The sequence below is a fragment of the Mustela lutreola genome, chromosome 7 (genome assembly GCF_030435805.1).
Source record: "Mustela lutreola isolate mMusLut2 chromosome 7, mMusLut2.pri, whole genome shotgun sequence".
In the NCBI taxonomy this organism is placed as follows: domain Eukaryota; kingdom Metazoa; phylum Chordata; class Mammalia; order Carnivora; family Mustelidae; genus Mustela; species Mustela lutreola.
The window spans coordinates 6,275,941-6,540,399 of NC_081296.1; the positions used below are offsets into that span (position 1 = coordinate 6,275,941).

The 264,459-nt window shown below is 48.3% G+C and overlaps 1 protein-coding gene and 4 long non-coding RNA genes across 9 annotated transcripts; 2 read left to right on the top strand and 3 right to left on the bottom strand.

The window, feature by feature from the left end:
• Positions 1-12,405: 12,405 nt before the first annotated feature.
• SH3GL3 (SH3 domain containing GRB2 like 3, endophilin A3) lies at positions 12,406-143,997 on the bottom strand. Of its 5 annotated transcripts, none has more exons than XR_009355220.1 (10): positions 143,779-143,994; positions 62,200-62,268; positions 56,271-56,343; positions 53,689-53,832; positions 49,175-49,308; positions 45,740-45,898; positions 37,685-37,788; positions 36,525-36,634; positions 21,157-21,371; positions 12,823-12,928 (listed from the first exon to the last, which is right to left on the bottom strand). XR_009355220.1 is itself a non-coding variant. In XM_059179854.1 (9 exons), exons 1-9 carry the CDS (start codon positions 143,821-143,823, stop codon positions 12,723-12,725), a joined length of 1,044 nt encoding a protein of 347 aa, XP_059035837.1. In that variant the 5' UTR covers positions 143,824-143,994; the 3' UTR covers positions 12,406-12,722. The 5 variants fall into 5 exon arrangements, 3 of the variants coding, with proteins under 3 accessions (XP_059035837.1, XP_059035838.1, XP_059035839.1); XR_009355219.1 differs by lacking the exon at positions 12,823-12,928 and adding an exon at positions 20,186-20,308; XM_059179854.1 differs by lacking the exon at positions 21,157-21,371 and having other exon boundaries at positions 12,406-12,928.
• LOC131835529 (uncharacterized) lies at positions 25,808-30,092 on the top strand. Its single transcript, XR_009355223.1, has 3 exons — positions 25,808-26,258; positions 28,474-28,587; positions 29,682-30,092. It is a non-coding gene; the product is annotated as an uncharacterized LOC131835529 (long non-coding RNA).
• On the top strand, positions 143,112-219,982 carry LOC131835527 (uncharacterized). Its single transcript, XR_009355221.1, has 4 exons — positions 143,112-143,433; positions 163,113-163,230; positions 196,275-196,518; positions 219,247-219,982. It is a non-coding gene; the product is annotated as an uncharacterized LOC131835527 (long non-coding RNA).
• On the bottom strand, positions 195,451-205,926 carry LOC131835528 (uncharacterized). The gene is made up of 3 exons (XR_009355222.1): positions 205,093-205,926; positions 196,944-200,189; positions 195,451-195,684 (listed from the first exon to the last, which is right to left on the bottom strand). It is a non-coding gene; the product is annotated as an uncharacterized LOC131835528 (long non-coding RNA).
• Positions 219,983-230,656: 10,674 nt separating the features above from the next.
• On the bottom strand, positions 230,657-234,396 carry LOC131835530 (uncharacterized). The gene is made up of 3 exons (XR_009355224.1): positions 234,257-234,396; positions 232,495-233,144; positions 230,657-231,153 (listed from the first exon to the last, which is right to left on the bottom strand). It is a non-coding gene; the product is annotated as an uncharacterized LOC131835530 (long non-coding RNA).
• Positions 234,397-264,459: the final 30,063 nt, after the last annotated feature.

Below are 264,459 nucleotides of genomic sequence, written 5' to 3' on the forward strand. Positions count from 1 at the left end.
GCATAGTTCCAATGTGTCTGTTCATCTGGCTCCCAAGAAAAACTTGGTCACGTTAGTAACTTTAGTTAACTAAAGTTAGCTTTAGTAAAGTTAGTAACTTCATAACTGTAAATTTGAAAGGAAAAGAAAGCCTGCTAAGAAAAGGGATATTAACAATGTAAAGTCACTACTGAAGAACTGTAAAAGGCACAAGAGATGGGGAGCAGGGAACCCCACCATAGTTGGAGACCGTTTCATTCCCTTCAGATGACTTCAGAAAATCACTGTGTGATGGCACAGTACTGGGTTTGTGTTCACAAATCTAGATTATTTATGAATGCCTTTGTTCATTAGACCCTACTTATGGCTGTATTAAACTCCATGTTACATTTTAGAAAAACATTTGAGGGGCGCCTGGGTGGCTCAGTGGGTTAAAGCCTCTGCCTTCGGCTCAGGTCATTATCTCGGGGTCCTGGGATCGAGCCCAACATCAGGTTCTCTGCTCAGCGGGGAGCCTTCTTCCCTTCCTCTCTCTGCCTGCCTCTCTGCCTACTTGTGATCTCTGTCAGATAAATAGAATCTTTAAAAAAAAAAAAAAAAAAAGAAAAGAAAAGAAAAACATTCTATCACAAAAGGGTTAGATTCAAGAAAAACAACAACAACAATAAGCAAGATATGTTCCTTCACTTCTTCACTCAGTTTCTGAAAAAAATCACATCTAGAACATCACCTCCGACGACTCTAGGAGACCAAGATTTTATTCCAGGGTTGATCAATTTGCACAAAAAAAGAACAGAGTGCAAAGTACCTGTACACACCATTTTGGGTTTTTTGTTTTCTTTAGTTTTGCTTTTTTTCTGTGCGGGCTGTTGTTTCAAATTGTGAAAACGGTTTTCTTCCAAGTCATTAAGAAGAGGCTTATTCCCTGGTGTCACACTGCGTGTCCCCTGCCCCACAAAATGAGACCCGCCTGTTCAGTCGGCTCCCCCACATGTTCCTTACTCTGCCAGCTTGGCAATATTTGGGTTGGAAATACCACTAAGGAATACTTGAAAAGTCTTTTTTCATATGTAAGTTCAACAAAACACATTTCTGTGTATTGGGTTTGCAAAACACACTTACTTCTGGATGGTTTTGATAGCCCAATAGGCAATTTTTTAAAAAGATATTTATTTATTTATTTATTAGAGAGAGAGGGAGACACTAACTCCCTGCTGAGCAGAGAGCCTGAAGCAGGGCTCCATCCTAGGACCCCAGGATCATGACCTGAGCCAAAGGCAGCCGCTTAACCAACTGAGCCACCCAGGCGCCCCTTGTGAGACATTTTTATCCCCTCTTTACCAAGGCCCAGGCAAAAATGTTCTGTGGATGACTGTGAAGAACCAGCTTCCTTCAGATCCCACCATCCCCAACTGGTCAGCTTCAGATTCGAAGAAAAATTCAGTTCAATGCAGTGAAATGCAGTGTATATTAACTGACAGTCTACTTTGTGCCAGGCATGGGCTAGGTCCTGGGAACACAGTGGCATGATAAGCTATCACCCCATCTCGGAAGGAGCCGATGAGATAGGGTATGATAGATGTTCCCAGAGGTGTCAGAACAGGGAGCTATGAAAGAATTGGGTACCGCGGCAATTCAGACAGTCATAGGAGCGTTAGAGATTTCCTAGGGGAGGTGATGTTTCAGTTGATAGCTAACGCTTACATACAGGCACAGGATCTTGTTTAAAATAAAATCAGAAAGCTATTCTCCTTCTCTACTTTTTCTCCAATGAAAACCAATCTACTATCCCAAATAGGCATTTTAGAATAATTTAAAGGGCTGCGGTGGGCATCAGATCTAGGGAAGAACAAGTAAATTCATCACATTCCCTGGAACAAATCCTATCTGACCACATAACACATGGGAGTTCTGTGTGCATCTTCAGACTCATAAGGAATTGAGGGAACACTGCAGAGTATCTGCAGTGGACATACCCTAATGGGGGTCCCCAGTGACCCCTGTGTCTCCTGGTATTCACACACTGTGTAATCCCCTCCCCTGAGTGTGGAGAGGACCTGTGACTTACTTCTAGAAATAAGATACGACCAAGCTCTCTCTTCCTCGGTGCCACCTGCAGAGGTGGCAGCCGTCTCCTGCTTGGCATCATGGCTACCCTCAGACCTCTGATAAAGCCCATGATCATTAAAAAGAGGGCCAAGAAGTACATCCAGCTCCAGCCAGACCCATATGTCAAAATTAAGCACAACTGGCAGAAACACAAAGGCGTTGACAATAGGGTACATAAAAGATTCAGGGCCAAATCTTGATGTTCACCACTGATTACAGGAGCAGCAAAGAAGCAGAGCACATGCTTCTCAGTGCCTCCTGGAAGTTCCTAATCCACAGCATCAAGGAGCTCGAAGTGCTGCTGGTGTGCAACAAATTGTACTGTGCAGAGATTGTTCATGATGTCTCCTCTAAGAACCACAGAACCTCCTGGAAAGAGGAGCCCAGCTGACCATCAGAATCAGCAAGCCCAATGCCAGGCTGTGCAGCAAAGAAAATGAATAGACGGGATGCCTGGGTGGCTCAGTAGGTTAAGCCTCTGCCTTTGGCTCAGGTCATGGTCTCAGGGTCCTGGGATCGAGCCCCGCTTGGGGCTCTCTGCTCAGCAGGGAGCCTGCTTCCCCCTCCCTCTCTGCCTGCCTCTCTGCCTACTTGTGATCTTTGTCTGTCAAATAAATAAATAACATCTTTTTAAAAAAGAAAATGAATAGACAATTTGTGTACATATCATATTTGTGTTGATAAAACCGTAACACTACACACACACACACACACACACACACACACAAAGCATTTGACAAAGGCACAGGGACAGCACTTCTTTGATTATGTTAACATTATAACTTCCCTCTCACCAGGAGACCTTCTCCCCGGTTTGATAGATTGAAGGGAGCCAGTAATAGAGACTCATGTGGCAAGGTGCTGAGGACCTCCAGCAGACAACCCACCAAAAAAAAAAAAAAAGCAGCAACTGAATTCTGCCATCAACCACGTGAACTTGGCAGTGCATCCTTACTCAGTCAAGCCTCAGATGAGACCTCAGCCCTGACTGACCCTTTAATGGCAGTCTTGTGAGAGACCCAGAAACAGAGGATCCAGGTGAGCCCTGCCTGGATTTCTGAAATACAGAAGTTGCCAGAGACCCAGTCTGTGAATGTGTATTGTTTTAAGCCACCAGGTTTGTGATACTTTGTTACACACAAGTAAATAAGTAGTACAGTGCCTACAACTAAAGAATTAAGGGGGCGTCTGGGTGGCTGGATTGATTAGGCATCTGACTCTTGATTTCAGCTCAGGTCATGATCTCAGGGTTGTGAGATCGAGCCCCATGTTGGGCTGGGTGTTGAGCCTGCTTACAATTCTCTCTGTCCCGCTCCCTCTGCTCTCCACCACTCACACTTTCTTAAGAAAAAAAGAGAGAGAGAGAGAGAGAATTAAGAAATAGTTCATCTGTTGCTTGTTCCTCTCATTTCTGTTTTCCAGTATATTCTCAGTGGTACCAGCTGTGAAATGGGGTGGCTATCTCATCAGACCCAGAACTAGAGAGCTCTGGATTGATTTTGAACCCATCATTTAAACTTAACTTTTTTTATCACACAGGGAGATATGAAAATCTATGTAAATAAACATTTTTATTTGCTTAGAAAATCGAATTTAAAGGGATGCCATTTAGCTCTCATTTTCAGGATGCCTGTTAAAAGCCAGCCTCAAGAATACAGTTCCAGCTTTCAGAATCTTGAGAAAGAGGTTCTAGTCTGGCATTCCCATGCATTCCTCTGCAAAAAAATAGTTCTGGGCAGGAATTATCCACGAGAAGGTTTGGGTGTGAAGTAAGAATTCCAGACGAAAAGGAAAACGTGCAAAGGCCCAAAGATGAAAAGTTCCAATTCAACCACCACGTGCTTTGTAAATGTTTGTTGTGGCAGAGAAAATGCGGCACATTCGCCAGACCCCATCTCCTACGCCTCGTCCTTGGAGCCTACAATTCCCAGCATCCTCACAGAGCCACGTGACCCATTGTGGTCAGTGAAATAAGAGTGGAATTGCTGTGTCTCTCTTCAGAGTCGAGGCAGTGGCAAGCCCCCGTGGTTTCTCCAGTCCCTCTCTTCCCCTTGGGCAGCTAACACAGATGCTGTATGGCCATGGTGAGCCACTAGTCAAAGGATGCTGGATTGCTGACCCCAGGACAGCTGGCTTAAGAGAGTCATCCCACATACGCTGGGACTTACACAAATGAGGAATTACATTTATCTGTCGAACCTGCGTTTTTTTTAGTTGTTGCTGTAGCATAAAGCAGTCTCTGCAGACACACACATTTGCGGTACAAAGTGAAAATGGGATTGGCTCAGGTTAAATGGGCAGAAAAATGAGTAAGGGGTCAAGTTTGTGAAGGGCACTCATGCCGTGCTATGGGGTTTTGGACTTTACCCTAAGCTCAAGGGCTTGCTTAGTATAATATCTGTCCACGCGGTGGAGTGACAAGATTGGAATGATTACTCTGACTGTGTGTTTAATAACCCAAGCGAGAGTCCTATTAGCATAACCTGGCACAAGCCGTCATGGACATGGGAGGAAATTGATGGACTGGAGAGTTGTTAGAGAGACAGGATTGATAGGACTTGGTGAATGACTTTAAAGGTGGGGGTGCCAGGGAGAGATGTGTGAAGGCTGGCTCCCTGATTTTTGACATGGACCGTGTGTCATTCACTAATACAGAGAACGTAAGAGGAAGAGGAGGACATTTGTTTCTGATTTTGATTTCCGCCTTCGTCCATCATTGGCTCATGGCTCAGAAGCTCAGGCTTGAAGCACGTTTTCTCAACTCTGTTCCTATGCTCTTCCGTTGTCAGCGTCAGCCTGAAAGAGACACGCAGAAGCCCCCGAGTCCTCCAAGGCAAGTAGGACATTCAATCCTAGCCTGGGTCCCTGGTTTACCATCAAAGCAAGAAGTGGGACTTGTGCGGCACTCCCCATGAAACTGCTAAATGCTCTTCCATTAACTAAACACCAGAGCACTGTGTTTTTATTGTTGTTTTTGAACATCAAGAAAGAAACTGAAAGACCCTGGAGCCGCACCCAAGAAGCAGACACCAAGCCTCCACTGGATGCAAGTTGCAAGAGGTTTATTGGTTACACAGGCGCCTGCGGACGCATCAGCCTTTGTGGGCTGAGCGCGTCGGGATTGATTGGAGAGCAGATTATATAGGGCAAGGGTTGGGGTGGCGGGAAGCGAGCTTACAGAAGCAGATGCTTGGTTACAGGGATCTGATTGGTTAACTTAAATCAAGCATTGTCAGGCACTGGGTTTAAGGCAAGGACACAACGGTTTGTTCTGGTGGGCCTTGGCTCAGCACTCTGGAAAGTCCCAGGTACACTCTATTCCTCATTTGTCTTTTCTTTTGACAGACCGGGTGATCACAGACAATAGACATCCTGGTATGTGTTGCCATCCGGCTATGGGGACAATCAAGCCTTCAGCAAGGGGATAGGGGGTGCTTTGGGGACATCAGGTTACTTAAACAAGCCTTTAGCAAGAGGAGAGGGGTCTTTCAAAACCAAAAGATGGCATGAAACAAATATTCCTCAATTCATGTACGTCGTCAGGAAAACGGAGAACACAATGTCCTGTGCTCTGCAAAGCATAAATAAAGAAATTGGAAAAGAAAATTAAAACAAAACAAAACAAAAAATCCTGGTATTGACATGAAATTTCAGGTCAGGTAGAGACTTCGGATCCAAGATGAATCGAGCTCACATTTTTTTACTCAAACCATCTAACCATAACCACTAAACGGAGATGATATAAAAGTGTCAGAAACCAGGGAAGAAAATCCTCCCCGTAGCTGAGACGCTGAGATGAGGTACGGCAAGTAGCCGTCGCTCTGCCAACAAGCACCCTCATGACCAGGGAAGGGAGCTACGCACTCCCCCCCGCCCCCAGCCCTCAGCGTCCTCCCTCAGCTCTGCGGGGAAGGCAAGGGCACAAGCGCAAAAAAAAAAAAAAAAAAAAGTACCAATGCAGTTGGCAATGATGCTTTACCGCTCCGTCCTTAAAGACAGGCTGATTCTAGGGCACCTGGGAGGCTCAGTTGGTTAAGCACCTGCCTTCGGCTCAAGTCATGATCTCAGGTTGTGGGTTCGAGTCCCACTTCGGGCTCCCCACTCAGCTCCCTTCATCCTTCCCCCCTGCTCATGTGCGTGCTCTCTCTCTCTCTCTCAAATAAATGAATAAATCTTAAAAAAAAAAAAAAAAAAAGAAAAGAAAAAAGATGGACATTCTTTCCCTGCTCGATCAGCTGGGAGACTTCTCCTGGGCTTGGAAAGAACCAGAAGAATTTCCACTAATAAATTATACGCCGTGACCCAGAGAAGGAAGGACCCAGGAGCGGGGCAGAGGCGAGCAGCGCGCTGAGTCTGAGAGATGAGGAGGTGAGGGGGAGGTTGCTGGAGTGCCGGGGCTTTGGGAGGGAGGGAACACCTTGAAGAAGGCTGGATGTGGGTTTTCCACACACTCCCGGATGAGAAACTCTGCGGACAGGAGGGCCTCACGGCACAAGCCCATGACCCAGTCTTCTTTCCAGTGGCTGATTAGAAGCAGCTTGCTGTCGACCCCGCGCCGGGAGCCAGGCTAAGGATGCTCTCTGCCGGCCTTCTCCGCATGTGTGTGAGTGTGAGGGGGTATGGAGGGGTCTCCCCTGTGTGGTACCCTCCTGGGCGCCTCTTCCCAGCTTCCTCCCCTCGCTTCCTCTTGTCTCGGGAAACCAGACACCGTGGCTTTAAACCCGAAGAGGAGCGCACGGTAAGACCCCCTCTCCCGGCAACCCAGCACCTGGGCGCTCTCTGCAGGGGAGCTGCTCCCCAGAGGGCCCGGCGTGGGGCACCGCGGATGTCCGCCCCATCCCTCAGTCCCGCCCCCCAAGCTCGCCCTCCGACTCTGCTTCCCTCTGGACCCAGGACTCAGGAACCAGACGACTCTGAGAGGGGTGGGGAAGTAATGCTAACGGAGCTGCTTCTGCGTGGAAGACACATCACAGCGGAGAGGGGTCCTCAGGGACGGGGGACACTTTCCCCAGAGGACTCTGACATGAGTTAAAATAGCGCAAGAATCGGATGAACTCCAAGGCCACTCCATGAGCTCCCCGGGGCCACTGTAACAGACAACCCCAGCGGGTGGCTTAAAACAACACAAATGCATTCTCTTGCTGCTCTGGCGGAAGTCAAGGTGTCGCCAAGTCTGGCTCTGGCCGATGGCCCTGGGGGAGAACGCTTCCTTGCCTCTTCCTGCTTCTGGTGGCTTCGGGTCTCCCTCGACTGTGGGCTGAGTCCCTCCCAACTCTGCCCCTGTCCCCACGTGATCTTCTCATGACCTTCCCCCCCAACCCATGTCTGCCTTGTGACAAGTGTCCCTCTCCTTTTTCTTGTAAGGAACCAATTATTAAATTTAGGGCCACCCTCCCTGATCCAGGATCTTAAGATCCTTCACTTAACTGTGTCTATAAAGACCCTATTTCCCAGTAAGGTCACATTCTCAGGTTCTGGGAGGTTAATCCTCGGACATAGCTTCTGGTGACCCTTATTCTATCCTCTGTCACAACCAAGACCTGAACTCTATATTCTGTATTCTCGATGCCACTTGAAAGTACGTCTAACCACATTGCCTGAAAAAGCTTATCAGAGATTGTACAACTGAGACCAAAAGACGTGAAGATACTCTCACAGTAACATTCTAGCATAAATATGCCCCAAATCTGGATATAAAATTTCTTCCTTTACCAAATTCCCAGGCAATAAATGACTATATTTCTTGTGTTCGGGTGCTGATGCTAAGTACAAGATCTGCTGGTGACTCACCCTAAGCCCCTCAATGATCCTGAAGTGTGATCGATCTTGTCCCCCGCACAAAAGCTGGGCTGCTCCCCTGAGTACGTAGCATCTCTGACGATAATCCTGGCCAATTCCCCTTCTCCCTCTAAAAAGGCAGCTGCACAGGGAGCCAGCCCTGCCTCCTGGGCTGACTTCCAGGGTCTGAGATCGGCACGGACTCCTGACCGTGTCCTTCTGTGTTTTGCCTGCCACGTTTCCTAAAACGCCAACATTCCCATCAAATTTTGAATTTCGCTCTTTAGATCACGCTATCCCTTCCAGTCCAGCCAAGTTGCTCTGCTCACCAGCCAAGCTACAAACTGTTGTTTGCCTGCAACACGGACACTTACTGATGTGCCCATAACGCTTTCTTGCTTATAGGATTCCAGGGTTGTTTCAGAGAAATCCTTGGAGGATCCAAGGAACAGAATTCGCCAAAGTGGCTACCACTGACCTGTCCTTGTGAGACTGCCCCCTGGAGGCAGCGGGGAGGATTTGTGGCACGGCCAGACGCCGGCGTTCTGCTCCTTGAATGGAGTACGGAGTTAGTTCTAAGCGCCTACCTATCTGCAGCAGACGGGACTTTTCCTATAGACCAAGGAATGACAAGAGACAAATAACCGAGGTGTTTCCTCTCTCCAGGATGTTTTGGTTGGTGTATTACAGGGTCTCTTGAGCGATCAAAAGTATCTTCAGCATGAGGTGAGGTTAAAAACGTTGTCCAGACATCGCCGTGTAGTGCTGCCCACACCAGCTGGTGTCCCTCAACCCAGACCCAGTGTTGTCAAGAACACGTGGACTGGAGGCCAAGCTGGCTGTCTCGTGCACTGTAGCACGAATTCACAAGACATCCCTAGGAGGCCTAATCCCCTTACCTCGGACCCAACCTGATCTGCAGTCCTTCCTCTCAAGCCAAAGGGGACTTCCAAGTAGGACACTGTCAACCAACCCAACTGCGCTTTTTCTCTCCGTTTCCCTTCATCCCTACCCTTCTTAGTGTCCTAAATATATGTCTAGTCAATTTCTGATCTTGCTCCGATGATGTGGATTTCAGCAGGAGTTTCTTCAACGTTGTGGGTTACACTGTCACTCAGGTATCTTTGATGGCTTCGTTTATTGTGTCTGTGGATGCTGGAACCTCCAGCAGAGACTTAGAAGCAGGGGGACACAACCGTCCATGCCCACCGCCTGTTCTCCTGTAGGTACGCAGCTCTAAACTATGGTTTCCTTTTCAGTAATGATCACTAGAACCTATTTGCTACAAATTAGGTTGTAAATGTGTTAGCCCTACACCCCACGTTTGCTAATGTCTCTGGGAATAGACTTCTAAGCCTCTTTGGTACGGCCGAAGGGTCTGTCCCTGATAATAACGGATGATGTTGAGCACCTTTCCATGTGCTTACTGGGTAATTACACACCTTCTTCTGGGAAGCGTGTCTTCGAATCTTTGGGTCATTTCTAATTGCTTATTATTGACTCGTGAGAATTTTTGACATATTCTGAATTGTCTATAGTCGAAGATAATATGTGTTGTGACTATTTTCTTCCAGACATGCATTATGAATACTTTCAACTGTGGTTTGCCTTTTTATTACTTTTTTAAATGGCATTCTTTGATGAGCAGAAATTTTAAAATTTTCTTTTTTTTTAAAGTAGGCTTCCTGCCCGGTGTGGAGCCCAATGCAGGGCTCAGACTCATGGCCATGAGATTAAGACCTGAGCCGAGATCAAGAGTTGGATATTTAACCGAGTGAGCCACCAAGCCACCCCAGAAATGTTTAATTTTAATTATGTCTAATTTATCAGTTTTTTTTTGGGGGGGGGGTTAGTACTTTTTTGTGTCCTAAGAAATTATGCCCATTTACAGGTTATGAAGACATTTTCTTGGTTTTTTGTTTTTTAAGATTTGAGAGAGAGTGAGCTTGAGCAGGGGGAGGAGTAGAAGGAAAGAGAGAGGGAGAGAGGGAGAGAATCCCAGACTCCAGGCCCAGCATAGAGCCCGCTGCGGGGCTTGATCCCATGACCCTGAGACTGTGACCTGAGCTGAAACCAAGAGTCAGATGCTTAACCGACTGAGCCACCCAGGCGCCCTGGGAACAGATATTTTAACAATATTAGCATTTCCGTCCATTTATTAGGTATTCAATTTCTATATGCAAAGTCGTGCACTTGTCAGTGTGAAGGTCTTGCATAGCTTTTGTTCAAAACTGTTTTTGTACTTTCTGCTGCTCTTATGAAATTTTTTCATTATTATATTAAATCTAACATTTAATAATTTCCAGTATACAGAAACATATTGATTTTTGCCTATCTCATAATCTTGATAAATTTGTAGTATATATATTAGTATATATACTATATTATATATTAGTATATATTTATGTTAGCTCTAATTTTTTTAATAGATTAAGAATTTTCTACATATCCAATCTTTTGTTTTCTGCAAAAAAAAAAAAGTTTTATTTCTTGCTTTTCAATCTTTAGGCCATTTTTTTTCTTTCCTTACTGTACTGCATGGTTATAAATTCATTCTAAAAACCATGATCAGGGCTATTTCTTATAAATACTCCATTCCCCTTCTCCATAGGTCTGTCTGGGCTTCTGATAACGCAGGTCTTCTTTGAACCCTGCTCATCTTCATTCCCCAGATAGAAATACCTTTTCTCCCCAGTCTCCCAAGTTTCTGTGAGGAGGGGTTTTCTCCAAATAGCCCTAGCTAGTTGAGTTCCCTGGCTTGAGTTTGGGTTAGGAACGGGGCACCAGTATCCCAGCCCCTCCTTGGAAGGCGGCCTGCACGCAGGGAACGGGCGTTCTTGACCCTTGGCAGCCGTGTGGGAAGCTCGGTGTTGAAGGTTCGTCCCTGTAAGAGCGGGTGACCCTTCCCAGACTGGACCAGGTGAGTGGGTCTGAGCCCTCTGGGGTTCCGTTAGCAGACACTTTCGCTCCACTGTCTGACACAGCCTCACGATGCAGGTTGCACACTGGCTCTTACCTGTTTTAACCGACTAATGACCCAGTTTATTTAGAACTCATAAGGGAAAGAGGGGAGCCGTGTATTGAAACCTCCCCCGACCCGTACCCCCCCCCCCCCGCCCCAGTCTGTAAGTGCAGCTTCTGCAGCGACTGTGTGTTAACTCAGTTAACTGCAATTAGTTTCTTTCCCAGACAAGACTCAGAAGCGTATTACAGGCAGCGAGAATGGCTCCGAACGTCTTCTCGTTGATAAATTTCAAACATGGCCACTAGAGACGGAGAGCTGGTGGGGTATAAAAAGCTAATGTGCGAGTATGTGGGGGCAAACACATAGGATGAGGGGCAGCGTGGGAGAGGCGGAGAACACAGGCGTGGCAGGGAGACCACCCAGGGCAGGAGCCCGCCTCTGGCATCCCATGACCGTGTGACTGCGGGCAGGTTGTCCCCAGCCTGGCTGCGTCTCAGTTCTCTTATCTGCAAAATGGGTTGATAGGAGCATTGGGTTTATTCATTTAAACACGCACAGCAGCACCTGCCGCACAGGAGGCCCTCCGTCAGTGTTAGTCATTATTATTATTTATTATGGACGCAATGTATACAGCTGCGTTAGAGAAGGTGTCAGGGAAGGGAGCGTGTGGGAAGAGAAAGGAGGAAGAATGTCCAGGATGCTGTTGGGACCTTGCTGGCATACCAAGGACCCAGAAGACTGAGCAGTCTGGTTCTGGTCTCCTGGAACCAACCTGGCTGCTGAGCATTTGGAACTAACGTCCGTGAAAAGCAAGGTCCAGCCCGGTGACCGCCGTGGGCACCTCAGTGGGCAGTGGGGGGCAGTTCAAACTCCCCTCACACCACGGGTTGTTGGATCGTGGGCAAGCCATCTGATGAGTCTTCTTCTCTGTGGGAGGAGAAAGGGTACTCGCCCCTGCCTGATGGGCGCTTGAGGCACCCCCTGGATCAAAGTACACGCTGAGTCTGTACTCTGAGCGAGGCCAGGGGCTGGTTCTCTGACCCCGAGCGGTCTTGTTACTGTGCCCGCAATCCAACTCCTGCTCCCTCCTGAGCACCCCAACAGGACCGGCGTAAAACACTTACTGGGTACCAGGCAGTAGCCAAAGCTTGTGCTACGGGCTCTTTAAATGGACTTGACACTGCATTGAAGAGTTTTCTAACCCTGAGGTGGAAGGAGGGTGTGCTGTGTCTGAACTGGGGGACAGTGAAGCCCCACTCTCACACCTGCTGACTCAGTAAGAAGCACCCAGGCACCCACACTGGGACCCAATGGCCAGCCCCGGGGCAGGGGGGCAGTTTACAGCTGGACCCCACGGCGCCTGGAAATCAGTCCAACATGAAGAACAGCTGAGGCCTTTTGCCAACATGATGTTCAAGTTTATTGGGCGAGTCACAGTCAGCTAGAACATAAGGAAAGACCAGATGACACCAGTAATGTCAGGAAACAAAATACTTAGCATTTCTTAAGTTTCAAATTTTGCATTCCGTTGCAGCTGAGGGATATAAACGGGCAATTGGTGGACATGACCACGATTTATTTTTAGCAACAAGAAGCACAAACATTTATTGAACCGATAACTTTTAGGACAATAAGCAAAAAAAAAGAAAAAAAAAAAAAAAACCAAAACCCAAAAGCAAAACCAAAACAAAAAACTATAGTTTCATGTAGCTAAGACAGGAAAATCATTTATACAAATGGAACGGATACAAAATACATTATAAAGAGAACACACCTACAAAAGTCATTAGGTTGGTCAAAGAACAAGGGTGTCACAGACCACCACACTGGGAGAACACTGGTGTGAATTCATTTCAGTTATGAAAGTGTGTCCAAAGTGTGAGTTACACATTTACTGAGGTAAAGGCACGATCACTTCAACATAGTTAATGGGGAAGAATCCAGATTCTCCGTGTAGCAAGCCCTCATACCAGTTCTCATCTATTTGATTGGTTAATGTAATGACGTCCCCTTCTTTAAATCCTAGTTCTCCTTGGTTTTCTGGTTCAAAATCATAGAGACCACGACAGCAGGGCTGGTCCATGGGAACGTTAGAACCTGTCCACATTATATGGAGACAAAAAGTACAGGTTAATGTGATACATTGTCCTTGGAGGAGGGGGAGCCGGAGAGCTGGAGACGTCATGAGCAGGTCGGCCCCGGCTTCCTGCCCACAGGGCCGGCTCGGCCACTCACTGGTGCTGAGCTCGCGGCGTCTGCACCAGCTGCTGCCAGCCCCAGGACGCCCTTGCTGACCTTCCAGGCCCAAGGCTTTTGGCTTCTCCCTTGGGTACTCCCATCTGGAGGAGTCAAGCCCAGCCCCCGCCCCCAAAAGCAGCTCCTCTCCTCGGCCTGGAGCCCGAGGGACACAACAGAATTCCAAGGCCAGACCCCTGTCCTCAGGGAGCTTATGGTTTCTTTGTGGACACCGGACAGTATGTGGGGGACATTTAAAGGACCCAGATGAGGTGGAGAATCACTGATAGCTCCGAAGCTCAGGGAAGGAGGCAGGAAAGGCCTGCGTGGTCGGGACATCTTCCCGGAGCTGGTGACCAGGAGCTGGAAGGAGGCAGGGCGTGACTCGGGAGAGGACGGACAAACCCTTCACAGACCAGCCTGACTGACGTGCTGGGCTCCCTGGGTGAAGCCAGAAGGGCTCGGAATAAGGTTTATTCCAATAGTTATGTTCTAATTTCAAAACGAAAACATGGCAATAGTAAGAAAGGGTTGGAGGAGAGACGGAAGGGGAGGGGGAAGGGAGAGGGAGGGGAGAGGAGAGGAGGGGGGAGGGAGGGGGAACTAGGGAAGGGCGGAGGACGGCATGTAAAATGGAGAGAAGTCCCCTGTAACCCACCAACCCAGGGCGAACCGATGTTAAATGAACATTTTGGTGGAGAAGCTTCCAGACGTCGTGATGAACGTATCTGTGTATGTATTTACATAAATATATTCGTTTCATCAAAGACCATCCCTATCCGTATCATTGTGAATCTCTTTCCAGAATCCTTTCGACGGCCGACCAGCTGTCAACTCTATCAGGATGACACAGACACACTGTGTCATGCTACGACATACTCTATGACTTGATTTCTGTGACCCTCCTCCTATATTGCTGGATACATAAGGTCCTTCCTTCCTTTCTTCTTTTTCTTTTATTCTCTCGTGGCGTTCCTACAGAACTCTTTGAAAAACATCCTAATACATGTTTATTTACAAACATGCACTATCAACACCGGAAGGTAAACTTCAGAGGGGGAATTTACTATTCATAAAACCATCAATTGTTCTAAGACTTTAAACATTTACTTCCAGTTTATTTGTCCATTGTTTTTGTCTTAAAAGTTTCAGGAGCCCCTTAGAAAATGTCATAAATATTTTCTATATGTATCATGTTTTCTTCCATTTGTTTCTGGAGCATGTCTTGGGGCTGGGGCAGGGAAGAGCGTCTCTGGCACACAGAGAGAACACACAGAGATTTTAATCAGCACAGTCAAGCTCATCGAGATTTCCATCCCTAGTTTCTCCTCCACATTCATTCAACTAAATGCATCCCAGGAATGATTTAATTTCTTTATGTGAAAATTTTTACTCTTAATTCCACCGAATTTTGGCCAACACGGGCATTATTTATTTATTTATTTATTTATTTATTTTTAAAGATTTTATTTATTTATTTAACAGGCAGAGATCACAAGTAGGCAGAGAGACAGGCAGAGAGAGGGGGAAGCAGGCTCCCCGCTGAGCAGAGAGCCCGATGCGGGGCTCGATCCCAGGACCCCGAGATCATGACCCGAGCCGAAGGCAGAGGCTTCAACCCACTGAGCCACCCAGGCGCCCCAAGGCATTATTTATTTTTGATGACACGGAGCAGTTATCTCAAGACAACTCATTAAAGGACCCGTTATTCCTCCACTGACTTCAAATACTACTTTTATCTGTCATATATTTAATGATCACGTGCACTTGGACATATTTCAGGATTTTCTATTTTTTCCACTGATCCACTCAGGAAACTAACAATGTATCATTTTAAATATTGTAGCTTTAAAGGGTTATGCGTTAATAATTAACAAGGTAAGCTCCTCATTTCCTAACCTCATGAAATCATTCCACCTGGTAAACTTTATTGAGTTCCCCCCCCTCGAAATTTCTTTTTGGGGGGTACCTGGCTGGTTCGGTCAGTAGAGCATACAGGTGCTTGATTTTAGGATAGTGAGTTCGAGCCCCATATTGGGCATAGCCATTACTTTTAACAAATCTCATTTTGATTTTAAATGGATATTTTTTTACTACTCTTTTTTCAAAGATGTATTTATTTGAGAGAGGGGGAGACATAAGCAGGGCGAGGCAGAGGGAGAGAGGGAATCTTCAAGCAGACTCCCCACCTAGCATGGAGCCCAATATGGGGCTCGATCCCAGGACCCTGAGATCAGGACCTGAACCAAAATCCAGTCAGCTGCTTAACTGCCTCAGCCACCCAGGCAGCCCCGGAATATTTTAAATGACTGTTGACCACTGCAGGCCCAGAAGGAACAACTTTCTCATGGGTGATACTTTTATCTAGAGCTAGACTGAATTTGTTACTATTTAAAAATTTTCCATCTGTATTTAAAAGTGAAATTCCTCCCATTTTATACTCTGGTCAGGCCTTGATATCAGAGAATGTCAGCTTTAAAAAATAAACTTTTTTTCTATTTTCTAAAATATTCGAACTTGAAGATTTGAAACGATTTGCCCCCAATTATCTTGGCTTACGGATTTCTGAATGTAGAATGCTTTCTCGGACAGTTTATGATGGTGACATAGTGTGTCTGAGAAGGAGAGGGGGTCATCGTGGTCCAGCTCACCATAGCCTCTCACGGGGACATGTGGCCTCAGTGGTTCTCATGATTCCACATGGAGTAGCTGAGGCTGCCCTGGGCAGGGGAGGTGACGCCTGACCCAATCAGGTCAAGGGCATGGACACTGGTGAGTCTAGCGCAGACACGACTGTCCCAGGGAAGATGGAGCTGGGAGGAAGCCAGCCCCGCCCCAGGAAAACCACACCCCCTGTCTACCTGGCAACCACCCCAGGGGCAAAAGCCCCCAGCAGAAGGCCCAACAGGCCGTCCAGAAGGAGACCAGGGAGGTCTCCACACCATCCACAGCCAACTCCTCAGGCCCTGTTTCTTTGGTCAGACCAGCACAGCGAGGTCTGCAAAGGCGAGAGGCAGTGTCCCAGGTCGAGACCATACCAGGTTCATGGTCCAAGTCCTCTAAGAAGAGCTTAATCCCCGCACAGGACTGAACTATCCACACATGCCATCCTGAACTATCACCTCTGCCATCCTGTTTGACGCTTTCTGTGCTTACTTCCTTTTTCTGTTCTTACGAAACATCCTTCTTTCTCTCTCTCTGGACTTTGAGAGTGGAAACAAGCTCTGCTCAAGATTATGCCCCTTCCTCACCAAACCTTTCATGTCCCCGGAAAGAGAGGAGAAATTTGGGTATTTCTCTGGTTGGTCAAACAAGGAGCCCCTCAGTCCTGGGCAGCAGATCCCTGCGTGGGGCCCGTTCATTTCTCTGGTCCTCCGTCAGGGCCAGCCCCACTCCTGACCTTCCCAGCACGCTGTCCACACCCGGGAGGGAGCAGGAGCCAAGCCCTCCTTCCCTTGCAGGCCATTCCTCAGTGCAGTTCTCCACGGAGCGGAGATGACCCCTTGTCTTCCTGTCATGGCGGCTCTCAACATGGCGGCTGGCGAACAAGCTCTTCGTCAGCAGAACCCTGGGCCAATGAAATCATGAAGCTCTGACGCTGGCGCCGGGGCCTGAGGATTTTTAAGATTTCTCAGGAGTCTCCAGGGTCCAAGGGAGGTTGCAAATCACCCACCTAACGGCCTTCCCTTCGGTGCACTTTCTTCAACCAGAGCTGGGGAGTGTAGAGGAGTTTCATCGGGTAGGGAAAGGGGAGGGGACCCACTTCTCCCTCTCCGGGGAAGACGCTCCTTCCTGCGTGGGGACTTACAGGAAGAGGAGCCTTTCAGAACCTGAATCCGCGTGCACTGTTGTCTCTAGAAGACAGGCGATGTTTCTAGCCCTTGGATGGCTCCTTCCAGGACACGCCTCCGTCCTATCCCAACCTCCTGTATTCCTTTTGTCCTAATGGTGGCCGTGGAAGGACTTCAACACGAGGTCCTGTTCGTTACCTTGCGTTGGAACAGAACGACGTTCCATCGTTTCAGAGCACTGGAAACTGAGTTTAGCCTGCAGAATTTTCATTTTCCTTGGGAAAGGCGATGCCTCGCCGGGTGAGCCGGGGCACTGAAAATCCACGCCAACTGGGACTGTGGAGTCGAAGTCAACTCTATTAATGAATACCAGTTGTAACGTGGTCTATCGAAGTGATTACTAGCCTATAGCATGTCTTGCCCTCCCGGTGCACTGAAGAGGGAGATGGAGTTCGGTGCCAAACCACACGGTTATCTTGGACAGATTTCCTTGAACGTGAAATGTCGGTGCTAGAAGGGTATCTGGTGGCCGTCCACGGACCTCTCTCTTTTTGAAGAAGACACAGTGACACCTCCAAGAGGTCACAACAGCCTGGCCCCTGGGCTAATGGTAAAGCCAGAACCAGACACCAGGGCTCCCAGCCTGGGCTCTATCCTGCTGATGTCACCTCCTACATGATCTGTGACACCGCGAAGGGTCGCCAAGACATTTTACGGGCTATCACACTGACCAAGGGTATCACAACATAACAGTTTTTCCTCCCATTGACTCTGCAAGCTACCTGCAGTGACTGAAATCAATGCTGAACGTGAGGCACACACATACCCTGCCCACCAGCCCGCGGCATGCGCCCACGTGTGCACGGCTGGCACACACACTGAACAAATCAGGGAAAAGACACATTACTCACTTCTCACTTCATTTATTCTAGGCAAGGGACCACTGCCATGCTGCCCATTTTGATTTTCTAAGAGCTGGAAAACAACCAGCGCTCATATCACACTCCATCAGCAAGTGAGCCCCAAACATGGCGTCTCTCCTGAGAGGCGGTGGGCTGGCGTCATGAGGTGGGCCAGAGTTCCCTGACCCAGGCAAGGCGTGAGCACCTGGCTCTCCGGTCATGTCTGCACCGCCCCCGGCACCGCACACAGTGCCCCCAGAGCTGGGGTTGGCTGTCCTGGTCTACAGCAGCAGGATGATATTCTGGAATATCACCCAGTGCCTTTGTCGATCTGGGTCATTTCCACTCTTGGGGGCCTTCAGCCCAAGGACTGCAGCCTCCCTTACTTTAGGGAGAGAGGAGAGCCTGCACATGAACAACGCAGTTAATGTTGTAACTTCTAGGTTCCCAAATCATGCCATTTCAGCCACAAACTGGTGTGAAAGCCAAGGTTTACAGGCTTTCATGCCTAGACCAGAGCCAGGTGGGCTTTTAGGAAATTTAAAAGACAGAGAGACAGACAGACAGACAACCTGACTTCTGGAGTCTAAGGAACCAGGATGTGAAGAACCCAGAGCGTGGAGATTTGATTACAAGCCGTGGAGAGGGAAGGGCTATTTCCCGCCACTAGAGAAGACCTATGAGCTTTTTCTAGAGGTGGAGAAGGGGCTGGAGAGAGAAGAGGGTGGGCAAGAAGGTTGAAATGCTCCCTTGAGTCTACCCAGGGTGGGGGTAGGGGGGGTCTTGGGCTCCACTTCCCACTGGAACTCTGGGAGGAGGCACATCCTCCAAGTGCTCCCAGCCAGCATGGTGGGGAGGTGTAATTACACAGGGAGGGGCCTAGGGAGCCACCCCTGGCTCCCCATGACCTTGGAACACATCTCGAGTGCCCTCCGGAAGTGAGCAGGTGCTGTGGGGAAGGGGACAGCTGGACCAAAGATGGCCTGGGGCGGGCAGGACGCTGAGCCCCCACAAGCCAGAGCGGGGGGCCTGGCCCACAGAGCTGGGCCTGGAGTAACAAATGATCCCAGCGGTGCCAGCAGTTCAGCCCCAGACCAGCCCCGCCGCCTGCCACCGTGACGTCCATCCCACGTCCCCTGGCCTCCGGGCAACATCCGGGGGGAGCGGTGTGCGGAGGAGGGGGTCTGCGAGAACCATGAGCTGCCCTGACAGGGGGTCTCCACGGAACAGACCGGGTGTGGGTCCTGAACTGACCAAGTGATAAACGGCTAGTGTACTTTCTAGTGCAAGAGACCGGGTTACCTTAAAATGGCAAGATTATGGTTTTTTCCACCATTAGAAGAGATGGAAAAAAGATTAATTTTTTTTTCTTTTTTTTGGCCAACAGTAGAAATGGAAAAAAGATTAACTTGTTTCCCCCACTGCTCTAAATGGAGACACATAAGCAAGTTCAGTTCACTTAAGAGAAGTCAAGCTTCTGCCCACCGAAGTGATAATGTAGGAAGTTCCCCTCTCCACTAAAGAGGGGTCGGAGTCAGCATGGGATGGAGCCCATGGGACCAGGCAGAAAGGGGGGGGGGGGGTCTTCCTCACCGGACCAGACACAAACACCTGCATGGGACCCCCAGCTTCCCCCCCATCAGAAGCCAGCACCTCTGCAGAAACCTTCCCATAAGGAAAGACGGATTCTATCCAGTGTACTGTCTCTGGGGACACCTCGATCCTTCTGTCCCCTGGGGCCTCCCAGCCACTGCTCCTTGAGCTTGGGCACACCTTGCTGGCTGAGGGGTGGCCCATGCTGTCTGGCAGGTGGCTGACACCCCCAGCCCTAGCCCAGGCCTCCGCCTGCCTGCCCTGGCCAAGGGGCCCGTGTTTATTTTCTCTTACTCCCGAGCCCTGGCTTAACGTAACATGAGAGCAGAGGTGGGAAAAAGTCTTCCTTGTGAAAGCACCACAACAAAGATTATTTTAACAGAGAAAAAGGAGGGTCCCTGTTAAATATTTATTATTCAAGTCCTGATCCACACCATTAGGAGAAAAAAGAAACAAAGGAATCCATAACACAGGAGTTTCAAGGGGGCCGGGTGTGTGGTGAGTGTGTACTGCGTCGGGAATGCACAAGAGGCCGGGAGCTCGTGTTTCCCTAAAGTATGTTCCCTGCCCTCTTGGCAATACTATGGCCTGGTTCCCCTCTTCTCATTTTACAATACTGGGTCCCCTCTTATCATTTTAACAACACTACAGTTCTGGGGAGGGCCCTTCCCCATCCTCCCTCTGTGTCCCCAAGTCCCAGGTGCAGAGGCCCCTCACTCTCACGGAGATGCCCAGCGCTCTCCTTCTGCTCGCCGTCCCGCCAGCAGCGGGGATGACTTCATAACCCTCAGTGCCAGGACAATATTCTAGGTGGCTCCCTGACATCCGTGGCTTTACTCTGGTACCATGACTCCCCCCAGTTTGGTGGATGGAGGAATGAGCATCCACAAGTTCAAAGTAACTCAGCAGTGGTGCTGAGACGTGGCCTCCATCTGGGTCCAGAGTCTGCTCTTGGCCTGAAAAAAAATCACTGGCCTGTGAGATTATCCCCACTCAGCTTCTGAGCCAACCCCAGGCCAGGGATGGGCATGAGGGCAGGGGGCGGGGTCTATCAGTTGGGCTTCGGAGCCTGGCCTGCTCCGGGGAGCTCCCAGGCCCTGGAATGTTCTTTAGGAGCATTCTCTCCTACAGCCCTCGCTGGCCCTCAAAGGTCTACCAGGTCCCACACGCTCCAGAGATGTCCTTTGGCTACTTATTCCCGGTCCTGCTTTCCTCTGCCTGAGTGCCTGCTTCTGAGTAGGCAGCTCAGGCTTCAGTGAGAAAACAAAAAAACAAAGCAAGCACCGGAGTTGACTCTGGGTGGCACAGCAGCCACCAGAGTAAATGTGGCATCTGATGGCCCTGGGTTTCTGCAGCCTGTTCTGCTCCTGTGCTCCCCTCACACTTTGCCACGTGCCAGGATCTGGGGGCCAGTACTCCAGGGCTGGACTTCTGCTCCTGGCACTGACTGTGCTGGAGGGGGAGAGGCAGGGAGAGGTCCGCGCAGCAGGGGGCATGCTTCTCTCCGTAGCACAAAAATCCTGCCACTCTTCTTTGCTGGACTTAAACTTGGGTCCCTTCCAGACCCTCACAGGAACCCCCCCAACTTGCTCTTGTCTGCGGGTGCTGCCTCTGAGGACTTCATTCCCTGGAGGCACCTGGGGCAAGCCGTCCCCACTGAAAAGGTAAGCTGTGATGCCCCCTCGATCCCCCAGTCCTATTTTTAGAAGGGAAAGGGGACAGAGAGAGACGAGAGTTACAGGACGGTTGTCGACGTGTGTGCCCATCAGGGAACAAGGTCTGGCGACTACCAGAAGCTACTGACCTGAGGATGGCTCTTTGTCTTTTAGTAAATGCCCCAGACTGCTGTGCCTTTTGACTTTTTGTTCCTGCTTTGTTTTTGTTTGTTTGTTTGTTTTTTAAGTCTTTCTCTTGCCTCCCTTGTCGCCGGGCTGTGACCTGTCACTTTCCTGCCGTCAGTGGACCTTCCCGAAGCCGTCCCTCGGCCTTTCTAATCTGCTGCTTCCAGTCTGCTGTAGGCTAAGAAATCAGATAACCAGTTAGGTCACACGAACTCTTGCTCCATGGCAAGCGCCCTGCCCAGCACCTCCTCCGATCCACATGATCGTAGGACAACCCCGGGCAGTCACGGTGGTACTATCTGCTCTCTCGAGCATGAGCTTGAGACCCAGCAGGAGTAACCAAGAGCCAGGATCTGGACCTCCCTGTGACCTCACAGCCCATCTAATACTGAGGCCCGCAGGTGGCACCTGTCTGGGCCAGGTAGGCTCCCGTTTTGCCTATTTCCTGGGCGGACGTCTGGAAGTTCAGGGGGTGTTTCCTTACCACCAATGCTACGCGTGGGGCTGCAGAGAGCAAGTTTCCTGTTCACGGGTGGAGTTACCCCAGCCGGGAACAGACCCGAGCCTCCCTCTGGAGGCTTTGGCTGTGCACCAGGGTGACCCTGAGAGCTGGCTTTGCCTGCACCATTAGACAATGGGGTAATTTGCCTTTTAACCCGCGGGGGCACAGACCGGATTCAAACTCTTCAGTGTATGTCCGGTTCCGACTCCTCTCCAACACCCAGCGAGCGCTTACTCCCTCCCGGCCAGGCACCTCCCTCAACCTATGAGGTTTGGTTCAAATTGTAATTTCTCTTTTCCCAATCTAAAATCTCAAGCCCTTGCAGAAGAATTATTTGGAAGTTAAGCACTTTCCCTGTAGCTGACCCAAACACAGCGCTGGTGCAGAATTGTAATAAATACCCCCAAAACCATTTTGTCCGCCGCCTCTGACATGCTATTTTTGTCCACTGCTAATAAACTACAGGGGAACGGCAGATCCCTGGTTTCTAGCTCTGGATGAGGTCACCCCTGGTCCCAGATTTTCTTAGCTGCAAATTTTATGCCTTAATCTGTGGTTAATGTTATAGATCAAATGTCTGCATCCCCTCCGAATTCCTACGTCAAAGCCCTAATCCCCAGGGCAGTGGTATGGGGGGCTTTGGGGAGGCGATTAGGCCATGAGGGTGTGCCCTCGTGAATGGAACAATGCTGCTGTGTCGGGACACATCGAGAAGACAGCCACCCGTAAACCAGGAAGCGGACCCTCACCGGAAGTGGAATCTGGTAGCGCTTCGATCTTGGAGCTCTCAGCCCCAGCACTGGGAGAAATGATTGTTCGAGCCCCCTGGTCAGTGGTATTCCGTTAGAGCCGCCCAAGCTCCCTAAGACAGGTAGTAAGTTACTAAGAAAAGTCCAGTGAAAATCTACGAACTCTCTTTCTAGAAATAAGAACACTCCATGCACCCAAAGGAGACATGACTTGTGGAAATCTCTTGTCGGGGGACTCAACCTCACTCATCACACTGTAATCTATTAAATAAGCAGGTGTGACTTGTTTTCACTGTAATTCCAACCCTCCACTGCTTACACCGGCTGCACGAGGTGGGTGTGCGCAGGGAGTTTTGTGCCCTCCCCCTCGCACAGCCTTGCGAGTCCGGAGACATTATCTCAAAAGCTTCCTGGGACCACCAGGTCCCGTGTTTGTGGGCTGCCTTCGCGGCTCCGAGTGAAGGGAGAGAAGATGACACACGATGGCCTTAATCAGAGGCGACTTCCTGGCCCCCAGAGTGGAGTTCAAGCTCACGGATGGGCTTTGTTTGGGCTGCCCCCTGCTCCGCACAGTGTGGCTAAGTTATCAATACTTAAAAATCAGGAGATTGCATGTAAGCAAATGTATGATTTCTGGCTTCTCTTGAGAAATCAGAAAGGCGGGCTCTTCTGGGCCCATATTCCGAGGCAACAAACAGCTGCTCCTGGCAGCCAGCGCCCCCCTTTGGACAGGACTAGTATTCCATACCTGGCCACAGACTCACCTCTCCCCTTCTGTGCACCTGCCACGGAGGTCCATGTCAGCCGCCTGGTGCCAGGTTTCTTACACTTGCCCTGGATCTCTCATCCCCATACTCTGGCACTGGGGTTTGCAGCTGGGGCCACACCCACAGGACAACTCCAGGGGGGTCATTATCATGGACTCAAACATAAAGTGCTATGGGACCATGCCTTATAGCTGCCCTCTGTGTTATCCCAGGAAACATCGACTCCTACACTCTTTTTTAAAAAATATGAGTATCTATGTTAATCTTTAGATGAGGGCATTTCAAGTGTTAGCTTAGAGACCTAATGCTTCATCACCACAGAATATCAAAATGTTTAAATAGGCAGCATCGGAGATAATAAAATGCCATCATTTGAGCCAAGTAGCAGTGAAACTCCTACCACTACATCAGAAGTCACACCTTACAGCTTTCCAAAAACTCTTTTTACAGACTCTTTAGAAGAATTTCAGGAAACCATTCCTTGCCGTGAGAAAGCCTTCCTCTCTAAAGCTTCCTCGGGATGAAAAGTAAGAGGACTCTTCCCCCTTCCTGAGTCAGTGGCTGCTGATCAACAGTAAGAATCACGGTTCACGTTCCATCAATTTAAAGAAATATTTTTTTAAACAGAGAACACAGAAAATGGTCAATCTGTGCACTTCTCACATTTTTATGAAAGCTAGATACTCATGAACTAGAACTACAGCAGCCACAGCACTGACAGGGGAGGAAACCTGGAGTGTGTTCAATCCAATCACTTCATTCAGGGGCAAGTTCAAATCCGCCCAGAAAGCTTAAGAAACTCCCCCAAAGTCACACAGCAAATGAGCGCCAGATTCTGAACTGCACTACAGGGCCTGTTCACTTCTCTCCTGTCAATAGCTCTGACCCACCCACCGCTGATCATGTACAGAAATGCTTATGAGGGGGACCGAGAAGGGGATGGTTGGTGACCGAAAAACAAGTGAGAAAACTGTGGGAAGGAAAGAAGGAAAAGCAAGAAACAACCTGCCCACTGGGCGATCGCCACGGTTGCTGCCGAGTGAAAATTTTCATTTCCTCTTCGGAAATTTAGGTTAAAAAAAAAAAAAAAAGCATATATTTCTCTTTGGAAAGTGCTTGTCTTCTTCAAGTTGCGAACTTCACACTTGACTTTGGAATAAATGTTTATTTTCTAATGTAATCCCAGAGATTTTTGCTCCGACGAGGGGAACGACTCAGACTCCAGATGTTACTTCCAAGCCCCCTTAGCCGTGTCAAGAACTTTATATAAAAGTCTCTTTTATACCTGGAGGGAGTGAGAATGTCTTCACAGAAGCCATTTGAGAGATTTATTTCGCCTCACTCTGCAACGCCCGGAGCGTGCACTTGGAACCCACACGTGTTCCCTACCCTCGGCCTTCCTTGTTTTCAAAGTCGACCTCAAGCTGGAGCGTATGAACCCCAAGTTGGGAGTATATAAAGTGACACCCTCTTTAAGAACTTAAATGGGGAAAGGGAAAAAACACTAATAAATAAAGGAGTTGATAAGAAATGCAAAATATGGGGCGCCTGGGTGGCTCAGTGGGTTAAGCCGCTGCCTTCGGCTCAGGTCATGATCCCAGGGTCCTGGGATCGAGTCCCGCATCAGGCTCTCTGCTCAGCCGGGAGCCTGCTTCCTCCTCTCTCTCTGCCTGCCTCTCTGCCTGCTTGTGATCTCTCTCTGTCAAATAAATAAATAAAACCTTAAAAAAAAAAAAAGAAATGCAAAATATTCTTTTTCTAATTCCGTAAGTGACAACAAGGGGCCCCGATAACACGCGAGCCTAGACTGCATACTCCCAGCCTGTTTTCTTCAAAACCGAGGGTTTTATGGGAACAAGGCAGGCGCACGTTTCAGTCCGGGGGCTTTTCTTGGCCCTCCGGTCTCTTTGGGGACACAGGGGCAGCACACGCTGATGACGCGTCGTGACCCCACGCACAGGGGCTTGGACGGGCTGGGCCTCCTCTGAGCCAGGCTGAACTCGGTTCTGCCTGCAATCCATCATCTCAAGAGGTGACTCGCACCCCCCCGCCCCCTCCCCTGCTCCTGGCTCACTTTACTCATTCTCTCAGGCAGCGAGAAATGTGCTATCAAAGCGTCCATCTCGGTCGCACGATGGAGTCTGCCTAGCTGACCTGCACCCTTTCATCTCCCTCTTCTCTGTTCCTTGAGAAAGAAATGATGAAGAAAATGTTCTTGGAATGCGTTCCTGGCGCAGTTCTGAGAGCTTTGCTTTAAATTGTTAGTGAAATGCTTGACATTTTTCCTTCGCTTTATAAACACTATGTGCAAATCATTCAGGATCCTAATGGAAAGTAATTTCCCATTAATACGGGCTATAAAATGCCATTTTCTTTTGAAACCCTGCTCCAGAAACAAACAGTACAGGACCCCTTTACAATCGCAAATTCCACCCACAAATCACCGAAGCCCGATACTGGAGTCGGGGGCCAAAGCCACTGCCAAGGGCAATTTCAGAGAGGCAGCCTGGGAAGGGCAGCAGTGGAGAGCCCGCCCTTGGGACGCTGAGCCTTCCGAAAAGACATCTTTTGCACATCTGTGATCTCTGGCTGACCACCGCTCTTCTAACAACTTAATCTGCCCGGGGCCCTAGCTACTGGCCAAGGAGGAGGTACAAAAGCACTGACATGCACAGTCTGGAAAAGAAAGCCAAGGAACTCACTGTCCTATCAGCATTTCCTTTGTCCAAGTCAGATGCATACAACAGGCTCCCTTTGCAACCGCTCACTGGCCACGGATTCCCCGTGATCGAGGAGCTTGGAACTAAATCATTCCCAATGCTCTTGTACATTTTAAATGTTCCCCAGTATTCCTTCTTAAGGATATAAAGTGAAAGATCTAGAAAGTGAAGGATCTGACGCTGCTACTTATTGTCTCTGTGGCCTTGAAAAAATCTCACTTAACCTCCCTGGGCCTCCGTGTACTGGTCTGTAAAATGGGCACAATAACCACATGAGAAATGTGAAGGACGTCTTCTGTACATTAGCTGACCCACATTAAGTACTCGGTAAGTGGAACGGCTATATTGTTACATTGTTATTTGTTTCTGTTTTATTTTCTACCGTTACCACTTCCTTGCAATATTTTTATGGCCATGAAATGGGGTGTGTGTGTGTGTGTGTGTGTGTGTTATGGCCATGAAATGGGGTATAATATATACCTTCCATATTTCTGGTACTGAAAAAGACGGCATGCTATGTCCCTATGCCCTTAAGTGATACTTCAGTTAAACTGCGAGTCTGAAAGGTCAAAGTTAGTATTGCTACAGGTAGATGAGGACACCCTCTTATCACAGGACAGCTGAGTTTTCCTGGATAGCAGAAGACAGCAAGGGGGCTGGGAGCTGGACCCTCGGTGCTGGGGTCTGCTAGCTGGGCTCCACTCAGAGTGCGGGGAGGGCGGCTGACGGGCAGCCTGGAGTTGGACGCATTTTCAAAGTTTTTACTTAGTTTGTTTTTCTATCCAGCTTCTTTCCAAACAGAAATTCTGAAGTGGCCTACAATAATACACATATTCAGAATAGAGTGTTTCTGTACCAGAAGTCAAAAAGCAAAGCTACAAACACTAGGGAAACAACAGATTTTCATCCAAACAAGAGAACTTTCGAGAGTAAAAGTCGGGGTGGGGGGCAATACTAAAAACTGAACTAAAGTGAGACACAGGACTGTCTTGGGACAGTTGACTTGGGCCTGTCCCAAGCTAATGAGGACACACGGCCGCCCTGGTGGAAGGGGAGGAGGGGCCCGTGAGGCAGCTGCAGTACCGTCAACGGTCCCTGGACTGGGCCTTTGCATCTGGCGCGGAGCTTCCCAGCGGCCAGGGAAAACAGGCAATAAAACGTAATGCACAATTTCACTGAAGAAAGAAGTATACCTTTTCTCAAGGGCCATCAACTGTCCCATTATTAAATATACTTTTTATTCAAATATTAAAGACGAACTTGAAAACAGGAAAATATTGCCCATAAATTACTACCCTTTAACCTGGTCTGTGCAGAGACACTGATCTGCAAAACTGTCATCACACTAGACTAACTATCCACCCAACCATCACACTGCACTAACTACCCACACAACCATCACACTGCACTAACTATCCACCCAACCATCACACTGCACTAACTACCCACCCAACTACACACTGCACTAACTATCCACCCAACCATCACACTGCACTAACTACCCACACAACCATCACACTGCACTAACTACCAACCCAACTACACACTGCACTAACTACCCACCCAACCATCACACTGCACTAACTACCCACACAACCATCACACTGCACTAACTATCCACCCAACCATCACACTGCACTAACTACCCACCCAACTACACACTGCACTAACTACCCACACAACCATCACACTGCACTAACTATCCACCCAACCATCACACTGCACTAACTACCCACCCAACTACACACTGCACTAACTACCCACCCAACCATCACACTGTACTAACTACCCACCCAACCATCACCCTGCACTAACTACCCACCCAACCATCGTACCATGAACATTTTCACGTTTCTACATAACATCCGTTCCAGTGCATTTGGATGGCTGCATGAGGTCCCATTTGATGTTCCACATCTCCTTAACCGGTATCCTACTACTGACAAATACATATAAACAAACACCGGTCATCGTGTTATTTTCACGTCTGGCTTGTCACGTCTCTAGACAGTGCTGTAACAGAAGGACAGGTAGGCTACTGCTTAAATTATTTCCTTAGAATACATTTCCAGGAATGAAGCCACTGAGAAAGCATGAACATTTTCATTAATTCTGATAGACACTGCTCAGTGGATTTCCCAGTGAGTCACCCCAGGGCTTGGCAAACTCTGGTCTGCAGGCCAAATAATGTTTTAATGGGACACAGCCTTGCGCATTCATTTTCGGATTGTCTACGGGCACTTCTGACTGAGTTACAGGGCTACAAGAGAGGCCATAGAGCCCATGAAGCGTGAAGGATTTTTCACTTAACCCCTGACACAAGACATCTGCCAACTCTTTAAGTTACCTTACTATGCGTCGCCACCAGCAGTGCGGGCCCAGGCGCGGGGCCACACTCTAACGGAAGTGAATCATGTGGGACCCCACAGAGAGGTCAGGGAGAGAGAGAACAGATGTTTGCTTCCTCAACAAAGGTGTCGTATGTGTCTGCGGCAGAAGCCACAAGCTAACCACCAAAACCCACGCTTGCTTTCTTCCCCAGGAATATGGACCCGGCTAGGATGTGGCTTTCTGGCTTCCCTCCCCCCTTCCCCAGCCTTTGCAGCGAGGTGTCACCATTGGACGCTGCTCTCGCCAGGCTGGGAGCGGAAGTGAGGTGAGCCAGTTGGAGCCCATTTCCTAAGGAGAAATCTCGAGCCTGGGCTCCCAGCCTTGATCTCCACCTTCTGAACCACTGTTTTTTGGAGTCTCCATGGAGCAGTAACTACGACCTGACACAACCTAGTGGCAGCAGTGGGGTGTCCTCACCATCAAGCACGGGGTGCGGAGTCGGTGGGCGGGCAGGGAGGAGGAAGCAGGTGTAACAGGCATGAAGCCCACTGACCCTCGTTAGGGCGTGGCAGAACATCTGGTGAAACCGTGGCCTACGGTGACTTTGAAAGCGTATCACATACCAGTAGCTCGAAAGAAAAAGCTGGAGAGAACAAAACGTGAGTGTGCACGAGCTGCAGCTTGGTGCATCCAGCGAATTATTATTGTTATTATTACTATTATTATTATTACTATATTTTTTGAGAGAGAGAGCAAATAACTTTAAATGAAATAGTACATCAAAGATGTAAAATGGAAACTCATGCCACGTACCATAGAGAATGTAACGGGGAGACTAATTATGATGGAAAAAACAAAACTTTTTTTAAGGAGAGAGAGTGTGAAAGGGAGCGTGAGCAGGAGAGGAGCAGAGGGAGAGAGACAGACTCCTCAGGCCGACTCTGACCCCGGTGTGGTGCCCGATGCAGGACTCCATCTGTCCACCCCGTGATCACCACCTGAGCTGAAATCCAGAGTCCAGACGCTTAAGAGATGGAGCCACGCTGGTGCCCCAAACTAGACAATTTTGTTCAATTCAAGCTCCTGCCTGCAAAAGGCTTTCAGGCCAACGCCTATCTCGTCTGCTAGAATCTGACATTAAAAACATTCCCATCTAAGTAAACACTGTGGCTTTCTCTCCTTGAACTCAGAATGATGAAAAAAGAATTGAGAAAAGAAAATAATCGTCTTAGGATATGATTGAAGGTTCTTCATGTGTGTGGCCCCTGGGCGCCCAAATACCCCTGGGATGGCAAACAGCAGGGAGACGTGTCCAGGGGGACACATGTGACTGACCCGAGGGAGGCTGGACAGGTTGGCAGCCTGTCCTCCAATCTCGAATCTCCATCTGTCGTAAAACAAAATTTTTAAAATTTCCAGGGGATGTTGGCAAACAAGACCGAACATGGCTGGAGGACCAGAAATCATGAGGAATGTGCAGAACAGCTGAAGAAAGGATGCGCAGATGGAAGGTACAAAGTCCGAGCGGTTCCCGACGAGGGATGCTCCAGAAGCGGACCCCGAGGACGCCCAAGGCCCAGAGCCGGTGTGGGCTGCAAGCAGGACGACTGGCCGGCATTCTGGGAACTGAGCGGCCAGGTGAGTCCTCCCACCCCAGGTCCACACCAAGCACCGGGGAGCCCAGGCATCCACCTCCAGGAAGGAGTCACGAGGGCAGGGACCTGGACCAGAAAGTTGAGGCAGTGAGGAGGCAAACACCCAGAAAACCAGAAACCAATGCACCTCTCTCGTCACAGCATCCCTGGGTCCCTTACAGGGATGTGAGGAAGCTAAGGACTTATCAAATTACATGTTAAAACTAAAAAATTTGACTAAAAAACTAAAAAACTGTGTGATAAGCAGAGTAATAACCATCTTCCCACCCCCCGCCCACATCCTAGAATCCGTGGATTCCTTCCTTACGTGGCAGAAAGGGATCTGCAGATGTGATTAAATCACAGACCTTGAGATGGACCGAGACCTGAAGGATGTGGGCGGGCCCAGTTTTATCAGCCGTAATCCCAAGTGACCTTAGAAGAGGAAACGGGGAGGGTGAGAGGCAGAGAAAGTGATATGATAATGCAAACACAAGTCAGACGGCTTGGAAGATGGTCCACCATTGGCTCTGAACATGGAATGAGGGGCCACAAGCCACAGAATGTAGGCAGCCTCTAGAAGGCTCTAGAAGAGACAAGATAACAGCTTCTTCCCCAGAGCCTCTCAAAGGAACACCAACACCTTGGTTTTAGGACTTCTCACCTCCAGAACTGTAAGACAGACAATAAATTTGTGTGATTTTAAGTTCATTCAGTTGGAAAAAGAAATTCAACTGATGGGCTAAGTAAATGAATGCGTACAAGGAATAAAATTCACAAGGTGAAATTTTCTCTGAAGACAAAGTAAAAAGAACAGAGATCTAGAAAGCAAGAAGGAAAAGATGAGCCAAAGAGAAAAGACACATTTTCAACATCTAATAGGACTTTGAAAAGAAAAAATCAGAGAGAGAATCAAACAGGCTACTTAAAGCATTAAAAAAAGATCTCCCATCACTAAAAACAGTATGAGTGATCAGATTGAAAGGGTCAGTGAGAACAAAGGGAAGGGAGGGGTACACCGATCTTCTCGTAATTCCAATAGACTTGCCAGGAGGGAGAGACAACTCCACAGTTACAGTCAGAGACCTCAACACCCCCTGCCTAAAAATTAATAGAAAAGACCAGACAAAATAGCCACGAGGTACAAGTGATTGAACTACGTTATCAAAAATTTGACCAAACTGGCATTTACAGAACCCTTCGCCCAACAAGAACAGAACACACACGCATTTCAAGGGAAGAACATTTACAAAGATGGACCGTACCCTGGGCCATCAAAAGGAAGTTTCAAAAAATTTTAAAGGTTAAGAGTCACTTATGGTTTGTCTCCCTCCCAATCCCATCTTGTTGCTGGGGGGAGGGGGGTTGGGAGAAGGGGGGGTGGGGTTATGGACACTGGGGAGGGTATGTGCTTTGGTGAGTGCTGTGAAGTGTGTAAACCTGGCGTCTTCTTTGAGAAGACAGGGAGATTGATGCATCCAGAGGTAGAGAGAAGACACAAGTTTTCTATCAGAATCGAGAACAGTGGCATCACTACAAAGTCTCTATCTCTCATAAGGAAAATAAGGGAATATATAAAAGACTTTATGCAGTAAATCTGGCAGCTTAGGTGATATGGACAAAGGCCATGAAAGACACAAACTGTACGCCTGGGGATAAAAATAAATGTTTATAAAAAAATAAAAAATTAAAAAAAATTTTAAAGGGTACAAGTCATACAGAGTCTGTTATCTAAGAAAAATAGAATTAATTAGAAACCTAAACAGAAAGATATGGAAAATCCCCCAAACATATGGAAACTAAATAATATATCTCAAAATAAACCATGGGATCAAGAGGATATCAAACATGAAACTAGAAATTATTCTGAAGAGGATGAAAATGAAGACAACATACCAAGATCTATGGGATGCTGCTAAAGCAGGGCTTCGAGGGAAAAACCAGCACTCAACACACAGATTGGGGTACACGAAAGGACTCAGTGACCTCAGCTTCTACCTTAAGAAATGTGATGAGGAGGAGCAAGCAAAATCCAAAAAAGGAAGGAAATAATAAAGATCAAAGTGAAACTCAATGAGCCAGAAAACAGCAAGTGACAGAACCAATGAAACAGAAAACTGGTTCTTTGAGAAGACAGGGAGATTGATACATCCAGAGGTAGAGAGAAGACACAAATTTTCGATCAGAATCGAGAACAGTGGCATCACTACAAAGTCTCTATCTCTCATAAGGAAAATAAGGGAATATATAAAAGACTTTATGCAGTAAATCTGGCAATTTAGGTGATATGGACAAAGGCCATGAAAGACACAAACTACCAAAGATCACTCAGGAAGAAACCGATAACCTCAACAGCCTCATACCTACAGGGTAATTTGATTTGTAGTTAAAAACTTTTGCACAGGGAAACATTTATTTTATAGAGCAACTTTAGCAGAGAAAGCTGACAAGCACTGCGTCAGCCAGGTGGCCAGCAGAAGCATCGATACAATTAACATCAATAGTAATGATTCAGGTTGATACCCAGAGAATGGCGCTTGGCCTCTGTGGCCTTCCAATTCCACACTCCCAATTCCATATCCCCAGTCTCATCACGAAAAAAATATCGACAAATCTCAACTAGGGACATTCTACAAAATACCTGACTGTGACCCCCCAAAGCTGCCAAGCTCTTAAGAACAAAAGAAAGTCTCAGAAACTGTCATAGCCAAGAGGATTATAAGCAGATATCATGACTAAAGGTAAGGCGGTGTCTTCGATGGGATGTTGGAACAGAAAAAGGACATTAGGTAAACACTAGAAAATCTGAATGAGGTACAGACTTTAGTTATTAATACTGTATCAATACAGGTTCACTGGATGTACCAAACTTGTAAGATGTTAATAATAAGGGGAAAAAGTAAGAGGGGAACAGTTTGGGGTATATAGGAATCATAAGTACTATCTCTTCAACTTTTCTATAAATCTAAAACTATTCTAAAATTAAGTTTATTTAAAAAAAAAAAAAAACCTTTCTCACAAAGGGTTTATCCCATGACTACAAGACTGCTTTAATTAATTTCACATAACTCACCACGTTCACAAACTAAAACAAAAAACACATTATCTCCACAGATGCCAAAGAAATTCATTCCTAATAAAAGCTCTCAGCAAACTATGATGGGAAGAGAATTCAATCTGATAAAAGCATCTATGAAAAACCTACAGCTAACATCATACTTAATTATGAGATACTGAAGGCTACCCCCCTCTCATATCAAGAAAAAACTAGCAGGTGCACACCAACTATTCTATTCAACATGATACTGGAGCTTCCAGCAGATGCAAAAAGGCAACAAAAATAGTTAAAGGCATCTTGACATCCATTAAGTCTTTATTTGCAGATGACGTGATCCTCTCTATAGAAAAACTTACAGGATCTACAAAAAATCTGCTGAAACTAGTAAGTGAGTTCGGCAACATGGCAATGTAAAAGCAGGTACAACAAGGCAAAGTCAACAATCTACAGGAAAGACCAACAGATAAAAATCAGCAGTATGCCTACACAGTAGCAATAAAAAATTGGTCACTGATATTTTTAAAAATGATATTTCGAGTCACATGAAAAATATGAAGTACTGGGAGACTGATTTAAAACTGTGTTAAGTCTTATCTGCTAAAAAACAGCAAAGCATGGCAGGATAAAAATTAAGAAAACTGAAGTGGAAAATAGACTGTGTTCAAGACTGGAAAACTCCATATTGTTAAACTGTAAATCCCCACTAAATTGATTTATAGATTCAACCTCAACCAAATCAAAATCTAAGCATGATTTCTTTTAGAGAAATTGAAAAGCTAATCCCATAATTCACATAGAAAAGCTACTAGAACGGCCCAAAGAGCTTTGGGAAAGACCAACATTAGAGGACTAACACCACCCAACTTCAAGACTTAGGATGAAGCTAGAGTAACCTACTATAAAAAGTTGAATGACAACGGGCACGCAATGGTAGTACACAGCATGATACGGCTTGAGTATTAATTTTATTCTCGTAACAGCATAAATAATTGATAGAGGATATAAAAATGGAAGTTACCACTGAGGCTGCAGAACTGTTAAAAAAAAAAAAAAAAAAAAAAAAACCAAAAGGATCAGCAGGAGACCACCATGTGGATATCGCAAAGACACATACCAGATCAGAAGAGATGGGAAACCAGTTTCCATGACTCTTAATCCCAACCTCGTCTATGCTACAGATGGGTCAGGAGATGGAGATCAGAAAGGGTTTTTAGAGAAACTTGGGGAGAGCCTGAAGGAGGGTCGGGGTGCTGTTTATGTTCTTCCCTATTTCACATCAAGTCGAGGGAGACTTTCAAAAAAGACCCATAAGAGAGCTTGAAATGTGCTCCCTGGAGCTTTAAGAACAGAAGTAGTGGATGGAGAAAGAGAGAAGCCAACTCCCATCCCTTTGCTGACACCGATCTTTCCCCTACAACAAGCCGGAGTTTGAGGAGGGAGAGCCCAGCTTGAAATCAAGATCCTGCAAACATACACTCAAGTGCGTGGAAGATGTCCATTACCCAAGAGGAGCCAGGTAAGTCACGGGGCTGCCCATGTCTTCACCAAGAAGTAGAGGCAACATTCAACATAACAGGGTGGGGTGGGGAGTTGTGCGTGGTCAAAATGATGGTACCACGATGAAAACAGTGATTCTGAGTAACTTGGAGGAGGAGGGAGCGGGGCGAGTACACGGGAGGCTGAGGACGGGGAGCACAGTCTTCACTGCCGTCTCAGGAAACCACAGATATTACCCCAAACCAAAAAATTAAGAACTAGCAATAAAAGTGTATCATTTCGAACAATGGAGCTAAATACCAAACAAAGGGTTGAAAGTGGGTTCTTCTGAGAGCAGGAAATGAAGATGAGGAGAGGGCTGAAAGGGAGACAGCTGCTTTTCATTAAAAGCCTGGTAGCAGGGTGCCTGGGTGGCTCAGTGGGTTAAGCCGCTGCCTTCGGCTCAGGTGATGACCCCAGGGTCCTGGGATCGAGTCCCGCTTTGGGCTCCTTGCTCCGCAGGCAGCCTGCTTCTCCCTCTGCCTCTGCCTGCTGCTCTGCCTGCTTGTGTGTACCCTCTCTCTCTGGCAAATAAATAAAATCTTAAAAAAAAAAAAAAAAAAAAAAAGCCTGTTTCTTTCTTTCTGGAACTATATGCATATATTAGTCCCATCATTTTTATTTTTTGATTGAAAAAAAATCTGAAAAGATACAACAACAACAGTGTTGGAAGAAAATCCCACAGGCAGGTGTGTTACAGAAAGCCAGTTTGAAATCCGTGGGCAAATAAGTGAACTTGGACTTCTGTCCCGTACAGAAACTAACTCAGAGTAGGTCATGGACTGAAATGTAAATGTGTGCAACTCTGGGGAAAAAGCACAGGAGAACTTGTTCAGGGACAGACAGAGAAAGCTCAGACTTGACACCAAAAGCGGGATCTTAAAAGGAAGAAATGAGAAACCGAACTTCACACCACAACTAAAAACTCTGATCTGTCGAAAACCCTGTTAGGAGAATAAAAAGAAGCTACAGAATGAAAGAAAACATTTGTAGCCACCGATTCATCAAAGGACTTATATTCAGAATATATAAAGAACTCTAAAATCGTAACAGTAGGGGCCCCTATTAGGCTCAGTTAGAAGAGCAACACATTCTTGATCTCAGGGTCATGAGTTTAAGCCCCACGTTGGGTGTAGAGATCACTTAAATAAATAAAACTTTAAAAAAAAAAACCGCAACTCTAAACTGGAGGTGAAAAACCTATGACTATCCCCATATGTAAAGACTGCGAATGAATCAACACAGCAAAGTAAACAACTGACAGGAGAAATGAATACACGGACAGACAGTTCAGACCTAAGAAAATACAAATGGCAAACGAAACTACAGGGGTGGGGTGGGGGGTTCCTCTCGACTGGTTATCCCAGAAAGGCAAATTAAGATTGAATGCTCTTTTTTACCCATGAGTGCTTGGCAAAAATGGAAGTCAAATGACCCGGGTACAGGGAAACAGGCATTACTACACCCAGAGTAGCGCGCCGCATGAGAAGGTCATCTGCAGCAGCTACTACCGTTTGACATTGCATTTGCTCTAACTTCCAAGGAAGACATGCCCGTCAGCCCACGGAGGCAGACACAGCACCTGCTTTCAGCAAGTAACAAGAAACAACCTTGGTGTCTGTTAATAGGGAAATGGTATATATAATGGAAAGCTATGAAGCTGTTCAAAACTCGGGGAACAGAGACAGATCTATAGACCCGACGCGGAAATAACTCCAAGAGAAAGCAAGCCGCAAACCATACCCCGCATACGACCTTGTATTTGACAACCTGAAAAAAAGTCTAAAACCATGTATATACACTGTGTCTGTAGACGGGGCAGGGTTCGTACCAAAGTGCCAGTTTTTGAAACCTGACCTAAGTATCCCAAACCAGGAAGCTGGAAAAGGGGCAATTCTGAGAGGAGCAGGCGGTAGGATTCACCAAACGACCAAAGAAAAATATTCAGGGTCTCAGGCGGAATGCAGCAGTAAGCAGAGGCTTCTGGTCATGCCTCCTCCCAAAGTACTGAGCCACACAGAATGGTCATCTCACCTGGCGTCTTTGCTGTTGAGGCGGCGGACACCCCATTGAGCTCACTGGGACTCCTCTTGATGGGCCGTGGCTTATACTCTCGTCTGGGGACACTGGATGCCGCTGATATCCTGAAACACGCATATGAAGACCAGTCAGACGTCACATGGAGAACGCCACGGCCCCAAGGGTACATTTCTGTGCTGCCTGGGGGAGCTTACGAACTTGACGGAGAGGTGGTGGTCGGGAAGGGGTAACTTTTACGTGCTGGTTCACAAGTAGCTCAAAATGAAAGGTGTGATGTCCCCGGTTTAGTTTTTCAGCTATGTATTTGAAGGGAGGGGGTCCTCTCACGGTCTCTGAGGCGCCTGTGAGGGTCAGGGTCCTACGGGGCACCCAGCAACACCAGCTGCCTTTTCTCCCTTGTGCTCACGGAAAGAGAAAGATACACAAACGTGCTCGGGTGAGCACTGCAGGCTTCCCGCCCCCCCGCCACCACCAAAAAGAGTGGAGGACCGGCCACACCTGAGAATTCTGCCACCGATTCAAGCAAACCTGCCTCTAAATGTATCCATTCTCATCATCCCAGGTAAAACAATATTCTGTTACCAAAACTGGTCAAGAAAGGGGTCTTTTTTTTTTTACCCCATTATATTAATGGGGTTACTGTGCCTACCACCTGTGAGAGTACTGATTTTCAGAGAAGTACAGAATCCGTCATCGTTAAGGCCCAAGGGCAACAGCCACCTTTCTCAGGTCACTCAGAAGGTATTTTTGACTCAGTCCGTCTCCAAGTCAGTGCTACGAGCCTGGCCTGCTCCCTGTCCTGGTGGAAGAGAAACGCATCTTCCTCCCAGATAGTGACATACTTTCTGCGTCATCTGTATCATCTCACACTTCTCCACATCCCCACCCGCTGGCGAGGACCTATAGGCCATCGCCGCCCCAAGCTCCGGCTCTCAAATCGGGATCGAAGCCGGGACAACTCTGCTGCGTGAGCAGCTCTGTCCGGTCGCCCTGAACACAGGTCACAGAATACCTTCAGGGCTGTCGCACACCCAACCCTGAAAGCCAGCCAAGAAAATTCAGAACAGAATGGGGCGGTGGGAAGGGGTGGATGGAGGGACAGGCGGACGGAGGGACGGACAGACGGAGAGGCCGGCTGAGGTGGAGGCCCTCACCGCATCCGCAGCTTGCTCTGTAACTCCTGCAGGATCTCGGTGGACTGTCTGTGGTAGTCCAGAGCTGCCTCTACAAACACGGCCAACTGGCTGACTTGTTCTACCTGCGGCAAAAGTGAAAAATTATGCCAAGGCCTGGGTAACGTTCTGGGAGAGCGTGCGGGGACCAGCACCAAGGACCCGGCTTTGCGTCGTCCTCGGCGCTGGTCTGTTTCACTTCCTGACTCTCGGGAGATTTTTATGCTGGGAAGTTCATGGACCTGAGCACAGGGGTGGGAGCTAAAGCCTTTCTAATGACATGGGAAGCCAACACTGAGTCAACGAACCCCTTCCTTCGTGAAACGTCTCTACGGGCATCTTCTAAGTCAGACCAGGAAGCTAAGTAAATAAAGCTGTCCTCACGTAAGAAAGGAAACCAGGGGCGGGGGGGGGGGGGGGGCACCACGGCAAAGACTTGGCAGCTCCCGCTGTGTCTCATTGCTGTCCGCACAAAATCACGGCCATGAACATAACAGCTGAGAGGAATGACCTCTACAGCCGCTGGCATCTCTCCTTCCCTTGAATCGGGACATTCATGAGATGTGTGACCCGATCACTGCGGACGGAAAAGCTGAAGTAGAAAAGCTCTATCGCATAAGAAACCCTGCGAGACCGGGGGGTGCGTGGATTGAGGAAGACATGTCTCCTGTGGGGGCTTCCTGGCTTCCCCTGCGTGCCTGAGCAGCTGCTGGAGAAAAGCAGGACTCATGATGCTCATGTCGGCAAGCCTCGGACGCAGGACCTCTGGGCTGGGGTGATCAGGACCCCGGCAAGCGCCCCGTGACCTCCCCCTCCAGAGAAGGACACAAACCAAAATCAATCCCCCCTCATCCGTCCAAAGCATCCCCAAAGCCTATGCGTCATTCCCACATGCTAAGCAGCTTGAGGACAGACCTGCCCCAATTATCACCCCCCCCCCCACGTACCACGTGGGACCAACCTTCAAGACCCAGGCTGCTTCCATCTGCTGCTACAGACCGTGCTTTGTCTGCCCTTACGCTTGCTTCGCACGCACCACTTGAAACACGGGTTCAGCGAGCACTTACGACCCACAGCATCCCACTGGTGACCGGCCGTGCTCCGCATCCGAACCGGAAATCCCACTGTGCTGCATTCACTTTGCCACATTTGCGGGGTGGGAAGAGCACCAAGCCTAGCCTTAAATTCCCCAAACCCGATAAACACAACAAAGACAGCCAGGCCCCTCGGAAATTCTACAGATTTCTTAAGGTTCACCTCTCTGGCTTTCCCTGCCATGGCCCAGCGCAACCACAGCAGAATCTGCAGCAGCAGGAAACGGGCTCCCCGGTGGGGCAGGGGGTGGGGGCGGCGGGCTGGGTCCCAGCTGAGCCCCACCTCGCTGCCTTGAGTAAAGCCAACTTCTATTTTAATGCCCACTTTGGAATACATTTGACATTTCTCTTTTCAAAGGAGCAGTGAGAAAATGAATATTCCTGGAAACACTTGGGGAGGGAGAGGTCGCCAGCTCTCCTGTCTGGGGGCCTCAGACAAGTTCTGTACCCTGGAGAGGCATCTGCCACTCTTCGGTCGATGGCTGACTTTGGGAAGGAAAGAAATCCCAAGGCCCCTTGGGAGAGAACAGAAGTGCCGCGAGGGGCCTGCATACAGTAGGTGCTCAATGCAGCCTGGAGGAGAGGCAGTATTAGACTGCAAAGTACTTGCTGGAAGCCACGTGGTACCACAAGGGGCTCACGTGCCTCCCTGGGCCAGGAAACGGAGGCGTCCGGCTGTCCCCAGGCCATCAGCAGCAAGGTGCGCGTGGGTGGTCTCTGCTTCCCAGACCCTGGTCAGGATCAACCCCCGGACAGGCAGAACCACAGCAGCGCTAAAGCCAGGCCTTGCGAGCACCCATCTAGAAGGCAGAGCGTTTCTGCGCAGGCCACAGCGCTCCATCTGGCCGACCCGCCTGCTGACTCCGGGAAGGTCACCTGGGACGTGAAGACAGCGGTAACTCTGCTTCCGGCCGGGACCGGCACCGCCCCTTGGCTGGGGCCACCTTGGGAGCAGAGTGGGACCACGCACCGTGGAAGGGTTCACACCACGCACACGGCACTCCCGGCTCAGGGTAAAGGGCCCTCGCCGCCAGGATGGCTCACACCCGGCCAGGGGCTCGAAGCAAGAGGCTCGGACGGCCCAGTAAGCTAGAGGAGGAGCGGGGAGGGGCCAGACACAGGCCGCGGTGCTGGCAAGTGGTGGGTGAAGATGAGGAAGGTACTGGGGTAGGAGGGGGTCATGGAACCAGAAAGAGCTTGTGACGGACAGAAAAAGGGCCTCCAAAGACGCCCAAGCCCATGTCAAATCTGTGGCAAGAGAGACTCTGCGGGGGAGTTAAAGGTCCTGAATTAGAGGACGACTGGGTTATCCGTGTGGCCCGGTATCATCACCGGGTCCTACGAGAGCAAAGCAGGAAGGTCAGAGTCCAAGAAGGAGGTCCCTGAGGGGAGGCAGAGGCAGACATATGAGGACACCCGGGCTTTGCGGCAGACCCCACACCACTCCGGGCTTCCTGGTTCCCTTCCCTGCGGCAAGACTCCGTGTCTCTCCGGGGCGCCGCCCGTGGTGCTCTCCACTCCACGACCCTCTTGTTAGCTGCAAACCCACGGCTGATTACACGCATGTGAGGCTGCTGGGGGTCCGGAGCCCTTGCGGATGGAGACAGAGCATTGACGTCCCCGTATTGCTGTGGGCTGTGGCCCCAGGGACACTTGAATTAGATCTGGGCCACTGGGGTGACCCAGAGACCAAGTGCAAAGGATCTGGACTGAACCCAGAGGAAGGACGTCTCTGAGGACTGCATCATGTAGAAAGGTCCACTCTCCGCAGGTTATGGAAGCAGGGAGCCAAGTAGAGCAGGGCAGAGAGGCACACCCTGAAGGACACAGCATGAGGAGAGAGGACAGGGTTGGCAGCAGGTAGCGCCTTCCCCCAGACGCCCGAAATCTGCAGCGTGCCTGGTGTGTGAGGATAAGGAAATGCATCTCTTCTGGAACTCGATAAGCTGTCCGTCCCCTCTCACAACGGAAAACGACACATTCCCAATGGAGGGAGCATCAATTTGAACTGTGGTTGTCCAAGTTGTTCTCTTGTCTGTCCTATCAGAGACCTCCACTCCTGCACTCTTCGGAGAAGACAGAAGTCTGGGCACAAACAGATGTCTTTGCTAATGGGGTGAAAGCTTTATTCAGTGTTTCTGAAGAAGTCGGAGCAAGGCAATTAACTCAGTGACCTGGGTCACAGCCCTTTGGGCTTCCGTTCTCCACTTCACCTTCCTAAAGTTAGGTTTCCTGCACAAAGTTGGTCACATGGTGCCTGACACATGTAGGTCAAGTGACTGTCCAGAGGCAAAGAGCTGAGCAGAAGTGAGACCACATCAGAGATCAGGTGGTCTGTTCCTCGTTGGGTGCTTTCTCTCCAGGAGCCCAGTTTTTCCTAATGTACCATGTCGCGTGTCACCAGTCCCTTGAAATGACAGTGATAACGATGGTGTTGGACGTGCCCTCCGGTCGAACAAGTCTGAGACGCTCCCCGCTGCACCCTGTCTCAGGAATCTCTTCGAGATGAATTTCTCCCATTATCACATGAAGACTCTTGGGATCAGAAAACCTAGTGCTGTCCATGTGAGGATCTGCCAACTCACTTGACCGTAGAGACGTTATTTGTGCGACCTATCGTGTCCCATGGAATGAATTTTGGAAAAATGCCGCTTGGGACCAATGGAAAGAACCCAGGAATCTGCAACCCAGAAACCCCACTTGCTGCGGGAGCCCAGGGACGGAGAGAGGATGCCCAGGCAGGAGGCAGCTGTCCGTCCTCACGGGCCTGGAATGGGGGTCTTCTAGGTGCTCTCTCGGGCGCCTGCCAAAGTCAAAGACCTACATTCCATGACGTCAAGGGGAAGGGATAAGCTTCCCGCAAAGACAGAAGGAGGGGGTTAGCAGGCCTGCACGGGGGATACGCTGTTCCCAAGAAATGGTGAACACGGCAGCCGACCTGCTCCATTTCCCGCTCCCCCACCTCAGAGCGGACTGTGGTGGGCACAGGGGCCCCTCTCCTAGGGGAGGCCCCGCCAGTCCCAGCCAGGCACGTCCCAAGGGCTCAGCCACAGGCCTGTCCTCCGGGACTCCCGGGAAAGCTGGGGGACCCAAACACCTGCGGGCTTGCATCTGCGCCAGGAAGAAGAGGCTAACCGTGCGAGCGAGAGGTGGAGATGCCCAAGGCCTCCAATCCGGCCCTGATGGGCAGCACAACCGAGGACCCCAGTGTGGGGCCAGAGGAGAATTCTCTTTGCTTCTCCCGCTCACAACTCTGCCAAACCTAGAGAGGAAGACAGACGCCAGTCTCCTCCGGAACGTCGGAGTGACCGATTCGGGTCCCTCATGTCACCCCTTCCTTCCTTCTACGTCACAGGGTAGGGGTGCTCTGTCGGACCGAGGGCGTCAGGGGCCCCCGACAAGCAGGGTGTCTGCACCCAGCACCGAATGTGCAATAACTGGGCCCTGCTGCCGTCTGAGTTCTTCAAGAACATGGGTTTGCAAGCCATGATCCCCTTCCCGCTCTGCCCGCCTCACGGCCCCGGGGGGGTCCAAGGTCTAGACTTCAGGGCCGAGGAGGCAGCAGGAGTCCCACCACAGGCCCAGGCCCACGCGGCCCACACAGATTTCCAGAAAGTTCTGTCCTCTGGGCGAGGGGCCGGGATGTGTCCCTGGTTCGGCTGTGCCTGTTTGTCTCTCCGCTGGGAGAACACAGATGTGAGGACAGATGAGCAGACGCCCCCTGAAACCCCACAAACGGCCCATTAGCCGGAAAACCCTAGGCAAGAGGTGGACCTCTGGTGTTATCTGGCGAAGCCGTTCTAGAGCCTTCGCCACGGCTAGGACGTGAGCGCCAGACACGACGCCAGCCGCTCCCTGGGCAGTGACACGCTGGGGTTCGAACCGTCGGTGCCCGGCAGAGATGGGCGGGTGGCACCACGCCACATGGGCCACGGCCACGCCCCTGCCCTCATGCCACCGTGGCGCTCTGCTCGTCTCCCTCCTCCAGCCCATCTTCACTCCTGCTGGGGAGGAGATGAGGGAACATTCCTTCGTCACTGGATGGCTTATTCTGCCCCCAAAGCCAGCGTTGCGCAGCCGGAGGCCCCGTGTCTCAGAGAGCGCCCGGAGGGCTGAGTTAGGGTGGCTTCCGTCAGCTGAGGGCAGAAGGAGCAGAAGTCCTAGCTGGACACCCGTGGCCCCTGGCATCCCCTCCAGCTCCACTGCCAGGAGGCCTGGAGGCTTCATTCCTGCATGTTCTCATCGGTGAAAAGGGCTGCCCCTTGGTTCCAATCTGGCTTCTGTGTCCATTCCTCAGAGGGACAACCAGCTCTGACCCCAAACCTCTAGCTCACGATGGTACCAGCATCTCCCACCTGTGTCTGGAGGAAGTCCCCACAGCAGGTGCCAGGCCAGGCAGAAGTGCCGTCCAATCCCCTGGACAGACCTCCCATGTTTACCTGGGAAGTTAGACCCCTGGCCACCTTTAGTGGCAGGCTCAGCTCCTGGAGGAAAACCCAGCCGTCCCGAAGCTTCACTCCCCATCCAGGGCCTCCTCACCAAGAACACAGCAGGCACAGCTGGAAGGGGCCGAGTGGCAAAGTCAGGGCAGGAGCTGGTGACCCAGAGAGAGCAGGAAGTCAGGGCTCGGAGGGCTGCAGAGCCCCTGGGACTGGCCTGGGTGCAGAGAAGAGCGGGCGCAGGGCTGAGAGCTCCGTGAACGCCTCCTCCCCCATGCCCTGGTTCTCTGTCTTTCCCCCGAGTCACCTGCTGTTGAACCCCAAACACCGACCACCTCCCCATCCACCTGTCAGGTCCGAGGGCTGAACTGGAGATTTTCTAGACTACGCCTCATCCACAGGACTGCCAGGCCACCTGGGTATGGCCCAGACACGCCGACACAGCAAAGGTCAAGAGAATGTCCTTCTGGGTCTGACTGCTGTTGCCCCGAGAACAGGACGACAACAGCCTTGCGAGTGTCCTCCACTATGAGCCCGTGAAGGGGGGAACGGTGAAAGCAGGTGCCATCCCCAGCACCATGAGTCACTCAGCAGAGGGCCCCTCGTCCCTGTCACCATCACTGCCATCACCGCCAACCTCTCGAGCGCCGCGCTGGCCTCACCTGCAAGAATCAGCAAGCAGGGGGACCAGCTGAGTCCAGCAGCTAAAGGCGGCATGCAGAGCCGAGGGCAGAGAAAGGGAAGGAGCCGAATTCCAGGGAGGCTCAAAAGTCCTTAATCGTCTTCGGATTCCGGTCTCCTCCTACCTGCGTGGCTGGCTTCCAGGGGCTTCGGTGAGAGGACAGGGCAGAGGCCATAAGGCCATCCCTGAAACGAGCCAGCACCACCTGTCGGGGGAGGCGTGGACCCTGCCCGGAACTGAGGGAGCAGTCCAGGCTCCCCAGAGGTGAACGGGGGTGCCCTCCACCCCAGGAACCTCGGGGGACGCACGGCGGTTCCCCTGCGGGGCTGGAGTTAAGATCGAGCTCTTACTCCTGCAGGGCTGGCTGGGAGGTCACTGTCGGCGCAGGGACCAGGGACCGAGTTTCCCTGAGGAAGGGAGCACTCCTGACTGCTGCTTGACCCTGAAGGGAAAGCAGGTCTCTTGGGGGAACTTCAGAGAAACTGAAGCAGGCCCTGAATGGAGGACTTGGCAAAAGCCCGTCATCATCGCGCTCCGTGGAGGAAGAAGCAGGCGGGGCCGTCGCCTGCCCGACACACGAGGTTCGACCTCAGTTTAAATCTGCACCGAACACTTCGAAAAATCAAATATGACAACCTGAGACGAAACAAAACCAGAATTCCCAATGGCTTTGGGATAGTTTCAAGAGAAAATTGGTATTTTTAAGGGGAAAGAAACAAGCAGGAGAAACAGAGCCGAGGGCCTCACATCTTTCCATTTCCCACAAGATGTAAAAAACCTTCTGATAAACTACTAAAAGGAGCAGCACAGCAAAAAAAACTTTTCCCCACGCAGGTTTTGTGGACGTGGGGAATTTTCCAGACTGTTTTCTTCAGGATCAATGTCTTGTCAACACTGAACGTAACTCCCCCACAACATCACCCCAGCACACAAAAGCTGCTCATACATTTTGTTCGACGGGACTCGGAAATGCAAGACCCTGATACGCCTCTCCGTGAGCTACTGGAAGCAGAACATGGGTTTGCAGATAAATCAATCCTCTGACTTGTCTGCACAGGTTTGAAAGGTCAACAAACAGGGTCCAAAGCTAAAGCTGGGCCAAAAAGGCACCGGGCATTGCCAAGTCCAAGTTTAGGACAGGGACAAGCAGGTGGCAGAAGACTCTTCCCATCAGGCAGCAACAGACGCCGAAGGCCTCATCCTTGAGGCAAAGGAGGGAAGCCTCCAGCCTTCATGCCGCCCGTGACCGTGGGGGTGACCGTGCCTCTTGGGTACCATGCATCCGGCTTCCCGTGGACACACAGAATAAAAGCTGGTGGGAATCACAGTGTGACGGATGAGCTTAAATGTACAAGGGACCTGTGTCAAGGCCCTCACGCTGGCCAAGCTCAACCACCAGCACTCGGGTGCGGCTGAACAGAGGCCACACTCTGACATCCTGAACGTTCGTGGTGACGGGACAGCAGAGCACGGTTCCTCCACAAAACCACCACCTCGCAGAGTGCCCATCTCAGTCTCAGCAAAACCGCACTTCACCCCATGACATGGGACTTCCCTTTCCCTGCAAACCCACCAGGCTGTGGCCTCAAGTACAAGGGCCAGTTGCTGTCTAGTTCCAGAAACCACCCCCTCCCCGGGGCTGCCTGCAGCACACCGCGTTTGAGTCGGGACTCGCCAAATTTCAGAAGCAGGAGATAACGGCTATGGAAAATTCCAGAACTTTTGTAAACTAAGGCTCCAGCACTTCTCTACATGTTGGTCCTAGTCATATAGTCAAGGCTTTTAATCACATTAAAGTCTCCTGTTTGGTTTAAATACTTACATCATTTTCTAAAAAATTAAACATGCTTCTTTCAGCCAACTCCTTTGACTCTTCAAATTTTTCTACCGCTTGTCTGACTTCTTCATCTGGTATCTTACCTACTCGCTTCTTTTTATAATCATAATCCAGGCGGCGGCCTTCCAGCTTTTTCAGGTGGTGCTGAACGAGACAAAGGAGTCTTTCAGAGAAGCGCACACTCAAAACACAGGGCGAAGAGACCCCTGTTGTTTCCATGAAAGTAGCCCCTGCTTTCCGTCTGCCTACCTTCTTGGGGCAGGGACACATCTTACGTGTCTGTGTGTCGCCAACATCCACTAGAGGCCACCTTTATGCAGGTCCTCAAGGGGTATTTGTGGGTGGATGAAGGGTGGTGGGCAGAAGGTTGGACGGATGGATGTGTGGGTGGACAGATACATGGACGGTTGGACAGGTGGGTGCATGGGCAGATGGAGGACGGGTGGTTGGGTAGGTGGGTGCGTGGATGGAGGGAGGGATGGGTGGATGGTTGGGTGGCTGGGTGGGCAGCTGGGCAGATGGAAGATGGGTGCATGGGTGGTGGATGGACGGGTAGATGTGTGGGTGTGTGGGTGGATGGCAGAGTGAATCAGCCTCTATATGGAACGTAAGGAAACAGCATCAGCATCAGATTCCATTGCCCAGAGTTCTGTATAGGACCCACCACTTAAGCTCTATCCATGTCCAGATAATTTCCAACTAAATTATCTACACCAAAAATAAGCGCATTTCCTTTGGTACCACTGTCAAGTTCTAAGAGGTAGATTATAAAGGCAGAAGTTTCCAGTAGCCCCTAGAATACTTCTGGGTATCCCACAGAATTCCCAGCGATGACAGAACACAGTCATTAAATGCCATCAATGAACACGCACACACAGAGGACAAACACAGACCACCTCTGAAGGGTGAGATTTCTTTTAAAAAAAACAAAACAAAACAGGATCTCTTTAACAAAATGTAACAATTGTAAACATTCAACCTGTCCATTCACAGAATGGGCTGCTTTGTGTGGTAGGAAATGGCCCACCTCAGTCTGCGTGCAAGCAGAGGGATCCCATGTCAGAAATACCGTAGAAAGCTCAGCTGTACGGGGCAAGGGAGAGGCCCAGCAGGGCTCACACCTCTAATCCCCGGAAAACAGGTATTTGCTAGGGAACGGATCCACAAACACAGACCATCCTGCTGACGGACACTGGTAACGTTACTGTGCATTTGAGTCAAGAGCACTGGTTCCGCTTCCGTAATGAACAGGCAAAAAGAGCATATGCACAAAAAGCCAGAATCATCTTTCCTGTATGTTCTGACTCGGGGCAAATCTGGTATTCCCTCCTGGTCTCCATGTGCGGCCATAAAGCAGGGATGGTGAGCCTGGCTGCTTATGGGCCAAGGAATGTTTGAAATCCATAAAACCCTTCCCGGGTCTGATTCGCTGGTCGGACGCGGACAGGCTCTCCCCTGCCGGCATCTGAGGCACAGACAGCACAGCGGAGATGTGAGAAGCTTCCGAATGGGAGACTCTGAATTCCGGATCATCACGTGACTTCAGCGCAGACTGATGGTGTTTCTGCATCAAACGGCAGCTGTGGAATGAGACGCCCTCGGGATACGGTTCTGTTGCACGGGGGACGCCGACACTGAGGGGCAGGTGTACTCTGCACGTCTGTCTGGTCCACGCTCGCGCCTGCAGCCAGCTCTGAAGCTGGTCCAGGGCCGAGGGACGATCCCCAGAGGACTTTTGGCTCTCCCCAAGGACAAGAGCACAAGAAGAAATAGTGTATTATATGTCCCAGCCAAGGGGGGGGTCTCTTGTCTTAAGGTTCTGCGTGTGGGAAGGATGTCTTGGTGACCCCACATCCCCAGAATGGCCCTTTTCTCGAGTCATTTGTTCTTCAATAATTTGCCACCACAAACCCCGTCCTGGGCCTTGGGGTCCCAGAAGTGAACAAAGCGGGACTCCTCACCCCGAGGCACTTGGTGCCCAGCAACAGGAGAGAAGCAGGCAGGCTGGAGGCACAGGTGAGCGAAGGCTCAGCCAGGAGGAAACAAAGGCTTCCCAAAATAAAGAGCATCTCAGATCTGAGGTGAGCACTGTGCCAGGAGGGGAGGGAAAGGAGAGAAAGATAAGGAAGAGAGGGACTGCCCACAGCAAAACACGGGCAGAGAGGCTGGGTGGCAGCACTGGGGAGGGATCGGGGGGGGGGGGGGCAGGCCCCAGAGGGAAGGAGAGGCCAGAGAATTGGGGCTAAGGTGGTGGGTCTGTCGTCCACCACCACTGGGCAGCTACAGATGGTCTCCGTCTAAGGCTGCCCTGGGTGTGATGGGGACTGAGCTGGGGGAGGCATGAAGCCCGGAGGCAAGGGCTCCTGGGCGGATGTGTCCAGATGTTAAAGCAAGAGGCCAACAGATAGAAAGGGGAAGAATGGGAGATTCAGGAGAGAGGACGAAGGACATGGCCACGGACTCCAGGGCCCAGTGGAGCCCTGGCTTCAGAGGGCAGGAGGGACACTGTTTTCCTGACATGGACAGGAAAGAGAACCGGGCGAGTGAGGGGTGAGAGGGATACTGGGGGTCAGGGTGCTGAATGTTCCAGGAGTCCCTGAATGTCCGCTTTTTTCTTTCAACCTCCCTAAAGTCCCCTCCATACCCTCCGATTTCCTTACACATCCTAATGCCCATAGAGGCACCTGGGACTCTCCATTCAGGAAATCTGGTTTAGGGCTCAAGCATTTGCCTTTGTCACATGTGATGCTGAGGCTGCTGGTCCAGGGGTCTCCCAAGGAAAGGGAACACCCCCAAGGTTCAAATAACTTCCAAGCTGGCGTGTGCTTGCCTTGAGATCACTCTTGAAGGTGCCTGGAGGCAGGTCCTCAGGGCAGGTCCCTAAAAGGGTGCCAGAAGCCAGCACAGGCTACCCCTCCAGAGCAGAAGTCCCAGCGGGGTAGAAGTCTCGAGGCTGTTTTCGCACATACACAAAAACTCTGCCAAGCAAGCGGCAGGCGATCACTGACTGGTCCCTGAGAGCTCCCGTGCGTGCTCTGGGAGACCATTTCTAACAGTTTTCCAAACAGAAGACGTCAATTCCCAGATACCGATGTCCTTGAGAAGCAGTGAAAAATAATGACTACGGGTCTGGTGCCAAGTATCAAAAGAGAGGACCGAATACGGTATGAACTTGATCATAAAAGTTCTCCTGTGAAGTTATGGTTCATTCTGGTTTGCACTTGTCCTTGGCGTCTAGCCGGCTTCAGTGAGATGCAGAAGGGCGAGCTAAGACCCGGCGAGCCAGGTCAGTGTGGATTACTCTTGCAGCACCACGGCAAGACGAGGCTCTCACCGAATCCCCCCAGAGGCATTCTAATGATTTTAAATACAGACCTCATTTTAAGGAGCAACAGGTAGATTTACAGCTGGAAGACTTACCCCAATCTCTTTTAGATCTTTGTCTTGCAGTAACTGAAGGGGATCAATAAAAGTCTGCTTTACGTTAATATCCAGAGAGTCCTTCACCTCCGCCATGAGCTTCATGGATTCCCCGACTTCTATCAGCGCGTTGCCTTGAACAGAAATTGCAAACAAGAGAGGTTCTTTAGCAGAGAACTCGAGGATAATGGGGGTATTTATCTGATTCCTTCCCAAAAGTTTGTGGATGATGGTGCAAAAAGGTGTCCCCCCCATCGCCCCCCCCCATGGTTGAATCCTGACTCAGGAACAAAAAACAAACAGCCACTGAGGCTCAGAGAGACCAAAGCATTTCCCATTCTGGCCACTAGGTGGCGAAAAACCCCTCTTTAAAAACTGGTATGGGTCTCCCCTGCTTCTTCAAAGTTCAGGCTGAACACCATCGCCTTTCCAAAACACCTACGAAGTACTTGTTTCTGGTAACTGAAAAACAAAACCAAAAAAAAAAAAAGGATTTTTGCCTTTACAAAAAAAAAGCAAAAAGTGAGAACATTCAGCCTTCATTCTGCAGCAAGTTATTAGGGGGCAAGCGTGTACCCCAAGTCATGAGAACAGCACATGGCATCGCAGCATCCAGCCGCCACGGCTCTGAGCTGTGACTGGGAGCGTCTGTGCTTTATCTTGATTTAGCCTGGACATGCCAGACGTGCCCTGAGATCTGAGAAAAGCCTAAGAGAGGTGATTCTGGGGTTCTGGTAACATTCCCGAATTTTTCCACATAAATTAATAGTCATTTCCTCTTTGCTTTACACCACTTTGCTTTACAAAAGGCCTCCTAGGAATGCTCTACTTTCAGAGAGCAGGGAAATCTCGAGTTTAGTGAACTGGCACCTAGGGTTCCTTAGAAGTTGGAGAACAAAATCCCTCTTTGTAAACGATAAAAGGATTCATTCATCAGGGCTAAGTATCGACCAATAAAGGCTACAATAGGAATGAATGAACAAAACCTCCTGTCAGCTTCTAGCTACTAGATCTTGAGGTCACTCCCATATCCTTTAGATGGTTCTAAGACTCCTGACCCCCTCTGATGTCAAAGAAAGCCTGGCAGGGTGACATGGGACAGCCTTTCACCAGGACGGGCACAGTTTGCTCTTGCAACAGGGCCCGGGCCAGCCACACACAGGCTTGGGCAGTAATCGGCAGCTTTTGCCAGATTACGCCCTGGTATCCCGGAGCCAGCTAATCCACCGGAATTTGCAAGCAGGAGTACTGGTGGCTGAGCAGAACAAGGGTAGCAGTTTCTCTTGAAGGCATCTCTGAGACAAGATGTATCAGACCAGACTATTTTTCCTGTATCAGTTCTCCAAATTGACCCTAGAAACATGGAGAGCTTGGGGTCTCTCAACTCTTCACCTAGAAAAAGATCTTAGAGGCCAGCCCAAGAATTTGCATTTCTAGGAAATTCTGACCCCAAGTTGTTGCCCCTACTAGTCCAGCCATGCAAAGTTCATGCACCTGCAAAACAGTGATAGCAATGAAGACTCGCCTCTATTTTTTTTTTTTTTTTAATTAACCAGATAATATATGGTACAGGACCTTGCAAAATACAAGTGGAAACGCTTACTTTAAACTATGGCTAGCCAGGACGCCGTTCTGACCTACTGGTAACTTCATTCCCCCTACATGTCCTTAGCTCAGGCTCCAGAGTCTAAATCTTTCCAAGATAAAGATGAGATACCGCTTCCCAGCCTGGGGATGATCTCCTGCCCAACTAATCAGAAACAGAAGCTACTGTTTCTGGCCCCTCAGCCCCGGAATGTCAAATTCGACTTTGACAGAAACATTTTCAAATGTTTCTCGGGAGACTCCAAAAATTAATTCTCAATATCGGCCGTCACCTTGGACCTGCCGTTCCCTCCCCTGGTTCAGACTTAGTGCGATAGATTCCACGAGGACGTGAGGCTCAGCCTCCACTCACTGAGGCCTCTGTACTTCAGGAAGGTTCTACCATGTGGCCCCGAGAGGAAAGCATCAGACAGTAGTCTCCTCCCCAGAAGAGTAATCAACCTATCTCTTCCTGACGCCCTCCTGTGACCGGCTCTCCTCCTCAACACAAGTTCCCCTACACTGCTGGGGACCTGGGGAGCCAACAGATTGTCAGCCCATCCAGCCCCCTGCCCAGTCGCCGTGGCAGGTGCACAGCAGGACTGGCCTTGGCTGTGAGGGCCTCCCCAGCACCCGCACTGTCCCCTCAACGGGTCTGCCTTCAGGATAAGGAAGAGGCCATCTTGTCCACATTCACCCAGGGAATACAATACGATTCACACTCTACTGCTCTGGAGGATATTGTCACCCCCTGTGACTCATGAATGTTTTAGCCTTTGGGATTTTTTTTTTTTTTTTAAGATTTTGTTAATTCCAAAGAAAGAAGGAGAGCAAGAGAAAGGGCACAAGCGGGGGAGAGAGAAGCAGGCTCCCTGCCAAGCAGGGAGCTTGACGCGGGACTCGATCCCAGGACCCTGAGATCATGACCTGAGCTGAAGTCCGACGCTTAACCAACCGAGCCACCCGTTGCCCCTGGGATTTTTTTTTTTTTTTTAAGTTTTCAGGAGATTTTTCCCCCCGATTTCTTAGATCAGTTACTACAACCAAGTATCTGAATTCTCAATTTCCATTGCCTGCCTTGCTGAATAGCAAAAGTGACAAATTTTCCTAGAAGACGAAATCATTTGAATGTTCAACTCACCTCCAATGTATTAATTTAAAGAAATCTCAATTAAAATGGTTTTTTTTTGTTTTGTTTTTAGCAAAGGAGACTTAAAATAACTCTAGGTTTCATCTGAAAAATAAAAGGGTGAGTATATTCATGAAATGTGTGCAACAAGACAGCAAAGGGAGATTTTAGCTAAGTATATTAAAGTGTACTTTAAAGTTATAACACTTAAAATACAACACTGGATCAAAATAGGGCACAGATCTAGAAAACAAACAAGGCAGGCTAGAAACAAACGTAGAATATAAAAATTTAGTTGTAACAAAATTTCCCTTCATTGGAGGAGAAACACTGAACTTTTCAATAAAGTATTAAAACAATTAGCTATTTGTGAGAAAGCAAAATTAGAACCCAGTTATTGCACAGTATCTTCCTGTTAAACCCAGAAGGTCAGAAATTTAAAGGTAAGAAAAGAAACATGTTTCAAAATAAAAGTATAAACGAACACTTATACAATACGGGGGCAGAGGGTGGAAGTTTTTCTGAACACAATAATGAAGCCGAAAGTCATAAAGGAAGACGTATGAGTCCCACCATGTAAACAGCAAAAATCTCTCTCCGTTTAGGAGATCAGGAACTAAATCCCTGCCGGAGTCTGACTTCATTCACATACAAGCCAGGCAAGGAGCAAATATCCCGACCATGGGAAGAGCTCATGAACCGGGAGGGGAAAAACAAACACCTTAATGAAAAAAGAGGCAAAGGATACACATACCCAACTGACAAAAATGTCTACAAACAGGAAGGAACGCTACCTTACGCGCCATCTAAAAGGTACAGTTAAAGCAGTACTAAGAGATCAATTTCAATATGCTACGCATCCAATTACCAGTTATTTAAAAGTAAACTAAAAAAAATAATCCCCGCAGTTATCAGTTGTGCTGGGGAACAAACACAGTCTCGCTCACTCCTGGCAAGAGTGTGCAGTGGGCTTCCTCTTTCTGGAGAGTTCTCGGGGAGTAAGCTTCAAAAGTCTGCAAAAACAGGCATGCTCTCCACCCAGCAATTTCACGACTCGGGTTTTCATCTAAGAACATAATCTTGGCCATCCCCACAGATCTACCTATGAAAACGATTGTTTAAAATGCTGTGTAAAGTCTTTTTGCGTAAAGAGAAAAACTCTTTAAGTGTCTAATAATTGGGATTGACGGAACGAGCTAGGACATCATGCGTGGATTATTATGCAGCGTTTAGAAACAGTATCGTAGAAGAGGGATTATTTTATGACACGGATCAGGATAGAGTCGATGGGAATAAACAGGTTACAAAATGGTCTAAGGGTATCTATACCACAACCCCACTCGGATTCCTGTAAGGTGCTTGTGAACACAGACGAGAACCAAGACTCTACCCCTAGATGTGTGAGAGTGAGTAACACTGGCATTTATTTTCTTGTATTTTACTCGCTTATATTTTCCAAACTTCCTGTGATGAACATGGAGGACTTGGGTGATATAAAAAAAATAATAATAATAAGTTTGTTAAAATAAAGGCACTGTGGGGGCTGCTGGGTGGCTCCATGGGCTGAATGTCTGACTCTTGGTTTCGGCTCAGGTCGTGATCTCGGGGTTGTGGGATCGAGCCCCATGTCGGGCTCTGGGCTCAGTGGGGAGCCTGCTTGAGGATTCCCTCTCCCTGGGCACCAACCTCTCCCACTCTCTATGTAAATAAATGAATCTTAAAAAAAAAAAAAAAAAAAAGGGCATCGTGCATCACCTACACTCGGCACGGGAGACCCTAGGCCCAGGCGGTGCGCACTCACCAAACGTGGAGCCTTCGCCCAGCTCTTTCCCGTACTTCAGCATACAGTCGCCCAGCAAGCCTTCCGTCTGGGGGTAGCCGGTGGTCTTCACCTGCCCTCGAATCTTCGACACAGTGTTCAGCATTCCTAGCTTAGCTCTGTATGCTTAAAAACATTGTTATTTGTAATTCCTTAAAAGGACAAGGTGAAGCCACAGTCTGTCGCATTGAACCGGGGAGGACAAAACCGAGGCCACCTGGTGGGCAACTTGCACGAGGCCTGGAGCGAGGGACAGGGCCAGTGTGACCGAGTCCGTCTCTCACGGGATTTCCCAGACTCTTTCACCAAGGGGGGTGGTGCTGAGCGCCCAGTTGCGTGGCCGGGATGGAGCACAGGGGACCCGGGCTACCCCGGCCCGTGGGCAGGGTAGGACACCGAAAGGCCTGCCGCGGCCCACACCAAGTTGGGTGCAGACACCAGGGCAGCCAGTCCTTCCTGGGGCCCAACGGATCACGGAGACCAGAACTCCCGAGGTGCCGATGTTTCTGACCACCAGCGGGCCACGAACACCCTCCCTGTGCCCCCAGAATGTGCTCGTCTGATTATATCCAGTATCATTATGAAGGGCTGCTGCTCATTCTGGCTCAGCACAGAGCCAGGAGGAGGAAACAGACCCCCCCCCACCCGGGAGCGGGAGTCTGTGTGTGGATGGTCCCCCGGGTGCGGTCAGGTCCCCAGTCCCCTAGGGAAATGACATGCGGCCACGCTCCTGGACTTCTCTGTGACTCAGGCGGGAAGTGCTTCCTGACCCTGGCTCTGTGGGACGGCCCAGGCCAGCGCAGGCCCTGACGCAGCTCCCTCTGGTTACTGTGAGGCAGAACAGACAAGATGTACTTTGCTGATAAAGTCGGGGCTGAGGTCGGGAAAAGGAAACCATAGCGATACGGCTGAGTCAAGATAGAAAGATGCCCCTAAAAAGGCCGAAATCGTGTTAATAAAGGGTGGGAGAGGGCGCGCCTGCGGTCTCTGGCCGACAGATAGAGCGGCCGGCCTGACCCACGCAGGGACGGAACCCGGACCAATCAGGAGGTACCTACGGGGGGCTGTGACTATGAACTGACCCCACGCTAAGGACTGGGACTTTATCCCACAGGCCTGAGCGTGAAGCGCACACTAGCTTGTGTGTCTGAGATAGCGTTAGGAAGTAAAGGGATCCACTTTTATTTGCTTTGGCTTTAATAATGACATGTTTGTTTTCACGTGTTCTAGACCAGCGCCTCTCAAACTGTAGGCGCATACAAATCCCACAAGGATCCTGGGAAAACGTAAAGTCTGACGCCGGCAGTTTGGGAGGAGCCCGGATTCTGCGTGTTCCCAGTCTCTCAGGGGATGCCGGCCTTTCTGAATCGTGCCCACCTCGGTTCAAAGCCATTGTCCTCCTGGTCCCTGCCCACAAAGGCTTTGCTCTCCTACAGACGACACACATGCACACACACAAACACACACATGCACACGCACAAACACACACACATGCACACACACACCCTTAGCTCCTCCTTCCCACTGTCAGGTTAGAAACCAGAAGGTAGCCGGCATGCGACGGGTCGCGGTGCAGCTGGAAATAACAGAGGCCTCTGTCCAAGCAGACGCGTCCACTGCTGCGCCCCCATCCCTACTCTGCCCCCTTCCAACGTTGCTTCTCTGCGGATGGGATCTTGGTCCAACTTCACGCCACCCCACGATCCAGGAAAACCCCTCGCCAAGAGTAAGCTCTTGCTAAGTATGTGCTGACTGATTTATCCGGAAAAGGAACGTATGTGGCTCACCTCAATCCCGGAGGCGGCCAGAGCAGAGATGTATTTATTATAGTTTTTAAAATTCTAATCACCTATTCGGTCCTAAAGACTTCTACACCCACCAACCTCCCCAGACACGATTTTTATAAAATTTATGTTTTTATATTTTTACTGTTCAGATTCTCAGAGGGTTGTTGGGTCTGTGCTGATTCCCATAGCCAAGGGAATCACAGTCACCACGTGCAAATACTAGATTCCTAAAAGGTCCCTAAAAGGGAAAGGCAGATTTGGCAATGCGCAGAGTTCCAGGCTTGGAGGCCCTGCCCCCTGTCGGTTTCTGGATTTTACAAGAAATCCAGGAAAAACTCATCAAGGGGTACTCGTTCATGACTTCAGAATTAAAATCCTCCTGTGGAAGCAATTTCAAGGGGATATACACCTTCAGAGCAGGAGGACGGGATTTTTTTTTTTTTTTCCTAAAAGAGGAGATGCCTCCATAAGAAAATGTATACAAAATGTTTGCTGGCTCTCAGAAGCAACTCCTCAAAGCTGCCTTCGCTCTGCAGAGCCTTGTGGCTAAGCCCAGCCCCCACCCGAATGAGGTCACTGCAATTCACAGCATTGTCTGTCGGGATTTACTGAAATACCTTGGTCTGGAGGTCTGACTTAAAAAACCCTGAATTTTATTATTTGGATGCAAAAAACGTTGTTTCTAAATTATGTCAGCCATACGTCAAGCAAACATGGGCGATTGATCCGTGAAAACAAATGAACAAGAGAATATTTCAAGACATTTTCTAACTTTACCTGGATTTGGCTGAAGATATTCTGTGGCCTTTGAAAGAATTTCTGCAACAGCTTTATTGGTAATGTCTATTTTCTTTAAAAGAAAAACACATAAAAATGTTGGTAAATGACACAGAATTCACAGAAAGACAGAGGAGTAATATGCATTAATTTGATATTAAGAACACGTTATTATGGTGATTTTAACCTAAATGAATTTCAGCATTTTAGGGGAGAAGCAATTATTTTCTCACTTTAATTCTGGGACAGCTCTTTCTCCCCTTGATGATGGAGAATGAAAAATGATGCATTTTTTTTTCTTTTTAACATCAAGTAAGTATTCACATAGTATCTGGAAAATTCGGACAAGTCATTACACTCCACTCGGTCACTGGATATATGTCCCTCGGGCCAACACTAGGCATGTCTGAACCAAACTTTCCTTATCTGCCGGGTGAACTTGACGCCCATACTCATATAAGGACGCCCTAATAATGACTCACATTAGAAACTGCCACAGTGAATCAACAGTGAAAGAATCCTTCTCACCAGCGGGTCACTAACATAAACACCCAGGTGTTCTGTCAATGCGTTAAGACTGAATCTTTCTTTCCACAAAACCATTCCTGGAGGGAGCCTGGGTGGCTCAGTGGGTTGAGCCTCTGCCTTTGGCTCAGGTCATGATCCCAGGGTCCAAGGATCTAGCCCCGCATCAGGCTCTCTGCTCGGCAGAGAGCCTGCTTCCTCCTCTCTCTCTGCCTGCCTCTCTGCCTACTTGTGATCTCTGTCAAATAAATAAATAAAATATTTAAAAAAAAAATTCCTGGACACCAGCTGCTGGTTAGCCAGCCACTGAATGTGAGAACAGACAATGAGGTTAAATGTACACATTACAATAGCTTTATTTCATACCCTCAATAACCTGAAAGAAAATATAAGGAAAAAGGAGATCCCATTCGTAAGAGCAACTTGGAAATACACAACAATAAGGAATAAATATAATGAGAAATGTACAGTATCTATTTCAAAAACCGTATTTCTAAATGGGAAAGTTTAATTGTACAAAGATGTAAATCCGTCCCCCAAATTAACATGTAAAATGATTTCAAATCTCATCTGAATTATCATTTTTTTCTTTTTTTTTGTTACAACTTAGCAAATTAATATACTAAACATACTGGATTACAAATACAGACCTAAAAACAAAGTGTAAAGGTAATAAATTATACAGCAGTGTATTCTGAAATATGGGGATGGGAAGAATCGTGTAAGCATGACCCAAAATCCGAATGTCTTAAGTGAAAAGACCAAAATTCTGACCCTAAAAAGACTGAACAATGAAAAGACACAGTACACAAGATTCGACAAAATTGGCAAAATGAAAGAGAAAGAAAATTGTACAAGGGACACATGTTAGTATCTCCAAAACACAGAACTCCCACTTAAAGAACAAAACAAACAAAACCCAGCCCAACTAGAAGAGACAAGAACATAAACCAGCAATCCACAAACAGGGAAAAATGCAAGTTCAAACACTTGACAAAATGTCAGAAAAATTGTAAATTAAAAAGGAGATACTTTTCACTCACCAGATTGGCCAAAAAAAATTTTTTTTAATTGATTTGTCCCAATATCAGGTGTGATACAGCTGTGGGGAGAATGGGCCCTTTCACGCACAGAGTGCGAGACAGAATCAGCTTCTGGAGATGAAGGAGATGGCGTTATCATCAGTAGTAATGGGCGTATCAGTGTCACTCTTGGACTTCCAGAAATTTATCATCTGGAAACACGCCAGCAAAGTGCAATTATGTAAAAGGATGTTAGACCATTTTATATCGTATTGAAAACTGACACCAACTTGAATGACAAGCAGTAAGAGACTGATTGGATCAATCGTGAAACATCCAAATAAAGGAATATTTAATCATCAGAGAGAAAATATAGGGGAGCCCCATGGGTACTAGCGAGATGCCCAGAGCGCATCGTCAGGGGAAAAGCAAGTTGTAGAGTGATCTGTAATACAAGAAATTCATTTTCGTAACTCAAAAAAAAAAACGCTTTGGCCAGGGTCCGAAGCTTTCAACCAAGTCCGCTCTCGATCAGCTTGAAGCTCTAGTTGTTCCCCATCGCTGAAGGCCTCAACGCGGGGCCCCGGGAAGGTTTAACGGGACAGCATGTAAATGACGAGGCCACGAATCACGCTCGTCTTATGCACACGTGCCTACGTGCACGGGGCCTCGTAACACGTTCTCTAAGCTTTGAGATCCCTTCAGTGTGTCCGATTGCTTAGAAGTGTTTGAGAGGAAATGCTGAAGAGAACAGGATCACCTAAATGTTTACGTTTTACTAGAGTTTCAAGAAATGCAAGTTCTTAGGAAAACTCTGTTTTAAATTTGACGTGACGTTGGAGCAAATTCCATGCGTCGCTTTTGTGATTCTAGATGTCTGCAATGTGCAAGGGCATCGGCTTGAGTCAGTGAAGATAAACGTGTAAGGGTTTAATCTGTTAAACCTATGACTTCCAAGAACCTAAAATGAAGAGTAACCGAAGACGATCACCGTTTTTGTGCCGAAATTACTAAATTTATAAATGAGGGTCATCGGTTCAGCTTAAGTTTAAGAAAAACTAGGTTTTAGATTTATAAACTTTTTCAAGTCTCCTATTAATTAAGACACAGCTCAGCATGTTCCTTTCCACGTATCCAACCTTGTTTAGACATGAAAAGCCACCAGGAAGCTAGCTTTCATCTCTGAAGGGTGACCCTGAGATCTGTGGGCAGGGCTCCTTTCTGCTTGAGATCCTTTTCTATCTTTTGGGGGAGGGGGGGAAAGCCAAGAAACAAATGGTCAGAGTCAGAGGCCTGGTGTGCACAGACAGAGCTGCTTCCAGAACGTCGGAACTGGGAATCAGACAGCAGCTTCCAGAACGTGCCAGCAGTCAGAACTGGGAATTAACCCTTTACAAACTGAAGGAGATGCCCACGAACCACACCGGCAGATACGGGCAATGAAGATGAACACCGAAAAAAAAAAAAAAATCCATGCAGTTTAAAAACAAACAAACAAACAAAAATTAAGCAAAGTCTCCCTCCTAGAATAACTGGGGATCTTGTGGGCAGGGGGAAATGTTCAGGCCACGAGATGCTATGCAATGTCTGCGGCTAGCCGTCAGGATGAACGGGGGAAAGTAAAAATCAGTTTTGTAAAGTCTACCTAGTACAAAGGCACCTTTGCCCACTGATTAAATCTGGAGTTTCCTTCCAATGTGGGCAGGGAACGTGCCCCTGTGGCGCCCCGAAGCCCACGCCACAGACTCTTCCAGGCCTCGGCCTGGGCTGGAGAGCTGCAAACAGCCCTGGTTTCAATGGCTGTTCATGATATTCTATTTTTTAAATTATTTTTAAAAAGAATCCACCAAAAAAAAAAAAAAAAAAAAAAAGAATCCATACCTGTCACTCTATCATCTTATTCCTTACGCAATCTGTCTTACCCTTCTCTCTCTCAGTCACACTTGGTGGAGGAGGCTTTTTGAAAAAAAAAAGGGGGGAGGTCTTGGTTTTATTCATTGGTTCTTCTATTTTGTTGTTATTGTTTCCTATTTTATTAATCCCTCATTTATCCATATTGATTTCTTCCTTCTACCTAAAGTGATTTAATTTGCTGTTACAGTCCTAGCTTCTTGACTTAAATGATTTATTCATTTTCTTCATTTATTTTCTATTAAGTGTTTTTAAGATGTAGTGTTATACCACAGGTTCTGATATATAGAATTCTGTCTCTTGTGCCTAAATGATCCTTGATTTTACTTTTCATTTCTTCTTTAACAATTTTTATACATTTTTAAATTTCTAAACATCTAGAATTGGGAATGTATACCTTCCTTATAGTCCTGTATTCTATGATTTTACCCTGGGAATTCTTTTTTTTTTTTTTTTTAAAGTTTTTTTCTGGAGCCTAACATATGATTATTTAAAGGGACTTAAAAAGAATACAGATTCTCAATTTGAGGAATGTAGACTTCTGTATCTATTTATAATATAATCAAAACTACTAATTATATTTTATACTAACTGCCTATGAGTCAATCTATTATTATCAACTCTATCTATTATTCATGAGAGGTATGTGAACTCTTCTACTCTGGATTTGTCCATTTTCCATGTATTTCTGACAACTTTTCCCTTATGTATTTAGATGCCATGTTATGTGGTGCATAATGGTTCATAACTATCACAATTTTCTGATAGAATGCATGACTGCATCTTTTTCACATAATTTTTAAAAGATTTACTTATTTTAGAGAGACCGAGCAAGCAGGGGGAGGGGCAGAGAGAGAGAGAGAGAGAGAGAGAGAATCCTCAAGCAGACGCCCAGCTGAGCACAGAGCCTGATGAGGGGCCCAATCCCAGGAGCCTGAGATCATGACCTGAGCTAAAATCAAGAGTCAGCTGCAGCTGCTTTAACCGACTGAGCTACCCAGGTGGCCCCCTTTTCATAACTTTTTCCACTTAGTGGGGTTTTTTTCCATCAAATTTCACTTTGACTTTACTATTCATCCTCCACTTCCATATGGCTAGGATTTGTCTTGGAGTATCTCCTCCATTCCTTTGTCATTTCTGTGCCTTGTTTTAGGGGGATCGGATACTATCTAATTAATCTCTTCCAGAAAGTCCTTAAAATTTCTGGCCACACGTTAGATATCTCCATGCTTTTCACTGCTGTAAGAAAACAAATGGATTTTATTTTTATATTTCTCCTGTCGCTCACTGGGGTTTTAGGAAGAAAAAATTGTAGTTTCATCCGAAAATACAATTGCGGAGATGTGTTTTGATGTGTTTTTCAATTTGACATTTAAACTGGGTCATTTTGTTAGTAAGAAAGTTACACATGACATCCTTATATACCAAGGGATTTTTAAAAGTAATTTCAGGTATGCCAATGATGTTAAAATATTTCTGTGTTTTTCAATTAATCAGAAATTAAGTTTTTTCAAAAGCAAAACAACGTGAGCTTTTCCTCTCAAAGCATTAACATTTCTAGAAACGTAACAGTGCGCACCCAGAAAGGACAGTGTGGCCAGGGCTGGGTGTCCTGACGACAGGAACCCTCCAAGTCACGGCCTGGGACTGAACCTCCTCCCCCACATCTGATGACAGCTCTGCAACCTGCTCTGTGCGGTGTTCTAGATTCGACATCTGAGGATAGATGCTTTGTTTCTGTCCGCCCTCTCTCATCTGGGGAGTCTCATTATTAAAACAAGGCTATTTTCAAAGGGCTCAAGACCAAGGGGAAGGCAACTGGGGACGCTGGTAACTGCTAGGTCCTAGTTCTCCCTCCGCCTCAGCCATTCCACAGCTGACCAGCAAACAGGTGAAGGGACAGAGATTTTACAATCTTCCTTTGGAGGGTGTTATACTCATTTCTATAACAAGATCATATTTTCCTAAATGCTTTCAAACACCTAATTTTTTTTGCATAATAATTTCTTTTGTATCCATGTGAGGCAGGCAGGGCACACGTTATCTAACTTGTGTCACTGGTCGGAAAAGATGAAAGTGCTTATCCACGTTCACACTGCTGGTCCCAGCGACAGAACCCAGATAAACGTTATCTGTCACGCAGCTTCTGCAACACATGGGAACAGAGCCAGAGTCTTCCACATGGTCCATCGTTATGCATTTGAAGGGTCTCATCCCAGAAATACATTTTGATTTTCCAGATACATTATCACAATTACGTGGGTCTTTTTCTTGCAGTAACTGCCAAGACTGACCATGTTTTGAACATTCTGACTTTCGTCCACTAGAGGGAACCAACTAGCCACGGCCCAGCTCACATCAACGGGTCTTCACATCCCAGGTTCCCACTAACAGCCTTAACATCATCAGTACATCTCACATGAGGATGAAAATCAAATTTGTAATACAACTGCATTAGCATGCTCTCTTACCCTCTCCATGTCAAGAAATTCGTCATCTAGTTTCGTTCCTTCGACGCCACTTATTTTTTCACTAAACAGCTGCAGAAATAAACAGAAGTTAACTGCATTGTACAATCTGTTATCATAGTTTGACTCAATTCTCTACAAACAAAAACAAAAACAAAAAGCTCATGTTCAGCTTGTTGCATTTTTTTTTTTTTGAACCAAGTCCTCTAAAGAAAATTGTTGGAAGAAGGAACCGAACCAAAGGACACGAGAATATGTCTATTTCTCACTCACGCAACAGATATTAATTGAGCACCTACTGTGTACTTTACATACAGTATGTATGTAAAAGTAAAGTATATAAAGTATGTAAAAGTAAAGTATATAAAGTAAAGTACTTTACTGTTTGTAAAGTACACAGTAGGTGTTCTAGTAGAAACACAGATAAATAAGATCCTTACATAGGAACCTACAGTTCAGCAGAAGACATAATACGTGCACACTCAACTGAACTACAAGGGAGGAAAAATCCGGACAAAACAGTGCTGGGTACGAATCACTGTAAACATACCAAGTAACAGGCATTTTGGTGATCACAGGATTCTGGGAGCCCAAAGTGCGGGAGAGAAGGGGGGACATCCAGGACCTGTTTCCTACAAAGCTTGGCATTTGAGCTGCCCATTTAAGGATAAGGGACATTTCAATAGGCAGCACTGAACGAGTCTCGCAGCATAAGGCAGTGCAAAAAAACACCCCGAGACGGCAATGTGTAGGACACGGTTTTACCACCATGCCCCTCTGGCATTTAGACCAGATAATGCTCTGTTGCGAGAGGCTGTCCTGGGCATTGCCGACGAGTTAACATCATCCCTGGCCTCCACCCACTCAATCCGACAGCACACACAGACATGCGTGGGGACAACCAGGAACGTCGCTAGATGACTCAGACTCTCTCACTGGTAGAGGGCAAATGTGTTCGAGAAACAGCAGGACATTTGGTTTGACTACAATGACTAGTGATCGAGGGAGAATGGGAGAAAACAGATGCCGCAAGTTAGAGAGGGCAGATCACACAAATTCTCAAATGCCAAGCAAAAAGGTATGCCGCAGAAGTCCCTAAATATTCTGTGTCCAACACAGTGTATGTACTCAGAGAACCCTTTTAGCAAAGGGAGTCTGGCCCCAGCGTGGGCTGCATTACAGAACAAGGAGGGGGGCTGAAAATAAGGGAAATCGCTTTCTTTTTCTTTTTTTTTTTTTTTAAGATTTTATTTATTTATTTGACAGACAGAGATCACAAGGAGGCAGAGAGGCAGGCAGAGAGAGAGGAGGAAGCAGGCTCCCCGCTGAGCAGAGAGCCCGATGCGGGACTCGATCCCAGGACCCTGAGATCATGACCTGAGCTGAAGGCAGAGGCTTAACCCACTGAGCCACCCAGGCGCCCCGGTAAATCGCGTTCTTTAGAAAAGCACAGCAACATGATCTGCTTATACCTTTAAAATATTTCTGTGAATTTAAAAATCAGTAGTACAGCAGGGGAGGGGTTTCCCATCAATTAATGGTCAAAGGATCGCAGGTTTTTTAATGTCAGTGCGACTTTCTGCTGCTATTCCCACTGGGACTGCAAATACAGCATTCCTCTTTAATAGGAGGAGTGAAGGTGCAGACACAGCAGGTAACTTACACTCGAGGTGGGAGGAGGAATTATCTGGATGGAGTCCTTAGGGGAAGAATGAACAATGGCCATGATTTTTTATCTTCCCTGTAGCTATGTCTTTGCAGCTTCTCCTGGCCAGAGTTGGAGTCTACCTACCCCACCCTGAGTCTGGACTTGACACTCGTTTTGAACCACAGACAGAAACGGAGGCCTTTGCAGATCTGGCATGCTCTCAGTCATTCTCTTGAAACCCCGCTGCCACCACGTGAACAGGCCTGGGCTAATTAGCTGGGTGGTGACAGACAAGTGGCCCGAACACTCCCCTCAGGACAACCAGGCCATCCCTGGGATCAGAGCCCCTAGTTGGTCTGGCAGCTGACAGCAGGCACAGGACAAAGCCCTGGGAATGGACTTAAAGAGATGCTGATTGTTTGACATGAAACACTGGAGTGCTTTGTTACACAACAAAAGCTAGCTGATACACTCACAACAGCTCTGTTTCTCAGCCTCAGTACGGAGGTCACAGGTGAGTCTGCCAATGCCCTGATACAAGGTATAACCTTCCACAGAGACGAGACAGAATCCCAGGGCCACACGCTCAGTGGCATTTACGTGGGAGTCTCCATCAATTAGGTCTCCCAAACACCTTTTTGTCTAGTAGTGAGACCATTTAAAATATTAGTTCTTGGGGCGCCTGGATGGCTCAGTGGGTTAAGCCTCTGCCTTCAGCTCAGGTCATGATCTCAGGGTCCTGGGATCGAGCCTCGCATCGGGCTCTCTGCTCAGCGGTGAGCCTGCTTCCCCCTCTCTCTGCCTGCCTCTCTGCCTACTTGTGATCTCTCTCTTTCTCTGTCAAATAAATAAATAAAATCTTTTAAAAAAAAATATTAGTTCTTAACTTTGGAGGTAACACTCTGAGACTCCAGTGAAAGTTACACAACCACACCCCAGGAGAAACACTCCTTTTCCTGCATGGTAGATGCCAAAGTGGCCACGGGGCCTTGTAGCTCCTCCCACTGAGAAGCGCCTCTATTTCTCTCCCCACTGACTAGCTTGTGTCAACAGAACAGAAAGTAACAGGCCTTAATAGGTTCATTATAGCTACGAAGTGGCGGTGTCGATACTTCTGGCCCCGCTCCGAGCTCCACCGTAACCATGAGCCTGAGCTACCATGTTGGAGAACGAAGGCCACTCAGAGCAGAGAGAAGCCTTCCCAGCTGAGCCCTCTCGTGCTCCAAACCTCCAGCTGACTGGGCAGCTGACTGCCAGCAGAGGGATCAGTGCAAGCCCAGCTGAGGTCAGCCAGACCAACAGACCTCCCCGGTGAGTCCCGCCCAAATCACAGACCCACAAAATGGTGACAAGTTTTTGTTTTTGAGTCACTATGTATTGAGGCGGTTTGTTCCAAAGCAAAAGAATTGATACAGTTGCCTATAATTTCAGAGGGTTACCGTAACCCCTCTGCAGAAGCCCACTCTAGATCCCTGTTTTAAAATACCCATTTGAAAAGCTCCTTAGCACTGACAGGCAGACCCAAAACATCCTTAATCTGAATCCGTTTTACTGGTTCAGGTTCTACCTGTTCTACTTTCAGAAAGCAGAGTGTCTAATAGAAGGAGGAGTGTTCTGCTTTTAAGAACAAAAAATAGTGAGATTAATATTCCTGTGTTTGAAGAGAGATGATAATATAGGACGGTTTTCAACATGAGTCCCAGGTAAGCATCATGATCAATCTTCTGTTTTTTCTGAAGTGCCCCAGTGGTGCTCAGCTGTTTGAGAAAGTCAGTATAAATACGCATTTGGTATCCGCTCCTTAGATGATCTATTGATACTTGATACTTAATCACTCAAAGAATATGGCTGAGCACCTCCTATGTACAAGGCACCATAATTAGAACATGCAGATAGAGACGAAAAAGACAAGCATGGTCCCTAAGGGCTCTTGACCTCATTAAGGAGTTACAGAAACTGGGGTTCTATTTCTTGTAAGTGTTAGAAACTAAACAGAAATGCTTGAGCTCCTACTACTAGTGAAGATAACTAGAAAAATTCAACTCCAATACATCCCCTCTGAATACAGAGCAATGATAGATTAAATATCCCCCAAAAAGGAACCATTAAGACAAGCAATGCTTTAACAACAGAATCGATTTTTGTCATGGACCAGAAAAGGAACAGAGAAACAAAACATGATGGGCAGAGTTGAAGTCTCGGTTGTGCTGGTGTCTTGTCAGCCACAGGCTCTGGTGGCCAGTAGTCTAGCTCTTGTTGGGTAAAATGGTCTCTACAAGTTCCCCGTGAGACAAGAGCCCAGAATCAGGTTCTGCTTAAAACCAGGGGATGGGGAGGGAAGGGAAGTTGGAAAAAACATCCATATGCAAACCACTGTCTGAGGTTGGTACCTTTGGCAATCTGTGGGCCCATGGAGACTGGAGAGCAAAGAAGCAATTGGGTCACCCCCAGCTCTCTGGCTAGACCAAGGTACCACCAATATCACCAGAGACCAGAAACCACACTTCCATGGGAAGCCAGGCAGAAGACCTCACAACCACCAGAGAGAAGTGAGCAAAGACGGGATAAGAGTAACAAAAAGACACCCTCCCCAGTAAAAATTAAGCACAGAAATCTAAATTCTAGGGCACAAGGCTAAATCTAACACCAAGTAAGAAAGCCAACAAAATCATAGATCATGACGTGAATTCACGTCCAGTGAACACCATGAAACAATAGGACAGAAAGCTTGTGTGTATGCTAATGATGTCATCAACATGATAAATGAAGAAACAATGTCTACTAAGGAAGAGAAAGCAATTACACAGAAGGGAAATTGTACAAATTGCTATTAAAAATTAGAAATCTTGGAAACCAAAAACAATAATCATGAAAACAAAAAATTCAATAAATGGGATAAAGTCCAGACTGGACACAACCAGAGAGAAAACTGGTAAACCACAAAATATCACTAAAGAATGTATGGAGAAAACAAAAAATTTCAAAGGAAAAGATCTTTTTTTTAAAGAAAATATATGAAATATCAGTTTAGAGAATAAGATCTATCAGATACGGACTCCAGAAAAAAGGATAGACTATAAGAGACTCAGTATTTTAAGAGTTAATAAGCTCTGCTGGGTTTTTTGTTGTTGTTGTTGTTCTTGTGGTTTTGTTGTTGTTGTTGTTGTTTACACAACTGAAAGAAGGCGTGAGTCCACAGTTTGGACGTATACTCAAATGCTAAGCAAGGTACATATTAATTTGCACGTCAAGATTTCGAGAATAAACAATTCTAAAACTCCCACAGGGGGAATAAAGCCACAATTAGATTCACAGCAGATTTCTCTTCAGCAACACCAGATTCCAGGAGGCAATGGAAGATCAGTATCAACGTGCTAAGAAATGTGAAAACCTAGGATTTTGTGTCTCCCTCAACTGTTATTTAAAAAGTAAACAAAACAAAGACCTATTCAGACAGACCATTTGTTTCTAATAAGAGTAATGTTAACGTACTTCACCAAAGAGATAAAAGTTGATCCATGACGGAAGGTATGAACTGCAAGAAACAATAGTGAGAACAGAAACTGATTCACGATGGTGGCATATACAACCGCAGACTAAAAACAAACAAGCAAAAACAAGTCTGTGAGTTCACAAAAGGGTAATGTTATAACCATAAGCAGTAATAAGATGGGAGGGGGAGGGGGCCCAGCGGATATTCTGAGCACAGTAAGGTTCCTTTATGTTCAGGAGGAAGTGGGAAATGGACATCACTTTAAACACTGTCAAAACTATAAGTGAGAATCTGTGTTACATAATTAATCGTAACTACTAAAAGCATAAAACAATAATATACATACAGTACTATTCGTGTTATAACATAGTTTACACACCAGTGCGTTGGTTGGAAAACCGCTGTTTTCCAATCCAAACAAAACAAAACAAGGAAAGAAGTTTGGCACGGTGGGGGCGGCGGGGCACAGAACAAAGGGGATTACAAAATGGAAACCACAATATAAGACGGTAATAAATCCAAATACTATTGTCCATGTAAATGATTAAATTCAACACGTTAAAGGATAAATAAAGTAGATTATTTTTTATTTTTTATTTTTTATTTTTTTTTTAGTAATCTCTCCACCCAACGTGGGGCTTGAACTCACGACCCCTAGATCAGGAGTCATGTGCCTACAGACTGAACCAGCCAGGTGCCCCAGATTTTTTAAATCCAGCTACATGTGGCCTCTATGAGACACACATAAAATATAACTGAAAATGAGTAGTAGATAAGTTATAACTACTAGGAAAATGCTGATTAAAAATAAGTTGGTAACAACAGCATCAGACAAAAAAAGACTTTAAGGCAAAGCACTAGTAAGTACAGAGAACCGATCTAATAATAAAAGGAGAAAGCCACCAAAATTCTGTTACAATAATGACCCACCTAATAGCATAGCTTCAAAAAACTAGTAATAAAGCAAAAAAAAAAAAAAAAAAAAAAAAGAAAGAACGAACGAAAAGAAAAGAAATAAAAGAAGTCCACAATCATAGCAGATTTCAATACAAATGTATCAGGAAACTGACGGCCCAAATGTGAATTAAAAAAAAAAAAAAATCTTGGAAGGAATATAAGTGATCTGGAAGACCAACCTTGATCAAATAAGAACATATATACCTGCCCTTCCAGCCAATAAAGAGAAAAATGTATATTCTCTGCAAGTAAAAACAGAACATTAGAAAAACTGACCACTTACTAGGTCACAAAATCAGCCAACACTATATAGAACATTTTGTTTTTTAATTTTACCACCATGCCATTCAATTAGAAATCAATAATAAAAATAAATAAGTCAGTATAAAATTTTTGAATTTGGTCCTAATTGACAATGAATGATAAAAGAAGCCCTAAAAGAAATTAATTTTTTTAAATTTAACAATAAAAATAGTATCCATCAAAACCTGTGTGGGATGTGGCAAGAACGATATGTAGAAATCAATGAATTACCTTAAATTCACCCACATGAAAAGTCACTTCAACTTAATATTTCAAACATTAGTGACACAACGTCATTCAGTCTAATTCCCTAAGTATCTGGAAGTCCGCTGACTACATCCATATGCCAGAGATACCGAGGTCACGCCACATGCTTGTGGGCCCACTGAGAAGCAGAAGTCGATGGCCAGGATATGGTAAGTACTCACCCAAAACACAGATGCAGAATTTGCTATTAGAGCTCGGATGGAAGGAAGCAAATCATACAGATGAGGAGGGGCCAAGAATGTTCTAGAACAGGGCCTAGAAGGCTACATGGACAGCACCCAGGAGACCAGAAAAGAAGTGGCATTTCATTACTTAGGATAGGAGGGCATTAAGGAGAGAGCGCAGTGATCCAAATGGATAACTGATAGGAAAATGAACACCCAAGCACAGGGGCAGGGGCCAGACCCTGAGGCTGAACTTAATCCTTCAAGCAGTGGAGACGTTCAAGCAGGTGAGTGGTATGATCAGGTCTGTCCTTCAGCCAGGAAGATCACCCGAGTGGCCCCAGGACAACACTCGGGACAGGCACCTGAGAGCGGGCAGGGACCATCCACTAGGAAATCCTAAGGGACATCCACGTGAAGGGGTGGACTGGGGGAAAGGTGTCAAAATTTCACTCTGAAACTCTGCCGGCTACCTTCTTCGACGTCATATGCCAGTTGCCCTCGCCTAGTCATCTGCCCCATCACAAACAGCAGTGTCCGACCTGGGCTCGACAGACAGGAGATACGAATGTGAAACACACACCTGGGGCCAATCCGCGTGGTTCCCACAGTCCACGCCCACACCCCGCCCTGTGAAAAAGACCACGCAGCAAACTAGGCATCTCTGGGGTGCCCTGGTCCTATGGTCAGAGACAGAAGCCTACTTGCCATCCTCTAATTTTGCCAGGAACAGGAAAACAAAAGGAGCATTTTCAAAGACCACAGGGAACACTGATATAAAAGAAATTTATCTGGGAAATAAAGGTTTTGCCTTGCTTTTCAGCCAGACCCAGCAGGGGGAGGGGGAGGCTGAGTGGGAAAAGTTAACACAGCCTTGGCCTTCTTCTTGGGCAAATAATCTGTTTTCAAAGAAACCTTGGCTTCTCCACCTTCTTCCCTTTAATGAAGCAAGAAATTAAATGGCCAGAGAGTCTGAACCTAGGAAAAAATGTAAAAAAGCAAGGGTAAATTAGGAAGGGCTCCAGAATAGTATCCTCTAACCAGTGTGCCACGAAATGCAGACTGCCCAAATGAATAGCTCCTTGGCCATACAAACTGGAAATACTGGGATTAACCAAATAGGGAGATTTCTTTACCAAAACATTTTCAGAGACTTCAATGAGGAAATGGCATTGTGGATTTCCAAGGGGCTGCCTATGAGAGGTAGAATTTCCCACCCTTACCTGGTCATGGGAGATGTCTCATACAAGGAAAAAATCTTAGATTTCTGAGAAGTCTACTTGGAGAAGTCCTGCACCAAAATGTCACCCCCATTGGCTCCCTGAGTTCTCTCTCCCCCTCCCCCTCCCGCCCCAACCTATTAGCAGTCCTACTCTGCTTTGTCAGCCCTGGAAAATAGGGCAATGTGCAATTACAAATACAAACAAGTAAGGTTATTTTAAGTCATTAACATCAGGGGAAGATGAGGAAAGGGTAGAAGTGAGCTCTCTGTACTAGTTTTGCGACTTTTCTGAGTCTCAAGTTATTTCAAAATTTAAGTTAAAAAAAAAATCTCTGAAGGCTTCCGAAAGCAACCCAGGCAGTCAGGATCTGAGAAGCCAAAATCATGAAGAGGACAACGACGCACCGAGAGAGCCATGCATTTACAGCTGCTTTTGCTCTTTGGAGAAAAATGTCTGCCTGACAACACAGGACGTAAAGGCTGAGCAGAAAGCATCAGCAAGAACTTGCAGAAGTCCCCTTGGACTGGGGAGGGGAAAACCAGAGTGCACTGTAACCAAGGAAACCGAGACAGAAGAGGCCAAAATCCCAGGAACATAAAGCAGTGACTATAACACGTTATGTGCCATTTCCTCTCGAGGCTTCTGACGATTCCTCAGCTGCGTACATGCGAGGCGAGATGCTAAGATACCAGTGTGAAGAGGCTGCTAGAAGGCCGAACATTGAGGTGGAGAGTTCTGCAGTATCCCAGTCACCAAGAGACAAAACTGGAGTACAGGACTCCCTTTCCCCTCATTGTTGTCGGAATAAAACTAAATCCTCCCTGGAGGAAGATAACATCACCCAGATGTCAGTAAAATAATAATTTTTTAGAAAGCATCTGGTATACCAGGAGACCGAACAACAACAAAAAATTGAAACTAAATTTATTTACTTTTTTAAAAGTAAGCTCTATGCCCAACGTGGGATTTGAAGTAAACTCTAAGATTGAGTCACATGCTTTAGCAACTGAGCCAGCCAGGTGTCCCCAAACTAAATTAAAAAAAAAAAAAATCTAATATGTAATCCCAAATTGACATTAGAAATTATCTTCAAAATTGGGGCGCCTGGGTGGCTTAGTCAATTAAGCATCTATCTGCCTTGGTTCAGGTCATGGTTTCAGGGTCCCGGGTTGGAACCCCACACTGGGCTCTCTGCTCCACGGGGAAACTGCTTCTCCCTCTGTCGCTGGCCCTCCCCTCCGTTCATGCTCACTTACAAATAAATAAAATCTTTTTTTAAAAAGGAAATTATCTTCATGATAATTATGATTACCTATGTTCAAAAAAATAGAAGACAAAGTTAAATTCTACCAGAAAACATTCTAGAAGAGTAAAAATGGAAATGGGTAGAAGAAAAATGCAGTAATGGAAATTCAGAATTCAACAGCTAGATTTAATAACAATTAGACACTGAAAAGAGAGTATATGGACAGTGGAAGATAAAGCACTGGAAAATAGGTTGAAACATAATGGGAAAGACGACTAAAAATACACACACAAAAAAGACATTACAAACATAAAAGACGCAGTAGAAACACCTAACATAAGTGTATTTTACAGTTCCAGAAGGAGGGGACAGAGAAATTGAAAAGAAGCAGTATTTGAAGAGATGATGGACAAGAATTGCTCAATATAGTCAAAAGACACCAAACCACAAATTAAAGCTCTTCTGTGAATCTCAAGCAGGATAAATATGAAGAAACACATACTTGGAACAAGTCTTTTGTTGAAGACTGAAGATGGAAAAACTTAAAGAAAAAAATACACCAAAAAAGCAACAAAAAGATTGTGAGCTGACAATGCTACAGAAATCACAGCACAGGGGCCCCTGGGTTGCTCAGGGGGTTTAGCCTTTGCCTTCTTCTCAGGTCATGATCTCAGGGTCCTGGGATCGAGCCCTGCATTGGGCTCTCTGCTCAGCGGGGAGCCTGCTCCCCCCCAACCCTGCCTACTTGTGATCTCTGTCAAATAAATCAATCTTAAAAAAAAAAAAAAGAAAGAAATCACAGCACAGCTACAAGACAATAAAAATCACAACTTTTAATGCTGATAGAAATTATCTGCCAACCTAAAATTCCATTCTCAGTGAATACACCCTTCATAAAGGAAGGCAAAATTTTAAAAATATTCAGAGGAAAGAATTGGGAGAATTTTTCATGGACAGACACACACACCAAAAGAAGCACTAAAGGGAGTTCTTGAAATAAAAGAAAAACATCCCAGATGGAAATAAGGAAATACAGTAGGAAATGAAGAGAACCAGAAAGAGAAATCTAAATGAATACTGACAGCTTAAAACAGTATCTTGTGAGGTTTTAAATATATGTGAAATTTTGAAACATGAACACAATGGCACAGAAGTCACCACTAAAGAGGTAGCAATAAATTGTTAATGGGTCTTTTATTGCTTGGATGTTTTAAAGTACTAATTTAAGAAAGACTCCACCACATAAAAATGCAGGTTGTAATCTCTAGAGTTGCTCTTTAAATAATCATAAATATATAACAAGCAAAATGCTGGAGAAGAAAATGGAATAATAAAAATGATTCATTCAAAAAACAGTAAAAGAAGGAGAAGAAACAAGAATACGACAAATAAAAAATAATATAGCAGATTTAAATGCAAAAATATCCGTAATTACTTTAAGTGTGCATGAACTAGGGTGCCCAAGTGGCTCATTTGGTGAAGCGTCTGCCTTTGGCTCAGATCATGATCCTAGGGTCCCAGGATCAAGTCCCACAGTGGGAACCCTGTTCTTCAGGGAGTCTACCTCTCCCTCTGCCCCTCCTCCCACTTGTTCTCTCAATCTCTCTCTCAAATAAATAAATAAATAATCTTAAATAAATAATTACATACACGCACACACAGATATGGACTAAATATTTCAACCAAAGAATCAAAAGCATCAGCCAAGATTATAAAATATTAAACTATATTATTTTCTGCCTATAAGAGATGCACATTAAATATGATAGGAGGGGGCGCCTGGGTGGCTCAGTGGGTTAAGCCGCTGCCTTCGGCTCAGGTCATGATCTCAGGGTCCTGGGATCGAGTCCTGCATCAGGCTCTCTGCTCAGCAGGGAGCTTGCTTCCCTCTCTCTCTCTCTATCTGCCTCTCCATCTACTTGTGATCTCTCTCTGTCAAATAAATAAATAAAATCTTTAAAAATAAATAAATAAATGATAGGTAGGAAAATAAACAGAAAAGAGACATTGGACAAACTTATTTCTACAACAAAAACTCTTGAGAAGCTAATACTAAGATGTAAAATATACTTTCAGAACAAAAACATTGGTAGAAGAAGGACATAAAGAATGACAAAAGGTCAATTCAAAATTAATAAACATCCTAAATTTGTATGCACTTCACAGCACAGCCTTAAAATGTATAAAGGAAAAATCTTATAAAACTAGAAATAAATAATTCCAAATATTTCAATTTTTCAATACAGCTCTCTCAGTAGGAAATAAAACAGACCAAAAAAATAAATAAATCAGTACAGTGACTTGACTTGAACAATCTAATTTACACATGGAGAACACTCCAGCAAACAGGACAGAACAACAATGGTTTTCAAGTAGACATGGATCATTTACTAAAACAGACCATGCCCTGAATCATGAGGCATGTCTCCAACAATTTCAATCAGAGCATGCTCTCTGACCACAGTGAGATTAATACAGAAATCAGTATCTGAAAAATTTTCCAAATTATTCGAATATTTGAAAATATATATCTAAATAACCTGAATCAAATATGCAGTTTCCAGAGAGATTAAGAAATACCTAAAAGTGAGCAATACCAAATGCATAAATACATTTGAACTTGTGGGATGTAGCTAAAACTGTTCCTTAAAGGGAATTTTAGAGCTCGAAATCACCAGTTCTCAAACTCTCACCTTTCAGGATCGCTTTACCCTTCAGAATAATTTAGGACCCGTACCTCACACCATACATCAAAAACAATTCCTGGGGCACCTGGGTGACTCAGTCAGTTAAGCATCTGACTCTTGATCTCAACTCAGGTCTTGCTCTTAGGGTTGTGAGTTCAAGCCCCACATTGGGTTCATGTGGAACCCATTTAAAAGAATAAATAAAAATTCCTCATTGATCTTCAAATAAACACAAAATATAAAAGCTTAGAGAATCTACAAGATAACATTACCTTGAGAGAGGAGATAGCTCAACCAATTCCCCACCATTATTAAAAATTCCCCAACATGAAGAAAAAGACTGATATCTTGGGCCTCATTAAAAATAAGACTAAGAGAGTGAAAAATCAAGTTCTATATAGAGTAGAAAAAGATATTTTCTATACCCTCACCTGAGTGTATTGAAATTTACATTGAAATTCAAGTATCATTTCACATTGAAATTCAAATATCACTCAGATATTAAGAAGAATCCTTACAAGCCATTAAGAGGAAGGCAGCATACTAAGTATATTTTAGCACAGGCAAAAACTATATAGAGGCAGCTTCACAAACAGAGACATCCAAATGGGCAATAAACATACAAAATATTTTCATTTCATCATCATCATGGAAACATACATTAAACCACAATGAGATGAGATCTCATCACTATCACAGAGACTAAAATTATTGTATAACAACAATAATGCAACTTTCTCCAAGGGTTAATGGAGCAATGGAAACACTCATACACTTTTGGCAGGTTTTACATTGGTACTATGACTTGGGAAAACAGTCTGGCAGAATCCACAATAATTGAATATATAAAAAGCTATAATCTATGACTCATTCATTCCACTCCTAGGTAAAGACCCAGAAGAAATTCCATGTATGTAACCAAAATCCATATACAAGCAACATTACTCATATTAACCAAAAACTAAATGTCGATTAACAATAGAGTAAATAGATTACAGCTATTTCTATAACGCAATTCTATATCACAATTAAAAAGGAAGAAGTGCTCCTGTCCCATGTAGGAAATACACATGGGCAGATTTCAGATGAAACACTGAAGAAGTTCATCATGCTGTATGATTCTGATTATATAAAGTTCAAAAATAAAGAGGAACATCTGGCACTATTTTATTCACATAAAATTTGAATACAGGAAAAACTAATCCCTGGTGATCAAAATGTAGTAGTTACCTTGAAGTTACGGTACAAGAGAGCTTTCTGGGATGCTAGATCTAGATCTGGCTACAGAAATCTAGAACTGACTATAGGAATGTGTTCTAGATTGGCTACAGGATCTAGAACTGGCTACAGCAGTGCGTCACTTTGTTATAATAGATGTTATAACGTTAAGACCCATCACTACTGAGCTATGTTTTAGTTCAAAGTGTTTAACCACCCCTCCCATAAACTCTGCATTCAATGTTTTCAGCATGTGCACACATCATATTTATCATGATTTATTTATCCCTAAGGAAGTTTAACAAACAGTGCTGGCCTGTTTCTTCCTCTTCCATCTGAATAGCAGAAGTAACATTCACGTCTGACTATCCACATCTGGCGGTCTCTGTGCAATAGAGTCAGACTAAACCATATAGAATTCCTAAAACAAAAAGCCCCAGGGGGCTATTACATGATGACTCTGTCCTCTGCACCCTAAATGCTACTTCAAGTTTAATTATTATAGCAGCAGAATAAAGAAATCAATTAATTTCACCAAGAGGTAGTCAGGAGATAATATACATAGAAAGGATCACAGACATCGAATCAAGATGGTGGACTGAATATACACATCTTCCCCTCCACTGTACCAAACACCTTTAAATAAACTTGTAAACACAACATATATATAGAGAGAAGCATATGACAGACACATAACAGGACTGAGAAGCAAAAAAGGTGACAGCAGCAGATCATAAATGGCAAGAAATTCCTAGAAGACAGAAACCAGATGGGATCAGAGAGCTAAGCAAACAGCAGGTCAATCCGTACATGATAGGAAACTGCTCCCAAGTTGTAAGTTCATGCATTAGTCTTCGCTTATCCACAGGGATACATTCTGAGACCCCCAGTGGATGCCTGAAACCGTGGAAAGTACCAAACCTCATATAGACTGTTTTTTCGTATATGAATATACCCATGATAAAATGTAATTTATAAAGTAGGCACAGTAAGATCAATAATAATAAAATAGAACTATTACAATACACTGTCATGAAAGTTATGTGACTGTGGTCTTCTGTCTCAAAATATCTTACTGTTCTACGCTCACCCTTCTTGTGATGACGTGAGATGACACAGTGCCAACATGAGGAGATGACATGAGGTGAAGGATGTAGGCACGGTGACGTAGCACTGAAGCTATTATTGACCTTCTGACAATATGACAGAAGGAGGACCATCTGCTCCAGGACCATGGCTGACCGCAGATAACTGAACTGACGGGTCACTAAAATCATGGAGAGCAAACCACGGGTAATCAAAACCCAGAAAGCGAAAGTGCAGATGGGGGGAGGGGTTACTGTACAGAGAAATTCCAAGTCTAAACAGAGTAAACATAAAAAGAATGGAGCAAGCCCCTAGGAAATCATCAGGAGATCTGCTAAAAGAACTGTACAGAAAGCAATAAGGATCAATGGGGCCCCTCCAGCCTCATCCCTGCGCCATCTTGGTTCGAATCCCCGTCCTACTGCTAACTAGAGTGGTAACTGCAGGCAAATTAGTGAAACTCTCTGCCTCCAACTCCTCATCAGTGAAGTATGGATCAAACAGCAACAGTAACTGCCTCATCAGGGTTAATGAATGGGAAACATTTAGAACAGCATCCGACACTGTTAAGTCAGTGTCTCATTAAACAGTAGCCATTAATATTACCACTGGAAAATGGGAAGCTAGCATGTTTGTCCTGCACCTACAATCTAGAGAGGGGACTGCTCTAATCAGTGGGCTCCAAAGTGGGTATGAGGGCCTGAGAGATGCAAGTGAAAGTCCCCCATTTCCAAAGTAAAAGCCTTCTTCCCAGCCTTCCTGCCTGGTGTCTTATGGCCTCACCTTGGTATAAAGCCCACTGGGCACCACACCCACCCAAAACTCAGTCCTTCCAGTAATAAAAGAAGACTGTTAGACAAATAGACAAAACCTAAGCCAACTACCTAAGTGTTTGACCTTGTCCTTCATTCTTACCAACTGATGGCCAGGAATCAGTTAAAGGAAAACTGGGAACATGAGGGAATATGTCAAAGTGGAAACTTTAAAATGACCCAAAGGAGGGGACACTGGGTGGCTCAGTCAGTTGGGTGGCTGCCTTCGACTCAGGTCATGATCTCGGGATCCTGGGATCGAGCCCCATGTCAGGCTCCCTGCTCAGCGGAGAGCCTGCTTCCTCTTCCTCTGCCTGCCGCTTTGCCTACTTATGCTCCCCTACCTCTCGATCAAATAAAAAAATAAAAATCTTTAATAAATAAATTAAATGACCCAAAGGAAACAGAGGTGATGAAGGTGTACAGAGGAACTTCTAAGACTTCTCATTAACTCCCACAGATACATTGGAGAAGATACTATACGCAGAAAACAAGAAAAGGCTCCAATGAAAAAGGAGCAAATCAGAAAAGAGCAAAAACAAACAAAAAACTCAATAAAAAAGGGTGAACATAGGATAGATAAAGCTGAAGGTGAACTGCTTTGAATATGAAGCCAGAGTCAAGGAAATGTGTCCCAGAATCCGCACCAAAACCCAACAGGATATGGGAAGTAGAAAGAAGTTTGGCCCAACCCCATTTTGGCTAAGTGTGGCCAGGATCACCCACCTTCTGAGTACCCCACCCACTCTATCAGGAAGGCCTGTGTCCTCAGGCCAGGCATGACTTCGGGCTTCCTACAGGGGCTGATTCTGAACTGTGAACCCACCAGGGGGAGAGGGGTCCCAACTGGAGTAAATGTTCCCCGTATATGCAAAGACTGACTCCTCTCAGCAACACGCCTAGAAATTAGAGGCTATCGCTGAGGCTGACTCCGCTCAGCCTAGGCATGGAGCTAAGAGGACTCAGCCTCAGTGACAGCCTCTAACTTTTTAGTCTAGTAGAATCTCTTCTACTTACTTTCTGCATACCGCAGTTTTTCTCAGAAGTGGTATCTATCATTTGGCCAAGGAGACAGTTTGCACTCTACTGGGCAGAATTTCCTTCAAGTTGGTGACATAGGGGTAGAGGACTTCTCTAGTTTCTAGCACTGATGACAGTTTTGTATTTCTTTGGCCATTTTCAATTAGGGTTGTTGGATGAGATTGACATTTTTCCCCATAAATTTCATTATGTTTCTTTAAAAGTATGTCCACATGTATGCCCAATCCAACGATCATCAGTTGTAGGACTCCATGAGTCTAACCTTTTCAAAAGTTTGATTCTAGCCTGTATTCGTGGCGACTGATCTCTTTCAGAGCAAAATGTGGTTCTTTAGAATATTCGTTGTGGAAGGCCCTGCATGGTTAAGGCAGAGTCTTTGGGGAATGTAATTGATCACCAAGGTCACTCTCTTTCTGGGACTCTGTGCATGGGGTCCAGACCACAGACAGACCCACACGGGAACCCAGGATTCCCCTGGGACTAGGGGAGGAAGTTTCTCTTTTCCTTTCTTCCTTTGTTTTGATTTGTTTTGTTATGGTCCCTTTTCACTGACCTAAGTAGGCAAAAACCTCACAAGGACAGTGTCAAACAGCCCTTGAAGGGAATTATAAAATCAAATCAAAGAATACATTTTGTACCACATGAAACAGTCTGGCTGGAAAAACATACTTCATCCTCCTCAAGCCATCCTGTGCTCGGAGGAAAATTCCTTCACCTTCGAAAGGAGGGAGGAAGCTGATGCTCAGAATCCTTTATTCCTAAGATTTACCAATAAAACCAGTCTAAATAGCAGTCTAAAGAGAGTTCTAGCACAAATGGTACATCTGTGTTGTTGTTGTTGTTGTTTTAATGAATAAGCGGGAACCCAAAGCTTTGAATTTTAAAACTGTATAACCAAGCCTTGATCAATGATAGTTCCTGTTTTTCATGTAGACGGTATTTTATAAAATTGAAAAAATGAGAAATACAAAATGTAAAACGTGATCAAGTCTTATTAAAATCTGACTTAACGAGAATTAAGAAGCCAAGTTCCCCCTACTTCCTGATACATTCACTCAACAGTCTGGGACGATTCTCTCCATCTTTTTCCTAAGTTTAGACACCCACACATGCGTGTGCACACACACACACACACACACACACACACACACACACACACGTGTACACGCACACACACAGGCATGGGCATGTTTCTGTTTATAAAAGTAACAAGCTACATGTGTTTCTCTGCATCCACTCCAAGTAGAGACCTTTGCATTCAGCCATTCAACAGATAAAAAAGTGGACTGCCCCCTGGGTACCAAGCTACATAGAACATTTGGATGTCAGTCTATTCCCTCCCCAATACTCGGAAGACAGCAAGTTACAGTATTTTCTGGCATTTACTGTTGCCGAGAAAAGTCTGAGGGAAGGAGCTTTACTGACATTCATTTTTACTACTCTTCATCTTCAGGGAAAACATCAATTGCTCCTTTATAAAGTCAAGTGGCTTTTCCCTGTTGGTTTTTCTTGGTCTTCACGGAGCCCCCGAGTTGCAATACTGGGTCAACTAGTTTATGAATTTTGAAGAACCTATGGACAGAAGCAGAGGTCCAGAGTCCCGTGCCCTACACCGACACGAGGGAGAGAGAGAACAGAAGAGATACATTGTCCTGGGAAGTAAGGCAGCCCCAAACTCAGGGCAGATCAAGGGCCAGCAAACCCTGGGGCCCAAAGAGGGGCCTGTGGTATTATAGGGACCCTCCCCCAAGAGGATCTTCAAAAAGAGGGTTAGTGCCACCAACAGTTAAAAAATAAAAAAATAAGTGCATTCATTGTGGGGGACAAGCCAATACCAACCAGAGAGGTCCAGGAGCAGATGAGGCCCCAGTGAGGGCGTCAGCTCTGAGCACCCGTCAGGGACCAGCAAGAGCCACCTGCATCGTCAAAGAAGCCACCAGAAACTCCCCTGTCCCACTGTCCCCTCCTCCCACCACAGACGGAGGGCCAGCGGCTCTGGGAAGGAGCCTCAGGGAGGACAATCGGAGCGCACACCCTCCCAGATGGCCTTGGGCTGCCTGCCGCCCAGCCCTACCCCGTCTCCGAGCTCACTGGGCATCGGCCAGGCTGTGAAGACCCCTGGCGGAATCAAGATCGACAGGACTCACGCCCTTCCCATCCTCACACGGGACCTCGCACAATCTCCCCACGTTCCCCTCTGGTTCCCTTCCCCTCACTTCTCGGACCAGCTTCTTCAAGGGCCTCCGCACAGACCAGCCGCGTCTCCCCACTGCCCGTTCACATCCCACCCCCTAGGGTCAGCGCCACCCTGCCAGCTGCCCACTCGGGACAGCCTCCCCCACCTCGCTAGTGGTACCCGAGTGTCGCTCAAGGTGGCCACACGCCCAGACCAGCCAAAGGCTAACTAGGCCACCAGTGCCAGTGCCGTCCTCTGCTCCCACGACCACAACTGACTGGGTGACCCATGAGAGCCAGCGAGACTGAGCAGAAGCCCCTGGGGTGGGGGTTTCTGGGTAACTGCGGCATAAAGGTGATACACAATGATATGTCACGGGACAGAAAGCTGACGCTCCTCCTTCCTCCTACCTGGAATGTGACCCGTGACGTCTGCGGCTGCAGAAACCAGCAGAGACCAAGGAAACGGCAGAGACTTTCCCAAGCTGCTCAACAGCCCCAGCAGCCCCGCCCTGGGCTCCGCGCTTGGTGAACGAGAGAAATCCAGACCTGGACGTGCCACAGTGACTTGCAGCCACGCTCACTCCTAACTGACACAATTTATAGTCTGCTTCCAATTAAACTGTGCTCCTCGGGGACCTTTCAACTTCTAAATCCCCCAGAATAAAATCAATCTCAGCTCTGAGCTCACGTGGCCTCCTTCAGCATTCTGACGCTACTGACCATCCCTTGCTCGAAAGTAGCCCTTTTTGGGGCGCCGGGCGGCTCCGTCGGTTAAGCATCCGACTCCTGATTTCAACTCCGGTCATGATGTCCGGGTGGTGGGATCAGGCCCCCACGTCGGGCTCTGCACTCGTGTGGAGTCTGCTTGTCCCTCTCCCTCTGCTCCTCTCTCTCCCTCTCAAATAAATAAAACCTTAAAAAGGAAAAGACAAGTATCCCCTCCCGTGGCCTCCGTGGCCTCAGCATTCTCCCCTGACTCCCCAGACACTCCTTCCTGACCTTTGTGACTTCACTGTGTTCCAGCACGGTCACCGTCTTGACCCTCTCTCTGGCCCTGCGTGATCTGTCCCCAGTGATTTAATCAATCCCCATGATGTATGCACCCACCTACACATGCTGCTGATGGGAATCTGTCCCCTCCAGCCCAAACCGCTCTCCTAAACGTCAATTATTTTCACACCCCAGTTGCCTGCTGGACTCTGTCTCCGGGCTCCCCAAGGACACCCCAACCACACAATTTAAAAATGAATAATGGGCGCCTGGGTGGCTCAGTGGGTTAAGCCGCTGCCTTCGGCTCAGGTCATGATCTCAGGGTCCTGGGATCGAGTCCCGCATCGGGCTCTCTGCTCAGCAGGGAGCCTGTTTCCACCTCTCTCTCTCTCTCTGCCTGCCTCTCTGCCTACTTGTGATCTCTGTCAAATAAATAAAATCTTAAAAATAAAATAAAAATAAAAATGAATGAACCCATCACTCCACTCGTCACATCTCCTCCTTGGCCTCTGCTCCTTTCTCCATTGGTGGAGGAAGCACCACGCACCCAGTCGAGGAAGTCTGGAACCTGGAAGTTGTTGAAGACCTTATAGAAATCCTAAGGGACTCCCAGAAACCCAGATACATGCGTGTGTGTGTGTGTGTGCGCACACACATGCGTCTCATGTAAGTAAAAGTGAGTGGAGATGCCACCGGTCTGTCTTCCCCCTCGGTGGTCCCTCATGTATCCTCCCCCAGCCCCACCACATAACCAGCCGCCCGTTCCTGTCCCCCCTATATCCCAAACAACTCTCGAGTGCGTTTCTGCCCCTCCAGCCCCACGAGGGCACCCTCAGTCAGGCCACCGCCATCTCACCCACAAACTGCTCTAACAGCCCCCCTGAATGGGCTCTGATTCCTCCTCTGAGATATTCAAAACACCAACCACAAAGTGTCACCCCCCCGCCAGGCTGTTGCCTTTAGCAGAAAGCCCATACTCCCACACCCAGAGCGCCGTGCCCACCACGACCTGGCTGCCGTCTAGCTCTCTCTGGCCTCATTCACTGCCAAACCCATGCGCACCCCCCACACTCCTCTACTCCTGAACTCTGAGTCACACAGAAGCACTTTGTTCTTTCCTGCCTGCAGGAAGATTCGTCCCAGCTGCCCTCCGAGGCACAGCTCAAGGGTCACGGCGCGCTCAGCCTGCCTCCTGATGAACAAGGAAAGTAAAGGGATCCCATAAAAATCTGGTTCTGTTGTTCCTTTTCCTGCGCTGCTGTTGCTAGGACCTGCCCCTCTGCCTTGTATGTACTTGACAGAACACGGAAGGCAAGGTCCTTCTTGCGAAGGTCAAGGAGGAGCTTTGGAATCTTCTAACACAACAACAGGTGCTATCTGAGGAGTGACCAGGCAGACTCATCAGGAACAACACTGTTCCAAGACCACCCACTCCCCGAGACCCTGGCTTCAGGGTATGAGGGATCATGGACAACAGCCAAACACTCGTCTCTGTTCCTGGATGTCTGAGCAGCCGCGTGCACCAGGCACCCCAATCCTCAGTAAAAACCCCAGGCCCCAAGCAAAGCTGAGACTCGCTCTTCTGGTCTTTCTGAGCCTCCCAGAGGCTCTGTCTAGATCCGCACTCTCCCGACGGCTTCGGTCAACTCTGCTCTCACGTCCAATCTACTCGTTTTATTTCTATCCTGTGCAAAGCCAACAACCCTCTTGGCTGGTCCTCGGACCCAGCAGGCCTGTGGCTCTGAGACCCAGCTGGGGGCTGGGGGCTGGGGGAACCCCCTCCTGTGGGGAAGTGCTCCCACAGCCCTCATCACCCTGCACTGAAGACTGTGATATGTTAGCCCTCTGCGGGGGCCTGTGGCCCTCTGCGGGGGCCCAGAAGCAGCGCTGGGCCTGTCCTACTCCTTGTGGGATCGCCAGCACCCGAAGGGGGCATACCGAACAGAGGGCCCCTGACCACAGACTGCTCCCCAAAAACATACTGAAGGGCACATTAAGGATCTCATTTGAATTTCTACGAGTGACACTTTTCTCCAGTAAAAGTCCCGGAGAACTGGGCCCTGAATGATAGCAAGGAAATAACCATAATGCCTCAAAACCATGGTCTCCCGGCCCAAAGACCTTCGAAAGAAAGCATCTCATCACCCAGTTACTAGATGATAAGAAAAGAAAATCCTGACTCTCAACTGAAGGAAAGCAAACCTGTCGCTTCAGTATCCTCCGGGGGGGGGGGGGGGGGGGGAGGGAGACAAGGAAAAAACACGAAAATGGTAACTTGCGATTTTATCTGGATCTCTGTAAACGAGTTATATGGGGTTTTTTTTTTTTTTTTTTTAAACTCCTCCTCTAAAAATAAAACAGCTGAACAGAAAGTCACAGGTGGGAAGCATGATGAATGTACATGATTTCTCTCGGGAAACGGGAAGATACATCGCTCACAGCAAAACAACAAAGAACACAGAACTTAGATTTTCTCTTTTTTTGTTGTTGTTTTTAAGAAAACAGTCAATGGGTGAGCAAGTTCTGTGTGTTGAAGCTTTGGGGGGGAAAAGGCTGATTCAGGCCCCTGCAAATAAAAACTTCTGGGGCCCCAGAGGCCCCTGCAGGCCCCCTAATGGTTCCTGTGATCCACCCCAGCTCTCACCACCCCAACCCCACACGCCTCCAGGACCCTAAGAAGAGCCACACTTCAGTAAACCACCCCAACAGGCCGAGAAGTCGTCCGTGTAGTACAATTGCTTTCTGTGGCCTTGGCCACGCCCTCGGGCCTTTGCTGTTGGGTTAAATTTAACACCGGTCAGCACCAACCAGGACCCTCACAGCTAGAAGGTTCTGGTATCTCTGGGGGTCTCTGCTGCTTTCAGCAGCGCAGGGCTCCCGCGCATCAGGGAGGAGAATCCTCTCCAACTTCACATTCGGTGGTTTCTGGAGGCTTGAGGCCAATGAGACATGAGAAGAGGAATGGCCGAAACAAAACAAAATAAAGTTACAAGTACTTGAGGCCACACCAGATGCCTAAACCAAGGTTGGGTCTGCGTGTAGAGAGGAAGACCAGGACATTTACGGGATTTCCTAAAAGCTCCCCAAACGCAGAATGTCAGCTCGGTCATAACTCCAGAATTCAGGTTAGAAAACTCAGTGCTGCTGGGAATGGCTCCAGATCCGCCCCCATCACGGGGCAGCCCCGCGGAAGAACGGGCTCAGGCAAGTGCCTGGGGTACGCCGTTCAGGAACCCTCTTCCCGGCTCTGCCCCAGATGCTCCCCTCTTCCCCTGGGCGCCCACCCCCACCTCCCTGCAAAGCCTCCCTCCCAGCCCTGCCCTTCCACACTCTTCCAAGGACAGGCACCTGAAAATACTCATGGGTTTCCACCACGTCATGTTTCAGCTCAAGGCTAAAAGGCTAAAAAAAAAATCAAGTGAGCTGCCACTGATGGGGTTGCAAAGGCGCCGTAACAACAACAACAAAAAAGATGCAGGGCCGGTCTATTCTGAGATGCTGATAAGAGAAAAGAGGTCAACATCAGACAACCGCCCTTCCTCTCCCGATTGTGCTCCTGAAAACCTGTGTGTAAATGTGGTTTTTGTCATTCCAAACACATTGTACATTCACTTCAGAAGCTGATTTAAAGGTGTCAGTGAAGAGTCCTTCGCCAAAACGAAAGCCTGTTCACGACACAGACATCACCCCTGTATCTCGCCGTGTAACTTCATACGTGGGTCTATCAGCTCTTCTCAAAATGTGAAACATCTCTGATTTATGGGAAAAGGGAGTTAAGCTTTAAAAAAACAAAACAAACAAACAAACAAAGACAAAAATAAAATAAAAAATAATAATTAAAAAATTTTAAAAAACAGTTTTCCCAGTCATCTTCCTGTGGCCATGCTGGTTTGCTTGGATACCCCAACTCAGAAAGAGACCCTGATTCTGTGATCCCCAAGCAGACTGGAGCTGGCACAAATATCCTGCCTCTTCTTGGCCAAACGGAGATTGACTCCGAAAGTTTAAAAATTTTGCTTTCTTTAAAAAAAAAAAAAAAAAAAAAAACCGTAATGACAAAGCAAGAGAGGAAAATCTGTGACTCAAACTCAATTCTAGAGGCAAATTAGGGTGGTCAGACTCGTGGGAGCACAGAGCACGAGTGATGCTACCCCCGCCCCCCCACACACACACCTGTACCCACCCCACCCCCCACTCCAATCATGCAGGGAGGGGACATGCTGTGGGGTGTACTGGCAGCACCGCGCTTGTGGCAGATGTGGTTTGAGGGAGACCGTCCCTACAGCAACACTTCGGGGTTTGAGCTTTCAACTTACAGCATGGTTGTGGCAGGTGCTTTCTGTGACCATTCGAGTAAGTAACAGCCAAGATGAAAGGTTCGAGAAGAGCTTTCTGTTAGGATGGCCCCTCTTGCCTCTACAAGCTCCTATGGGCTCTGGTTTCAGCTTTTCCCTCATCTCTTCTCACTCTCCTGGAAAATTCCGGACACTCTCAAAGCTTCACTTCCCATCAAGCACTCAACGTCTTCTCTCTAGCCCCGAATCAGTCTCCTGAGCTCCAGATGCACACACCCAGCTGCCCCCGGAGGTCGAGCCCGACATGCCCCGTACCCGTCCTTCCCTTGACGCCTTTCCCAGACGGCACCCGCTACCCAGGTGATCGGCAGAGGGGCGCGAACAAGACCTCACATGTTAGGACTCCTAGCTGTGGCCTCAAAAGCGCACAAAAATCTCAAACCAGTTCCACTTGCCTTTGAAAATAATCAGACCCAAGCCCTGCTCCCACCCTAGCCTCCACTGGCTGCGACAAGGACCCAGCCCCTGCCGGGAGCCACGACTTCATGTGGACAGACCAGAGAGCCCGGCCATCACCCCAAAAGGACCCACAGGCCACGGTCCCTGGATCTCGCAATGAGATGGGCATTACGGTCTTCACGTTGCTGTCGGATGTCCCCGTCTGAACAGTCGTCTGCTCGGAGTCTGTAGGGCTGTCTGCCTGTAGACGGGACGGGCTCCTGCAGCGCCCCACCAGCCCCAGGAGAAGCTCCGGCTCCCGCTCTTGGCACCCAGAGTGCAGGCACCTGGCATCCCAGCTCCAACCGCCCCTGCGGGTGATCATGACCCACGGGTGCTTCTCCTCTGACCACGCAGCTTTGTACCAGCACCTCTTCCCTCTGTCCCCATCCCCTCTGCCCCCTGGGAAACAGCTGCTCCCACTAGTCACCACTCTCAGGATTATTCCAGCTCCATGCTGGTTCCTCCAGACTTGAACCCCTGCAGAATCAGAAATCCCTCTCACCGGGAATGTCTGGCGTGGTTTCTGGGTCCCACCTGCACCGTGAGTTATGATACATAGTCCCTTTGCCCTATAGTGTGTTTAATTCTGTGACAGATTCTGTGTTTTGCTCACAAAATAGCACTTTCCATGGCACAAACCTGGCAAGTTGGCTACCATACACTCTGCCAGCGAGGCTGACTTTCAGACTGGAAAGGAAAGAACGAGTATCAGTAACAAGAAACTAAAACCTCACAAAGAGGCCAGCCGGACAGGCAGAGAACTCCGGGCCCACAGTCCGTCAACTCAACTTTCAGATGCTAAAGGCAGCTTCATACTGAATACTGAACAAGCCAATTTTAAATGTCTGCTTTTGCTCTGTGTGGACAATAATGCATTTTAGGATCTGATGAAGAAGGTGATGCCTCCCACCATCCACAGAGTCCCGTCAGCCCCTCCTCCAGAGGGTCCAGCAGCGCCCATCAGCCCTCCCACCTCTGCGGCAGGAACCCCAGTGCCCGACCCCCTGGCACCTGACCCTGGGAAGACAGCGTCAGCCATTTTCCCAGCCCCTGGTGCAGGGATAACTGTACCAGTGTGGAAAATGAAACCGCTTACTCCTTGGGACACACAACTTAGTAACAGGTGGGCTCCACTGTCATGAGATCTCCCCCTGGGTCTCTCATGTTTCTGGGAGTCTTGCAACCAGAGGTTCTACTCTCTTATTCAAGACTATCTTTTCAACGGTGTTCAGATGACGACCAGTCCCAGAAGGTACAGTGTCTCTCTCCAGGGAAACGGATAGGTTTATTGACTGTCCAGTATCATGAAGACAATGTCTGCCTCTGGAGCAAAGGTTGGGCAGGCTTACTGCCCATTATAAAACATTCAGGTTCCCTAGGCTCGGGTTCCTCCCCTATAACCAATGTAGTACACGTACAGGAGTCTGCTGGCCCTCTTAATGTCTGCCCTGTGGGACTCAGGACTTGGGGCACCGGCCCCAGAAAATACTGAAACTGTCACACCTGCCATCGCCAAGAGAAATATAGTCATCTGTCTCTGACCCAGTGGCTTGTGTCTTCTGCCAGCATTCATGAACCCGAGCTGGCTAACTCATTAGCGTGCAAGCAGTGTAAAATTTCAGACTCTCTGTAGCTCCTAACATGCATTACTAAGTGTGAAAACAAACTATTAAGCCTTAGAAGACCAAATACATAGCTTCGTAATCTAGAATAGGGAAAGACTTCTCAAACAGAATACAGAAAAGCACTAACCACTGAGGGGGAAGAAAAATAAAAAACTCGGCTACATTAAAACCAAGAACCTCCATTCATCAACAGACACGATTAAGAGTTTGAATATGTCTGCAGTAATAACACAATCGATACACAACTGACAAAAGCTTAGATCCGGAATGAACATATATCCTTTGGATTAAAAAAAAAAAAAAAGAAAAAGAAAAAGAAAATCCAATAGAAAAATGGGCAAAATATTTGAGCAGACCCTTCACAAAAAAGGAAATCCAAATGGCTAAGACACACATGTACAGGTGTTCAACTTCATTCAAAGCAGGGGAGATACAAAGTAGAATGAAAACCACCACGGGAAACCATCCTGGAGAAAGGCGGCATCATCTAGTAAAGTACACGGTCTGACCTAGCAATTCCACCCCTTAGGTATAGCCTCTAGAAGACATGTCTGAGAATGTTCACAGCAGCATATGTTGTGACAGCCAAACACCGAAAACCGCCCAGAAATCTACCAAGAGGAGAAGGGATGAACGAACTATGGGAGAGTTTGTGCCAGATGAAATCAAATGGGGCTGCTTATGCCAAGAGGTTTTAAAATCTGGCTGGGACGTATTAAGGGGATGGCCTTGTGCACGTCCTTACTGGGGGAACCATGAACTCCTGACCTGGGAAAACAGCAAATATCCCAAGGACTTAGCCAGAACACCGGCCACTTCCTTCAGTGAGAGACTCTGCTTAGCCATAGCCCTAGCAGTCAACTTTCCTCCGTCAAAACTATTTTGCTGCCGGGGCAAATCAAAAATTGTTTGTAAACAACATACAAACATTCTCTTTTTGCTTTAAAAACCCCTGACCTTTGCTCCAAGGAGGGACGCTCTTTGGGTTGCTACCCCAAACTGCAATTCTTTGATTCCAAACACGCGCTCTGGCTTAATTACTGCATCCTAACAACTGTAGGTTCACGTGGCAAATGACTGTATTCTGTAGGACAATTAAAAATGAAGGGAGTGCATCGACCCAGAACAACACGGATGGCTCTTAAAAAATAAATATCGGGTGAAAAGAAGTTAAACACAAAAGAAAATACACAACATGACTTGGTCTTCATTAAGTTCAAAAACAGGTAAAGTAATCTACAGTATTTAGGGTTGCCTACTTTAGTAGTTCCACTATAAATAAGTAAGTGACTGCTGCCATGGATAGGATCGTAGTTACTTTTAGGGGAAAGAGGAGGATTAACTAGAAAGAGAACATGCTTTCCGGGGTGCTAGCAATGTTCTGTTTCTTGGCTCTGACGGAGGCACACTACTGTTCATTTATAATAATCCAACAGTCCGTACACTTACGTTTCATGCCTTAAAGAAAGCAGCATAGGAAAAAAAAGAAAACAAAAACAAAAACCAGAAACAAGAAACAATACCCAGGTCATGAAACGGACACTGCCAGGAATGGAGAGGGCTCCCACACACCCCTGTACAACACCACCTCCTCCCTCCCCGCAGACGGCCACGACCTTGCCTTTACCCACAGAGCGCACACGAGTAAATGCTACGGTTCACCTGCATCTGTTTTGATTTTTACACAAACGAGAATCCGTGAACATCTGCATTCGGGTCTGAAAACGGGGGACACATCAATCAATTACTGCGATGGACAGGCTTCTTTCAACATAACGATGTCTTCTTAGAGAATAGAGTTCGGCTGAAACAAAGACTAACGGGCTACAACTTCATAAATGTGCGAGAAGCCGTGTGGAGAACATCCAATTTCGATTGAGCAAAGCAACGTTCGCCGTGACATTAACCCGGGGCTGTTAATTTGCGTTCTACCGGGTGGGCAGTTTTATTTGCATTGAACTTGAAATAACTTTGGATCTTACAGTTGCCCCAAAGCTACAAGCATAAGTAAACACTTAACTTTTATGTTTATGTGTATTTGAGTAATAATATTAGTGCTCAAACTAAGTTAAACTCAACACAAGGAGTCCCTTATTTAAAAAAAGGGGTCACTTGAGTCAGCGTTCACTCTTTCCCCTTTCACTCCTCCCACCGTCGGGGGCCACAGCCTGCTCCCTAAAACCAGGCCCTCCCAAGGCAAACAATCACCCGTGACACCTCTGCGCATGATGTCAGGCGCTCTGCCTGTTGGCTCTGGAACTCATTCCTGGTCCATCTGTCACACAGGTGATCAAAGCTGGGGACTAAATTAAGGCCCGGGGAGCCAGAGGAGTGTGAACATCGTTTATTTGGGCCTGCTGACAAGGCTTTGAAACACTGATGACGATCCAGAGCTCAGACTCTGGCCTCCCTAAGGCTTAATTATGATCTCAGGGAGAGAAGCCCCCACCCAGTGTATGTGTCACCTGTAAAACAGAACCCCAAACTTCGCAGCTTCAACAACACAAAGGCAGTCCCTTGCAGACCTGAGGGTCAGAAGTCTAAATGCATCTCCCTGGGCCCACGTCAAGGCATGAGCAGGGCTGGTTTCCTCCAGGGGCCCTGGGCAACAAGGCGCCTCCCCGCCTTTCCTAGCCTCTAGAGGCCACCGCATCCCTTGACTCCGGGCCCCTAAGTCACATGACCTGGGCCTCTGCCTTCCAACTTCATATTACCTCCTCCTCCGTCTTGCCAGCGTTTCCTCAGGACCCTGTGACTCCATCAGACCCAACCAGATAATGCAGGATGATCATCCCGTCTCAAGATGCTGACCTAATTAAAAATGATGAACGGAATTTGATCACAGCTGCAAAACACAGTAACACTCGCAGGCTCCGGGGGTGAGGACAGGGACATTTTAGGGGGTCACACCCAGGGAGCGGAAGTCGGGCCTATGACAGGGTCCAAAGAGGCCCCACCAACTCTTGCCCTAAATGCAGTGTCTCTGGGAGAATGGACCCTAAACCCTGCGGTCCAAGAGATGGATGTGGCCTTTGTTCCTGCACAGAGCTCCAACAACCTCTGGACGGTCTTGAGTGGCATTGTCTTCTGTCATTCCTTCATGAGGACCCCCTTGGGAGCACCACAAAGCTTATGCCTCGGAGATTCCAGGAGGACAGCACACTTCGAGGGCGCGGAAGCCCCACGCCCCGTCCCCATGCCCCATCTGGCTGTTCTCGAGTTCCGTCCTGTCATAATCAACCGGGGAGCTCATAAATACACCATTTCTCTGAGCTCTGGTAGATGAATCAAGCCCAAGGAGGGAACCTCGGGTGTCCAGCCGGGAACAACCCCGACTGGCAGCAGGAGTCAGAAGCAGGAGGGAGGGGGCGGTCTTGGGGGACGGGGCCCTGAACCGGCGGAACGGGGTACCCGACGCTGGCTCCAGGCCGACGGTGTGAGGACCAAGTTGACTGCTTGGTGATGGTGGAAAAACCATCCTTAACACAATGTGCTACCACAGATTAAAACACACACATACACACACGCAACCATTTTTGCAATTGTCTCATTCTTTATAACTGGAAAAAGTTAAAAGAATTTGCTTTTGCTTTTTTTAAAATAATTTTTTGAAACAAATGTCTGGCTTACAGAGGTGTTGCCAGAATTTTACAAGGAACCCCCAGTCCCACAGAGCTCTCCAACGTCCTCCGCCAATTCCTAAATGTCGCTTCACCGACTTTGTCCCCCACCCCGCCGGTCTCTCTCCCGCCCTCTCCCCCCTCAGCCGCGGTGAGCGCACAGGCAGATCCGACCCCCCCACTTTACCCCTGAACATTTCATTGTGTATTTCCAATGCACCTGAGCTTTGCAAGGTGTCTCGTGGGCTGAAATGACAGTGGGAAAAGTTTTCCAAGGGCTATCCTTCTTTAGGTCCCAATATTCAAAGAAGTTGAGCCACTGTTCTGGAAAGTGGAGGGTGTCACAGCTCACCGTATCCCAGAAAAGTTATTTTTCACATTATTTTATCTCAAACCCGGGGCACTGTGACTTTTGCCCTTAAGCCTCTTACGGGCAGGCACCCTTAGCCCGTCATCTCCACCCATGGTAAGGAGGCTCGGCAGAGCTGCCTGTGAGCAGCACGAAAGGAAGAACATGTGGGAAATAACTCTGGTCTGGGCTGTTTCTCACGGTCTTTTCTGTAGAGGACATTCAGTAAACGGAGACTCCCTCCAGGAGGACAGCTCCGCCACCGTACCTCTCAGTGCTCCAAATTTCGTGTCTGTCCCGTAATCATCCAAGGATGACGATCACTCACTTGGGATCCTTACTCATTTGTGATTTCTGCTCTTAGTCACTTTTCGGATTCAATGGAAAAACTCCACGTGGGAAAGATTCGTCATGCCCTGGGTGGCGTGGGAAGCAGAAATCAACAGAAGGTCACGGGGCAGAGCGAGAGAGAGAGGAGCAAACCCCAAAGACCAAAGGCACGTGACGTCAAGTTGACGGCAGAGTTGGAGGGAAGATCTCGGGGCCGGTAGGAAAGACTTCAGACAGGAAGGAAGATGGGCACTTAGCCTTGGACAGTGAGGGCCACTGGGGAGGCTGAGAGGAAGGGGGAGGATGTTCCCAGGTGAAGGGAAAGGCCCCAGGGGACGTAGGTGTCCTGTGTGTCCAGGCCCAGAAGGGGGACACACCCAGTGTGCTCAACAGTGGAGGGTCTGGGCAGACCTAGGCTCGCACAGGAGGTGGAAGAGATCATCAGCGCCGGGACAGCACGTTATGGGACTTTATGCCGCAGTCACAGATGATCTCGCAGAAAACAAATTTCCTCTCCATGACCAAGTAATTAACACCCTACACGCTTAATGTTCAAAACCTTGCCCTCGTTCTGTCTCGATCCAACAACTTCTTCAAACCCCCTCCACGGTGATGAGGGAGCAGGAGGCTGGCTGAGGACAAAGCAAAAGCTGGCGCCTTGCACCCCCTCTTCACCCGCTCCCCTCCATATGTGTAGCATTCCTCAGGCACCCCTGACCGCCATAAAACAATAAATAGTTAACTTGCAGGGATCGCAATCCTGCAGAACAGGAATCTCCCTTGCTCTACAGATGTCCTAGAGACCTAAACAGGGAGGTTACCTTATCAATAGCACAAATTTCCAGAGGCAAATAACTCTCGGTTCCTGAAGCCCTAATGTCTCCCTCCCACCATAAACTGGAGGAGGCTGAGGTAGAAGGGAATGTGAATGATAGCGGGATCATAACACCCCACCAAGGATCTCCCAACTATCTTGATGTTAGTGCCTGACCTAAAGACGACATTGATCAGGCCACAAGGGCAAGGCGTCCCCCAGCACCCTGTAGGCCCTCCCTAACATGTGAGAACTCTGTTGAAACCTCCCATCCCCTCACCTTCCCCCAACCGCAAGGTATATAACATGCCGACCCTCACAACCTGGGGCAGCAGCTCTTCCTGCCCACGGGTCCTGTCCCCGTGCTTTAGTAAACCACCTTTTGCACCAAAGATGTCTCAAGAATTCTTTCTTGGTCATCGGCTCCAGACCTCAGCCCACCGAACCTCACCTAGGTTCTAGAACTTCATCAAACGGCATGCCCGTGAACTCTGCGGTGACTGATGGACCGCCAGCGGGAGGTCAGGCGGGAAGAGTCACAAACACGCCCCGCAGGGAACGACAGACACGCAACAGGGGAAGCCCTCGGTGCAGCCCCGCGTCTTCCTCTCTACACGCTCCTAGGGACCCGCCAGCAAGGAAGGGGCAGTGGCACTCGTCATAAGGCCCAGTGCTCTGTAAGGTTTCTAAGCAGGATTATTTTCAAATTGCTCTATAAGGAGAAGAGACATAACCTTTTTAAAGATGTGAGAAGCAGGAAAAAACGCTGCTGGTGCTCCTTCCCCTGGATAACGGGTATCCTCTGTGTCCTCTGCAAAACGACACCTTGTTCGGAGTCGGGGTGGTGGGGAGAGCGAGCGGGGGAGGTGACAGCCAGACAGCAGTGGGGAGGAAGAGTGACAATTACACTTACACTGTGATTCTGAGCAGGAGGGAGGGGGAGGGAGGGGGAAGGAAGAAGAGGGGAGGGGGGTGGGGCGGAGGTCAGGGAGAAAGTGACCAGCCCAGGACCACAGTCTGGCTTCCCTCCGAAGCAGAGAGAAGATCTTCCCAAATTTAATCTGCAGGGAAAGCAAAGCAAAGCAGCTCCCGCCAGAACCAGAAGCAGCTTTGCTGACGTCAGGAATGGGAAGAGCATCAGGCTTTCCTGGGACAAGAAGATATTTTGGAACCTAAGTCCCTAGAAGGCTTCTGACTCTAAGAGTCAGGGGACCTCAGAGAAGACAAGAACTAGATTACTATTAAGTAAATGTAGAGTTGTTTAAAAAAACAAAGTTATTAAACAGTATTAAACACATTTTACTCAAAGGGTTTTTTTTTTTAAATATTATTTATTTATTTGACAGACAGAGATCACAAGTAGGCAGAAAGGCAGGCAGAGAGAGAGAGGGGGAAGCAGGCTCTCCACCGAGCAGAGAGCCCGATGTGGGGCTCGATCCCAGGACCCTGAGATCATGACCCGAACCAAAGGCAGAGGCTTTGACCCACTGAGCCACCCAGGTGCCCCAGGTTTTTTTTTTTTTTTAATCGCCTTAAATATACAGCTCTAGCTCTTAAACCGTTCAGTAGCTCATGTCAGTGCCCCTCATTACACAAAGGCAATGTCACCCACAGCCCCCAGGGCCCAGCACTGGCTGTGAGGTTTCCTGAAGAGTTCTCAAAAATCCCCACTAATGGAGAGAATCAGGGTGGGGACAAGTCCTTCGAAGTAGCAGGTGGCACTTGTCTCCCTGGGGTGGACCTGTCAGGGCCCATCCCTGACCTCCGCACAGGACCTGGGTCTGACCACCCCTGCACCGTTGCTTTTCCATGTGGAACTCCCAGAACAGGGAGTCTGTGTCCTGCCCACACTAGGCAGAACCCCAGCATGAAGACTGTCTCTCTGGGAGCCTGGCTCCCTTCATGTCCAGCATTACTCCAAGCAACAAACTCCCCCCTTCCCCTGGGGACTCCCATGAGCTTATACGTCTGCAACATTAAGGCACCACACTACAGGGCCAGGGCCAGGGAAGGAGAGTTTAGGAGAAAATCCCGGGGGGATGGTAAAGATAAGTGTGTGACTTCTTAGCAGCCAAGGTGAATTGAGGGGCGGGGAGAAAAGATGCACAGGACCCCGTGTAGGGGGCAAAATGAGGGGACGGAGCTGTTTCATCCTGAGCCCAGAGACAAAGCAGCTGGTAGGGATGCTCACAGCCCAAGAGAACAGGAGTTTGCAAACTTTGGGATTTTAACGGCAATAATTAGTTATAACAGTACTCGTAATAGTAAGAATTTAAAAAATTATATTTTAATACATTATTATGAATTATATGTGTGTATATAATAAAATATTTTATTAAAGACTTTCATATACGTGTTTTATAAAATAAGATGTTACAAAAATTATTAATAATTTACTATTATTATTATTATTATTGTTTCCATACAACAGTGTTTCCAACTTTTCATGTCCTCAGGAAGGGATTCTTCACCCCTTTTTTAAACTATTGCTGTTCATTTTAGTAAGAACCTTTAAGTACTAAAATTGTAAGTAGAATCAAGTGAAGTTCAGATTTGATAGAAACTCGCTTTCTTTCCCCGCATGGGTCCTTGTTTTTCTCACTTTGCTAAGAACCAGTGAGCACTTCCGAGAAGGCCAGGAGTCCGGACGCACGAGGAGCTGGAGAGCTGGTATTAGCGGACGCCAGGACATTCCTGCCAGCCCTGTTCCTACTCGCAGTCCCGCAGGGGGCTCTGCAGACCAGCAGCCTCCCCAAAGAGGGAGGTCAAGGCAGGAACACTGGTGTTCACACCCCCCCCCGCACCCCCCCATCCCTCACTCACTCTGCTCCTCTGAGGGCAGGCTGTCCTTTGAGAAAGCCTCAACGCCACCCTCCCGCTGAGAGCTGGACCTGCTTTACACAGCCCTCTGCAAGGCCAGAGAAAGGGTGAACTGATTGCTTCCCTCTTTTCACTTTGGCTGCTGGGAAGCTCAACATCAAATCTGATCATGGAGGCACCCGGACGGCTCCAACAGTGAAGCACGGGACTCTTGATTTCGGGTCGGGTCATGCTCTGGGGACCCCGGGACCCGGCCCTGCATCCTGCTCACGCTGAGTGTAGAGTCTGCTTCCCGCTCCCTCTGGCCCTCCCCCTACTTTCCCACTCTCTCAAATAAATAAATACAATGCTTTAAAACAAACAAACAAACAACTGAGAATCAACAAGAGCAAGTCCACTGACTTTTCTGGAGGTGCGTCCACGGGAGCATCTATGCCCACAGACCTCCACGAGTCTTGACCTCACCACGACACATTTACAGTTTCCCTGATCATGATTCCTTATCGCCCTTCACATTCTGCTGCTTCAAATCCTAGGTGGGACACAGAATATAAATAAACAATAAAAAAAACTTCAAGTTAAAATTACAAAACTTTGCTAAACCAATTCACTGCTGGGGACAGCCGAGGCAAACGTAAGGTCTTTTACGTAATAACCAAACGGCAAAGCAAAAATCATTTATGCCACCATAGTAGGCATTAGGGCCCGAACTTACATCAAGGAAAGATATTTTCTTCCCCTGAAAGATATCCTATATCGGGGCCATCGGCTTCACTTAAAATGCACAGAGCTTCTGGACAATGAGAGGCACTTTTCTCTTCCATGAACAAAGACGTTTTATTCATATGTGAATAAAGCAAAGGCTCTTTCTCTCCTATCTACATGAAGCGGTTCTGCATTTCTGTACAAAATGAGGTATTTTGCACCAGGCAGAGCTATATTACTCAACTGCTGTGCATTGTGGGTGAAGCCATCTGATGGCACATGCATTAGTAACAAAAAGCACTTTGTGCTACCAAAGAAGAAAAAAAGAGGCCTCAAGCCTTCCATGACACTCTCTTCTGTTTCTCCTTCAACATAAGGCCAGTGGGCGAACCCATACATTCATGCACTCCCGTGGAACCTCGCGCCGGGCACGCTCCGGAAGGAGGAGCGGCGGGCCCACAGCCACAGGTGCGCGGGAGAGAGAGAGACACTCCAGCCCAACTATTCCTAAGCACTGTTCTGGGGGGTGGAGGGGGGGACTTTTTCCAAGGGTGTGATTTAAAATGGGTTTTTTGTGTTCTTTTTTAAAATGAACATTCTGGTTGCTGCATGAGAATAGGAGCAAATGTAGAGCCCCGGGCAGACTGGGACGGGGGATGGGCTCTTCCCAGAGTGACTGAAACCCCTTAAGACACCAAAAAACAGTTTCTACTTACTGTAGGGTTAAACCCCTGAATTATTCATGTTTCTTGATAAATTTGGAAGGCATTATAAAAATGGCATATTCTTTAAAGAACTCTGCCCTCTTTCCTTCTCCAGAAGTTTAAATCCTCTTTTTTTTTTTTTAAAGATTTTATTTATTTATTTGACAGACAGAGATCACAAGTAGGCAGAGAGGCAGGCAGAGAGAGGGGGAAGCCGGCTCCCCGCTGAGCAGAGAGCCCGATGCGGGGCTCAGGACCCTGAGATCATGACCTGAGCAGAGGCTTAACCCACTGAGCCACCCAGGCGCCCCTTAAATCCTCTTCTTAAAGTGTAGACAGAGTTCTTAAATTAACAGAACCAAACCTGACCGAGCGGCTAAATTGAACAGAAACCAACCTTTATCACACCAATAAAACCAGGTCTGAAATATGAAATCCTCGCTTAAGAACAAACTTCTTCATTACTCCGACTACTGAGCAGCAAATTACTGAGCAGGTCCGATCCCCCATGATCAGAACTCAGCTTCGCGAGAACGAGGTCACAGAAAACAGATGCTAATTTCAAGCCCGAATCCAGTGACCAGCAGGCAGTGAGCATAAACTTCACCGACACAGTCCTTGCCGTGCCCTGCAGGTGTCAGCGGGAGGGAACGCCCCCCCACTAGCCACATGCCTGGGATCTGATCTCCGCACACGCGGGCCACATCTCCCGCCTCCTCACCTCCGACACCCGTCAAGCTCCCTTCTCCTGTCCACGGAGGACGGGGCTTGGGTACACTGGCCCGTCCCACGGGCCATCCCTCTGACCGCCCTCACTCTTCTGTTCCATACTCTTCCTAAGAAAAACAGGTATTTCTGAAATGTGTGGGTGTTTTTAAAGCATACAAAAATGCTCCACGTGTATTAAAAAAAACCCAAACCACTGGGGTGCCTGGGAGGCTCAGTCGGTAAGTCGGCTGCCTTCAGCTCCGGTCATGATCTCAGGGTCCTGGGATGGAGCCCCACATCCGGCTCCCTGTTCAATGGAGAGCCTGCTTCTCCCTCTGCCTGCTGCTCCCCTGCTTTTGCTTTCTTTCTCTCTCATAAATAATGTCTTAAAAAAAAAATAATAACCCAAAACATCCATTCCATAAAGGCCTGCCAGGTGCTTAATTCACAGGAAGCTCCTGGGGGAGGAGCTAGAGCTAGCAAAGGCTGCTCCTAGGGGCTACCTGTGCCCTTATTCTCAGGCAGCAAACACAATGTTCTTTTTAAAATGTAAATCCGGGGGTGCCTGGGTGGCTCAGAGGGTTAAAGCCTCTGCCTTCAGCTCAGGTCATGATCTCAGGGTCCTGGGATCGAGCCCCACATTGAGCCCCACATCAAGCCCGAGCCCCACATTGAGCCCCACATCAAGCCCGAGCCCCACATCGAGCCCCACATCGAGCCCCACATCGAGCCCCACATCGGGCTCTCTGCTCCGTGGGGAGCCTGCTTCCTCCTCTCTGCCTCTCTGCCTACTTGTGATCTCTGTCTGTCAAATAAATAAAATCTTTTAAAAAAATAAAATAAAATAAAATCTAAAAAAATAAAAAAGCAAAATAAAATAAAATGTAAATCCATCTTGCTCCTACAATACTCCAGAAGCCTGCTCTTTTCACTCAGTGTGAAAGCCAGAGTCGTCATTTTTTTTTTAAATATTTTATCTATTTATCTGACAGCGAGAGATGGAGCACAAGCGGGGGAGTGGGAGAGGGAGAACCAGGCTTCCCACAGAACAGGGAGCAGGAGCCAAAGGCAGACACTGGCTTAACTACTGAGCCACCCAGGCACCCCAAGCCAGCGTCTTTAAAGTGAAGCCCCCGTGGACAGCCTTCCATCCCCCCGACCACGCTCCTCTCCATCACCAGCTCTGCTCTTCCCTAGGACTCCTCAGACAACTCCTGCCCTAGGCCTTGGCATAGGGTGTTCCCTCTGCCTAGCACACACTTCCAGCAGACACCTGCACAGCCTACTTCCTCACCTCCAAGTCTTGCTCAGATGTCCCCTTGTCAATGAGACCTATGCAGACCACCCTACTTTACATACAACTGCTCCCCCACCCCATTCACACCTCTAGTGCTGCCATCCAGCTTCCCTTCATTTTTTCTTCCACCGTCCTTATAACTTCTGAACCTACCATAAAATAGTCATCTGTTTTGTTCATGGAAACATTCCAAGCCCCTAGAAAAGTAGCTAGTACTCTTTTTTTTTTTTTTAACATAGGCTCCATACCCAGTGTGGAGCCCAGCGTGGGGCTTGAACCCTGATACTGAGACCTGAGCTGAGATCTAGAGTCAGATGCTCAAGTGACTGAGCCACCCAGGTGCCCCTCAATAAACATATTTTTTAAGATTTTTATTTATTTGACACACAGAGAGAGAGAGAGGGCAAGAGAAAGCACAAGCAGAGGGAGCAGGGAGCAGAGGGAGAAGTAGACTCCCTGCCAAGCAGGGAGCCCGATGCTGGACTTGATCCCAGGACCCCAGGATCATGACCCAAGCTGGAGGCAGACGCTTAACCAATTCAGCCACCCAGGCGTCCCTCAATAAATGTTTTGAATGAATGAGTACCTGGAAGATCTAAGATGAATCACTAAAAAAAAAAAAAAAAAAAAGCCATAAAATCAATAAAAGATGACAATAAAGGTCATGAGTTAAAAATAATATATATGCAAAAACAGATTTTCAAATCTCAGTAATAACGGATCAGGAAAACTATAATGTTTTACACAGAAGACATTATATAAATAAAATCTACTCAGGTGAGGGCAGAGGTGGGATGGTGCTCAGCCCCAGTCAGCTCTCAGAGGCCCTTGATCTCCAAGGGAGAAGCGGCTAGAAAGCCAGACGTTACAAAACACTGAGGAGAAAAGTGGGAAGTCACGCCAGCCCCAGAAGATATTGAGGACTTAGAACACCTCCAAAGAATTTGCCGGACTCTATTGAAAGAAAACCTGCAAGACTTTACCGAGGGAACTAAAAGAATTTGGAAGTACACGGTGAACCAGGACACATTCATCAGTGGGAAGATCGAAAATCCCAAACAAGTCCTTTTTCCACAGATGCATCTATAATGCAAGCCAGATAATAATTCTTATGTTCCTATTTTGAGGAAACTGACAAAAAGGTCCTAAGGCTCATCTTGAAAATAAAAATGCAAACTAAAAAATGTCAGGAATGCTGCAGAACACCATTAAGGAGGAGGGACAGGTTTTAACAGAGATGGAGAGCAGAGCTGTAGTCACTGTAAAAAGCAGGAGGCGCCCAAATCAACAGCAACAACAGTGAACAAAACAAAGTTCAGAAATAAAGCCAATATTATATAGTTTAAAGATAAACAGCACTTCAGATGGGTAGAAGAGGCCAAAATAGTCTGTAACCTCATTAACCTGTAATCATAAAAACACACTGCACACAGCACACTCCTCACAGAGTCAAAAAAAACAATTCCTAGTGACCCCACGGTCTAAATATTTTTAAAATGAAACAATAAAAATAAAATCACCATACGTAGGTGATATTTGTGGAATCTCAGAGCAGGAAGGCTTTTAATCAGAAACTTTAATAGGAACAAAAGACAAATAAAATGGACTGCAAAAAAATCCTACTACATTAAAGTTTTTTAAAAATCTTGTTATCAAAAGACATCATTTAGTCTTTGGAGAATTTTGAAAAAGACAAGTCACAGAGCAGGAAAAGATATATGCACAGCATATAACAGGAAAGAACTACTACCTACCATATATAAAGAATTGCAATAAGTAAATAAGAAAAAGACAATTTATAAAATGGACAAAATAGGGGCGCCTGGGTCGCTTAGTGGGTTAAGCATCTGCCTTCATCTGATCTCAGGGTCCTGGAATCGAGCCCTGGCTGAGCAGGGCGCCTACTTCTTTGTCTCACTCTGCCCCTTCCCATCGCTCATGCTCACACACATTCTCTCTCTCTCTATGCTCTCTTTCTCAAATAAATAAAACTTTGAAAATAATAAAATGGACAAAATAGTTGAACAAGCATGGCACTAAAGATAAAATTCAAGAGGCCAATAAATAAATGAAAGAGTTCTTAACCTCTTGGTCTCCAAGGAAATGTAAACTTAAGTCCAATGAGGCATCACTACATGATGCAAAAATCTGAAAGTCTGACAATACCAAATGTTGACAAAGTCATGAAACACTGGAAGCTCTCATAACCTAAAGGTGGAAGTGTACACTGGTATAATCTGGCGTCATCTGGAAAGTGAAAGAAAAGGTGAAGATGCCCATCCCCTTTAGCTAAGCTACTACAGCTTTAGGCGGACCTAGGAAAACCCATGCAATCTGCATAGGTCTATTTATTTGTTTGTTTATTATTTATTTGTTGCAGTTCTTTATATATGGTAGATACTAGTTCTTTCCTGTCATATGCTGTGCATATATATTTTCCTGCTCTGTGACTTGTCTTTTTCAAAACTCTCCAAAGACTAAATGATGCCTTTTTTTTTTTTTTTAAGATTTTATTTATTTATTTGACAGACAGAGATCACAGGTAGGCAGAGAGAGAGGAAGGGAAGCAGGCTCCCTGTTGAGCAGAGAGCCCGATGCGGGGCTCCATCCCAGGACCCTGGGATCATGACCCGAGCCGAAGGCAGAGGCTTTAACCCACTGAGCCACCCAGGTGCCCTAAATGATGCCTTTTGATAACAAGATTTTAAAAAAACTTTAATGTGGGAAAACCAATGTGCCCAGAATACATACAGCGACCCTGTTCATGACAGCCCACGACACTGGAAAACAATGGCAGTGACCATCAACAGGAGAAAAGACACCTAAGTGTAGGATTTATATAGTGGATTTCTAGACTGCAGATAAAATAATAATGATAAAATAATGAAGCTACATGGATGAACTTGCATGATATTAAAAACCCCAATTCAAAAATACAAAGGATCCCATGCATAAAAATTAAAAATCATGCACAACACTCAACTGTAGGGTTCAGACATACACATAGATGGGTAAAACTGTAATTATAAGCAAGGAAATCATTATTATTATTATTAAAAAAATCAGAATAGGCACATTTGTTATGTATTGTTGTGCAACAAATTATGCCAGTATGCCACAATCTACCACAGCAAACATTTGTTTTCTCACAGCATCTGAGGCTCAGGAATCCAGAAGCATCATGGTTGGGTGGTCCTGGCCCACAGTATCATAAGGCTGCAGTAAGCTGTCCGCTGGGCTGCGGTGCCCTGAAGGCAGGACGATGTGCAGCCTGGTTGTTGGCAGGCCTCCATCACCCACGAGCTCCTAGATTGAGGCCCTCATTCCCTTGCAACCCAGGCCTCTGCACGGGGCTACCGGAGTGTCCTCAAGATGCGACAACTGGGTTCCCCCAGAATCATTCATCCATGAGAGAATGGGAGAGCCCAAGACGGAAGCCACACTCTTTTTTAACACAATCTGAGAATCAATACCCCATGATTTCTGCCATGTTGTATTGGTCACATGGGACAGCTGTGGGAACAGTGTGACGGGGAGTGAGGGAAGACAGGAATCCCTGAAAGAGGGAATCAGTGGGGGCCACCTTTGAAACTGGCTATCACAACAGTGGCTTCTAGAAGGTTGGAAGGAGAGTCAACCAGCTCCTACGGGAGGCTTGCAGGAAGCCGGGAAGATTCTGCTGCTTGACGGGGTGGTGGGGGCAGCTCATCTCACACTCACTTGGTGAACTGCACAGGTCTACTCACGCACTGCTCCACAGGTAGGGTGGACATCGCGATAAAAACCTTCTGTAAATCACTTTAAATTTCAAATGACCCGCAAGGAACAATTTTTTACCATAATTTAGCCATCATGTGAAATATGTAAGGAATCCTTAAAAACCAATAAAGGACAAATGCCACAGGGTAAATAAACAGGCAATTCGTTTAAAGAGTGAAAAGTACGAGTAAAAATAGGAAAATATTCCACCTCAGAATGAAAGAAATGAAAATCAAAATAACAGTGTGCTGCCTTCGGCCCCGTGTGGAAAGAAACGGGGCTTCTTTTATCCTCTTGAGGGAAGATTTTTCTGCAGCTTTGCTTGGCAATGCATAAGAAGTCCTTCAAATATGCAATGCTCAGCCAGAAACCTTACCTCCAAATTATGTTTTTCCCTAAGAAATTGTCAAAGATGTGTCAGAGACAGGAGCACGTGGTCCCTGACTACACGATATTCCAGTTAGGAGTGCGAACTAAAGCCAGACCAGCGGGACCAGAATCCCAGATCCAACACTTACTCTGCACAACAGTCATCGGACTGGTGCCTCGATTTCCCCATCTGTAAGCAGGAGACAGGTAACACCTATGCTTTAGGGCTGCCGAGGGGGGTTAGGTGAATCAAACATACCAACCTCTTAAATTCATCACCCGACACAGCACTCAATAAGTTCTGCTTATTATTCTTGACATATTGTTAGGTGAGAAAAGTAGGTTCAAAGCCAGTATACGTTATTTTTATATTTTCACAGACGTATGTCAATGTAATAATAGGAGATATACACCAAATATTAAGATTAACGTAAATGCATGGTAATGAGATATGGATGCCTTTTTTCTTGCTTTCTCTTTGCATTCTATACTTTTTCTTCAATGAGCAAATACTGAGCCAGTGCTCCTATGGGAAACACAGGTTAATTTATATTATTCCTAGAGAGAAATTTGGTCTCCATTGGATTTGTCTGCATGTGAAATACTGCAATTAACATTATTTATAAAACCCCTATTTTTCTAATGAGTCATCGGGTTTCCTTTCTCTCCTCTAAGCTGTCCAGAAGCTTAGAGGAGGTCTTGAATGCACAATACATTCTCACATGCCCAGGATGAGTAACAGATTTTGCACTCAAATAAGAAAATGAGTAAATTGACCTTTCAATGTCTCTTCCCCTTGTGACACCAATAATCCTACCCTGAATTCCACCTCTAACTGTTTCAAGAATATTAAACAGGACCAAGATTAACAAAGTGATATCATTTTTAAATTTGTAAGTCAAGAGGAGAAAATCAGATTAAGGCAAAAAGTACTCTTCAGATGTGCTTTACAAATATAAAATTAGAATTTATCTTAAGATGTGAACTATGTCCTTCATAACTTGGGTTGCCTACAGTGCTATTTTACAGGGAATGTAAAAACACAGACAATAATTTCAAATTTAACCAATTTACTTTCATAAACTTCATAAAGTTGTTAACTGTGCCATAAACAGGGTGACAAGCTATTGGCTGTCTGTTTCTGACAAGCATACAACTTTGGAACACTGGGGAAAAAAAAAATCAGACAAAAACAACAAAAAAGGTAATATTTTCTAGTCATTGCCAACATAAACCAGTCCTGCAAAGTACTAAGTCTCAGAGACAGTGAGAAGGCCAAGAAAAATATTCCAGAATTCATGACTATAACTTTTACCAAAGGGTACTGCTTAGGCTGTGTCTTCCAGAAAGCAGAGCTTGAGGCAAGGATTAACGTGCTGACAATTTGTTTGAGAGGCATAAGCCTGGGATGGTGAGGGTGAGGACAAAGGGAGTGGGGCCCTAGGAAGACACTAGGGAGGATGCAGTAAAGTAAGTAACGGCACAGGCCACTTTTGCAACAAGCCAGAAGGTGGTAGACAGGAGGGGGCAACAGGCCACCAGGCAGGTGTGACCAATCAGTACTTGAGACTTTCTCAGAAAGAGCTGTAAGAACAAGCTGCACCTCAGGGTAGCCCAGGGAAGGGAGGGAAGAAAAGGAAATTTATCTGTGTGGCTCCCTCCTATCACGTCCCATTGGTTAAGGCTCATCAGAGAGAACCAAGGACCCAGTGTCTCTGGTTTCACCACCCAGCCCTTTAGCAGCCACTCAAGAAGCTAGGCCCCATGTCCTGCAAGGTGGCATTTTACTCAAGATCAAAAGTGGAGGGAAATTTGGTATTCAATAAGGCTCAGCGTTTGTGGCTCAAAGGCCACGTTGGCCCAGGGCTACACCTATGAACTCCAGCCTGCTCTGAGAGCCTTGCAAGTGGCCCACAAAGGGGAGCCATCAGGTGCTCAGGAAGGAGAAGGTCAAAGGAGTCAACAAGAGAGAATTTGGTGAGATGCTCAAGGCTGGCGTTTAATACAGATCTTCCAAAAACTAAACTCCATCCAATTGTTTTAATGTTCTCAGGAATCACAATCCATAATTTCTGCCTTGTTCATTCATTTATGCATACATAACGAGTAGCTCCCATGAACCAGGCCCAGTCTGTGTTAGGGTCCTGCAAAACAATAAGACAATTCCAATCCTCACAAACCTATTCAAGGAAACACATCATTCGCTAGACAAATGCTGATTGAGAGCCTGGCACGTGTATTCATCTCTGCTCTAGGCCCAGAGATTCAATGATTAAGAGTCAATAAAATGACCACAAAATGGTAAACAATGAGAACTATACCAGTTATAAACCTAAGTCAATGATTACCAGTGTTTGAACTAGTATTACTGCAACCCGAGTAAAATACACGAAATCTATCAGTACACACACGGCATTAGAGCAAACAAATAATTAGAGCAAACAATAATTACATAACACAACAGGGCCTGGGCACAGAATGGGGAGATCTGAAAAAAATCCTAGACTAATTCCAATGAAATTAGAATCCGAAAGCCTAGGAGGTCCCTGATAATTTATAAGATGCATTATTTCGGAAAAAGTTACCCATCTGCTGAAAAATCAACATGTGGAAGTGGACAAGAGCCCACTGAAAGGAATGGGCTGTTGATGTGGAAGATGCCTGACACCAGCAAGGAGCATCAACTGAATGACCGCCCAGCGACAATCACTCTGGAAGGAGCCCGCATTCTCAATGCAGGTCCCAGTATCTAACCAGTAACACAGAGCTTGGCTGTATTTGGCTTCCCAATTCTATGTAGGGGACCACAGCTGGCTTGGGACTGTGGGGAAAAAGAAATCCCGGGTGTTAATGTTTCTGTACTAGATATAATGATTAGTAAGGCTCCCAGTCACGGTAATAATGTTTGCAGGCATTTTTATGTGTCTGTCTACTGTTTATGGAGTTTTAAGCCTTCCAAGAATTATACACATTGAACTTGTAGCTACACTTTACAATGTTTAAGAGAAATTACTCAATGAAATGTATAAATGGTATTGTTTGAAAGGCTTAATTGGTTTTTTTATTTAACACAAATGTTACTGGGTTTACAAATGAATTTACAAGATTTATATATTTTTTAAAAGATTTTATTTATTTATTTGAGAGACAGAGTGAGAGAGCATGAGGGGGAGAAGGCCAGAGGGAAAAGCAGACTCCCCATGGAGCTGGGAGCCTGATGTGGGACTCCATCGTGGGATTTCAGGATCATGACCTGAGCCAAAGGCAGTCGCCCAACCAACTGAGTCACCCAGGTGCCCCATATACAGTTTTTCAAAAATTTAAATGGAGGGGCGCCTGGGTGGCTCAGTCAGTTAAGTGTCCAACTCTTGATTTCAGCTCAGGTCACGATCTCAGGATCGTGAGATCTAGCCCTGGGTTGGGCTCTGTGCTCAGCATAACTGGCTTGAGATGCTCTCTCTCCCTCCTGCTCTGCCCCTCTCCTACCTCATGACATATATTAATTAATTAATTGATTAAAATAAAATCTTTTTTAAAAAGTCTTAGAATCTGCTTTTACATTTATGACTTTAATGAGTTAAGTACTGGATAAAATACTGGTAAGCATGAATCTCCCTTTCTGAGCCTTTAGGTATTAAAGACCAAGGGACAAGAAAGACAGAGCTCCTAGGCCACAACAGACCGGGTATGTACACCTGTACACGTGTACCTGCTATAAGGATGCCGGCGGGGGAGCAAGCAACTTTCCCGGGGGGCGGGGGCCGGGAGCCAGGAAAGAGCAAAAGTGCCTGAAGCAGCAAGCAATGCTTCAGCAGAGTCTTGAAAGAAGAGAAGACAAGTACCAGGTAGACAGCGACGGATCCCTCAGCAGGAAGAGGAGCATGGACATGGTCCAAAGGGCAACCCAACCCAACTGCGGGAGGTCCTGGATGGCTAGAGCTGGGTCAGCAGACACAGGCAGAGGAAGGACGGTCCTGGCAGCAAAGGGAAGCAGCAGACATGGACCCTGAGAAGCCTGAAAAGCCAGGGGTCGGGTTTTTTGTAGGGTGGGACATAATCAGATCCGTGTTTTAGGAAGCTCCTTCTCACAGGTTAGGGAAGATGGCTGGAAAGGGAGGAAAACAGGGTGTACCAGCAAGGTCGGGGATGGTCCATGAGCCAGGCCCCCTGAGGCAGTGATGGGTACCGAGAGGGATTAACAGATTTTAGGATCCTTAGGAAGTAAAATCTACAGCATGTGGGCCCTGCAGAGATGTGGGTGTCGAGTGGGTACCCAGACAGCACCAAGTAAATGACGACAATCGAGAAATGCCGAACAAGGGGCACCCGGGTGGCTCAGTCAGTTAAGCATCTGCCTTTGGGTGGGATCATGATCCCGGGGTCCTGGGACTGAGTCTCGCATTGGGCTCTGTGCTCATCAGGGAGCCTGCTTCTGCCTCTGCCTACTCCTACTCTTAGCTTTCTCTCCTTTCTGACATATAAATGAATAAAATGTTAAAAAAAAAAAAAAAACAATCAAACAGATAATGACTAGCATCACATCAACAATCACATGGCTCTGGAGCCCCCTTGCCCGAAAGAGAAGAACAGTTGTACGGTTTCTAGCAACTGGAGTGGTGAAAAGGCTGGGGCAGGGTGTGGGGGGAGCACAATGGTGGGCCATGTGAGATGTGGGGGGCTCCCGGGTAGAGATGCCTAGGTAGGTGGGGACCATAACTCACGTGAAATGCCAGGAGGCAGAAAACAGAGAATTATTGGTAGGAGGTCCCATGGGTCACCTTGAGAGCGGATGGGCTCGCCCGGGGACTATGAGCAGAGCTAAAGGGCAAAGAGGACCCAGAGCGAAGTCCCAGTGGCCACCGAGCTGAAAAGGACGGAGTAAGAGAAGCCACACGCTGCAGCCGACAGAGCGCGGAGTCTGAGCAGTGAGTGGCGCCGCGAGGACGAACACAGCAGGTGTTTCGAGGAGGAGGAGGAGGGCATCAACATGCACAACCAAGCCCACGGGATCAAGGCACAAATGTCTGCTGGATTCTCGCAGAGGACACTGAGGACCCCGACGGAAGCCTTTCCACAGGGAGACTGGGAGGGAAGAGGCAGGTGACCTTGGGGGGAGGGTGATAACACTTTGTAACAGTCTGGCCCTGAAGAAAGGAGTGAGCCGGGAGGGGCTGGAGGGAGACTGAGTCAAGGGAGCATTTACAGAAGCAGCACACGTGACTAAGGGTGATGAGGAAAAGAGGCCAGGACAGATGCCCGGAGCGCTCAGGGCTGCAGTGGGTCGGGAAGAGCCACCATGGACAGTGGAAGAGGAAGCCATGGGAGGCACCGTGAAGGACTGGTGCTCATCCTGCAGCTGAAGCGGAGGTCTGGGACACGAGCACGGCTCCACGACTTCCTCCAGCAGTGCCCGGCAGCCCCGGGAGGAGAGCAGATGGACGGCAGACGGCTCTGGGGCTCCAGACTTGCAGGAAGTGTGAAAAACAAGGCAGCGATGGGGCTTGCAAAGAGTCTGTGAGCCAGGGGCTGCCCTGAAGGACAGCGAGGTGGGCAGGAAAGGAAGAGAAGCCAGAAGATACCCAGCTCTGGGGAGAGAGCGGGGGCTGTTGTGCTGCGGAGATTAAGTCAGAGGGAGCAAGCCGAGTGGAACTTTCCTAGGGACCTTGAATCAGAGCTAAGGCCAAAGCCATAGATCAAAGGCTCATGATATCCCACATCCAACAAGCTTCTAGCCACAGACGAAGCCTCCAGCACCCCACGCTTACCAGCAGATGCCAGCCCTGGCCCCCGTCCCCACCCAAACTGTCCACAAACCAGGACAGGGAGAGGACACGGGCGAGGACCAGGGAGGCCAGCCTTGCGGGGGACACGCCCTTCAGGGTGAAAGGAACATGGAACCCCGAGGCCAGACAGGCTGGGCTCAAGTCCCAGAACTGCCGCCCGCACGCTGTGGGACCTGCGTCACTTCATATCCACGCTGGTCCTCAGACCTCTGGTCCATAAAATGAGGATAATAACACCACGTGGATATGGCTGTCACAGGGATGAGCTCCGTTAAAATACTTAATGTGCTCAGAACTGCAGTACATAAGTATGAGCTCATTTTCTTACTTCTTCCTCTTCTCAAGGGAAACTGATGGCAGTACTTTTCCCTCCCCCAAGCCAGGCAGGGGGCCTCCAAGAAAACCACTGGCAAAGACTGGAGCTGCCTTCGAGGAAGGACTACTGGTCTCCCTGGCCCTCAGAAGGTACGGAAGAAGACTCCAGGAGTCCCCCAACTCAAGACGGCACAGGCAGGGCACCCCACAAGAGGACCCAGGGGATTCCCCAGGCAGCTTCAAGTATAAGTACCGGACATAGCACCAAAGAAAATGGGGGGATTTTATACCACTGATGGGACCAATGGGGGAAACTAGGGCAAAGCTACTCACCCAGACCAAGGCCAGGGACCGTACACACATACCAGCCCAGGTGGGAGACACAAAAGAACTTGGCCTCCCCCACTAACCCCCTGCACCCAGCACGGTGGGTGCCTCAGAGCCTGACCCCAGCCCCTCCTCCACTTCTACAACCAGAACCCTGCCTCTAGCCACGCTATAGGGGACAGACTACGTCATAACTATGGAAATGGAAGGTATCCTAAAAAGTGAGCATGGCAGGAAAGCTATGGCTCCGCCCAAGGTATCCTTGGGGTCCCACTTCACAGAAGGAAAGGAGAATTTTCAGCAGAGTGGAAAACAGTGATTGATAAAAATAAAGCCAGTTTCTATTTAAGTACAGAGCTGAGACCTCTCAATAAATAAGACAAATAGAAAAGACCTTCAGGTTCCAAGTGCATTCTCCACGGCCACCTGCTCCGGTGGCCAAGCCCATCAGAAACCAGCCCCGCAGGGCACTGGTCGCATCCCCTCCAGCGGCTGAGGGCTGCCGTCCCGTTTGCTCCCTAAAGCACAGAATACTGGTGGTTAAGCCTTGAGCAGTCAGACCAGACGAAACCTGGCCCATGTGTTCAGTCTCCAAGATCAGACTTCTGCCTCAGTTTCCTATTTTCCAATTTCATTCTGGAAAAGTCCACACCATTTGTTTGGCTAATGCCTGGCAACAACCCTAGCTTTCTCCAACGGTCTCTCCTGGAGGACTGTACTATTCTCTTACTGGATCCTCCCCGGACTGGGGTTTGCTTCCCACCTCTTAGAATCATGGTGGCAAGGCCTTCTTTTCTGCCCCTGTCCTATAATACCCCTGGAGTACTGCCAAGGCCAAAGTCATCACATCCTCCTGGGCACCTCACTGGAGTTACCAACCACCACTCTAAAGGAGAAGCCCACAGCCTGGCCTGACCCCCAGTGCCCAGGCCCCTCTCTCCCCACTCACCCACCCCGGCAGCTCTGGAATGTAACCGAAACTGTCAGAACCACATGCCTTGGGGAAGGGGCAGGGGCTGCAGATGGGAAAGTAGATTCAAGAAGACCCGATGAATGGGTTGATCTAGGAACAGAAGATCACTGGACGGGATTTAAGATTTTAGGATGCAGCAGGTCTGAGTGCTGTGGAAGCCTCCGGTCTGGCTAGGGACACGCAGTGGGGGATGCAGCTTCCAGGGTGAGCGGGGCCAAGGACGGACATGCTTGGAGCTCATGAGCCCCAGGTTTGGGTCACACTGAAACCAAAGCTGGTGTGTCATGGCACCAAGACCGGAAGTGGGTCATCCCGCCACAGAGGAGGGGGCCCAGATGGGAATATTCCTGTGCTTCATTTGAACATTCTAATTTGGAAAACTATGAACATATCACCAACGTAGACAGAACCAGGTGATGAACCATCATGTAGCCATCGCTCATCACCGGCTTATTGCAATGCAAATCCCAATACTTGCAAGTCCTTCCGTCTGTATCTGTAAGAGGGAAGCACCCATATTTTCAACACAGCCAGAAATGATTTCCACACCAATAATTCAACAACAATTCCTTAACAGCATCTGACATCCAGCCGGCGATCCTATCTCCCCAGCAGACTCCTGCCTTTTCACAGACGGTCTGTTTAAATCGGGAAGCGGATAAGGTCTGCATGTTGCAGCGGACCGAGAGGCCTCTGTTTCAGTGTGGGTCCCCCTGGAGAAGGGCCCCAAGTGCACACAGTTTACCTGGGCGGGGCCCCCAGCAAAATACTGGTTGGAGAAAAGGGAAAGGAGCCGTTGATGGAAAGAAAGCCGGCAAGGGGGGCGCCTGAGTGGCTCAGTGGGTTAAAGTCTCTGCCTTTGGCTCAGGTCATGATCCCAGGGTCCTGGGATCGAGCCCCACACCAGGCTCTCTGCTCAGCGCGGAGCCTGCTTCCCTTCCTCTCTGCCTACTTGTGATCTCTGTCTGTCAAATAAATAAATAAAATCTACAAAAAAAAAAAAAAAAAACTTTATTATAAAAAAAAGAAAGAAAGAAAAGAAAGCCGGCAAAGGGCGCACGTGGAGCCGGTTCCTCTGGGAGTCTGGGAGAGAACGCAGGGCACCCGGTGTCCTGACCCCAGGAGGCAAGGACAACACTGGGTAATTTGTGCACCTGCCTGTCCATCACTGGCTGAGGCTCAGGGGCCCCTGATTCTCTGGGGCTCTGCTCTGCTGGCGGTGTACTCTCTCAGGTGGGAGAAAAGGCCTGACAGGAGTCCCCCCGCCCCCAGAACTCCCAGCGAGCCCACCCCCCCAGGCCGTCCAGCTGAAGGAGGGGGCCAACTGCTTCTGCCCTCCTGGGCGTTTCCTTCATCTCCATTTACCTCTCCGTCTTACTCCTGCCCACGGACTTCCAGAAGAAATGGGTTATCTAGCCCTTCTAATTCCCACATTCTAGATTTCGCAGATGGCCCCCCCCCCCCCAGCAGTGCTGTGTTCTTTGTTCCCCCTTCATGTTCACTGTAAACTCAGTAGCTAGAAGATTCTAACTTCTGATGGGAAGACCTGGAGGTCGGGGAGGGCATCTAACAACCGGTTGCCTCCCTTCCCTTGGTTGGTTCAGTTGCTTAATGCAACTATTCCCCAGCAGACCGACCTCCTTCCCGCGCTGGAGGCCAAGCCAATACCAAGGGAGTGAGGCTCTGCGTCATCCAGACGCCTCCCCGACGCATCCTGAGCTGGGTTTAACCGTGACTTGAACACCTGAAGCTGTCACTTAGTCTCTCACTCCTCAAAGCAGCTCTCAAATACCCGCTCCCTCGGAAAGCAAGCTGCAGGCCCGAGCAGCCCGGGCACGGCGTGTATTTCCGACTTTGTGTCTGGGAGAGGGAGCTGGTCAGGGGCTCCACATCTTACCCACGCTGGTTCCCAGGAAAAGCCGCGCTGGCTGATCCTACTGCCCAGACAGCCCACGCTAAAGCAGCAGCTCCTGAAGGGACACAAACGCTCAATCCAGAGAACCATCTAGTCCAGTGCAGTGTTTCACGCAATACGGACAAGCCAGCCCCCTGATGCTTGGGAAGGAGCTTTACTGCATTTTCATTCATTACCCAAGGTCACTTCTACTTGCCTCCAACTCACTCATTCCAGAAACACCTACCAACGGGGTGAGCTTAGGAACCACGCTGACCACCGGGACAGGGTCTCTCTTGACCTCCATGATGAGGTCAATGCCTTGAACATCACCCCAGACCAACAGCATTCCAGTGTGTCATCTTAAAGTCATCGGAGACACTGATCGGAGACAATGCAGCGACCCCACACGTGTGGGTTGTGCCTCCACCAACAATCATTCTCCAGATGCCAACACCAACTAGTGTCCTACAGTGCCCTCCGGTTCTGACACTAAGGGCCTGAAGTTTGCATCGGATCCAAGAGTTGAGGGCTCAGCCCTCACTTCGACATGAGTCCCAAGCATGGGATTACCAGCACTTCTGCCCGGCCTGGCTACAAAGTGGGGGGGTTCCTACAGTCTCCTCCGCAGGTCGGATAATCTGCTAGAACGGCTCACAGATCTCCCGTGCCCCCTGGGTGGGGCTCACCACCCTCCACAGGTTCACCAACGCAGAAGCTCTCCAAACGTCTTCATTTAAGGACTTTTATGGAGTTCTCTACCAGGTAGGCATGACTGATAAGGTCACTTGATTAAGTCACTGTTCACTGGCCTTAACTCGGTCTCCAGCCCCACTACCCCTCGCCGGCCACGGAGGTCAAGAAGTCAAAGGCTAGGGCTCAAAGCTGCAACTTCATCACGCCTGGGTCTTTCTGGCAACCAGCCCCACCTAAAGCTATCTAGGGGTCCCCAGCCCCCACTCATCAATAAGCATATAAAAGACAATTTTATCACTCACAAGACTCCAAGGTTTTAGGAGCTGTGGGTCAAGAACCAGTGAGGAAGACCAAATATTTACTTTATCACAGACTCTATGGGTATTACTTATCTGATCACAAAATGTCCAACCAAGTTCAACCAAGTCACGGCACAAAGAAGCCCATCCTAGACACAAGCCTTGGCCCTGTTCCTGGACACACACACACCGGGACTTCTCAAGGGCAAGGACCGTGTCTTGCTTCTCTCGGTGTCCCCAGGATCTGAGACCCAGCCCGGCACACAGAAGTCCTTCATCAGTCACCAGTCCCCGCCAGTGCTGCACTTCCCACACTCCCCAGAAAGGGCTCCGAGTCCAGGCACACCTGGGGATGTCGCGGGTTCGCTTCCGGACCCAGCAATAAGGCAGACACCGCCACACGCAGGGTCCAATGCACGTAAGTTACACTGACACTGCACTGTAGCTATTAAGTGTGCAAGAACATTAGATCTAAAAATATGTACCAAGTTCAATTAAACGATGCTTATTGCTTAAAAATGCTAATGACCGTCTGAGCTTTCAGCCGTCACTGGCTGTGGTGCTCCACCACACCGCTGTGGAAAGGAAGCAGCCTAGACCCGCAGGGCAGGGCAGGCCATAGGGTCAGGCATAGAGACCTCGAGGGTCCCGACCTCGTCGTTCTCTCTGAGGTCATTTCTCACACAAGGTCAGCAGTCTCTTCCCAAACTCTCAGCAGAGCTCTGTGAGCCGTACCATCGTGTCCTCAGTGACCCCGTTCCCATTCCCCCTGCCACAGGGACAGGGCTCAGCTCCTTTTTGTCTTTCTGTCTGTCCAGCTACCTACGTATGTCCCTCATGGCTTCAACCCGTTCCCACCAGACTCCAGTGCCCATAGGAACAAACCTGTCCTCTCTCTGACAGGCCTCAGTCCCCTGCTTGATTTCACCTGGCAAGGGTATTTTTTTTTTTTAATTTTTTATTTTTTATTTATTTGACAGAGAGACATCACAAGTAGGCAGAGAGGCAGGCAGAGAGAGAGAGGAGGAAGCAGGCTCCCTGCTGAGCAGAGAGCCCGATGCGGGACTCGATCCCAGGACCCCGAGATCATGACCTGAGCCGAAGGCAGCGGCTTAACCCACTGAGCCACCCAGGCGTCCTGGCAAGGGTATTTTGATACGTTGTCTTCATTTTAGAGGCAGAGACCCAGAGAGGTGCAGTGACTCTCCTGCGATCACACAGCAGAGCAGGAGCCTGGAATGGACAACAAGCATGCCCCAGGGCGCGGGCGACTGCTTCGCCCAACAGAACCCAAGCCTGGGGTTCATAGTTACGGAAGAATAATGCAGCCTGCAGATACGGACAGGTGTCCCCGCGCTATCACACACCAGCTAAGGACTGGGTGACAGAAAATCAGTCACTGAAGGACAGGCCCGGGGTGAGCCTCATCCCGCCAAAGGAAGCAGCAGCCATCAAAGGGAAGGAACCACAGTTCACCCCGGAGAGTGGAAACCTGTGGAGCTTTTTGCCTTTTTCCTTCACTTTACTGTGGGCCTCAGTGTCCTTCACAGGGAGGGTATCTTCACAATTAGGGAAAGCAGACCAACGGCCCTGATTCCTGGAGTCCCTCTCACGAGCCAGTCTCATCTCCCAGGAGTCCCACGAGACGTCACATCTGCCTAGAGTGCAGTCAGGGGAAACGAGGCTTCCCAAAGCCTCAGGAGACAGCAGCTATTTCCAGGGACCCCCGCGTGCTAGTGGAGGCAGTGCTGGCCTTCCAGGGCCCCCGTGCCTCCTTGGTTCACAGCATTAGCGCTTCAGAACTCACCAGGATCCCCACCAGAAAATCAACAAGGATTAGGGGAAGCGGGGGACTAACCGTGCCTGGAGGGCCACAGACATACCCATGAAAAAGAATACAAGTTTGGAGGGGGGCAGGGATAGCAACAGGTCTGGAAAAGCTAAGAATCCCTGTATCACACAGCAAAATCAGCAAAATCAAAAGGCTCTTCTACTGTTGGGAAGGAATCCCACTCCATGGTCAGTGACCAGTGGACATCAGCCACCCAACCCAAAGTGGCTGCAGGTGCGCCGGTGAGCACACACTGCGTGAGCTGTGCCCAGGCAAAGGGAGCACGCCCTTTCCACCACAGACCCTGTAGGTCTGTGTCTTTATCCTACAATTTTCTAGCACGTGGCAGTCAAAGACCCACTGTAACAAGTTCAGTATGGCCAACAGAGTCCCCACACATGGAAGTGAAAGGTGTTGAGGTCTAATTCACAAAAGGAGCACCATATGGGCTAGCCATGATCCCCCACTGGTGGCCTAACCTCACTGGCCAAACCCCAAAGGGATCTAAGCCAAGCCACACCACCAGTGCAAGCTTGCTGGGAACCCCTTTCCGAAGAGATCGAGTCCCTCGTCTTATCTGTAACGTGTATTCCTCCTGCATCCTGGATCCACAGCCCCTAGCAAGCCACCAGCACGGCGAGCTCCTGGGCCGGCAGCCTCCTCACCTGGAAAGAGAACCTGCACACAGCTGCCAGTTCTCACGGCAGGAAAGACCGACCAGGTCCTACCGAGCTGGCCTTCGCCTTATCCCTCGTCAGAAAACAGATGGGGAGGGGAAAGAGAGAAACTGTGTCAGCCAGAAAGAGCTGCCCGAGCTGTGCCACTGACCAGAAGGTCGCACTGGCGACAGCAGCCCAGCCTGGGGCCCTGACAACAAGGACAGGGGGGCCCAGTGAGCGGACAGTGCGGCGCGTCCACAAGCCAACACTAGGCCATTCATGGACCAGCCAACAGAAGCACAACATGTCTGAGGCCAGGACCAGGATGTGAAGCAGAAGGGAGCAAAACAATTCCTCGCGGAGTAAGAGCAAAGGCCTCCTTACCCACAGCTCTGTGGCGGGAAGAGCGGTGGCTGACGGGGGCCCCCACAGGAAACAAGGGCACGCTCCCCGCAAACAGGCCACATACCAAACCGAAGAGGCAAAGAAATCAAACAGAACGCAGGGAGGGGAGGAAGCAGGCAGAGAAAATCAACACACTGGAGGCAAATAACAGGAAATGCGACCCCCAGCCGACGGTGCTGAAAACCGGCGTGAGGACAGAAGGTGGGACAGCTGGCCCGGCCACTCCAACACGCGGGTGTCACGGGGGAAACGAACAAAAATAGAAACAAAAACAAAAACAGGAAGGGAGGGCGGGCGGGAATCCCAGATCATGCGATTTAAGAGCTGTTCCACGTAGGCATAGACCCAAAGAACTGGACAGGTACTCACCTATTTACACATTGTACGTTTGAGTATTGCTGTGTCCTGTTTCTGTCCCCACCCAAATTCATATGGGAAAGCACCAACCCCAATGCGGTGGTATTTGGAGGTGAGGCCATTAAGGGGTCATTACATTTAGGTAAGTTCCTGAGGGTGGTACCCCCCCCCCCCAAACGGGACTGGTGTCCTTATATGACGTAGGAGAGTCGAGAGCTCTGTCCTCCATCTGAGGGCAGCCAGGTGACGACCAACGACAAGCCAGGAAGAGGGCTCTCCCCAGTAACTGAACCTCGGACTTCCTACCCAGGGATGGTTTAGCCATCTGGTCAACGGTATTTTGTTACGCAGCTCAAGCTGACTAAAACAGATTTTGGTACCAAGCGGTGGGGCGTTGCTGTGACAAGTGTGCTGTGACCTAAAAATATAGACGCGACTTTGGAACTGGGTACAGGCTGAGGCTCACTGGTGTCAGGTGCCCACGGGGAACATGGCTGTAAGGGCGATTGTGTAAGAGCTCGGAAAGAAAAGAGACGCTTCTCTCTTCTTAGAGATAGAGATATAATCATGACCAAAATGCAGGAGAAGCAGGAAGAGGAAAAGTCCTCTGGTGAGGCCTCCAATGGACATGAGGAACATGGGCCTGGACACAGGCAGTCCTTGATGGACCATGATGAGAAGTTGCCTGAAGCGGCTGGTTTGTGTGTGGTGGCTGGCAGAAGTTGTGAGCCATGAAAGTGGACGCTTAGCTGAGGACATTTCTTTCTTTCTTTTTAAGATTTTATTTATTGGAGACAGAAAAAGAGATGGAACACAAGCAGGGGGAGCAGCAGAGGGAGATGGAGAAGCAGACTTCCCCTGAGCAGAGAGCCCGATGCAGGGCCCAATCCCAGGACCTCGGGATCATGACCTGAGCTGAAGGCAGATGCTTAGCTGACTGAGCCGCCTAGGAAACCCCAGCTGAGGACATATCTAAGCAAAACACTGAAGGAACAGCTTGGTTTCTCCTTGGTTTCTACTTGTCACAAAATGAAAATGAAATTAAAAGAATGAAATCCATTGAAGAACTCATTAAGCCAAAGGAACGGAAGGGGACTAAGGACAAAATGAAGGGATTTCAGGGGCACCTGGGGGGCTCAGTGGGTTAAAGCCTCTGCCTTCGGCTCAGGTCATGTTCCCAGGGTCCTGAGATCAAGCCCCGCATTGGGCTCTCTGCTCAGTGGAGAGCCTGCTTCCTCCTCTCTCTCTGCCTGCCTCTCTGCCTACTTGTGATGTGTGTCTGTCAAATAAATAAATAAAATCTTAAAAAAAAAAAAAAATGAAGGGATTTCTTAGCTCCAGCAGAACTAGGCCACAGAGCTCCTCAGCTGCGAACACGCACCATTCTTCAAGGACAAGTGAAGAAAGATTCCAAAGGTGATGCAGAGTGATCAGGGCTGGGTCCTTAGTCTCAAAGTGGGGCAGGTCGGTGGGGGCAGGTTCATTGCCTTGACAGGGTCAGGGGTCCGCTATCCAGAGCTGTGGGGGCATGACAGGACCATCACCCCCAAGGGTCCTGAAGGTGGGACCACCACCCAGGTGGGTCCCAGAGACAGAGGGCACCAAACCCAAGAGATTTATTCTTCAGGCTTAAGATCTAATGGCATTTGTCTTGCTAGGGTTTGGAAACACTTGGAACCCAACCACCCATTCCTTCCTTCTGATTTCTCCCTCTTGGAATGGCAGCATCTACTCTGTGCCTGTCCCGCTGCTTAAGTTACCTGGTATCCCAGGTTCCAGCTGGAGAGGAATTCTGCCTCAGGATGAAACTTACCTCGAGTTTGCCTTAGAGGATATTTACATGAGACTCTGGACTTTAGAGCTGATGCTGGAACTAAGACTTTTGGACCTGTTGCGATGGAATGAATGGATTTTGCACACAAAAAGGGCACAAATTTGGGGGGACAAGGGAACTGAATGTTATAGTATGAACGTTTGTATTCTGCCCAAAATTCACATGTGGGAGCACTAGCCCCCAGTGCGATGGTATTAGGTTTATACGAGGTCATGAGTGTGGGGCCCTCCCGATGGGATTAGCGCCCTTCTAAGAAGAGGAAGAAAGGCCAGAGCTCGTGCTCTTTACCACGAGAGGATGCAGCCAAGAGGTGTGCAAGCCAGGAAAGAGAGTCTCACCAGGAATCAAATCTGCCGGCACCTTGGATTTTTTCAGCCTCCAGAACTATGAACAATAAATGTTGCAACCACCCAGTCTACGGTATTTTGTTATAGCAGCCCAAGCTAACGAAGAGAAGTATTCACGGCAACTCTGTCCATAACAGCCAGTCCCTCTGGCTAATATGATGGAGACAGATATGGATAAATGGATTGAACAAAAAGAGGTATACATGCACACAACGGGATATTATCCAGGCATAGAAAGGACTAGAGCACAGACACGTGATGGTCAAAAACAGCACTGAGATGCAGAAGGCCCCAGAGTGTACAATCCCATCCGTATGAAATATCTAAAAAGCAGATCAGTGGGCCCCAGGGACTAGGGGCAGGAGGAGATGCAGGGAACTGCATTAAAAGGTATTCAACTGGATTCTGGGGGTGGAGGCGTGGGGGGGAATGTTCTGGAACCAGACCGGGGGAGATTGCACAGCAGGATCAGTGTATGAAATGCCACTGAACTCTACCACGCAAATCTCACCTCAAGAGAGATTTAAGAGGCCTAACAACTGAATGCTACACTCGGTCCTTGACCAGCCTGGGGCTTGTAGCGGCCGCCTAGAAAAGACATGTGGGGACTATAAGGGAAGTCCCTGAACCCAGGCTGGGCATCGGAGGGTGCAGAGAAGCACGGCAGGGTGTGATCCCCACGGTTAACAAGGAAAATGTCCTTATGCCTCAGACATGCACACTGGGCTGTTCGGGGACGAAACATGATGACGTAGGGGTGCCTGGGTGGCTCAGGTGTTGGGCGTCTGCCCTCAGCTCAGGTCATGATCCCGGGGTCCTGGGAAAGAGCCCCACATGGGGCTCCCTGCTCAGCGGGGAGCCTGCGTCTCCCTCTGCCTCTACCCCTCCCCTGCGTGTGCTCTCTCTCTCTCTCTCTCCCTCTGTCAAATAAATAAATAAAACTTTAAAAATAGCTCAGGGAAAGAAAGACGGTGACGCAAGGTGGCAAAGTGTTCATCACTGCATGCGGATGACGTTCTGTGTAAGACGGAGATGACAGGGTCGAGGCATTCACCATATTTTTCTCTTCGGTCTTCTGTGTGCTTGAATTTTTTCATGATAAAAGGCAAAAAACAAAAACCTCCGAGTCACAATCCCAGCCAGTGACTTTGCAGGCACCAACCCTCTGATTCCCGAGTCTTCTCTGGAGAAGCCAAAGTCCCAGAAGAGCCAGCCCGGCACTGAAGGAGAACAGACCGGAGGGCGGCTGGTCCCGGACTTCAACACTGACTCTGATTTACACAAGAGGAACCGCAGATGACAGGCACAGCCATGAAACTGACACACCAAACCCAGCACCAGCCGCGGGGTCACACTTTTAACAGCGAAACTGAAAGAGGCAAGCCGAGTTCCAGGGCTGGCGGGGAAGGGACCCACAGGTCTCTCTGAAACACCACTGAGTGGCCAGATGAGTTAGAATCCTCTTTCGGCTCGGGGGTAAGCTGGAGACCGTGGTCCTCTTCTTCCATCACAAAAATGAACTCCTGCCCCCTCAGAGTCCAACGGCCCTCCGGTGGCCTTCTGCAGCGTCTGTCTCACGTAGAAAATAGCAAATCCGTGAGCTCCACCTCTGCAAGACAAATTTAGCAAGAACAGCCTTCTTCCAACGCACCTGTTTCAAACCACGGATTTCTCTGCACAATTCAAAGGGGGTATTTACTTCAAGGGAAAAAAAAAAAAGAAAAGATCAATCCCCGAATCTCCAAGAACCTTCCCTCTAGGGTAGGACCCTTAGGGTACGAAGTTCTGCCATCATCGTGAGCCACTGTGCTCCTTCAGACACATGATTAAAGAAAAGCATCGCTTTGTTCCCTTTGTCCGCAGTCGGAAATTTTCAGTTCTTAAAGAACAAGTCAGCCTGAGCACTCGTTTCTGACATGGATTCCATCTCCCCCATCATGACAGGCCCCACAAAGCACCAACTGTGCTTTGAAAAAAGGTGCAGAGTCTCCGTGTACCTCAGTCTCCCCATCTGTCAAACAAGACAGGAGCTTCCTCTGTGTAAAGTTGTTAGACTTATGGGGCACCTGGTGCAGTGGGTTAAGCCTCTGCCTTCAGCTCGGGTGAAGCCCCACATCGGACTCTCTGCTCAGCGAGGAGCCTGCTTCCCTCTCTCTCTCTGCCTGCCTCTCTGCCTACTTATGATCTGTCAAATAAATAAATAAAATCTTAAAAAAAAATAAAGTTGTTAGATCCATAGGAGATGAAGCCTGTACGTATGCCTGGCATGTGGCAGTTATTTTATTGGATCAAACAGTGAATAAAATGGAATTATCATTAATTATTATAACAGTGTATGGGGCATATGGGTGGCTCCATTGGCTGAGTGTCCAACTCTTGATTTCAGCTCAGGTCGTGACCTCAGAGTCCTGGGATCGAGCCCCACATGGGGCTCTGCGCTGGATGTGGAGCCCTCTCTCCCTCGAGAAAGAGGAGTAAATAAATAGTATCGACGCATGAATTTATCCTGACAGACTCCAAAGAGACAGAATGATAAGAATAATAGCAGGAGGGTCATAGGATTAAAGGGATTTTTTTTTTTAACTTAAATTTTTTTCATTTGCATTGTAATAGTTTTAAAATAAAAATTGGAAAAACAGCCAAAAACTAATTTCCATTCAAAGGACGGTCATCTGACATCACAAGGAACACAGCCCAGGTCACCACCACACCGACAGAGATCCGGAAAGAACTCGAAGAATAACCATGTAATGACAAAAGCTGGCATTTTGGTAGCCATGACTACACGGCAAAGATTCTACCAAGCACCTTAACCCTGTCCATTCAATTAATCCTCATCATGAGTCTAGGAAGGAAGCCCCTATCCCGTCATAACCTCCATTTTACAGATAACGGCACCCCCACCACCCCAGAGCAGATGGCAGAGGCAACACTCCACGCTATAGGCGGAGCGCGGACGTGAGGGGGCACCTGCCCAGGCCCGGGACTCCCCTCTAGTCGCGCAACACTGTTTCCTGCAAGCTCCTCCCCCTTTTAGGCTGGGCTGTGTTTGTCTGTTGTCCCAGCGTGAGCAGCATCAGCCCGTGTGGCGGGCAAACTATTGGCGGTGCCCAGGAGTCCGTGGTCCTACAAGCAGCCCTCAGCCCGGGAGCCGGGAGCCGGGGCAGCCGGGATTTAAACGCCCAGAGCCTCCTCCCTCGGGCTGGGTTACTCTCAGGCAGCTTCCATGCTTTCCCTGGGGTTCCCTCCCCAGCACGCTGAGCCCCAGGTGCCCTCAGACGTTAACTCATTTGGCAGCTCCCCCTTTACTGGCTTCCTTCTCCTCCTGTCCCTCTTCCCAACTCCCCCACTGGTTTTCCTAGGATTGCCTTGAAACCAGCAACAACTCAAAAAAACTACCTCTGCAAGAAACTTTTGTTTCCAGGCCTGCCTATGGGGACCCCCAAACCAAGGAGAACAATACACATGGTCCAGCTAGATGACCCCACACCCCCAAACACTCTACCCATCAGTCTATACTGCCCACAATTTAAATGGAACAAGAATGTTCCTTCAGTGACCATCCCAGATGTGCTGTCCTCTGGAGGATCCTGGAAATAGGCACCCGGCCCTTACATCACCAACTATCAGGTGCAGAACTTACCATACACCATATGGAAACCTGTGGCATCGTGGAGGGGTGCAGAGGAGCTGGCAGACCAAAGTATTCCCCCAAGAAGGCCTTCTGCCCCCCAAGGACCCAGAAGAGGGTTCTCAGGAGAGATCAAGGGTGAGAGGGAAGCTTAGCCAAATTCAGACGGAAGGAGTAGGGTTTCATTTTCTGTCCTGGGCAAGCGGCTGGTGTGAGTGCATGGAATCACGTGCCGAGCTCCGTGCCCATCGCTTCACATGCCTTAGGGCATTTGAACCTTGTTTAACTTCGCCCTATCTGAGCAGTTACTCGCCCCCCTGTGCAGAGCAGGAGCTGAAGCTTACAGAGGAAGTGACGGGTCTACAGTCGAACAGCTCTGAGCTAGAACTCCCACTGGGTCTCCCTGAATCCGAACCCCAACTTTTTACCAGGTTATACAAGTCCCTGCCGAACGATGGTTAGAATAAAACCACCATCTACTGGACCTCGTACTATGTGCAAAGCACTTTAGATACATTATTTCTTACCCCCACTGCAGCCTACACCTCCGAATTACTGCCGATACGGTGTCAGTTTCACACATGCACCAGCTCTGCGAAGAATGACCTCCACTTTACACGCAGGAAGACTGAGGCATCAGGAAACGCTTCCCCAGCAGGTACAGGTGCGGGGAACCCAGAAGGCTCTGCTCCCCATCACCAGCTGGACCTCCTGGGCTCCACTATGCTCTCTGTAGTACAGGCAGAGGGATGCAGCCCCCTCCCCCATCCACAGTCCCTGCTCAGAGTCAGTGCTTAGGGGGAGCCTCGGCTGACCTTCCTCTCCTGCCCGCTCATACGGAAACCAGCAGAGGTCCTCCGACAGCTGCTGCCTCCTCCATCACCTGCAAGTTCTCCCAAGTCTTGTGTTCTCAGAGTGACTTGACCCTGTCCCATTAGTTTTCGATCAAAGGCCCTGGCCCTCCCTTCCCGTGCATCCTCTGGGCTCACGCAGTCTCCTCACCTCCTACCCCCTACTCTCACAGCCCCGAAAGCCCCTGAGAGATCTAAGTGAGCAAATCAATAGCCTTGACAAAGAAAAAAACGTATCATGGATTATATCATATACCTTCTTTTACCTAAGTTTGTGGGGCTTTCGTCCTCAGAGAAGTCGATTAAATAAATGCAATAATATTTGTTTCTTAACAATCTGTGCCGGCCTTCTGATGTTACACTCCTCGTTCTGATGACAAGCTCCAAAAATTTTTTCCATTATGGCAATTTCAACTGATTTCCATTCCCAAAGAACCCCCTCCCCGCAACGTGTCCCAAGGAGAATAAACACACAATATTTCTTTAAAATATGCATGTCTGGCAACTCAAAAGGGTACCATCTGGTTCACATAATTTCTGCATGAAGTTTCTGAAAAGCCTACAGAACATACAGGATCCACGCCTGATGCAACAGAAGCCGAAACATCCCACTGCTATTGTACAAGCAACTCCGGTAAACTGAGGCAAAGACTGGCCGTGCTCCTTGCAAGGGGATACAGTGATCAACTCCCTTAGAACATGGCTCGCGAGTGAGAATACACATGTTTCATCAAAGTCACGCTAGAGAAGGAAGATAAACATGGAAATGACATCACCCTCAAGAATCATTTTTGAGGCCTGGGCAAAGTAAGTAGAGAACTGGCAAGAAAAGCAAACTGGAACTCTTAACAAATGGATGCAAAGGAGAACGCAAGAGGAAGTCGGAATCATTAAAACAAGAAGGCGACAATGGCAGTGGAATGAACCCGGCACTGCTTTCCCCGTGAGGAATTACAAAGAAGGGCACAACCAAATGCTAAACAACCTGGACCCAGAAAACACTTCCTGAGCCCCCCTGCTCCCCATCCCAGTACATGGCAGTCATTCTTCTCCGAAACTCTCAACTTCGGGGAGGCATTAGTCCAGGTGACTTGGGGGTTCGAGAGTGTCCTGAATTACACAGTAAGAGTTTCTTTCCGGGGCAAAGCCTTTCCCAGGTCACCAGGATGAATCAGAATTGTTCAGTGAGTGGAGATCCTCCAAACGAACGCACAGCCCAACTGCAGATGCGGACAAAATGTTTCTGGGTCTTCAGAAATGTGCGTACCAGCATACACAGATTCCCCAGATTTAGAGTTCAGAGCCAAGGTTGGCAAACTCTGTCTGTAGAGGGCCAAACGGTGATCATTCAGGCTTTGTGCTGCCGGTTGTCACTGGTCATAAGGACTCAACTCTGCCATTACAGGGCAAAAGTGGCCACAGACAACCCACATATGAGTGCGCGTGGCTGTGTGCCAATAAAACTTTATTAATGGACGTGGAAATCTGAACTGTATGCAGTTCCACGTGCCACAAGTGTCATTCTGTTTTTCATTTTCTTCCGCCGTCACAAAAACGTAAAAATCATCCTTAGCTCACCAGCTGTACGAAAAAGACAAGTGACGGGCTATACGGAGCCCCGAAGCTACAGTTAGCCCACCCCTGGATTTGTTGTTGCTTTTTAATATTTTATTTCTTTATGACAGAGAGAGACACCGAGAGAGGGAACACAAGCACAAGGGAGCTGGAAAGGGAGAAGCAGGCTCCGCGCTGAGCAGGGAGCCAGATGCAGGGCTCGATCCCAGGACCCCAGGATCACAACCTGAGCTGAAGGCAGAGGCTTAACCCACTGAGCCACCCAGGCGCCCCCCACCCCAGGTTAACGCTTCTAGATGATACAGAGTCTAAACACATGATATCTGTTTCAAACGAATGATGAAGACACCGCCTTGAATTTATGCAAAAATTAGAAATCATGAGGAAGAGGGCAGAGGACAACAATGGATTCATGTCACACAATGGTGACAAGGACAGTCCTGTACGGTCTCGGAATCACGCAGACCTCTCCTCCAAGGCTCACAGGAGCCCAGTCCAGCTGCGTAACCTTGAACAAGTTGCATTTAACCTTGCCCGGCCTTAATTCCTTCCTCTCTAAAAGGGGGAATAACAGAGTACCTTCTCGAGAGAGTTATCACGAGGATGAAATGAGATTCCCGCCTCCAAGAATCCTCTGCAGCACCCAGCAGGTCTGCAAAATAAAGCTATTTAGTGTTAGTCTCATCTGATAACACCCACGGGACCATGGACGGGTTGATTGCAAAACGTTCTTCCTGGATCTGAAGGTAAGATTTTTAGATGTCCTGACTCCTCACTTATAAAAGCCAAAACTCCAAACTAAGTCGACATTCAACACAAAACTAACACAATAAAAGGACATTTTCATTTCAGCAGAACACCCCAGTTACCCAGCTGTCGGGAATCTAGAAACCTCAGACTTCTGTGAAAGTTGTGAGCTCGAACTCCTGAAGAAAGAATTTACCATGAACCATCATTTATTCACTCAACAAGCATCTCGGAAGAATTCTGCATGAGGGGCGTTCACAACATCGAGTAGGAAGGCCCCAGAGGTAACCAAAATAATTTCCACACAATAATCACGACATGATCGATGTGTGTCCGTCAGGGCTCAGGGGGTTGTGAGGGCAAGCAAGCGATCTGGAAGAAAGAGGCTGAGCACACAGAAGCGGGGTCAGCTGGAGGTCTGCAGGCTCCAGGATGGCAGCAGAATCTTCCAGACAGAAGTAACAGAACAAGGAGCGAATGAGCCCGAGGCTGCCGGAGAAGGGGCAGAGGGCTGCGAGAAGGGACTGCGACCGCAGGAAAGATCGCCCCACAGCAAGTGAAGGAACTCAGAGCACCCACGCTAGGGCTCCGGGGACCCCCGGGGGAGCCCTACTCCCTGTGAAGCACGGGGGTGTGACGGGGATGGAAAGGAGGAGCACATGGGAGCACCACCTAGGAGGCAGGAGCTACACGGGACTAGGGACTGGATGTCACGGATAACAAAGGAGAAGACAGAAAAACAGTCACGAAGCAGAAACGTGGTAGATTCCAGGAGAGATGGATGGTGTGGTCTGCGCGTCTACAATCAGAGTGTGTGCGTGTGTGCGCGTGTGCGTGTGCGTGTGTGTGTGTGTGTGTGTGGTCGGGGTGGAGGAGGGGTTGATGGCTACGCCAGCTTTAAAGCCAGGAACAGCCAAGGAACAAGAAGAAAAGGCAGCAAGAGAAACACACGGAACATGCCTCCCAGGCATGTGCAGCTACGTGGGGAAGAGCCGCCAACAGCCAAAGCCGCAGGGCCCGCCCTGCTGTAGCAAACGCTCACTGTGTCCCACCGGCTCCTTATGTAGCTCCTGGAAAACGTGCTACAGAAACAGCCAATGCATATAAATACACAGATTCAGACAGGATTGCACCTACCACTTCACCCATTTTGTCCAAGATTATGGCAGCATACAAAAATACTGCAGACCTTTCCCCCTACCCCACAGAAGAATCGATCAGCCTGTGCGTGCGTTCATTCATTCTTAAGGAATCCTGTTCATTATATACGAAAAGCAACACACACAAGCCCTTCCTAATTGTGGAGTTAAAGCACCTCGATGAAGAAGAGAACGCCCCGTGAACTTGAAAACACTCCTCCATCTCTCTGGTGCACAGAGGAGACCCCAAGCCAGACACCGGGACACGGGGAAGGAGGAGGTCCAGGTGCTTTTCATGGGCTGTCCATCTTCTCTCGTTTTTGTTTTTGTTTTATTATTTGAGAGAGAGAGCCAGAGTGAGAATGAACTGGGAAGAGGGGCAGACGCCCCGCTGAGCAGAGAGCCCGATGCGGGGCTCGATCCCAGGACCCTGGGATCATGACCCTGAGCCCAAAGCAGATGCTTAACCCACTGAGCCACCCAGGCTTCCCCCTCATTTGTTAACACGGCGGGAGCAGCAATGACTTGATCAGGTTGCTGCGAGGATGATGTCCGTGTGTTGAGCACCTACTTTGAGTCCGTGAAAACAAAACACACTCGATACACAGACACTCCGATGAATGACCGCGGATATGGATCTCATGATCTTCATTTAGGGATGAGGAAACCAAACCCAAGGGGAGTTCCGTTGCCCTCTCCCAAAGTCACGCTTCTTGGCAAACATGGGAAACCTACTTCTCCCAACCCCAAATCACATGCTCTTAGGGTATCCCGCGCACCCCACCCACCTCGTCCGGCTCTCACGCGGGGGAGGCTGGCAGCTCTGCCAGGTTGGCACAACCGGTGTTCATAGACAGACCCCCCCAGCCTCTGCACATCCAAGCTGCTCCTACCAACATCAGTACAGACTCAGCTCCTGGAAGTTCAGCTCCAAATGCTGCGGCACGGAGTAGAAGGAAGGCTCATTTAACATACTTGACTTAACAACGCCCACCCAAAGGGGGGGCGGGAAGACAAGAAAAGAGAAATTCCTTTATTCTCCCCAGTTGCTCCCACTCCCACTACTGCTCCTTCATTTCTTTTCTTTTTTTTTTTTTTTTTTAAGATTTTATTTATTCATCAGAGAGAGAGAGGGCGAGAGCAAGCACAGGCAGACAGAATGGCAGGCAGAGGCAGAGGGAGAAGCAGGCTCCCCGCCGAGCAAGGAGCCCGATGCGGGACTCGATCCCAGGACACTGGGATCATGACCCGAGCCGAAGGCAGCTGCTTAACCAACTGAGCCACCCAGGCGTCCCCCACTACTGCTCCTTCAAAATAAAGCTGGGCCTCCAGGGACTGTCTCCAGGACAGGGCTCCACTGCTGAAAAGCCAGAGAAACAAAAGAAGTCAGTTCTTGGCTTCTGAGCTTCCAAGGGCCTGAACCCTAGCTATCTATGGCCAAATCATGGGATTTTATATGCTATTTACACTCTGAAATATGTTCATTAGATGTTAACTGTACAACATCACTCTCAGTCCAGGCATCATGCCATCATACCCAGGAATCAAGTCCTAGAGAGATGGGACCATACTTTTGACAACCACCACCTTTTCTTGGAAAGAAGCACCTAGTCTAAGACATCAGTCTGAACAGCAGGAATCCCCCGTGCACAGAATTCAAGGCTGCTGCTTAACTTCTTTCTAAAAAATTTTGAGTTATGAAAAATGTATTACTGTCCATTTTAAGATACACGACTTTTACATCTGACTTGACAAGAGCACCAAAGAAGGAGGTCTTGCCGGCCTTAGAATGTTCTAGAACCTATTCTTGCATTCTCTCCTCAAAATATTCCTAACTAGGTCACTACAAGCAAAGCACTAGCTCCACCTCGTTTCTGGCCATCGTCGCACAGTCGTGGGGGGCCGCCCACTCATTCCAAAGCCTGCCTTCTGCCGTTCGGCCCACTTGGCACTGTTGAACTCACTTGACAGCTCTCTGCCCTGACTCCAGATCATTCTGCAGCTCCCACCTTATGCCAGCTGAGCTCCTCTGGAGAGCCCACCACAGCAAGGGCATGGGCGAACGCACAGTTCAGCTCCCTCAGGCAGGCCCTCCCACAAAGTTTCCAGGAGCTTCCCCAGACAAGAAGCCAAGCTCTCTGGTCAGAAACCACGTTTAGCTCCCAAGCAAGTACCGGCAACTACACGGGCAACCAGGAACCATTCTTCTCCTATTCAACCCTGACCTGCCGAGGAACCATTCAAGCAATATTCGTGAGCCTAAGACCTTCAAGGAAAAGCTACCAACCACTCAGCCGTGGGGCATATCAACTCATCACATCAGACTTTCTCTGGACCTGCACAGCTTTTTAAATTTTTTAATTCACTACTAATATTTTAAAAGTAGGAAGTTGTGTATACAATGTAGAGTTTGAACCTTCCTTATTAGCAGAGAGTTACTGGGCATCCCGATTGCCAGGCAGTGTTGCAAAGGGTTAGGAGGCCACAGGGGATAAACAGGATAAGAAATTAAATGACGAGTAAAGCCGCTAGCGGGGATTTTTGTTGGGTAACATAGACCACTTCCATTTTAGGGGAGATGGAATAGATATAGTTTTTTCCTATTCCTCCCATTAACTGCAACTAAAACCCCAGATATTACATATAATAAGCCATTAGAAGATCCTGAAAGGTGGAAAGAAGGTTTACCAGCTAGGAAACTCGGGACCCAAGAAATGACACAGGCATGAGTTTCCTGCACTTTCTTTTCCCCCCATATACCCAAGACTTGCAGCTAAAGAAGTCAGCAACCCAGAAATACTAACAGGTGCCAGGAGGGGAAAGGTCCCAGTAAAGACCCACCGCCCACTCTAGCCAAAGGACCAGGCAAGGATCAGCCTAGCAAGACAGAAAATGTTTAGAGAATAACCATTCTATTCCGGCTGTACTCTGAACACTACAGAGAGAACTGAGGCCCCACCACCCTCCACACCAGCAAAGGACGAGCGGGAAGCCTAGACTCCCACCCTTCCCAGGCTATAATGAGGTGGCCCAATCCTCACCCTCTCCTTACCCTGGAGTCATGCCAGACAAGACCAAGTAAGGAGCTGGACTTCCATCTCAACCGAGGAGTCGTAACTCCCATATTACTCTGACCTTTCACCTTTAGTGTCAGCAGAGACTGTGGAGGAAGCCTTGACTTCCTCCTCCATGAGGGGCAGTGAGGTCCCCCACCCCTCACTGCCAGAAGGCCTGGTAGAGAGTCGGACATTCACCACCACCCAGTGGTAACGAGGCCACCCACTCTCGTGGTGTTGGCGCAGGCCACTTGGGGATCGGTAACAAGGCTGTTCTACCTGTCCCAGCCAGAAAGGTATCAGCGAAGGCCCAGTAGGGAGCCAGAACTCCCACTCTGAGTACCAAGACTCTGAGTGGGGACATAAGGCATCTACCCCCACATGGAAGTAATGGCAGTGCCACCATCCTTCCCTGCCAAAGCAGTCAAAGAGAAAGTCAGTAAAAACAGGCAATTTAAATGAGATCAAGTCTTGGAGCGCCTGGGTGGCCCAGTTGGTTGAGTGCCCGACTCCTGATTTTGGCTCAGATCATGATCTCAGGATTCTGAGTTTGAGCCCTACAACAAGCTCCACACTGGGTGTGGAGGTCTCTCCCTCTCTCTCTGCCCCACACTCTGTGCCAGTAATCTCTCTCTAAATAAATAAATAAGACTGAATCTTACAAAATAATATTTAAAGGGCTCAGGTTTCAATTTAAAAAACCACCATATCATGCAAAACACCAGGAAGATTTCAAACTGAATTTTTCTCATTCAGACAAATCAATTGATGTTAACACCAAGATGACAGAACAATCAAAATTATCTGACAGACTTTAAATAATCTGACAAGCAATTATCACAATGCTCAAAACTAATGAAAAAAATAGAAAGTCTCAACAAAGAAACAGACAACATTAAGAAGAACAAAACAGAAATTGTATAACTCAAAAACACAATAACTGATATAAAAGATTCAACCTTCAACTCAACCACAGACTACAGGAGAAAACAATCAGTGACCTGGAATAGAACAGAAATTACCCGATCTGAACAACAGAGAGGAAATAAACTGGGGGGAGAAGGAGAGAATAGAGCTCAGAGACATGTGGGATTATAACAAAAGAGCTAACATTCGGTTAAGCATCCGTCTCTTGGGTTTGGCTCAGGTTGTGATCTCAGGGTCCTAGTATCAAGACTCGTATCAGGATCCATACTCAGTGGGGAGTCTGCCTGAGATTTAGTCTCCCTCTCCCTCTGCCATTCCTCACCACATTCCCTCCCTCTCTCTCTTTCTCCCTATCTCTCATAAAGAAATAAATCTTTAAAAAACTAAAAAAGAAAGAAAATGAAAACTTCCAAATTTGGCAAAAGACATACATCTACAGATTCAAGAAGCTAACCAAACTCCAAGCAGGATGGCAGAAGAAACCCACACCAAAACAATACAGTCAAACTTCTAAAGCCCGAAGCGAAAGAATCTTAAAAGCACAGAGAGAAATGATACCTAACATGCAGAGGAAAATATTAAAATTACAAATTTTTCATCAGATATCCCAGAAGTCAGAAGAAAGTAGAATGATATTTAGTGAAAGAAAACTGAGGTCAACCAGGAATCTAGAACCAGAGGAGGTATCCTCCAGAAGTGAAGGGGAAATCAAGACATTTTAAGATGAATAAAAACTAAAAGAATTTGTTGCCAGCAGACCTATCCTAAAATAATGGCTAGAGGGATTTCTCCAAATAGAAAGGAAATGATGAAAGAACTAATCCTAGAACATGAGGAAGGAGGGAAGAATAGAGTAAGAAAAAACATATAATTAGTATAGATTCCTTCTCTTGAGTTTTGTTTTTTTTTTTTTTTAAGATTTATTTATTTGACAGAGATCACAAGTAGGCAGAGAGGCAGGCAGAGAGAGAGGAGGAAGCAGGCTCCCTGCCGAGCAGAGAGCCCGATGCGGGGCTGGATCCCAGGACCCTGGGATCATGATCTGAGCTGAAGGCAGAGGCTTTAACCCACTGAGCCACCCAGCGCCCCAAGTTTTCTAAATTGTATCTGATGTTGAAAGCAGAATCACTGACGATTAAGTGAAGAGGCATAAATTAGAATCATAGGACACTGATGTGTTTCCAAACATATGCAGAGGAAATAGTCAATAAACACAATTATATTACAAATAGAGAAAGATAATGGGACATAAAGGGAGATAACTCTACATTTCACTAAGACTGCTAAGATTATGACATCAGTAGACTGTGATAAATTATGTAGATAGAATGTGATACCTAGAGCAGCCACTGAAAACGCTATACAGAGATTCACTCAAAAACACTCTAAAGTTGACCCTAGAACAACACAGGTCTGAACTACATGGGTCCACCTGTATAAGGATTTTTTTAAGATTTTATTTATTTGACAGAGAGAGAGGGAGAGAGTGTGCGCACAAATAGGGGGAGAGTCATAGGGAAAGCAAGAAGTAGGCTCCCTGCTGAGCAGGAAACCCAGATATGGGGTTCAATCCCAGGACCCTGGGATCATGACCTGAGCTGAAGGCAGGTGTTTAACCAACTCAGCCACCCAGGTGCCCCCAGATTTTTTTTTTAAGGGTTGGCAGCAAAAGCCACAAAATGTTTACAACTGTCCACTCCACTCTCCATGGCATGCAATCAAAGGAGACAGGTGCAGAGGCTGGGCCTAAATGTGGGATAGAGGCAGTCAGCAACTCCCCCGTAGATCCAAAACCAGGCAAGGCTGTGCATCACCTAGTATACTGAGGGGCTGACTGGGTCTAGGGGGCTCTCACCTCTCACCAACGGAGTCCTTCCCACACCTAGGTTCCAGGGATGCCCCAGGGCAGCCACAGACCTCAGCTCCTCCCCACAAAGGGCAGATCCCGCCACCCCCCAGCCATACCGTCTTCTCCAGGCCTGCCCATCCAGGTATGCCTGAAGCTGCCAGTGATGCACCTCCAGGCAGATGGGGCAGATGCACTGCAATTCTGGGCCTATGTTGCTTCCCAGGGTCTGCAACTGCTGAGCTGAGGCCACCAGGCTGCACAAAACCAGCATCTTGGGGCCACACTGCCACCACCTTGTACCCCCTCCCCCACCTACACACAATGTTTTTCAACAAATGCACAACAAATTTTTACAACAAATACACATGAACACTATAAACATATTTTCCCTTCCTTATGACTTCCTTAATACCGTATTCTTTTCTCTAGCTTATGTTATTGAAAAACTACAGTACATAATACATTTAACATACAAAATATATGTGATTGGCAAGGCTTTGAGTCAACAGCATGCTACTAATAAATTAAGTTTTAGGGGACTCAAACTTGTATGTGGATTTTCAACTACGAGGACACCCCTAAGCCCAGCATTGTTTAAGGGTCAGCTGTATATAAATCAAAATGAAACTTTAAAAAATCAAGTAACACACAGAAAAACAAGGGGGAAAAGCCAAGAAACAAAACACAAAAAAACAAAAAACAAAACAACTAAATGGTATCCATTTGCCCTAGCATATAAATAATTACATTAAATATAACTGGTCTAAATATACCAATTAGAAGACAGACTGGCAGATCAAATTAAAAAGTAACTATATATGGTCTACAAGAAGCTTACTTCACATATTGCAACATAGGCAGGCTGAATGTATAAAAGAATGAAAAATTTATATCATGCAAACATTACTCAAAGAAAGCAGAATTGGCTATATTAATTCAGATAAAGGCAACATCAGGGCAAAGAATGTTACCAGAAACAGAGAGGGACATTCCATAACAACAACAGATTTAAAAGAGTAAATCCACCAGCAACCCTAAATGTGTACACATCAAATAGTGGAGCTGGAAATCATACAAAGCAAAAACTGATAGCAGTAGAAGAGGAAAGAAACAAATCTCCAGTTCTATACATGAAGTCTTCTCCCAACAATTAACAATTTCTTGACAGAAAAATCAATAAGCATATAGAAGAATCCAACACTATTAACCTAATCAATACTCATAGACTACTCCACCCAATAGCAGAGACACGTTATTTTCAAGCACCCACAGAATATATACCAAGATAGACCTTGTCCTGAGCCAGAAAATAAACCTCAATGAATTTTTTTAAATTGACCTCCTGCAGAGCATGTTCTTGAATGACAATGGAATCAAACTAGGAATCAGTAACAGGAGCATAACAGGAAAAATGCCAAGCACTTAGGGACTAAAATGCACAATTCCAAATAATCAATGGGTCGAAGCAAAAGTCTCAAGAGAAATCAAAAAGTAACTGAACTGAATGAAAATTAACATATCGATATCAGTGAGACTCAACTAAGACTGTGCGGAGAGGGAAATATATACAGCACCTACGCATATGTTGGAAAGAGGAGAAATCTCAAAATCAATGATCTGATTTCCCTCAAGAATGTAGAAAAATAAAATAAATTACAAAATAAACTAAAGCAAGCAGAGAAAGGAAATAAACAGCAAAAATCAATGACACTGAAAATAGCAAAAGAACCCCAACAAAACAAAACAGAAAATGAAACAAAAACCTGGTTCTTTGAAAAGATCAATAAAACTCACAAACCTGTAAGACTGACAAAGTAAAAGGGAGAAGACACTAATCACCAATATCAGGAATGAAAGGGGGGGGCATTACTACGGATCATGCAGACAACAAAATGATAACAAGGGAATACTAACTCTCCGCACATAAAATTGATAACCTAAATGAAATAGACCAATTCCTTGAAAGACACAAACTAAAAAAAAGTCCCGAATGAGAAACTTATTTATCTTTTTAAAAGATTTTGTTTATTGGGGCACTTGGGTGGCTCAGTGGGTTAAAGCCTCTGCCTTCGGCTCAGGTCCTGCCTGATATCAGGGTCCTGGGATCAAGCCCCGCATCTGGCTCTCTGCTCAGCAGGGAGCCTGCTTCCCCTCCTTCTCTCTCTGCCTGCCTCTCTGCCTACTTGTGATCTCTGTCTGTCAAATAAATAAATAAATCTTAAAAAAAAAAAAAAGATTTTGTTTATATTGACAGAGAGAGGCACACTGAGAGAGGGAAGACAAGCAGGGGGAGTGGGAGAAGCAGGCCTCCCGCTGAGCAGAGAGCCTGATGTGAGGCTCGATCCCAGGACCCTGAGATCATGACCTGAGCTGAAGGCAGATGCTTAACCCACTGAGCCACCCAGGTGCCCCGCAAATTAGAAACTCTTTAAAATGATTTTATTTGTAAGTAATCTCTACACCCAACATGGGACTCAAACACACAACCCCAAGATCAAGACTTACACGCTCTAACAACTGAGTCAGGCAGGCTCCCTGCAAATGAGAAACTTCTAATCTCAGACAATTTCATCAAATAATCTATTAAATGTCTAAAAAACAATTAATACCAATTCTACACAATTTCCTTCAGAAAACAGAATAAAAGAGAACACTTCCCAATTCATTTTATTAAGGCAGTATTATTACCTGACACCAAAACTATAGAGACAGGGTTGCTTGACTGGCTTAGTCCATACAGCATGCAACTCTTGATCTCAGAGTTTGTCAGTTCAAGCCCAATGTTGGGCGTAGAGCCTACTTAGTAAAAAACAAAACAACAACAAAAACACTACAGACAGTACCAAAAAATACTAATATCACTCATGAATTCAGACACACACAAACACACACACACACACACACACAAAATGAATACAGATGCCTACAAAAAAAAAAAAAAATCCCTAACAAAATATCAGCAAATTCTTCTATTCCTATAAATTTATTCTATATTTTTAAAAAGAAATATACACAACAACCAGGTGCATTTTATTCCAAGGATGCAGAGTTGGTTCAATTCTCAAAAATCAATTGATGTAGTCCATCACAGTAATACACTAATGAAAAACCACAGGATCATATCAACTGATGTAGAAAAAGCATTTGACAAAATTCAACACCCATTCATTATTTACAAAAAAAAAAAAAAAAAAATCCTCAGTAAAGTTGAAACAGAAGGAACTTCCTAACATTATAAAGAACATCTGCAAAAACCCTACAAACTAACATTGTACTTAATAGTGAAAGACTGAATGGTTTTCCCCAGAATGGGGAACAAGGTAAGGATTCCTTTTTCACCACATTTATCAAATCATGCTGAAGGTTCTAGCCAGTGTAATAAAGCAAGAAAAAGAAATAAAAGGTATACAGATAAGAAAGGAAGAAATACCACTGTCCTATTTTTAGATGACATTTGCATAGAAAATCCCAGGGAATTTTAATTAAAGGAAAAAAACGCTCCTAGAACAATTGAACATACAAAAATCAATAATATTTTTAAATGCTAACAGTGAAGATATGGATATTAAAAACATAATACCTTTTACAATTGCTTTAAAGAGCATGAAATACTTAGGTGCAATTTTAGCAAAACATGTACAGGACTTGTGCTCTGAAAACTACAAAATGCCAATGAAAGAAATCTGAGGGCAAATCACATAGAGGGACATGCTGTGTCCATGGACTAGAAGACTCTGCATAGGAAAAATGTCAGTGCTCCCCAAACTGATATACAGGTATAATGCAATCGCTATCAAAATTTCATAAGGGTTTATTTGTACATACAGGAAAGATGATTCTAAAATTGAGACAAAGACTCTAGAATAACTTAAAACAATCTTGAAAAAGAAGACTAGCTTGGAAAGAATCAATCTGATTTCAAGCCTTACCATGTAGCTACAGTGATCAAGACTGGATTATGTTGACAAAGGAATGGACAACTACACACAGATGAATGGAAGAAAACAGAGAAGAGATGAATATGTCCACACGAAGATGCCCAACTGATTCTGACAAAGGTACAAAAGTAACTCAGTGGATTTTCAACAAGCGTTAAGGAAATATCTGTGGGCAAAAAAATGATCTCTGGCCCAAGTCTTACTTTAAAAAAATTAACTAAAAATGGGTTACAGACTTAAATGTAAAATATAAAACTTTTTAGAAAAAAGCGGAAGAAAAAATCCTTAGGATCCAGGGCTAGGCAGAGTTCTTAGATACCAAAAAACATGACCCGTAAAGGGAGAAATTCTCAAACAGGACTTCATCGAAACTAAAAACTTTTGCTCTATGAAAAAGCAGGTTAAGAGGATAAAAAGAAACTACAGACTTGAAGAAAACACTTGCAAACCACACATCCAACAAAGAACTAGCATCCAGAATATATAAAGAACTCACAATTTTTAAAATCCTATTAAAAATGGGCTAAAGATATGAAGACAGTTCACCTAAAAGGAGATACAGAAAGTCAATAAGCTAAGCACATGACAAGTTGTTAGTGATTAGAGAGAGACAAATAAAAGCCACAATGAAATTTAAAAAATAAAATACTAACAGTAAATGCTGAAGATGATGTGGAAAGAATGGAAACTTCACAGATTATTAGTAGGAATGTACTATGGTACAGCCACTTGGGAAAACTAAGTTTCTTAAAATACTTAACACGTTAACTACCCTAAGATGCAACAATCGCACTCTTGAGCATTTATCCCAGAAAAATGCAAACTTAAGTTCACATGAAACCTGTACATAAATACATACAATAAGTATATTCATAAAAGCTCCAACCTAGAAACAACCCCATGTTCTTCAACAGGTAAGTGGTTAAACTGTGGGACGTCCATCCCCAACCACAACATAGATGAATCTGCATATTATGTAGGGATAAAATCCCAATCCCAAAAAGTTACAGACTGCATGGGTTCCACTTATATAACACCTCTAAAATGACAAATTAGAACAAATTAATGGTTGCCAGAGGTTAAGGGGGGGGCAGGAGGGAAGTGGGTGTGGCCATCATCTCTGTGGTGACAGATCTGTTCCGTATCCTAACTGTATCAGTTTAGGTAGCTTGTGATCATGAACTATAGTTTTTGCAAAATGTTACCACCGGAAACAAACCATGGAAAGGTACTGGAATCTGTATTACTTCTCCCAATTGCCTGTGATCTGTAACTATCTCAAAACAAAGTTTAATTGAAAAATACACTGAGTTACAAAGGAAACTAATGACACGGAATACACTTGTCAAAATATTAACATATTTGTGGTGTGGTTTTCAAAAACACCTGGTTAACGTGATAGCGAGGGCACAGCTCTGTTTGAATTGGGTGGTGGGGAGGGAAGACCTCGCTGACCAGCCACCCTGGATTCTGCGCTATGATCGAAATGCAAGACGGACACACCTTGCATAGATCAAGAGGCCAGGTGGGGTAGGTTGAGGGCACAGCTACTACAAAAGCCCCCGAGATAAGAAGACCTTAGCTCTTCAAGGGAACTGAGAGGTCGGTGTGTCTGATCGCCAGCAGGAGGTGGAAGGGGGCAGAGGGATGTGCGGTTCCACAGGCCAAAGGAGGAGGAAGTCTGGGTTTAAGTCTAAATGCCGCTGGAAGCCACGGAAGAATTAATGGAAGCAAAGAATGATTCAGTCTGAGACAGATTTTACTGTGAGTAAACAGATCGCAGCGGGTAGGAATAAATGTCTGCAAACAGGGAGGGAGGCTCCCGCAGCCCTAAGGGCCGGAGGCCTCGGTCAGGGCCAGGAGCAGAGTGACAGCAGAGATAAGAGAAAGATGAACACATTAGCAGTTTATTTTGAAAAGAGAACCAAGAGGAAGGGCTTTCTGGTGAACTTCCTGTCCAAAGAGGGAAAGAAAAAAAAAATCAGAGATGAAAGATGGTTTTCATTTGTGTTTTACTCAAGCAGCTGAGGGCACGGCAGTGTGGTTTACAGAGACCACCGGCAGAAGAAGCGGGGGGGGGGGGGGGGGGGGGGATCCAGAGGTCAAGTCTGGATGGCTTAAGTTTGAGAGCCTTTTTAAATATCCAGGGGGAGAGGGGACCCCTAGGAGTCTGTCGGGAGTCTGTATGCAGAAGGAGCGTCTGGACTAGAAATACCATCCCAGGGGAACCAACGTATGGATCGTCTATACGTCGTGAGGCTGGAGAAAATACGTTGGCGGGGCGTAGGCTGAGACAAAGGGGAGGGGTCCAAGCCAGAGCCCTGGGGCACTCCAGGGCTTCTCGGGGAATGGAGGGGCGGCGAAGGAGCAATAAAGGAGATCGGGAAGAGGAAAACCTAGCCAGTGTAGGCGCTCTGAGAGGAGCAACGTCCCTCGGGGTCACAGGCTGCTGAGAGTCAGGTGGGGAAGCGATCCCAAGATGGGGCAAGAGTTGGGGGGGTTCGTGGGAGACCTAGGCCTCAGAGCGCCAGAGAAGACAGCCGGCAGGAACCGGCTAAGAACAGGCGATCAGAAAGTAGAAATGGGGCGACCATGTTCTCCAGACATTTTGCTGGGAAGGGGAGAAGCAGGATCTCAGACCAAGCGAGGGCTTTTCCCCATCTCTTTTCACAACATACGGACAAGACCCTGGGAACTGCAAGCAAGAGCTCCCTGGGAAGGCATTTCACAGAACTCCAACCACAGTCACAATGGCACAGTACCTCGTGCTAGGTCCTCCCCCCCAGACCCTTCCCCCAACTCAACACTTTCCCGGGTTTCTATTGAAATGCAAAACCCAGTCATCCGCATTTTGATGGTGTAGAATGTTCAAAGTGTGTTCTCCTACTACTTAGCCAAATCCAATAGTGTATCAGTTCTGTTTACCCGTAGTTTGTTTTCTGGGTACAGCAGGACAATATCAGCTCCACCACAGACACATGATCCTCCACATGCTTAACTTTGGGTAATACAATTTACACTCGATTTGTTAATCAAGTTGAAAAATTAACCTGAAAAAGATAGTCCCCCCCCCCAAATCCCTGCTTTTAAATGCCTTTTTTTAAATCAAATTCCAAGCAAATGATACCCTAATTTACATTTACTTTGGGGGGGGGGGGGAGTCACCAGGGCTAAGAAATGTTTGGATTCTATTGTGTAAAAAAATCAAAATCAATTTGGCTTGGACATCTATTCTAGCTCCTGGACTTCAAATTAAAAAAAAAAAAAAAAAAAACACAAAGATTTACAGATGAATTTCTCAAGCCATCTATGTGGAAAGGGGCAATGTTTTAGCATCATACACTTTCTGTTGCATCTCAGAGAAAAAAAATAAATCACTATGGATTTTGTAAAGTGCATTTTCATCTTTCTCTCCAACAAGACAGTGAAACGAGATGCATTCATTGCCTCCCTAGAGAGTCTCGTAATTTACAAAGACTGGCCTTCTCTGAAGTGTTTACCCATAAATGGCCAGTATGGGCAGCTGGTTGTCACACGAAAAATCTCTATGCCCTTATGACTGCTCATCATTTTTTTCTGGCTAATGCATTAAAAGAGAAACGGTAGGGGAGTTAACCCCCCCCCCCCTTCAAAAAAGAACTGTTTGAACAGGAAGCCTCCAAGTGTCTCCACCACCCAGGGTCATCGCTATATGGTTAATCTGGAGAAAGAAGAAGAAAATGAGGAAAGATAAACGCTCCCTAGACTTCCCTGGGATGGGGAACACGTCTTCGGGAAGTCCAGAGAGAAAGAATATGGCTATTCACACAGAGTTCAGCTCAGAGGGAATACAGGAGTGGCCTGAGTGTCCCGGCCCGCTCCAACAAGAACCACCATGTCAAGAAAACCACCACGAGTTAGGCCTTCTTAAGCATAATTAGTACAAATCAGTGAGTGCTACCCCTGATGTAATTACTCTGAGTTGCATGTTCATTCATGGGGCACCATGTTTGATAAGAAACCACAAGGCCATCTTTAAGCTCTCTGTATTTATCTCTAAGAATTCATGCTATATCCCTACCAGTTGGGAGGGTCCATTGAAAAATCCTTTGAAGAGCAAAAAGAGGAATTACGAATGAGGGACACTTGGGTTCTTAGTCAAAACACTGAGGAAGAGAATCAACTAGATTTTGGGATCAACGCCACCTGTGCTCTTTTTCCTTAATTTTCTCCCTCTTTCCTTTCGGTCTCCACCTGCTGCCGAAATGAGGCATAATCCCTGCAGTGAACAGTTTCATTCTCAGTAATGTAAGGGGAGTAAGACACCAAGAAAGAAGAGCCAGTTAATCAGGAGGTTTTAAGTTATTTTGCCTTGTCTGTTGTTGAGAAAAATCATCATCAGTCACCATGGTCCTAGTTCCTTTATTTGTGAAAGATCTACTTTATCATCTTTTTCTGAACGACTTTAAGATTTCAGAACGGGGAGGTATATAGTGAGATATAACCCACAGCCCCTACAATTCACCCACAAAGGTGGATCCCACGGTTTTCGCAATAGTCACAGAATTGTGCGTCACTACAATCAATGTTAGAACAGAGACACAGCTTCCAAATCCTCTAATCCAAGGTACAGACACAACTATGGTTTAGGTGGGTCAAGTCACGTTCCCAACGGTCGCAGAGCTGGTCAGTAGCACAGCCAGGCCTGGATCCCTGGGAATGATCAAGCCACTGACATCATCGGGGACTCCCTTTCCCCTGCCCTGGAAAGATTCTTGTGAATTAAAACCCGCTGTTAAAATGTCTGACAAGAACAACTGGCATTTTCTACTCTCATGCTCCCTCTTCTATTAAGCCCGGTCTAATTTCTCCACCAAATCTGTCCCCTTGCAAGATTTCTTAAAAAGACTTCTAGAACAGATAAAAACTTATCTACTGGACACTCTGACCACTGTGGTCTGTAAATCGCAGAGAGAATCTGTGATTCCTTTCTTTCCCGATAAATGCACAAAAGACCTCAGCTCATGCAAAACGGTCGAAATGAGATCCACTCTTGTTTTGTTTTTAAGGGGCTGATGACTGGTGGTTAAACTCAATGACATCACCAGAATGACACTTCTCCAATGCCAATAACTTTCTAAGACCTCAACATTCACACTGGCTGGGGGTCAGAGACCGACCTGGATCACCCTTGAGTTTGTCATCTCTGAGTTCATACCAAACGAATGAAAATCTTCAAAAATGGTCAGTTTCTGGCCCGAGCTAAGGAAGCCAGTGTAACAAGCACAGCCAGAAACTACTAGTCCCCCAGTGCCCAGCCAAGCTCTAGTTCTGAGCTCACAGCAGCACCTGCCGCACTGCTCCTGCCTTTAAAGGCCCCCCACCCTGCTTCCACGACACTCTTCTCTCTCTGACATTCTACCAGCTCCTTCCTTCCTGTGCTCTTCTACCCCAAAAGTTTCCTTTATTCAATAAATATTTATTGAGTGGACACTGCTTATCAAGGACTGGGCTAAACATTATTCCCAAATGTGGCTGCTCCCCAGAGCCTAAATTTAGCTCATCGAGCATTTTTTGACTTTCCTGCACTTACATTTTTTAATGTCCATTTAGGACTTAAATCCCCAAAAGTCTACAGTTCCAGTCTTGGCCTCACCCCCTTGGTCTCCAGATCAAGGCGGGCAGCGGCCACGAGGCCACTGACATCTGAATGGCCCCAGACCCTTCAAAGAGCCCAGGGCCAGCGATGGGTACACCCAGCAGGCCCCTCCTTCAGGACTCCTTATCACCCTGCACACAGCACCACTGTCCAACCAGGGTCCCCAGCCAGAATCTGGGCATCCCCCAGTTTCTTCACAGAAGAGGTATGAGTGAGGGAACCGCAGTGTCCTCAGCCTGAGACTGAGGCTAGAAAAAGAGAATCCTCTAATCGCAGCTGCTTTCCAATTCGTGGCTTAAGATCTCATAAATGTGGATTCTGTATGAAATCGGTCCTCCTTGGTGCTAGCCAAATTGGGGGTGGGGGAGGGGGCGAGAGAGGAGGAGGGAGAGGCAGAGCAACAAAACCAGGGTTGCAGGTGTGGGATAGGCTCGACAGTGTGAGCTGTGCCATGGCCGGAAGAGACCGCAATCTTGGAATACAAATTTGCTTGTCGTCAACACACACACTCACGCACACACAGCAATTTCATGCCTCCCTGCCTGTTGTCCTGTTTCCTCGCTCAGAACGCCCTTCCCCCTTCCCTTCCACACACACAAACACACCCCCACCCACAATTCCTGCTCCTACTTAATTCCCCAAAGACGCGTCTCCTCCTCCGGGAAGCTTTCCCAGACGCCCCCACCGTGCTGTCTGCCGCGCTCTGCGCCTGGAGGTGCGTCTAACAGTTTGTTTACGCGTCTGCCGACGTCTCCGCGCCAGACCGCGGCTCTCCAGGAGCAGGGGCCCGGCCGGCGCCGCCAGGACGGCGCGCAGGCGAGGCACCGCCATGGGGAGCCCCGGCCCGGGGTCGTGGCGCGCTCCGGCGGGGTCCACCCCCAGGCGCCCGCCGGACCCAGCATCGCCCGACCCACCGCGAGGCTGCAAGACGCGCCCGCGAGGGCTCCCAACCTCCAGGTAGGCGCCCGGCGGCCCCGGGGTCCCCCGCCCAGCGCGGGTAGGGGGGCGGCGCCGAGCGCAGCGCGCAGGCCTCCGCGCGCCCCTCTCCCGCGCGCCAGCTCCCGCGGCCCGCCACCTCTGCTCCTGGCCCACGGAAGCCCTCCGAGTGACAGCGCTCGGGGCAGAGCGCGGGCCCGGGGCGGCGGGGGCCGGCGGGGGGCGGCGGCGAAGGGAGCGGGCGGCCCTCGCTACACCTCCGCGCCCCAAGAGAGGCCCCTCGGGGCGCCAGAGGCCTAAAGCCGCGGGGGAGCGCGGCCCCGGGTCCCCGCACCCCCACGCCCCGACCTCCCCGCGCCTCCCTACCTGGCTGGCTTTGTGGAACTGCTTCTTCAGCCCCGCCACCGACATCGCGACTGCGCCCGGCCGGGTCTGGGGGGTGGTCTCCGGACTCCGCCGGGCCGCGCGGCCGCGACGCGCTGGGGGAGCGGGCGCTGGGGCCGGTCCCCGCGCGGCTGGGCTCCGCCGGGCCCGCCTCCCACGGCCAGGGCCACGGCCACCGCGGCTGTCACACTCGCACACACGCGCGCACGCAGATGGCAACACGGCGTTCCAAAGCCCCTGCGCAGCCCATTGGCCGAGCCGCGGTGGTATGCAAATGAGGCCGCCGGGGCCGCCCACGCCTCATTGTTGCGTGGAGACCCGCGGGGCCTGGGCGTGGGGAGCTCGCGGGTGCGGAGGGCAGGCCCACGCGGGGCTCCCTGCGGGCCGGGGGCTGTGGCGTGGCCGCGGCCGCGGCTGCGGAGGGAGGGCGCACCTCGCGTGCTTCTGGGACTGGGTGCGAAACCGGCGTTTGCTCGGGGGCCACACCGCCTCCCTCGGGCGCAGTTTGGGTAGGTGTCCGTTTTCAGGCAGGGACGCTCCCAAGTCCGCCGGAGGGGACCGAAATGCGCCCGGAGGGGGAGGGCAGCGAGGCTGCTGCTGCTTGCCCCCGCGCGGTGCCCTGGGTGCAGTCCGCCCACATGACCGTGGCCTTCCAGAGGGCCCAGCAGTTACTGGGTAATTTGCTGATAAATACGGTGTTCGCGAAGCCCACGGCCACGTGCATGAAGGGGAAGGGGCTCCAAGGAGCTGTGAAGTGCGCGCTCCTTAGGGGGGCGAGCGGGGGTGGGGGGGGCGGGGGGAACGACACGCACCACGGACGGGATCCCGCCCCCTCGGTAATTCCTACCAGCTGCGTAGGTTCTCCAGCCTCATTTTGCACAGCTGAGGCCCAGCCCCGGGCCTGGAGCGTCCCATGACTCCTTGTGCCAGAGCTGCCCCCACCAGGTCAGCATCAGCACAGAACCCTGCCTCCGAAGGTCCCATGGCTCTATAGACCCCAACCCACTCTTTGCCACGCTTAACACTGAAAGAAACAAACCTCTTCGTCCTCCAGGCTGCCCCTAAAAGAGAGGAGCTCCTCTTTTCTGAGCCCTCAACAGGTCCCATCTGGGATGACCAAGAGCCATGGTTTGCCCAGGGCGCTTCCGTTTTGCACCTGCTGTTTCTTGGCGTCATGCGTTTCTCCAAGGAAAAATCCTTTGCCATTAGCTCAGGACTCCCTTGTCCCTGACTTCATTCCATTGACGATTCGTGGGTAACTGCACCTGCCTGTACCCCGTAGAGGGCGTGGACAGCAGCGAGCAGAAGCATTCATTTTCTGGTAGGGGAGCAGGTGGACTGAGGGGAGGGGGATAGAGACGGCCCCCCAAGGATGAATCCGAATGGACTGGACTGGCCTACAGGTGGCTGACACCAGCCATACATCCATGACAATGGAGATGGCTGAATCAGGATAGCAGTGGCAAGGTGCCCCGTCCACAGAACAGTCAACTGCGCTCTCCACCCTAGGGGAAACTGACACTGAGGTCCGCTGGGTGCAGGGACTAGAGTTGGGGCCCCTTTGTCTGCGCTAGTCCAGTACATGCTGCTCTGCTTCTTTCTCCACGGCCCAGGATGGCTTAAATAGCACAGGTCTGAAGGAACTTGCCCTAAACCAATCCAGCTCTGTGCCCTTTGGGAAGGAGGTTTTTTGGTGTTTTGTTGTTGTTGTTTTAAGATTTTTTTTAAACAACTTTTTGGCGTTTGCTCCGTGATTGATAGTATATTCAAGTTTCCCCCCAGTCAATGGAAGGTCTGAAGGAACTTGCCCTAAACCAATCCAGCTCTGTGCCCTTTGGGAAGGAGGTTTTTTGGTGTTTTGTTGTTGTTGTTTTAAGATTTTTTTTAAACAACTTTTTGGCGTTTGCTCCGTGATTGATAGTATATTCAAGTTTCCCCCCAGTCAATGGAAGGTCTGAAGGAACTTGCCCTAAACCAATCCAGCTCTGTGCCCTTTGGGAAGGAGGTTTTTTGGTGTTTTGTTGTTGTTGTTTTAAGATTTTTTTTAAACAACTTTTTGGCGTTTGCTCCGTGATTGATAGTATATTCAAGTTTCCCCCCAGTTAATGGAAGGTCTGAAGGAACTTGCCCTTAACCAATCCAGCTCTGTGTCCTTTGGGAAGGAGGTTTTTTGTGTTTTGTTGTTGTTGTTGTTTTAAGATTTTTTTTTAACAATTTTTGGCGTTTGCTCCGTGATTGATAGTGTATTCAAGTCCCCTCCCTCCCCCCGTCAATGTTGGTAATTCATCTCTTAATTTAATTGGGTACACCGTTGTACATCATATCTCATTATTTTTAAACTTCAGAATCTGTACCTTCCTTCCTTTGTAAAAGTATTTGTGACCCTCACTTCCCAGCGATTAGACTCCCAGGAAGGTTTGCCAGTTTCGCTGGTCTTTCAGACTGGTCCTGGAGCTTACTCATCATCGCCACAGATTTTTTCCTATCGTTGATTTCTTTCTTCCTCATACATGGCTTTCTTCTGTTCTGCTCAAGAGACTGACGTTATAACAGAAGAAACTGGCCCTGGCCCGTGTGAGCTGGAGCAGAATGGACTGGAGAAGGGCAGCGGGCCCAGAGATTGATGGCGCGTAGGGTACCACATGGGGGCATGCACAGGAACGTGGAATCTCGGGGGTCAGATCCCAGCATGTCCAGGGGCAGCTCAGGGGCATGGGCTGGCTTGGCCACCGAAGCTGGCTGTGGCTTCCAGGCTGAAGGCTAAGCTGTTCCCTGCTTCTTTCAGGCACCCACGTGAGATGCAGAGTGCAGGGTGGTAGCGTCTGATTGGCTAAGTCTAGACGGTGCACCCAGGCTCGCGATGTCTAAAATCCACATCCTGAGGGACCCCTCCCCCCGACAAAGGAAGCAGCTGCAGATCCTAGGCAGTCAAAAATATTAAAAAAAAAAAAAAAAAAAAACCAGCAACACAAATGCCCACTAACCTTTGTTTGGGGACTCCTCCGTCTCTTCAGTTGAATCTGTGGGTTCTCTGTTCTTAGTCTTTCATGTTTTATGATCAGCACACTGAAGGCTATGTATGAATTTTCTTCCTGAGTACGGCTCAGCTTCATGCCTTTTTCTCATTATGGGATATAGTTCTTCTGATTATTTTCTAAGTAAACTTGTGTTTGAAGTTTTAATGCCCTCTTTGATCCAAATGTTCAAGACTGTTTTGTTTTGTTTTCATCTTTTCTAGGTGGTTGCATTGGTTTTATTTATTGTCTGTTAAATCCTAGACTTGTACTATGGTCAAAGAACATGTCCTAAAGGTTTCTTTTTTCATAGCCCTTTATGTTACATTTTATAAATGTACCACAAAGACATACTGTGTGTTCTGTTTCTATGGTCCAGTTTTTCTCTGTCTCCATAATGGGAGCGCACATTCCAGAAGGTCCGAGCTCTGAATGAGATTCCAGACTCATGCTAGCAGGAGCCACAGCAGCCCGTTCAAGGCTTGCCCTTCAGGTCACCGTAGCCCCTCCAGTGACCCAAGGGCCCGCAGCTCTCCAGTCTCTTCAGGGGAGGAGGATTCAAATCTCTTGGGCTATTGGACAGACGCCTGCAGGAGAAGAAATCAGCAGGAGGGCCTTGAATCCCCGATCAGTGTTATCTACAGAATCTTTGGGCATTTGGTGGTTGTCACGGGCCAGTGACAAGAAGGATGCCGTGGTTGTGTCAGCACTCTGGATAGATGGCCCACGTTCTGGCAGAGGTTGGGGCGTTCTCTTGTTCCTTTTCTTGTCATACTTGGCTCTTGCATCCCCTTGACCTTCCCTGGTGCCAAGTGCTATGCTGGTGTGCATTGACATTTCTCTGTCTTGTGCTTAGGCAGCTAGGATTTGTGCTCTTTGTGTCTGTCCTGTGGTGAGTGACTCATGCCTCCTGTGTGGGTGGGAATGGAGAGCCCTGGGTAGGGGTGAAGAGGGAGGGATGCATACTGATTAATGTCTAGAACAGGATGACATATCCCATTATGTATCCCATAAATCAAGTCTTCCGGACATATCCTCCAAATGCTCTGTATCCTGACTTTTTTTTTCCTTCCCTTATGGAAGACGGAGAACATGGTCTACAGTGTCTTGCTTACATTTGGGAGTTGAGCTGTTGATGTGTTTCAGGGCTACAGTATCCTGCCCATGTTTACAACTGTTGTATCTTCCTTGTGGGTGGGAATTTTGGCCATAGAAGGTAACCTATTTTGTCCTGTTTATGGCTATTTGTTTCTATTTTACTCGTTACATATCAATTTTTGTATCCCTACTTTTTGTTCTTCTGTGTTTCGTGTATTTTAACTGGTCTTTTTTTTTTTTTTTTTTGGTCTCTTTTGTCTAGCTTTATAGAAATATAATTGATACATGACATTGCGTAAGGTTGCGGTGAGCAGTGTGATGATTTGATAACATGAAAATTGTGAAATGATCACCACAATGAGATTAGTGTTTCCATCACCTCATATAATTATCTTTTTTTTTAATGGTGAGAACATTCGAGACCTACTCTCTTGGCATCTTCCAAGGATGTGTCCTTTCCTTTTGACCTCTCTGTGTGTCTCAGGCATGCGTTCTTATAAACAATAAAGCTTAACTTTGTTTAGGGGCCAAAATAAGTCTTTGCCTTTTGTTAGAAAGATTTAAAGCATTCACATTTATTAGGAAAAGGATATATTTGGTCTTGGGTTTTCATGCTATGCCATGTTATCTGGTGGTTGCTTTTGTCTCCCTTCAAATAGTTCCTTCTATCACTAGAATCTAATTGTTGACTCAGATTTTCTTTACTCTTTTGGAAATTATACACCTCTCTCATCTTTCCTCCACCAGTGGTTACCACCGTTCTGTAAAATATACGACCTTACGTTCTCTGTCAATGTCAATAATCAAACATTCGGGGGAAGCCAGAGCCTGACTAGCACGAGCCATGCCTGGGGCCCCCGGACCAGGTCTTCCTCGTCCCTCCTTCGGCTTAGACCAGCTCGTGCTCTGGCCCCAGCAGTCTGAGAAGTTTCCAGCGGAGACCAGAGTCCACTGTCCTTCATGGGAAACAGAATATCAACCCGAGTGAGACTGAGCCGCAAGGTGTTGGTTTTAAGTCAGGGAGGCAGAGATGAGGAGAAGACAGTTTGAAACGTGAGATAAAAGAACAGTGAAATTATTTCAAATTCAAAATAAATGTTTTTGTAAGCATGTATTTCCCATTGTAGAATAACACTTAAAGGCAATTTGGAAACTATTGGAAAGGAAAATGTACCTTGGTAATCACCGTCGAAACAACGCTCTTAATATTTGGGCATATTTTCCTTTCATAGTCTGTTTCCTATGCAAAATTTAAACATACTGTCACAACCGTGATTTTTCTTGTTCTCTTCATTACAGGAGCATTTTATATTTTGTCTGGTCTACCCACATCATTTCCATGATGACTTAATAACCCATTAGGTAGACAGATCATTGAATTTGATTATTTTCTATTGCTCAATTTAAAAGTTTTTTTCCCCAAATTGTTCATGATTTAAATAATGCTGCACAAAACATCTTTTTCCGTGTTAGGATTTCTGTATTTAGCAATAGTTCCTTAGACTGAATTCCCAGAAGTAGAATTAGTGCATGAAAGATTGGAATGTTCTACGTTGCAAATTGATATATATTGCTTCCTAATCCGTGGTCCTTAGAGGACAGTCTTATACCAAAAGGGGCGAGTGAGGGGAAGGGGACAAAGAAACATGGATTTATATCACCCAGTTGCCTTGAATTTTATGTCATTAAACTTGTGGCCTGACACAAGCTCCAGATTGCAGTTCTAGGCAGATCTTGAAGAGCTGAGTTCAAACCCTGGTGTCTTAAATAACCCTAAAATGTTAGATTAACCGTGACCTCTCTATTTCTAGCTTTGTCTCTCTCTCCCTTTTTCCTCAAGAAAGCTCTCACCCAGACGCCCTTCTGAAGAGGGATCCGGGATCGCTCAGGCATGCATGGGTGTGGCTTTGGGCCGCTTGGCCACGTGTGTACAGAAGGCCACGTATTCAGACACACTAGACCTAGAGCGGGCTTTCCCTCCGTTTCCCGTCCCCAGGTACCTGGCTGCAGCAGGAAGTTGAGAGCATGGAGCCTGTTTTTGCATTCCTGGTAACTTCATAGGCCTTTTCTTTCGTCCATCTGGGAAAGATATGTGCCCATTGATGAGGTAACAGAGCAGACATGATGTATCCCAGATGCTGAACATGGCAGATTGCCTTGAACTTGCAAGATCGCAACTGGGGACAAACGTATAGATTTTCTTCACTTAATTGTTTTATGTGAAGCTAATGGAAAACCAATTGGTCAGTTCAAAAAAAAAAAAAATAGGCAAGAGACGTCTTCTCACTTTGAAATGTGGAGGAGGGAAAAAGCTGGAGTGTGTTCGTTGATGCAAAAACAAAATTTAGGGGAGGGGATCATCTCAACTCAACGCATCGCAGAATCACCTGCATTTCTCCATTATTCTGGACTCTGTGCACAGGCGGTTAGAATTCTGGGTCATGCCGCTCTTCTAATTAGCCTTTGTTAATTACATGGGTGCCATTTTCATGTTCACACTTACCCCCGGAGGATTTCTGTTTCCCTCGAAATAAAGGGATGCTCGTAATAAAGGGATGCTCGCTTTGTGCTTGGGGAGGAGCGAGGAGAGCGGCGGCCACGGCTTTTGTGAGCTAGTGCTGCCACCTCGTGGTGGTCGCGAGAAGTGGCAGAGACAATCCTCAGGAGCCGTGAGCATTTTAGACGGCGCTTCCTGACCCGTCTTTTTCCTCACGTGTTAAAGCTCCTAAAAAGCACCCTGTACCTCCAGCCGTGTCACAGCAGCTCATCTGGATGGGGTTAAGATACCTGAGGTCCTGGGGCACATCTGGGGCTTCAGTGAATAAGGAACCCTCTCTGGTTCCTTCTGTATGAGTCGCAGGAAGGGCTGTTCCATGGTGGGCTCAGCCAGAGGTATGAGAATAGGTCACCGGTCATGGTACCTGAGGAGGAAGGTCAGGAAAGAGGAGATGGCCCTTAGAGCCAGTGGTCACAATACTAGCCCATGCATCCCAATTCCATCACTATCTGTCCCTTTTTTCTCTGGGGTCCTTCATCACTCTTTACTCCGCCTGATACCCTCATAATGTCTGTTTCAGATGTTTCTCATCTCTCTCTGCCAGCAGAATGAATAAAAGCTCTAAGGCAGAGCTGTGCAGTAGAACTTTCTGTGACGATGGACATGCTCTGTCTGTGCTGTCCAGTGCTAACCAACTGTCGCTATCCGGCGTTTACGAGTCGGCCGCCGCTGCTCCCGGTCTTTCATTTTATTTCATTTTGATTAAAATTTAAATGGCCACCTGTGGCTACTGGCCACTGTGTTGGACAGCTGATCTCAAGAAGGGCAAGAGATGATTCTGCTGTAGTCAGCGCACCGTTCCCAGGGCCAGGAGAGCACCGGGGACCAAACCGAGATCCATTCTTCTGCTCAATGTGCAGCAAAGACAGTCCCTGAGACGTGGAGCCCGCAGCAAGGAAAGGGCTTCTTCTAGAGGCAGCCGAAGGAGGAGATGGGGGGTGGGGGGAGGGGACACGCCTCAAATGGAAAGCAAATGAGGAAGGTCTGGGTAAAAAGTAGCACCCGCGTTTAGTAGCCAATAGCTATGATGACTGCATTGATTGACCCTTTGTTTCCTGGTTTCACATCTAGGGTCTCAGAGCTTCTCGAAAAACGTAAATATTCATGGAATGAATAAATGACCAAAAATGAGGCTGTAGATTAGCCAGAAGGTGGGAGTGATGGTCAGGGACAAGTTGCGGTGGACGTGGATGGCATCGAGGGGCCAAGGAAATGTGAGGTGTCGGTGTTCGTGCTGCATATTCAAGGTCACAGGAGCAATGGTCCCGCGGATGCTGACTTCCAGGGACAGGTGTGAGTTCGCTCTGCAGCCAGAGCTGGAATCCTGCCCGGACGGTCCACAGCGTGGGGAGCACAGGAAGCAGGGTTTTTCCAGGGGCAGGCTGGGCGGGAAATTCCATCTGGTTTCCACCTTGTCCCTGACTAGCTCTTGGGGGGGGACCTTGAAGTTGATAGCACTGACCTCACAGGGTTTGTAGGAAGCTTTGTAAGTATGTGAGAACTTCTTCTCAGGATTGTTAGTGTGCATGGCGTGATTCCTGGGCACTGCACAGGGTGGGAGAGAAGCCTGTGGACCCTCACTAGCCCTAGACCTCATCAGCCTAAGCTCACACGTGTTCCCTCTCCGGGTCAACTCCAGGCACCAGCTGGGACTAACACTGTAACTGCCCATCGTGCCCATTCCTCCTGGGGGAAAAAAAAATTAAATTCCTTTTTTTAATTGTGCTGAATGAATACTTGTAAAAGACACCAATTCTCAGGACTTAGCAATGGTTATGGAATTAGAGATCACTGTTATTCTAAGAGAACCCATAGAGAAGACACAGACATTCAGTCTTAAGAAACGAATGTTTGTAGGCTCTCCAGCTCCAGCTGGCTCAGCTGGAAGGGTGTGCGACCTTTGATCTCAGGGTGGTGAGTTCGAACCCCAGGGTGGGGGTGGAGATTAGTTAAATGAAACCCTAAAAAAGGAAAAGAAAATTATGTTTTCTGGGCTAGCAAAGAGTACTTGGGTTGAGCTATTTTTCTACGAGCGAGCTTCCCTTTTTCTGGGGAAAAGTCGATTTCCAGTTTGACTTCCTGTTTCTTATTTTTACTGCCCTTGAGGGAAGAAATTGCGTTTCCCTTTAACCCTGGGATTTTGCCGTGGTTACACATGTAGCATTCAGTTAGCCTCTGGTATTTCGAGAATCTACCACTCCTATATGTACCTCTGATCATAGAGGAAAGTTTATACAGCGTTACAGCATCCGTCCCTGGATTGATTTGTATTTTTTTCAGTCAGTCCGTTGCTGTTGTGATTATGGCCTATAGGGGGCAGTAGGGCTCTCAGCGAAACAGCAGAGCTTTAAGCTACTACTGTTGGCCTGTACCGGATCCCACAGCTCTCTAAAGCAGTTTCTGGACTTGCAGCGTGTGTATGCATCTGCTGGAATCTGTCTAGGATGCAGGCTCTGGTTCGCTAGGTCTGCAGCAGGCCCCAAAGCCCGCGATTCTGCATTTCTGTCCAGTGTTGGCGATGCCAACACTGCTGGTCCAGGGACCTCACTTTGAGTTGCAAGATGGTAAATGGCAGTCTGGTAGAGAGGCAGGATGCAGCTTTACTCACACACATTTGTCCTATGAGTCGTGAACATGCACGGCCCACAGCTCCTGTGTTTGATGAACTGGCTGGATTGGAAACAGCTGAGTTTCCGGAATGTTCTTTCGCTTGACCTTGGGGGTGTGATTTTCTCTTTTGTGGCTCAGCGGCTCTGTTGGTAAACTTCAGAAGCTAATATTATTTGTCATCACCTTGGCCCGGCTAGGTGTAGAATTCTGAGCCCGATTTTGCCAGATTTTACCCTGAGAGTAGAACGTGCCCCCACGCCCAAAGCTTGGGACCAGTGGCCCGCGGTTCCCTTCTGCGGCATAGGCCCAAGGCGGCCCCTGAACATGCAAGGGGAGAGAGGTGCAGGTGGGACATGCCAGACCCACCATGCTCCCTCACGCAACCCTGTGAGATACGCACGATCTCCAGGTCAAGGAGGAGAAGACCAAGCTCAGAGATGATGAAGCCCCCCCCCCCAATGGTGCAACTGACCCGCCTCTCAAGCTTTGGCCTCAGAAGTTTACCCATCAGCCTGGAGAGAACTTCTGTGTATCTAAACACCCTTGCTCTAAGATCACCGGGACTTGTTCACATAACACACGTTTATTGAGCGCCTACTGTGTACTTGGCCTTATGCTGGGGGCTGGGCCAGCAGAGAGGAATCAGAGTTTGTCTTGTGGGAGTTGATATTTGAAGTACAGGCGCAAGTTTCACGAAGAGTCCCATACGGTCATAGGAGAAAAGCCAGAGTTTGTGAGCTGGCTGGTACCTGTCCCTACCACTGACCCCTCAGGGTGCTTTTCCCCTGAGCACTGTAATGCAGGAATATTCACTTGGTATTCTGTGCTGTGTATTTAGAGACTGGATTGCTCTGTGCACTTATGTGACACTTACTGTATTGAGTTGTGGCTTTATTCTCCGTCATAAGAGTCTGAGCTAGGGGGGAAAAAAAAGTCTTCGTAAGTATGTGTTGGATTGACTAGAACCATCCTTGCAACTTTTCCTGACTCCTGACCTTTACCTGCACGCACCCTCTGCCTTCCTCCCACACAGACGAAGTGATGGGGATGGGTCAGGTGTGTCCCCACCTGTCATCAGCCATCCTCCTCATGGACTGTGAGCTCACCAGCAGCAAGCTTCTGGAAGAAGCGAATACACACACACACACACTCACTCACTCACACTGCAGACTACAGAACCCAGCAAACCCTGTCATCCCACAACATTTGAGAAGTCAATGACTTAAGATCTTACCTATGGTTTGGAAGAACAGGAAGGCATTGACTTGAAAGTTCATTTGGTTTTAGGCAAACCTGATCTATGCCATTAGAAATCAGGTGCTGCTTCCCGTCGTGACCCGAAAGACCCAGGAGTCTCCTGGAGACCACTCGCGTTCTGTCTCGTTCTTGGGGCGGGACATGTAGGAGGTTTCACTTTGTGAAAAAGCATTAAGCTATATTCTTTAAATGTGATCTTTCTTGAGTGGATAAAGAAGATGTGGCGTATATACACAATGGAATACTATGCAGCCATCAAAAGAAATGAAATCTTGCCATTTGCAACAACGTGGATGGAACTAGAGGGTATCATGCTTAGCGAAATAAGTCAAGCGGAGAAAGACAACTATCATATGATCTCCCTGATATGAAAAAGTGGAGATGCAACGTGGAGGGTTTGGGGGGTAGAAAAAGAATAAATGAAACAAGATGGGATTGGGAGGGAGACAAACCATAAGTGACTTTTTTTTTTTTTTAAGATTTTATTTATTTGACAGAGAGAGAGAAATCACAAGTAGGCAGAGAGGCAGGCAGAGAGAGAGGAGAAAGCAGGTTCCCTGCAGAGCAGAGAGCCCAATGCGGGGCTCGATCCCAGGACCCTGGGATCATGACCTGAGTCGAAGGCAGAGGCTTTAACCCACTGAGCCACCCAGGCAGAGGCTTTAACCCACTGAGCCCACCATGGGTGACTCTTAATCTCACAAAACAAACTGAGGGTTGCTGGGGGGAGGGGGGTTGGGAGAGGGTGGTTGGGTTATGGACACTGGGGAGGGTATGTGCTATGGTGAGTGCTGTGAAGTGTGTAAACCTGGCGATTCACAGACCTGTACCCCAGGGGCTAATAATACATTACATATTTATAAAAATTTTAAAAATTATTTTTAAAAATATGTGATCTTTCTAGAGACAAAAAAAAAAATGCATAAAGTTCCTAACTTTAAAAGATCTCGACCACGCGTGGCCGCCGTTCTGAAGAGGAATTAAATCGCGATGCTGAAGTGCGTGACAACGAACAAACGCCCCGAATTCTCTCCACAGATCCATCACTTCTGCTGAAAAACAAAACAAATCACCAATTACCTAATCCTGGCCACCGCTGTGCAACACATTTAAGGCTTAAAAACTTCAAACACGCCTGTCTTCTCTCTGTGTTCCATTCTGCTTTGCCCTTCCCCCCTGACACTTGCTGGATGATCTCACCTGATTTTTATATAGAAAATTGAGTGCATCTGGTGTGCGCTCCCTGCAACCCCTCATCTCCTCCTGAATATGATCCTGGGAGGCCACATGTTCCTCCCTTCTTCCTGCTGACTGTGAGGGCAAGGAGCTCTCCCCTCCCCCTTCCTGCAGGTAACTACCCCCCACCTCCCACCCCCACCCCCACCCCCGCCACCCCTACCGAGGTCAGCCCCTCCCCACAGACAGCACATGCCTGATGTGCCAGACCTGGACCCCGCTCACTTCCAAAGCCTTTAATTTCAGGGAAATAACTTCAGCCTTTTTGTGCCCCTCTGGGACAGTGCTAGGACGCTCCCCTGAGATCTGTGAGGCCACCTTTTCCACAGTCTTGACCCTCTGATTTATTTTGGGGGGGGGGGGGGGTTGCCTTTGCTCGTTTCCCAGACACAGGCGGGACCTAATTTTAAGTACCTTTGAAAACTTAGATGCTCAGACTCCTGCAAATAACTTAATTAAGGAGACTGAAACACCTGAGTTTCTCGGAGTACCTAGAGCCTCCTTGGCTCTCTGAACAGGCCACATCTGTACAGCCTGAGGGTTGGAGGTCCAGAGCTTGCCTCTCTGTCCTCCATAAGAGCCAGATCAAATGTCTAGCAGGAAAGCACCAGGTACCACCTAATCTAGTTCCCCACCTGCTGGAGGGCCCCTGAGAAGCCTCATGAGCCTAAAAGCCAAAGTGTCAATTCCCTAAGGATACATTTCCCCAAAATGTAGAATTGTATGATCTATTGTAGTTCACGTATGATGTAGTAGCCTCTGCTCTCAGGGTTGCCCCACTCCCCAGTACCATCTGTGCATTCCCATGGATACCTAACCTGGAGAGAGGAGTGTAAGCTTGCTTCTGTAGCCGGACACTTTGTCCAGGCCACAACCTGCACAACTGTCCATGGAATGCCTGTCCACTCTTTTGGAGGTATTTTGGGTAGCTTTTGACATCTTTCTGCTTCCTCTACTTTAAAAAAAATTATTGGGACGCCTGAGTGGCTCAGTTGGTTAAGCATCTGCCTTTGACTCAGGTCATGATCTCAGGGTCCTGGGATCGAGTCCTGCATCTGGCTCCTTGCTCAGCCTGCTTCTCCTTCTGCCTGCTCTGCTTGTTCTGCCTGCAGCTCTCCATGCTTCTGCTCTCTCTGTCTCTCTCTCTCTGACAAATAAATAAATAAAATATTTTTTTTAAATTATTAAGTTTTTTATTTTAATTCCAGCATAGTTTACAGTGTTGTATCAGTTTCAGGTGTCAAATCATGTCTCTTTCTGACTCATGTCACTTAGCCCAATATCTTCTAGGCCCATGCTTTGTGTGGTGTGTGTGTGTGTGTGTGTATCACATCTTTATGCATTCATCTATCTGTGGACACTTGGACTGCTTCCATGTCTTGGCTATTGTAAACAATGCTGCAGTAAACATAGGGGTGCATGTGTCCCTTGGAATGAGTGTTTTTGTCTTCTTTGGGTAAATACCCAGTACTGAAATTATTGGATCACAGGGTAGTTCTGTGTTTAACTTCAGAGGAATTGCCATTCTGTTTTCCACAATGGCCGCACCAATTTACATTCCTCCCAACAATGCATGAGTGTTCCTTATTCTCCACATCCTCGCCCACACCTGTTGTTTTTTTGTGTTTTTGATTTTAGCCCTTCTGACAGGTGTGCAGTGATCTCTCCTTGTAGGTTGGATTTGCATTTTCCTGAGGATGAGTGAGGCTGAGCATCTTTTCATGTGTCTGTTGGCCATCTGGATGTCTTCTTTGGAGAAATCTTTGTTCGTGTCTTCTGCCTGCTTTTTAATTGAATTATTTTGGGGTGTTGAGTTGTATTGGTTTTTTATATGTTTTGGACACTAACCCTTTATCGGATATGTTGTGTGCAAATATCTTCTCCCGGTCCCTAGGTTGCCTTTTAGTTTTGTTGATGGTTTCCTTTGCTGCACAGAAGCTTTCTTGATGGAGTCCTAGTGGTTTATTTTTGCTTTTGCTTCCCTTCCCTCGGAAGATGTATCGAGAAAAATGCTGCATGGCGAATGTCAGAAAAATTACTGCCTGTGCTCTCTTCTAGGATTGTTATGGTTTCAGGTCTCTAATCCATTTTGAGCTTATTTTTGTGTATGTGTAACAAAGTGGTCTAGTTTCGTTCTTTTATATGTAACTGTCCTATTTTCCCAACACCCATTTGTTGAAGAGACTGTCTTTTGCTCATTGCATATTCTTTCCTGCTTTGCCAAAGATTGATTGACCATACAGTCATGGGTTGGTTTCTGGGCTTTCTGTCCTGTATCATTGATCTATGTATCTGTTTTTGTGCCGGTATCATAGCATTTTGATCACTACAGCTTTGTAGTATATTTCAGAATCTGGTATTATGATACCCTGGCTTTGTTTTTCAAGATTGTTTTGGCTATTGGGGGTCTTTTGTGATTTCATAGAAATTTTAGGATTATTTGTTTTAGTTTCTGTGAATATTATAATACAGAATATTATTGGTATTTTGATAGAGATTTCACTGAATCTGTAGATTGCTTTGGGTGGTATGGCCATTTTGACAACATGTGTTCTTCCTATCCGTGAGCGTGGAGTATCTTTCCATTTGTTTATGTCATCTTCTGTTTCTTTCATCAGTATAGTATCAGTATAGTATAGGTCTTTTACCTCCTAGGTTAATTTTCTGCCTAGATATTTTATTATTTTTTGTATCATTGTACATGGGATTACTTTCTTAATTTCTTTTTCTGTTGCCTCATTATTAGTGTGTAAAAATGCAGTGGATTTTTGTACATTGGTTTTATATCCTGCAACCTCACTGGATTCATTTATCATTTCTAGCACCTAGTAGTGTTTTGGTGGCATATTTATGGTTTTCTATATAGAGTATGATGTCATCTGCAAATAGTGACAGTTTTACTTCTTCCTTATCAATTTGGGTGCATTTTATTCCTTTTTCTTGTCTTATTGCTGTGGCTAGGACTTTGAGTACTCTGTTGAAAAACAGTGTTGAGAGTGGACATCTTTGTCTTGTTCTTGATCTTAGGGGGAAAGTTCTCAGCTTCTCACCATTGAGCAGGATGTTAGCTGTGAATTTTTCATATATGGACTTTGTTATGTTGAGGTGTATTCCTTCTAAACCTACTTTATTGAGGGTTTTTATCATGAATGGATGTTATACTTTGTCAAATGCCTTTTCTGCATCTACCGAAATGATCATGTGGTTTTTATCCTTTCTTCTATTGATGCAATTTATCACATTGATTGATTTGTGAATATTGAACTATCTTTGCATCCTGGGAGTAAATCTCACTTGATCGTGGTGAATGATTTTTTGTAATGTATTATTGGATTTGATTTGCTAATATTAAGGATTTTTGTATCTATGTTCATCAGAGATATTTGCCTGTAATTCTTTTTTTCTTTTCCTTTTCTTTTTTTTTTTTTTTTTTTGGTAGGGTCTCTATCTGGTTTTAGTATCATGTAATGCATGCCTCATAGAATGATTTTTGGAAGTTTTCCTTCCTCATCTATTTTTGAAAATAGTTTCAGAAGAAAAATTGTTAATTCTTCCTTAGATGTTTGGTAGAATTCGCCTGTGAAGCTATCTGGTCCTGGACTTTTGTGTGTTGGGAGTTTTTGATTCCTGATTCAATTTTATTGCTAATAATTGGTCTGTTCACATTTTTTATTTCTTCCTGGTTCAATTTTAGGAAGTTATGTGTTTCTAAGAATTTATCGATTTCTTCTAGGGTTGTCCAATGTGTTGGCATACAATTTTTTTTAATATTTCCTTATTGTATTTCTGTGGTGTCAATTAAGTCTCCTTTTTCATTTCTGATTTTGTTTAATTTAATCTCTCAACCTCTCTTTCTCCCTCTCTCTCTTAGTCCCTCTCCCTCTGAGTATGGCTAAAGGTTTATCCATTTTGTTGATCTTGTCAAACAACCAACTCCTGGTTTCACTGATGAGTTCTGTTGGTTTTATTAAAGCTTCTATTTCATTTATTTATAGTCTAATATTTATTATTTCCTTCCTTCTACTGGTTTGGGGTTTGTTTGTTCTTCTTTTCCTAGATCCTTTAGGTGTAAGACCAGATCATTTATTTGAAATTTTTCTTGTTTCTTGAGGTTGGCCTGTGTTGCTATAAACTTACTTCTTAGAACCACTTTTGCTGCATCCCAAAGATTTTGGAGTGTTGTGTTTTCATTTTCATTTGTCTCTATGTATTTTTTTATTTCTTCTTTGATTTCTTGGTTCGCTACTTACTATCATGTTACTTAGCCTCCATTTATTTGTGCCTTTTCCAGATTTTTTCTTGTGGTTGATTCCTAGTTTCATAGTGTTGTGATCAGAAGATGCATGATTTGACTTTGATCTTTTTTAATTTGTTGAGACTTGTTTTGTGGTCTAATATGTGATATACTTTGGAGACTGTTCCATGTATACTTGAAAAGAATGTGTATTCTGTTTTAGAATGGAATGTTCTAAATATATCTTTTAAATCCATCCGGTCCTAGGGCACCTGGGTGGCTCAGTGGGTTAAGCCTCCGCCTTCGGCTCAGGTCATGATCTCAGGGTCCTGGGATTGAGCCCCACATCGGGCTCTCTGCTCAGCAAGGAGCCTGCTTCCCTTCCTCTCTCTCTGCCTGCCTCTCTGCCTACTTGTGATCTCTCTCTCTGTGTCAAATAAATAAATAAATAAATATCCATCCAGTCCCATGTGTCAATCAAAGCTACTATTCCATTGTTGATTTTCCATTTGGATGACCTGTCCATTACTGTTAGTGGGGTGTTAAAGTCCCCTACTAGTACTGTATTACTATCAATCACTTTCTTTGTTTGTTATTAACTACTTTAAGTATTTTGGGTTGCTCCCAAGTTGGGGACATAAATATTTGCAATTATTATATCTTCTTGTCAGATTGTCTCCTTAATGATTATACAGTGTCTTTCTTTGTCTCTTGCTACATTCTTTGTTTTAAAGTCTATTTTATCCCATAAAAGTATTGCTACCCCAGCTGTCTGGTCACTCCCGTTTACATGATAAATGCTTTTCCATCCCTTCACGTTCAGTCTGCAGGTGTCTTTAGGTCTGAAATGAGCCTCTTGTAGGCAGCATATAGGGGGGTCTTTTTTTTTTCATCGACTGCATCGCCCTATGTCTTTTGGTTGGACTGTTTATTTACTTCATTTACATTGAAAGTAATTATTAATGGGTATGTACTTATTGCCACTTTGTTACTTGTTTTATGGTTGGGTTTTTTTTTTTTTTTAAGATTGTTTATTTATTTGAGAGAGAGAGCACAAGTAGGCAGAGCAGCAGGCAGAGGGAGAGGGAGGAGCAGGCTCTCCTGAGCAGAGAGCCCGATGTGGGGCTCAGTCCCAGGATGCCAGGATCATGACCTGAGCTGAAGGCAGCCGCTCAACCGACTGAGACACCCAGGTGCCCTTTATGGTTGTTTTTGTAGTTCTTCTCTGGTGCTTTCTTCCGTTGCTCTCTTCTCTCACGATTTGTTGGCTTTCATGAGCAATGTACTTGGATTCCTTTCTCTTCATGTTTTAAATAGCCATTGCTGGTTTTTTATTTGTGGTTACCTTTAGGTTTGTGTATAACCTCCTATGCACATAGCAGTCTGTGTTAAGATGATGGTCACTTAAGTTTGAACCTATTCTTTATTCCTCTCCCCATGTTTTAGGTATGTGGTGTCATACTTTACATCCTTTTATTTTGTGAGTCCCTTGGCTGATTTTTATAGATATACTTTTTCTACTGCTTTTGTACTTTGTACTTTCTTACTCCCATTTATGGTCTTTCCTTTCCACTCAGAAAGTCCTGTTTGACATTTCTTGTAGGACTGGTTTAGTGGTCCTGAACTCCTAACTTTTGTTTGTCTGAGAAGCTCTTTATCTCTCCTTCTAATTTGAATGATAGCCTTGCTGGGTAGAGTATTCTTGGTTGCAGATTTTTTTTCCTTTCAGCACTGTGAATGCCACTTCCATCTGGCCTGCAGAGTTTTTTGCTGAAAAGTCACCTGAAAGCCTTATGGGGTTTCCCTTATTTGTAACTGTTTTCTTTTCTCTTGCTGCTTTTAAAATTCTCTCTTTATCATTACATTTTGCCATTTTAATGACTACATGTCTTGGTGTGGATCTCCTTGGGTTAATTTTGTAAGGGGGTCTCTGTGCCTCCTGGATCTGAATTTCTATTTTCTTCCCCAGATTTGGGGATTTTTCAGCTACTATTTCTTCAAATAAATTTTCTGCCCTCTTTTCTCTGTCTTCTTCTGGGTTCCTTATAAGGCAAATGTTATTACTCTTGATAGAGTTGTTGAATTCTCTAAGTATTCTCATTTTGCATAATTTTTTCCTCTCACCTGCTCAGTGTGATTACCTTCCATTACTCTGTCCCCCAGGTCACTGATCTAGTCTTCTGCTTCATCTGGCCCACTATTTATTCCATCCAGTGTATTTTTAAAATTAATTTATTTGTCGGGGGGGGAGAGTATACACAAGCGGGGGAGCAGCAGACAGAGGGAGAACCAGGCTCCCCATTGAGCAAGGAGCCTGATATGGGACTCAATCCCAGGACCCTGGGATCATGACCTGAGCTAAAGGCAGACGCTTAGCCGACTGAGCCACCCAGGCATCCCCATCAAGTGTATTTTTTTATTTCATTTATTGTGTTCTTTATCCCTGACTGGTTCTTTTTTCTCTCTCTCTACTAAGGGTCTCACTGTAGTCCTCCACTCTTTTCTCAAGTCCAATGACTATATTTATGATCATTATTTTGAATTCTGTTAGGCATATTATTTATCTCCATTTAACTTAGGTGTCTTGCTGTGGATTTTGTCCTATACTTTCATTTGGGACATAGTCTCATGTCTCTTCATTTTGTCTAACTCTACCTTTGATCATATCAGTGACTATTTTTTACCCATTTCTTCTAAGGATTCTTTAATTTTACTTTCATATTCCTAGTGCATATTTAACAAATTGACAGAAATCTTGGATACCTAAAGTATCAGATTTGTCTTTTTGAAGTGTCCTAATTCCACTTTTCTGTTTTAAAAATGAGTCTTACACAACTCAGTACACCATAGGGAATTATTAAGCAAATTATAGCAGGTGGTGGATTTGTTCCAAATTAGTAAATCCTGCCCAGATGGTTAGAATGAAAAAAAAGGAAGATTCATAAGTATATTAAACTCAATTGCACTTTGTTTTTAAAGCTAAACAAATAACAGGGGCACACATGGGTGGCTCAGTTGGTTAAGTGTCTGCCTTCAGCTCAGGTCATGATTCTGAAGTCCCAGGATCGAGTCCCGCATCAGGCTCCCTGCTCAGAGAAGAGTCTGCTTCTCCGTCTTTTGCTCCTCCCACTGCTTGTGCTCGCTCTCTCCCAAATAAATAAAAAAAAAAATCTTTTATTTATACTTTAAAGCTAAACAAATAAATAAATGGATTAGGGGGTCACAAGATACTGATTAATACCTCCAAAATTAATTGTTCACCCTTAAGAAATATTTTTGTGGTTTTCTCTCCTCCACCCTCTTCCTGCAGCCTGTGCCTTCCAAAGGTCGAATAACTGAAAAGAGCGTTCACAGTATAACCCAAGTCTGGAAGGAAGGCAGACACTCTTCAGGCTAATAAAACCCAGCAGATATGACAACAGCACAAGGTACCTGACATATTTGAGATAATCCACCTGGAGACCAGATGACCATAATGGCCTTTTTCCATCCCACCAGCAGGATCTGAGGCTCCTTCCACCCTGTCTCCAGCATGGGGCAAACCAGAGAAATCCACTCCTAAAGCTCCACCCACTGGCTGACCATGTACACCCAAGGCCGTAGCGAGAGCAGCCACTTCGGGAGAAGATGAGGGGTAAAATGACTAGGCGTGGAGGTGCTGTGTGGCTGGGAAGAGTTCTCAAGGGAACCAGTTCCGCTCATGCCCAGAGCAGGATTATTGCAGACTGAGAACAAGCATGGATGAGCTGTTGTCAAGAAGACAACTAGACCTGTTTGTCTGTTGGGTGCCCTTAAACTCTAGGAACAAGACTTGCTACTCATGAACGGTATGTGGGGATGAACCTAGTCCATTAGTTCCCCCACACACACCCCTTTATACTCCAAACAGATCGATTCTGTCACTTGCCCGTAAGGTTAAGAATTAACTGAAGGAGGCTTTTCAGCTGAACAAGGCAGACAGCCTTTATCTCCGCCTCTGCCCAGAATCTCACAAAAGGACCCTAAAGGAATAAGAGAATGGGAAGAGATGCCGGAACAGAGATGTCAACCAGATTTAGAGAAAGCGAATGCAGCTGACGAAATGGCACCGTCCGGGCTGAAATCTGACTGACTACAGAAGAAACAAAACTGCTGACAACCTGGTTCCCAGGATAGAAGCCTGGGAAGGTTCAGGAACCAGGACACAAACACCTTCACAGAGAGAGAATGGGGGGGGGGGGGGTTCATGGTGCAGGCAGAAAGCAGAACTGATGTAAAGCTTGAATGAAAGGAAGAGCTGGGTGCTCCCTCCCTCTCCGACCCCAAGCCCAGCCCACACAGCCACAGGAATGAGCTGCCTCTCTTTGTAGAAGGCAAAAGACTTAGTGTCCAGGGAGGCTGGACCAGAGACACTCTGGCTGGTGTGATGTCAGCTCAGCCGAATGTGCGCTGAGGCCCCTCCCCTCGTTCTGTGAATGCCGGCCCCGGGAGGGCTAGCTCTGAGGGAAGACCCCACAGCTGATCAGTTAAGGAGGCATGTTTGACCGCATGGAGCGTACATTCTTTTAGAATGTTTGGGGATGAATCAGGGATAAGTAATTGCTGTAAAACTAAGTGAACACAAAGTAAGGCAATGAATACAAAACGGTATAGTAAGGGAAATAAAATCGTAATATGGTGCATGTGCTAGCGTGAACAACATTGGCATAACCATAATGATGGTAATACGAAATATCGATTTGACCAAAAACTGATATAACAAAATTGGGAAGACGGGGATGGGCTGTACAGCCATCTAGAAAACGTACTAAAAGTTCAGAAATGGGAAGTCTCTAGATGACTTCTAAAATGTTGAAAATCATAATTAGTAATATAAATGTGTTGTGTAGAAATAGCAAAGTTGAAAGAGAAAGAAAGAGAAGCTAAAAACTTTCAAGCATTTCTCGTGAGCCGTGGCGAGGGGAAGCAAATCGAGGTTTCAGAAGGACTGGGGCAGACACTGCTGACTTTCTTATATGTCATGGAGTATCACTTGACTTTTAAAATTATGTACACATATTGCTTTAGTAAGAATTAAATTACATTTTTAGAAGGAATTTGTTGGACATTCTTCAGAATGAGGTGTGCATGTGCTCTTGGTTGAGAGGGGATTAACCACCCCTTTGCTCCCCCTAATCACCCCCAGATGCGTGGATTCCTTCGGCATATACAAGAGGAATTTGAAGAGAAACAACATGGTGCTAGCCTAGCGGTCGACCAGTAAGACGGATTTTCTCTGTCCACTGCTCCATCCTTCCTTCCAGCTTAAAGGCCATGACTGTCCACGGTCATGGAACTGTGGTGTAGTGTCTTATGTCCATTTGAAATGGACATTTTTATGGACACTTATGTCCATAAAACTGCATCCAGAGGGGCCTCCCTGCCTTTGGGAGCTAAACAGAATGTTTGTTATGGAACAAAAGTAGCCCCGACCCAAGAGTTAATGATGTCTGTGCTGCAACTTCTAGAAGGGCGCCCAGGTTGGGAATGAGTACGTCCGCTGAGGACTGAGATCCCACTGGATATTGCAACATAGAAGATGCCTCCCAAAGGATCTGCCCTGGTTGAGGTGACCCATAGAAACTGTGGGCTTACCTTCCTCCTGCGCTGAATCATGAGTGTCCCTGATGGCATCTAGAATGGTGAATCCTTTCCAGAAGGTTCTCCATCTACTCTGTCCAGATCCAGCAGAGGAATCATTGTCTATGGCAGCTATGGCCTTATGAAATCCATTTCTTCAGTAATAAGACAGGAAAGTCGGAATCTCTCCATGATCCACGGGCTTCAGAGTGGATGTTGTGTTCAGGTCTGAACCATCCCTGTCAGAGCTCTAGGGGGACCAGATGCAACACCCAGAAACAGTAATATCTTGGAAAGAATCTTTTTTTCTGACCAACAGTTCTCAACAGTGGACTTAAAATACTCAGCAAATGTCGTAAGCAGATGTGCTGTCCTCCAGGCTTTGTCGTTCTGTGGGTAGCGCACAGGCAGAGTGGGTTTAGTGTAATTCTGCAGGTGCCTAGGATTTTCAGCGAGCACAGGCTTCAGCTTAAAGTCAGCAGCTGCATGAGCCCCTGACAAGACAGCCAGCCAGTCGTTTGAAGCTTTGAAGCCAGGCCCTGCCCTTCCCTGCCCTGAAAGTCCTAAATGGCATCTTCCTCTGTGAGAAGGCTGTTTGGTCCACACTGCAAAGCCATGGTGTAGGACTGTGGAGCCCCCTTCGTGAATGACCTCCGCTAGATCTTCTGGAGAACTCGCCGCAGCTTCTCCATCAGCCCTTGCGGCTTGACCTTGCAGTTTGATGTACCGGGACGGGGTCTGTCCTCATGAACCAACCCTGCTAGGTTCAGACTTGCCTTCTGTAGCTTCGTCCTCTCCGCCTTCCCAGAGCTGAAGAGCGTGAGAGCCTTGCTCCAGTTTAGGCCTTTGGCTTAAGGGAATGTTGTGGCTGTGGGATCTTCCGTCCAGACCACTGAGACTTTGTCCTTATCAGCAGTAAGACGGTTTCACTTCCTCGTCATTCGTGTGTTCACTGGAGTAGCACTTGTAAGGTCCTTCCAGAACCATTACTCTGCATTCACAACTTGTCTGTTTGGGGCGGGCAGCCGGGCTTTGGGCTTATCTAGACTTTCAACACACCTTCCTCTCACTGAGCCTAATCATTTCTAGCTTTTGATGTAAAGTGAGAGACGTGGGACTCTTCCTTTCCCTTGGACACTTAGAAGCCATCATCGGGTTATTGACTGCCCTGCTTTCAATATCGCTGTGTCTCAGGGATGGGGAGGCCTGAGGAGAGGGAGAGAGAGGGGAACCGCTGGTGGGCGGAGCCGTCAGAACACACGCAAAACAGTTACATCGCATCAAAGATCTCAGGTGCCAGATCTCCATGACAAACAATAAACTGGAGAAGCTTGAAATATTGTGAGAATTACCAAAATGTGACCCAGAGACACAAAGTGAGCAAACGCTGTTGGAAAAATGGTGCCAACAGACATGCTCAACACAGGGGCGCCACAGACCTTCAATTTATAAAAACGACAACTTCTGTGAAGCGCTATAGGAAGAGCACAGTGAACCGAGGGGGACTGTCTTCTGCACTGACGTTGCTGAGAGAGTAAATGTCAGATATTCCCACCCACCCCCCCAAAAAGAAAGCCCAGTTGATCCTTGAGCAACACAGGTTTGAACTGTGCAGGTTCCCTTATATGTGGATTTTTTTTTCAGTAAATACAGAACAGTCCTGTAAGTGCATTTTCTCCTACTGATGCTTTTCTCAATAACATTTTCTCTAGCCTGCTGGGCTGTACAATACAGCGTATGACACACACGACATGCAAAATGTGTGTCCATCAGCTGTCACATTATCGGGAAGACTTTCTAACAGTAGTAGGCTGCTCCTTGCCAAGTGTGGGGAGTGAGAGCTTACATTCGGATTTTCAATGGTGCGGAGGCTCAGTGCCCCAACCCCCATGTTGTTCGGGGTCAAGTCTAATGGTAATTGTGTGATGCGACCGCAGTGTTAGCTAATGCTGGGGTGGCAATCGCTTTGCAGTATCTATGCAGGGCCTGCATCAATACGTAGACAATACCCATGTGATCGATGCGCAGTGTGCATATCCGATCGACACTCTGTCCACCGTAAACTCAACACAGCATTCTGTGTCCGCTGTATCTCAACAAAGCCTGAGAAGAATAAAACCATAATAAAGAGAAAAGGAAAGAAAATGAGGTAGGAAACTGATCAGAGGAAGAAAAAGCTGAGGAAAAGGTTCGGGACCAGGCTGAAGGGTCCATCACCCTGTAACGTAAAGTCTCAGCCCATCGTTCAGCTGCTGCATTTGCTTCTAGCGTAACCTGATCTGGGTGAGTCTGGCAATGCTTAGATAGATTTGATCCCTGGAAAACAGTGAAGCGAAACATGGGATGAGACTCTTCTCTAAAGAGATGAAGGTCTAGATGCTCACTGTGATGCCGCTGGAAGAGGCTCAGATAGAAACCTCCAATGCTGAACCAGCCCCTTGGGCTGGCCATGTGGCCCGTTCCCTGGGACGGGGTGGCACAGCACTGGGAACGGGTGACGGTGGGGAGGGCTGCTGGCCCACGAGCCTCTGAGGACCCCAGCCTGTGATGCCGCCGACGAAGAATAAGGGGAAGGGAGCAGGTGCTGGTTCAGTGCTCCCCGCTCGAATGTGCAGCCGCTCCCGGGAAGCTCAGAGACCTCCGCCACCCCACACACACCTTTTTAGATGGAACAGCAAGTCTGGCATCTAGAAACCACTGTGAATTTTCTCAGACGGCACTGTGCTTTCCCTGCGCTGTGTCAGGTTCCTGTCGCTGCAGGAATCCCTCAAGCCTTGCTTTTCCTGTTTCCAGTGTTTTCTGTCATCTCCCTGAGAGAGATTTGAGCAAGGAAGACACACAACCAACTGCCTTCCTATCAGGGACGCTCGATGGGCACATGGGAACATGCTGAAAATGCCAAAATTCATTGAACCCAATTAGTGTGCTTCTCAGGAGCCCCTGTGATCTGTTCTCAGGCTTGGGGAGGTGATCTGTTCCTCCTGCCCATGTCCCTGCCTCCCCACTCTGCCCAGTGGCTGTGGCCCATTGGTTTCCCAGGGCAACTAGAGGAGACTGTTGACCTACACAGTCTAGGACCACGAGTGTTTAAGTCAACCTATTTTCTCCCTTCCTGTTCCTCCAGACCTACACTGTCCAGCCCAAGAGGCTCTAGGTAAGTCAGATGGGTGAGTCAGCTGGGCAGGGAAGAGCCATTCCAGGAGCAACATTGGCTTCCCAAGAGAACACCAGACCTCTCCCAAGAAAGAGAGAGGCTGACTTCTCTTTGATATTGTGGTAGCTGGTCCATTTCATTCCAGTTCTGAGTGTTTCCTGGTTAAGGCCCCTCAAGGTACCCGGTGCCAGGTCAATGCTGGTAGCCTTTGCTTTGTCTTGATGGTTCCGACACTCGTGAAAGCTGATAGGATAAGAGAGAGTAATCATTTCGCCCTTCAGGTATGCCGTCAGTAACAGGGCTAAGATCTGAGGAACAGAGATTGGAAAGAGCCTCCCAGACAGAAGTGTGAGCATGTGCAAAGGCCCTGTGGCTGAGGAGAGGACATAAATCTGAAAGAAAACCAGGGTGCCAGGCCAGCTCTGAAGTCAGAGGAAACGTGGTGTGACATGAGGCTGGACCAGTAGGTGAGGCCAGGAGGCACGGGGCCTTGTGGGGGCCATTAGAGAGCCCGGTCTGAATCCTGAAAATAGTGAGGAGTTGAAATTTCTTAAACCAGTGAGCAGATGAGTGGCCAGGTCACATTGGCTGCATTTGTGGAGGACAGCGTGGATAAGAGATCAGAGGGGCCCTGGTGTGGAGGCGGCATTTCAGATGTGACGGGATTGGGGGATGAAGGAGGCTCGTTGGGAGGTAGAAGCGAAGAGACGGCCGAGACCGCCTCATGCGACAGGGGATGTGACTGGGTGACAGACTGAGCAAGGGAAGGAGGGCTCGGCAATGACCTTCTAACCTTCCAAGGCTGCCAGGAGCTCCGCTTCTCTCCTTCTCCCCCAGGGGATGGGGGGAACGTAGCCTCCGATGCTAGGCTCACTTGAGTCTTCCTTTGCCTCCAAGACCTTGCCACAGTCATTCTCCACGGCTCACTGTGGGTCTGTCCGGGATCTGCTGTTCGGGGAGGGAGACTTGTCCTGTCATTCACTGAGATGTGGACGCAGAGTCTGAGTCTACCCCAGAGATTCTGGTCCCCGCTTCTGCTCCCTCAGGGGGTCACTGGATGGGGAGCTGGGAGGCAGGAAAATCACGACTGGCACTGTGCCCAAATCTGGAAACTTTACTGACTCCATCGTCTTTGTCCTTATCCACAAATTGCCCAACACAGCCCACCTCTACGTTCCTCTTGCCCTTTTCCGCCTCATCCACTTTGAGGGTCTCTCCATATACACTGATCTTGGTTTTTCTTGTTTTTTTCTCATTTAATACAGATTTATTAAGTAGTTCCTTATCAGCGCTGTCTGGAGACCCAGCAGTGAACAAAACAGATCCCAAATCTTCGCAATCTTGTGGGGAGAGACAGATAACACAGACCTATAACATTTTCACTGGCCAACCATGACAGTGCCCTGTAAGAAAGAGCTTTGTTCCCTCCGTGCTTCATTCATTCGCACGGATCCCTGTGCCTTTGGAATCCAATTCTTTTTGCTTGAAAAGGAAGATGATCGGGATAGTTCCCATCCTTGGCATTTTAGAGACCCAGACAGCATTAAAAGGGGAATAACGTCATCTTCCAACCTCCATAGACAAATTCTTGACAGTGTGAATTATCTGTAGACAGTATTTTTACTGGCAGTCAAAACAGTCCATAGTAAAGACACCTGCCCGCTGATCCAAGACCCACTCCGTCTCCCCTCTTCACTATGTTATCCTGTTTGGAGGTACGATATTTAAGGGTGATCATTTACATATTAGTAATGTCTCGAGGCAGTTTTATTGCTTAATCACGAACAGATTGAGAGCTGAGTTGCTGGAGTCCCTAGTGGGTCCCTAGTCAGGGACCGTCGAGAGGAACGGTCTGCATCTGGGAAATGTCACCGACGTAAGCAGGGCTGACAGAGGACACCAGTCTCCTGATACTGTGTTCTATAGAGAGAATAGGAACGTGATGCAGGGGGCCTGGGTGGCTCAGCCACCTGAGCATCGGACTCGATTTTGGCTCAGGTCATGGTCTTGGGCTCGTGAGATCCAGCCCGGCGTGGGACTCTAGGCTCAGTGGGGGGTCTGCTAGAGAGTCTCACTCCCTCTGCCCTTCCCCCAACTCATAGGTGTGTGCACGTGCTCTCTCCCTGTAATTCATTCTTTTTCGAGCATGCTCAATAGAAATGTGTTTTTTTGGTATTGAGAGTTTAGAAATAGTTCCCTTCTGCTTTACAGCCTCATGTTAGTGCCCCGTCTGCAATTGCACGCAGGTATCAGAGTGCAGAGTGGTTCAGAGTGAGAGTCTGGGTGTTGCTGGGTGTTGGGGGACCCGGGGGGGACACGGAGGTGGCCTCCGAGCGGGGAGCAGACTGGCACTGGTTTTGCGGCTCAGGTAGAGGACAGAACCGGGCTCCGGCAGCGGCGCCTGGCGGGGATGTGGGCTGGGGCGGCTGTGTTCTCTCCTCTGTCCTGAGCGGAGGCTGCCGATCCCAGGGCTGGTGGTCCATCCGCCGCCACCACTATGGAACAGCGGAGCTGACCTCCCCATCGCCAAAGGTCTTCCCACGCTTCCCAGAACTCGACTTCACCCTCAGAGGAGGCAGACATCGTTCAAAGGACTTGGCTCTTAAGCAGGGGTTTGAGAAATGAGGCGGCCTCTGGGGATGAACATCCCGACCCCGCCCAAGGGACATGGGGGAAGCAGCTGCCATCGCGGAGACTCTACTTTTAAGGACAGCACTCATGGACACTGTCATCGCACACAGAGAGATTTTCATCGCCTTTCATCGCCTCTTCCACTCCTTTTGAACATGAAATAACGTTTGAAACAGGGATGGCTGTGCCCAGAATCAATATTTCTCCCCGAGCTGAGCCTACATCAGAGAACAGCACATCTCGGCCGGTTTTGCTTGAATCTTACAGTCCCAGACAGCTGGCGGGAGGGCAGCTAATGATTCCCCCCCCCCTCCTTCCACAACCCCCCCCCCCGCCCCGCCCAGCCACGTGGTAGGATCTGTATTCTGGCCACACTTCCTTGGATGGAAAACTAAAGAAATCTGATATGTTGTTCACTATAGTCTTCTTTGAGGTTTTTTTCCCCAAATTTCCTATATGTTCCTGGATAGAAACATACAGGCACTAGAAACTTTACCGCTATTTTTTTTTCCAAGGTTATTAGTGTGGGCTTGGGGATAGGAAGTGGGGGGGGGGGAGCATCAACCCCATGAGAAGGGAAATTGAGACCCCAAGAGGCTTACTTGCTTCAGCCATGTCTCTGCTCTCCGTCTGGTGTTCCCAGACCCTAACTCTACCCATCTCCCTTCATTCCCGGCCATTTTTTCTTTCATTCCTTTTTTTTAAAGACTTTATTATATTATTTGACAGACAGAGAGCACAAGCAGAGGGAACGAGAGAGGGAGAAGCAGGCTCCCTGCTGAACAGAGAACCTGATGTGGAACTTGATCCCAAGACCCTGGGACCATGACCTGAGCTGAAGGCAGAGGCTTAACTAACTGAGCCACCCAGGTGCCCTTTGCCACTTTTTCCTATTTCTCTCTCACACAAGAGAGAAATTTAACCACTGCTCAAATTCAGAAGCAGTAACTTTTCTTTAATTATATGGTTTTTAAAAAGAGCCAAGCAAAAAAAATCCAAGAACAAACTGGGAAAACACTTGCAATTTATACTACAAACAGTGGTCTTCTGTGACTAATATAGCAAAACCCTAAAAATTCTACATACTAACAATACCCACGTAGAAATATACTAATTAAAAAAAGATACCATTTGTAGCAGCCACTGATCCTTTGGAGTGCCCGAGAAAGGCCGGGGACGGGTGCAGATCCCAGTACCTCTGAACCTATTCTGGGAGGTGGACTCTTGGAGGAGGTAATTAAGTTACAATGAAGCCCTTGGGGTGGGCCCTACTCCAGTGGGACTGGTGTCCTTAGAAGAAGTTTGGACACAGGCATGTGCCAAAGTTAACCGTGTGGAAACACAGGGAGAAGATAGGACCATCTACAGCGCAAGGAGGGAGCTTCAGAAGAAACCAAGCCCGCCTGCATCTTGATCTTGGACTTCCGGCTTCCAGGACTGTGGAGAGAATAAACCCCTGCAAACTTACAGCCGTGGGGTCGCTCTGTGCGCAGAGAATGGCAGCAGATTTGGTCTCCTCTTTGGTCTTCATGATTCTCCCCATTGTCTGCTTCCTCCTCTCTGCTCAGCTTCCCACAGGAGCTGCAGACATAAGCACGGGCAGGCTCTGGGCTCCAGGGAAGGGCCCCGATGGGTCCAGTGCGAGTCGGGGCTCCATCAGTAGACCAGTCCCTTGAGGCCGGGAGGCTCGTATGGAATGACTCGTTCAGGAGGCATTGAGGACTCGCCCTCAACACAGGGGCTGCCTGCCACTGGCATGCCAACTTCAAGCCAGCCAGAGAGACCCCCCGAGAGCGCCCCACTTCCTGGCCTTCCAGAGTGTCGCCCTGAGCAGAGCCGTGGCGTGACAGATGAGGCAGACCCTGACCAGGGGACTCCCGAGAATCCAGAAGGACCCTGGACCCTCTTGGAAAACACATGCATGTTCCTGGTAGTGGTTACATGTTGAATTAATGGTCACGCTAAACAATTTCTTCGTCGTCCTTTATTTTCTTTGTAGATGAATGGAGCAGAGGGTCCTAGAAATTATGGGAAAGTCCAAGACAATAGCTCTCGGAGGGGAGTTAGAGACACGCAGTGAGTTTCACAGATTGAAAGCTCTTGCTAGGGCTGCCTCTGCCTCTGGGTTCCCAGAGAGGAACCCTTCACATGAGATTAGAGTCAGAGTAAACACGCACACGTCTCATTTAGACGCTACCCAATCTAGGGTTCCGAGGTTTGTGGAACAAAATTCGTAAGGGCTTTGTCCTTATCCTTCTCGTGGTGCCATAATTTAACTGTGTTCCCTAAAAGACAAAAATCAGAGAAATATCCCCAAACTTGACCTTCTGCCTTCCCCCACCAAGACAGAGACCTGTCTTCCCGGACTGCTGGCTCTCACAGGTTTCTCAGTTTCAAGGTTTTACTTGTAACTACTGGCAGGCGAGCCTCACGTGGTCTCGTCATCCACGGGGATGGAGGGGAGGGAAGGAGCCTGAGATCAGATCACCGGGCAGGTGGCCAGGCTGCAGGAGAGCCATTGGGGCAGGGGGAGTGGCTAAGAAGTTAGGTCACAGGATCCAGGGCTGATGAGACTTTGCAGGACTGTAAGCCTGAACCAGTGTAGGGGCGAGGCATGTGGGTAACAGGCCCAAGGCAGCAGCAGCGGCAAGCCTGCTTGGAGGTCCGGCACTGAGGCTGCCATATTGGCCTTCTGGATCCCCCATCGGCCCCTGAAGCTCCTTGGCTTGTTAAAAATACAGATTTCCTTAGCTGTCCCTCATCCAGACCCAGACCCACCGAATCGAAATCTGTAGGGTCAGTGCCCGAGAAAGAACAATTTCAGAGCCCTGCACCGTGGTTTTACAGAGCTATGTTATTAGAACTTTACGGAAGTAGAGTCTTGTGCCTTCAGAGAGTTGGTAACTGGATGCAAGTAGCAAGAGGGACATTTCTGAGACTGGAACAGCAACCAGGAGCCATAGTTTTCCAGCTTGGTAGATCTGGAAAGTTTGGCTGACAGACTCCAGTCTCTTGCCCTGACACTGGCCCTTCCAGCCTGCCACTCCTGCTCTCCTGGTGTCTCTATGTAAAAGTTCAGCCTGACTCCTCCATTCCAGAAAGCACACGTGAGGCGGGAAGTCCTCAGGCTCTCCTCCCCCAATGCCTAAGGACTGAGAGGAACATCACTGCCCCTGGCCAACCAGCTCAGGACAAGGCAGTTCCACCAACCTTGGCTCTCCGTCCACTACCAGGTCCAGCTCCCAGCATCAACTGCTCGGACTCCTGTCTTTAGTGTTACTGCTAGTGCTTTGGGGGCCCGAGGTTTTGGCTCCAGTTGCTGGTGGTTGGGATTCCTTTTCCCTGAACCATTTCTGGAGGCGCTGCCTGCTTACCCATTTTCTTTAGACTCCGGCCAACCAGCCTCTTCATGAAGCTCTGTCTGGTGCCAAACCCAACGTCCTGTGGGGGCTAGGAGAGTAGAAGGATGGAGGTATGGTCCCTTCTGTTGAAGGGACGTTGATCTAAGAATGTGACAGAAGTCACGTTGATCTGAGGTGAGGTCCTGAGACCACAGGTATGTCTTCTGCTTTCACCCCAGGGAGCCTCCGCGAAGCCACTTCCGTGAGAGGTACACACAGCTGTGCAGCTGGAGACCTCCAGCCCATGCCTCCGGACAGCAGGTAATGCCCACCAGCCCCCACATCGGAGGTATTCCTTTGGCTGGTCTCCAGGGCCCGTGGTCAGTAATCAATCCGTTCCCTTCTCCTGTCTCCCTCTGATGCCCCAAACATAGCCTCATTCAGAGGCTCACTGAACGGCTGGATTGAAACTCGAGATCCAGCCACATGAAAAAGAAGAAAAGAAGAAATCATTCCAGTTGTAAACATTAAGCATCGGAAGGAGACTGAGAACACACACGAACTCAATACAGCCTGGTCTCCGCTTTCCCGTCCATAAAAGTCGGCCCAGTCCCCAGATCCCTCAGGACGAACCGGCGGCTCCCGATGCCAGGAAAGTGCTCCCCCAGCGCCAGGTGAGCCGGACAAATGAGAGGTAATTGACAAGCGAGCCGGCCGGAGCAGCCAGTCCGGTCAATGCCGAGAGCTCTTATGCACTTAAAGCCCAGGCTGGGTGATAATGGCCTGAACCCCACCAGGGATCTCCCGAGTCTAACTTCCAGGCCACGTGACCATGGTGCTCCATTTCCATCGGGCTCATTAAGGCATGGCGAAGACAGCATCCGACCAAGGAGCTCCCCCTGGCCTTGCTCTAGATTTATGGAGGAGAGAAGTTGCCAAGAAGGCGAAGTAGACATCACAGGGCTTCCCCCAGGAAGATGAGGTCCCAGGGGCGGGAGGACCCTGAAAGGCAAAGTGAACGTAGGTCGGTGCTGAGCTGTGCGGAGAGACGGGAAGTCGTTCGCTCACGGAGGGGCCTGGGTGTGCTTCACTGCTCAAAACCTTAATGTCTTCGTCTGCAAGGTAGAGCTGATATTATCTATCCCAAAGGTGGCTGTGAAAGTGGAATGTAAAAGGGTAGTATTGGGCTGGGCAAGGAATGAATGGCCAAGAAACAGTAGCTATTTTTTTATACTATGTTATATATAATAGTTGGTGTTTTCTGCACAGGGAAATAATCCCACAAGGGCCCAGCCCTGAAAAGTGAAATTCGGTGGATCTTTCAGACCCAAAGGCAGCCTAGGGATACCTGCTCTTTCAAGGAAGATCTATTGAGATGGGGATGCATCTGTCCACAGCTGTTACTGTTTCTATCAGCTCTGTCAAAGAACCAGTCACTTCAGCCAGAATGTATGCAGTTTATCTCCCTCACCTCCAGAATTCTGTAACATTAGCATTTTCCCCGTTTCTATGCATCCGTTTCCCACCAGTGCCGCGTGCTACGTTGGACCATCGTCCAGGGGACCGTAGCCTGGGAAGGCTGCAAATACAGAGCAGTCCATGCCCGTCTCCTGATCATTCCTGCTGACTCTCCTCAGAGACAGTAGAGACATAGTATCCCCATGTCCAAGCTGGAAAGACAGGTGCTAGCAGTGGGAGTTACAGTTTGTAGCTCAATGGAAGAAGAGTAAAGAAATGTCCATGGAGTAGGGCCATCCAACATGTGCACATATGCACAAATATGTATGTGCACCCATACACTGTGAAAAAGAATTTCAAGAATTTCAAGCATTTCCACCGTCCAAATCCAGTCCATGCTAAGCTCAGACACTGGAAACACTTTAATGTTTACGCTTTAATCCTTTCCAAAATTAGTCTGTGAATTAAGTCCAATCCAAATGCCAAAGGATGATGTTTATTGAAACATTGATTTTTGTTGAAAAATGATGAGTTCATTATAAAGTGTACATGGAAATACAAAGAGCCAAGAATAGAGCGATCTTGAAAAAAGAAGCACGAAGACACACACTACCTGTTTGCAAAATTTTTTATAAAGCTATAGTAATCAAAAGAATGTGGTATTAGCAGAGGAATAAATAGGTTAATGGCAGAGACCAGAACCCTGCAATAGGCCCACATATATAAAGACAACTGAGTTTCAACCCAGGCGGTTCAATAGGGAAAAAGGAAGTTTTTCTGTAAAATGAGCCGAAACGACTAGACAAACATGCAGAAGGAAAATGAACCTTGACTTCTACCCCACACCACACACAAAAATTCACTTGAGATGGATTTATAGATGTAAAAGCTAAGATGGTGGGCGCCTGGGTGGCTCAGTGGGTTAGGCCGCTGCCTTCAGCTCAGGTCATGATCTCAGGGTCCTGGGATCGAGTCCCTCATTGGGCTCTCTGCTCGGCGGTGAGCCTGCTTCCCGCTCTCTCTCTCTCTGCCTGCCTCTCCATCTACTTGTGATTTCTCTCTGTCAAATAAATAAATAAAATCTTAAATAAATAAATAAATAAATAAAAGCTAAGATGGTAAAGCTTCTAGGATAAAAACAGGCTGGATAATAATTTTTTATAAAGGCATAAAAAGTACTAAATGTAGACAAAAGTTTTGATGAACTGCATGGCCTCAAAATCAAGATATTCTGCTTATCAGATGACATCACTGAGAACATAAAAGAACAGAGTCTGGAAGAAGATAGCCCTAATACATATGCAGGACCCCCCCAAAAATCTTGTGTTTAGATTATATGAAGAACTACAGATCTATAATAAAAAGACAGAACAGTTGAATTATAAATGGGCAAAATACTTGAACAGCTGTTTCGCAAAAGAAGACACACAGGTGACAAATCGGCCCGAGAAAAGATGTTCATCATCACTTGTCATCAGGGACGTTCGAGTTAAAACCACAATGACACACTGTCTCACATCCACTAGAATGGCTACAATTAAAGCAAACCAGTTACAACAGCAAATATTGGCAAGCACAGGGATCAACTGCAATTCTCGTGCATGGCTGCTAAGAATATACAGTGAAATAACTGATCTGAAATGGTCTGGCCATTTCTTAGGCAGTCAAGCATGCAACCATCCTGGATGTGCTAGGTATTTACTTAAGAAAAATGAAAATGTTTTTCTTTTACAAGACTTTTGCAAGAATGTTGATGGGAACTTCATTCTTAATTTCCAAAAACTACTAAATGATCATCAAGAGGAGAACAGATAAACAGATGGTAATATAGTCACCCTGAGGGATACTTTTTAGCAGTAACAACTTTTATGTAACAATGATACAACAATAGGTGAATGAATAGTGCATTCATTTATACATGAATTTGAGTTTCGGGGTGCCTGGGTGGCTCAGTGGGTTAAAGCCTCTGCCTTCAGCTCAGGTCATGTTCCCAGGGTCCTGGGATCAAGCCCCACATCAGGCTCTCTGCTCAGCAGAGAGCCTGCTTCCTCCTCTCTCTCTGCCTGCTTCTCCGCCTACTGGTGATCTCTATCTGTCAAATGAATTTGAGTTTCTTAGGTGAATCTGAAAAATATGTTCCATGGGGCACCTGGGTGGTGACAGTTAAGTGTCTGACTCTTGATTTCAGCTCATGTCATGATCTTATTATGGTCGTGAGAGGGAGCCCTGTAATGGGCTCTGTGCCGCATGTGGAGCCTGCCTAAGATTCTCTCTGCCTCTGCCCTTCCCCTCACCTCAAAAAAAAAAAAAAAAAAAAAAAAAAGTTGCGTAAAAGAAGCTAAACAAAAAAGAGTACATACTATTTATTATGTTTCTATCAAGTTCAAGAATAGGCAAAATTAATCTGCGGTGATAAAATTCAGGACAATAGTTGTCCTTGGGGCATAGGATTTACTAAAAAGGGGCATGAGGGAACCTTCTGGGCTGATGGAAATATTCTGTGTCTTGATCGTAATGATAGTTTCACGGTTACATAGGTGCACACACTGATCAAGTCTTGTCAAGCTGTATATTTAAGATCAATGCATTTTACTGTATGTAAATTTTACCTTAAAAAATTCATCATTCATTCTAGTTCATAAGTTTGCTTTTTCACAGTGGGATCTGTTAGTAATTCAGAAGCTACATTCTGTATGGAGCAAATAAGTATATTTTTTGAGGATCATGGGAGCCAAATCTCTCCCTGTTGAAGAAGGGAGTTAGAAATATGGAAAGACAAAGACTAGAGTAAATCTTATAGTGTTGGACTGGAAGAGAAGTACCAGTATGAATGGTTCAAGAAATATGGCTTTTAATTTACACACTGATATGGAAATATACAGAGAGAGCCTAGAAGCAATGACTCTAGTAGCTGTGAATGCCCATGCCCAGATCCGAAGTCTAAATACCACTCTTCCCTCCGGGTTGATAGCTCCTTGGAGAAATGGCTGATTCCAGGGATCCAGGAACAGGAAAGAGAACATACAGATGAACCTGAAACATCTTGTCCCACTGGAAAATATAGATGTGTTTAAAAAACTGGTGAGAACATGTCTAAAGGACACAGAGCCTACCTGAAGGGCTGCCGTTGGCCAAATCTCGAGAATTGGGGAATCAAATGAAATAATCATGAGAAATCAATGTCGGCACATTGAAGGATTTCTAACCCACTGAGTAAAGTGAGAATCCACGAGTCCACTCTGATACAATAGATATATACAGACAGATCTTCCTTACACAGAGGAAAAATAATTCACAGTGGAGTAATGACTTTAAGATTACCAGTGGATGCTTGACTTGGTGACTAACGGAATATTTACATAATCTCCAACGATCTCCCATAAACTGCTTATTAAGTATAGAAGGAAAAACTAGACCTTTGCCGAGAAGAGCCTTGGCAGGCGTATTCTTAACCCGGATTGACAGTTTCGTGTCCGTGTTCACTTGCTGGTGTGTGATCGTTACACTGTGTAGGACAATGTTGGTGTTCTTAGGAAGTCTGCGCTCAGGTAGTCAGGGATCCGGGGACTGTCCTTATCGGTCTGGGCTGCTGCAAGAAAAAACTAGACAGGGAGTGTCTTATAAACAGGAGAAATTTATTTCTCACAGTCCTGGGAGCTAGAAAGTCCAGGAAAGGGGACAGCAGAGTCATGTCCAGCGAGGACTTCCTGGCACTAGATGGCTGTCTTTTGTCTGCGTCCTCATATGGCAGAAGGAACAAGAATGGTCTGGAAATCCTTTTATAAGGGCACTAATCCCATTCATGACGGCTCTACCCTCATGACCTATCACCTCCCATCTCCAAATGCCATCACACAAGGGATTAGGTTTCAACATAGGAATCTGGGGGGGACTCAAACGTTTAGTTAATCACAGAGGCCAACGTTTGTTACTTATTGTCAAATGGTTCAGTGCACATCGCTGTGGTCCATACAGAGAGAGAATGATGAAGTCGTCAACGGGGCCTGTGCAGACCCCCAGCAGATCTGGATTAAGGAGACACAGAAGTTCTTCATACTGTTTTGGCAACTTTTCCAGAAGTTTGAAATTGTGTCAAAATTAAGCTTTAAGACTTAGTTATCCTGACTCTGTATTCTTCTGAAATATAACAAGAGCGAAAGTCTTTTTATTCCTTTCCCATACCTCAAAACTCATGGAGGTAAAAAATAGAGAAAAGTTGGGCTCTTTGATGGGACAGAACTGTCCAGATCTGGGCGGAGGCAAGAAGTCACGCTGAGAGCCAACACACGCTCCTCAGTGGGTTTTGGGAGGAAACAGAATCTAAGACAGAGTAAAAAGTGCAGAACCTTTCCTGGGGCTGTCAACACCTCTGGAAGGGAGAGGGGAAGCAGGGTTGGGCAGAGAAAGGAAACGAACCGCCGTGCTTTCTTGACAACGGCTTCAGTCCTTCCCGTGGGCATCTCTAGAGCTGGGATGGCCCTTTGCAGATGTCCCACGTTCGGAGGAGGAGGCTGGCCTTTCATATCCCTGTGTCACTGGGTGAGCGCCAGAGAAGGAGAGGGAACAAGAGAAGTCAGCGGAAAGAGGAGAGTTGATACAAGACCTCAAGAGAGACCAACTCAGAATCTGTCATGAGAACCGACTTAGAAAGACACAGTAGACTTCTACAGGCAGCAGAAAACGAAGATAAATCCCTTTTGAGTAAGGAAAGCAAGGACATCAAACAGCATATTCATGGACATTAGAAAATGTGAAATATGTTTGAACTGAGCCAAATCTTCTGCAGCTCTCAATCCTGGTTTATCCTGTGACCTGTGAACACAGTTGAGTTTCCTGTGCTGCAGAGGACTTGGCAGAAAAGCTATACAGCCCAGCAAAAGCAGACCCCCTGACATCTGTCGACGCAAGAGTGAGCTTGTCACAGGCCCAGTCGGAGCTTCTGGACCAGACACCCCAACAGGGAGCCATCCCTGACCCACGGCCCCATGTGCCCCTGGTCCTGCCATCTGGACAGTGGGGGGAGCCCGCTCTCCGAACTTCCTCTGCCTTTGACCCTGGATCCAAGCAATTGGCACTGGCCCACATGGACGGACAGCAACGTTCTGTAGGTTTTCTTAATACATTTTCTCTATTCTTGACTGTGTCCCCAAGATTCTCAAAGGTAGGTGACTCTGTGAGAGCCAGCTAGCAACACACAGAGTCACCAGGATCGACTCCGTACTTCAACTAATTGCACGTGAGGCTCCAAGTCTTTTCTTGCTTGTTCCAAGTTTTACAGACTGAAGACAGTTTCCCCCCCTCATCCTAAAAAGGGTCCCACTTCATGCTGTCGGGCAGATGTCCTATTTCAAGGAATCCCAGAGTACTGGCCCTTTTCTGCTTTTCCTGCATTTTTTTCATCTGTGCCAAGATTTCTCAGCCTTGACGCTGTCGACATTTGGGGCTGGATGATTCTTCACTGTGGCAGAGATTGGAACAGGTTCTGTCCATTGTAAGATGTGAAACATCCTGGTTTCTATCAGAAGCCCACCCCACCCCCAGCTGTGACAGCCATAAACACCTTCACGTGAAGCCAGATGTCCCCCGTGGGGGCAAAAGTGCCTCTGGTGGAGAAACAACGGAAATCTTACAAATGATTCCAAATATTTTATAACGGCTACACTTTATAGCCAACCTGTTCTCTCCCAAGTCAAGGGCTTTGTTATTAAAAAAAAAAAAAAAAAAAAAGCTGGATGAGGTATGATCCCACTGTTCGGGGGGTCCCTCCGGCCTCTGTCCATCTCCGCATATTTGCAAATTACAATGCCTCATTGATCCCCCTTTCAGAGGTCCCATTATCCATTCATATTTTGACGCTAAGAGATGTTTGCTCCAGGCACGTCCACTGTGTCTAATGGTCTCGGTAATTTAAAAGCTTCCTGCCAAGGCAGGAGGCATTTCCCACTATTGACTGTGGTCTTCTGGAAAAAGCATGCTGCCTGTGCATGATGTGCCTGGGTCTCCCGCCCCATGCCGGAGCTTCAGGTGTCCGCTTGTCTGCACACACAGCAGAGGAATGTCAAGAGGCTGCATTCATTTGCTCGTGATTCTAGTCCCATGGAGATGCTGACTGGACAGTTGGTCCTGATGCTGACTGGGGAAGTGGACCTCCAGGTGGAGAATAACGGGGGAGATTATTGTCCACTCTCTGCCCCCGCCGTGCTCGTCTGAATGGGTTTTCTTCTTTAAATCACTGGGACACTTCTTAACTGCAGACAGGTTTTACGGTTCAAGTGTTCTCTGGAAACCTACATTGCATTTTGCTCTTGGGAAACCATTTTTTTTTTCTTCTCTTAGAATAATTGTGTAAGATGGGCGTGCTTCGTGTGGCGGACATTTGTGCCCTCAGTGTTGCTCAGGGAGGAAAAAGGGCTATAGGCTCAGCAGCCCATGTGCCCGGGATCCTAAGCCACTTTCAGCAAAGACCTGCTCTCCAAGTCAGCTGCTTCTCCTTCCGTTTTTTTCTACTAAAACTCCGTGTGACATGCTCTGTATGAAACCGGACCTCTGAGCGTTCTGTGGTTCTCTCTCTGGAGCACTGTTTGACTCCAGGGCCCTCTCCTCTATCCTGCCTGCAAACAGATTGCCGAGAACAGGAAATGCAATGAGACACAGGCCCTAAGGCAGTACGTGTGTCGGGCAACATACCTCAGTTCTGTGTTTCGAGGGTTCACTTGCTCGAGGTGGCTTGTATTTGGAGGGTCCTGAGTTATTATTATGATCATCTGTCCTCGGAATCCTAAGGCCCCATTTCGTGTCTTCAGCTGGGAGGTAACAATGTTCACCAACCTAATGAACACTGTCTTATGGCCAGAAGACTGTCACTCTGCAGGCCCAGGGGACAGGCCTGGGTGGGGACGCCCCCTCCCTCGTGGCCCATGGTGAGGCCCGTCCTTCCCTCGTGCCAGCTTCCCGGGGGCATTAACGGCGTGCGACTGCCATCCAGCGTGCAACAGGTTCCATCGGAGATTCTCCTGCATCTCCTCGGTTCTTTTCCTCCAGCGGCGTCTTTTCCTCCCCGCCCTCGCTGCAGAAACCCAGCAGGAGTTAGTTCAAACCCGAAAGAAATCCAGCAGTGATGTGAAGCCCGGGGTCTTCTCTGCGAGCATGGCAGCCCTCCTCCGGCCCTTGACATGCGGCTTGGGGGCTCCCTCTCTCTGGGAAAGGGTCTCTGAGGAGCACAGCGCAGCTGCGTGTGGCTCTTTTGTTCTGTGGGTTCAAGGTCGCCTCTCTGGTGGAGAATGTGCCGATGGTTCCCTGTCACCCATTCTCTCCTTTTGGTGACAGGATTTCCTGAGTATTGACCGAACACTAGACCGCAGGGTTGGAGACAGGATTAGAAGGTCGTATCCAGGAGGGACCCACTCCCCGCCCCCCCGCACCCATCCGTCCACTGCTTCAGTTCAGACCAGTGGCGTCTCCCCACCTTGCGCCACCCCCTGGGCCAAAGGCACCAGTTTTTGGCACTCGCATCAACCAGAACCGGGCCCGCAGGCGTGGAGGAGGGGGTCTGGAGTATGTTTTAGGAGCAGAGCTACGGGACTTTCTAGGGACATGGATGGAGCTGATGGAGAAAGGAAGGACTCAAGACCTGTCATGTCCTACGAGATCCTCAAGACCAACATCCTTGTCTTTTTTTTTTTTCCCTAGAAAGAGAGAGCAAACGGGGTCGGGGGGAGGAGATGGAGCAGAGGGAGAGAGAGAATCTTAAGCAGGCTCCATGCTAAATGCAGAGCCCAAAGCGGGGCTTGATCCCACAACCTGGAGATCATGACCTGAGCAGAAATCAAGTGTCAGTTGCCTAACCGACTAGGCCACCCAGGTGCCCCTCTGATGTCCTTATCGTGAGGCATACAAGGGTCGAGCTTTAGTTCCTGATTGTTTTACAAGCTGCATTTCTCACCTCTTCTTTTTCCCGCCTTCCAGACTCCCTCCCCAACGCCACGCTGTAGCCGTAACAGACAACGTGCCGTCCCCTGGGCTCCCCACGTTCTCTCCAGAGCCGCACCCCATCCTTTATCCGACTAACACCGACACCTCATAGCCACCGGAAGCTGCCTCTTTAGGGGAGATGAGACTGGCTGGGGCTTCCTCTTGTGTCCTCTGTAGCACCCCCTACTGACCCTGCTGTCACCAGCACCTTGCATTGCTATGTCCTTGCAGATTTCCATGTCCCCCACTAGATTATAGGCTCCTTGGGAGCCAGATGGAGGCATCTTGGTCATTGTCACACTCCCCAGACCTAGCACCGGGCAGTAAACCCTTGACATGCAGTCAAAGCTCAATACACATTGAATATATGCATAAATAATATGATGGATGAAGCTTAGAGGGGCGCCAGGGTGGCTCAGTCGGTTAGGTGTCAGCCTTCAGGTCGTGATTTCAGGGTCCTTGGGAGGTTCACGTCAGGCTCCCTGATCCATGGAGAGCCGGCTTCTCCATCTGCCCATCCCCCAACTCGTGCTCTCTGTCTCTCAAATAAATAAATAAAATCTATTATTTTTAAAAAAAGGAAAGCTCAGAGCGACTGGCCAACTTTCTCAAGGTCACTGGACAGTAAGTGGCGAGCTAAGATTCCGGTCCATTAAGCAAAGGATAGAGTCTTTCTCTTTCCTCACTCTGCCTCCCCGAAGTGAAAATGATGATAACAAGGAGCCTGTTTGCGGGGGAGGGAGAGAAATTCTAGGAAGGCGGCTCCATCCGTCTCTCCCTTCCCAGAAGTGACACCAAGGCCGGCATGGCCCTTCCTCAGCCACATGCGGCAGCCTCAAGCTGGAGCCGAGGGAAGAAGGGGCTGGGTCAGGCAGAGTCTCCGATACCTCAGCTTCCGGGGCCCCTTTCCTAGAGAATCCGTGCCCATCCCCCTACCTCCCCCCCCCCCCCCGCCTCTCATCCCAGCCCATGGGCGCAGGCTTTGTGGAGCACTTCTGAAAGAAAACAGTCCTGGAGAATTGCTGGGAAATACTAGCTTATTTTTATCCTTTTGTGGACATACACCTGTCAATGAGATTTTTAGAAAATGAATACGTTTCGGCACATGGCGTATATGTCCTCAGTCCTTAGATACGCTGCATCCTATTGGTGGCTGAATGTGAACGTGTTCTTCCTCTAGATGTTTTAAAAGCTGAGACCGTCTGGCCTCAGAGTTTTCAAGGGGATGCTCTCCTTCCAAGCGGATTCATGAAAAGTTAGCACAGGACTTTTGCGTCATTGCTGCTGTTAAAAGCTGCGAGCGGTGTTGTCTCTCTCCTGCGAAAAATGTGGGTTTTTATTTTAAAATCAGATCCTGGGGTTCATTTAAATTACGGCAAGTGTATGTTCCAAATCCACTCGCTCCCTCTGACCTGCAGGAACACATCTGCTCCGCATTCGGCACCCCGCCCCCCACCGACTTCTGATGGTGGCATAGGCCTGATTCCTTTGATTAAAGAGAAGGGTTTGTTGGGGTGTCATGTACCATATATCAAAGGAGATCAGGCACCCGTCTGCGAGTCAGATGACCAGAGGAGCGATCGGGACGGGGCGGGCTAAGCAGACGTCGGGCCGCGTCTGCTCAGGGAAATGAGTCATGATTTGGAAAGGTGTGCGTTAGCGGTGGTTTTGGTAACCATCACACACAAGTCCCAGGGTCTGCAGCGCTCAGAGAAGCACGGTGATTTCCCGAGTATCCTCTTCTCCCTCGCACAGGCTTCCAGCCGCACTGTACAACCGGCATGGCAGGGGCGATTCCACAACATGTGGCAATAATTTCCCGAACTGAGATGTGCCCAGCTGTGCTGTGGATGGGTCTAGATTAGGAAAGCACCTTTCCTTTAATCAAAGCATGATGAAAAGTGTTCGTTTCTGAATAGCAAGGCTGCCCAAGAATATTGTTTCATTTTTATTGGAATCAAAATGTACATTATTTTCTGTATTTTTTTTTTAAACTCCTAGAGTAATTGGCTTCCACGCTGGACCAGTTTTTGTGTCTTCAGTGTGGGCTGTCCACCCGGGGTTTTAGGGATGGGAACAGAAATGGGTCTCGTCCTGTGGAGCTACTTCCCAGACCACAAGGCTCTTACTATGGGAAGCGTGGGGTCGAGCCCAGGAACACCGGTTTCCTGCGATACCCAGAATGCAGGATCTCAGGCCCCCCCCAGACCTACTGAACCAGAACCCACCTTGTAACATCGTGATTCCAGCAAGTCAGATGCCACATTCTTTTCTTTTCACAGCCTGATCATTTTTAAGAGAGAAAATTACATCAAGTGGCAAAAAGCTGCTAGTCCCTCGACACAAAGACACAAAACAGATTGCCTGTTTCCTTCCTTGGTTCCTTTTTTGAATGTGGATTTTTTTTCCAGCTCTCTTGATGTGTGATTAGCAAATAAAAATCATCTATATTTGCCTGTATCCAAGGACCGGACTGCATACCTTGAACTTACACGTCACCTCAGTTGTAGGTCAGGAAAGCTGGGGGATAGTCTATCTATTTAGATTTCCTCAAAGTATGTTTCTCTTCTTGCTTCATAGGGTGGCGGGGTGATGGATATCGGGAAGGGTCTGTGCTATGGTGAGCGCTGGGAATTGTGTCAGACTGATGTTTCACAGACCTATACCCCTGAAGCAAATAATACATTATATGTTAATAAAATTAAAATAAAAATAATTATTGAGCATCTACTATATGGAGGGAAAAAAAAACTTAAGTCCCACCAAATGGCAAAAGCAAAGTCTATTTATTCAGATCTTGATATAGGAAGGGAGTCAGCCACCGTCCCCTGCATGTGGGCAGAGACTCCAAGCAGACAGAGCTGGGAGCCAGCTTGATGGTGGAAAAGGGGAGGCTTCAGATGCGCCCAGATCGGTGGCTTTGGTTGGGGGTGGGGCGGAGGAGTCTGTAGGTGGCCCGGCCAGAAGCAGGGCATCCAGTGTGGTTGGTTAGGAGTCACACTTGGCTTTCTCTGATTGATCCTAAGTTGGAAACCAAGACAAAAACTAGGGAGGCTCTTCATTATTAATGAAGTCCCGGCCAGTCGGGGCCGACTGTTCCAGAAGCCATCGCCTTGTTGCCTGGGCTGCTGCTGGAGACAGCAAGATGCCTGCTGCACGGCTGGCTTAGAGGCCGGCTTCCTGGACTGACGAGTGTAGTAACACGGGTGGTTTTCTGGGCAGGCTGCTGCCGGCTGTGAGGCGAAGGCTGCTCGTGTATTTGGTCTCGTCCGTGTCCACATGTGTGTTCAGTCTCTCAGGTATATGCCAGGCGCTTGGTGCTGGGATGCGAAGTCACGAGAAAGTGGTGTCCGCACTCAGGGAGTTTGCGGTCTAGTGGTTACCGTGGTTATTAATTTTTAAAAGTTCTTTTAATGCAATAAGACATGAAAAAGAAATGAGGAGTCAAGATTGGAATAGAAGTTTACCCACATCATTAATTTCATGTGGCCTCATTGTAGTCTTCGGTGTTAGCATATGGGGTAAGGCAGACTTTCAGGCCAGTGGATTGACAGTGGGAGCTAGAAGGAGCTGGTTTGGTTTTATTTATTTATTTATTTATTTATTTATTTATTTTGCTGAAATTATCATCATTAGACTATAATGGAGACCTCCTGCTTAGGTGGCACCCTCCAGGCCAGGAGAGACCTGACCCTCAGGAGCAGTCACAGTCTCTGAACATACACAGTCCAGTGCACCCTGACCTGGCTCTGGGGGAGGGTCTCCGCCCCGTACACAGCCACGAGCAAGGCAGGCCACAAGCAGGACAACTGGAATGAGGAACCCACAAAGATCACCCCAAAGCAAACATCTTAAAGATCCTCTCCACCCTCTTTTGGGGACTCGGTATGCCTCTCTTTGGCACGGGTGCTGGTGAAAGACCCAGCCCCAAGAGTTGCCTTCTCGAGGCAGAGCCCCGATGAGAGCATGGAAGGAAGAAAGACAGTTAACTCGTTTTTCTACTGAGTCTGAACGATCAGGATCTCACCTCCTCCTCTGCTCAGAAGAGAGAAGGACCATCTCTTAAAGGGTGAGCTGGCTTTGGGCTATGTGGACTCAGTGGAGCTGGGACGGGGGTCCTGAGCGGCCCGTGAGAGCCGACCCACTGCTGCATGAGCGCCCTCAGCAGTGAGGTCTTTTCCATCCATGGGATGGAATGCTGGGTGACAGCTCGCCGGGGGTGCCAGGGATGCTAGAGAGAGTGTGGGAGACCGCGTGCTAATGTGCTCTACACCCACCCCTTCCCCACCCCCTGCTGTGTAGCAGCACGAGACATGAATGCTCCAAGAGTGACCTGTCTTTGATCTACGTCAACCAGGACAATCACAAATCCTTTGTCACTGTGATTGCCTGAACCAGTCAGCCCTCGGCATTCCCCAGGGCGCTTGTGACCCAATGTAGTGCTCTGGGCTATAAGGTGAGACGCTTCTGAAAGACAAAAATGCTTACTCAGCTTTTGAGAGCACTTGAGGAAAGGAAACCCTCTGATCTTCCAGAGGGCATGGTGTGCGTGTGTGAAGCCAGGAGCCGCCGCAACCATTTTGCCATCATGAGGGAGACCAGGTTTAGGATGAAGCTTCCAGAGAGAATAAAGTCGGAGCATAAAGACAGCAAAAAAAAACCCGTTCTTAATTTCCTCACCAAAGTGCTGGATCATACCAGGCCTGAGGCCCACCCAACTACTTCTGGCCTTCAGTTTATAAAAGCCAATGCATCCCTTCATTCTTTGAGCTACTTTCAGTTGGGGCTTCTGTGTTTCAACCTTGAACAGAACTTATGCAAAGGGGATCCCTTTCCTGGAAGACAACCAGGCCGAGTTGATTTCTGAGGATGTTTCAGACTTCCAAACATTTCACAGACAAGATAAACATCCTCATCAAGGACTACCGCTGAGCAAACAAATTACATATTTAACTCTAAATTCAAGAAGCGAAAAGACATACCTAGGCTCGAGGGGCTTAGGAGTACTTCCTCCTCAAATACCGCAGAAGGGACTGAGTAGGGTCTGGGCATCAGAGGGAAAGAGGGAGCATCTTGGCTAAGGCCTGTGATATTCAATACTTAACAATATGCTTTATTTGCCTAGGATCTGACGCTGTCGTGACAACGCCCTATTTGCTTATGAATTTGGTTTTGGTTGGCAGGAACTTCTCAGACACATCAGCGTCCTGGCCATAGATGACGACGATTAAGACCTCAGAAGGCCCAGGGTCCGCTCTTCCCTAAATCTCTTAAGATGACTCCCCACTTCTATAAGCAGCTCCCCCCGTGTGTGCTTTGTACACCAGGGTCCACGTCGGGGCCCTGCAACAGACGGGAAAAATGTAAGCTCTGGGGTCTAAGATAACTTTTTGAAATAAATAAAGATGAGCAAAGACACGATCGTCCACAGAGCTATTTCCCCTTAGTCGTGGTTCCGTTATCTTCTCTGGCCAAGAGGATGCACGGACGCCAGAACCAGGGTATGGACCGAAGCGGGTCCTGTTAGGTTTCCAGAAACACGGGGTCATGTTTCCTCCGGAGCATGAACAGGAGAGAGGGGTTGCTGTTTCTCTTACAAAGAAGAGTGTATGGCCTGTGGGAGTCCTGGGGTTATCAGAAGGCCTCCGCGGTCATGGGAGGGAAGCTGTCGAGACGGCTTCGTAAACTGTACTTCTCAAAGGTACTGGCAAGAGGGGTGCTGGCCCTCTCCGGCGGGAGAGGGGCCCCAAGCTGAGGACAGGGGTGGGCACCACTATGAGACCTCGGCTGTGAGCCCTCAGTTTTGGCGGGGAGGGGCACGGGGTGGAGGAGATGCTCTGGACCCCGGGACAGAGGTGGCACGCGGGACTGGCAGGCTTCCCTGGATGCCGCTGCCTGCTCCCCCCACCCCGTGACCTCCAACCACACATGCCCTCCTGACAGTCCCCAGAGGTAGCTCTTCTCTCACGGAGCCCAGGATGCTGGGCGTTAGGACGTTTCTGGCGAGTTAGTGACAGGCTGCCCCTGGCACCCTAGGCAGAGGCCAGGCTCTCTCCTCCTTAATGTGCATTTTCAGCCCAACCTTAGCCTCTCCGCTTATCACCCTCCCCTGCTCCCCAGGGGCCACTGTCTGCAATGTAATGGCTTAGCACGATGCCTAACATCCTTCTAAGGTCTCCAAAATGCCAGCCTTTATGGCTACCCTGTGTCTGGCCTTGCCACAGCTGTGCCAACACAAAGCCTTTAAAGATCACCCAGAACCCATTTCCGCATGGATGGGTTTTCCTTGTCAGTCACCTTCAGCCCCCCAACCCCCCTTCCATGGGCAGTAACTCACTAAAATGCAGACAGACAAAGGGGCCCAAGGCTTCAGTACTCTCCCTACCCTCAGGCCAACAATCCGATCTCTGCCCCGTGACTCTGGTGAAGGAGAACTTGCCTCATACCCCCGGCCGCACCTCCTGAGCCTGGCATCCCACGCTGATTCCCTTCCCCTAGAGCTCTGCTCGGGAGGTCACATCCCGTTCTCTTCCCCGGGCAGCTGCTGGGCCCAGAAGAGTGGTGGCCTCCAGTACCAGCCCCTCTCGCCGTGACAGGACCACATGGCCTGTAACAGATGTGAGCCAGGACGAGCGGCAAGGGCCAGGGTCTTGGTCTCCTCCCCTTCAGTCCCCGGAGTGACTCTGGGACGCCTTCGGGTAACCAACCAGGCGGGGAGGACGCACCGCGGGGCACGGAGACTGCATCCCGAGCCCAAAAGCGTTTGGACTCTTTGCCACAGGTGACAGCACCCACGTGTCTGTGTTCACATTGGGCTGCCGAGGCCCGAGGGTGAGCCACCGCCGTGAATCAGGGGAAGACTTCCCGCAGGCGGTGATGGGTGCTGTTGCTTGTCCCCGCATAGGCCCGTGGAAAATACTTCAGACATGGTGCTGGCGCTCAGAAGCGTGGTCTCCACGTCTCCCCTTCAGACCTACCCCCGTACCTCCCCGGCGGGGCCGCGGAGGAAGCGAGCGGGCATCGATCTTGGGTTCTAAGAGGCTTCCACCTGCCTTTCGTTAGAGAAGCTGGTTTAGGACCACAAAGCCTTAAACAGAGAAAATATTCTCAATATGTGGCCGACAGGTGGGTTGGGGAGGGGAGGGCTGTTGAGAAAATACTTCTTCTTTTTTTTCCTCTCCCAATATAGAACCAATTGATAAATGTAAGAGACGTGAGACCGATGGACAGAGATACAACCCATCAGCTTTAGTATTAACAAGCTGATTGGAAAATGTGTCTTTAGACTCCTCGGAGAAGGCTTGCCAACACTGGCTATAAACGTGCCCCCGATGTTAGCCCTGGACAGATGTTGGGGGCAGCCGAGGCGGGGAAGGGTCAGGTCAGCCATTGATGTACACTCACCCAGGACAGCACCCTGGCCCCCGCCGAGAGGAGGGGAAGCAACAGACTTTTGACAGATCAGTTCCTCCGTCTGTGAACCGGCGTGTGTCAGCTTCTTCTTTTTTTTTTTTTTTAAAGATTTTATTTATTTATTTGACAGAGAGAGAGATCACAAATAGGCAGAGAGACAGACAGAGAGAGAGATGAGGAGAAGCAGGCTCCCTGCTGAGCAGAGAGCCCCATGCGGGACTCGATCCCAGGCCCCAGAGATCATGACCTGAGCCAAAGGTAGAGGCTTAACCCACTGAGCCACCCAGGCACCCCTGTCAGCTTCTTTTTAATCTGATAACTTAGAGCCCCTCTGACACCACCCCGTGCTCACGTGAAGAGAGGAAGGACTCGGATGAGAGACAAGGGGTGTCCCTCTTGATGTTAATGTCGGCTCTGGAAAACACGAGAAGAAGGGAACGGGTGGCCTTGCCCAGACACGGGTGTAAGCCAAGTTTGCTTTGCAAGCTCCTCCCCACTAGAGAATCATAACGACTGTTCTGCAAAGGGTTGTTAACATTTTGAAAGTCAGGAGAGGCTATGGACGAACGAGGCCATTGGGCATCTTCTAGGAGAGCAACAAGTCACAGGACCTAGGAGCTGTAGTCACCAGTGGTGCTCCCCGATGGGCAGCTGGGCTCTTCTTTGTGTACTTTGCCGGTCAAGTCATCACTGGTGACCGCGGCTCAGGGCGGCTGTGGGCTGAGCCTGGGCGGCCGTCCTGGAGAGGTCCTGTGTGTGTGCCTGCCTGAAGACCTCTCCCAGCATGTCACTAAGTGTGCCGAAAACACGGGGACACTTGCCTCCAGTGCCCGGATCCTGCCTGTCCCTGCGTTTGGCTCACGTTACTCCTTGGCTCACGTTTGGCTCAGCGGTCTCCAGTCTTTGGCTCACTGGTCACTTTCTCAGAAAGGCTCTGCCCTTACATGCTCACCCCCACTGCTCATGTCTTTCCTGTCCATGCCCGTAGCTCTTCAGTCCTTTCCTCTGGGACATCTACTGGCGTGTGGTCTTGTGCTTGTTGGTATGATTCTTTGGTCCATGTCTGTTGGTCCCAATAGACCATCAGCTTCAGGAGGACAGAGACTCTGTCTGCACCGTGGGCAGCACATAGAAGGGGCTCGAATGCGGGAGCCTTGACTAAATGAAAACGCCGATGATTTTCCTGCCACACCAGAGAACAAGGACTGAGACCGAGGGAACCCCCACTCCCCGTCTGCTGAAGCGCAGGAACAGGAACTTGAACTCTCAAGGCCCTACCAGGAGTCGAATCCTACTTTCCAGCCATTGTTTGTAGCGTGACCTTCAGCCCATTACATAACCTGGCTTCCGGTTTCTTTTCCTGTTATCTGGGGACAGTAAGAGGACCCACTTGACTACCTTGTTGTGAGGACCAATGCACGCGTAGCCTGGGTCAGAGTAAGGGCTCGGCAGACGCTGGTGATCACTGCCCCCCGGGGAGGGAAGCTCGGTGGATAGAAGTTGAGAAAGACCCAACCGAAGTGACATTGATTCTTTAGCTGTAGGGGAAGGTCACCTGCTGGCGAGGGTGGAGGAGGAAGGATGTGGGGTTTGAAGGGGCCGCTCTAGGGCTGGGAAGGGGTTGGGGGGATTGTCCTGACTGCAAGGCAAGGCTGGAGCCAAGACTGCAGAACGGCCCCGACCCGCAGAAGTGAGCGATTCCCCACGCGGCTCCCGGCTGCAGAGCAGGGAGACAGGAATGCGGATCCAAGCAGGACTGAGGTTTTGTAGGGCGGAAATCTCAGAGTTGAAAGCAGCGCAGAGGCAGGGTATCAGCACGGGACAGGACCTGGAACCTACTGTGTGTGAGATAAAGGTGGACGGTTCAAACCAGAACGTAAACGCTTACTCGACAAACAGTGGGGGGGGGGGGGGGGCTTGGGTCACACTTTGGGGGAAAAGGTAAAGTTAGATTTTTGTCTAATGTCACATGTCCAAATAAATTGTAAATAAGTGGAGTGGGAAGTAGAAGGCAGTGAGGTAAGAAGGAAGAAAACCAAATAAACTTCAAGGGACAATTGATGGGACCTCGGTGAGTAGAAGGCTGTTCCCAGCCCAGCGACCGAGTCAGAAGCCATCAACAAGACAAATAATGTAAAAGCCGTAGAAGCCAAAATGTTTTATGAAAATTAATTCTCCACGTTCACACAGGAGAAAGGGTTTGCAATATCATTTGCAATATCAGCAAAACAAAGGAGTGTGTCTTCAGTATATGCAGTGTGCTTTCCAACCCACGAGTGAGGAAGCTGCTGAGAAAAACCAGAGGATGTGTGTGTAGGCATTTATGGAAGAGGAAATGCAAAAGGCTAACAAGCATATGAAAAATCAAAGTATTAATCAAAACAATCACGTGTTAAATTTCTGGAAAAAAGAGTGCTCTACCAATAAGGTTGGGGAAGTTAAGAATGTTGGGAAAATTGGCCAAACTTTTGGGGAAAAAAAAGTGAATTAGATCCTCAGTTTAACTCAGACATCAGTATACATACGAGAAGAATTAAAGATTGAAATGTAGGTGAGAAAATTATAAATAAGAAGGTATAGAAAATTGTTTGGGGGGATGCCTGGGTGGCTCAGTGGGTTAAGCATCTGCCTTCAGCTCAGGTCATGATCCCAGGGTGCTGGGATCAAGTCCCACATCGGGCTCCCCGGTCAACAGGGAGTCTGCTTCTCCCTCTCCCTCTGCCTGCTGCTCCCCCTGCTCGTGCTCTCTCTTTCTCTCTCTGGAAAATAAATAAAATCTTTTTTAAAAAATTCTTGTTTTATATTCTTGATAGGGACAAAACTTTTCTTGCTGTAACACCAATTGGGCCACCACAGTTTGGACCACATGAATATTTAAAATTTGTATAAAGCCAAACACACACTCAAGCTCAAAGTTAAAAGACAAGCAGGAATGAAGGCTTCATAACAGAACAAGCACGGGCCTAATAATATTATATAAAGAGTTCCTAGAAGTCAGAGAGGAAAAGCCGAGCACATCAAATAGTAGAAAATGCTTGGGGCGCCTGGGTAGCTCAGTGGGTTAAGCGGCTGCCTGTGGCTCAGGTCATGATCCCAGAGTCCTGGGTTCGAGTCCCACATCGGGCTCCTTGCTGGGTAGGGAGGCTGCTTCTCCCTCTGCCTCTGCCTACCAGTCTCCCTGCCTGTGCTTGTGCTCTCACTCTCTCCCTTTCTCTAACAAATAAATAAATAAAATCTTAAAAAAAAATAGTAGAAAATGCTCAATGTCTGGGACATCATAAGCATTCAGGAATAAAACAAATTTTGCAAACGGGCAATGTACACAAGGAGAACTGAAAACAGTGTAAAGATGCCTTGAATACCCTTGCTAAAAATCAAAGTAAGGGTCATCTAAACGGATAATGATCCCTTTCTTCTTCCAAGTTGACAAAGATTTTATTTTTTTATTATTTTTGTTAAATATCTTATTTATTTGACAGATCACAAGTAGGCAGAGAGGCAGGCGGGGGGAAGGGGGGAAAGCAGACTCCCCACCGAGCAGAGACCCAGACGTGGGGCTCCATCCCAGGACCCCGAGATCATGACCTGAACCGAAGGCAATCGCCCACCCCACTGAGCCACCCAGGTGCCCCTGACAAAGATTTTAAAAGACGGATAATATCCAGTTCTGGTGAGACTGTGGAGCAACACGCATTCCCCTCCTTTGTAGGTGGGCAGGTAAATGGAGATGACCTTTCTAGAAGACAACTTGCCACCATGTATCAAAGCGTTACAAACGTGGTGCCCACGTGACCAGCAAGTGTCTTCCTCGGAATTCGTCCTAAGAAACTCGTTTTGCGTGTGTGTATGGATTTGTTTCTCGGGCTGGTCGTCAGCGCTTTATTTCACGTCTAACCGCTGTAAAAGAACATTTATTGACGTGTGCAGCGATCCATGGTATACTTGTGAGTGGATACAGTCAATTACAAAGCCGCGTGTGGAACGGAGAATGCAGAGACTAGCTACCCATCAGCATCCGCTAACGAGTGATTTTTGTTGGCCTTTCCGTGGTTTCTCCGGATTGTCCACATTTTCTAAAGAAACAAATACCGAGTCGTAATCAGAAGACACGCAGTAAGTGGTACTTTATTGGGGGGAATAATGAGAAATAATGAAGAGTAAGTTCTGTGTTTCTGGGTTCCTGTCCTCTCGGATGTCTCCAGCTGGCGGATGCAAATGCGGACACATCTTCAAAACTTGTTTTGGTGTTGGTGTCTCTGGACCTGTCTTGAGCTGCTCCGTCTTCCTGGCTGCCTCGAAACCTGGCTAGGTTATTTCTGGGGAGAGGAAGGGAGGCAGGGGGAGTGCAGATGCTCACCACCCTGAGCCCCGTCCTCCGCTTGCTGCCCTGAAGCCACTTGAGGGCGCCCGTGACTTGTGGCTCCGTGGCCAAAGGGACCTGTTCGGACAGGACACTGCGTCCTGGATCTCCAAACAGGGAGCCTGAGCGAGCCCCACGGTGCCTGGTGTCTTCACTTACCGAGCCGTTTCAGAGTGAAGAGAGGTCCCCCTTTCCTGTTCTGGTCGCATCTGGATAGTTGGGGTCCCCTTGTCCCCCACCCCCCCACACGCAAACACCTTCTCCACTTCTGCCTTCAGCTCTTCTTTTAGGGAACCTCACGAAGTCCTGCCCTGGGCCCCTCCACCACCCTGCCGCTTCTGAGCAGACCCCTCCTGCCGCCTGGGGCTAAAAGTGAAAAGCCACAGCCCCAGGGAAAGGCGGCCGGGGAGCCCCTCAGAGGTTTCGTGTTGGAAAGGCCATGAGTGCACCCCAGGAACCTCTGCTGGCCTCCCATCCCAGCAGGGAGGGGTTTGTGTCCCCATCGCCTAACAATGCACCTTGTCACTTGGGTCTCTGTTTCCCCAGAGATCTGGGTTCCACACCACCTGCCCTGCCCGGCACTGGGAGGCTGAAGGCATGATGGGAGGCAGAGGGTTGGCGGCGCAGGAAGGCGGGCCAGGCCGGTGCACAGAACACCAGCCACGCAACCGGCCTGCCCACTTGGCCTTGCTTTCTGCCACGGATGGCGGAACCTGCCCGGTGTCTGGCGGTGACGAGGCCTGGAGGCCAGGACCCAGCGCTGCCTGGCAACGAATCCCCAAGCTCTTTGGTGAGTCCGGGAGCCCACGAATAGGCGGGGGGGGGGGGGGACCATCTCCACTCAGTGTTTAAGGGACAGGAAATTCCGACTGGCGGGATGACCTCATGCTGACAGGGCTGGGGAGCGTCTGCCCGGGGCTTAGTCTGGGAGAGGCACAGTGGCCTGTCCCAGGATGCACAGAGGCCACGGCCTGTGGGTTCCTCCCAGGGGATTCAGGCTGCTCCTTTAGCGTCCTGGAGGCTTACCCTTCTGCAGACCCCAGAGCTGGGATCAGGCATGCAGGCCACTGCCCATCCAAACCCTGCTTGCACCCACTCCTATGAGGGTTCCTGGGCCCATCCCTGGTGCCTAAGACAACCTAGACCCCATACCTCCACATGGCTGCAAAACCAGCTCCCTCCCCCAGAGCCTAGGTTCAGAGCATCTGCACGCACCTGGCCCCAGGACAGGGTTGCAAACAGGCCCTGCAGGGGTTGGAGGCGGAAGGCAAAAGGGGTGGCCTGGCAGCAGCAAGATCAGGCCCCAGACTGCTGGGGGGAGCACCGAGGCCTGCTGGGTGACATCTAGGCGACGCTGGGCCCATGTCAGTAGCGGCAGCTCACTCCCAGCCCTGCCCTGGAAGTAGTGATCAGGACATGCCCAGCATGGGAACGTCGCTTCCGCAACAGGGAGGCTGAGGAGCGGGCGGACCTCGGCAGGGACTCCTGGGCCAGAGCCAAGGGCGGGGCTGCACGCTCCAGGCAGAGGTGGCTCAGCCTGAGACCCGCCCTCCGTAGCGGAGCCCAGGGCTGTGGGCCATGGGATCAGCCTCACTGAGGCTGGGGACTCCTGAGAGAGGCCACAGTGTCTGAGCTCAGCTGCCCCTGCCCAGCTCTTCCTGCAGGCCACAGGTCGTGGATAGGAGGGTGACCTCAGTGCTCAAAGGCAGAGACCTGCTGCAGCAGGCATCTCCGTCTCCCCCCGCCCTTTGCCCCCAGTGTGGGGGACATAGCCCTGGGTGCCCTGGATGGTTTGGCCCAGAGTGACAAGCTTCGGGGGTCATATACCCTGGGTGGACTTGTATCCTTTGTCCGTGATCTCTCCTGAGGCGCGGTCTGGTTGAAGACGGACAGATGCATTCGTGGAATGACTGTAGGGGCTGCCTCTGGTCCAGGTCTCGGGGGGGCCTGCAAGCAGCCTCCTGTCTCACCCGGTCCTAAGGGCAAAGTCCCAACCCCAGCGTGGGGCAGGGGGAGCATGAGGGAGCTCTGGACCCTGAGGCGTTCGGGCCCTCTAGAGGGGCAGGGGAAGGGGAGGGTGCTCTGGCTCGCTCATGGAAGAGCTCGGGGGAGGACTTATATTCACAGAGAAGTGGGAGATGGAACCTCGTCTCACACCTGACAGGAAGCCCCGTGCAGGTGACGCTCAGCAGAGAGGGTGGTGACATTCACGCCTTTGGGTTTTGTCTGTTTCAAACTCTCTTTTATTTCTGGTTCTTCAGCTCCTTGGCCTTAGTGACGAACATTGAAGATAAAACTCTCAGGAGAGGGCGCCTGGGTGGCTCAGTGGGTTAAGCCGCTGCCTTAGGCTCCGGTCATGATCTCAGGGTCCTGGGATCGAGTCCCGCATTGGGCTCTCTGCTCAGCAGGGAGCCTGCTTCCTTTTCTCTCTCTCTCTGCCTGCCTCTCAGTGTACTTGTAATTTCTCTCTGTCAAATAAATAAATAAAATCTTAAAAAAAAAAAAAAAAAACTCTCAGGAGATACAGTTTGACAACAGACACTGTAAGTGTCCCAGCACTGAGGGAAAAACAGGGACCCAGGGGTGGGCGAGTGGGGGTGGAAACCTAGGCACATTGCCTGGGAAAGCCTGTGTACCCCCTGGAGTGTCAGCTTCCCAGGGGAGGGTGGGGATTCTTATTTGCTTTTTTTGTTTCTGGCAACTATGATAATGCCCAGCACGTAGCAGACAGCCTGCGCACACTTGGTGAATGAATGAGGCAGGTGGGGGGGTGATCCCTAAGCCTGCCAGCGCGCACCCCATAGCCAAGCAACCCTTTTTGCTGGGAACCGGTCCTGAGTCACCCCGCCCTCTGCCGGTGTCACCCTCCTCATCCCCTCGCTCATGACTCCAACTCTGCCGCTGGTGACCGCACCACGGGAGTGGCAGGTGTTGGGGAGGACACTGTGAATCAGACAGGATCTCTGCCCTCGGGGCACTCCCAGTCCAGGGCGGGAAGCCGACCAGAAGAGAGACAGATCTCATCAGTGGGTTGATTGTCTGGGGAGAGGATGTGTGCGCGTGCGCCGGGAAGGCACAAGTGACAGGGGTGGGGTGAGCCCAGGAGAGTTCGCCCGGTCCTGGGGAGCAGCACTTTCCGAGTCCCGGGCAGATCAGGGCTTGAATCCTGGCCCCACCCTGGAGGAACGTGGGGCAAGTTAACTTACCCTGTGCTTCCGTTTCTCGTCTGCCAAGTGGACCTGAACCCTTCCCCAGCTTTGTGCGAGGATAGAATTGGGACAGTTCCTGTGAAATGCTCAGCCCGGTGCCAAATACATATTTGCTAGTGATGGTCTTACTGCTGCTAAGGTTTTAAAAAGAGGAGACCTTTGAACCGAGGCTTAGGAGAGGACAAGGAAAGAAAGAGTAGCTCTAGGTGAGTCTTGAGAGAAGTTCTGGGCACTAAGCATGTCCGTCCGGGAGAGTAAAGCTGGGAGAACATGTTCATGACCTCTGCTTGCCCAGGGAGGAAGTAGGAAAGACTTGATGAGAAGAGTAGGGGCTTGATGGGCCATGGGAGATGTTTGGAATAGCCACCTTGGGGGCAGGTGTAAGAACTGAAGGGTTCTATCAAGAACCTGGTTATAGGGGCGCCTGGGTGGCTCAGTTGGTTAAGCAACTGCCTTCGGCTCAGGTCATGAGCCCAGCGTCCTGGGATCGAGTCCCACATCGGGCTCCTTGCTCCGCAGGGAGCCTGCTTCTCCCTCTGACTCTGCCTTCCACTCTGTCTGCCTGTGCTCGCTCTCACTCACTCTCTCTCTGACAAATAAATAAATAAAATCTTTAAAAAATAAAGAAAGAAAGAAAGAACCTGGTTATAGGGCTGAACATCTGGGATCTTGAGGGCCCAATCAGCACCATTCCGGCAGGAGTGAGTACCAAGGAGGCAAATGATCAGGCTGGACTAGGACCGGTGCTGGTCAGGAGGCGTAGAGAAGAGGACAGGACTAAGAGACAGCGAACTCCTGAGCGTGTTGTTCAAGAGGGTGACCCATGATTCCAGGACCTGGCACAAAGCCTGTCGTGTGGACATTGCCCCATAAATGGTCACTGAATTCGTGCGTGAAGGAAGGGATACATGAAATGAACCTGTGTTCTAGCTTGTGAAGAAGACACTCGAAGGCAGATCCAAGGGTCTGGTCATGGCCTCTTCAACCCATGTGCTCAGCCTGTTGACTACTGGTAAAAGGACGCGGGTGGGCCCTTCACCTCAGGGCAAGCTCTGTGGTTGGCAATCCTGTTCTCTTCTCTTTGGGTCAGCGTGACATCGGAGCTCTGGACCATAGCTCTTCTCAGTCCATAGCTTTCTGTCTCTGCCCCTCTCCTTCCACCTTGAGCCACTGGTGTCAGAATACAATATCCGGAGCTATGGCAGCCCTTTTGCAACGCCAGGAGATGAGCAGTGGACACAAGGCCAGTGTGCTGCGGATGATAGGGTATAAAAACGGAGCCTGGGTCTTTGATGGCAAGGCGGAGCTGCTGCCCTGGTGACCAGTAAACGCCATCTTGGATTAAGCCATCTGTGGTTTACTGTTCCATGCAGCTAAATGCCTCCTAAGTGGGCACAGTGGGCAGGGCCACTGTGTGCACAGTTCATGCTGTGATCTAGTGGGAGCACCCCAGGAGTTGGGCAATGTGGCCTCGTACCAGCAGGAGAAGGGGCTGGAGATAGTGAGGACTTGGCAAGTGGGTTGATAGGACCTGAGCCAAACACCTGAAGCTCTTGCCTTCCCAGGGGACTTTCCCCACCTCCACTCCTGTGCTTTTTCCTCCACTGACCACCTGCAGGTTCCACAGCTCAGCCAGCAGGAACACGAGCCAATCTCCTCCACCGCCCCTCCCGCCAGCCCCCTTGGCCCAGAACTTGCAGTCCTGTCTGGCCATTCTCTTGGAGTCTCCATCATCACCTAGCTTGCGGGGGGGGGGGGGGTACTTCATTCCCCTCTTGCACATGGAGAAGGGAAGGTACAGCCCAAGCATACCCAACCCTTGAAGGCCAGAAACCTTCTCGTGGCTTTTTCCATTGGGAGTGAGAGAGAGGGCAGCTCTCTGGGAGCGGGATTGGTCCTCCCGGCAAGCCTTGCTGATGGTGGCTGCTCTCACTGCAAGACCCCGGACCCCAGACTGAGTGGCTTACTGTAATTCCAAGGCAACAGGAGAATCCCTCTCTCATCCTGCTACTTCCTGGTGAGTCATCCCCTCCTCTTGCGTAGGCCCACAGGGGCTGCATGGTCAGCCTCCTCTTTCTGCCTTGCAAGAACCTTGGGAACCTTGCAAGTTGGAGGTGCAGCTATGCTGTATTTTCTGAGTCTTTTAAGTCCTTTTGGCCATATTTCTGCCATATATATATATATATATATATCTGTTTGGGGGTCCCTTGGGTATTTTAGAAAATTGAAGCCCTGTTGGTCAATTTAGCCCAACTTTGGAACTATTGCTGACTCGTGTGTGTGTGTGTGTGTGTGTGTAATGGAAAAGTACTTTGCGATTGTCTTCGTTCCTGAGAGGTAAGGTCTCCGGGGAGCCTAGAGCAGCCCAGATGGGTAATGTAGTTCCAATTGGAACAATTGAAATCCCAGCCCCAGAACGATTTTCCTAAGAGCACCCAGACCTCACTTGCTCCTTTCCTGCAGCATCTAGAAAAACCACACCACGGGCTGGCCCACCATTACGTCATCAGGACCCAATACAGTGAAGGGCACCCAGCGGGTCCTTGACAATTATTTAAGGAACGTATGACTATTGGTACCAAGTTAATTTATCAGGGTCAGAACTGGCGGTTAAATTTCGTGAAGATTCTTTGTTTTCTCCAGAGAGTTTGTGAATAATAGCTAGTAGTGTGTAGACTGTGCATGCTTTGACAGAAATGGGTAAAGATCCGTTATTCAGCTCCATATAAAGAACCGTAAACAAGTTAGGTTAAAGCAGGAGCTGAAAAGGATCTTAAGGACAGTGAAGTTGACTGTCAGTGGTGACCTGAGGTGGGCGATTTGGGGACACAGGCAAGAGGAGATCAAATCACGGAGGTGTTAGGGGGTAAATGAGAGAACCCAAACGGGGAGAAACCAGGATAAGCAGTTCTTCGGACAAGCTTCATCGTGAAGAGAGCAGGATTTCTCAGCGCATTTTTCTGCTACGCACCCTCCCCTCCCTTCTCCTTCCTGGTACCTGAAAGAACAGAAATAAAATCAGCTTATCCAAGGGCACCCTGAAAAACAACAGGGGTTGGCAAGGATGTGGAGGAAAAGGAACCCTCGAGCAGTGTTGGTGGGAACGCACACTGGTGCCGCTGTTGTGGAAAGCAGTATGGAAGGTCCTCAAGAAGTCACAAGTAGAACTACCCTAGGACCCAGGTATAAATACTCTAGAATACCCAAAGAACACGGAACCACTAATTGGAAGAGATACACGCCCTCCTGATGTTTAGGGCAGTGTTATCTACAATAGCCAAATTGCGGAAGCAGCCCAAGTGTCCATCAAATGATGAACAGCTAAAGAAGAAAGGCTGTGTGTATCCACAATGGAATATTACTTGGCCTTAAAAAAGAATGAAATTTTGCCATTTGTAACCACATGCGTAGATCTAGAGAGTATAAAGCTTAGTGAAATAAGTCAGCCACAGAAAGGCAAATACTATATGATTTCACGCATCCGTGGAATTTAAGAAACAAACTTGGAAAGGAAAAAAACACAGGTAAACCAAGAAACAGACCTAACTCTAGAGAACAAAGTGCTGTCGTCAGGGGGAGGTGAATAGAGAGTGGGTGAAACAGGTGATGGGAATTAAAGGGGACACTGACATGATGAGCAGTGAGTCAAAGAGTTGTTGAGTCACCATCTTTGTACATGTGAAAGTAAAACAACTCTGTATGTTATTTCTACTGGAATTTTTTTTAAATGCACCTTGAAAAAGCATTGTGGGCCAACCTCTTCAACCCCAAGGATCACCCAACAGAGGGAAGACACAGCATCAAAACACCATACTTTGTATTAAACCCCAAGTCTTCTGAAAGCCTTCTGTTGCCCATCTCCTAACAACCCCACTGACCATTGGCTCTGAAACACAAGGCAAGTGGCACTTGGCCTCTTGGGCCACAGGTGCCTTGAAACTCCAGTGATAGTAACAGAGAAGAAAAAACTTGAAATATTACATATGCTTGAGGAGGATTCCTAGAGCAACTGAAGCCTACGGTGGGGTGTCGTGAATCTTGGATATAAAGCCACCGTGTCGGGGGCTGGATGGTCAGCTAGGATCCATGACCCCAGAACAACTCGGGGAAGAGGGTGTCTTGAGTGCCGCTTCTGGGGACATCTTCCCACACCTTGTCTGGGAGACTCCTAAGGAACGCCTTCACTGCTTGACAAAAAGACCGGGAAATCTCCATCAAATTCATGAACTTACTCTGCTTTCCACTTTAAAATCCCGGGGGATCCCAGAAGTTAAGGAATTCTGTCCCCGTAGGCACAGGTGTGCCATGGCTCATCCCTCCTCTGCCTCACCTCCTTGGCAAGGCGAGTGGGGGTGATGGAGGGTTCCCTCCCCGCCACCCCCAGCAGCCAGGGTACCAAATGCTCTGAATGGTGTCTGGTCTTCGGGCCGGAGGGAAGCCCCCTGGCCAGCCGGGGTGCCGGCAGTCTGCGCCGTGGTCCTGGGCCAAAGGACGCCCGCCGGGGGAGGGTCCACACCTCCCCAGACCAGACGCACTGGCACGCCGTCCCCTCCTCCGAAGAAGGGGGGTGGACACTCAAAGCCACACCTTCCCGGGATTTGTGTCAGGCTGTGGACCCTGCAGCTCTGCTTTGATTCCGGAACAAACCAGACTAAGGGTGGCCCAGGAGGTCAGTGTGGACATGAAGATTTCTGCTCCCCGCCCTCCTACTTGTTTCTCTTCTGTCCTCTCTTCAAGCTGAATCTTCCTTGTGGTCCGATCAGCGGCTTCGCGTCTGGCCGTGAAAGCCGCCTGTAGCATCTCCCGTGAGAAACAGGTTTCTGAAAATCCCTCCCTGGCTGGACACTACTATGGAAGGGGCACCAAGACACACACGGCGAAAGGGAGATGTATCCCACTGGGTAGGTTGGGTTTAATAGCTCCAACCCTGAAATCATGGAATTATTACCGAAACATGCAACATAGTGACAGGTGGGCTTACGCAGTCATCTCTCCTAAGTCTTCCTGTCTGAATCCCTCCCGGAACGTCCCTGCTCCGAGCCCCCCCCCCCCCGGCTCCGGGGCTATGACTCCACCCATCCTTGCGCCGGGAGGTGAGGTGGCCAGAGAAGGGACGAGACGGGCGGGGAAGCCTGGACAGAGCAGCAAGGCTTTGCCCCGAGCGACGGCAGACGCCACACCTCAATTAGAGGGACCAGTCTGGAATGTGAAAAGGTCAGGAGCGTTGGGGGAGACGTGGTCCTGTCATTCTGGAATGTAGGCAGCGGGAGCAGGGGCAGGCCGGCACCGTCCCGAGGCCTCTGAGTCAGACGCGGCGAGGCTGGAATCCCAGCGTGGCCGCCGGCGGGAGGAGGGATGCTGCGGGAGCGCGGAGGGAGGTCCCCACCTCGGGCATCCCTGTGGGTCCTGCACACGAGGCACCCGGCCCAGGAACACGTGTCGTGATGGGACCACACTGGGTCACAATTCCCTTGGGTCGGGAGAGCAGAGGCCACACACTCAGACCAAACGTAGTTTTAACCGTGGCTTTTTAAGGAACAGTTTCTTCAAAAAAAGGAAATCCTGGCCACCGTCACATTTTGAACAACCCAGAAGAGCACAGAGACGGGAGGCCTGTGAGGGAAGCTCTCTCGTCAGCGCAGGTGTTAAAAGCCCACGTAGAGGCGCCTGGGGGGCTCCGTCGGCGGAGCATCTGCCTTCGGCTCAGGTCATGATCCTGGGTTCCTGGGATCGAGCCCTGGGCTCTCTGCTCAGTGGGGAGCCTGCTTCACCCTCAGCCTCTGCCACTCCCCCTGCTCGTGCTCTCTCTCTCAAATAAATAAATAAAATCTTTAAAAAAAAAAAAAAAAGAAAGCCCATGTACCCCAGATGGAAGGGATGGAAGGGGGTCCCCTCCCCAGGAAAACACCAAATAGCCTTCCCCTCTGCTTCTTACCACTCCCCGTCTTCGAAGCCGACTCAGCCCCCCTGCTGCCCCCCTCGTCTTGTTCAGTGATGCTTCCTGCACTCCTGCCAACTAGACGCCACAGCTCTTAGTTCCTCCGCACCCCCCTGCGACCCGCCCACCCCCCTTCCACTGAGGCTGTCCTTGCCAGGGTCCCAGAAGGACCCTCTAAATGCTGCAGGGGACAGCACCCCCCACACACAGTTCTTACCTTCCATGACCCAGCAGCACCTCCGTTCCATTGGGAAAGCGTTTTTTTATATCCCTGCTCTGTTCCGGGCCCCCCCAAATACAAGGGTGACGGTTCCCCAGCTAACCGCTTCCTCTTGGGTCTCCTGGTTTTCCACAATAGTTTTCTTCCTTCCTCCTATGCTGTCTGCTGGCTCGTCTTCCCCAGTCGCTGTTGAAATGGGGTTCCCTCTCGACAACCTTCTCGTGGCAGCTGGCCAGCTCCATCCTGGAGGGTGAATGATCACGTCCAGCCCAGACCTCGCTCCCCAGCTACTGACCCTCATCTTCTGCCTCCAGCCGACACGGCCACGTGTCCAAAGCATGCCTGTCTCCCATGACCTGGGAAGCCCCCACATTGAAGCTGCCCGTCAGGCTGCCCCCTGCCTCTCTGTCCTTTCTGTCCCTCCTTATCAGCTTCCTCCTGCCCAGGGCTCTCACCTCCCAGCCTCACCGCCTGGAACATGCTTCTTCCTTTCAAATCTGGCTCCCATCGCTCCGCGCCGCTGGCCCTCAGATCACCGGGCTGCGTTGTTAGAAACGCAGACTTCTTGGGACCCGCCGTGGACATCCTGCATCGGAATCTTGGGGGGGGGGGCGCTGGAATTGTACATTTTTACAAAGCTCCCGGGTGATAAGGACGCCTTCTCAAGTTAAGAAGGAACAGAATAACGAGAGGCTGTATTCTAGACATGTTACAGGCAAGAGTTGGCAGAATCTCGTGATTGTGTGGGTAGGGGATGTTGAAGGAGAGCGAAGAAAGAAAACCCTCCCGACGGAATGTGGAGCTGGGACAGTGCATCCCCCGGAACCAACGGCAGGAGCCCCAAACTGATTTTCGCAGCTGAGCTAATCAATTCAGTTGTTACACCTTCAGTTTGACGCAGTCTGGAGCCCCTAGTGGGAAATGAGTAAAAACATTGCTGAGGTGTTTTCTGAAATTCATTCTTTGTTCAAATTCAGAACGACCTTTTATTCTTTGCCCTCTACTAATGTTGAAACCCGAGTTGTCAAACCCTTATGCCTTATGAAGGCACAAGACGGATGATCTTAACGACTGAGCCACCCAGCTGCCCCAAGACCCATGATCGTGAAGTCGGTGGGTCTGGGGCCGTGTCGAGGAACAGAAGGGGTCGTATCTGGAGTCGAAGCACAATCTGAAAAGGACTCTGCTTAATTGGACCTCAAACTGATCAGCACACCCCCTTCTCCAACCATTTTCTGAAACAATTATCCTAATTTATGTTTCTGAATTGCCAAGGGAATAGTTATCCCTGAACTCCCACTTGCCAAAAAATATTTAAGCCTCCTTGGAGAGGCTTTTCAGAGGAGCCTCTTACTGGCACCGTGGTTTATTTGTAATAACCTTCAAACTCCAAAATACACCTTATCAATAAATTCTGTCTCTACAGAATTGCTGCTGCCATCCCTGAGCTGTAAGCCTCAGTCTTCATAAGAGAAAATGCGTGTCCTAATTGTTCATTCTGTAAAGTTAATCCGTGGAGATCTGAACCTTGGAAGGACAGCCCAGCCTCAACATGGTACAGCGGTACAGAAAACCGTAACCGGGTCCAAGTTTCACAGTTGCTAACGAGAATGGAAGGAAAACAAACGCTAACTGAACGCTGATGATGAGAGATAACTCTGTTGGACCTGAGAAGCGTTTTCTGTTAACATATGTGTGTTTCAGGACCCTGTGCTTTTATAGATATGAAAGTATTTAAATTTGCTGTCACATTCCTTCCTAGCCTTAAATCAGCAAAGCCCAGGCTTCTGCCATGACTAGAACCAAATGTTGCTTTCCAAAGACAGGAGCTGCGGGATCAGGGAAGTGTCAGGCGATTCATCAGGAGGAAGGAGGGCAAGATACCAAGCCCCTAAGGCTTTAGGGCTTATTAGATACTTAACCCTTTCCATAAAGCAGAGAAGCTTTTTTTTTTTTTTCTCTTTTAATGAAGAAAACATTTCTGAATTCATGCTTTCTTCTCTGGGTAGACAGCGTTTAGAGTCCTAAGTTGGAATTTACCAACTAGAGACAGATCTTCAGAGCTAATTGCTACTGTAGCAACTTCCTTCACAGGTGGGTGTCCAGGGTAGGGAACCCTGAGACCAGGTCCATGGCAGAGCCAGGAGCACGTCCCCTGGCCCCGAGGTCTCTCCTCCATGAGGCCACCATGTGCAGCCTTCCTCTTCCGTGCCTGCCTTCCCACGAAACAAACACCGTGCTCCTCCCTCACGCGATTTCTAATGGGGATACCATCGTCATCAACTTGATAGCTCGCACCCAAATCCTGAAATAAAATATGGAGGGTATCTCTGGCATTGTGCTCCATCTAAAATTAGGTTTTTAAGTTAAAGCAAGGATCTCACTAATGAACAGTGTTGAAAATTTCAGTCGCCTGTATGGGTGTGGGTAGATGATGTCACTACAGAGGTCAGCTTCAATTCAGTAAAGATACAGGAAGGACTTTGTATGCACAGGCCCCTCTGGAAGACGGGGGAGGGAGACAGAGGAGAGACATGGAACCAGCCTTCAAAGAATTTACCACCTTGCAAGAAGTCAGCCGGCCAGCCAAAATACTTAACTGCAGCGGGTTAAGGACATCTAGGATAGAGGGGGTGACGTGCTGGAGCAGGCTGACAGGAGCCCATGTCTTGCTAGCAAGCATGCATCCCAGCTCTGCCTTTATCATTGTCACGCTGATAGCATGAAACTGACCAAAGCTGAGAAAGAAAGAAAGAAAGAAAGAAAGAAAGAAATTGACCAAAGAAAGAAAGAAGGAAAAAAAGAATGAAAGAAAGAAAGAAATTGACCAAAGCTATAAAAGCGGGTTCTAGAGAGTCGATCGTTAAACACTTAGCAGTGCAGCACAGGATGGCAAATACCACAGAAGAGATGTGTTTTGAGGGATGAATAGGAGTTCGGTGGAGGGAGGATCAGGGGGAAGAAAAGTCGTCTAGCCAGGAAGAATACCTATATCGGGGCAATTGTATGTTTAGGAAAACCAAGTGCACCCATGGTTCGCAAACCCTAAGGTGTGTCAGCATCACCTGAAGAGCTTGTGGCTGGGCTCTGCCCTTGGACTTTCTGATTTAATACGTCGGGGGTAAGGCCCACGGAAGGGTGTTTCCAGCAAGTTCTCAGGTGATGCTAATGCTGCTGGTCGGGAACAGAGGTAGATGCAGAATACCCCGTGCTCGCCAGAAACCCTGATTTTTCTCCAGCTCCCCAGCTTTCAGAGTGTGGTCAGGGGCCCAACGGCATCAGCATCCTCTGGGAGCTTGTTCTAAAAGCACGGGAACCACGGGCCCCCAGACCTAATCTGCAGCTTAACAAGATCCTTGGGTGATTCGCATGCGTGGAAGTTTGATAAGCATTGGTCTGCACAGCCCACGGGCTCTCGGGCCCGACCCTGCATGAGAGTTACCCAGAGGAGGTCTTCCAACATGCTTATGCCCAGGCCCCATCTCCAGAGACTTGGATCTAACTGATTTAGGTGACCCTGGGCCTGGGTGTCATTTAAAAGACGCACAGCGGTCCTGACGTGCAGCCGTGGCTGTGGACCTGGGCCCCAGCCACAACCTTCAGGTGGGAGAAGGGCTCCTTGGCGGGGCAGCCTGGCCAATCGGCCACGGCAGGGCTGTGAAGTCATCACTGGGGGTGAGTAGAGCTGGGAAAGGGACGGCGTTCCCTGCTCCCCCAAGACCTGCCTCCTTCCCACACCTCTCTCCCTCCTGCTCGCCTGGGACACCCCCACCCCCGTTCAGTGTTCACTTTCTCTTTCTCCCTAACTCCATGGTCTATATTAGCTAAGGTAATAAAGACCCCCCAGGAGCGTGTTATTTCCATATGCAAAGTACTCTAACATGAAAGGTAGAACGTGTAAGGCCTTTCTGTTTCTCTAATAAGGTACCTGGTCCTGATCTGTCATCTAAATGGGCAGGTAAATTGGAGGGGTGGGATTTTTCTCTCTGTAACTCAAAACCAGTACCAGCTGGTGACGGAGAGCCTTTGTGTTTGCAAACAGCCCTCCGCCGGCCCCCTCCCCTGCGACCCCTTAGAACTTGACCCTGAACAGAAAAGTGAGTTGCTCACTCTATGCAGAGGACATGTCTATGCGGCACGTGTTCTGAGAACACACTTAGCATGTACGCATTAGATTACGTAGCCTTCTGGGACAGTTTGGCCGGTCCAAATGGCTTTGCCAACTAATAAAAGCCATTAGCACTGAACTTCAAAAGCATTAGGCTAAGTGAAAGAAGCCAGACACAAAAGACCACCTATTGTAGGATTCCATTTGTATGAAATGCCCGTGGAGAGAGAAGGTGAATTAGCTGTTACCTGGGGTGGGGGCTGGGGAGGAGGGGTGGGGGTGGGGGGCGCGGCGGGCAGAAACTACAAATGGGCATTGAGGGGTTTGTGTTGGAGGCTGGTAGAAACGTTCTAAAATTAGATTATGGCTATCGCTGCACAAGTCTATAAATATACCCGCACACCACTGAATAGACAAATTCCATGGTGTGTATATCACATTTCCATAAAGCTCTTTGAAGGGTAACAACAGAACATGAGCGTTCAGTGTTCGAGCACCTGAGAATATGCTTTTCCGGCCTCCTCCCCCTCTAACGATACATGGTGAATAAGAGACAGCAAAATGATGTTAATACAGACTCCTTTAAGAAAAAAAATGTGTTTACATCGTATCTGGCTCGAGAGCATTTTTATTTGCCCTAAAGTGCTATTAGGTCTAGTGAGGCCATGAGAAGGAAAGGGGGAAAAAAAAAAGGGAAAGTTTAAAAAGAGAAGAAACTAATGCTGTTGTATGCTGTTGACACTAGGCCCCTGGGGAAGCTCGGGGCCCTGGGAGGGAGGGGGGCAGAGCTGCGAGAAAGGGTTAACCCAGCGGGCGCCGACATCTGGCGGGAGTGAGGGCGTTGGCAGAGCCCGGTCCGCCCGTACCAGTCTGTACAGGGGAGCTGTCCCGCCTGCTGATTTATCATTCCCTAATGTCACGGGGATGGGATGTTGAAATTGTGGCTAGAATGTGAAATACGAAAAACATGAAGATTATGATTTAGCGTCTGGGGAAGATCAGCGTTCGCCGGAGAACAGCTTGTAAATGGGAGACATCCTTGGCAACTGCCTGTGGTTTTCAGGACTCGGGCTCTCGGGGAAAGCAAGCCCTCGGGACAGGGGCCGCCAGGGTGTTCTTGTGCTAGAACAGACAGAGGCGAAGATGGAATTCGAAAGGGCGAAACCGCCTCCGTGCTGGGATGGAGATCCCTCCGGCGTGCGCCAGGAGGACCAAAGTCAAGTTTAATTAAACAGAGATGTGATGTTGAAGGATAAATAAAACAATGTGGGGTGTAAACAGCTTAAATCAGTGATTCAAATGACACCGGCGGGTGTCTAGACATGAGCTGCGTCCTGATAATTTGTAGTCTCCGAGAAGCGCAGATGAGCAGGGGGATATCCCCAAATGTTGCTCATTAAAAGAAACAATAGCCTGAATTTTAAGGAGGTGCTGAATAAGGGACCTAAGCGCTAGGATGGTTTTCACAGTTACACGTGGAGGAAAAGGTGAGTCCGCAGAAGAAACAAAGTTGCATGTGTGTATACATCACTGATGGTTGCAGTGGGTGGTTTTTTTTTCCCTGAGAAAAATTATTTGGAAAGATAGAACAATTACTGAAAGGACAAAATCAAAGTCCTATCATAAAGGACCTAAAATCTGCCACCCCCTCCCCAAAAAAACCAGACCCAAATGTGTGGCGTCTTTCTCCTTCGCGTGGCATCTTTCTTCCCAACTAGATGTTACGTGTTGTGAGATTTTTGCATGTCCCACTTGTCAGCATGCCCCCGTTTCCTGGGGGAGGATGCGAAATGCAGTTTCCACATTGCTTGTCGGTTATAGAAATGAGCGTTGACAACGTTCCCTCGGTGCTTCGGGTGTATTTTAATTACTTCCTGTCATCCCGAATGCATCTGCAGTGTGGATCGTAAGAACTGGCCTCGAGACATGGGTGTGCTACACCGGCGGTGAGGTAGGACGGCCTGACTGCGAAGTCTTCACTGTTCGTTCACTGGTTCACTCATTCGTTCGTTCATCCAGAAAAAGCATCACTCCGGGCACTCTACAAAAATGGGCAAGTTGGACCCTGCCTTCAGGGAGCACCCAGTCTGCCCAGTGATGTAGGAACCTGTGCGTGTGTGTGTGTGTGTGTGTGTGTGTGTGTGTTTTGCTGGAGAGGGCTTGTTCTGAACCCACTTTGCAGTAATTACTAAGGAATACTTTTTCTGTCCGGCAAGGTTGGGCAGTGGGACTTTGCCCCAGAAGTCAGTGGTTCCTTCCACTGAGGGTAATCGCTCTTCAGAACCCATTAAAAAAAGATGAAAAGAATGTTTGTTGGAACTCACCCTGAAGCATAGGGCTCCCTCCCCCGCCATCCTGGATCTCACTGGGTCAGGCCAACCCCAGGTTACAGTCCCCTTGGCAGAGGGAACTGGGAGCCTGCGATTTTTTTTTTTTTTTTTTTTTTGGTCTGTCCGTTATATCACGGTTTTACGATTATTGCTGTGCGATTTGAAGAAGGTCCACCGACCTCCCGAATTGTGCTTCTTTGTAAAAGGACAGGGTAGATGTTCTTGAAGGGCCATTTCTAGTTCTGATACATACCTTTCGTGTTGTGCCATCAGAACGGTCCCACGTGCCTTGTCAGTGGAAGACGGCGCGACCACGACAGTGTGGGGCTCCTGCCGTAGCTCCGGGGCCCAAGGCCGCACGCGCGTCTCGGAAGGAGGCTCCGCCAAGCTCTTGGGGTTTCCAGGGCATGAACCAGACACCATGGCCTCATGCACTTAATGGACTATCCTTTGGGTTTTTGTGGATTTTTTTTTCCTTTTCTTTTTCTTTCCTTCTTTTTTTCCCCTTCTTTTCTTTTTCTTTCTTTCTTTCTTTCTTTTTTTTAATTTTTTGGTTGTCTGTGGGTGTTCTTTTTTTTTAAGGTTTTTTAAAAAGACGTTATTTATTTATTTGACAGAGAGAGAGATCACAAACAGTCAGAGAGGCAGGCAGAGAGAGAGGAGGAAGCAGGCTCCCCGCCGAGCAGGGAGCCCAATGTGGGGCTCAATCCCGGGACCCCAAGATCATGACCTGAGCTGAAGGCAAAGGCTTAACCCACTGAGCCACCCAGGTGCCCTGCTTGTTTGTGTTTTTAATCATTGTCTGGACAATTGAAGTCCATTCAGTCTTACCTCTACATGAGTGGAGCAGAACTGTGCATTTACACACCTGCCAGCACACTTCTGTTTCTGTGACAGTGAAATTTCCCCTCTCGCGTGCCCCAGACTTCCAGAACAACGGCACAAAGCACAGGGTGCTTTCTTTTGCATCATCTAGTTTCGTTTCATGCCTAAAACTGATGCCAAGGAGTTCAGCAAACATGTGTGAGTGCCTGCACCAATCCAGGCCTCGAGTGGGGTGCCAGAGATCCCGAAAAGCCTGTTCCTGCCAGGGTGGGCCCCCCCCCCCAGCATCCGCAGCTCCGTGGGAGAACGTCCTCACAGAGCTCACCGGCCCCATGACTCTCCCTCACAGATTTGTAAGGTTTCTTTTCCCCAGAGAAGGACCTAAGCACAAAATACCTCTGTCCTTCTATGAGAAAAGAAAAGACGGTTGATATTACATCAATTCACGCCCTCTCCAGATATGTTACGATCCCAGAGTAGCTGTTGTTCTCTATTGCAAATGTAATCTGTGCTTATAGTAGAAATTTTGAAAAATACAGAAAAGGAGGAAGAAGGAACACTCATCAGCGTGAGTTGCTGTACGGTCAAGGCAAAACCACTGGCAACGTTTTGGCCTCTTTCCCTCTGGTCTGTATTCCACAAATACTAACTGAGACCCTGTGCCAGGCATGGTGCTAGGTATGGGCCAGTGAAGGACTCAGTACCGCCAAGAGGGAGAGATCCTCGCTGAGTGTGATGGCCTGGGAGCCCCTGTGGTTTGGGCCTGACCTCAGGGCCCTTGCTCAGACCATGGGGTCTAGCAAAGGGTTTCTAGCAGAAGAGATGTGTTAAGGTGAGATCTGAAGAATCAAGGGGAGTTGGGCAAGAGAGGGGAGGGGTGGCCGTGGGGGTGCAGGCATGAGTGAAAGGCGGGTTTAGAATGGCCGTCGGGCAGTGGGCAGGGGCCCCCAGCAGCAGGGGGGACGGGAAGTGCTGCTAGAGAGCCAAGCCAGGCCCTGCCACGCAGGATGCCCGTCGCAATTCTGTAGCTGCAAGACTGGATCCTGCTTCTGTTTCTGTTTCTGGGTTCGGACTTGCTTCTGCGGCATAATCAAACATGATTACCCACTACCATAATGGGTACAGACCTTCCCCCCCAGTGGATGAGGCACCATTTCCTTAATTTAAAAGGAGAGGGAGAGAGAGAGAACTTGTCTTTCTGAGTTTCACATTCCCCTCCTAGTTCTCCAACATCTTTGGCAAATCGGAAAATTCTAAGTAAGGTCGATGTTCTTTTATTCAGAAGTCAGAATTTGAACGCTCTGCCAGTACCCACCAGCTGACTTCTGACGGCAGAGGTTAGACTCGCTTCTGGAAGTAGAATCGACATCGCTTTCATTCCCTCGGCTGGAAAACCCCCTCAAGCATCCAGAGAAAGATAAACTCACAGGACCCGTTTCTGAGGAGCCCAAGTACCTCCTTCTCCCTCCACGGGGCTCCGAGCGTGCTCACCTTCCTTCCCCTCCTCTGTAGAAACGAAACATCAAAGACTGCTGTTGACAGTATAGCAGCCTTTCAGTAAAGAAGCAGCTTGAGAAGTAAAAGAAAATCTCAGTTCAGAAACAACGCACGAAGAAACTCACTCCTTCATCCCTCCTAACCCCAAAGAAGCAATAAGCCCTGGTTCCTACATTCGTTTATTCAGCGAGCACTGTGTGCTGAGCCTGTCTGCCCTCTTGAGTCTGGAGTAGAGGCCGAGACCTGTGTGGTCTCTGCCTTGCAGACCTGACTGTTGAGAAAGAGTCTGATGTTCAACAAAGAAACATCGATAAGCATTTTATTTCCTACAGCGGTAGGTAGGTGCCGTGACGGAAAACACAGTGGAGGGAAAAGCAGAGAGAAGCAGGGCGCATTTAGGGAACTGGAAGGAGGCTGGGAAGCCAGAGCACAGAGGGAGGTTCGGGGAATGTTGGTTAGAGGAACAAAAGAGATTTTCTCCTCTGTTCCTCTTTTCTCCCTTGGCACGGCCATAGACATCTTACGAGAGACCTTGCCCATTTGGAAACCCAGCAGGCTCGTCTTCAGACTGGGTGGGCTTGGCATTGGGGTCGGGGAACAAGTCATGTCACCTTCAACTCACGCAGCTCCTTCCTTCCTTTGGTCTTTGAGGCCCTGAGGGTCTGTAACCTGGTGAGGAAGGCAACCCTCACGACTATTAAAATGCTAAAAGCATACATGAAGGGAGTTCTGTTTATGTGCGTGCCGTTTATGTACTGCTCATTGATTTTCCTTCTGTTGATTGTTCTTAAGAAGGACCTGAAGACAGAATGCTCTCGTGAGCACAGAGTCTACTAGAATGCTGTATTCAACACCCGCAGAGTCTCAGAAAAGGAAGGTTAGCTTTAGATCACGTTATTGATTTATTCTGCGCCCCTGAATCAGTTGGACCTCTTCGAGTTACAAGCTGGGGAGCCTGATGGCAGATGTTCCTGCACTGTCCTGGCGGGGTCAGGCTAGGTGGACAGTGCCCCCTGACGCCGGCCAGGGTCTGAGGGATGTAGTGGACTCAGCCCAGCTCCGTGTTTGCAAGTGTGCTGATTCTCTTCTTGGGCCATATCTCCCCACCCCCCAAACCCCTTCCCCAGGTCAGAAGCTACCGCAGCTCAGTTTATGCATCAGGATGGAGAGAGCTGAAGTCAGCGCCCACCTGGGGAGCTAGGGAGGGAAGAGAGACCCGCCCAAAGCACCCGGCTGAGAGTCAGCGAGGCAGGGCCCCATAGAAAGAGCAAGGTCCTGGACTTCTTATTGAATCCAAGAAAGGAAAATAGGCCTCACCCTCCCCTTCCGCCCCCCCCCCCTCAAAAATCACTATCCCTCAAACCTAACTTTTGATAGGACCCATTTACGTGATTTGATAGAAGGAAAATTTGCAGACCGGAGGGGCTGGAGAGCCAGCAAAGTCATCCAGTTTGATCATCTCTCTGTTGGCAGGATCAAATCCAGATCTTTCCAGGCAGATGAAAGTGTGTAAATGTTTCCAGCGAAAGAATCAAGCAGTGGGCCCCGGGCCTCCAATGATGCTAAGCCTTACCATCCCCCCCCCCAGCCCCTCCTTCTGGCCAGGCTATCCACAGAGGAAGAAACGGATTCTATTTTCATTTTCTCTGGGATAAATACTGTTCTTTCCTGCTTCTAAGGCTTCGAATTCCACCATAACATTTTAGATTCACGTCGTTTTATTGTTATGTCATCCGACTTCCTTCCTAGGTTTCTTTCATCTTAATTCAGGTTTTGTGTCTTGAAAGCATTCCTGAATTTTATAGAGAGAATAAAGCGGATGCCATGTGAAATGTATTTTTTTTTTTGCAGTAAATATTTTTTCAGAAGTGTGTTCTTGCCCTCCCCCATCCTCCAAGTGCTTCAGCCTCTCCGAGCCTCCACATGCACATCTGTGAAATGGGCACAGCAACACTAAGAGGTCTCCTGGGGGTTTTCTTGTGAGGACGAAACCACTTAGAGCCTTATTTCTGGCCATTTGTCACTTATAACAAGTGTTAGCCTCTGCTGCTAGAATTATATGATTGTTACGATCATCACTGACATTTTATAAACTGTCCTCAGACTCTCCTCGCCATTGGGATTCTCCTACCCTTGCGCCATCAGAATTTCCTTGAGACCTGTTTCCCCACTCCGCGAAGCAAAAACAAAACCCAGGTTTTCAGTGCTTCTTGACTCTGTCCTCCTGCACTCTTGGTCTTCGTATTGATCTTTGATTGGGTTTGCTATGTGATCTTTTTTTTTTTTTTAAGATTTTATTTATTTGACAGAGAAAGACACAGCGAGAGAGAGAGAGAGAACACAAGCAAGGGGAGTGGAAAAGGGAAAAGTAGGCTTCCTGCCACGCAGGGAGCCTGATGTGGGGCTTGATCCCAGGACCCTGGGATCATGACCTGAGCCGGAGGCTTAACGACTGAGACACGCAGGTTAGGTGATCTTAAAACAGAAGCGTTCAGTGGCCTCGCCACTGGGGCTAAGGAGAGGGGCCCCAGGGATAAGGAGAGGGAAGCGGATTCTTGCAAAGTGCATGTTTCTGCTACTAGATTCTGCCCCCGGGCTCTGGTCTTGGGGCATGAACAGCCCTCCCCAAGTATTTTCACTGTGTGCCTCCCCATGGACCCCCCAACCCTGGGCCCGGGGGGTAGCTCCCACCACACGGGTGCCTCCAGGGGCCTGAAGCTGAATGAAAGGCTGCCTTGGCAGCAGACCTTCCAACTCAGTGGCCCCCAAATTTACCCAAATTGCCTCCAGCGGCTGCTGCGGGGACTCGTGCCTTCCCTCCCTGCCACCCCCATCCGTCAAGCCTCCAGCTCAGCGCCGCTCCCGAGCCTGGGCCTCAGCCCTGAGTCCTCCGCTCCCTCCACCTTCTGCCTCTTTAAGCTAAAAGACATTCATGATGTCCAGCATCGGCCCCGCGTATCTCCTGAAGTTTGGCTCCTTCGGAAGCTCAGTGGGTTATAGGTTGAATTGAGGCCCCGTTTTTGTTTTGTTTTGTTTTGTTTTGTTTTGTTTTTCATTTTGTACCATTTATTCTCAATCTAACAGATACTCCTTGATGTTTTCGGGGGAAAACATCAAAGTTTTCCCCTGTTTTTACGGATCTTCCATAATGTAAGGGTCGTAACCAGGGGGCCTGGGTTCCTAAAAAGCTGGGTGTGCTGTGTTTCGCTCCTTCTACCTAGAATCTTTCTTAAGTGAACGATTGCAACTTCAAAACGCAGCCTCTCTTCCCACTTGAGATTGGAAAGAGGGCACTATTTCATATTTTTTGCAAAACGTTTCAAATATTGGAGCCTCCGTAAAATGCTGTTCCTGGCACCACGCAGGGGACGGGGGGGGGGGGGTGGTAATGGGCAAACCCCTCCTGGGGAAAAGAGTGTGTGTTTCTTTGCAGTGATACGGGGTCTGAGCACGCCAGGGCTTCTGAGCAAGGCTGCCCTCAAGGGCTCTGACTTGCCCGCCCCATGGGCCAAAGCTTGCTGTAAGCCCCAGCCGTTTACTATGCACAGACAAAAAAGGAAATTCACGAGCACAGAGAATGTCAAGTGTATGGTTGCTGCCAAGAACCAGAGCCAGATCCTCCTGGCTGTCTCCAAGGCTTCTCCTTGGCCTGTCCTCGTTCACGAGGGTGGAGCACCACCAGGTAAACCAACTGGACCACGTCTCTGTGCGCAAGCCCGTGGCTGGCTGACGGAAGCCTGTCCTTGCACGGTTGTTTACGGCTTCTCCTTGGCCTGAGTGAGGATGCCCATTGTCCCCAAGCCAGGTGTGCAGGCCAAGTTCCTGTCCTGTGCAGACCCACAACTTGCAGCTTCCTTGGGGAGTGGGGGGCTGTGGGGAGGGGCTGCTTGGGCTCTCTCCAAACCATGTTGCCTTCTTTTCTCCTACAATTCCCAGCCAGCCAGCCAGCCTGCCTTGCCTCTGCTCTTTGCTGGAGAAGGTTCTGGGGAACCCCATGACCTGAATGGAGCTTCACAGTGTCCCTTAAGACCCAGGAGCCGACAGTACCTCCTGACTTGAACTCAGAACAGATCAGGACCGATGAGCATACCTTGTCCACCTTCAGGCTGGTCGTGCCGTTTGGGGAGGTGGGAGCTGGAAGAGGAGGGAACGTTTGCCGAGGCCTGTGATGGGCAGGAATTTCCAAAGGATGAGATTGGAGCCCTCATTCCTTTGCTAACCAGCAGGGTGGGCTTTCTTCCTCCTCCAGGCTCCTGTCTCCTCCAGAGTGACATGAGGACTGGACAAGACAATTTCTCTAGCCTTTCATGGCTCTAAGCGATAGTACAGTGAACACGGGCTCAGACCACAGCCTCCTGCAAGTCACGGTTCCAAAGAGAGAGAGGGTGACGAGGCACCACCGAAAGGCATCTTTCTCCTCCTGGAGTCACAGCACAATGCCTGGAAGTGATAGACATCTCTTCTCCCTTGTCTGATGGCCCTGGTGGAGTGAGCACTGCCTTTGTGGTGCTGGGCGTGATCCCAGGACTGGACATCAGCATGGAGTCCTGGGTTCTCTTTGTTCTGGGAGGAAACCTGAAGTTTAATTCGGGGGCCATCCCTCACCTGCCACTACACGTGAGGTACCATGTGGAAGATACAGAGAGGTAGAAAATACCATCTCCACCCTCAAGGTGATTTCTAGCTAATCCGAGCTGCTAATCCGAGCTCACTCAATGCTCTTGCTTTTTCTTGTTTACTTCCAGGCCTTTGCACACACTGTGCGCTCAGCCTGAATGTTCTGTTTATCCCCATGCTGTGTACAGTTGTGCGGGTTGCAGACTGCATAATTCTAGATCTATTTACACATGTGAATGGTGCCCTCAGAAAGGTGCAGTGCACAACCTGTACGACTGCACAGCATGGCTTTGACTGTCATCTCACCCCATTTCTCCTATCTAGGGGTAGCTCATAGTCATCTCAGCTTTTGGCTTAGTCATTGCATTTTTTTCCCTTCCTTCTTTCCTACTTCCCTCCCTCTCTTTCTTCCTATCCCTCACATTTATTGAGCACGTACTATACATCAAGACCTGGGCTAGAAGCTGGATATACAGTTGAGAAACAGATAGGGTCCCAACCCTGTGGAGCTTATCATTCTTTTTTTTTTTTTTTTTAAAGATTTATTTATTTATTTGACAGAGAGAGATTACAAGTAGGCAGAGAGGCAGGCAGAGAGAGAGAGGAGGGAGCAGGCTCCCTGCTCAGCAGAGAGCCCGATGTGGGACTCGATCCCAGGACCCTGAGATCATGACCTGAGCTGAAGGCAGCGGCTTAACCCACTGAGCCACCCAGGCGCCCCTGGAGCTTATCATTCTTGTGGAGTGTTTATACCGTTCTTCCTCTGTCTTCCAGGTCTGCACCCATGAATGCTGCAGGTGCCTGCTGATCAACTGAGGAATGGCTCTGGCTTAGGGACCTTCTGCTCTAGAATGCAAGGCATCTCCTGGGGCGGGGGGAGCCAGGTGGGGCTGAGGAGACCAACCTGAAGCCAACCAAGCTAGAGCGCCCCCCCCCCAGCTTCCTGTCCTCAGAGCACCCCGGGGCATTTGTGAAGCTCATTAGTGCAGCAGCGATTAATATGGGGCCCAGAGCAGGACTTCCCCCTGCCAGGGAGGCCGCAAAGCTCCAGAACATTCCAGGGAGGAATGGAGCACCACCCAGGCCTGGCCTCCCGGGGCTGCAAAGCAATCCCTAATGAGTCCTCTCCCCGGGAGGGTGAAGTCACCTGCAAACAGGCAGCTCAGCCTCAGGTGTTCTCCGCGAGGCTTAAAATAGCCGGCTCCCTCCGCAAGCACCTTCCAGCACTGTTTAGGAAGGCGAATGCCAGGAAACTAATGAATCTGAGCTTAGTGAATTAATTGTTGATGAAATAATATGAATAGTGTGCTTCCTGTTCATCAGTCTCTACAGAAATTAATTAGCCCCGCTTGGCAGCAAGCAGGATCAAATTTTCAACTTAATTTATGATTTTGGCCAAATTGTCTATGGGAAGCCTTGCCTGGAGGACCTTCCGTGGCTGCTTCATGTCCGGACAGGCCTTGCCTTTCATAGAAGACATGACTGCTGTAAAAGCCCCAACAAGAGAAGAGGGGAGGGGAGAAGAGGTGGGGGGGGGGAGGTAGGGGTAAGAAGGGGAGGGGGGCGGGGAGGTTCACACTTAGCCTGTGAGGCTCCAAGAAGATTCCAGGTTCCCACATCTCCTCGCTGCCTCTGCCCTCCCCTACTTAGACGTTTGCTGGGGGAAGAGGGATGGCCCAGCAGTGGGGCTGACTTGGGAGCTCATTGTTCTGAGCTGTGTGCACTCCCCCCAACTGCAGGATGATATGAAAGAAAATACTATGAGAAGTGGTTTGGGGGGTGCACTGTTGTAAAGTAGGGCGCAGGGCACCTCTTGGGCCTGGGGGACCCATCCAAGGACCTGGCTGTCATGAGATGTGAATATAGCACCTCGGTCCCGTGTGCCCCAGAACAGAGCCCAGAGGAACTCAGCTTTCGTCACCCAGGGGTTGGGGGTGAAGAGGGGCAGGCTCTGACTGCACCAGTTGCTGACAAGAACCCCAAGCAGGCTGCCCCCACCCCAGGGCAGCCGGGAATCAGATGTGAACCTGGAAACAGACTTCCAAATGATGCCAGCCTCTGAAACATTTCCGGGACGCGAATGCGTGCGCGTGTGTCCATATGCTCTTGTTCTGAAAACACCAGCTTTCTCAGGGAAAAGCCTGTGAACTGCTGAGTTAAAACGTGTGTGAGATTAAGAAGATGTGTTCCAGTCAAAACCAGAAACTTTGGGGCGCCTGGGTGGCTCAGTGGTTAAGCATCTGCCTTCGGCTCAGGTCATGATCCCAGGGTTCTGAGATCAAGCCCTGCATTGGGCTCCCTGCTCAGCGGGAAGCCTGCTTCCCCCTCTCCACTCCCTCTGCTTGTGTTCCCTCTTTCACTGTCTGTCAAATAAATAAATAAATAAAATGTTTTTTAAAAAAATGAAAACTTTTAGGCAGGCTCAGCCGTCAGGAAAAGACTAGAGCCCCCCATGGTCATTTCCACTATTCAGCCTGAGTCGCGGTTGTCCAAGCCACGGTGAGGCTCTAATCCAGGCCTTGGAGATCCGGCAGGGACCCAGGTTCTCCCGGCCACACCCCCATGAAGCTTATCTTCCACGATGAGCACCAGACAGGAGCCATCGGCATCTGGTTTCTGATTCTGTTAAAGCTTAGACTCGTTAATATTTTATTTTGGGCCACGTTACTGAATTCTGGGTTCTGTGCCGGTTTTCCGTTTTTAAAGCAAAACGCACGTTGCCTACGAGGCACATACGACATCCTGTCCCTTGCGTGTGTGGCTGTTTAAGTCCACGTCGGTACGAATGCTCTCAGATGGAGGCCCAGCAGGTCCTGATCTTCCAAAGGGAGCCGGAATTGGCAACCATTTCAAGATGTAGGACGCTGGGGAAGGAAGCCCGTTTGCCCATGACCTTGACTGTTTGTAGGTGCTCCCAGGAGGTTTGATTCTTGACTGAGAAGCGCGTTGGATCTGGCCGTGTGCGAGGGCTCAGCGGGGCCCCAGGTCTGCAGCTAGGATCGGGAAAAGCCTATTTGATGGAGGGTGCTGGAACCTGGGCGAGTGCCTACCTCCTCCCTGTAGGCGTTTGCAGCTGCAACCAGACTACCCTTCCCTTTAGGAATTTGTGATGTTATTACCAGCTCACGCTGTGACCTCAGGCTCTGTCTGCCCTTTGTTTACCTTTGTTCTCCAACTGCCAGGTATATAATTCCACAGGTTCCCTCAGGTAGCTCCCCGGGAGAAGGTAGATCGCATCAACAAAGGTGTGTGCAGAAGCATGGACGGCTCCCTTCCGTCCGTTGTCCCTGTTCCCCCTGCACTGTGCCGTATCAGATGTCCTCTGCTTGTCCCGTCCCCGGCCGGCCTCTGTCTACCTGTCTCCCCCATTCTCAAACTAAATGCGGCACAGGTGCCACTCACATGCTAGCCCGCGCCTCCTAGGGCGGCCCACGCTGTCCTTGGAAATGACCCACACCTCCTCCCCCTGCACAGATTTCCCAGTCTTCAAGGAACACCCGTGCATTCTTAATCTCTGTGTCCACTGTCATCCTCGCACTGACGAGAGACTCCATACGTGTCTGCTCCGTGTCTGTTCCACTCTGGGAACGTCTGAGAACCAAGAACTGTTTACAGAATATGGCGAGATTTAATGCAAGAGGTCTTACTGTTAAGTCTCAGTTTTTTCTTTACTGAAAGCAAATGAGCAGTTCCTCTCCGTGGTGCCCCAGCACCCAGAAATGTGACTTAGTGTGGTCTTTCCACCTTCCTGTGCCTCATTCTTTCTGCTGTGGAGAGTGCGCCCAGCACAGAAGGTGGAGACCGTGGGTTGACTGCAGGAGTCAGGAGACCAGGGGTCAACTCCCGGCAGAGGGAGTTTGCTTCAGTTTGCTCAGTGCTGGATTAGAAATAATAGTATCCATCTTGCCCAGCTCGAGGACGGCTGTGAAGGTTCGACGAGAGGGCATAGGTGCAGGTGCTTTAGAATGTTCACCCCCAGAGCACCTGGGTGGATCTGACAGTTGAGCGCCCGACTCTTGGTTCTGGCTCAGGTCATGATCTTGGGGTCCTGGGATCAAGCCCTGAGACGGGCTCTGAACTACTCAGCATGGAGTCTGCTGGAGATTGTCTCCATCTCCCTCTGCTCCTCCCCCTGCCTGCCCGCTCTCTCTCACTCTCAAATAAGAGAATAAAATCTTTTAAAAAAAACCAAAACCAAAATAAATAAATAAAAGTCTCACCCCAGTGCGTTCTCTGTGGGAGATTCTCCGAGCTGCACAGTACAGCGTGTATTCACCTCGCTGCCGTCAAGTTTTTTTGCAAATGAACGCTTTGTACAGACATTTCCAGTTGTATTGTTATTAAACTGTTCGTTGAGGGAAAAGATGGGGGAACACAGGCAAGTTGGCTGGATGGAAGTCATTAACATAGTCCAGCATTGATGCTGCGTTCACGTGAGACCTAGCCAGTCCAGTGCCTAGGGACAACTCCTCATCAGGTTAATTATTACTTCATAATCTCAATGTTTTAGCTTTACGGTGGTCAAATACAAAAGATCCACCTTTTGGTAATCTGGAGACTTGAGCCAGAAGTAAAATTGAGGCGCTCTCTGTGGGAAACTATGTGCCCTAGTGAAAGTGATTTCTCTTACTCATAGACAATTTATCTTTGAAATAATGACCAGGATATAGGAACTATTCTAATTGTTTGGGTTGCAAAAATGAACTGTCGGGACTTCATCAAAATAAAAAGCTTTTGCACAGCAAAGGAAACAGTCAACAAAAGCTGACAGAATGGGAGAAGAAATTTGCAAATGTCTTATCAGATAAAGGGCTAGTATCCAAAATCTGTAAAGAACTTATCAAACTCAGGGCGCCTGGGTGGTTCAGTCGGTGAAGCATCCGCCTTCGGCTCAGGTCCTGATCCCAGGGTCCTGGCAACAAGTCCCGCATCGTGCTCTGTGCACAGTGGGGAGCCTGCTTCTCCCTCTATCCCTCCCCTGCTTGTGCTCTCTCTCTTTCTCACTCTCTCTCTTTCTCTCTCAAATAAATAAAAATTTTTAAAAAAGAACTTCTCAAACTCAACACCCAAAGAACAAATAATCCAATCAAGAAATGGGCATAAGATATGAACAGACATTTCTGCAAAGAAGACATCCAGATGGCCAACAGACACTTGAAAAAAAGGCTCCACATCACTCAGCATCAGGGAAATACAGATCAAAGCCACAGTGAGATACAACCTCACACCAGTCAGAATGGCTAAAATTAACAAGTCAGGAAACGACAGATCTGGCAAGGATGCGGAGAAAGGGGAACCCTCCTACACTGCTGGTGGGAATGCAGGCTGGGGCAGCCACTCTGGAAAACAGTATGGAGGTTCCTCAAAAAGTTGAAAACAGAGCTACCCTATGACCCAGCAATCGCACTACTGGGTATTTACCCCAAAGATACAAATGTAGTGATCCGAAGGGGTACCTGCACCCAATAGCCAAACTATGGAAGGAACCTAGATGTCCATCAACAGATGAATGGATAAAGTGGTGTGTGTGTGTGTGCGCACGCATGTGTGTGCATATTCCATTGTGTGTGTGTGTGTGTATACAGACACAATGAAATATTATGCAGCCATCAAAAATGATATCTCGCCATTTGCAAGGACATGGATGGAACTAGAGGGTATTATGCTAAGTGAGATAAGTCAGTCAGAGAAAGACAATCGTCATATGATCTCACTCATTTGTGGCATTTAAGAAACAAAACAGCATCACAGGAGAAGAGAGGAAAATATAAAGCAACATGGTACTGGAGAGGGAGACGAAACATAAGAGAATCTTAATCACAGGAAACAATCTGAGGGTTGCTGGAGGGGAGAGGGGAGGAGGGATGGGGTCACTGGTGGATGGACATGTGATGTTACGAGCACTAGATGTTATACAAGACTCATGAATGAGTCACGGACCTCTACCTTAAGAAGAAAGAACCATACACTGGGGAGGAGTTATCATCAAAACCTCACTCTGGACTTTATCACTGAGCAACTAGATTCCAAATGCGGATTGGGGGGTTGTGGTTTTCTGGGCCAAAGGCACGCACAGCTGGAAGAGGCCTTGCAGAGCCCACCAGCCCCTCCTTCCACCAGTGGGAGAAATCAGTGGTGGGCCCACGTGGGACCACCCTCCTGACATCCTGCACGGCCGGCATCTTGCCTCCCCACGCTGATGTTCCCTTTCGGGTCACGGCTCTTGGCCTTCATGCCTTCGGCCTAGGGCATTTTGATCAAACTCTGAAACCACGTGTCGGGTTTGAGGATGCCATGTGGCTCCAGGCATGTGACCTCCCTCTAAGACAAAACTGGTAGCCCCACCTGTCCCCACCCTCACCCCCACCTCGCCTCCAACCTGGGTAGTTCCCGGGTCTAAGGAGAGAGGCTAAGAGTAAACAGCACAGAGCATCTTTATGCATGGATCTCCAACGACCGGCGTTGGTTTTCTTTTCCTGACTTCGGGGTCAAGGCTGTGGAACAGGACCCTCGGAACTGACTGCCCTCTGCTTGTGGGAACAGAAGCGAACGCAGAGGAGTGGATGGAAGGCAGAATATTTAACCTGTCTTAGGGGTCAGGGAAATGTAAGGATTTTTCTTTAAAGATTACTCTTTTGGGAAAAATCAAAAAGACTGATAGTATCTGGTGTTAGTAAAAGTAGAGGGTACGTTCTCCTAAAACCTTCCAGCGTAGAGATCTTCAAATCCGGAAAGGTCACTTCTGGTTATGTGTCTTATAAAAGCTGTCCCAAAGTATAAGTGGACAGTTACGCACCCACAGGTACATAAGGCTGGTTTTTATCGCGCTATTTGCAATAGTGTAAAAATTTAGTACTTGGAGGAAAGGTCAGTAATTGTGGCGCGTGCGCATAGGAAAAAGCATTCAGCTCCCAAAAGAACGGGCAAGACGTGTAAGTGCTAACCAGGGGAGATACGTTTCCATACACGCACATATCGATCATTTGGAGGAAATAAAGTCAATTTCACAGTCATCTGTGCGGTCCAATCTTCTTGTTCAGAACTCTTCTCACTACACACAGAGAGATTTCCATCTGCACAGAAGACTGTCTTGAAGATCTTCTAACAGGAATTACCCTTAGGGAATTGGAAGGAAGAATGGGGACTTTTGCACTTTACTTCATATTTTGTGGCTGTTTTTACAATCAACACATATGCCCTATTTTTGTAATGTAAATAGTCTGGTGTGAGTTCAAACGGAAGCTTTATAAAGGAAAGCCTTCTGTGCCAGGAAGCTGCGGCCAATTCAGAGCCATCTCTTTCCCATCACTTACACTTAAAAAAAAAAATTTTTTTTTTTTTTTTCCCCAGGGAATCCCACAGCTAGGACTATTTTGGTAAAGAGGGCTGGTTTCTTTGTGTTCTTTTTTAGAATTATTCTCCTCCGATTTGGAAAAGATTGCTAGGCAGGTGGTTCCTTGCTGGTAGAGAAATCCCCAGCCTGGCTATTTTGCCATCGACGGTTCTGTTAGGTGAATGTTAAGATACTCGTCTGTCATCAGAGAGGGAGAAGGATAATGACCCTGTCAATGGGGCCAGACCGGGGCCACAGCGCTGGAGACCCGTGTTCTAAGCGTAAGGTTTCCCATGTCCAAGACGATAAAGAGAATCCAGAGGTGATGCTGGGGTGAGTAGCACATAGCTCTCACCTCCCCAACACCTACCATCCATCGACCGTGATCTTTGGGGATACAGTTGTGAAGAAACGGGGGCCAAATTGTGGGTCTGCTGGAAAGCTCTGCAGGTCAGCCAGTGATGTGTGCACGAAGGAAGGCTAGGGACACCTGTGGCGAAATGACCGCAGGAGAGAAGCAAGAACGAAGAACGACGAAGTTCATCACTAGGGTGAAAAATGTGGTGGTTCTTTCTTTTCCATTTTTCTCCATTAAGAACAAATAAACAAAGCTCATTCCCCTGTCATAATTCTAACTTGGAGTTGACGACAGTGATCAAATGACTTCTCTACGACCACGCCGTCCAGCATTATGGCGTACGTAGGATATTTGAGTTCTTGAAACAGCTGCGTGCAACTCGAAAACACTGATCTGAGCTCATAGTGACTTCTGGTTCTCTTAATAAAGAGTTATTCAGAAATTCTCATTAACCGGCTGATGAAAATGTTGTGGCTCTAGGTGCCAACTTAAGCAATATATGTTTATTTTCACCGGGTCCAAATTGCCAAAGAAAGGAAGGGATAGGAAAGGTTTTCCCCCAGAGAGCAGGAGACGGTGGTCTGGAACAGGCGCAGAAGATCCCTGCCCAGGACAGTGTCTGTCTGCCGTGCCCCAGGTAGATTAGCCTGGATGCCTATTCAAAAGCCCTTGGAGTCCAACCTGATGGCGGTCAATCCTTGCTGATGTCAGCACCTGGAGGAGAGGAACTTTGACTGGGTGAAGAAGCAAGAGAGACTTGAGCCTACCACTGTGGCCACCTTGACGCCGCATGGCCCCCACTCTCAAAACGCGCCTCACTTACCAGCTTACCGTCCCCGGACTTCGACATCAGCTCCCAGGCTTCCGGGTCTTGGCATGCACTTGACCCTCTGCCTAGAATTCCTTCTACTCTTTCTCTACTGCTCCTTCCTACTCTGCTCAACTTCTCAGCAAAGTCTGCCCTGATCCCCCCAAGTCTGAAGGACCCTATTAGGAAGCAGCACTTACCTTGCTTTCCCCTAATTCTTCCTGCTGCTTCCCAGACACTTTCTTGATGCCTCTGTTCCACGCCTCATCACAATTAGATTGACATGAGGAGCTGTGTGCAGAGAACACTCATCACCCCCCACCCAGAAGGCAAGTTTCTCCGTGGCAAGGGCATGACTCCATTCTCATATCATCTGTGCACCTGCCTCTTTCTTACTACACCAAGTAATACCCATAGAGTTTCTCAATATGGCGGGGGGGGGTGCGGTTCTAAAATACATCCTCAGCAAATGCAAGGGGCCAGCAAAAGGTACTCAAAGAGGTCATGAGGGAAACATTTTGATGGATTTTCCTTCACTATGTGAAGGACCAAAAAAAGGAAAAAAAAAAATCAACCTGGGGAAATAAAATCGCACGCATTTTAAAAGAAAGCCATTTGAAAGTACTTACGATAGATTCAATTTTGAAAATACGGACCCCTTCTTGCCAGGACGTTGGCCCCTCAGATTGGCGGTCTGCATAGCTCTTGGGTGACTTCAAGAGGCTGTATCTTCTGAATATTTATCCGGGTGATGTCAGTAGGAAGACCAGTTGGCAATGAGCTAGTCTGTCATTGCTGGAAGCAGAAATTTTCTTCAGAGAATTTTTATCTCTTTGAAAAAATAGGAGAATATGAAATTTAAAAGATTAGAAGGAAGCTGATCCAGGGGTGGATAAAAGTACCGTCTTTATGTCGTTCAACCTAGAACCCAAATCACAGGTGTGGTTAACTGATAATGTGTTCGGTGAGATTTTTTACTTTGGGGTCCTCCTCCCCAACTGTACTCATTCTATAACCAATGGTAACCAGGAAAAGCAATTAATTACCCGCAATTTCAACACCACTTCATAAAGATATTTGATCAGCTTATGCAGTCCTAACTGTAATGGCTATCTCCCTAAGCTGAGCTGCTTTCCATTCTTGTTCCAAAACGTAGTTTCCTATAAAAATTGCCAGTGTACCTGCTTATTTGGCCCCTAGGCCAAAGAAGAAATCACAAGAGAAATTGTAAAATATTTCAAAGTATATGCTAAGTGATATCTAATATCTCCGTGTGTGGGCTGCAGCTAATGCTAGGTTTAGAAGGGAATTTATGGCTTTAAATGCATATATTAGGAGAGCATGAGGTCAATTATTTGAGTGTTTATCTTGGGAAGTTGGAGAAAGAGCTAAATTAAGGAAAGAATTCAGATAAGAGCAGGAACTAGTGAAATAAAGAGCTGAAAGACAGTTGAGAGGGTCAGTTGAGCCCCAAGTTGAGTCTGTACAAAGAACAATAAAACTTGGCAATGTTAATCGGGAAGAAAAGGGAAAAGGCACAAATGGCCGATATCAGGAACGATAAAGGGTACATCACTACAGTTCCCACAGGCATGAAAGAAAATTCTCAACAAGGATAGCTCTCAATCAACTTTGATTTGATAAAATACTCATTACAATTGTCACAGCTCACAATGTCCGGTAAACTTCGAATTTTGTGGGTTAGGTAATAAGGAAAATAGGAAATCCCCAGGATTATTCAATATGGGAGCCTGAGAAGCTCAAGAGAACATGTTACCTGGACCTCACCTTTAAGGTGGCTACGCCTGAAGATATTTAAGAGACAGTAGAACCCAAACTTTCACAGTCATCAATTAAACTGGCAGTACAACCTTTTAATTTTTTGTCTCTATTTCTGGTGATAGCCCAAATGGCATTAAATCTTTTCTGTGCTATTTGCCTAATTTTGAACACCTCTGCAGTTGGAACACAAAAGGAAACCAGGTTTAGATTTACAGCCATTTAAAGAGCACTTGTCATGGATTATGTTTCCAGATTCTTGTTAACCACCTTGTGACATTATGAATTACAACCCATTATCACACTGTTGATCTAAGTGTTTACCTTGCCGAGACAGTGAAGCGTTTTAGATCAGTAAAACCTTGATTATTTTAAAATCTCAGCCTCTTTGAGCACAAAGGGCTGGACTAGCTCCCATCCCACTCCGTAGGGGCCCTGTCCCGAGGGAAACAACTCTGGAAACGGAGAAGAAATAGATGAACGGGCTGGTGGCCCATAATGAGGGCCCTAGAGCAGGAACCCAGCCACACGGTTTTAGTTCCAATGCGTAATTCACTGAGCTCTACATGTAATTGACTTATGACCTTGGGTGAGTCTCTTCCTCTTTGGGGCCTCAGCTTTCCCATCTGAGAATAGACAGTGATGGTCCAGGTGATCTCTGAGTGAGGGGTCTAGCTGGGCTGAACATCAGGGCACATCCTCTGTTCGTGGAGGGAACAGCAAGGACTCAGTCACTAGGGCTGGCCCCAGGGAGAAGGGGCGCCCAAAGGTACCTTGTTGGGACTTAGCTGGACAGATCGGGGGTGTGGAAATAAGGCCCTGCTTCCTTATGTTTAAATGTGGGTATATACCGTGCCATGCATGAATGTCATTGGGTAGCTCTAAAGACCCCCACCACCCCCCATTTATCTATTTGAGAATGTGGAGTCCAGTAGGTGAGGGGAGGATCCGCTTGCCCCATGGTCTGAGGGGTAGCTGTATAAGTCAGCGTTCTCCAAAGAAACAGAAGATGTGTGTGTGTGTGTGCACGCACACGTGTGCGTGTGCGCTTGTGTATATATAGAGAGATTTTAGGGAACTGGTTCACAGTTATGGAGGCTGACAAGTCCAAAATCAGACCCAAAGACAATGCAAAGTTGCAGTTCAACTTCAAAAGTCCATCTGCTGGCAGAATTCCTTCGGGCTCAGGGGAGGCTGGCCTTTCTTCTCTGGAGGCCTTCAACTGATTAGATGAGGTCCACCTACCTTGTGGAGGGAAATAACATTTTACTCAAAGCCCACTGATGTAACCGTTAATCTCATCCAAAAGCATTCTCACAGAACCATCCAGAATAATGTGTGGCCACACACCAGGACACTTGGCCCACACTAATTGGCACACAAAATTAACTACCACAAGTCCACCCCTTGTCATCATGGCACCCATACACATCTCATTAAACCACACTTGATCTCTGAATAAAGAGATGACACACGACACAACCACCTGTCGCACAATCGAAAACACACAAACCTTTCCCCCGGAGAGGGTGCAAACTCCTTGGATGATTTTTACTCTTGTCCTCGAGATCTCATATCTTAAATACTGTGATAGGAAGGTAGAAATACTTATACAATGTTATATGTCAGTTATAGCTCCATAAGGCTGGGAAACAAAATTTAATACTTAAATACTATCCTATAAAGTCACTACAGCCACCTCGTGTTACATGATGCACATCCACAATCATATTCATAACAAAATACGAAAGAAATCCTCATTCCTGGAGCTGGTTACATGGGCAGAGCTCGTAGTTGTAACTACCTTCCTCCTCTACCCACTTCATATGACTTTGCTTTCCGCAAGCACGTCCACCGAAATGTCCCGTGTGGCACTCCCCCCCCACCCCCCGCCTCCTGGCTCTTCCCACCGGGCTCCGTCCCATTCTGGTAGAAGGTTCTACTCTCTCCCTCCCGCGTTGACTTCAGCTCAGTGTCCCCCGCAGCACCAAAGGCATTGAAAGCCCAGGTTCTAAAACCAATAAGGACGAGTTTCAAACACCCGCCTTGGAGCTGGGTGACCCTGGGAACTCGCTGAACCTCTCTGAACCCCGGTTTCCTTGTCTGTAAGACGAGAATGCTGACGGTGCCTGCCCTGCAGGCTTGCAGGAAGGAACAAAGAAGGCTGTGGGGAGGCGGTTTATCAGGGGATCTCGACTCACTGGGGTAGGTAAACACGGAATTGTTTTATTTACCAAAAACTTGTCATTAGGCATGTTGTGTCAAACCCCGTCTTCCTGGTGGGCAGCAGCAGCACGGTCGCTGGGATGTCCTTCTGGTTCTGTAACATCTCGGCTCTCTCTTCGGTTCATCCTCTCTGTTGTTGCTTTGAACAGACTTCTTTCAATTTTTTAAGACTCTGTTCTGTTCACCGAAAAATGAAAGATCCTGGAGGCAGCGGCCTGGGTTGGGACTCCAGCTCTGCACTCACTAGCTGAGAGCCGGGGGCAAGTTACTTAACCTCTCTGTGCCCCTAGCCTTGTCATCTGTTAAATGGGGATAATGACGGGGCTTACCTCACAGGGGTAAGGTTGCTGCGATTAAAGCACTAGGAGAGTGCCAAGTGCGCCCAGTAAGCATTATGTAAGTTTTGCTATTATTATACCCAGTTCAGAGTTCCTCTCCTGCTCTCCCCGAGGCAAGGCTAGACCTGTGGTTTTGTCTGATGCGGCTCTAGGTGGTCTCCCTCATTCTCCTTCCTTCTCCTGCCATCTCTCCACAGTGAGGCCAGCGCTGGGGCCTAGAGGAGGCCCTAGAAGACAGCTGTCATCCCACAGCTGACTGTGGACACCCCACACGTGGGCCGGCAAGGGGGACGTTCCTCTGACCCAGCGATAACGTCGTGCCCTACGTGGCCAGGATGAGGGCGGGCGGTGCCTTCAGGAGGCCCCAGGGGAGGGCTCCCTCCTGGGAATCTCCCATCAGCATCGATGGTCCCTCACGACGCCGGGCCTGTATCTTCCTGCCCAGCTCCCAGCATCCTGGTGCATATCTCCCCCACCGACAGGCCAGGTCTGTGCCCCTCCAGTCCTTAGAGCTAGTGTTGGGGGGGTAGGGGGCAGGGGGAGGAGGGGCTGACACTCACCCTTTCTGCCAAAGAGGTTTCCCCAGCAGCCCTAGGCCACGGTTCTCCGGCCGAAAAGGCAGGCCCCTTGACATCTTCCTTCCCTATCTGCTGCGTTTGCTTTACCAATTCAGGGACATGGGACCTAACACCATCCTGGGATACGTGATTATTGATTTTTTAAAAAGGGGGGGGAGGAGTTACACATTGCTTTTAAAGTGTATATAAGTAAGTGAGTGAACAAAAAACAAGCATATTACAAACCAGTATTCTAAGTACAGTAATAAAGTAATAAACTAAGTGCCAGTAACTAAGAGAATAACAGTAAGATACGAAAATATGATAAAGGTGGTAATTCTGCAAATGATCTTTAAATAAAACCCTTTCTTTATCGTTAAACAGATTAGAACGAGCTGCCGTACGAACCCACCGTTGTGGTAGCTGGAATGCAGTCAAACGCGCAAAGCTCTGTATGGGCCAGCCTAATGTTTTGCTTTCACTGGGGGTGAAGTGTTGTCGCAAAACCTTCACAAATACTCAGGGAAGCCCCTTGGATCTTAGGAGAAAGGGGTTATTATGGCCATCAAGGCTGGGTCACAGCTGAGGGAACCAGGGCCTAATCTCCTCCTGGAGAAACTTACCAAGGTCACACAGCTGGTAAGTGCAAGACCCGGGGTTCAAACCGTGGATGCTGGCTCCAGAGGGCAGGCCCCAGACGAGTGCATTATTTTCCAAAGGCGGTGCTCTGGTGAGCAGTTCCCTTCCAGCCTAGTACTTTGCCACGTTTATTCCAAAGTTGGGGACGGATGGCAGAACCACACCCTGGAGGGTAGAGCCTCTGGGCTCAGCAGCAAACAGAGCCCCCGGGGCAAAAGGAACACGGACAGGTCTCCCGAGGCGACCACGGCGAAGCAGATGGAGTATCTTTTCCCTCCAAGAACGTCTTTCCTGCCCGTGTGCTCCTTGTCAGTTTTTCCATCAGGAAAATGGGCACGTACCCTGCGCGCGTGCGGCAGTGGCGACAAGAACTAATTAGCTCCTGTGATGAGCGTGGAGATCGCCAGCTAGAGGTGCTAGAACAGGGGCGAAGGATTCTCACGTGAATTCCAGTTTCGCGTCCTGGGGCCCGATCCTCTCTGGGCAGGAGGTAGTGCCCCGTCTTGTCGAGATCTGATCTCTCAACACAACCATGTGTTTTCTTTCATCCAAATGACTGTGCTCATCTCAGGAGCAGCCTTTAATTTTCTTCTTGGAACCGAGGACCATCCTTACTTACAGCAACAAAAGGTCCCTAGGACGGTGAGGTAAGATTTGAATTAAGATACCTTGGCATAGTCTACTCCCTGGCAATTAACGGGCAGGAGGTTTTCAGGAGCACCCACTCGGCTAAGAGCACCCTTTGTCTCAGGACTGCGTGTCTATCGTGGTCCCCCTGGTTCAGCACCCCCCCAGTGGCTGGCGCTCCGCAGGGCGATAAGCACGTGGACGTCGCTGCTGGGGCCTTGGAGGGTGCAGCCTGATGGGGAAAGCCATGGGGCTCTCAGACCTCAGGCTGGCATCGCTGATATCAGATACCGAGGGGGTGGGTCTCCAGGGGACCCTCGCTCCCGTGTCTTCCTGACCGTCCCCTGCTTTTTGGCCACTGCTGTTCATTAGTATCTCTCTCGGGAGAAGAGGGAACAGGCCAGAAGAGCCAACTTTTGCTTGTCCGTTTGGCTCCTTGTCAGCAACTATGGTAAATGTGTAATCTGATGGAACCACGGTCCAAGAGGAGAATTTGGACTCCTTCCCTCCCTCTGCCCCTTGCCAGGCATGTGAACTCCTGTTGAGGCTTCAAGTCCCAGCCTTCCCCGGGGCCCCCAGGCAAAGTCAGAAGTTAGTCACTCCCTCCCCGGCTCCTGAGCCCGTCTCCAGCCCCGGAGAGCACTCAGCACCCGGTGCGGGTGAGCCTCGGGCCCCGTCCGCCAGCCAGCGGGCAGGGGGCTCGCGGTCTCCCTTTGGCTCCAGCCCCACACGTCCCGGGCCCAGGGCTTGGCACAGGAACCGGTGCGAGAAATGTGTGCCGAGTGAACACGTGAACCCAAGCAGACCTTCTTTACCATTTCCTCGGAAAATCACGAGTTAATGCTTTGAGGGTTTTTCCTTTGGGGTTTTTCTGGATACGTGTGTGTGTGCACCTGCTCGTTCGTTTGCCGTCTTTAAGAGAACTACCTCGCAGAATATCTAGAGCCCTCGATTCGCCTCATTCATTCCACAAATGCTTGTGGCTTCCCATGCTGTCCCAACGCCGTTCCAGATGCTGGAGGAACAGACAAACCCCTGCCCTTGGAACATTCACCTTCTAGGGACGGGATTCTTTCTCAGGCACTGACTGTCCCCCATAATTTCCGGCCTTATACTTACCTCTCTAGTCCTTTTCCCTAAAGACAGTGAACCTTCTGAGCCATGTCCGCCCAACAGTCTGAGACACTCACGTGGCAGGCACCTCTTTTGGTCTTTTGGGGAGGGGGCCCAAAAACCCATGCTGGGAAGAAGCTCTTTGGGAGGTCAGATGTCAGGGGGAGGCAGCAAGCTGGGAGCACGAGGGCGGGTGGTGGGACAGGGAAGGCTCGTCCCCTCCTGCAGCTCACTGGCAGCCAAAGACACTTGGGCCTCCCCGGGAAAGACTCGGGGGCCTTCTTGATGTCCGAGTCAGAGCCGGGAGCACAACGGAGACCGGCCCACGTCGACTTCTGCCCGAGTCAGGTCTTTAAGGGGAAGAACACTGAGTTTATCTAAAGCACGTTGGATTCCCACAGCCTTCGGCAGACCCGTACTGCAGCCTGAGCACAAAAACAGATTCTGCAGCCAAGGGGATGACTGGTGATGAGCCCCAGGTATGTATTATCACAACTGCTGCTTTCGCCGAGAATTCTCTGTGCGAGGGGAGGGGACCCGCCCCGCAGATGCGATGTTCAGCCAACTTTTTAGCAACTGCTCTTCGTGCTTGGTACTGACATAGGGACTGGCAGATAGGTCTGTCTGCACAGTCCAAGTGTGTACCGCTCACACCTCAGGGAAGGGGGGAGGTTCCAGGCGAAGGCGGAACCCCTCTGGGCTTGCCATTCCGGGGATCAGGTTGGAGGCAACCCGAGCCAGGATTATAAAGGGAGATCTCTGTGTGGACAGGAAGGCAATAGTTTTTTGATGAGTTGGAGTGATGATTGAAGTCATTTTGGCTTTCCTGGTGTCTGGGTGGAAAGAGAACAGGTGCACACCTTTGCCAAAAATGACAGCCTCTGAGTCTGCGGACGCCCCGGGAGAAGGAGTCCTTCCCGCGCCATCCGTGAATTCCTCAGAGGCCGGGAGGTCTGCAGGAAAAAGCACTGGGGCGGGGGTGGGGGTGGGGGGCAGAGCTCTCCAAGGCCTGGGAACAAACATTGAGAAATGTTCTCCATCTGCCCAGCCCTACTCGCCCACGAGAACCGCATACCACGATTTCTGCTTCAGAGCAGTGTCGGCTGCTGTTGGCCAGCGGACGGACCGTGGGCACACAGAGGCCTTCCTGCGAGGTCTTCCGGCTTCATCTACCGTTGTCTCTGTCCCTGCCTCATGTCTGGCTCTTGCCAAGGGACATCACCCACGGCTGGCGGTTTCTTCTCCTAGAAACACGTGTGTACGCGCGTGCACACGTGTGCCCGTGAGCAAGTACAATTCACCTTTCCCTGTTGTTCATGGGAGCAGGCGGGATTCCTGCAAAGGCTTTTCTCAGGGAGTCCAGAGCATTTGGAGCAAATCCACACTCGGGGCGCTCTATACACGGTGTGGGGGGCGCAGTTGGGAGTCCTGGAAGGGGTATATAGGGGAGGGGGACACAGCTGCAGGCTGCCTGGGGTCCTGGGAAGCCCGACCAGGAGAGAGAGAGAGACCCTGGGAACGAGACATGGTTCCCCAAACGACCCCATGCAGCTGCATTTAAGAGGACTCAAAGTGACACGGAGCGCGAAGTCTGCATCCGGCACCTGCACACTGCTCGGCCGGGGGCCGGGAAGGAGGGTTCCTGCCCCTTCGCGCCACTCAAGGGCAGACGTGGCAGGCAGGCTCGGCACGGCGCAGACACGCAGCCCATGGCGGGATACCTGCAGTGCAAGGTTCCCAGGAAGGGCTGAGTGTGTGCATGAGGTCACCGGGCTCTGTGGCTGCTCAACTAGCCTCGGCCTGCGTGGCAGTGACACACGTCTGCCGACTGGACGGGTCAGTGCCTCCCGCTGCAGGCTGCCGGTGGGCTTGTGCCCCTCCTGCATTTTTCACTCTTGACAGCAAGCATCTGCTGCGCACAATCAGGACGGTGTCGGCCTGTGGGTCCAAGGCGGCTTCCTACACATCTGGCCGGGGCTGGCTGAATCACTTCCCCCGGGAGGGTGGCTGCCAGCCCTGTGACATCTGGAGAGTGGCAGGAAGCGTCTGGATTCATCCCAGAATGATTTTTATCTCCACATGCTTTTCCAATTTCATCAGGGCCTCCGTGCTACATTCCGAATGACATGTCCACATTTGCCACGGACAAGAATGACAGATGGAGAAGATTCGTCTCTGACCCTTGAAAGCCGGTCATGTTCTGTGAGGTAAGAGCTCTGGGGCACAGAAGGCTCCGGAGGAACGGGGCCCAGAGATGGCTTGAAATATATATGTTACGTCTGTTGGAGCTTCTGGAAATCAAAGTCCCCCTGCCCAAACTACTGGTTTATAGAAGCCAGGAAAAGGGCGTTTAAAATTCTAACTTTTCTTTCACATGAAGGCATAATTTGTGTTGAGTAAAATGCACAAATCTTTAAGTGCACACCTTGGTAACCGTTTAGTTTTCACACATGCACAAACCCCTCAGTGCCCCAACCCAGAACAAGGGGTTAGGACACCACCAGCTTTCCAGAAGGCTCCCAGGCTTCCCCTCGTTGTCAGCAGCCCCCCCAGTGCACATCCCCACTGTTCTGGTCTCTATCACCAGAGAGCAGTAGGAAAGGCATTTTGATTTGGGGGTCTTGCTGCTTCACAAACACACAGCAGACGAAAAGGACTGCAATTTTGGAAAATGGCCCCAAATTTGCACAGCAGACCCGAGTTGAGGCCCAGATTAAGGGATTTGGGGCCCCTCCCATGTCACGGTTCGTGGGGGTCCTCCCAGAGCCAATGTCTCACGATTGAGGAGGAAATGGTCCTGGAGGGAAACTTTGTCTTTGGCCATGGGGGACACTTCTCAGCTTGGTCTCGCTTCCTAAGGGGCCTCGAGGCTGAGCTCCTACACCTGTCAAAGCACAGCCACACGCCTTCAGGCTCTCCCCCTGCGCTGAAGGACACCCAGGCCTCGGGCCCAGAGCCTCGGCTCTCCTCCTTGAGGCGCCTCTGCCGGGTCTTACTCCCGTCCAGGAATGAGGCCCACGTTGGAGCTTGCTCGAGGAGAAAACGCTTAGTCAGACCCAGAGCTAGTCCCTGCAGGCCTCACACTGTCCTCAGGAAATACCAAGAGAAAGGGCCGCGGGAGACGGGATTAAACCCTGCTGAGTGTTCTGGTGCCCGGCGTCTCCCTTCTGCGACTGTCCTCGGTGGACCTGCCTGTCCAGCTGCCCTCTCTCAGGAACAGCCGTCACCACGAGCCCCTGCCCAGAGGGACACTGGCCTCAGCAGCACGGGCACACCTTTTCTGGAGGGTTCAGCTCGTCAACACTCTACTTTTATGCTTAGATTTGAAGGCACCCACTTGGAAGGATTTCCAGTTACATTTAGAGGGGGGCAGGAGAAGGGGACGCTAGGCACAAGAAAGCTAATGGAAGAGTCCAGAACAAGAGCTGTTTTTGCCAGGGTCCGACACTGACCGTCCGTGGGACCTGGACGGGCCGCAGCATCCCTGCTGTCCATTCCCCGTCTGCACGATGTGGGCAGAGCTGTTTTGCTGAGAGCAGGGCCAGGGGGAAGCCTGCTGGGCACATGGCTGCCAGCGATGTAGGGTTTTGAATGAACGCATCCCTTAGCTTCTCTAACTGCAGATCGAGAAGCTGAATTTCCTTAGGCTCCCCGAGGGCCCTGGGTATCTGGCTGTGCTGACGCCAGGCAGCCCTTAAAGATGCCCTGGAGAAGAGGTTCCTTCCGTGAGCGCCTGGGGCAAAGGGCACATCCGAAGGGTCACTGCATCTGCGCTCACGGGGGGACTTGGACAAGGTGGGACTTGGCAGATAACTTTGAGAACCCCAGGGAGGAGGGAGGTAGGATGTGTTTCCATGGCAGAAGAGTGGACTTTTCCTTCTTCGTGGCCAAGTTCACTGTCTGTGGAGGCCGACTCTCCGCGTAGCGACGTCACACAGACTCCCGGTGCTTGGGGAGCTGGTGTTTTTGGCAGAACTAAACACATCGCGGGACAGAACACCCCGGGGGTGGGGGAGCTTCTTTGTTACCACATCGTGGGGCTCTCCTGGTCAGACCGAGCAACCCTTGTGGGCATCCAGTTTGTACAACGGGCTCTGGTCCCCGGGCTGCAGTCCTCTTTGTCCGGCAATGTTCCGAGAAGGCTTTTTCAAGACCTTCAAGATAGCAGGAAGAATTTCTGTGTTGAGTCTTTTCTTTGACTGGGCTGGTCTCATCCAGGCACCTCCTACTACTGAGCCCTGAATTTGTTGCAGCTTCCAGAAGAATCAGCAGGTGTGTGTGTGTTCCTATAATGCAAATGCCCCATGTTGGAGAGCAGCTCAGAGTGTACACTAGAAGCACATCGATATAGCACTGGGTAGCTGGCTGGCTAGCTACTGCACAGACCGTGCGCACACAGTCCCGCAAAGGCCCCTTGTGCGGCCCTATCAGGGCCACGGCTTAGAAGTTCCTTCCCTTCAGCAGTCTGCCTCCCTGACCACCACCATGGTCAAGGGGTGGTTTTTGGTGAAGGCAGCAATTTCCAGGCTGAGAACAACTTGAAAATATCTCCCCCACCATGCAGAGATCATCAGCTTCAGCGAGCTTCCTGTAGCAAGGCCTCTCTAGGAATGTGCTGCTTAATCATTTCACAGCCGCACCGTGGGGACTGCTGTATTATTAGGATGGCCGGGGACTGCTCTGTCTGGAGTCATCCCTCGTCCACCCACGTCCCCGGGGGAGCGGGACAGTGACTTACACTGTGACTTACATGCAAGAGCTGTTCCATGGTGAATGGCTGAACTTGGCATCTTTGAACTTAAACTAAGCCTCTATTTCTGACATACTCATCTTTGATAAAATAAGCTTAGGTTCAGAAGAAAGACGGCATCTGAAGTGAGGTTTCCTTGCAAGAGAAAAAGAAAAATTGCTCTGCGTGCATTTTAACAACGGGGATGCTGGAGTGAAGATGCATTTCCCACCCCTGAGCTTCCTCAAATCATTTTTAATGAGGTGGGTTATCTACAAGTCACGTCAACTTCTGCGACTCTCCTCCTCCCGTTTCCTCCTCCTAAGATGTCCTTTTATCCACCCCAGCCCCAACTTTGAGTACCTAATTGTGTCTGTTATCTGAGACCCACATTCCACAAAGCCCCCCTGAATGTCCCTGACTCGCTTCATTAAAGTGTCTCCGCGGCTTCTGCAGAATTCTACCCTGCTCTCCAGCCCCGTGGAGAGCTCTCTAGAAAACTGCGCTCTCTAGAAAACTCCCGGAGAACAGAACCAGCCTCTCCCCGAGATATTTTTTTTAATTACGGTATAATTGACATACCATATTTTCAAGAGCGTTACACATGGCAGGCAGGCAGTGAATATGCAAGAACGAAAGGTTCCAATGGGAACCCTTTCGTGATTCAGAAGTGATTCGGATTAGCTTTTGGGAACCCGGATTTCGATGATTACCACCTTTCGTTTCCTCTTTCGCGTGTCCAAAAATCAAGCTATGGAAAGTCATCTGCACGTTCACTTGTCAATCATTATGCATGTATATCATAAAACTTATCTTTGTGGATTCCTAGTTGGACCATTTATAATAGCCCAAAGCTGGAAACCATCCAGATGCCTGTCCCTAGCAGAACGGATAATAAATTGTCAGATTTCACACAACAGAATATCACAGGGCAATGACAATAACAATCTACCATTACAGGCAACAATTTGGCTAAATGTCATTAACACAATGTTGAGTAAAAGACACCAGACACAAAAGAGTATAATCTCCTTTAGGTAAAGTTCAACAAAAGGCAACACTAGTGTTTGCTGTTGGAGGTCAAGGTAGTGACTTCCCTTAGAAGCGTAAGGACTGGAGGGGAACACGAGGGGAAGTTCTGGTAAACTGGTCTCTTGATTCGGGTGCTGACTGTACAAGTTTTCAGTCTATAACGATTTATTGCCTGCTTCAGCTATGACACAGGTACCTCTCTCTGGGCATAGCTCTGCCACATGCACTGTTTCTGGAGAGACTTTGGCCTGGATCCTTCTTTCCATGTCAAGGAACAAAAGGGGCATCTGGGTGGCTTAGTCAGTTGAGTGTCTAACTCTTGATTTTGACTGAGGTCATGATCTCAGGGTCGTGAGATCAAGCGTCACGTCAGGGTCCATGCTGGGCGTGCAGCCTGCTTGAGAGTCTCTCCCTCCCACCCCACCCCACCCCCGCTCTCTAAAAATAAATAAATAAACAAAAAGTATCAGGGTTCAAGCTCTGCCGCAATGACCGGACACCTGTGTATTAGTTCTCTGCTGCTGTGTAACAAACTACCCCAAAACACAGTGGTTTCACAGAGCAACCGTTCATCATCGTGGAGCTTCCACTGGTCAGGAATCAAGGAACAACTTAGCCAAGAAGTCCTACTCAGAGTCTCTCATGAGGTTTCAAGCAAGATGTAGGCAGGAGCTGCAGTCTGGGTCTGTGGTCTCCAGCCCCAGAATGACCTGATGACATGCCTGTGGGAAGGAGGCCCGAGTTCTCACCATGTGGATCTCTCTGTAGGACTGCTTGAGTGTCCTCACAATATAGCGGCTGGCATCCCCCAGAGCAAGAGAGAAAGAGTGGAAGGAACAGCCTCAGTGTTTTTTATCCCTTAATCTCAGAAGTCCCACGTTGTCTCTCCTACCATATTCTAGTCATCAGAAACGAGTCATGAAGTCCAGCCCACACTCAAAGGGAGGGGAATTAATGTCCACCCCTTGAAAGAGAAATATCAAAGAATTTGTGGATATGTTTTTAAAACCATCAACGTCCATCTCCAAAGCACAAAGTATTTACATTCTTCCCATATGTAAAAGACAGTTATTGCCTTCCAAGACCACCAGAATTCTCCCCCATGTGAGCATCAGCTCAAATCCCAGATCTCATTCGCTGAATCAAGTTCGGGGGCAGATGAAGCTCTTCAGGAATAGTCCTTGAAAACACTTTCTCTCACTATAAGCTAAAGATCCCAGTTATCTGCACCATCCCCTCCCAACACACACACCCAACATGCAGTGATGGTACGGGCACAGGGCAGCCACCATAGATGCACCTGTTGAAAAGGGGGTAAAAGAGTAGTCACCCCAAAGCCATTGCCCAGTAGCAGTCCTGAAATGCAACTGGACAGATGTTGGAAGTTCCCTGACTAGGATTCAGTCCTGCATCTGCTCGGGAGTGATTCTCATGGCTCTTGGTTCGACCTCCGACTCTGTCTTCCTTTTCCAGGAAAGGTGACCTAGGTTTGCAGCTGCACGATTTTATGTGCTTCTTGCCAATGGGATTCTGGGAGTCCAAAGATCTCTTTTCATGTTGTATTGTCTCTTTCCTTTTCACACTGACTATGATTTCTTTAATCTTTTTTTTTTTTTTCAAGTAGGCTCCATGCCCAATGTGGGACTTGAACTCATGACCCTGAGATCAAGAGTCACATGCTCTACCAACTGAGCCAGCCACATGCCCACCTCAACTGTGATTTCTTAAACCTGAGGTACAGAGACTCTCCAGAGACTCAGGCCCTGCAGTGAATGTGCTGGTCCATTTCACACTGGTGTGTGGCCATCACACCCAACAATCTCTCAACCGGCTACTAACACGCCCATGAAGACACAGGGAATTTTGGTTTTTTTTAATTCTCATTGCTGAAAACTAAGACACCCCTTGCCCCAAGAAAAAGATAAAATCTCAGGGAAACCGATATTAATTAGTTAGAGCAAAAATTTCATAAACTTACTGTCATTTTTAAGCTCAGGGAATGATCTGGTTTCACGCCTCAAAACAGAGACCAGCAGGGGCACCTGGGTGGCTCAGTGGGTTAAAGCCTCTGCCTTAGGCTCAGGTCATGATCTCAGAGTCCTGGAATCAAGTCCCACATTGAGCTCTCTACTCAGCAGGGAGCCTGCTTCCTCCTCTCTCTCTGCCTGCCTCTCTGCTTACTTGTGCTCTCTGTCTGTCAAATAGAATAAATAAAATCTTTAAAAAAAAAATCCAGACCAGCAGAAGCAAAGAAAGGGAAATAAATATCTGTGGCTTCCTTATTATCACCAGAAAATCAGGCAGCTAGCCTTCTGCCTTTTGGGGGCCATGTCTGCCCCATCCACCCCACCCAGTAGAAACATCTCTACACAGAGAAGGACCACCCTGGCAGAAGGAGGTCAGGCACATGGTGACAAATCCTGGATATCCTGAGTCCTGGTTCCCAGAAGTGAAGCAATGGAGACAAAAGACCCTGGGTAGCAAGGCATGCTGGGAATTGTAGTTTTTGTGTTCTATAGCAATTCAGAGTATAAAAGAGACTAGCCGTGCATAGGGCAATTACCATGAGCCCCAACACCAGCTTAAATAGATGACCTTCTCAGTAACGTACCATTAAATACACCTGTGAACATCTTTTTCTGGAAGAGAATCTACATTTTGAAGAAAAAGAAGTAGAATCTGTATCTAACCCCGCAGACTGAATTTATAAACAAGAGAAGCAGAGGGGAGAAATATTTAAATATCAGCTGCTTACCAACCCTAACAAGGAAAGAGTGTGGAGGAAAGCAGACTTTGCAAGACTAATAAGTCACAAAATTAGAACCTGGATATATGTGTTTTAAATACTAGACTTGGGCTAGAGGAAGTTATACACCTTAGAAAAGCCAAGAAAGAATGACGGTGTTACTAGTGGTTCTTAAACAAGTATGCCTCAGAGTGACCTGGAAAACTTGTTAAAACACAGTTTGCTAAACTCCATGCCCCAAGGGGTTATAATTCAATGGGTCTGGGTGAGACTTGAAAATTGGCATTTTGAACAAGTTCCCGGGCAACGCTGAAGGTCCTAGGAATCCACTTTAAGAACCGTGGAGGACTAGAAAGTGTCTTATAAAAATAAAATGACTGATGGACGGATAAAGAAAACGTATATCCATACAATGGAAACTTTAAAAAGTTTCTATATGTTCTTTTATAGGAAACTATAAAAAAGGAACAACGTATTGATCCGCCCTAGAACATAGAGGAACCTTGGGAACATGATGCTGAATGAAAGAAGCCAGACGCAAAAGGCCACAGAGTGTATGGTTTCGTTTACATCAAAGATCTGGGATAGGCAAATCCATAGAGACAGAAAGCAGATGAGTGGTGTTCAAAGGTTGGGAGAAGGGGAATGCAGAGGGATGGTATTGGTGTGGGGTTTCTATGGGGGGTGGGTGGGTGATGAAAATGCTTAGGAATTAGACAGTGATGATAGTTGCATGACCTTGTGAATATGCTAAACCACTGAATTCTACATTTTAAAATGGCAAGTTATACGCTATATTAACCAGACATCAATTTTTAAATGTAACCCTAAAGCTTACCAAAAGAGAATATAAGTGGCTTTCTGTGTATTCTTGGGTGAAGATCAACACTCAAAATGAAAAGATTCTAGATTTGACTCCGTGTGTCTAAAAAAAAAAAAACTTGAGAAATAGTAAACTTCAAAACCCTATTTGCAACAAATAGAGTAGTGATGAAGTCCCAGAACCTAAGTCAGGTTCGGTGGGGTGAGGAGGTCCGGAGCCGACGACTAAAGAAAGAATTCTTAAGACGTCGTTGGTGCAAAATGGTGGTTTATTAAAGCACGGGGACAGGACCCGTGGGCAGGAAGAGCTGCTGCCCCGGGGTTGTGAGGAGTGGTTGGTTATATACACAGGAGTTGGGTAGGTGAGGACAAAGGGGTGTTCAGAAGGGCTATTGGGGCAAAGAATACTATCAGAATATTGAAGGCTTAGTTACTATCAAGTAAAAACAATTGAGAGTCTCCTGGTGGAATGTTACATTCCTGCTATCAAGCATCCCTGTTAATGAGATTTAGGTTTAGAAGAAATTTAACTTTATTTACTTTTCCTTCTACTTCCACCTCCTTCGGTTTTTTATGGAGGGGAGGGTGACATTAGGCTTGAGGAACTGAGTTCTGTGTCCCTGGAAATTGGGCTATTGATAAGGTAACTTCTTGGTTGTAATCTCAAGGACATTTGCAAACCAAGGGAGACTCCTGTCTTGTAGGATTGTGATCTCAGCAAGTTAACTATTTATCATTTTATGGCAGTCAGGGGTGCCTGAGGAATGCTACACATATGGAGGGGAGCGGATGAAAGGGGGGGGGTGCAAGGCGCCAGCTCTTGCTTTGTCCTCAGCCAGCCTCCTGCTCCCTCATCAGTAGCGTCAATAATCTTACTCTTTCAGACTTTACAAGTTATTACAAAAGAAAAAGACCAACACTTAAGGAAACTGGATTAAAGACCTAAACTGGGGGGTGCTGGGGTGGGAGGGCTCAGTCGCTTAAGCCTCTGCCTTCGGCTCAGGTCATGAACTCAGGGTCCTGGGATCGAGCCCCACATCAGGCTCTCCGCTCAGCGGGAAGCCTGCTTCCCCCTCTCTCTCCCATTCCCCCTGCTTGTGTTCCCTCTCACTGTGTCTCTGTCAAATAAATAAATCTTAAAAAAAAAAAAAAAAAAAGACCTGAACTGGGAGTTCTTAAAAGCTGAAATACACCTTGCTTAGAAAATGTACTTAAAATAGTCAGTCTAATTACCTATCAAAAATAGAAGTTAAACTAAGGGACTTTTTTTTTTTTTGCCAAAAAAATTGGCAAAAAGTTAAAAAAAAAATCTTTGGTAGATGAGACGGCAGACTTCAGGAAGGGAGAGGGACGACCTGGCAATGTTTATCTCAAACCTTTCAAGCGGATGTATCCTTTCGTATCCTCGGATCCTACGACATCACTGACATGATTTTATACTAAAGGAATAGTTCAGGGGCACCTGGGCGGCTCAGTTAAGCATCTGACTCTGGATTTCAGCTCAGGTCACGATCTCAGGGTCGTGAGATCATCCCCAGGTCAGCTCTGTGCTGGGCGTGGAGCCTTCTTGAGACTGTTTCTCTCCCTCTGCCCCTGCCCCACCCCCCCCCCACCACCACCACCACCAAAACAAAACAAAACAAAACAAAGAAAAAGGAAAAGAAAGAAAGAGTTAAGAGTTCCTCCAAGCAATCTTCCAGCAGGTGGTTGATCAACAACCCTGTTTAAGATTTCCAGCATCAGAAAGGAGCTGCGTGTGAAACAGTCAGAGTTGTATTGAAAGATGGTCCTCGGCCATTTAAATGAAATGAGATGACCTCAGCCATTAAAAATGATGTTGTAGAATTAATATTTATTGCCATGGAAAGATGCTCACGATACACAGTCAAGTGGAAAATACAGGTCACAAAATTATTTATCTAGTGAGCCAAGTGTTTTTAAGCTCTGTCTGTAATATAACAGATCCAGAAAGCCATACACCTGGGGTTACAGAAGGTGTCTCTGGGTGATGAGAATAAGATTTTTTTTTTCTTTTCAAGCTGTTTTTTCTCCAAGTACTATGCAGTGCTTTTGTAATGAAACAATTTGCACTTTCTAAAAGAATGTCATGTAAAATTGAGGGGGACACTCCATTTTCCATGATGACACTCTGATGTACAGGAAATGGAAACCGGGAGCAAACTGCAGAATGGGGCAGAGATGCCTAGGGGCCCCACTCTTTCTGCCCTGTTCCTGCAATAATACCTCCTCTGTTCATTCTCTGTTCATTGTGCATAAAAGTGCACAATTCTGCTAACCTAACCAGAGGCACTCTGTTTTTTTGAGGAGACTTGGCAGCTTCAAGAAGGTGCTTCTTGAAGAGCAGCAAACGTTCTTGGAGAAATTTTTCATTTCCCTAAATATTTTATCTGGGAGAGACTTCAGAGACTCCACATCACTGAGCAGGTAAGGACACCAGACTTGAACACCTTACTGGGTGGGGGTGGGGGGTCGTCACCAGTGAGAATAGCTACTCCCAGGTACGTTCCCTGTATTAACTTACTGACTCCTCACGGCAACCCAATATGCTAGGTCCAACTATTATCCCCACTTTAGAATGAGAAACTGAGGCACAGAGAGGGCAAGCCACATGCCCAAGCTCATAATATTCAAATCTAAACTTTCTGGCTATAAAGTTTTTTTTTTTTTTTTAAGATTTTGTTTATTTGAGTGAAAAAAAGAGCGAGAGTGTGTGCAAGAAAGGAGCAGAGGGAGAGGGAGAAGCAGACTCCCCACCAGGCAGGGAGCCCTCAGCAGGGCTCGATCCCAGGACCCAGAGATCGTGATCTAGCCGAAAGAAGACACAGAACCGACTGAGCCACTCAGGTGCCCCTCTGGCTATAAAGTCCTATAAGACTTTCCAGAGTCTATTTAACAATAACTTTAAACTTCTGGGTCCAAATAAACATCTTGCTACTATCTTCTGGGAAAGTTCCTGTACCTCCTCCTCAGGCTGCACTCTGTCCTCCCAAAAGGGTCCGAGTAGTCCTCGAGATTTCTTGCCACTCCTGATCCTTGAAGACACGGGGTTCCTTGGACCCCCCTAGATCTCCTTCCCTGTTCCCCAATCCCAGTGCCTCTAGGGTTCCCATCTGGAGAGCAAGATAGGGATGGGCCGCCGCTGGGCTGTTGGAGGGGTGGATCCTCCAAGCCCCTTCTGCTCAGGCGTGTTCAGGTTAGCAAACTGTGTCGCCGTCCTTCCTGCCGGCACAGCCCGCCAGTCACACACCTGCAGCTCCTCTTTGAAACTCGGAGGCACGGACAGTGCTCTTGAATTTTCAGGGTTTTTTCTGAATTTTCAGGATGTTGCTTTATTCAGTAACAAACGTGGGGATGGAGCAGGGGACACCATGCTTGGAATAAAGGAGCCTGTAGTCTCTAGAGGATTTTAAAATAACAAAACTCGGTCCTATCAGCTTATTTGTTTGCCTTGGAGTTGATGCAAAGTCTGTTTTTTAGCATCTCCGTGCGCCAGTGATTCTAAACAATGTTGGTGATAAAAGACCCCAATCTGGGGGCACCCCTTGGCTCAGTCCTTAAGTGTCTGCTTTTGTTTGGTTCAGGTCCTGGTCCCAGGGTCCTGGGATTGAGCCCCACATCAGGCTCCCTGCTCAGCAGGAAGACTGCTTCTCTCTCTCCCACTCCCCCGGCTTGTGTTCCCTCCCTGGCTGTGTCTCTCTTTGTCAGAAAAATAAACTAAAATTTATTTTACTTATTTATTTTTTTTTAAGATTGTACTTATTTGACAGAGATCACCAGTAGGCAGAGAGGCAGGCAGAGAGAGAGGAGGAAGCAGGCCCCCCGCTGAGCAGAGAGCCCGATGCGGGGCTCGATCCCAGGACCCTGAGATCATGACCTGAGCCGAAGGCAGAGGCTTTTACCCACTGAGCCACCCAGGCGCCCCAAAAATCTTATAAAAAAAAAAAAGACCCCCATCTGGTGAATTGGACCTCTCCCACCATCCACTCCGCACACAGGGCTTGGCCGACCACAGCTGTCATTCCCAGCTTTTCTTAGGTTCTGGGTACGCGGTACCCCAAGTGACGGGGGGAGACGGATGGGTGAAGAGCGGATGATGGGAGGGCGGGAGGGAGGCAGCGGACCGGCCTTTAAAGGAAGCCTGTGACTCCTTCTCCTCCCAGGTGAGGGCTGTTGTCTGGGAAGCCGGAGCTGGGAAACCGGGCCTGAACCAACTCTCCCCTGAGGGCAGACATTGTCCCCAACTTGGAGTCAGGCTCCTGCTGGGAACAGGGCGTGCCTTGGAGACCCCGCCCTCCTGTCCCAGCATCTGCGAGACATCCCCTGTGCCCCAAGGCCAAGTTAGTCACTTCCTCCTGCAGTCCCACAGAGCGGCTTTGTACACCCCTTGTTAGAACGCATGGGGCTCCCTGAGGGCAGGGACTGACTTGTTCCTCTCTGTTCCCCGGGCTCAAAAGTGTTCAGTGACCCCGAAAAACGAAAAACGAATCCCACGCTGTCTTCATCTTTCCCCCAGGAAACGTGTCCGCTGTCAGTCGTGATAACTAGGGGCAGGAGCGAGGTGCTTTTCATTCATGGGTTCCCGGTTCCAGGGATGCTGGTTTATTCTTATGCAATGATCACTAGGGGCCTGTCTCTTCACTGCCCTTCATCTGAGGGATTTCCTTTGTGGAAGGCATTCAGTGGCCAAGCCTATAGAGGAACCGCACTCAGGGCAAGGGGGGACATTTCTGGAAAGAAATGCCGACTTGCGCCACAGGAAGTGTGTGTGGTTCATTCAGTCTGTGTCCCGGCCGGCCTCGATCTACGGCTTTGCTGGGGCCTCCGTGTAGGACTGGAAGGACTTACTAATCACGGGTGGGGAGGGGCCGGGAGGGAGATGCGACGGGACGCGTCCGGCCTTGTCCAGGCCACACCCAGTTTAGTCAACGACTTCTGAATCCAGAGAACGCAAAGGAACACAGTGGCGCTTGGACCTAGGGCTTCACAATCAAACTGCCAACCCGCTTGTGCAGCGACGCACAAGTCAGCCCTCCTGCAGGAAGGCCACGCCCCAGCGGCGAGGACGGTCTGCCCTGCCAGAGGAGAGGGGGTCCTGCAGAACCCTGGCCAGTCTGCTTCCTTCCCTTGCCACAGGGGATCCCCCCGGGGGACTCCCACCGAGGCCTGTCAGCAGGAATCAGTGCGAAGAACGTTCTGCCAAGATGAAATCCAACGTCTGCTGGAGCGGCGTGTTAAAATACACTTTTCGAGGCACCTGAAATGTCAAAGCATGTAAAATAAATAAAAGCCAATTAACAGTCACATCTGGGGAGATAGAGGGGGAAGGGGACAGGATGGAGGGGGAAGCCTGGGGAAGCCCCGGCTGATGGCTTTTGCAGCCCTTCCTGAGGCCCAGCTTCCTTTCCCCAATGCTCAGAGCCCCCCGAGGCCTCTGGCAGTATTCGCCCAGGCCAGGTTTGCAAACCCATGTCCCGTGGGCCAGGTCCAGCTTACAGCTGTGTTGCATTTGGCTCAAACAGTGTGTTCTCTTTTTTTAAAGCTGAAAATCTGCAACTAGGACAGGTGCTTTCCAGACAACCACAGTCCTCACTACTCCCAAATGTCTTATGACAGGTTGGTCACGTGACCGGCCGGGCCTCCTCTGTGGGCATCGAGGTCTGTGACCCGCTATGCTCTGGACTACCAACCCTGGCTGCCTGTTGGAATATTCCAAGGGGGCTTTAGAAAATACCAATGTCTGGGTCCCACCCGTAGAGATTCTGATTTAATCCACCTGGGGTGCAGCCTGGACGGCAGTCTTAAAAGCCCAACAGCTGACGCTAATGTGCGGCAAAATCGGAGAGACTCTGCCCTTGAGAGAGCTCTGAACCAGGCTGCATTCCACCAGCACTGCTTATCTCTAAACAGATCAGTTCCCTTGACCCAAGGCTGGGCCACCTGGGCACAGAAGTACCACCTCACCCGGACCCTTGAACCTGACCTTCCCTGAAAGGGGTCCAGGCCAAACTCCCCAAAGGATCCCTAATGACTTGGAAGATATGATCCCTTTTAAAAGGATGACTTGAGTGCTCGCTTCGGCAGCACATATACTGAAAGGATGACTTCAGGGCCACTTTTCTAGAGCCTTAATAGATGGCGACTTTAGCCATAGGCACATTCAGAATCAACCTATATTAAGCACAAAGCACTTTCTCACGTGACGCCCCATCTTAGATCTGCAACGACAACATCATGAAGGTATTACTCTCCCATTTTACAGGTGGGAAAATGGAGATACCTAGCCCTGGGGCCGTAAAAGCCCGACTGGGTAACTCCAGCTGCAGTTGAATTTATTTTAGTAAACACTCAGTGTTTATTATGCAGCCTGGGGAGGGCTGTATTCCAGAACAACCCTAAGGACTGTTCACAGCCAGAATGTACTCTGACGGGTCAGTGCCGGGTGCCACGCTGGTTGGTAAACATTTATGTTTAGAAATAATGGACATGTCTCGGGCGCCAGGCACTTGGTCCTATCACTGCTGTTGTTAGATCCACAACAAAGGTGAGTAAGATAGGGCCACCACGCTCCAAGCCTCACGCCTGGAGGGGGACGTGGATTGGGCCATCCTCCCCATGGGATGTGCTACACCATCCAGGAGGTTGTGTGCCGAGTACGTGAGAGCATCAAGGGGGAATCATAGACTTCGACCTGCAAACACCGATGAAGGCTCACAGAACAAGAGTCATTTAGATGGGCGTCTTAGAAGATGAGTAGGAGTTTCCCAGGCAGAGGAGGGGGTGAGTGCGTGGAAGTCCTTGCATCCAGGCGGCCTACTGCCCAGCATGTTTGGAAAACTTGGCTTCGAGTCAGGAAAAGAATTCCAGGTTCCCTTGAAAGTTACTTTATCCTGCTTATCTATACACCTAATGGTCCTGAATGGCCTCAGTAATTTTTTTCAGTATGTGGCCCTTCGAGGTGAGTTGCAGATGAGTTTCCCAGCTGCAAAGACGGACCTCACGGCCACAGCATCTCTCTTTTGTTACCCAGCACCTCTCCTTTTTAAAGAGCATTCCAGAAATCTACAAGTGACCCTTATCTCCAGCAGCAAGTCGTCTCTTTTCCTCTCTCACTGTATACAGTCCCTGCACCCTGGTGTTGCTAATTACCTTACCTTGGCCAATTCCAGTGGCAGCATTATTTTTTTTTAAAGATTTTCTTTATTTATTTGACAGAGATGGCAAGTAGGCAGAGAGGCAGGCAGAGAGAGAGTGGGGGAAGCAGGCTCCCTGCTGAGCAGAGAGTCCCATAATGGGGTTTGATCCTAGGACCCTGGGATCATGACCTGAGCCGAAGACAGAGGCTTTATCCCACTTAGCCACCCGTGCCCAGTGGCGGCACTACTTTTAAAAGCACGGGGCAAGATGGAAATTCCAGAAAAAGGAGCACACGGTGTAAACACGAATCCTCGGGATATTTGCTGAAACTCATCTTGGGACAGTTAGAGCCTAAGTCATTCCACTGATCGATACACTCACGTGAATGTCTGTAATTCCTCTTGGCCATCTCTCTTACAATCCACATTCTCTCCCTTCCCCCGGACATTTTTTTTTTTTTTAATGTCGTGAATGAATTGAGAAATTACGGATTTTTATATTCGGGCCCTGTGAGTTATCTAAAGGCTTTTATTTTATCTAATTATGGCTCTACCTTGGAACGCGAATGCACCATCAGACGTAGCATCTCCTTGTCCGAGATCAGCCAAGATGTCTGCACATGAACCTGCACTTCTCCTTTCCACGTGCATGTGTGTTAGCCCGGAGCAATGTACATGACTTTGATATTCTTCAATATATGCAAGCTGGAAGGTCTGTGCAAGATTAATTACAAACTTAGGGGCCTAGGGTAGGTCAGCCCTTCATTATCATTAATGAACCTTCTTCATCTGTGCTAAGAGACCTCTAATTGGGTTTATTTCTTACAGTAGGCATGAAAGCATCCCTCAGAAGTTTACTCCGCCAGCCTCTTTGGTGGGGTAAACCTGCTAATCCACGCAAGCTGAGGGACCCACGGAGGATAAATAAATTTCGTGACGTGAGCGGGTTGAGGAAGCCACAGTGAAAACCCACTAGCTCACAACACACACTTGGTTCATTAATCTGTGAGTAGAACCTGGCCTTAATTATTCATGATAATAGCCTTAATATACTAGTTCGCTGCAGCATATTTTGTATCGGTAATGGAGGTCTCTGTCCTTCACGAACTTATTACAACTCTCTGCTATTAAATCTTCACGGAGAGGTGGGGTAAGAGCCTGACCAGGGTTTTCATGGGAATGTCGTGTTCGAAGCGTAATAATCAGGCTTTACTGTTCTGCAGAGACTTTCATCCTGGGGATCTCAAAGCCCTTTACAAGCCTTCATTAGTGCCAGGAGTACCCCGAAGGCACCCTGGTTTTACTATCTTTGTTTTATAGGTGAAGAAACAAGACCAGGGCTGGTGAAGTGACTTGCCCAAGGTCACAAAACAAATCAGCCGGACATCTTGCTAGGGCTTAGGCAGGTTTGGGTGGTGACTGGCTTTCTTCCGAAAGAAACCGTTTGTGTGGGTCTTCGAGCTGAAGTCACCGTGGCCGTGACTTTCAGCGTCTGGGTGGTCCCCCCATCCCAAACTCTGGCCCGTTTGAGGCACTTACCAGCCCCCCACACCCCACCACCCCCGCCGCCTGCTGAAGGGAGGGATTAACAATCGTCTTGCTGGTGCTTCCGATGATTCAAAATTCCTTGTGAGTTACTCAAACTTTTTTTTTTCCCCCCACAATTTCTGTCCCACTCGGTCTAGCTCGTGGGAGAGTGCTGGGAAGTATGCTAACTATGCCACTGCTGTCACTTTCATAGTCACACTAAGAAGAAGTGAGTGTTTGCAGGGTTTGCTCTTAGGAAGAGACAGAGAGGTTTCCATCCCCGATATTATAGGATATTAATAAAAGACCTTTGCTCGAGTTCGGCCCTGCCGTTGTGATGGGGAGTTCTAGATAATTACGTGGTAGGTTCTCCTGCTAAGTCCAGCTATGCTTTCTAAACCCTCCCGCATCCAGAAAACTGAGAAAGAGCTCTGAGAAAGGTATTTTTTTTATGGCTAGTGACATCTAGACTAGGGATCCTGCTTTGAGGTTGGTGAGGGTGAATCTCTTTTGTTTGTTTTGCTTTAAATGTGTGTATTTGATCCCAGCTCAGATTTACATTTAAGACATTTTTAAAAGCATCCTCACTCCCCGTTGTGTGGAATGCCAGGAAACGGGTTCATTCCACGAGGAATGAGCTTTCAGCTCTGTCCTTTGTGACAGATTCCAGAGCGGCTCTACCTTCAGGCAGGCGGGTCACCAGGCCGCTGCGGTGACCCCCCCTAACCTGTACCAGGCTGCCGGCAAGCACTCCTGTCAGCTCTGTTTACTCTGGCAAGACTGATGGCATCCAGGTGGATTTCCCCACCCCCGTGCCTCCCCCCTCCGCCCTCGCCGCTCCTCTCCGCCCCACAGCCCCGCAGCCTTTGCCAGTCGCCGAGATCCCGGGTGCAAAACCCGGCTTTGTGGTGGTCGCCTTGCTCCAGGTCAGACCCCTGGCTGGGCTTCTCAAGAGAGCAGGCCCAAGGTGGAGGGCCCCCTGAATCCTCTGCACCCCTCAGCCCCCCACCCCCAGCTCCAGAGGGTGTCTGTCCTCTGGCCTCTGGGAAAATGTGCCTTCATGCTTGTCCCTGCCCTGCTTTTCGGGGGGATAAAATCACCAGCCTGGGAGGGCTGCGCTGTTAGGCAGATAATCCTGTTAAGCATCTGGAGGGCCTGGTCAGGAGAGGTTCAGCTCAAGAATGTCAGGAGGAGATGGAAGGTGCTGGAGCGGGACTCAGGGCGGAGGGTAAACCGGCTGCTTCCTGGCGCACAGCGGCCTCAGGTCAGCAGCTGCCCCGGGGTTGGTGAGAGCTGCGGACCTTGGGGGACTCAGGATCACCATGACTGTTAGGCCCCGGGAAGTGTTGTTAGGCCCTTGGACAGGGCTCGGACGGAGCAGCACCAGCGACCCTGACCTTGAGTAAGGCTCCGTTCCCTGGAGAAGGGTGTGTGCAGAGGTGGGGAAGGAGGAGGAGGAGTTAAAAAACAGCTAAACACCAGGCCACAGACTGCAGGAAGGGAGTGGAGAGGGGGTCGAAGGCGCAAGAGGGACGGGGACATGGGGGTGGGGGTGGAGAGGAGGGCGCACCTAGAAGAGCAGAGGTGTGTCCAGGGACTGTGGCGCAGGGACGTCTGGGGCGAGGGTTCACCTGGGTGGGGGGAGCGGGGTGCTGACTGGCCACGGTGGGGCTGGGAGGAGAGAGGGCCTTGAGCGGCAGGCAGAGGGGTTGTTCAGCAGGCAAAAGAAGAATGTTCTGGAAGGATTAACCAGGAAGGTGGGAGACTGGCATGATCCAGGCAGTGCTCTAGAAAATTAATCTGGATCAGTGTGTAGGTGGAAAGAGATTGAGAGCAGGAAGCCGTTTGACAGCAGGAACCCACATAGGACTTGATAAGGCTTAGCCTGTTCACAGTCAGGAGGCTTCTTCCGTCTGGAGCCTCCACTCCCTGCCATGGTTAACTTCATTCGCCCCTTAGGTCTTGGCTTTAAATGCCACTTCTTCTGGGGAGCCCTCCCTGACTGACCCCACTTTAGGCAGGGCCCCTCAGAGCCCCCCGTGCTTTGTCACAATGACCTCATTGTGTTTTATGTGGGGTTAAAACGACAAGGACAAACACCACCTAACATAAAATGTACCGTCTTCGCTATTTATACACCTCAGTCGGGTTAAGTACAGTCACCAACAAGCACCACCGTCCAACGCCAGAACTTTCTTATCTTGCAAAACTGAAACTCCATAACCGTCATAGCTCCCCTTTCCCCTCTCCCCCAGCCCCTGGCCACCACCCTTCTGCTTTCTGTCTCTGCAAATGTGACGACCCTTAGGTGCCTCATATAACAAGTGGCAGCATACAATACTTACTTTTAGTATTTTGAAATAGCCAGTATCTGGCTATTTCACTTAGTGTAATGTCCTTAAACTTCATCCATAGGATAGCATATGACAGGATTTCCATCCTTTTTAAGGTAAAACAATATTCCATTCCGTAAATATCCATCATGGAGATAGCTAGATAGATAAGAAGATAGAAATCGTATTTTGTTCAACCATTCATCCATTCATGAAATTTGCAGGGTTTCTATCTTTAAATAAAATAGACTGTGATAGAAGGAAACAGAACAGAATAAAAATATGAGAGTGCCTCCTTATAAGAAGGATATGTATCGAGTGGAGAGTCCCTTCTCAGAACTCCTACATAACAAGATTGGCAAGATGCGAAACAAAATTTAGAAACGCGAAAACTCCCTCCTCTCTCTTGCGTGCAACAGGACAAGCGTGCAGGTGGGAACGGATGAGTTGTCTCACCTTCAGCCGCCCAAGGGAGCAGACGAGGAGTGGTGACGGGCTCCTTCTCCTAGCGCGCCACTTCTGGCCACATTTTTGCAGGCATTCTCCACTCTGTGGCATTCTCTGTGTCGCAGTGTGCGTGGGCTGGCTGACTAGCCCCCATCGGCCTTGCTGCGCGATCCTGGAGGCTCTCAACAAATCAGAATGTAGACGCCTGCTACTCAGCCTCACTGGCCACTGCACTCCAGATTGAGCTCCTGATAGGAGCCGCGAGCCCTTTGCCTCTCAGTGTCCTCCGTTTTGCGCTCCTAGCACCGCCTACTAAACCCTGGACAGGAGTCCTTCCTTAAGAGCAGGACAGTGGGGCACCTGGGTAGTTCCGTGGGCTGAGCTTCTGCCTTTGGCTCAGGTTATGATCTCAGGGTCCTGGGATCGAGCCCCACATCGGGCTCTCTGCTCAGCAGGGAGCCTACTTCCCTCTCTCTCTCTGCCTGCATCTCTATCTACTTGTGATCTCTGTCAAATACATAAATAAAATCTTTAAAAAAAAAAAAAAAAGGAGCAGGACAGTGGGGAGCTAAGGCAGTTGTCTGCAAGGTTTATACCTTCCAGCCACAAAGCATAAGGAGGGACGGACACACACACACACACATGTGCACACGAGCACCCCGGGGCCAAGGAAGTAAAGGGGAGAGGTTGCAGTGATACCTAGGTGCCTGGGGGATGGCAAGAAGAGGATATGGCAGTGACCATCACCTCAGATCTGCTCCCTGGGCGTCGGCAGGACATCCCGCCCTCTCCACTGTGCTTTCTCTTTGTTCCAACTATTACACTTCTGTGTAACCATGTAAGTGTGCACGGAGGGCCAGAGCCTCCGTGGATGCCCTGTGCACTCAATGGCCCCCCAGCCCCAGGGTAGCACTGGACCAGGAGCGAAGTCCTCAGTAAATATCTCTGCCTAGGAGAACCAAGCAAATCAGTGTAAGAGCTGAGCACTAGAAATAACGTAGCACTGGTAGTAGGGCAACATAATGGTCACACCCCTTGAAATGATCTCTGTGACTCAAAGATTCACACGGCATTTAGATGTAGATAAAAGCTGCGCTGGGGATGCTAATAGGTCGTATGATTATGCTAATTTTCAAAATGGGTGGTAAAATAGAAATTCACAATTCAGGAACCGCATCTGACACTTGCTTGTTGCAAGCGGTCTCTGAAGTTGTTGCAGGACTCAGAACACCTTACTGAGATGGAGAGACACTGAAGGCATGAACGGAGATGGAACTGCCCATATAAATTATATGTTTAGAAGCAGGACTCGAGTCAAAGTTGGATTAAGTTCACACTCTGGGTTCCTCTTTACTTCTACAGGTGACAATGATAGATAAGATGTAAAAAACAGAGCAGGACAAATACATAGCCAAGCTCAAAAAGAAAATAAGTACTTTCGTGGACTCTAAATTTTTCGGAAATCATAGCTGACAAGTGGGGAAGCCTTAGCATATTTTTTATCCAAAATGTGCTTATTGGAATGATTGCCCACTCACCTTGATTCAGGATGCTTTCGTGCTGCTTCCTTAAGAAGAAGCATCCTTCTGTAAGCCTTGCTTTTCCTCCTGTGGGCTGGCAAAGGACAGTGGGGCAGCCCACACACAAAACTACTGTCTCTGCATGGCACTTCACATCCATGGCGTAGGGTTTGGGGCTCTCTTCCAGGCCTTTCTTCCTCGGCTTCCTCTTCTCTTCCAGGGATGGGTGGAGGAGGTCCTTCACAAGGGGCATGTACTCGTGGAGATCGTTACCACCCAAAAGGCCATATTTTTTTTTTCAGGCTTCCTTAATGGGTCAGGGAGTCCCACGGCAATCTCAGTTGTACACACTGATCTTAGATCTGGTTCCGACTCTTGCATTAAGTTTTAAATCAACAGTGAGTAGGTGAATTCATTCCAGCTGACATGATAAGAATAGACCTGCCTGAAAATGACTATTTTAGGGTCTTCAAAGGGATAAATAAATGAATAACCTCCATAAAAGAATAAAAAAGCTATAAATAAAAATATTTATTTTTTAAAAATAAATAAAAATAAAATAAAATAATAACATAAAATAAAAATAAAAAAACAAAACAGGCAGAAAAGAAACCAGAACAAGGGAAAACGATAAAGAACTTAAAATAAATCTTAGAACTGAAGAATGTATTCACTAAGGTAAAAAAAAATACTCCTCTGTATGGAACATAAAAAGAAAAGTAGCAAATTGAGAGAGAGTACCAAGAATTTTACCCAGCACAATAAAGATCGGTAACAAAGAGAGTTCAAAACTCCCGTAGTTCAAAACTCTCTTTGTTACCGATCTTTATTGTGCTGGGATGTGCCAGAGGATGGATAGAGAGACTCCAGCAGGCCCCAGGATAGGTCTAATAGTACAGTCTCAAGTAAGAGGGTAGTGAAGATCGGAGGATAGGAGAACAACAGTTGAAAAATGTTGGCTGAGATTTTTTCCTCATAGTGCAAGAAAAAACACCCAAAAACAGAGCATGCAATTAAATCATTTGTAGATACGTCCTATTAAGCCGCAAAAAATTAAGGATAAAAAGGAAAAAAAGTCAAAGTCATGTAAGAGGCAAGACAGTTTCTGCAGTGGTGTATTAGACAGATCAACAGTGGACCACTCGTGAGCAGTATCAGAAGCCAGAGACTTACAGTGGAATAACGGGGTCGAAGTGCGGAAAGCAAAAAGAATCTGTTCTGAGTTCTTCACACAGCTAAAGTATCATTCACAAGTCAGAGCAAAAGAAAAGCTTGTTCAGATTTGCAAAGTCAACGGGTATCTGCCCTTCACAGATTCTCACTGAAAAAACACCAAAGGACTTACTTCAGCAAGAAGAAAAGTGAACCCAAAGAGATGGGAATGGATTGTGAACAAAGAAAGCCCAAATGAGGGGGGAAATAGAATAGTAGATGAACTGTGGACTGTAAATTTGGGTAGAAGTTACCCGAAGATGCTTAAGATAAGAAGGAAATGTTGTAACACAAGCCAACACAAATAATTCAGCAGTGTGAATGAGAAAACACTCAGTCTACTCTAGAGTTGCTTTGTTCAGCCATCGAGCAGAAGCAGGCTGAGTGACCTATACCTCCTGATTGATTTATACTCCAGTCTTACTCTGAGGAAGAATTAGGTTAGCTAACCTGCAGCTTTTCCTGGTCTCTCCTTCATTTTCAGACCCAGGAACTTCCTAAGAGAGTTGTTGGCAGCCTTTTGATTGAACCTTTGGCACTGGTCCCAGGGAGAGCACTCCGTGTTCAAATGAATCACGGGATGTGAGGTTTTTGGGAAATCCAGTCCCTCTAGTCTTCCAGACAAACACACTTTAGACTTTTAGAAAAGCCCAAAGAAACGTGGGACCTATGAAGAAATTCCACAGTCCTGAAGAATATGGAAGACCCAAAGGAGAGTCTTTCTTTTCATTAGATTAACTTGAAGATAAAGTTGCTATTTCCAAGGAGATGAAGGAATTCATTACACCAATAAACAGGTCAGCACAAAAAGAGAATGCCACAAAATTATATCCATAATAACTGAAATTGGATCTTCATTTAAAGGTGGTAAGAGCAGAATGTAAACTGCAGAAAAGCTGGTCATCCAAATAGATGATAAACCATAAATTAGATGCCAAAAGCTGGGTAAGTCCAAATAAAATATTTTAAATGAAGCAAAAGAAGATAATGTCTATGAAGAACAAGACACCGACCTCTCCACCAAACTGAATAAAACTTTCCTGAAAAAGAAAACAACAGCTGATTAAGAATAGGTTATGGGCACCGGGCTGGCTCAGCCCATAGAGCACACAACTCTTGATCTCAGGGTCGTGAGTTCAAGCCCCATGTTGGGCACGGAGCCTACTTTAAAATTAAAAAAAAAAAAAAAAAAAGAAAAGAAATAAGTTATAAAAGTACACGCAGAATTTGGCAGGGAAAAAAATGAGCTTGGAAATCAGGAGGATTTGCCTTATCCCAGCTTTGATCAATAAAAAAGAAACAATATTAATACATATCTTCACATATTCTTAAACCTCAAGGGAAACATTCAAGGGGGTTAAAAACAAGCTTGCTCCATATGTCTCTTCTGAAATAGCCAATGTTCAAAGTGGAGAAAAACCTGGAGTCCAGTAAGACGTTGATACAACCCACGGGGATTTTATTTCTAGTCACGGGTCGTTCATATACAAGGGAAGCTGAAAGACATTGTCAGGTTTGGAGAGACTCAAAAACATTGATAAGCTTAGTGCTGTCCATGCGGATCTTCTTCAAGAGTGTTCAAATCATTGGTCAGAATTAGTGAAGGAACTATTAATTGGGAAGTTACGATTGCAAAAATCATGGTGACTGTTATTGAAATTAAGTTATGGACGGAAGTATAAAAATCTACATCAGGTTTTTACAATGAATGGGGGAAAGGGTTACTATTTTCTAAATAACTGGTGCAGATATTGGAACAGAAGGGAAAACAGTTGAAAAGAACACAGGACTTTTTTTATACTGCACACACAGCTTTGGAGGGGACTCCCATAGAGCCCCTCCCCACCCCCCCCCCCACCCCTGGGTGTTCAGGTCTTCGTGAGATCCCCTGCCCTGCCATGTGAGCGGGACACTCTTCTAACAGACTGCAGCAGAAGTAATGGCATGTGCCCTGTGAGATCACGTTACGGAAAGACACCGCCTTCCATCTTGCTCTCCATCTCTTGTTCTCTCTCGCTTTCCCCCTTGCTTGCTCTGAGCAAAGCACTGCCGCCATGTTGAGTCACCCCATGGATAGACCCACGTGGCAGGAAACGGATAACTGGCAGAGTTATCAAAAGCCAACCAAGGGGCGCCTGGGTGGCTCAGTGGTTTGGGCTGCTGCCTTCGGCTCGGGTCATGATCTCAGGGTCCTGGGATCGAGCCCCGCATCAGGCTCCCTGCTCCGCAGGAAGCCTGCTTCCCTCTCTCTCTCTCTGCCTGCCTCTCTGCCTACTTGTGATCTCTGTCTTTCAAATAAATAAATAAAATCTTAAAAAAAAAAAAAAGCCAACCAAGATCTGACACTTGCCCATAGCCACATGGGGGAAGGGGGCTTGGAAGCAAATGCTTCCCCAGTTGACTACAGGCTTACTAGAAACCGAGCCAGAGGACTCCCAGCTAAGCCATGTCCTGGGACTAAACCATTCGTTAGGATAATTTGTTACATGACAACACATACCTATAATCTTATCAGATTTTCAATGTTAGAAGAATCGGAAAGGTAAGGAAAGAAGAGGGAGGGTCAGAAGGGCATGATATTTCTTTTGTCTATAAAGGGGAGTCCAAAGATTCCAGCTTTGGTTGAGCACAGAACAGAAGTTCACAAAATGTTTCGAGAAAATTGTGACTGGGGTGAACAATATGGGGGAGGGCTTCCAAGAAGCCAAAAGTAGACAGGGCTCCTTTCCTATGTCAGCACAAAAACAAAGGAAACACTAAGGAAGCACATGGCAAGATCTCTAAAGTCAGAGCACAGGTGGCACTTAGATCGGGTGTTATGTTAGAGAGCCAGGAGTCTCGAGTTGGTTTTAAAAAAAGAGAATCCAACAATATTGACTTATTCCACAAACAGGCCTCTGTTGAATGCCTCTCCTAAGATACTCGGTGAGCTGGGCAGATCCCATCTGGTGGAGACTACGTATAAGAAACTACAACACAGAGTCGTAAGTCCAACAACCAGGGAAGTACGGGACATAAGAAAGCTGACTGATGGGGACTCTTTCTACCGTGACATTGTTAACCCTTTCAGCTTTGGACTATCCACAGTTCAGCACACTCCTCCAAGTAGACCTCCAAGATTCCCAAGCCCTAAAATCCTAACACACGCGCACACACACGCACACACACACATACACAGGACTGCAACGAAAAGTTTTAATTCACTGTTATTAGATTGTGACAGATTAAATAGATTTTGCACCAAAGAAGAATTAGAGACTAGAGAATATGGATAATATACTTTTAAGGTAGAATTAGGAGATGGTATTTTATAAGCAGAATTATTACACAAATTATTTTTGTGTAATGTAGACACCAATAATTTTTGACATAGCCCTGTCAATAAATTCAAACGAGTAGAAATGACATCGGACATAATCTCTGGTCAGAGGGTTGTAAAGTAAGAAATCGTAAGCCAAAGACCAAATAAAAGCCATCAATCAACTGGAAAGGCTTATGTAGTATCTGGCTCAAAGGAAAATAACATAAGAAGAGAGGGTTTAGAAAAAATGGTTAGGGAAATAATACACAAGAAGACATAGGAAGGGGCGCCTGGGTGGCTCCATGGGTTAAAGCCTCTGCCTTTGGCTCAGGTCATGATCTCAGGGTCTTGGGATCGAGCCCCGCATCGGGCTCTCTGCTCAGCAGGGAGCCTGCTTCCTCCTCTCTCTCTCTGCCTGCCTCTCTGATTACTTGTGATCTCTCTGTCAAATAAATAAATACAATCTTAAAAAAAAGAAGAAGACATAGGAGATGGGACTAATGATATACCCAGTATTGAACTTACAGAACGAAATTAGGTTTTGAAAGAATTTAGTATTCAGTGTAAGCTGCTAGAAATAGAACGAAAAAGAACGTCTAGGGAAAATAAGAAGAAGGAAACAATAAAGATGAAAGAACGTGACTCTTTGAAGAAACAAATATCGTGGACAAGAGGGAGAAAAAAAACGCGACGAGAATCGAGACAATTGACATAATGAGAGCGAAAATCTATTTTAAAGTTATCATGTAATTGTGCCTAATTCTGTGATACGGAATTTTAAAACGGCAGTTGGGTGGACATTGCTCCCCAGAAGTAAATAAATAATTGAAGTAGAAGGAGTAGGCAACCCAGAAAGAAGAAAACGAATCGAAAAACACAGTAATTAAAACAAAACCTCTACCCCAGTCACCAGGTATCGGGAGGAAGTGAGTAGAAAGGACGATGACGTCAAATCTCACAGAAGCAGATCGTTGCCATGTTTGAAAACCTTTTCCATGGCACCGGGGAACGGGAGGCCACCAACTAATGGGACAAAAACATGTGTACGGAGCCCAGACTCCTGTGACTTACATAGAAGGAGTTACATATGAAGGCCAATTTCCTTTACAGATACAGATATGAAAACCTACAATGGATGGAATGCCATGGGATGTGGATTCTACGGTCCTACATCATTTACTGGGTCTTTATTATTGGGCACAGGTGGTACTCCAACACTGTGCTAAACCCTGGGAAGCCCTACATTATTAGTAAGATATGGTCATGGTGGGGCGCCTGAGTGGCTCAGTGGGTTAAGCCTCTGCCTTCGGCTCAGGTCATGATCTCAGGGTCCTGGGATCGAGCCCCACATCGGACTCTCTGCTCCCTGGGGAGCCTGCTTCCTCCTCTCTCTCTCTGCCTCTCTGCCTACTTGTGATCTCTGTCAAATAAATAAAATAATGTTTTTTTTTTTTTAAATATTAGACAGGTTACAAGCAAATACAGTCATTCTCAGAGTGTAGTGTGGAGTGGGGACATCCCTCCGCCCAGCAAGGAGTTAAATGGGGGCTCCCAGCAAAGACTCCCCAGAGGACAGTGAGCTGGAGCTAAGTCTCAAGGAAGAGTATAAATTAACCAAAAGGGAGGGGTGGGGAGCGAGGCCCCACGTTGGTGCGTGGGGCTATCCCGGTGTGGGGGACAGGCGTGGAGGCACAGAGGCGGGCATGCTTAGAACAGTCTGTGCGGACAGAACCCGAGGAACGTGAAAAGGGCAGGAGGGGGACGAGGAATGATAGTGAAGGAGGAACAAAGAGAGCCAGGAGCATGAGAGGTCGTGGCGCGCTGGGAGACGGTGGTCCAGGGAGAACGGTACAGGGGGAGTGCAAGCCGCGGACAAAGGCCTGTTGGAAGAGAAATCAGAGGTCAAGAGGGGCAGTGTAGACGCGTATGAAAAGCTGGGGCCACGAGAAGAGAAAGTAGGCGCGGTGTGAGATGGAGGGAGTGCTCTGAGTTTTGCTTTCAAGGTTGTTTTGGGTATTTGGGGCTGCGTGCCAAACCGCTCTAAAACCGAGGACCTAAAGCGAGGATCTGTTATTTTTCTGGATTCTGTGAGTGAATGTGGCCACTCTTCCGCTGGTCTCCCCTGAGGTCGCTCGCAGGGCTGTGTGCGGCGGGTGGGTCACCTGCTTGGGAGGGTGAGACACTAAGAGGTGGGGATCCTCTTTACCAGAATGGCCACTCATGCTCCAGGGCCTCTGTCACATGTCACGTGGCCATTCTCTCCAGCAGGACAGTCTGGACTTTCTTAGACATGGTGGCTGGGCTCCCAAAGGGCATAATCTGAGAGAGATAAGCTCAGTATGCGCACGCTTGCCCAGGCTCTGCTTGTACCACACCTGCTCATGACCGTTTAGCCAAAACGAATTACACGGTCAAGCCTGGAGTCCCCCTGGTAGGGGACTACTCAAGGGTGTGCACCTCAGGAGAATGGGGTGGAGGGATCTACTGATACAACAGGCCACTATCAGGGTGGTTTTTTCCCTTAATCTGGGAGAGTTAAGAATGTGTATATGAGAAGCCCAAGCTAATTGAAAGGGAGACATTGAAGATACAGTCAAAAGAGATTCTTACTAATGGGGTCCCCGAGGGTGTGCTCGGTGGGGAGGATAGAGAAAAACACGATCCTCTAAGACGGGGGAAGAGAGATTAAAAAGGGGTTCTAGATGTGTTTTGGTTAAATTGCTGAAGGGAGGAAAAGAGGGGAGGGTCGTCCATGGAAACGCCGCACTGCGGTAGAGACTTGACATTGGTGGAAACCCCAGCTCCGCCGCCATCTTGTTCCTCCATCAACACTCAGTCTGCATGTTGAAGCCGAGGAGGCCGATTATAGTAAGGGTCCAGGTTTAGTACTTGGTTGTTGGACGCTTCAGGAGGATAGTGATGCCAGGGAATTGTGGGTTACTGGAGAGAGTTAGGAGAATCATAGAACAGGGCTCTGAGTCCGTAGGTCAGAAAGAGAGGCCAGGAGAAGACTGAGAGAGAGGATAGAGTCAGGACACTGGAGGTCTCTCTGGGTTCAAAACATACTCCAGTGTGAGGGAAGATGTGAGAAAGAGAAGAGAAGAGGAAGCCCAAGGAGGGGCAAGGATCGTAGGATGGGGTTCCTGGACGGGCAGACCACGTGAACACGGAAACCCAGGGATTCACGAAGGCCCCGGGTGGGGCACAAAGCTCTAAGCCAGTCCCTGGGGTCAGCAGCGAATGAAGGGGGTGACGGGAAGGGACAGTCCTGCCGAGGGGCTGTTCATGAGAGCAAAGACTGAGTGTCTTGGGTCCTCACGCACCGGTAGAGTGCCTGGCACGTGGAAGGCACTCAGTATTAATAGTTATTTGTGGCATAAACACGT

Excerpts from the sequence above, each read along its gene's own strand:
- SH3GL3 (XM_059179854.1), bottom strand. The coding sequence starts at position 143,823 with ATGTCGGTGGCGGGGCTGAAGAAGCAGTTCCACAAAGCCAGCCAG. Across the intron at positions 56,344-62,199 it reads AATTTCTTGACATGGAGAGG|AAAATAGACATTACCAATAA; the intron begins GTAAGAGAGCAT and ends TTTCTTTTAAAG. Across the intron at positions 12,929-36,524 it reads CTCAACAGCAAAGACGCCAG|GTTCTAACGTTCCCATGGAC; the intron begins GTGAGATGACCA and ends TAATGTGGACAG.